The 288,358-nt window shown below is 42.8% G+C and overlaps 6 protein-coding genes across 49 annotated transcripts; 2 read left to right on the forward strand and 4 right to left on the reverse strand.

Annotated features, from left to right (window-relative positions):
• Positions 1–14,262: 14,262 nt before the first annotated feature.
• Positions 14,263–36,558, reverse strand: LOC106836135 (abasic site processing protein HMCES-like). Its single transcript, XM_070499053.1, has 7 exons — positions 36,410–36,558; positions 35,578–35,783; positions 29,239–29,382; positions 28,327–28,452; positions 18,667–18,848; positions 16,593–16,785; positions 14,263–14,916 (listed from the first exon to the last, which is right to left on the reverse strand). Exons 2-7 carry the CDS (start codon positions 35,758–35,760, stop codon positions 14,692–14,694), a joined length of 1,053 nt encoding a protein of 350 aa, XP_070355154.1. The 5' UTR covers positions 35,761–35,783; positions 36,410–36,558; the 3' UTR covers positions 14,263–14,691.
• A 1,234-nt stretch (positions 36,559–37,792) lies between these two features.
• Positions 37,793–43,359, reverse strand: LOC106836144 (uncharacterized). Its single transcript, XM_044760259.1, has 4 exons — positions 43,291–43,359; positions 42,479–43,143; positions 41,619–41,789; positions 37,793–38,246 (listed from the first exon to the last, which is right to left on the reverse strand). Exons 1-4 carry the CDS (start codon positions 43,357–43,359, stop codon positions 38,225–38,227), a joined length of 927 nt encoding a protein of 308 aa, XP_044616194.1. The 3' UTR covers positions 37,793–38,224.
• A 7,569-nt stretch (positions 43,360–50,928) lies between these two features.
• On the forward strand, positions 50,929–110,443 carry LOC106836137 (abasic site processing protein HMCES-like). Of its 10 annotated transcripts, XR_011498561.1 has the most exons (9): positions 50,941–51,061; positions 51,873–52,078; positions 59,598–59,741; positions 60,533–60,658; positions 75,902–76,083; positions 77,554–77,746; positions 78,615–78,866; positions 86,528–86,629; positions 87,239–87,368. XR_011498561.1 is itself a non-coding variant. In XM_070499057.1 (8 exons), the coding sequence occupies exons 2-7, from the start codon at positions 51,896–51,898 to the stop codon at positions 78,837–78,839; spliced, it is 1,053 nt and encodes a 350-aa protein (XP_070355158.1). In that variant the 5' UTR covers positions 50,941–51,061; positions 51,873–51,895; the 3' UTR covers positions 78,840–78,866; positions 109,667–110,443. The 10 variants fall into 10 exon arrangements, 9 of the variants coding, with proteins under 9 accessions (XP_014704299.3, XP_070355160.1, XP_070355158.1 ...); XM_070499057.1 differs by lacking the exons at positions 86,528–86,629; positions 87,239–87,368 and adding an exon at positions 109,667–110,443; XM_044759458.2 differs by lacking the exons at positions 86,528–86,629; positions 87,239–87,368 and adding an exon at positions 79,090–79,263.
• Positions 99,628–142,294, reverse strand: LOC106836115 (zinc finger protein 568). 19 transcript variants are annotated; one of them, XM_044759392.2, is made up of 7 exons: positions 142,121–142,294; positions 140,278–140,346; positions 137,271–137,543; positions 135,371–135,429; positions 119,247–119,373; positions 118,629–118,724; positions 99,628–101,536 (listed from the first exon to the last, which is right to left on the reverse strand). In XM_044759392.2, the coding sequence occupies exons 3-7, from the start codon at positions 137,344–137,346 to the stop codon at positions 99,954–99,956; spliced, it is 1,941 nt and encodes a 646-aa protein (XP_044615327.2). In that variant the 5' UTR covers positions 137,347–137,543; positions 140,278–140,346; positions 142,121–142,294; the 3' UTR covers positions 99,628–99,953. The 19 variants fall into 19 exon arrangements, with proteins under 19 accessions (XP_044615327.2, XP_044615326.2, XP_070355091.1 ...); XM_044759391.2 differs by having other exon boundaries at positions 99,628–101,533; positions 142,121–142,265; XM_070498990.1 differs by having other exon boundaries at positions 141,977–142,265.
• Positions 142,153–175,043, forward strand: ZNF829 (zinc finger protein 829). Of its 10 annotated transcripts, none has more exons than XM_044759467.2 (5): positions 142,153–142,585; positions 143,273–143,325; positions 155,011–155,137; positions 155,252–155,528; positions 172,542–175,043. In XM_044759467.2, exons 4-5 carry the CDS (start codon positions 155,492–155,494, stop codon positions 173,519–173,521), a joined length of 1,017 nt encoding a protein of 338 aa, XP_044615402.1. In that variant the 5' UTR covers positions 142,153–142,585; positions 143,273–143,325; positions 155,011–155,137; positions 155,252–155,491; the 3' UTR covers positions 173,522–175,043. The 10 variants fall into 10 exon arrangements, with proteins under 10 accessions (XP_044615402.1, XP_014704288.3, XP_044615405.1 ...); XM_014848802.3 differs by having other exon boundaries at positions 142,311–142,585; positions 155,433–155,528; XM_070499049.1 differs by having other exon boundaries at positions 142,453–142,585; positions 143,038–143,325; positions 155,433–155,528.
• A 24,554-nt stretch (positions 175,044–199,597) lies between these two features.
• On the reverse strand, positions 199,598–226,919 carry ZNF793 (zinc finger protein 793). Of its 8 annotated transcripts, none has more exons than XM_070499044.1 (7): positions 226,520–226,919; positions 225,170–225,311; positions 218,123–218,243; positions 211,306–211,351; positions 204,693–204,822; positions 204,077–204,172; positions 199,598–200,921 (listed from the first exon to the last, which is right to left on the reverse strand). In XM_070499044.1, the coding sequence occupies exons 4-7, from the start codon at positions 211,318–211,320 to the stop codon at positions 199,939–199,941; spliced, it is 1,224 nt and encodes a 407-aa protein (XP_070355145.1). In that variant the 5' UTR covers positions 211,321–211,351; positions 218,123–218,243; positions 225,170–225,311; positions 226,520–226,919; the 3' UTR covers positions 199,598–199,938. The 8 variants fall into 8 exon arrangements, with proteins under 8 accessions (XP_070355145.1, XP_044615379.1, XP_070355144.1 ...); XM_044759444.2 differs by lacking the exon at positions 226,520–226,919 and adding an exon at positions 226,302–226,405; XM_070499043.1 differs by lacking the exon at positions 218,123–218,243 and having other exon boundaries at positions 204,693–204,819; positions 226,520–226,656.
• Positions 226,920–288,358: the final 61,439 nt, after the last annotated feature.

Here is a 288,358-nt window from a genome sequence, read left to right on the forward strand (position 1 = left end):
GCTCACAGGGCAGACCCCTTGGAGGGTGTGCCAGACAGTCCCAGGCACAGCCTCCAGGCCGACTTGAGGAAGGGATCCCACCGCCTGGCTCCGGATGCTGCTTTCTCAGCCAGGCCCCTGCACGGCTTTGCCCCACTCTTGGGAGCCCCAACCACCCATTCATCCTTCTATCCATCTTTCTTTTCTCCCTTATGACCTAACTTCCTACCTCCCTTCCTTCTTTTTTACCTTCCTAACTTCCTTCTTTCCCCCCTCCATCCCTTCCTTGTTCCTTCCTGTCATCCAAGCGTCTGAAGGACCCACTGGGAAACATGGGCCACAGCCGCCTTAGGAAATCACCGGTCACAGCTTGTGCTTGCGCCTAGGTACCGCCAGAGGGCGGGCCCGCTCCCTGAGAGCCTCGCGGTCAAGTTCCTTAGCAAAGGGAGCGGGCGTTGCGAGGCTCGAGAAGGCCGCGTATGCGCAGTTGATTGGCCGGCTTCAGCAGCAGGAGGCTGGGCTCCGTGAGTGGGAAGACAGGGGTAGGGAGAGGAGGAAGGAAGGGAGAGGAGGGCAGGCTTGCAGGGCGCCTCCACCTTTCCCTCCTAAGGTCCCGGAGATCCCAGATCTCTGAGTGGCTGCCTCCACTGCCACCATAACATCCACTGATGCCCCTGCTGCCACAGCCTCAGCCCCAACTGCCACCATGACCGCCACCCTGGTGGCAGTCTTACTAGAGTGAGACCCGGGCATGACGGGCCCCTCTGTGGACCCGAATCTGGACGGCAGTGGGGGGCAATGGGGTGGGATTGGGGTGCGAGAGATGAAATCTGCTGAGGCGGGGGCCATGAATGTCCCCACGTCCCGCTCCAAGTGATGGTCGGATCAACTGCAAATCTACTGACTCTGGGAGCGGAGCCTCCCCTAGACGTGGGCAGAGGAGGCCCATGCCTTGGGGCCACAGCCCAGCGGGCCCTGCCTCTCCCAGGATCTTCCAGGAAGGTGTCGAAAGCATCTCCCCTCCCCACCTTTCACCCCACCCGAAAACCACCACCTGCCCTCAGGTGGTCCCTGGGCATGGCCGTCGAGGAGCTGGCCGTGGAGACCCGGCCCAGGCACAGACCCTCGGTGGCTGCTTGGGCCACAGACGGGCATTCTCCTGTCAGGCCTCTGTCCCCTCCACGGTGGGGCTCACCCTGAAAGGGCTCTAGCCGCCCTCAGAGGATCCCCTTTGGAGAAGAAGCAGTCTCTTCTAGGCTCGTGCGATGGTCAGGAAGGGTCTTCTCCAGGCCTTTCGGGGGCTCGGGCCCCTCCCGTCGTGTTCCAAGAGGCGGCAAGGGCAGCACCCCACCTCTGGGCACGCCCACCAGAAGTCATCGGATCCCCGAGGGAAAAGCGGCGCGTTGTCCCTGAACGTGAATGATGCTGAGAGACAGGCTCCTGGAGGGGTGCAGGGGGAGGGACGAGCGTCCGGGAAAGACACCGGGGCGAGACTCGGAAGGGAAGTGCTCGGTCTTGACAGTGAAGGGTCAGTCTCTCTTCTGAATTGAAAAACCAAACCAAGCCAACCGAGGAACTGGAAAAGAGGAGTGTCCGTGACGGAAGCAGAACGAAAGCCACGAGCTGAGCAGAAGGGTTGAGGAACAGGAGAGGCGCCGCGGAAGGAAACGTGAGCCCACGGGGATCGAACGAGTGCAGCCAAGCGGAGGAGCACTGGATCACGCGAGAGAGTGAAGAGCCAAGGCAAGCACAGGGGACAGAAAGATCGCATCGCACACCTGCGGCCTTGGGAGGTGGCAAGACAAGATGCAGAGAGTGTTTCTGAGGCAGACTCTGGAGATCCCCAGACTGACCACGATGACCCCAGCCAGGCTTTGGACCGCAAGAAGAACCCCCAGAGGGGTCACGATGGAGAATATCCTATCCAGGACCCAAGAGGAAACATGTAGAGTGCCCACCCAAAGTCTGAGAAGGTTGGAGACAGGGTCGACCAAGCCGAAAAAAAAAAAAAAAAAGGAGAGAGAGAGAAAGGGCTTTCCGAGGAAAAACCCCGGTACCGAAGAACTCCCACCCCCGCGTGGCCAACACCGCACCCAGCCCCCAGCGTCGGACTTCCCAGGAAAAGGAGTGGAAGCCAGAAGATGAAGTGCTGGTAGGCCAAAACAGACAGCTCAACTGGCATTGCGTCTGGGGCGAGTTGGCCATCAAGTCTGTAGTGGAGTCAGTCCCGACGTCCCAAATCCACTCTCTTCTGGATCGTGTTACCAGCGTTAGAGAAGATTGAAGCATTGGGGGAAGGTGTGATACTTTGGGCGTTGGAGTTATCACCACGTTCTCTGACTTCTTTTGGCATTTTTCCTCCAAGTGTAAAATCAATTCCTGATAAGGTCTTTTGTGTTCTGTTTGAAAAGGTGCCTCTCTAGACGGACATGGGCGTCCTACAACTGCTAGTCTGAAGCCATTACCAAGCTAGACGCACCTTAGGAAAACCCAGGAGAGACTTCAAGGAGGAAAAATAATTCACACTCAGCCACGCAGTGAAACACAGGAACACAGCCACAAGGTGACCGGGAGGAATGGAGACAGCAGGGTGCCCATTCCCAGTGCCCACCCAGACAGGCAGCTCCACGGGCTCGGCTTATGGCTCCAGTTGCTGAAGCCCCTGAGTGAACAAAGCCACCCAGAAGGACACAGGCAGTGACTTCTTGGGGCCACTGGACAGACCCCTCTTGGGACAGTCCCAGGCACACCGTCAAGGCCAACTTGAGGAAGTCTGACCGCCGATAGTCTCCTCCTGATCCTGCTGAGTCAGCCAGGCCCCTGCCAGGCCATCCTCCACTCTTGGGACCTTTAACCACCCATTCATCTATCCACCTTCCTTTCCTTCCTTTTTACTTTTGTCGACTGAAATGAACAGTCTAAGTCATATTAGTGAAGGAGCTTATTCCACGATTAGCGTGAGGTGTTTGACCCCCTGGAAAACAGTTCAACAAACTGCTCTGATGGAACCGCTCTGAGGTGTGTGAATTTAAGTCTACTTTCTATCTCTTTCACAAAACACTGGACATGAAGGGAAGAGGAAAAAAGAAAAACTTACAAGTAGGTTATAAAAAAAAAGGGATAGAGTACAGCTGGGCTCTTCTCTAGATTATGTACATTGAATGTAACAGAAGCAAGAATTTCTTGGTTATATATCAAACAATTTCAGAGACCCTGACGTTATCCATGTGCGGAGGGAGGCAAGGACCGTGGCACATCGTTAAATTATGCCCCTAATCTCTAATAAACGCAACTGTGAAATGTGAAAGCGAGGTACTGCTTTACCTTTTCCTATTGAGGACCTGTCCGGCTAGCGTCTTCGGTCATGCAGTGTGGGGTTGCAAGGTCATTTTGACACAGACTGAAGATGGCTTGCTTCACACCACGCTTTCTTCCTTCCCTCCCTCCCTTCTGCAGGATCCCCTGGAAAACATAGGCCACAGCTCCTCTCTAAGGCAGCAGAAACAGCCTGTGCCTGCTCCTCTGCACCACCAGAAGGCGCTCCGGCTCCCTCAGAACTCTGCGGCCACGTTGCTTAGCAACTACGGTGGCCTTTGTTAGGCCAGAGGCGCTCTAGCCCGCGCATGCGCAGTTGGTAGCCCGGCTTCAACTTCCCGGAGTTGGGCTCCTGGAGTGGGGGAGGGGAGAGAAGGACGGCTGGGAGACGCGGGACAGATGGGCAGAGCGTGTCTGCCTTCCTCTCCTTAGGTCCCGAGGTCCCACATCTCTAGGTAGCTGCCGCCACTGCCGCAATAACCTGCGCCGCTGCCCCAGCTGCCACCATAGCCACCACCCTAGTGGCAGCCTTACCGGTTGGCGAGAGGCGCGCACGCCGGAGCACCTCTGTGGACCGCAATCGGGACCGCAGTGGGTGGGCATGGGGTCAGATGGGCGGCGAGAAGGGTGAAATCCGGTGAGGCGGGGCGACGAAGATCCCCAGTCGTGCTCCAAGTGATGGCTGAGTCAACCGAAAGTCTCTTGACCCTGGGACCGGTGCCTCCCCTAGACGTACGTGGGCAGAGGAGGCCCATGCCTTGGGGCCACAGCCCAGGCGGCCCTGCCTCTCCCCGTGCCTTCCAGGAATTCTGCCACCCACCACCCTCCGCGAAACCTCTCGCCCCAGTCAACCCCCCGCCCAAAACCACCACCTTCCTTCAGCTAGCGGCTGTGGAGACCCAGCTCAGGCATAGACCCGCAGTTGGGCCACTGACGAAAATTCTGTGGGTCACGAAAGGGCTCCAGCCATTCTCGAAGGAACCACGACGAAAAACTAGCAGTTTCTTCCAGGTCCATGTGATTATCACTAACAGTTTCCTCAAAGGCTTTGGAGGGCAAGAAGGTTTTGAAGGCTGCCAAGTGTAGCGTCCCAAAGTTCCCAAGGGCCGCCAGCGAGCTGGGTCTCTCCGCGGTTCGGTTTTTCTACTCCAACCGCCTGGAGGTGTTGTGCGTTTAACCTGGCCAGGGACGCGACGGCTGTTCTGAGCCACAGGGAGCGGCTCCAGCCGGTCCATCCCCTTTTCATCCCTCCCATCCCCCGCCGTTGTAGCGTTTTTTTGTTGTCGTTTGCTTTACATTTTTGAAATGGCCCGGGCAACGCCCCCATTGGCTCTTGCCTTTGGCGACAGCTGTTGCCATGGTTACCAGCGCCTGTACGCCAATGGCGGAGGCCGTACCAGCCGGTCACAGCCGGAGCCAGGGCCTCCTCGCCGCCCTTTCCAGCTCACCAGCCCCTCCCCCCCCACCGCCCCCCGCCTTTGGGTGCGAGGCAAACAGTCGCTCGGGGCGCGTGACGGCCCCGCGCCTCCTTCCATCCCGTCAGCCTTTGCGGGAGCACAATAAATGCTTTAAACCTTTGAACCGCTCTCCTTTTCCTCTAAGTGGAATAGGAATGGGCGTGGTAGGCGTGTAGCTTGGGTTGGCTGGTGGACCCCAGGGGTTCTCGTCACCCCGGATCTGTTAGGGGGGTAGGCCTGGAGCCTGGAATCGTCTGCAAGGGGAGGAAACTGCGCCAGGCTAGACTTTTGCAGAGATTAGTTATTCTGAATTTGGTGAGACTTTGTGTTGATGTGGCAAATACAGTGGAAATGTGGAAGCCCCCGGCCCTGGCTCACCAGCCACAACCCGAGGTGTGGACTGAGCAAAGCACTGATCCTCTGAACTTGTTTGTTAATCTGGAGGACAGACGGGTTACTGGGAAAATTGGGAAGAATGACCCTCAGCACTGGGACACCCTGGTGTCCAGCATATGGGCTAACTAAACCTTCTGGGCACTGAGCTGAGGCCTATTCTGACAGATGTTCTATGAAAGGACTAGTCAGCAAAAAAGGAGGACCCTAGGGGCCAGCCTGGTGGCATAGGGGTTTAATTTGCGGGCTGGCTTCAGCAGCCCTGGGTTTGCCAGATCATGTGTGCCAACCTAGCTCCACTCATCAAGCTGCTCTGTGGTGGCATCCCACATAAAAGAAATAGAGGAAGACCGCCACAGATGTTAGCTCAGCGACAATCTTCCTCAACCAAAAAGAGGATTGGCAACAGATGGTAGCTCAGGGCCAATCTTCCTCATACACACAAAAAGCCCAAAAACAGCGGGTATGTACATGGTGCCCAGCTGGGCAAGCCTGGGCTGGGGTTACTGAGAGATGCAGGGGATCTCTTTTGATCCCTGTGTAAGAAACTACAGGTGATGAGGGGAAGGGCAATAGCTTGGGGGAGGAGTAGGGAGGGCAGGGAGCACCACTGGAGAAGAGCCCTCTGGAGAAGAGGCCCTGGCCTGCTAGTACCCCTGACCCGGGCCTGGCAGCTACTATCCCTCCCTGGCACATCTCTGGTGGGGTCACAGAGCAGACCCATCACCCACCTACCTCCCTGCTGGCCCCTTCCCACACACAGCAAGTGGCCACTCTAGTCCCTCTTCAGGTCTCTTCACATCCTGCTGGGCGCTCCTCACTGCTTGCTGCCTCAGCGAACTAACTGCAGGGCCAGGTGCCAGTGTGAGTCTTACCTGCCCTGCTGTGTGCTGGGCCCAGACGACAGGGCAGTGGACAAAACCAGTGCAAGTGCCTTCCCTGCCCAACCCCCCCAGCCAGTGGGGGAGACACGTCACAGATGCCCCCCTCAGCACATCACTGCTCTCTAGGCAAAAGTTCAGATGGGGCCCTGAATGTGGAGACCCGTGGCTGATGGCGGCAGGAGGCACTGGCTACAGCAAAGGAGGAAATGGCGATGCCAGACTTTGCTGTGGATGTTTTGGTTCTGGGCAACAGTGGGCATCCAGAAAGCAGGCAGGAGGAGGCCTAGGTTGGACACAGAGGGACTATGGTGGACAACGGGTGACAGCTCTACCCATCCTGGCAGCCTATGTCCTGGCCACATGCTGATCACTAACAGCTTCATCTCCTTTGCAGTTTTGACTGTGGGGGCAGTGGGCCTGTGCCAGCACAGGTCCTGTCCCACACAGCCTGCAGGGCCAGTCAATAGGCCACCTGCAGGTAGAGGCCATGAGAGACCTTGGCCTACTCAGGATTCTGGGGAATGGTGCTCTGGACCACCTAAATGTGATCCCACAGATTCTATCCCATTCTAAACCAGAAACCCAAGCCCAGATGCCACCTGGACTCACCCCAGTTTTCCAAGTTAGAGTCTGAGGCTGGGGCCTGAGACTTGGCTTTCTGACCATCTCTCAGGTGGCTGTGAGGTTCAGAGAGGGTTGGGCAGCGCTGCTGCAGGGGACCTGGGCACGTAGACACTGCTCCTTCCTGCCCAACCATTCACACTGACCTTCACCCCTTTCTCTGAGCCCTCCCTAACCAAAGCCCCCCACCCTGCTGACTGACGGCCCTTTGAGGACATCCCTGAGCTCCAGGGCTCCAAAATGTCCTTCAGGTCATGCTTGTTCAGCACTGCCTTTCCTATTTCCCACCAAAATCCACCTTTGCTACTCAGACCACTTGGCTCTTCCAGTGGCCTCCTATTTTGCTGCTGCTGCCCCTCACCTCTCTCTTGTCACCCCCTCTCCATTCCTTGAAGACTTGGGCTAGCTCGCTGTTTCCTCCCCCAAGGCCTGCCTCCTCCAGACACGCTGGACCACCCAGTGGACCAGCCCTCAGTGGGGCCTCCCACTCTTCTAATAATGAAGAGCACTTTAACTTTCCTCTGGGGACCCGACCCAATCCACCCTATTCAGGCCACATGGTTCTGGGAGTCTGACCCCTCCAGTCCCAGGGATGGTCATGAATCAAAGACCTGGCTAATGAGCATTCAGTTGGTTATTCAATTTGTCACAATGACTGGGTCAGAAATGAGTTCTTGACTCCAGTGGCTTCAATGAGAGTCAATCCTGGGACTTTTCCTGGAACTACTGAGAAAGAGGTGCTCTCCCCCAGGATCACTAAAGGGTAGGGACATGGGGCCAGAGTTGCCAGTGGCCATCTTTGTCTACACGTAGGGAGAGCCTGCCTGGAAAAGGAGCCAAGACAGAGAAAGTTGGAAGCAAGAAATGGAGAGACATATACCAAAGGACATTAACGGAGCCTCCAGATCCAGCCATGCCCGAAGCTACCTTATACCTGAATGTCATGTGACCTGATATATTGCTTTTTGCATAAGCTGGTTTGAACTGGGTTTCTGTTACTTGTAATCTAGTCTCTCTTTTGACTCACTTTACCCTCCAATGCTCACATCCTGGACCTTGTCATCCCTTCAAATTGTTTGTCCTCTGAAACCACTTGCCCAGTGTCCCACTGTCTACCCACCGGCCCCTCCCCTCCTCTCTTCCCTGTTTGTTCGCTCAGATCGTTTAGCCGAGCTGCACCTCTGTGGGTGGGTCCCACCCCAAGGTGAAGAACCAATGGCCATAAGCAACCCCACGTGAACACTCAATGTGTGTCAGGCACTCTGAGGAAGGTTGCACAGGCCTCATCTCAGCCTTATGACAGCCCTATCAAGGAAGGTGTTCAGCCCCAGTAAGGAAGGTGTTCAAAAGCTCATCCTACTGGTGTGATTGCTGAGACTAGGAGGCTGTATTTCCTGCCCTGACATCATACTCAGCTCCTGTATGGGGCTGCAGAGCCCAGGAATCACCATTTATTTACTGTGTCTCTTGGACTTGGCTTCAAGGAGCCTCAATTCCATGTGAACATTGGCGGCACATGACACCGCAAGGCCCAGGAGGAAGGCTTCCTGGGGGAGGTGACCCTGGTACAGTGAGGAAGCAAAGGACCAGGTGCATTTGATTGTCTGTAAAATAGGGGCATAGCAATGGGCCAGGCCTGGACGCCTCTCTGCCCACTGATCAGGAGAGTTGTCAAGCAGGACCAGGCCCTGGAGGCTGATATCAGGGTTCTGGGCCTGGCTCCACCATGGTCTTTTGGTCTGGGGCAAGAGTGTTCTCCCCAAGCCTTAATTTCCTCATCTATAAATGGAGCCAAGAAAGGTTTATTTTTTCGTCTAACCAGAGAGCATCTGAACACAGAGCCTCTGACCAGGGTCTCCAGGTTTTCCTACCTCCATCCCTCACACCCCCCTGGGAATAGCGCTCTCTCCTCCTGCAATACTGTCTCTTTCCTCTCATGGAACTGGGAACTGCCTCCCTCGAGGAGCTCAGCCACGTGCCTGAGGACAGATAAACCAGCAGCTTTGGGGTAGGGACATTCCAGGCTGGAGCAGCACTGGCACAGGCTCTCGGGTAGGGAAAAAGGGAGGGCAGGAAAAAAGTAGGGGAAAAGCTCCTGAATTGGGGAATGGTGAAAGCAGCAAGTAGACTGACAGGACATGAGGCAGGAAAAGTCAGCAGGTGTTCAAGTTCCCATGTCAGTCAGAGTTCAAGGGAGAAGCAGACCCAGAAGGATATAGGCACATATACACCTAAATACTGGACTGGTTACAGGAAACTGGCTTGTACATGTGACAATAAAGGGAAATCTCATTTAAAATGGAGTCAGGAAACCCTCTAAGGGAAACTGACACACATATCTTCTCACTTTACAATTTTGGGCAGGAAGTGCAATTACTTTACTACTCCAGCAGGAGGAAGGAAGGTTTTCTCCTTGCCCAGCAACAGCTCAGCCAATGAAAAGCTGTCACCACCCTGAACTCTCACTTTCTTCCAATGACCTTTCCTTTAGAACAGCCCCACCCAACTCCCCCTTTTTCTCTATAAAAGCAAGCTCCCCACCTTTGTTCTCTGATTTGCCTATGGTTTGCCTTGCATTGCATTTCCTGAATTGCAATTCCTCTGGTTATTCCTGAATCAACTCCTTTTGCTGCTAACTGGCTACTTTACTTTAACTTTGACGTACAATCGCAGCAGTTTCTATAAGCCTGAATCTTTGTGACTGATGCTGGAGTCTGAGGTACACAGTCAGGAGGGGAAGAACATGAGCAGGCTGAAACACCACCGGCACAAGCTGGAACACCAGGATGGACTGAAACTTGTGTTGGTGCTTGTTGCCTTTGACCTTGGTGATGAGGGTATCCTGCAGAAGTTGAGACCCTTTGTCACACAGCTAACCATGCACACACCTGGCCCAGGAGTCAGTAAAACTGAAGGAGAATCCAGGGAATGTAGAGTAATTGCAGGCCCAGGGGCTGCTTCACACCAAGGAGGTAAATCAGCAGATCAGCAACCCACATGGTTCCTTCCTTCCAAATCGGGCAAGAACATGCCTTGTGGCTCACCCTAATGGGAAACAGACAAGTAAGGGAGTTCGGGGAAATGTAGTTCAGCCTAGCCATTACAAAGCCATCACTTTCCCATTATACAATGGATGTGTGTGGAATGAGGGTGAGGAAGGACGACACCAGAGCTCTCACACACAGAATGCACAGGCACCAGGCCAGGCAGGGCAGTCTGGCCACCTGGAGGACACAGACCCCACCTGAAGAGGGGCAGTGACTACCCAGTCCTGCTGATTGTTGCCAGGCTGCAATGTGGATCACTGTGCTGAGAGCTTCCCATTTTTTTCAGACCGTGTCAGAAGCACCTCCTGAAAATGTTTCTAAGTCCCCTTCCAGAGGCAGGGAGTGACGTGGGCCATCCAGGGAGACCTGGAAGGGGGCCTCAGGCTGGCAGTGGTCCCATGTGGGGCTCAGTCATCTGAGGCACCTCGTGAACATATTTTATGTGGAAACTATAAACTTTGTGAAACTTTCACTTTTAAAACGTGGGCTTAAGAAAAGAAATATTCCTCCTCATAGGATGGCTACTATAAAAAAAAACAACATAAGTCTTGGCAAGGATGTGTAGAAATTGGTACCCTTGTGCACTGCTTGTGGGAATGGATGATGGTTCACCTGATGTGGAAAACAGTATGGAGATTCCTTGAAAAATTAAACATAGAATTATCATATGATCCAGCAATTTTACTTCTGGGTACATACCCAAAAGAATTCAAAGTAGTGACTTGAAGAGATATTTGCACACCCGTGTTCACCGCAGCATTATTCACATTAGCTGAGGGTGGAAGCAACCAAGTGTCCAGCAACAGATGTATGGATAAACAAAATGTGGTATATACATACAAGGGAATGTTATTCCAACTCATGCTACAACATGGATGAACCTGGAGGACATTATGCTAAGTGAAATAAGCCAGTCACAAAAAGACAAATACTGTATGATTCCACTTTGCAATATCTAGAATAGTCAAATTCATAGAGACAGAAAGTAGCATGGCGGATGCCGGGGACTGGGGGGATGGGGAAGTAGGGAGTTATTGTTTAATGGGTACAGAGTTTGTTTTCCAAGACGAAAACGTTCTGGAGATTAGCTGCACAACGATGAGAATCTACGTAACACTACTGAACTGTGCACTTAAAATGGCTAACATGGTAAATTTTATGTTATATGTATTTTAATGCAATTAAAAATACACACTATATGGTCCTGCCTCCACCCGTGAGGTCACTCAACTTTATCTTCTATGATGGCACTTCTGGCTGCTTCACAAGACAAGAAGCCCCAAATGGTGGTGTCCTGAAGGAGACTGAGCCAAAGGAAGCCATAAAATGGTGAAAGCCAGAGACCCAGGCTGCTGCTGCTGAGCGTCTGCCCCAGGTGGAACCACCTCTCCATACAGGATTGTCATTAGGATCCCAGAGCCCTGTGCAGGGCACCCTGCAGATGAGGAGCTTTCAGAGCCTCCTTTTCTGGTGCACCTCTTCTTGCTGCTCCCACCTCCTACTCTTCTTCTAGCTGCCTCTGCTAGGACCTAGAAGTGTGGCACTGGGGCCCGGCCCCAGTCTGACTGCCTTTTAAAACTCTCTGTTGTTCAGCTTGATTGTCCTACCCCTTTCACTAATGTCCCCAACTCCTCAAAACAGTCCTCTAGCTTCTGCCGCCTGCTGGGAGTATAGCCTGCAGAGCATGCAACATGCTTCTCTGCTCTGGAGTCCTGGGACGCAAGGTGGGGGGACACAAGGAGGGATCCTCATCCATCTCCACAGGAGGGACACCAGCCCAGGGGATGGTTCCGGGTCTCTAACAACCTGCATCTGTTGCTCTGGGCTCCTGGGAGTTCAATTGTGAGCACCCACTCTTCTGATTCACAGATGGGCAAACCAAGTTTCAGAGAGGGCAAAGGACTTGGTCAGATTTGTATGGACTGGGGACAGTCCCATACAGCCTTAGCCAAAGCTTCTTTCCCCAAGCAATGACGTTCCACCCTTCCCATCACTTGCTCCTCACTCTGGTTGAGAAGGCGGAGGGAGGGTATGCAGACCCAGATGGGTATCTAGGAGTCTGAGGCCACCCATTACTCTCTTTGGTTCTCACACCACCAATCCACCCTTCAGGTTTTCACGGCAGCAAGCAGGATCTTGTCGAACTCTCCAAGCTGATACCCCTCACAGGCCAGGAGCCTTAGGATTTTCCTCAACTTACCTATGCCAAGCTGTGTGCCCTTGGCCAAGCGCCTCCCTGCTTGCACCTAATCCACCTCCATACAAAGCAGGGTTAGGCTTTAGGTATACAAGGTTTGTACCAAGAGATGGATCCAGATGGACTGCAGACAGGAATGGAGGGCCGACACCTGTCTATTAGGACCTGCAGTGCTGGAGATCCTCTGCCTCTTCTAATCAGGAAACAATCCCTTTAAGGCCTGGATCCCTTTAAACCAAGCCTGGTCACTGCAGAGGTAGGGTGGAGGTGAAGAGGTGCTGCCATCTGGGAGCCCAGCCAAGGGGCCAGACCACCACATCCTAAGGCTGTCCCTCCCGCCCCAGAGAACAGCTGGGGCCCTGGCCTGACCACATCCAGATAGGCAGATGAAGGCTGCCTTGTTTGTCCCTGAGATTTGTTCTTTAAAAACAAAGAAGAGGAGACGATGCTCCACTGCTCTAGTAAGCAGGAGTAAGCATTGGCAAAATGTGAGAAAATGAGGATTCATATGCCCTGAAATAAGTGAAAATTGGGAGAGCAATTTAGCAAAACCTAGGAAAGCTGATGCAGCAGATAGAAAAAAAAAAAGGCAGAATGAAATATCCAAGATGATGCCAATTATGTAAACCTGAAAATCACAAAATAATGTGCTCAGATACAAGAACGTGCTTTTAACATCACATTAATGTGAAAGTATAAAAACCTGAATGGAAAGGATACATGCCTCAGAGGACATTCTATTCTTTCATGTTAAAATGAAAAGAAGCCAACAAATTCATTTACGACCCTGACAAACAGGTGGGAGATTGTAATGAAAAACAAAGAGAATTTCATTTTTGTCACTTATTAAACTTGAAGCAAATATGACAAATACTTACACAACAGTCAACCTTGTTCTAAGTTATCTGTATTTTTAAAAATCTCTTAGTAAAACAACCAAAACCCCACGCAAATCAGCCCAGCCGGGCCTAGCCTGGAGGTGTACTGTGCTGGCCCGCTCACTTCCACTAGCAGCCTTGCGCAGGAGGTGGGCAGCTTCTGCTTGGTGGCTCAATCGCAGCGCGCTGCCGGGCGTGGTGCTGCCCCAGTGGAGCACTGGGGACAGACACCAACCACCCTGTCCTCCTGGGTCGCCGCCTCAGGGCCCGCATCCATTCAGCCCCCTGGGACAGTGTTTTGCCATCTGTGTCTCCAGGAAGCCCCAAAGATTAAAGAGCAGACCAGCCCTGGCGCTCCTGGACATTCTTCCATTCCTTCCCCCTGAATTCCTGGGAAGACCACTTCCTGTCACACTGTCGCCTGGCGCTCCTCCCTTCAGCCTCTGCATCCTCTCTTCCATGGAGGTTTACAGGAACCTTGCCCAAGCACCCCCATCAACAGTGGCCCTCCCAGCTCGTCACATCCCTTCGGTGCACCCACACGAGCAAGTACTTAATTGCCAGGTGTGGTACCTGATTAATGCCTGTCACTCCGTGCCTAGCACAAGTGCGGGGCATGAGGTAAGTGCTCACATTCATGTAACAATATTTGCAGACCAACTATTAATATTAGGAGAAAATAACAGTGAAAAAGCAGTCCCTGCTTTCAGGGAACTAATGATCTGGGTGGGGAGACTGACCATAGATAACAACAACTAAATAAATAATTATAAAGGGATTCAGTGCCAAGGAGGAGGCTGCAGAGCGAATCACAGAGGTGTTGACCAGGCTGGGGCAGATGGTCAGCCCCCGAGGCAGCCTTGCTCCGGGCCCCGCTCTACCCAGAGGCTGGGAATCTGGATAGGGCTTGGAGGGCTGTGCCTGGGGCTTCTCCTCACCCTGAGCCTATGCTCCCTGTGGTAAGGACAAGGTCTTGGCCTCCGTACCCCGTCTCCCTCGAGGCCCTTGTGTTTGGCAGACCCTCAGGTTTTGTTTTTGGTTTTTTTTTTGAGGAAGATTAGCCCTGAGCTAACATGTGCTGCCAATCCTCCTCTTTTTGCTGAGGAAGACCAGCCCTGAGCTAACATCCGTGCCTATCTTCCTCTACTTTACATGTGGGACGCCTACCACAGCATGGCTTGCCAAGCAGTGCCATGTCCACACCCAGGATCCGAACCAGACAACCCCGGGCTGCCAAAATGGAACGTGCAAACTTAACCACTGCGCCACCAGGCCAGCTCTCAAGTTTGTTTTTAAGCTAAAGGATTCAGACAACTTCCAGGTATTAAGAGTAAAAAGAGACACAACCAAGAACGCCCCCACCAAGCCTTTTGGTTCTTTCCAAAAGAGCAGTTTGTCCCCAGAATGACCCAGTGCCCCACATTTGCAACAAAATCCAATCCTTAGGACTGATGCCATGGGAAAACAATAAGATTCAGAATTTCCCCCACGAGCAGTTTAGCAAATGTAATTTATTCATAAAAAAACAATGTTTTAAGAACTGAATTCCAAAGAACTTAGAGCTCAAAGGTTGAGCAGAAAACAGCCTTGCGCTAGCAGCACCAGCTCAGGTCAGGTCAGGGCTTAGAACTGCCAGCAGGGTCAAGCTTCGAGGGAAGGCTCCAAAAGTCCTGCAGGAGAAGGCTGCAGGCATAAGAGGCCCCCTGTGGTGGTGGCCCCTCCTCTTCCCAGGCTGCCTATCTGCCCCACAGTGGGTTCCTGGTCACAACCAGAATAGCCACTCCCCCAGGAACCCACAAATGTCCACTAACAATATGCTACCTCCTCCCAAAGCAAATCCATACACACACATGCAAGACCCTGTAATCAGCAACAGGACTCAGTGCAGCAAACCTGGCGTTGGTCTCTGAAAGTCCTGCATTACTCGCTGTGAAGTTGCTTGGCCACAGGCTCCTCCTCCTTCTCCTGCTTCAGCCATTGCTCTAGGAGAACTGCACTGCTTCTCTTGACTGAGGATGGGCTCTTCGGCAGGAACTGGCGCACATCTGACTCTGTCTTTTGGGGTGTTTTGGGGTCTTCCTTTTTGGGTGACTTTGTGGCCAGCCACTGCAACATTTTCTGGCTGCAGCCTCTTGCCTTGAGTTCCTAGGAGAAAGAAGAGAAAGCTCAAACCACCCAGCTCAAGCTTTTAGGAAAAGGCCAACTCCAAGGGAAGAAACAGGAAGAGGCCTTAGGTACTGACCCAGGCTTGCAAAATGTTACTAAGAGCCAGATGGGGCCCACTAGTCAGGCCTGGGAGGAGAGGAGCAAGTGAGTGTGCTCCAAGGTACAAGGGTAGGGAGGAGCTCTTATAGAGGCTTCAGAGAGGATTGTGTGAGACCAGCCAGAGAAGAGAGCGACAGGCATTCCAAACACATGCAGAGAATGAAGCATTCTAGCGAAAAGAATGTAATTCAGTGTGACCAGGCAGAGTGTGGGAAACGAAGCTGGAGAGGTATGGCTTCAGTCACCATGATTAGGCACTCAGCCTAAGGCTGAACAGACTAGACTCTTTCCTGCTGTGCAGCCCTTCCACACAGCCTCTTCCTGACAGCACTGCTTCCCTTCTGCTGCTCTTACCCCTACACCCCAAACGTGAACTGAAGCTTCTGAATTCGCAGAATGCCACCCCTCTAGAATGTGAATCCTTTTAGAGTAAAGACCATCACGGAAATGGGGCAGTGTCTAGGGCAAAATGAATATATATATAATTACATTTTTAGAGACATCTAATGAAAACAAGTGTCAGGGTCACAGGAGTTTGCAAAGAACTGAGACAAAAGAAAATGACACTAACTGTGGATACGGAAAACTTTAAAAATTTTAAGAAAAATGGGGGGTAGGCTGTTCCTGCAATCATCATCGTTAACACTTTCAGGCATTCTAAGATGTCTATTTTTGGAACATTGAGAGCCACCTAGAAACAGCTGCTACTCCTAAACCTTGGACCCTGAATGTCAGCAGGGGTCAGCTTTTTGCTCCGGAACTTCCTTCTCTAATGCAGGCCTTTTGCCTGTTCACCTTCCCTTCAAAACACATCTTCTGGATCCTTGCCAATTTTAAGAAGTTAAAGTTTATGGCACGAATGTTCTCAAATCCTCCTAAAGGAAAACAAGGATTAGAACTCCTCCAGCTTGTAGTGTGGGCAAGCAGAGTTACAGAAAAGAGACAAAAAAATCACAGTTGGCTATGGACAGAGATACAATTAGGGTCAAGGGGTCCTTTGTCTTTCTCATGATTATCCTCTAGATTAGGAGTCCTCAAACTTGGCTTATTATCAGACTCATTGAAGAAGCTTCCCTTTTTTTTTTTTGTTTGTGAGGAAGATTGGTCCTGAGCTAACATCTGTGCCAGTCTTCCTCTATTGTGCATGTGGGATGCTGCCACAGCATAGCTTGACGAGCAGTGTGTAGGTCTGAGCCTAGGATCTGCACCCATGAAACATGGGCCACCAAAGCAGAATGCATAAACTTAACCACTACACCACTAGGCCAGCCCCTGAAGAAGCTTCTTAATGATACAGAAGCCCAAGCCCAACCCTGAAAGTTGACTCTAGGTCTAGATAGGGTCTAGCATTTACATTTTGAAAGAGCTCTCCTGAGGACTCTGAGTCCACAGCCAGCTTTAAGAGTCATTGCTCTGCTCAACTGTGCCATGCACGAGGAATATGAGTTCTGGGTAGTTTAACAAAGCTCTCATTGTAAAAGGCCATACCCAAAAAAAGGCTACACTGACAGAAGACAGAAAGCTCAAAAAAGACTGTCAGAGTCACAGGCCCCTACCTTTTGGACCGATAAGTCGATAGGAGCCAGACACTCAACACTGTCGTTTCGGGAGCTGTTCACCACAGAAGAGACTGGATGGAAGGTGATGTTCTCTGTAGGGTGGATTAACTTCAGAGCTTCCTGAGTTGAGACTTCACCAAAATCAAGCCATTTAGAGACTGCCTCCTCTCCATCTAATATGGCAGGCATCCTAGGCAGTGAGGTCAAGTCATTGGTTGGGAGAGGTAGAGTGAGGGCAGGGAGAGAAAGCAGAAAGACTTGAGTCAGATGACAGTGCAAACCATCACAAGCAGAAGCTTGCCCTCCCTCTGTGCCTCACACACGGATTGCTGCCATGTGTTCCCTGACCACAACTTGACAGGGCATGAAATCCGACACTAGGAGAGCCAGCTTACAAAGTTTTATGGCAAAGACAGCGAACACTGCTTTGACTGGATCCAGTGCAATACAGTGTACACGTTCGTAAACTGGTCACCTTTCTACGATAACCCAGCCTAGAATTAAAGGGAGAAGAGATCCTGGAAAACTTGTCTATCAACAGTAATCTCCAGCCTTACCAACTATGAAGATTTACAGTCAGAAAGAGTTATTCACATAATTGTGAACAAAAGGAAACTATGCCTCAGAAAGCAAAGAAGCTGTCTAAGGTGACTGTTGGTACCTCGAAGGATGTTAGTTAAAGATCCTATGTTTAGCTTCCAGTTTTATGTCCTAGGCCAATGCAAAGCATGGTACACATTTCACTGGTAGGTGGTACAGTTGATTTTGGGAGATAAATGCATAAACATCTATTTTAATAATCATTGTAACTTCAACAAATCAAATACATACTTTAAAAAAATATTTTGCTGATTGGTGGTTGCCAGGGGAAAGGGGGGTAGAGGGAGGGCACTAGGGGTGAAGTGGTGTACCTACAACATGACTAATAATAATGCACAACTGTAATCTCACAAGGATGTTAACTTTTATAACCTTAATAAAACAAACAAACAAAAAATATTTTGCAATCTAAAATCCAGAGGCATCTTATGATGAATGTCATCTCTGCATGAGTTATAGCTTAGCTGGCAGTAAATTGCAGTACTTTACTTTTCTTAACAACATAGGAAATAAAAGTACATTTAAAAAACCATGGTTTCTTAGATTAGATGAAACAGTAATTTATTATAAGATCAATATGTGAAAAATAGAACTACTGTATCACAGGACAGCATAATTTCACACAGAATACTTAGGACAAAGCTAAAATAGGTAATACATGCAGCACTGCACTTTTTTCAGAAAAACATCAAAAATCACTTCTCAGAGCACTCAGATCTGGCAAAAACTGTGAAAGTGTTACACAAGTATAGTCAGTTCTGCTAAGGTTCATTTTTAAAATGGGAATCTGTTCAGTGTGATCGATACACTAAGGAGCAATTCAAGCACAAGACAGCAATAAAATGAGGCACGCCTGTATTTATTGTAGTATCTTACGTATTTCTTTTCTTTTTTTTTTTCTTTAAGATTTTATTTTTCCTTTTTCTCCCAAAGCCCCCCAGTACACAGTTGTGTATTTTCAGTTGTGGGTCATTCTAGTGGGGGCATGTGGGATGCCCCCTAAGCGTGGCTTGATGAGTGGTGCTATGTCTGGACCCAGGATTTGAACTGGCGAAACCCTGGGCTGCTGAAGCAGAGCGCATGAACTTAACCACTCAGCCACGGGGCCGGCCCCTATCTATGTATTTCTTAACTGCTTAATGCACAAAATTGTTTTTTTTACACTCCTGTTTTTAATAGCTTCCTATTATTTTTTAATGTGTCACTGACAAAGTTTTTAAGTGTTGTCTCCTTAACCCCACTTTTCTCATAAGTTCTGGGTTTTCACTGTACAATTTTGCAGTGTGGTGATTTTTAGGAATGCATGTCATATTACAGCCAACTGACCATAAATGTATTTTGCACAGCAATTGCTACTCTCTCGATTTGTACATACAGAAACTTTAAATTCCAAAAGCTACCTATCTAAAAGCAAAAAGAACAAACCCTCCTCTGTATCCTTTTGAACCCAGGGATAAGAAGTGTGACTTGCCTTTGGTGGACGTCATTCAAGACTTTGCAGGCATCCACTGTGATGATGGTGTAGGAATACAGGTGGTCTCCTCCCTGCAGGGGCTCCCAGCAGTCAAAGATCCCAGCCATTGTCAGCAGCCTCCAGTTGTCCCAGACTTTGTTCCAGTCCTCTGGACTGTCTGCAGCACCAATGCTGCCTAACTGCAAGCGAAATACACAGGCATATTAGATATTCAGCAGCCCCCTCCTATACACAGGTTGGGTACTACTACAGACCTAAGAACTAATTCAGCCCATGCCTTATTTACTCCTCTGGATCCAATGTCACCAAAGGAAAGAGGGTTGTTGGAAAATACCCAACAAAGAGATACATTTATGGCTCCTTAATGCTTTCAGTATACAATTTAACTCCTTCAGTGGGCATTCAGGGCCTCCATGATCTGGCCCATCATTCTAGCTTCATTAACAATGTTAATTTGAACTAAACCCAGCTGTTTGTGAATGAGACCCTGGTGCAATTTTGTGTTCCTGTATCTTGCCAAAGCAAACTTCCTCTGCCCAAAATGTCCTTCTTGCCGTTTCTCATCATGCCAACTCCTACTTGCCATTTACGATTCAGTTCAAGGCCTGGAATACAGAAAGCTGGAAAGGAGGTCACCTCCACTTTAACAATAAGAAAAAAGCTAGATAATCTAAGAAATTATAACTTTTCTTAAATTCATCAGAGAACTGAGGCTGCAGGAAAACCAGTTAGCCTGAACTTTATGGAAAAACAAGGGCCTCCAAGGAGAGATGAGACACAAGTATAGGTGTTCCTTGTTTTATTGTGCTTCACTTTACTGCACTTTGCAGATATTGTGTTTTTATAAGACCCTCCACCAGCAAAAAGATGATGACTTGCTGAAGGCTCAGATGATGGTTAGCAGTTTTTAGCAATAAAGTATTTTTAAATTAAGGTCTGTACATGTTTTTTAAGATATAATGCTATTGCACACTTAATAGACTACAGTATTGTGTAAACGTAACTTTTATATGCACTAGGAAACCAAAAATTCATGTGACTTGCTTTATTGCAGTTGTCTGAAGCTGAAGCCGCAATCTCAAAAGTCTGCCTGTACTGGCTTACTGGTGGCAACAGGAGGAAGTCAAGACCTTCATGCAGCAGGTAAGAATTCAGAGAAAATTATTATCAAATTGCTAAAAGCAGAGTGTGGGTTAGCCTGGGAGAGTATAAACCCCCTGGCAGCTGCAGAAATCAGGGAAGTTGGCATCACCTCGCAGACTCTTCTCTATGGACCTCTCCAGGTGCTCGCAAGAAAGACCGGGGGCAGGGCAGGAGACTGGAAAAAGCCATTCTTGCTGGTGCATACCCAGCGGAGAGGGCCTCAGCTAATCACTTCTCCTCTAAGGAACAAAAGCCTTAAGGGGCCAGGGGAAGGGTAATAAACCCTATTGTCCCTAAGATACAGGTAAAGACCCACTGATGCTGGGGAAGGACAAGAAGAAAAAACCTTCTACTCCCCTCGGGAAGGAGCAGCATTACTGAGAAAGCCTGAGAGCCTGGGACACAGTTCTGCCTAAGACAGACTGAGCCAAGATGACAGAGAATTCTCTTCCCCCTTCAGATTAGCAAGCACCAAGTGACAAGCAACAGCAGTCCAATTCTGGGGAAGGAGAAAGAGCATGGAGAGATCCTCTCTAAAGCGAAGACTCAGAGGGAAGTACTACAGCTGAAGGGAGCAGGCTACTGAGAAAACCCTCTGGAAAATCAACCCTCACCCTAAACACAAGGTGGCACCAGAGAAATTAAAAGCCTGTGGTGAACAAAGGCAATCATAACAACAAAACCCAAACCCAGTTCACTACCTGTCAAGATCGATTCAACTTCACACATTAATGGCCTAATACAAAGCAAGTGTATTCATTTCCAGGCATAAATATTATTTATCTAAGTTTCTGTCCTACATACGATGTCTGGAAATCAATATAAAATTACAAGACACACAAAAAAGCCAGAAAGAACAATGAACTGCCAAGAGATACAGAAATCAACAGAACCAGACTCAAGAGATTACGTTTCCCAAATGCTGAAATTATCAGACAGGGAATTTAAAATAAGTATAGTTAATGTGTTAAAGGCTCTTGCAGAAAAGGTGGACAAGATGCATGAACAAATAAGGAATTTCAGTGAAATAAAAAGGAATCAGGGAACTTAAGAAAATAAAATTTTTATTTATTTTGTCAGTAAGAAATACCCAAACTGAAACACAGAGAAAAAAGAATAAAATATACAGAAGAGAACATCCAAGAACTATGGGACAATATCAAATTATCTAACGTGTAATTAAAATCCCAGAAAGAGAAAAGAAAATGGGGCAGAATATTTGAACAGATAATGGCTGAGAATTTTCCAAAAATTATGAAAGATATCAAATCACAGATCTAAGAAGTTCAGAGAACATGCCAAACACATACACCCCACATGCATCATATTCAAACTGACTAAAATCAAAGAGAAAATTTTCCAAAGAGGAATGTGGAAGTACACATGACAGACAGAAGAAAAAAGACAAGAATTACAATAGACTTCTCAAAAGAAACTATGAAACCCAGAGACAATGCACTACTTTTTTTAAAGTGATGGAAAAAAACTCCAAAAAACTGCCAACCCAGAATTCCATACACAGTGAAAGTGCCTTTCAAAAATGCAGATAGTGGTTGCCAGGTTCTGGGGGAAGGGAATGACAAATAATGGGTACAGGGTTTCTTTTTGGGGTGACAATAATGTTCTGAAATTAGATAGTGATGATGGTTGCCCAACATTTTGAATATACTAAAAACCATTATACACTTTAAAAGAGCAAATATTACGATATGTGAATTATTTCTCAATAAAAAATAATGATGATTAAAAAAATGAAGAACTAAATACTTTTTTGGAAAAACCAAAACAGAATTCATTACCAGCACACCTGCACAAGAAATATTAAAGAAAATTCTTTAGGGAGGAGGACTATGATACCACAGAGAAACTTGGATCTACCCAAAAAGTCAAGATTCATGGAAATGGCTAAAATAAATGTAAATGTAAAATTCCCTTTCTTATTTTTACCACTCTAAAATATAATTGACTGTCTAAAGCAAAATAGTAGCAATGTATTATGAGTTTACAGCATATGAAAAAGTAAAATATATGACACTATACCAAAAGATGCCAGGAATCAGGAATATACTGTTGTAAGGTTCTTATACTACACAAGAAGTAGTATATTATTTAAAAGTAGATTGTTATTAATTTAAAATGTATATTATAGAGCAGCTACTAAGAACATTTTTAAAAGAAGTAAAAATAATAAGCCAATAGTGGAGATAAAATGCAAACATAAAAAAATACTCAATCCAAAAGCAGGCAGAAAAAATAGGAGAAAAGGAAAAAAGAGCTGATGAAACAAACAGAAAAGTTAGCAAAATAATGAATTTTTAACCCTATCAGATGAATAATTACATTAAATGTTCTAATCACTACAAAATTCCCTCCTCTGTGAAGCCTTCTATGATGCCCCAGTCTGAGTTATATGCTGTGCTCTGTGCCCCCATCACCTCATAAGCAAGCCTTCCCTGAGTATTCAACACTAGTTTGCGATTGTTGATTTAATTATCTGTGTCTTGGTTGTAAAGCTTCGAGGATAGAAATCATGTCTCACTGATTTCCAGGAGCCAAGCAGGGCACAATGGTATATGGTGAATAAGTGTCTACCGAATAAACAGATAAATCTTTACAGTTAAGAGACTAATTGTATAGAATTGAGGAAAGTGTCATTCTAGTCCACACAAGTGCCTAAGTGTCTCAAGAAGAATGCCAGAGGAAAATTCTCTTTTTGAATACACAATTCCTTATTTACTTATTTATTTATTTTTTGCTGAGGAAGATTTGTCCTGAGCTAACATCCGCTGCCATCCTCCTCTTTTTGTATGTGAGCTGCCACCATGGCATGGCCACTGACAGACAAGTGGTGTACGTCCATGCCCGGGAACTGAACCTGGCCTGCTGAAGCAGTGTGCTCAACTTAACCACCAGGCCACTACAGTTGACTGTACAATTCCCAATGTAAAGATGGAGAAGCAAAGGAACGGAAACCTTATGGAGTGGTTCCCTCGGTAATAAGCCCCAGAAGTTCTGAATTACAGTTAATTTTAAATGGAAAAAACCACAGTGTAGAATCTGGGAAAATGGCAGCCTGAATGCATAGCCTTGACTCCATCCCTAGAATAACAAAATAGCCAGGACAAGCATGCTGGCTCCTCTGAGGCAAGAGTAAGGGCCAGTGGTGTGAAGAAGGACTGGGACCTTGCATTTAACAGCTACTTCAAGAGGGTAGGAAGAAGGATTCTCTGAGATTCTCTGAGGATTCTCTCAGAAGAATATCTGTCTACTTGCTACCTAGGGTCCTTAGAGAGGCTGCTGCCAAATGCTGTCTCATCTCTCCAGTTGGGAGAGACCTGGCTGTAGAGAGGCTGCCTTCCCTTTCCTTGGAAGATGGCTAACACTTGGCTTATACATTGACTGGACACAAATAAAACCAGAAATGGCTCTACCTGTTATATCCTGATAGTTTGCCATTGTTGGAAAACTGTAAATATACATAGGCACATTGAGGAATGCACAACTATAAGCTGGCAAAGAAAAATTCTAGCCTATCTAGAGGAACTAGGTAAACCATAGAGAGGAGACTGAGTTAAAAAAAAAAAACGCAGAAGGCCAGCCCAGTGGTGGAGTGGTTAAGTTCGCACGTTCCACTTCTGTGGCCCAGAGTTCACCGGTTCGGATCCCGGGTGCGGACGTGGCACCGCTTGGCAAGCCTTGCTGTGGTAGGCATCCCACATATGAAGTAGAGGAAGATGGGCATGGATGTTAGCTCAGGGCCAATCTTCCTCAGCAAAACGAGGAGGATTAGCAGCAGTTAGCTCAGGGCTAATCTTCCTAAAAGAAAAAAAGTAGAGCTAATGGGAGAGAGAAAAAACTAACAAAAAGGTAATGATTGGAGGCTGGCCCCATGGCTGAGTGGTTAAGTTTGCACGTTCCACTGCAGGTGGCCCAGTGTTTCGTCAGTTGGAATCCTGGGCGCGGACATGGCACTGATCATCAAACCACGCTGAGGCGGTGTCCCACATGCCACAACTAGAAGGACCCACAACTAAGAATATACAACTATGTACGGGGGGGCTTTGGGGAGAAAAAGGAAAAAAATAAAATCTTTATTAAAAAAACCCCAAAAACACGACAGCTTCCATATGCATCCCCCCACCTACTATATATGTTGTCTTCCCTCCCCTTTCTTTTGGTCTATGCTTTTTGCCAGGTCAACCTCTCCTCTGGTGCACTAGATCCCAGTCCCTCTTACCTATGCAAGGACGACCGTCTAGTGACTTACACTTTCTCCCTGCTCTCTACTGCATTATTTCCAACAGCTTACAAACATGCTGTTATTTCCAACTGTTTGTTGCTACTATATAAAAATATTGTTGATTTGTGTACATTGACCCTGAGGAGAAAGTTTTCTAAGGTACTTGCATTGTCCAAAAACAAGCAAAAGTATTATTCAATACCAGGTTTAGGGATATATTTAACCAAGGAGGTACAAGACTTGTATAATGAAAACTATAAAATATTGTTGAAAGAAATTAGACTTAAATAAATGGAAAGATACCCTGTGTTCATGGATTGGAAGACTTAATATTATCAAGATGGCAATTTGGGAAACACCCCAAATTGATCTACAGAGTCAATGCAATTCCTACCAACATTCCAAAAGTCTTTGCAGAAAGAGACAAGCTATCTTAAAATTCATCTGGAACTTCAAGGAAACCCAAATAACCAAAGGAATCTTGAAAAAGAAGAACAAAATTGGAGAACTCAAACTTCTCCATTTGAAAACTTACAAAAACCTACAGTGTGGTACTGCCTAAGAATAGATATATAGATCAATGGATAGAATTAAAAGTCCAGAGATAAACCCATTCATATATGGCCAATTGATTTTCCACAAGGATACCAAGGCCATTCAATGGGGACAGAATAGTCTTTTCTACAAATGATACTGGGATAACTGGATGACCACATGCAAAAGACGAAGCTGGACCTCTAATCACACCATACAAAAAGATTAATTTAAAATAGATCAAGGATCGAAAAATAAAGCTAAAACTACAAAACCCTTAAAAGAAAACAGAGGAGTAAATCTTTATGACCTTCAGTTTAGCAACGGATTCTTAGGTATGACAGACACTACAGGCACAAACAACAATGGAAAAAATAGATACATTGGATTTTATCAAAATTAAAGGTTTTTGTGCTTTTTTTTTTTCTTTTGAGGAAGATTATCACTGAGCTAACATCTGCTGCCAATCTTCCTCTTTTTGCTGAGGAAGACTGGCCCTGAGCTAACATCTGTGCCCACCTTCCTCTATTTTATATGTGGGACGCCTTGCCACAGCATGGCTTGCCAAGTGCTGCCATATCTGCACTGAGGATCTGAATCCACGAATCCCAGGCCACAGAAGCGGAATGTGAGAACTTAACCGCTGTGCCACTGTGTTGGTACCAAAACTTTTGTGCTTTAAGGGACACTATCAAGATAGTGAAAAAGCAATACACAGAATGAGAGAAGATATTTGCACATCATGTATCTGGTAAGAATCTAGTATTCAGATTGTATAAAGAAGTCTTACAACCCAACAAAAAAAAAGACAACCCAATTTAAAGGACTTAAATAGATATTTTTAAAAAGAAGAAATGTAAATAGCCAATAGGCACGTGAAAAGATGGTCAATGTCATCAGAGATTAGGAAAACACAAATCAAAACCACAATGAGATACCATTTCACATCCAGTAGAATGGCTACAATTTTTTAAAAAATGAACAAATAACAAGTGTTGACAAGGATGCGGAAAAACCAGAACCCTCATACAATGTGCGTGGGAATGTAACCCAAAAGAACTGAAGTATACTTGTATACTAATGTTCACAGCAGCATTATTCAAAATTGCCAAAAAGTGGAAACAACCCACATATCCATCAACCAATGTGGTATATCTATACAATAGAATATTATTTGGCAATAAAAAGGAAGGAAGTAGTGATACACACTGTATGTATGAACTTTGAAAACATCATGTTAAGAGGCCAGACACATAAAAGGACACATATTGTGTGATTCCATTTATACTAAATGTCTAGAATAGGCAAATTTATAGACACAGAAAGCAGACTAATGATTGCCAGGGGCTGGAGGAAGAGCGTAACAGAGAGGGACTGCTCAATGGGTACAGGGTTCCTTTTTGGGGTGATGAAAATGTTCTGGAATTAGATAGTGGAGGTGGTTTACAACATTGTGAATATACTAAAGGCCTTGAATTACACACTTTAAAATGGTTACAATGGTGAAATTTATGTTATGTAAATTTTTACCTCAATAACAATTTTAATTATAAAAAATATTAATCTTAGGGGCTGGCCCGGTGGAGCAGTGGTTAAGTTCACATGTTCCGCTTCTCAGCACCCCAGGGTTCGCCGGTTCAGATCCCGGGTGCGGACATGGCACTGCTTGGAAAATGCCATGCTGTGGTAGGCATCCCACATATAAAGTAGAGGAAGATGGGCACGGATCTTGGCTCAGGGCCAGGCTTCCTCAGCAAAAAGAGGAGGACTGGCAGTAGTTACCTCAGGGCTAGTCTTCCTCAAAAAAAAAAAAATTAATCTGAATAAAAACAAGAGTGGCATCCTGGAATTAAGGGAGAAAAGGAGATACCATGGACAATTTTTGAGCTGGCGTTTCTTCCTCTCTGAAAATTTAATCTCCACTCTGGCCTCCACCTTAGCTAGTACCCTTCCCTCATAAAAGACCTGCTCCTGAGTACAGGAAAGCCCTTAAGGGGTAAAAAAGCAACAATTATTTGAAGGATAAACCTCCTGACAAAGCATCACAGTAGCCATCTGATTGCCTTTAGACAAACCAACAATCTCTTACCCCAAAACAACACAAGAGATGGAATATCAGTGACCAACCACATTAAGGATTAACCATTAAGAATAAAAAAGTTTCATGCTGTTTAACAATGTTAAAGCTCTGAATTAGGGAGTCCAGGATTTAAACATTCCAATTCTAGTTTTTCCCCCAATACCTAATTTGATCAATTTGTACACCAGTTAATTACCATAAAATAGTACATGTTTCTGTTTCTTGCCCATGCCCCTCAGAAGCAAGGGCTTATACTGAATGATCAATGAATGGTCGTTAGGTGACGTTAAGATAAGAGTCTTGGAGAACAAGACAGTTTTTACAGTTTCTTCATTTGTAAAATGAGAATAACAGTACCTTCTTCAAAGGGTTATAAGAAGTACTAAATAATACACATTAAGTTCCCAGAAATAGTACCTGGCTTACAGTAAGTGTTTAATATTTAACTACTTTTATAGATCACTCTTTTCCTCCACCAAATCATCTGTCCATTAATAGATTGGCTAGAGAGATTTTCTGAGGGTGAGGCAAAGGCTCTTGACTATGAGAGTCCCCGAAATAAGATGACACTATCTGAAGAACAAACAATTCCCAATTTTAACAAAGCACACTACAGTGAGAGAACACAGAGGCTTTAGTAGTGTCAAAGCAATAAATGTAATTAAAATGGAAACATGATGCTGGCATGTCTGATTTGTTTTCAATCTCCTTATAACCTTATATAAACAGGCCATATTGATTGTTTGTCTTAAGATGAGAGTTCTGTGAGGGAAATGTTAAATACAGTCATGCATTGCATAACAACGTTTTGGTCAACAATGGACGGCATATAGATGGTGGTCCCATAAGTTTAGGACCATAGAGCCTAGGTGTGTAGTAGGCTATGCCATCTAGGTTTGTGTAAGTACACTCTATGACATTCATGCAAAGACGAAATCACCTAATGACGCATTTCTCAGAATGTACCCCCGTCGTTAAGTGATGCATGACTGTATAAAGTTATGATATGACCTAGCAAATCCACCCCTAGGCATAAACCCAAGAGCAATTAAAACATATATCCACGCAAAAACCTGTACATGAAAGTCCACAGTAGCATTATTCATAATAGCCAAAAAGTAGAAACAACCCAAGTGTCATCTACTGGTGAACGAATAAACAAAATGTGATCTATCCGTCTGAAAAATGGATTATTCAGCCATAAAGCAACGACATACTGATACATGCTACAACACAGATGAACCTTGAAAACATTATACTGAGCAAGAGAAGTCATACACAAAAGACCATATATTGTATCATTCCATATATATGAAATGTCCCAAACAGGCAAATCTAGAGAGACAAAGTAGATTAAGTGGTTGCCAGGGCTGGAAGGATAGAAGAGAATGGAGAGTGTCTGCTAATGGATATGGGGTTTCTTTTTGGGGGTGATAAAAATGCTATAAAATTAGATGGTAGTAATGATCACACAACTCTGAACATACTAAAAAATCACTGACTTATATACTTTAAAAGGTGAATTTTATGGTAAATTCTGTCTCAATAAAGCTGTCATTAAAAAAAAAAAACTCTATGAGGGAACGAAAAAAAATGCCCTTGTTTAGATTAGTTTCTCTGTACCTTTCCAAATATCTGCTATGAGTGCTGATGACGATACCTTTTCTGATTTGGTTTGGGGGAAGTAGATAAAGTATGGCTGCCTGTCGTACGTTCCCCGACATCGCTTCCACTCGTAGAATCCATCTGCTAAAACAACACAGCGTCTTCCCTTTCCCAGAGGCACCTGAGGGAAAATGTGAGCAAGATGTGGTCTTAGTGATATAATCATGTTTCATGGACTTGAATAAAATCTCAGGTCTACCAATGTGTGACCTCACAGCTGTTATTTCTCTGTACTTCAATTTTCTTATGCATAAAGTCACCACTTAAACAGATGTTGAAAAGATTAAATAATGTACATAGCAGCAATAGTTCTCTAACAAATAGGCACTTGTAGTAGCTAGCCTTTGAAGTTGATCCCTCAATGAGCCATGCAGCCCAGTATTCACAAACTATGTAGTCCCCTCCCACAAGGCTAGGTCACAAAGTCATACAGCTTCTGCCCTGCTCTCTTGGATCACGAGCTCTGGGGTAAGCAGGACGCCATGTAAGAAGCCTGAATACTCTGACAGCCTCCAGCAAAGCATGTGGAAAGGCTTCCAGTTCTACCTATCCCAGCTGAGGTGTCAGACATGTGGGTGAAGAAGCCATCCTGAACATCCAGACCCAGATGTCACCTGATTATAACTACATGAGAATCTCCAAGTGAAAACTGTCCAGTTGAGCCCAGTCAACCCATAGAATATGAGAAATAATAAACTGTTCAGTTTTAAACCACTAAGTTTTGGCATGGTTTGTTACACAGTAATAAACTGAACAGCACTCAAAATTAACAACTGGGAACACACTCTGGAAACTTAAGGAAGGTTCCAAGAAAACCTAATTTTATTTCTCAGGTATATAAGGCACTAATTGCTCTGTTAGAAAAAAAGAACAGAATATGTGCTTTTTCGCTAGACGAGATACTTACGTTGAAGGACCGTTTCTCCATTATGGTATCACTACGACAATTGGTAATATTGAATGGCAGCTTGGAAGGATCATTTTCTTTGAACCAAGATGGGACCAAACCCCATCGCATGGGAACAATGATACGCTCAGAAGAGTCTGTGCCCTGTCACAGAAAGACGTTAAGATCCAGTGAGGGGATCATAATGAAATTTAGAAAACCATATTTAGCACATGTATTACATTACTATTAGTATCGAAATACAAACAACGTTATTAAAAGGGAAAGATTTCACTTGAAAACAATTTTAATGATTTATCATAATATGATAACTTGAGTTCTTTAGCAAGCCTATTTATTAGAATGTAAGACATTCTGCTTGGGTAGAATGGGGGATACAAAGAGGTTTAGTTCCTGTAAGCTTTTAATTAGTGCCTACTATAGGAGAGACATAGTGCTAGGCCCTGAGGTTTACTTAGTCTCAGCTCTCAAAAACACTTATTACAGATAACCATAATACAATGAAGTATATGCTATGATCAAGGAATGCACAGGGTGCTATGGAGGCACATGGAAGAGTGCTTAACCTCAAAGGGTTTGCACTATTAACATGTGAAGCCACACAGACAGAAAAAGAGTAAGCAATAATATAAGATACAATAGGCTAAGGACCATATAAGAGGTACATACAGTGAGTGTCAAAAGAGCAGAGAGTGATCTGTGAGAGATGGAATGGAGATGTATCGGCTCCTTAGAAGGGGCAGAAGAGGTGGGGGTGTAGTGGGGTGGTTCTTGAATTGGATTCCACAAGAGGTACACTATTCAGACAGAGAACAGATGCGAGAGAAGACCAGAAATGGAATTAGATGAGCAAAGAGGCCATGTCAAGAATGTGCAGGAAGCGGTTTTGTACAAAAAAGTGTTACAGCAAGCCTGACGATGCAGCTTTTAGGAGGGCCTGCGTACAAGGTTTGTATTCAGTTAGCATCTGGGAACTTGGATTTAGAGTGTTCCTACCTTTTCCAAACTGATAAGGATGGTTTACTGTGCCTAGTCTGTCTGTGCAAAACATGAGGTTTATGCTGAACTGCTTTCCTTCTGGGAGTCTGGAATTTTGGTACTTGCTAGGCAGAGAGTGCTTATGTGACCAGCCCCCAGTAAAAACCTTGAGCCCTGAGTTTCTAATGAGTTTCCCTGGGCTGAAACACTACACACATTACTACAGTTTTCTTTGCTGGAAAAGGAACATGATTAGTGTGTCCCCTCACAGGAAGGAGAGAACATAAGGAAGCCTATGCATGGATTTTTCCAGATTTCTACTTGTGTCTTTTCCCTTTGCTGATTCTACTATATATCCTTTCACTGTAATAAACCTTAGCCATGATATGTCTTACATGCTGAGTCCTAACAAATCTCTAAATGTGGGGGTAATCTTGGAAACCCCTGAAACAAGCCTGTTAAATTTTTTTGGGCAATTGACCCCTGACAATTTGATGAAATCTCTAGACTAAAATGCTCAGACACACTATTCTGCATGGTGCAGTACAATATGGGAAGAGACTATGAACACAGAGTGCATTCCAGGTGTACTACAATGGTTCAGGGGTAAAGATACAGTGGGTCTGGTGACAGCAGTGAGAATAAAAGACATCCAAAGATAGAAAAAAAATGCAATTGTGGTGGTGAATGGAAAAAGAAATAGGGATGATGACAAAGGGATAGGGAAGATGCCTCTAGATTGGGGGTTGCAAACTTTTCTGTAAAAGGTGACTTGTTAAGTATTGTAGACTTTGCAGCCCATATAGTCTCTGTTGTAACTATAACTGCTGTTATAGGGACAAAGCCATACACAATAGATAAATGAATGGATGTTGCTGTGTTCCATAAAATTTAATTTACAAAAATGGTCAGGGAGCCCTAGTTTTCTGACTCCTGCTCTAGATGATTCTAATCCCAGATGCCAAGTCTTCTCAGCTGAGGCCCCAGACTTCAACCAAGAAGCAAATGATACCCTCATTGCCTGGGCCTACTTCCTCACTGGTGAACATAATACAAAGGTTGTTTAAAATCATTAGAATAAAATCAAAGCAGAACCGTTTACTATGTCCAACAAGCACTCAGAGATTTGGAATTGAGCTTAGGAGAGAGGCAGTATGGTACAAAGAATAGGTCAGATAGTAACTATTTTTGGCTTTATGAGTCCATATAGTCTTTGTTGCAATGATTCAAGCAACTCAACTCTGCCACTATTGGCAGTGTGAAAGCAGCCAAAGAACTGAATATGCATGGCTATGTTCTAATAAAACTTTATTTATAAAAACAGGCAGTCGGGGGGCCAGCCAGTGGCATAGTGGTTAAGTGTGCACACTCTGCTTCGGCAGCCCGGGGTTCGCGGCTTTGGATCCTGAGTACAGACATACACACTGCTCATCAAGCCATGCTGTGGTGGCACCCCACACAGCAGAATTAGAAGGACTTATAACTAGGATATACAATTATGTACTGAGGCTTTGAGGAGGAAAAAAAAGAGGAAGATTGGCAACAGATGTTGGCTCAGGGCCAATCATCCTCACCCCACCCCTTCGCCCCCCCAAAAAAGCATGTCTAAAATTTGGTCTGAGGACCATAGTTTGCTAACCTCTGGCACAGAGGAAACAATAGGGCCTTTGTAAGAAGACCCAGACTCTGGTCCAAAAGTCCCTTCTCTGCTACTTAGGAGGTTTGGACTAGTCTCACCTTCTTGGACCCTCAACTTTCCTTATCGGTAAAAATAGAGTGAACAACACCTACCTGGCAGGATCATTAATATGTGTGGCTTGAAATAAACACCCAAATTCTAGTTTAATATTTTTCTAAGGTTATGATTAGAAACAAATAGCAAAGATTTCTATATAAACGTGATTGTTAAAGCCAGGAGGATGGAAGTTTCTTCGAGAATAAATCAAGCACAGGTACAAAAAGAAAAAAGGAGAAATGTGAAAGGTCCAAGAGAAAGTACTCAGGAAGATAAAAGTAGAATGAGAAAAGTCAAGAGGATGGAATTCCAAGAAAGGAAGGGATCATCAGGAGCAGACCAGACTTGGAAGGGCTTCCCTTTTGTTTAAAGCTAATCCCTCCACTGTGCCCCTGATAAGATCCTGTCCTATTTCTTCCAAAATCGCCTTTATCAGCTTCATCACCCTTTACACACACACACTCCATTCTCCTTATTCTCGGCTGTTAGGTTCTACAAAGTCACTGCAAACACTGAATTAGTAAATTCTGAACTACTGCTCTTAGGGGAAATACAGAGTTAGGTTCCCACAAGACTATGGAGACAACATTTTCATCAACTGATCAATACATTACCTTACTTTATGTGTATTTCTATTTAAAGACACTGTATTCCATGTATATTGTTGATGCATTAACACTGAATTCATGACCAAGAGCACTATGTAACTCATGCATGAGTCAAGCTTATCTAACACGTGTATTTTCTCTGTAAGGCATCCTATAATGTTCTTTCACTTAGGAAGACTAGCCAGCACTTTAGCACTATGCTTGGGGACAATATTAAACAGTGAAATCACCAACAAAAAGCACAGAAAGGCAAAAAACATACCACTAAATCAACAACAAAAAGGATAATTGTTTATAATATAAAAGCTGAAACAAGAAGGTAGAGCTTTGCCTTTTTCAGGTTCGGCTGGGAATGCGTATGTTGGATGATTCAAAATTTCCACCACTCTGTATGTTCATGAATGATTGAGAAAGCAATATGAGTATTATTTTTGGGGTTACAAAAAAATTTTAGGCAAATCTGCAAACATGAAATATATGAATAATGAGGAGTAACAGTGTGTGTGGGGGTGTGTGTGTGTATATATATACATGTATGTATTTTTCTCACTTAAAGACAGAGGCAGGCTAGACATATTATATGCCAAGAGGCAAGAAAAAAAAGCAATTAATATATGCAGGATAACTAAGGAAAAGACTACCCAGAAGAAATGGTGGGGTAGAGATGTAAATCCTAATGTTAATCTCACCTGGGATGGAGGAAGAGAAAATGCGTGAAAACAGAGCTTTTGTAAATCCCCTCTCTCTTCCAGAATTAAATGTGCCTTCCAAGCAGGAAGGCCCATTGCCCAAAGCATAAATGGGAATAAGAGAGATAACATTACATAATGGCCAACTAAATGATCTCTCATCAGAAATTTGCAAGACAATAATACTCCAAATTTGAGGTTCTCAATACGGGGCAATTTTGACTCCCAGTCCCTGCAACCCCCAAGTGAAGACTTGGGGAGAAAAAGAGGGGGTGTGCTACTGGCATTTAGCAGGTAGATTTGACAACACCAGAAGACATTTTTGGTTGTTATGACCTGGGGGCTGCTGCTAGCATCTAGTAGGTAGAGACCAGTGATGCTGCTAAACATTCTACAATGCGCTGGACAGTTTCTCACAGTAAAGAATTATTCCACCCAAAATGTCAATGGCGACAAGGTTGAGAAATCCTACTCTTACAAAATCCACTAATCACGTTTAACTTGGGTGTGTTCACTGGAAAATTGTAAGCCAAATCCAAATGTGAGGCTGCCCCTACTGGGAACAATGAATAGAAAGTGACCGAGACACCAAAATACTGAAACTATTGCTCAGTATTAGTCATCTTTCCCTCTACCCTTTTGTACTTGTGAGAACAGCTGGTAGCTCTGGGGTAGATAAATGAAAAAGGAAGTAAGCTGCAAATCAGTGGTTTCAAATGCAAATGTTGCAGTCTACACAAGTGCTGACCATTGATGACATGCACTAATAAACTACTGAAATAATCCTAACTTTGCCCTACAATTTACAGGTTTGAGAAAAATGAAACCTCAAATATTTATCAAAATTAGGAAACTAAATTTATTAGAGATATGGAGTCAAAACACTCTATCAGCAAATTCACACCACTGACAGAAAAAGAGGGCTACTTTTGCTAGGGGTTCCACCTTCCCCATTTCTAGTTCCAGGAAGCATCTACTGGAGTGGGGACAGTTGTCTGGACTTCAGTCCCTGCTGTGTCTCTCATTGATAAGGTCACCCAGGACAAGTCACACGTTCTCTACACTTCTGTCTTTATATCACCTCAACAAAATTTTCTTCCAGCTAACTATTAATTCTATAATCCTAAAGAGGTGGTACAAAGAGAAATAAGGCTAAAAGAGAATAAAGCTCATACACTTAATCTTTCTCTCTTTTCATTTCAAATTATGCTTTCCTTTGAAATATGTTTTATTTCTTCCTTTTCCAGTCAAAGTTCCCATGGTATTTTCATTTCCCTCTCATTAAAATAACTTTTCTTTAGTTTCAATAGGAAAGTATGCATCCACTAAAAATGGCTCAAGAATAAATTATTTCATGTAAATGGCTTCATTCAACCAAAAACATCACTGTTACTTGGTCTGTTTATGTCAAATAATCAGATCCCTGTAATGTAGAATCTTTTGACTACCATATTATCACAGGACTTCTGAAGAGTATGGAGCAGGGGTAAAATCAACCTTATAAAGTGATTTAAGCACTACAGATCAAAGAGAATAAAAATCCAGGATGAAAACAATCATGATTTTTTAAAGCATATAGGGCATTTAAAGTATTTAAGACATGGGGAAACAATTTCTGCAATAAACCATTTTTATTACATTGCATGCCTGCACCAACATACACTCTTCCAGGAGATAGACCAAAGAACCAAAATTGGATTATAAATTACTGGTCGCTCCAACACTACAGGTATAAATACTATAAACACAATGAATGCAGTTAAACTTCAGATAACCACAACAAATACATCTCTTTCTAGCTTCAGTAATAGACAAACACAAAGACTGAAAGCATAAGCAGGAGCAACAGAAACATCAAAGAAAGAGAAACACCAGAGGTAAGTTTTAGATTAGCTGGTCTTAATCCTGCCCTGGGCCTAGGGATTCTGATTCAGCTGGCCTAGGAAGACCATACAAGTCTTTGGGTTTGTTTTTTTCAAGATACTCAAACGACGCTGATGATCTGGGAGGTTTGAAAGACGCTGTCTTAAAAAAAGTATTCAAATACAAGGCGCATACAAATTCAGTATGCTCTAAGACTAGCATGCCTTGTACAGAGAAGGCACTGAAATGGAGCCTGAAGAATACTGAATCATCTAAGACTAGAAGATTCTGAGACAACTTCCCCTTTCCGTGATGCCCACACTGGTTCTCAACTGAGGGTCAGGAGATATCAGTAAGGGCTGGTCTCTAAGGTCATCTCAGAAGCTGAGCACATACCAAACCAAACAGAAGTAGATGACCCTCCCAACGCCCCCAGAAGCTCGTATGGGGCAGACAGACTGGGTACCTTCTCAAAGTGCAGTCGAGACAGAAGCACCGGGCTGCTCGACCGAGGGCTCTTGTTGTACGACGGGCAATACTTGTCAGCGTCCCTCCACTCGGGGAGCCGCCGCTCGCCCTGCCGGTTCCGATAGGCACACGTTCTCGTGAGCACATCTCGAGGTAAGTGACACGATATTCGCCCGCACATTCTTCAACGCCGCCTCTCGCCACCTTTAGGGCGCGACACAGTAGGAGAACGTTCGCCCATCTCAAATCTTACGTCTCATTCCTTTAGTCACAGCATTCTCCCAAGACGCCCCACGACTCTGCTTCAGAGCCCCCACTGTGCGTCTGTCACCGCCTAGTCTGTCCCAGCAAACGGGCCTCGGCCCGTCGCGCTCACCCCCAGGCCCGCGGGCCGGCCCGCGCGAGGCGCTGACCGAGCGGCAGGCGGCAAACACCTGCCTGAACGCGGGAGGCCCGGTTCCCGGGGGGCGCACCCGCCAGCCGGCGCCTCAGCCCAGAAAGGCAAAGGGGGTCTGCGGTCACTGCCCGAGCCGCCAGCTCCTTCTCCGGGCGGCTCTTTCGGCCTCACCGCCGCGCCCGCCCTCCTTTCCCCGCTCCGCCCTCCCGGGACTCAGGAGCCGCCTGCGCCGCCGAGCACCTGCGCGCCCAGGACCGCAGCCCGGCCGCAGGTGCCGCCCCGTCTAGACGCTCGGCACTGCCTGGGCGGCGGGGCTCCTCTCCGACTCCCCACCGCCGCGGCCCGTGATCGCCGCCCCCGCTCCCCGCGTCAGCCCCCTCACCGCCCGGCAAGGGGCCCCGACGTTGCCCTCCGCCCGCCCGCGTCGCCTCACCTCCACTTGAGCCCGGAGCCCGCTGCCTCCCGCGTCTCCTCACCTCGGCCCGGCCAGCCGCCCCGCGTCCCCTCCACCCTGGTTCCCCTCCCCGCGTCGCCACACCTCCACCTCGGCCTTGGCCACTCACCCCAAGTCGCCTCAACCTCACCCCGGGCAGCTCTTCCGCTCCGCCGCCGCCGGATTCTGGGACTCCGCAGGCCCGCGCCGGCGGCCTCAGGCCCCGCCCACAAGCAGCGGCTTGTTCCCGCGAGGTTCCCCGCGCCGCGGGCGGGGCTTTTTCTCCGCCGCCGTCAGGACAGGGAGGGAGGGCGTGGAGTGTGACTCCCGAAAGTGCCCCAGGAGGAGACTGTAGTTGCCTTTGGGGACTCCTGAACCCTAAGGTTCGCAGAGCCCCACTTTCCTCCATATTCGCTCGTGCCCGAGCGGGGTGAACTCCGCTCCTGGCTGCCAGGGCCGACCGCAGGGAGGGAGCTGGGGGTGCGGTGGAAGGATCTTGAAGGACCGGGCTCCCCAAGTCTCCAGGGGCCAGCAGAGACTAGATGCGTCCCGGGGAGCCTTAAGTGCCCTGCTCTGTATAGCGGGAATCATCACTAGGGCACCAGGTCGTTGTAGGGGTGATGTAAGAAAACGTTTTCTTTATCTCTGCTGCTAACTGCTCAGAGTTCAGGGGCAAACATGGAGAAACCATCAGGAAAACCTCCATGAATCACACAAGTCACTCTCGAACTTCGGTGCGCGCCAGAATGAGATTTTCCAGGCCCCTCACCCTCCCCACAGCCCCAATCTGAATCTCTAAGGGGAGGCCTGGGTTTTTTTACACAGGCTTTACAGGTGTATTTCCGCCACAAAGTCGGTAAGGCCATCTGGCTTAAGTTTAAAAGAGCAGATGAGGTGGCCTCTGAACCTGCTCCCTGGGGACATGAACCAGGGCTTTCTGCATCTGCAGCCAACAGACAGTGCTCTCTAACGGCTGTTCTTCCCCTCAGTGTCGTCACTAAATTGGACTGAACTGGGAGCAGGCAAACCCCAGGGCGCACTGCACCGCAGACCTGATGACAGGGAATGCCCAGGCAATGGACACAAACCCTCTGGGGCCTCCATTCACCCTAGAAAGGAGGCTGATTGTGAGAATGCAAGAATAAGCATGTGAACTCAATGGCTGCTCTCATTCCCTGAGCAAGCCTGCACTGCTCCTTGTCCTGGGCATGGGGCTTGGACCGAGATGATTGGGAGAGGGGCCCTGCCTCATGGTAAGTACAGCAACCAAAAGGCTGTGGGTGCAAAGGGGATAGAGCAGGTGTTCCTCTTGGTGGTGGAGAGGCCTCGAAGGGGAAGGTGGAGTCTGCAGTCAATGTGAGTAAACTAAACATGAGTCTGCAGTTATTCAATAAATAGATGCTAATTTATTTATAGGGATAAGATAGTTTCTTTGGGGATAAATTCAAGAGGAGGTGCAAGCATTTTTTTAATTTGTGATGTCCTTTCCCTGGCAGGGCAAGTTCTAGGACAAGCTAAAATTATCCTGTATTTTAAGAAAAAAAAATAGAGTAGTCCTGGGGCAGGGGTTAATAATTTAAAAAATCCTCAGTGATTCCTTTTCAACTGTTTTTGAATACAGAGGCTTGGGAAGGAGTTTCCACTGGGTTCAGTTCTGCATGGTGTTGGGGCAAAGAGTAGGAGTAGTGCCTATTCAGACTGGCCTCTTAGACCACACATGCCAAGATGATGTCTACGGGCAGCTCCTCCGAACTTCTGGCTGTCACCTGCATTGTTACTGTGTCCAAAAGCAGCAGCTGGGAGTGCACCAGGATGTCATGACCTCCCCAGAACACACCTAGAAGAGAAGGGAGTAGTACAAGTGTGCAAAGCAGAAGAGAGCTACACAGTGAGGCTGAGGACGGTGTTTGCAGCAACTGATCAAGGCAGCTCTGGTGCAGTGAAATGGGAGTGGGCCTGGAACCAGGAGAGCTGGGCTGAAATCCCTGAGGCCTTGTGCAAGTCACTTTACCTCTCTGAGCTGCAGTATCCTCAACTACAAAGTGGAGGAGATAATACTAAAATTATTTCAAGATTCTGCCAAGCTCAATTGAATTAGTGGACATATAAGGCTTGTATGTGGCGTTACAGAGCTTCTCACACATTGACTGAATCTAAGAGCACAGATGAAGGGACAGCCCCACCATGACAAAACCGCAGAGCAGGTGTCTGCAAGACCCGGGGGACTGGGCTTGGGGGCTGTCAGCTGTGAGCAGGCCACTGTAGCAGAGCGCTGTAGCAGAGCTTCCTCCAACCCTGTTTATAAACACAGCAAAAAGAAACTCCCCACTTCCTTTTGTTGGCTGTTTTAGGTGTGATAACTGTATTGCCCCCCCCCTTAAATGAAAGGTCATTATCTCTTAAAGAAACATACAAATACAGAAACATTTACATATAAAATGCTTTATCTGGAATTTTCTCTAAAATACTCAAAGTACTATTTTTCTCTTTATACCGTTTTTCTCCCACACTGACAAGATCATAAAATCCGATAATATACTGTATTGTCCAGGGTGTGGGAGGAAAGGCATACAATTCCTATGAAAGGCAACTGGAAATATTTATAAAAATGAGAAACGCACTTTGACCTGGTAATTCCTTGGGAAATTTATCCTATAGATATCCTCAGTGCACATGTGGAAAATAAAGTATGTGTATGTATATGTGTATGTCTGAGATGCTTCACTGTAGCCCTGTCTGTAAGAGGAAAAGACTGGAACAATCTGAACATTCATCAATAGTGCTGGTTCTAAGCTACAACAAGAATGAGGATTTGGTTTGGGATGATGAAAAAGTTCTGGAGATGGATGGTGGTGATGAGCACAATAGTGTGAATGTACTCAGTGCCACTGAACTGCATACCTACAAATGGTTAAACTGGTAAACTTTATGGATATTTTACCACAACTTACAAAAGAAAGAATGAAGAAACTCTATATACTGAGAGGGAAGATCTCCAAGATGCATAGTCAAGTGAAAAGCAAAGTGCACAACAATGTTTATACCATTTGTACATAAACATTTGAGTTAAAACAGAGAAATGTGTCTATATTAGCTTTCCTATCCATACAATCACTGGAAGGACACATCGGCATTGTTTGTAATCGTGACACACTGGTTGTCTGTGGAAGGGAACTGGATGACGGGCAGCAGGCCTGGGAGGGAGACATTTCACTGCAGGTCTTTTTTTACCTGGTGAATTTTCAATGCTGTAAATTTTGAATCCCTGTGTTCCCAGTGGGAGTTCCATCCCAGGATGCAGTGGTGTCCAGGCTATGAGCTACCCAGGCCTTTCCCAGGGCCCCCGCCTCACCGGAGTTCACCCCTCCTGACCCCCATCTGACCCCATGGCCAGCCACTGCAGTCCAGATTCGGGTCCACAGAGGGGCCCAGCGTGCCCAGGTCTCACCACCCGGGAAGGCTGCCACTGGGGTGATGGTGATGGTGGCAGTTGGGGCAGAGGCTCAGGCGACGGGCCATGGGAGGGGGGGTAGCGGTGGGGGCGTGGTGTCGGTGGAGCCAGCCACCCAGATAGCTGGGGCATCTCAGGACCTTAGGAGAGGAAGGGGGAGGCGCCCTGCCCCTCTCTTCCTTCCTCCTGCCTTCAGTCCTTCCCTCCCCCTCCCCCCTACAGCAGAGCTTCCTACACTTGACACCAGCAATAGTTCAATATTCATTTACTTGCTTCATCACCAGTGCTGGATGTCATAACTCTTGGTAATTTCCCAGCTAGCTCTGCAGCTATGTCTGTCCATGTTACTAAGTGCTAGCCAGGAGGATGAGACCAAAAGTAATGTGTGCAACTTCAGATTCCTGTTCTTAAAGTAAATTGTTGTGTCCTTTGCCCCCTCCTCCACTTGGCTCCTTGGGATGTGAATGTGATGGTGTGCCATCTTGGGCTTGGTGAATAAGGTCACCACCCTCAGGGTGATGGAAAACAAGAAAGATCTACACCAGTCCTGTACTACCTAACTGCAGACTACTAAATGTGAGGATAGAAAAATGAGTTATCTTTTTTTTAAAAAAAGATTTTTCATTTTTCTGCCAAAGCCCCCCCACCCAGTACACAGCCGTGCATTTTTACCTGTGGGTCCCTCCAGTTGTGGCATGTGGGATGCCACCTCAGCATGGCCCGATGAATGGTGCCACGTCCGGGCCCAGGATCCGAACTGGTGAAACTCAGGGCCGCCGAAGCAGAGCGCATGAACTTAACCACTTGGCCATGGGGCAGGCCCCTCTTGTTTTTATTAAGGTATACTTTTTGTTGAGGAAGATTAACTTTGAGCTAACATCTGTTGCCAATCTTTCTCTTTTTGCTGGAGGAAGATTGTTGCTGAACTAACATCTGTGCTAATCTTCCTCTATTTTGTATGTGCCAGTCTTCCTCTATTTTGCCACCACAGCATGGCTTGATGAACGGTGTGTAGGTTCACACCTGGGATCTGAACCTGTGAACCCTGAGCCGCTGAAGCAGAGCAGACGAACTTAACCAATATGCCACCAGGCCAGCCCCTTCATTGTCTTTTTAAATGCTGTCAGTCATTTCTGCTATTTTGTTCCACTGTCAATATTATTTTCTATTTACACACATTTAAACATTTTCTTTGTCCACCATTCTTCTTGTTTCTTAAATCCTCCATCTAGGACCACTTGTATTATTAAAAGCATGCCAATACCTCTCCTAAGCCCCCCGAGCTACACACCTCTTTAGTCCATGACAATGAGTTTTGAAGAGACTAGGCAATACACAGGTGAGGCACAGCTGAAGGAAAACTGAATCCACTGGGATAGAATGCATGCACCCTAGCATAGGAGCACAGGATCATGGAAAATACTGAAGAGACAGCACAAGCACGGAGAAGAGAAAGATCACGTCGGACACCTGGAGGATTGGGATGTGGCAAAAAAAGATGGAGAGAGTGTGTTTCTGAGACAGTATTTGGAGATTCCCAGACTGACCATGACCCCAAAGCCATGCTGTGGACTGCAAGAAGAACCCCCTGAGGCGTCACAATGGAGAATATCCATCAAAGACCACCAGAGGAAATGTGCTGACAGCCAACCCAAGGTCTGAGAAGCGTGCAGACAGGGCAAAAGAGAAAAAGAAAAAAACACAGAGAGAGAGACAGGGAGAAAGGGCACTTTCCGAGGAATAACCTTTGTCACTCACCTGACCCCCAGGGGACCAACTTCCCAGTCAAAACAGCAGAAGCCAGATGAAGTGATGGGAGGCCAAAACAGACAGCTCAGCTGGCAGTGGGTAGTTGTGAATTGGCCATAAATTCTGCAGTTGAGTTTATCCTGCTGTCCCAAAGCCACTTTCCTCTTCTTGATCATGGCACTAGGGTTAGGTCAGATTTCAGCATTGAGAGGAGGGGCATGAGAGTCATAAGCACCTTCTCTCATGTCTTTTGGAATTTTCCCACTAAGTCTAAAATAAGTTCCTCATCAGGTCTTCTTGGGTACTTGAGTTTGGAAGTTTCTCTCAGGAAGCAGAAGTGTTCCTGTGACTGCCAGTCCAAGCCAGGCGTGCCTTCAGAAAACGCAGGAGAGACTTCGAGGAAGGAAAAACAGGTCACAGCCACAGCGGAAAGAGAGCAATGCAGCCACGAGGGGACTGGGAGGAATGGGGACGGCAGGGTGCCCAGGCCCAGGGGGCAAGCCTCATCCCTCCACGGGGACGGACGGCTCCCTGGGCTCGGCCTGTGTCACCGGGTGCCGAAGCCCCTGAGCCAGCAAAGCCACCCAGAAGCGCACAGGCAGTCCCCTCTTGGGCTCACAGGGCAGACCCCTTGGAGGGTGTGGCAGACAGTTCCAGGCACAGCCTCCAGGCTGACTTGAGGAAGGGATCCCACCGCCTGGCTCCGGATGCTGCTTGGTCAGCCAGGCCCCTGCCCGGCTTTCCCCTACTCCTGGGAGCCCCAACCACCCATTCATCCTTCTATCCATCTTTCTTTTCTCCCTTTTTACCTAACTTCCTACCTCCCTTCCTTCCTTTTTACCTTCCTAACTTCCTTCCCTCTTTCTTACCTCCGTCCCTTCCTTGTTCCTTCCTGCCGTCCAAGTGTCTGAAGGACCCGCTGGAAAACATGGGCCAGAGCCACCTCAGGAAAGCACCGGCCAAGCCTAGGCACCGCCAGAGGGCGCGCCCGCTCCCTCAGAGCCTCGCGCTCGCGTTGCTTAGCACCGGGGGTGGGCATTGTGAGGCCAGAGAGGGCCTGCGGCCCGCGCGTGCGCAGTTGATTGGCCGGCTGCAGCGTCAGGAAGCTGGGCTCCGGGAGAGTGTGGTTGGTGGGGATCGGGGCCTGGGGAGAGGAGGAAGGGAGTGCGAGTGGGGCAGGCGTGCAGGGCGCCTCCACCTTCCCCTGCAATGGTCCCGGAGATCGCAGATCTCTGGGCGGCTGCCTCCACCGCCGCCATGACCCCCACCGCTGCCCCTCGCCACCCCAGCCTCTGCCCCAACTGCCACCATCACCACCACCCCAATGGCAGCATTCCCGGGTGGTGAGACCCGGGCACACCGGGCCCCTCTGTGGACCCGAAGCGGGACCGCAGTGGATGGCTGTGGGGTCAGATGGGGATCGGAAGGGGTGAACTCCTGTGAGCCGGGGGCCCTGAAGATACCCCGAGTCCCACACCAAGGGACGGGGTCGGGTCAACCGCAAAATAGACCAATCCTGGGACCGATGCCTCCCCTAGACATGGGCACAGGAGGCCTCTGCCCTGGGGCCACAGCCCACGGGTCATTGCCTCTCCTGGGCCTTCCAGGAAGATGTCGAAAGCCACCTCCCCTCCCTGCCTGTTGCCCTGCCCGAAAACAACCACCTGCCCTCAGGTGTTACCTGGGCATGGCCATTGAGGCCCAACCCAGGCATAGACCCTCCGTGGGCGCTTGGGCCATGGATGGGCATTCTCCTATCAGGCCTCTGTCACCTCCACCCAAGGGATCACCCTGAAAGGGCTCTAGCCGTCCTCAGAGTATCCTCTTTGGAGAAGAAGCAGTCTCTTCTAGGCTCGTGTGATAGTCAAGAAGAGTATTCTCCAGGCCTTTCCGGGCTTGGACCCCTCCCGTTGTGTTCCAAGTCGTGGCGAGGGCGGTACCCCACCTCTGGGCACGCCCACCCGAAATCTTCTGGTCCCCGAGGGAAAAGCAAGGGAAAAGAGGCAAGTTGTCCCTGAACGTGAATGATGCCAAGAGACAGGCTCCTGGAGGGGTGCAGGGGAAGGGACGAGCGTCCAGGAAAGGCACCAGGGAGAGACTCGGAAGGGAAGTGCTCAGTCTTGACAGGGAAGGGTCAGTCTCTCTTAATTGAAAAACCAAACCAAGCCAACCGAGGAACTGGAAAAGAGGAGTGTCCGTGACTTAAGCAGAACAAAAGCCACGAGCTGAGCAGAAGGGTTGAAGAACAGGAGAGACACCTGGAAGGAAAAGTGAACCCACGGGGATCGAACGAGTGCAGCCAAGCGGAGGAGCACTGGATCACGGGAGAGAGTGAAGAGCCAACGCAAGCACAGGGGACAGAAAGATCACGTCGCACGCCTGTGGCCTTGTCGTTCTTGGGATGTGGACTTGGTCTCCTCAACTTTGGGGTAGCTGCTTTCCTCTGGGTAGTTGAGTAAGAAGTGTCCTTTGTGGGCTCTGTCCTGAGTGCTGGGCCCAGAGAATACAGTAGAGTGAAAGACCTTGAGAATGGGGCATGAGCATTTATTAGAAACCATCACAAGTTGGTCTTGGCATTGAAAAGCTTAGTGAATGTGTAGCCTGTGGGTTTCAGAGCAGTTGGTGGCAGTGCCAGAGTTCCATGGGTGTGAGCAGGGAGAGCTGAGGCCCTGCTGGGGCTTGGGCCCAGGGAGTGGTCCCACGGCTGACGGGTCCTGTGGGGTCATGGCCCCTCCACTGCTCCCACTGAGTTGGTTGGGAGCCCAACTTGATGACATGATCTGTCACCAACTTGCACCCTGACCTCCGACCTAGGACCTCTCTGCCTCTTGAGTGTCAGCATGGTAATAGGGAGCCTGGGAAGGGTGCCTGGGATGGGAGTCCTTTTGGCCCATGGTGTGAGAGGTAGGACCTTCTGGCTCTTCCTCTGCAGGGCTTGGGCCTATAGCAGTGTGTAAGCAACCCCCCTTCTCCCTGGTCCAGTTTGAGTGCATGAACACTCAACGACCAGACCTTGGAGAATGTCACGGTGCAAATGGGGCCCACTGAGGCCTACGAGGTGCTCTGTTATGTGGCTGCCCGGAGGCTTCCCTACAACCAGCCTGGGACCTGCTATACACTGGTGGCACTGCCCCTGGAAGCCCCCACAGCTGGTGAGCCCCTCTCCAGATACCACCCTGGCCTCATGGGAGCCCTTGGGATCAGGGTAGGGTGGGCAGCTTGTGCACTAGCCGTTTGTCTCCTAGTACGGCTCCTTGATTTCAGTCCTGAGAAGAAGATAACGAATGGCTAAGTCTTGGGTGCTTTTCATACATTATCTCATTTCCTCCTTGTAGAATACCCATGGGAATAAGTACTGCTGTCCCTGTTGCTACATGAGGAAACTGAGACTCGGTTGAAATGACTTTTCTAAGTTCACATGGCCGGTAAGAGGCAGAACCAAGGTCTCTCTGGCCCTCAAACTCTGTCACTATACCATGAAATTACAAAGACAGGCACAACTACTGAAATAGCCCGAGTCCACTCCTCCCAAGGAAACCAGCAGCTTCTTTTTCCAGGCCTTGGACAGTGGACTTGTAACTATTATGCGGACACAGCCAAACTGCAGCACCTGTTTCCCTTTTCTTCCTTCCCTATGAGGGGACTCATTGGACCCATGACTTGACTCTCCTGCCCTGCTACAAGGTGTTGTCCCCTGTCCAGATTTGTGGGGTCAGGTGGCATGTTGCTGCTACTGATAATGCTGCTGAGACCTAGAAAGTAGGCTATGGCCACCTGCCCTATGCAGGAGCTCGTTCCTCACAGTGGCTGGGGACATACTGACCACCCAGTCTGAACATTAGCTGCATAATGAAGTTCACTGTCAAGGACTGTGACCCCAACACAGGGGAGACCAACAATGAAGGCTATGAGGAGGAATACGTGGTAAGAAGCTAGAATCAAGAGGCTCAATTTTGTGCCTGAGCTCTTTTTGAAAGAAATTTTTTGTGTGTGAGGAAGAGTTGCCCTGAGCTAACCTCTATTGCCTATCTTCCTCCTTTTGCTGGTGCAAGATTGTCACTGAGGTAACATCTATGCCAAGCTTCCTCTATTTTGTATGTAGGACACCGCCACAACCTGGCTTGATGAGCAGTGCTGGGTCTGTGCCTAGGATCTGAAGCTGTGAACCCTATGCCATCGAAGCATAGCACGTGAACTTAACCACTACGCCACCAGGCTGGCCCCGAAAGAAGCTTTTTTTTACCTTAAAAAAAATGCATGCTCCTGTGTAGAAGGAAAACTTGGGAAATATAAAAACGAAGTATAAACAAACAAGAAAACATGACCCGTGCTCCTTCCGAGATTTTTGGGTGGGCAGTTATATAGCTGAGGTCATTCTGTACATGAGACATCTTGCTGTTTTCACTTAAAACCATAGTGTAAGTATTTTCCTGTGTCATTACAAATACTTCATAAACACAATTTTTAGTGACTGTGAAATATTCTATTATGTAGATATATCATAACTTACTGGACTGTGTATTCCTTTAATATTCGACATTTGGGATTCCAATTTTTCTCTATAAATGCCTTAAACATCCCTTTGGGTGCAATTTTAAAATTTTATTTTATTGAGGTCATATTGGCTTACAACATTGTGTAAGTTTCAGGTCTCCATCAGTATGTCTCAGTTTCTGTATAGACTGTGTCGTGTTCACTACCAACAGTCCACTTTTTATCCATCACCATACATATGTGCCCCTTTACCCCTCCCCCCTGCCCCCACCTCCTTCTCCTCTGGTAATCATTAATCTGTTCTCCTTATTTACGTGTTTGTTTATCTTCTACATGAGTGAAAGCATACAGTATTTGTCTTTCTCTGACTTATTTCACTTAGCATAATACCTTCAAGGTCCATCCATGTTGTCACAAACAGAACCATTTTGTCTTTTTTATGGTTGCGTAGCATTCCAGTGTGTGTATATATACCATATCTTCATCCATTCATCCATTGATGGACACTTAGGTTGCTTCCATGTCTTGGATATTGTGACTAACGCTGTGATGAGCATAGGGCTGCATATATTTTTTTGAATTGTTGATTTCAAGTTCTTTGGATAAATACCCAATAGGGAAATAGCTGGGTCATATGGTATTTCTATTTTTTAATGTTTGGAGAAATCTCCATATTGTTTTCCATACTGGCTGTACCAGTTTGCATTCCCACCAGCGGTGTGTGAGAGTTCCCTTTTCTCCACATACTCTCCAACACTTGTTATTTCTTGTCATGTTAATTATAGCCATTCTGACAGGTGTGAGATGATATCTCGTTGAGGATTTGATTTGTATTTCCTAATAATTAGTGGTGTTGGACATCTTTTCATGTGCCTGTTGGCCATCTGTATATCTTCTTTGGAGAAATGTCTGTTCATCTTTTGATCAGGTTGTTCATCTTTCTGTTCTTTGGGTGCAAATTTTTATCTGCATTTCAGGTTATCTCCTTAGGATAGATTCCAAGAGCTAGAATAATTGGGTCACAGGATAAGCATGATTTTAAGATTTTTGATTCATTTTGTCAAATTGCTTCCGAGAGAAATTGGATCAGTTTGCGTCTGCTGGGTCGTCCTTTGATGCACTGAAATAGCTCTTCGAATTCCACCTCTCTGAGCTTGGATGGAACCGAGTGCAAGATCATTCTGGGTTTTGACCATGGGGCAGTGGCTCAGTGCCATCTGAGTGCAGACTGTTATTCTCAGCCTGTAGATGGACATTGTTAGAGCTCCTCGTGTCTAGAGGGGCAGTCACTGTGGAATACAACTGACATGCACAGTTGTGTCATCCTAGAGCCATTGTTGAGGAGGAGACTTCTCTGAGGCAACAACGATCCTGTGGGCAGGAACTGCTCTAGGACCAAGTGAGCTCCTTGGGAATGCTGGGTCTAAGGCAGTGCTTCTACTGTAGGAGCTGAGTGCTACATATGTACACCTTACACATCCACAAGGTAGGGGCTCAGGGAAGATCTGTTGGGTGAATGAATGGGGAACCTTTATGTATCCTGAGTCCAAAGTGCGGGGAAGTGTTATGTGTTAAGTTCAGGGAAGACATGCTCAGATGGAGGGGGGTTCCAGTGTATGTGAGGCCCAGAGGACACAGCTGAGGAAGAAGGATGTGCTGAGTCATAGGAGTGACAGAGCCATAGGAGGCAGACCTCTGTGAGTGCTCCTGTACAGTTCCTGGATCCGTGAGGTCCTAGGCAGGCTTCAGAAGGGATGTGATCTTGCAGCTGACGCCCTAAGCTGAGTACCTGGGTCAGGGTGTTTTCCGTTGAAGGGATACCACTTTGCTCTGAGCACCTTGAGGACAGGCACCCAGTCAAGTTGCTGCACGTCCCAAGCGCCTAGCACAGTGCTCAGCACCTAGCAAGCAGCTGCTGAATATGTTGCAGGAAGGGATGAGCAGTGTGTTCAGAGCAGAGGCACAGAGGTGCACAGAGCAGGGAGTTTCTCCCCTGGAAGCGTGTGCCTAGCTTCCACCTCCATCTCCCCAACTGGAAGATCTGGAAGTCACTGTAGCTGATTACATCCAAAAGGTCATGAAGCTGAATTTGAAAGCAGCCTGGGATGAGGAAGGACATGAGTGTGAGGAGGAAGAAACATTCACCTTGTCGACCATCAAGACACTTGAAGGAAAAATCCCTGGCTACTGTTGATGTGCTTTTCCTCTTTCTCCCCTCCTCACCACCTGCCCCTCACAGATCCCGGGCCATGTCTAGAGCACATAATTCAGATGCCACTTCATTAAAAGCCCCTCAGAGCAGGGTTAGGGGATGGGGGAGTGATGGTGGCACAGAAGGGAGACAAGATCTGTGGCTTAATGATACTGGGATTTCTCCCTACAGAGGCTGTGGGCAATCCTGTGAAATTCCTGGGAATGCATCCTTGTGAGCGGTCAGAAACAGTGCTGGGTAAGAAGAACACCCACACTTTGATCCTGGCTGGTAAGCAGACTTTCTAGGTGGGAAAGGCCTGGGTAGCTCATAGCCTGGACACCACTGCATCCTGGGATGGAACTCCCACTGGGAACACAGGGATTCAAAATTTACAGCATTGAAAATTCACCAGGTAAAAAAAGACCTGCAGTGAAATGTCTCCCTCCCAGGCCTGCTGCCCGTCATCCAGTTCCCTTCCACAGACAACCAGTGTGTCACGATTACAAACAATGCCGATGTGTCCTTCCAGTGGTTGTATGGATAGGTAAGCTAATATAGACACATTTCTCTGTTTTAACTCAAATGTTTATGTACAAATGGTATAAACATTGGTGTGCACTTTGCTTTTCACTTGACTTGGAGATCTTCCCTTTCAGTATATTGTTTCTTCATTTTTTCTTTCTTTTTTAAGTTGTGGTAAAATATACATAACATAAAATTTACCAGTTTAACCATTTGTAGGTATGCAGTTCAGTGGCACTGAGTACATTCACACTGTTGTGCAATCATCACCACCATCCATCTCCAGAACTTTTTCATCATCCCAAACCAAATCCTCATTCTTGTTTGTAGCTTAGAACCAGCAATACTGATGAATGTTTAGCTTGTTCCAGTCTTTTCCTCTTACAGACAGGGCTACAGTGAAGCATCTCAGACATACACATATACATACACATACTTTATTTTGCACATGTGCACTGAGGATATCTATAGGATAACTTTCCCAAGGGATTACTAGGTCAGAGTGCACTCCCCATTTTGATAAATATTTCCAGTTGCCTTTCATAGGAATTGTATGCCTTTCCTCCCACACCCTGGACAATACAGTATATTATCAGATTTTATGATCTTTGCCAGGGTGGGAGAAAAATGGTATAAAGAGAAAAATAGTACTTTGATTATTTTGGAGAAAATTCCAGATAAAGTATTTTGTATGTAAATGTTTCTGTATCTGTATGTTTCTTTAAGAGATAATAACCTTTCATTTAAGGGGGTGGGGGTGCAATATAGTTATCACACCTAAAACAGTGAACAAAAGGAAATGGGGAGTTTCTTTTTGCTAAGTGTTTATAAACAGGGTTGGAGGAAGCTCTGCTACAGCGCTCTGCTACAGCGGCCTGCTCACAGCTGACAGCCCCCAAGCCCCGTCCCCTGGGTCTTGCAGACACCTGCTCTGCGGTTTTGTCATGGTGGGGCTGTCCCTTCATCTGTGCTCTTAGATTCAGTCAATGTGTGAGAACCTCTGTAACGCCACATACAAGCCTTATATGTCCACTAATTCAGTTGAGCTTGGTCCTTTGGTTGCTGTACTTACCATGAGGCAGGGCCCTCTCCCAATTGTCTCCGTCCAAGCCCCATGCCCAGGACAAGGAGCAGTGCAGGCTTGCTCAGGGAATGAGAGCAGCCATTGAGTTCACATGCTTATTCTTCCATTCTCACCATCAGCCTTCTTTCTAGGGTGAATGGAGGCCCCAGAGGGTTTGCGTCTATTACCTGGGCATTCCCTGTCATCAGGTCTGCGGTGCAGTGCGCCCTGGGGTTTGCCTGCTTCCAGTTCAGTCCAATTTAGTGACGACACTGAGGGGAAGAACAGCCGTTAGAGAGCACTGTCTGTTGGCTGCAGATGCAGAAAGCCCTGGTTCATGTCCCCAGGGAGCAGGTTCAGAGGCCACCTCATCTGCTCTTTTAAACTTAAGCCAGATGGCCTTACCGACTTTGTGGCGGAAATACACCTGTAAAGCCTGTGTAAAAAAAACCCAGGCCTCCCCTTAGAGATTCAGATTGGGGCTGTGGGGAGGGTGAGGGGCCTGGAAAATCTCATTCTGGCGCGCACCGAAGTTCGAGAGTGACTTGTGTGATTCATGGAGGTTTTCCTGATGGTTTCTCCATGTTTGCCCCTGAACTCTGAGCAGTTAGCAGCAGAGATAAAGAAAACGTTTTCTTACATCACCCCTACAACGACCTGGTGCCCTAGTGATGATTCCCGCTATACAGAGCAGGGCACTTAAGGCTCCCCGGGACGCATCTAGTCTCTGCTGGCCCCTGGAGACTTGGGGAGCCCGGTCCTTCAAGATCCTTCCACCGCACCCCCAGCTCCCTCCCTGCGGTCGGCCCTGGCAGCCAGGAGCGGAGTTCACCCCGCTCGGGCACGAGCGAATATGGAGGAAAGTGGGGCTCTGAGAACCTTAGGGTTCAGGAGTCCCCAAAGGCAACTACAGTCTCCTCCTGGGGCACTTTCGGAAGTCAGATTACGACCCCCGACCCCGTCTTGATGGCGGAGGGGAAAAAGCCCCTTCCGCGGCACTAGGGACCTCGCAGGAACCACTAGACGCTTGGGGGCGGGAACAAGCCGCCGCTTGGGGGCGGGGCCTGACGCCGCCGGCTGGGGTCCGCGGAATCCCGGAACCCGCTGGCGGGAGAGAGCGGAGGGCCGGTAGGGGTGAGGGTGAGGCTGCAGGGCTGTGGCGGCCAGGCCGAGGTGGAGGTGAGGCGACGCAGGGTGGGGGGCTAGAGCCGAGGTGGAGGTGAGGCGACGCGGGGTGGGGGGCTAGAGCCGAGGTGGAGGTGAGGCGACGCAGGGTGGGGGGCCAGGGTGGAGGGGACGCGGGGCGGCGGGACGGGCCGAGGTGAGGAGACGCGGGAGGCAGCGGGCTCCGGGCTCAAGTGGAGGTGAGGCGACGCGGGCGGGCGGAGGGCGGTGTCGGGGTCCCTTGCCGGGCGGTGAGGGGGCTGACGCGGGGAGCGGGGGCGGCGATCACGGGCCGCGGCGGTGGGGAGTCGGAGAGGAGCCCCGCCGCCCAGGCAGTGCCGAGCGTCTAGACGGGGCGGCACCTGCGGCCGGGCTGCGGTCCTGGGCGCGCAGGTGCTCGGCGGCGCAGGTGGCTCCTGAGTCCCGGGAGGGCGGAGCGGGGAAAGGAGGGCGGGCGCGGCGGTGAGGCCGAAAGAGCCGCCCGGAGAAGGAGCTGGCGGCTCGGGCAGTGACCGCAGACCCCCTTTGCCTTTCTGGGCTGAGGCGCCGGCTGGCGGGTGCGCCCCCCGGGAACCGGGCCTCCCGCGTTCAGGCAGGTGTTTGCCGCCTGCCGCTCGGTCAGCGCCTCGCGCGGGCCGGCCCGCGGGCCTGGGGGTGAGCGCGACGGGCCGAGGCCCGTTTGCTGGGACAGACTAGGCGGTGACAGACGCACAGTGGGGGCTCTGAAGCAGAGTCGTGGGGCGTCTTGGGAGAATGCTGTGACTAAAGGAATGAGACGTAAGATTTGAGATGGGCGAACGTTCTCCTACTGTGTCGCGCCCTAAAGGTGGCGAGAGGCGGCGTTGAAGAATGTGCGGGCGAATATCGTGTCACTTACCTCGAGATGTGCTCACGAGAGCGTGTGCCTATCGGAACCGGCAGGGCGAGCGGCGGCTCCCCGAGTGGAGGGACGCTGACAAGTATTGCCCGTCGTACAACAAGAGCCCTCGGTCGAGCAGCCCGGTGCTTCTGTCTCGACTGCACTTTGAGAAGGTACCCAGTCTGTCTGCCCCATACGAGCTTCTGGGGGCGTTGGGAGGGTCATCTACTTCTGTTTGGTTTGGTATGTGCTCAGCTTCTGAGATGACCTTAGAGACCAGCCCTTACTGATATCTCCTGACCCTCAGTTGAGAACCAGTGTGGGCATCACGGAAAGGGGAAGTTGTCTCAGAATCTTCTAATCTTAGATGATTCAGTATTCTTCAGGCTCCATTTCAGTGCCTTCTCTGTACAAGGCATGCTAGTCTTAGAGCATACTGAATTTGTATGCGCCTTGTATTTGAATACTTTTTTTAAGACAGCGTCTTTCAAACCTCCCTGATCATCAGCGTCGTTTGACTATCTTGAAAAAAACAAACCCAAAGATTTGTATGGTTAAGCCAGCTGAATCAGAATCCCTAGGCCCAGGGCAGGATTAAGACCAGCTAATCTAAAAAACCTCTGATGTTTCTCTTCCTTTGATGTTTCTATTGCTCCTGCTTATGCTTTCAGTATTTTTGTGTGTGTTTGTTACTGAAGCTAGAAAGAGATGTATTTGTTGTGGTTATCTGAAGTTTAATTGCATTCATTGTGTTTATAGTATTTATACCTGTAGTGTTGGAGCGACCAATGATTTATAATCCAATTTTGGTTCTTTGGTCTATCTCCTGGAAGAGTGTGTGTTGGTGCAGGCATGCAATGTAATAAAAATGCTTTATTGCAGAAATTAATAGTTTGCCCATGTCTCAAATCTTTTAAATGCCCTACATGTTTTTAAAAATCATGGTTGTTTTCATCCTGGATTTTTATTCTTTTTGATCTATAGTGCTTAAATCACTTTATAAGGTTGATTTTACCCCTGCTGCATACTCCTCAGAAGTCCTGTGATAATATGGTAGTCAAAAGATTATACATTACCGGGATCTCAATATTTGACATAAACAGACCAAATAACAGTGATGTTTTTGGCTGAATGAAGCCATTTACATGAAATAATTTATTCTTGAGCCATTTTTAGTGGATGCATACTTTCCTATTGAAACTAAAGAAAAGTTATTTTAATGAGAGGGAAATCAAAATACCATGGGAACTTTGACTGGGAAAGGAAGAAATAAAACATATTTCAAAGGAAGGCATAATTTGAAGTGAAAAGAGAGAAAGAGTAAGTGTATGAGCTTTATTCTTTTTTAGCCTTATTTCTCTTTGTACCACCTCTTTAGAATTATAGAGTGAATTGTTAGCTGGAAGAAAATTTTGTTTAACAGATGTAAAGACAGAAGTGTAGAGAAAGTGTGACTTGTCCTGGGTTACCTTATCAACGAGACATACAGCAGGGACTGAAGTCCAGACCCCTCTCCTCACTCCAGTAGATGCCTCCTGAAACTAAGAATGGGGAAGGTGGAGCCCCTACCAAAAGTAGCCCTCTTTTTCTGTCAGTGGTGTGAATTTGCTCATAGAGGTTTTTGACTCCACATCGCTAATAAATTTTGTTAAGATTGCTAGAGTTTCCTAATTTTGATAAATATTTGTGGCTTCATTTTTCTCAAACCTGTAAATTATAAAGCAAAATTAGAATTATTTCAGTAGTTTATTAGTGCATGTCATCAACGGCCAGCACATGTGTGTAGATTGCAAAATTTGCATTTGAAACCACTGATTTGCAGCTTACTTCCTTTTTCATTTATCTACCCCAGAACTACCAGCTGTTCTTGTCACAAGTACCAAAGAGTGGAGGGAAAGATGACTAATATTGAGCAATAGTTTCAGTATTTTGGTGTCTCAGTCAGTTTCTATTCATTGTTCCCAGTAGGGGCAGCCTCACATTTGGATTTGGCTTACAATTTTCCAGTGAACACACCCAAGTTAAACGTGATTAGTGGATTTTGTAAGAGTAGGATTTCTCAACCTTGGCACCATTGACATTTTGGGTGGAATAATTCTTTACTGTGAGAAGCTGTCCAGCACATTGTAGAATGTTTAGCAGCCTCTCTGGTCTCTACCTACTAGATGCTAGTAGCAGCCCCCAGGTCATAACAACCAAAAATGTCTTCTGGTGTTGTCAGATCTACCCGCTAAATGCCAGTAGCACACTCCTTCTTTTTCTCCCCAAGTCTTGACTTGGGGGGTTGCAGGGGTTCGGTGTCAAAATTGCCCCGTATTGAGAACCTCAAATTTGGAGTATTATTGTCTTGCAAGTTTCTGATGAGAGATCATTTAGTTGACTTATATAATGCTATCTCTGTTATTCTCATTTATGCTTTGTGCAGTGGGCCCTCCTACTTGGAAGGCACATTTAATTCTGGAAGAGAGAGAGGATTTACAAAAGCTCTATTTTCAAACATTTTTTCTCTTCCTCCCATCCTGGATGAGATTAACACTAGGATTTACATCTCTACCCCACCATTTCTTCTGGGTAGTCTTTTCCTTAGTTATCCTGCATGTTTATTAATTGCTTTTTTTCCTTGCCTCTTGGCATACAATATGTCTAACCTGCCTCTGTCTTTAAGGGAGAAAAATACATACACACATTTACATATATATATATAAACACACACATTGTTGATCCTTATTATTCATAGATTTCATGTTTGCAGGTTTGCTTAAAATTTATTTGTAACCCCCAAAATAATACTCACATTACTTTTCTCAGTCACTCATGGACATACAGAGTGGTGTAAATTTTTAGTTATCCAATGTACACATTCCCAGCTGAGCTTGAAAAAGGCAAAGCTCTACCTTCTTGTTTCAGCTCTTATAAACAGTTGTCCTTTTTGTGGTTGATTTAGTGGTATGTTTTTTGCATTTCTGTGCTTTTTGTTGGTGATTTCATTGTTTAATATTGTCCCCAAGCATAGTGCTAAAGTGCTGGCTAGTCTTCCTAAGTGAAAGAACGTTATAGGATGCCTTACAGAGACAATATGTGTGTTAGATAAGCTTCATTCAGGCATGAGTTACATAGTGTTGTTGGTCATAAATTCAATCTTTTTTTCCCCCCACTTATTAATTTATTTTATTGAGTTCATAATAGTTTACATCAATGTGAGATTTCAGTTGTACATTGTTTCTTGACTGTCACCACATAAGTGCTCCCCTTCACCCCATGCCCACCCCTACCCCGCTTCCCCTGGTAACCACTGAACTCTTTTCTTTGTCCATGTATTTGTTTATATTCCACATATGAGTGAAACCATCTGGTGTTTGTCTCAGACTGGTTTATTTCGTTTAGCATAATTCCCTCTAGGTCCTTCCATGTTATTGCAAATGGGATGAATTTGTCTTTTTTTCTGGCTGACTAGTATTCCATTGTATATTTATACCACATCTTCTTTATCCAATCATCAGTCAATGGGCACTTGGATTGCTTCAGTGTCTTGGCTGTGAATAGTGCTGCAGTGAACATAGGGGTGCATATGTTACTTTGGATTGTTGATTTCAAATTGTTTGAGAAGTTACCCAGTAGTGGGATAGCTGGGACATATGGTAGTTCTAAATTTAGTTTTTTGAGGAATCTCCATACTGTTTTCCATAGTGGCTGCACCAATTTGCATTCCCACCAGCAGTGTATGAGGGTTCCCTTCTCTCCACACCCTCTCCAACATTTGTTATTTTTAGCCTGTGATTATAGCCATTTTAACAGGCATAAGGTGGTATCTTAGTGTAGTTTTGATTTGCATTTCCCTGATGATTAGTGATGTTGAACATCTTTTCTTGTGTTTATTGGCCATCTGTATATCTTCTTTGGAAAAATGTTCATTTCCTTTGCCCATTTTTTGATCAGTTTGTCTGTTAAATTCAATCTTAATAAATCAACAATAAATGTTAAAGTGTCTTTAAATAGAAATACATATAAAGTAAGGTTAGATATTGATCAGTTGTTGAAAATGTTGTCTCCATAGACTTGTGGGACCCTAACCCGATATTTCCCCTAAGAGCTGCAATTCAGGATTTGCTTATTCAGTGTTTACAATGACTTTGTAGAACCTAACTACCCCGGATAAGGAGAATGGAGTGTGTGTGTGTGTGTGTGTAAAGAGGATTAGCTGATAAAGGTAAGATTTTGAAAGAAATAAGACAGGATCTTATCAGGAGCACAGTGGAAGGACTAGCTTTAAACAAAAGGGAAACCCTTCCAAGTCTGGTCTGCTACTGGTGATCCTTTCCTTTCCATCCTCTTGACTTTTCTGTTCTACTTTTATCTCTCTAAGTACTTTCTCTTGGACTCTATTTTTCCCTCATATCTCCTTTTTCTTTTTGTACCCCCAGGTTAAACTCTGTGCTTGATTCACTGTCCAAGAAATTTTATCCTCATGGCTTTAACAATCTCCTTTATATAGAAACTTTTCCTATTTGTTTTTAATCATAACCTTAGAAAAATATTAAACTAGAATTTGTCTGTCTGTTTCAGGCCACGCATATTAATGATTCTGCAAGGTAGGTATTGTTCACTCTATTTTTACAGATAAGGAAAGTTGAGGGTTCAGGAAGGTGAGATTAATCCAACCTCCTAAGTAGGAGAGAAGGGATTTTTGAACCAAGGTCTTCTTACAAAGGCCTTACGCTTTCCTCTGTACCGGAGGTTGGCAAACTATGGTCCTCAGACCAAATCTACCCCACTGCCTGTTTTTTGTAAATAAAGTTTTATTAGAACATAGCCATGCTTATTCAGTTCTTTGGCTGCTTTCATACTACCAATGGTGGCAGAGTTGAGTTGCTTGAATCATTGCAACAAAGACTATATGGACTCACAAAGCCAAAAATATTTACTATCTGGCCTTTTACAGAGAAAATTTGTTGACCTAGTCTCTGTACCATGCTGGCTCTCTCCTAAGCTCAATTCCATATCTCTGAGTGCTTGTTGGACATAGTAAACAGTTCTACTTGGATTTTATTCTAATGATTTTAAACAACCTTTGTATTATGTTCACCAGTGAGGAAGTAGGCCCAGGCACTGCGGGTATGGTTTGTCTCTTTTTTGAAGTCTGGGGCCTCAGTTGAGAAGACTTGGCATCTGAGGCTTGAATTATCTAGAGCAGGCATCAGAAAACTAGGGCTCTCAGACCATTTTGTAAATGAAATTTTATGGAACACAGCAACATCCATTCTTTTATCTATTGTCTATGGCTTTGTCCCTATAACAGCAGTTAGAGTTGCAACAGAGGCTGTATGGCTTGCAAAGTCTACAATACTTAGCATCTGGCCTTTTACAGAAAAGTTTGCAACCTCTGATCTAGAGACATCTTCACTCACTCATCTAGCAGTTGATGTTGGCTCTCAATGGGAGCTGTTGACCAGAACACCTGTACATGGCCTCTCCACGTAGTCCAGGCTTCCGCACAGAATGGCACTTTTAGGATAGCTGGATTTATTACATGGCAGCTCAGAGCTCCAGAAGCAGTGCCTTGGCAGACAAGGAGGAGGCTGAAACACCTTTTCTGATCTAGCCTTAGGAGTAAAACAGTTTCACTTGTACTGCATTCTGTTGGTTACAGGTAAGTCACAAGCCCATCCAGATTTAAGGAGAGAGAACATAGACCTCTAGCTCTCCATGGGAGGAGTGTCAAAGATTTTACGATCATTTCTTTAAACTGCCACGGTCTTTCCATTATTATCTGAAATTCAACATATGTTCTTTCCCGAAATCAAGCCCCTCTTCAGATTTTTCTCTTTTGTTCAGTAGTACCATCATTATTTCAGTCTTCTTGAAACTTTAATATCCTTATTTCTTTTTCCATTCACCACTGGAATTTCATTTTTTTTCTATCTTTTGGACGTCTTTTATTCTCACTGCTGTCACCGGAACCATCTTATCTTTACCCCTGAACCATTGTAGTAGCACCCGGAATGCACCTTCTATTCATGGTCTCTTCCAACCCATATTGTACTACACCATGCAGAATAGTGTGTATGTGCATTTTAATTTCTAGATTTCATCAAATTCTCAGGGGTCAATTGCCCAAAAAACGTTTAACAACCGTGTGTCAGGGGTTTCCAAGACTACCCCTACATTCGTAGATTTGTTAGAAGGACTTAGCATATAAGGCATATCATGGCTAAGCTTTATTATAGTGAAAGATATACAGTAGAATCTGCAAAGGGAAAAGACACAAGTAGAAATCTGGAAAAATCCATGCATAGGCTTCCTTATGTTCTCTCCTTCCTGTGAGGGGACACACTAAGCATGTTCCTTCTCCATCAATGAAAACTATAGTAATGTGTGCAGTGTTTATGCCCAGGGAAACTCGTTAGAAACTCAGGGCCCAAGGTTTTTATCAGGGGCTGGTCACATAAGCACTCTCTGCCTAGCAAGTACCAAAATTCCAGACTCCCAGAAGGAAAGCAGGTGTTCAACATAAACCTCATTTTTTGCACAGACAGACTAGGCACAGTAAACCATCCTTATCAGTTTGGAAAAGGTAGGAACACTCTAAATCCAAGTTCCCAGATGCTAACTGAATACAAACCTTGTACGCAGGCCCTCCTAAAAGCTGCATCGTCAGGCTTGCTGTAACACTTTTTTGTACAAAACCGCTTCCTGCACATTCTTGACATGGCCTCTTTGCTCATCTAATTCCATTTCTGGTCTTCTCTCGCATCTGTTCTCTGTCTGAATAGTGTACCTCTTGTGGAATCCAATTCAAGAACCACCCCACTACACCCCCACCTCTTCTGCCCCTTCTAAGGAGCCGATACATCTCCATTCCATCTCTCACAGATCACTCTCTGCTCTTTTGACACTCACTGTATGTACCTCTTATATGGTCCTTAGCCTATTGTATCTTATATTATTGCTTACTCTTTTTCTGTCTGTGTGGCTTCACATGTTAATAGTGCAAGCCCTTTGAGGTTAAGCACTCTTCCATGTGCCCCCATAGCACCCTGTGCATTCCTTGATCATAGCATATACCTCATTATATTATGGTTGTCTGTAATAAGTGTTTTTGAGAGCTGAGACCACATAAACTGCAGGGCCTAGTACTGTGTCTCTCCTATAGTAGGCACTAATTAAAAGCATACAGGAACTAAACCTCTTTGTATCCCCCATTCTACCCAAGCAGAATGTCTTACATTCTTTTTTTTGAGGAAGATTAGCCCTGAGCTAACTGCTGCCGCCAATCCTCCTCTTTTTTGCTGAGGAAGACTGGCCCCGAGCTATCATCCATGCCCATCTTCCTCTAATTTATATGCGGGACGCCTGCCACAGCATGGCTTGACAAGTGGGTGCCTAGGTCTGTACCAGGAATCCTAACCGGCGAATCATGGGCCACCGAAGCTGAATGTGTGAACTTAACTGCTGCAGCACTGGGCCAGCCCCCAGAGTGTCTTACATTCTAATAAATATGATTGCTAAAGAATTCAAGTTACTCACATCGTGATAATCATTAAAATTGTTTTCAAGTAGAATCTTTCCCTTTTAATAATCTTCTCTGTTTTCTTTGTATTTCCATACTAATAGTAATATAATACATATGCTAAATATAGTTTTCTAAATTTCATTTTGATCTCCTCATTGGATCTTAACCTTTTTCTGTGGCAGAGCGCAGACTCATCTGAGCGTATCATTGTTCCCATGCGATGGGGCTTGGTCCCATCTTGGTTCCAAGAAAGTGATCCTTCCAAGCTGCTGTTCAACACTGCCAACTGTCGTAGTGATACCATAATGGAGAAACGGTCCTTCAGGGTAGGTATCTGGTCTAGCAAAAAAGCACTTATCTGTTCTTTTTTCTAACAGAGTGATTAGTGCCTTATATACCTGAGAAATAAAATTAGGTTTTCTTGGAACCTTCCTTAAGTTTCTAGAGTGTGTTCCCAGTTGTTAATGTTGAGTGCTGTTCAATGTATTACTGTGTAACGAACCATGCCAAAACTTAGTGGTTTAAAACAGAACAACAGTTTATTATTTCTCATATTCTGTGGGTTGACTGGGCTTAACTGGATAGTTTTCACTTGGAGATTCTCGTCCACTTATAATCAGATGACAGCTGGGTCTGGATGTCCAAGATGGTTTCTTTACTCACATGTCTGACACCTCAGCTGGGATGGATAGAACTAGAAGCCTTTCCACGTCTTTGCTGGAGGCTGTCAGAGTATTCAGGCTTCTTACATGGCGTCCTGCTTACCCCAGAGCTCGTGATCCAAGAGAGCAGGGCAGAAGCTGCATGACTTTGTAACCTAGCCTTGTGGGAGGGGACTACATAGTTTGTGAATACTGGGCTGCATAGCTCATTGAGGGACCAACTGCAAAGGCTAGCTACTATAAGTGCCTATTTGTTAGAGAGCTATTGCTGCTATGTACATTATTTAATCTTTTCAACATCTGTTTAAGTGGTGACTTTATGTATAAGAAAATTGAAGTACAGAGAAATTAAACAACTGCTCTAAGGTCACACATTGGTGGACCTGATATTTAATTCAAGTTCATAAAACATGATTCTATCACTAAGATCACATCTTGCTAACATTTTCCCTCAGCTGCCTCTGGGAAAGGGAAGACGCTGTGTTGTTTTAGCAGATGGATTCTACGAGTGGCAGCGATGTCAGGGAACATACGTGAAGCAGCCATACTTCATCTACTTCCCCCAAACCAAATCAGAAAAGGTATCATCATCAGCATTCATAGTAGATATTTTGAAAGGTACAGAGAAGTTAATTTAAAGAAGGGCATTATTTTCCTTCCCTCGTAGAGTTTTTTTTTTTTTACTGAGTTCATAATAGTTTACATCAATGTGAAATTTCAGTTGTACATTATTTCTTGACTGTCACCACATAAGTGCTCCCTTTCACCCCCTGTGTCCCCCCACCCCCCTTCCCCTGGGAACCACTGAACTGTTTTCTTTGTCCAAGTACTTGTTTATATTCCACATATGAGTGAAATCATCTGGTGTTTGTCTTTCTCAGACTGGCTTATTTCGCTTAGCGTAATTCCCTCTAGGTCCTTCCATGTTATTGCAAATGGGATGAATCTGTCTTTTTTCTGGCTGAGTAGTATTCCACTGTGTATATGTACCACATCATCTTTGTCCAATCATCGGTCGATGGGCACTTGGGTTGCTTCCATGTCTTGGCTATTGTGAATAGTGCTGCAATGAACATAGGGGTGCATATGTTACTTTAGATTGTTGATTTCAAATTGTTTGAGAAGTTACCTGGTAGTGACATAGCTGGGTCATATGGTAGTTCTAATTTTAGTTTTTTGAGGAATCTCCATACTGTTTTCCATAGTGGCTGCACCAGTTTGCATTCCCTCCGGCTGTGTGTGAGGATTCCCTTCTCTCCACACCCTCTCCAACATTTGTTATTTTCAGTCTTAGTGATTATAGCCATTTTAACAGGTATAAGGTGGTATGTTAGTGTAGTTTTGATTTGCATTTTCCTGATGATTAGTGATGTTGAACATCTTTTCATGTGTTTATTGGCCATCTGTATATCTTCTTTGGAAGATATGTCTTCCAAATATTTGTTCATCTCCTCTGTCCACTTTCTGATCAGGTTGTTTTTTGATTGCTCAGTTGTGTGAGTTCCTTACGTATTATGGAGATTAATCCCTTGACAGATATATGATTTGCAAATATTTTCTCCCAATTGGTGGGTTGTCTCTTTTTTTTGATCCTAGTTTCTTTTGCCTTGCAGAAGCTCTTTAGTCTGATGAAGTCCCATTTGTTTATTTTTTCTTTTGTTTCCCTTGCCTGAGAGGACATGATATTTGAAAAGATCCTTTTTAGTTCAATGTCAAAGAGTGTACTACCAATATTATCTTCAGGAGTTTTATACTTTCAGGACTTCAAGTCTTTGATCCATTTTGAGTTTATTTTTGTGTATGGTGTGAGATAGTGCTCTACCTTCATTCTTTTGCATGTGGCTGTCCAGTTTCCCCAACACCATTTATCAAAGAGACTATCTTTTCTCCAGGTATGTTCTTGACACCTTTGCCGAAGATTAGCTGTCCGTAGACGTGTGGTTTTATTTCTGGGCTTTCAGTTCTGTCCATTGATCTGTGTGCCTGTTTTCGTACCAGTACCATGCTGCTTTGGTCACTATGGTTTTGTAGTACATTTTGGAGTCAGGGATTGTCATACCTCCAGCTTTGTTCTTTTTTCTCAGGATTGCCTTAGCAATTCAGGGTCTTTGATTGCCCCATATGAATTTTAGGATTCTTTGATCTATTTCCATAAAGAATGTCATTGGGATTCTGATTGGGATTGCATTGAATCTGTAGATTGCTTTGAGTAGTATGGACATTTTAACTCTATTTATTCTTCCAGTCCATGAGCAAGGAATCTCCATCTTTTTAGGTCATTATCAATTTCTCTCAGTAATGTGTTATAGTTTTTGTCGTATAAGTCCTTCGCCTCCTTGCTTAAATTTATTTCTAGGTACTTTATTTTTTTTAGTTGCGTTTGCAAATGGAATTATATTCTTGAGTTCTTTCTGTAAGTTCATTATAGGAGTATAGAAAAGCAACTGATTTTTTTAAGTTGACTGTGTACCCTGCAACTTTACTGTAGTTGTTAATTATTTCTATTAGGTTTCTGCTGGATTTTTTTGGATTTTCTATATATAAGATCATGTGGTCTGCAAACAGTGAGAGAGTTTCACTTCTTCACTCTGTATTTGGATTCCTTTTATTCCTTTCTCTTGCCTAATTGCTGTGGCCAAAACCTCCAGTACTGTGTTGAGTAAGAGAAGTCAGAGTGGGCATCCTTGTCTTGTTCCTCTTCTCAGGGGGATGGCGCTCAGTTTTTACCCATTGAGTATGATGTTGGCTGTGGGTCTGTCATATATGGCCTTTATTCTGTTGAGGTAATTTCCTCCTATCCCCATTTTGTTAAGAGTTTTTCTCATAAATGGCTGTTGGATCTTGTCAAATGCTTTCTCTGCATCTATTGAGATGATCATGTGGTTTTTGTTCCTCAGTTTGTTGATGTGGTGTATCACGTTGATTGATTTGTGGATGTTGAACCCTCACTGTGTCTCTGGTATGAATCCCACTTGATCATGATGTATGATCCTTTTGATGTCTCGCTGAATTCGGGTTGCCAAAATTTTGTTGAGAATTTTTGCATCTATGTTCATCAGTGATATTGGCCTGTAGTTCTCCTTTTTTGTGCTGTCCTTGTCAGGCTTTGGTATCAGCGTGATGTTGGCCTCATAGAATGTGTTAGGAAGTGTTGCATCTTCCCTAATTTTTTGGAATAGCTTGAGAAGGATAGGTATTAAATCCTCTCTGAAAGTTTGGTAGAATTTCCCAGGAAAGCCATCTGGTCCTGGGGTTTTATTCTTTGGGATGCTTTTGATTTCTGTTTCAATCTCTTTCCTTGTGCTTGGTCTATTCAGATTATCTGTTTCTTCTTGACTCAGCTTTGGGAGGTTGTAAGAGTCTAAGAATTTATCCATTTCCTCTAGGTTATCCATTTTGTTGGTATATAGTTTTTCATAGTGTTCTCTTACACTCTGTTGTATTTCTGTGGAGTCTGTTGTTATTTCTGCTCTTTCATTTCTGATTTTGTTTATTTGAGCTTTTTTTTTTTTCTTTGTAAGTCTGGCTAGGGGTTTGTCAATTTTATCTATCTTCTCAAAGAACTAGCTCTTTGTTTCATTGATCCTTTCTATTGCCTGTTTTGTTTTAATGGCATTTGTTTCTGCTCTGATTTTTATTATTTCTCGCCTGCTGACTTTGGGCTTTGTTCTTTTTCTAATTCAGTTAGGTGTAATCTGAGATTGCTTATTTGGGATTTTTCTTGTTTGTTAAGGCCTGCCTATATTGCAATGAATTTCTCTCTTAATACAGCTTTTGCTGCATCCCATATGAGTTGGTATGGCATGTTATCATTTTCATTTGTCTCCAGATATTTTTTGATTTTTCACTTAATTTCTTTAGTGATCCATTGCTTGTTCAATAGCATATTGTTTAGTCTCCACATCTTTGTCCCTTTCTCACCTTTTTTCTTGTAATTAATTTCTAGCTTTATAGCATTATGATCAGAGAAGATACTTGTTATTATTTCAATTTTTTAAAATTTATAGAGGCTTGCCTTGTTTCCAAACATACGGTCTATCCTTGAGAATGTTCCGTGCACACTTGAGAAGAATGTGTATTCTGCTGTTTTTGGATGGAGTATTCTATATATGTCAATTAAGTCCAACTGTTTTAGGTTTTCATTTAATTCCACTGTTTCCTTGTTGATTTTCTGTCTGGATGATCGGTCCAATGATGTGAGTGGGGTGTTGGTGGCCCCTACGATTATTGTGTTATTATTAATAGCTTCTTTTAGGTTTGATAATAGTTGCTTTGTGAACTTTGGTGCTCCTGTGTTGGGTGCATAGATATTTATAAGCGTTATTTCTTCTTGATGGAATGTCCCTTTGATCATTATATATTGCCCCTCTTTGTCTTTCTTTACCTGCCTTATCTTGAAGTCTACTTTGTATGATATGATCATTGCGACACCTCCTTTCTTTTGTTTGCCGTTAGCTTGGAGTATCGTCTTCAACCCCTTCACTCTGAGCCTGTATTTGTCATTGGAGCTGAGATGTTTTTCCTGGAGGCAACAAATTATTGGGTCTTGTTCTTTAATCCATCTCGCCACTCTGTGTATTCAATCCATTTACACTGAGAGTGATTATTGATGTATGAGGGCTTAATGCTGTCATTATATCACTCATTTTCTAGTTTTCCTGCATTTCCTTTGTTTCTTGTCCTGTGTGTTTTGGTCTACCCATTGAATTATGTAGTTTTTATGATGTGTTTCTTTGCTTTTTCCTTATTTATTTTTTGTGTCTCTGTTCTGCTTTTTAGTTTAGTGGCTACCCTGAAGTTTGTATTCCAAATCTCGTGTATAACATAGTCCGTTTTCTGATGGCCTCTTATTTCCTTAGTCTAAATTGATTCAGTCCCCTTCCTCCTCCCCTCCTAAGTTGTTTTTCTCATAGCTTATTCCAACTTGCATTGTGAGTTGGTGGTTAAAGTGAGAAGATTGTCTTTGTTTTGGTGTTTTCCTTCCCTTTAGCCTAATGCTATAGTTGAATAGTTGCTATCCTATTCTGATTCTCCTTACTCTGTGTTTTGTGACCCCTTTCTCCCTTTCTTTCTCTTTTCAGGTATGAGGGCCTTCTTGAGGATTTCTTGGCGGGGGGGGGTGGGGGGGAGGGTCTCATGGCTACAAAGTCCTTTAGCTTTTGTTTTTCTTGGAAAGATTTAATTTCTCCCTCATATCTGAAGGATATTTTTGCTGGATAGAGTATTCTTGGCTGAAGATTTTTATCTTTTAAAGTTTTGAATATGTCATTCCATTCTCTCCTAGCTTGTAAGGTTTCTGCAGAGAAATCTGCTGAAAGCCTGATGGGGTTCCTTTGTAGGTTATTTTCTTCTGCCTTGCTGCCCTGAGTATTCTTTCTTTGTTATTCATTTTTTGCCCGTTTTTACTACCATATGCCTTGCAGTAGGTCTTTTTACATGGACAAATCTAGGAGATCTGGAAGCTTCCTCCACACATATTTCCCTCTCATTCTCTGGATTTGGGAAGTTGTCTGCTTTTATTTCTTTGAACAAGCTTTCTGCTCCACTCTCCTTCTCTTCACCTTCTGAAATACCTATAATTCTTTTGTTGCATTTCCTCATTGAATCGGATATTTCTCTGAGACCTTCTTCATTTCTTTTTAGTCTTAGTTCTCACTCTTCGTCTGTCTGGAGCATTTCAACATGTCTGTCTTCGATTATGCTGTTTCACTCCTTTATGGTGTCTACATGAGCATTCAGGGAATCCATATTTTGTTTTCTCTCTTCCATTGTGTCTTTCATCTGTAATATTTCTGATTGATTCTTCTTTATAGTTTCAATCTCTTTTGTGAAGTAGCTCCTGAACTCATTGAATTGTTTCTCTTTATTCTCTTTTACCTCATTGAGTTTTTTGATGATAGCTATTTTGAATTCATTGTTGTTTAGCTTACATATTTCTGTGTCCTCAGGACTGAGTTCTGGGTGCTTGTCGTTTTCTCTCTGGTCTGAAGATTTGATGTAGTGTCTGATGTTGGAAGGCCAGGACTTTCCCATTGTGATATTATTTGGTCACAGTTACAGCCTATTGCCACCAGGTGGGGGTGGAGAGCCACGTGTTCTGAGCCCTCCACCTTCAGCCGAGATGGTGCAGAACAGGTTAGGGGAGTGGCACTTTCTCCTGCATGCAGTCCCAGGTTTCCCAATCAGCTCTCCCTATCTGGTCTCCTGGGGTTTTGGTTTCATAAGGTCACCCCGTGGGAAAGCTTTCACCCGGTTGTAGGGCCTCCCTCCAGGCTGCAGGGGCTCAGGGAGTCCTGGGTGATCCTGCAGAAGCGTGACCCCTCCCCAACTCTTTCCCTCCTGCAGCCTCCCGCAGCAGCAACTGCAGTCTTTAGGGGAGGGAGTGAAGTTCTGTCTTACCCCGTTCCAGCTTCTCTCAGGGGGGCTCCAGCCTCTCCACCCTCTGTCGTGTGGCTGCCGTGACTCTGAGAGGATTTTTGTGCTGTTAGGATGTTTTTCGTTGGAATATGGTTGCTCCTTTTTGTTGTATATTGTAGGGGAGGTAGTCCTGGGCAAGTTCACTCTGCCATGATGCTGACGTCACTGCATTTTTTTTTTTTTAATAACAGCTTTATTGAGTCAGAATTTACCATAAAATTCACCTTTTAAAGTATGTAAGTCAGTGATTTTTTAGTATATTTAGAGTGGTGGATCATTACCACTATCTAATTTTAGAACATTTTTATCACCCCAAAAAGAAACCTCATATGCATTAGCAGACACTCTCCATTCTCTACTCCTTCCAGCCCTGGCAACCACTTAATCTACTTTCTGTCTCTCTAGATTTGCCTGTTTTGGACATTTCATATATATGGAATCATATAATATGTGGTCTTTTGTGTCTGGCTTCTCTTGCTCAGCATAATGTTTCAAGTTTCATCTATGTTGTAGCATGTATCACTGTGTCTTCTTGCTTTATGGCTGAATAATCCATTGTTCAGATGGATAGATCACATTTTGTTTATTCGTTCACCAGTAGATGGCTCTTGGGTTGTTTCTACTTTTTGGCTGTTAGGAATAATGCTACTTGGACATTCATGTACAAGTTTTTGCGTGGATATATCTTTTAATTTCTCTTGGGTTTATGCCTAGGTGTGGATTTGCTAGGTGATATAGTAACTTTATACAGTCATGCATCACTTAATGACAGGGATACATTCTGAGAAATGAGTCATTAGGTGATTTTGTCTTTGTGCAAACAACGTAGAGTGTACTTACACAGACCTAGATGGTATAGCCTACTACACACATGGCTCTATGGTCCTAATCTTATGGGACCACCATCATATATGTGGTCTTTTGTTGACCAAAACGTTATGCAGTGCATGACTGCGTTTAACATTTCCCTCATAGAACTTTCATTTTAAGGCAAATAGCAAATATAGCCTATTCATATAACATTATAAGGAGATTAAAAACAGATCACACATGCCAGCATCATGTTTTCATTTTAATTAGATTTATTCCTTTTTTTTTTTTTTTAAGATTTTATTTTTCCTTTTTCTCCCCAAAGCCTCCCGGCACATAGTTGTGCATATTGTTTTTAGTTGTGGGTCCTTCTAGTTGTGGCATATGGGACGACGCCTCAGCATGGCTTGTTGAGTGGTGCCATGTCCATGCCCAGAATTTGAACTGGCAAAACCCTGGGCCGCCGAAGTGGAGCACATGAACCTAACCACTTGGCCACAGGGCCAGCCCCTAGATTTATTACTTTGACACTGCTAAAGCATTTGTGTTCTCTCACTGCAGTTTGCTGTGTTAAAATTGGAAATTATTTGTTCTTCAAGTGGTGTCATCTTATTTTGGGGACTTCTCATAGTCAAGAGCATTTGCCTCACCCTCAGAAAATCTCTCTAGCCAATCTATTAATACAGGCATGATTTGGTGGAGGAAAAGACTGATCTATAAAAATAGTTAAATATTAAACACTTACTGTGAGCCAGGTTATTTCTAGGAACTTAATGTGTATTATTTAGTACTTATAACCCTGTGAAGAAAGTACTGTTATTCTCATTTTACCAGATGAAGAAACTGAGACATGAGAGGAAATGTAAAAACTGTCTTGTTAACCGAGACTCTTATTTTAACTTTGCCTAACAACCATTCATTCATCATACAACATGAGCCCTTGCTTCTGAGGGGTATGGACAAGAAACAGAAATTTGTGCTATTTTATGGTAATTAACTAGGGTACATGTTGATCAAATTAGGTTTGAGGGAAAGAACTATAATTGGAATGTTTAAATCCTGTGACTCCCTAATACAGTGATCTAACATTGTTAAACAGCATGAAACCTTTTTGTCCCTAATGGTTAATCCTTAATGTGGTTGGTCACCAATACTCCATCTCTTGTGTTGTTTTGGGGTAAGAAATTGTTGGTTTGTCTGAAGGCAGTCAGATGGCTACTGTGATGCTTTGTCCGGAAGTTTATCCTTCAAATAATTGTTGATTACTTTTTTCCCCTTAAGGGCTTTCTTGTACTCAGGAGCAGTTCTTTTATGAGGGAAGGGTACTAGATAAGGTGGAGGGCAGAGTGGAGATTAAATTTTCAGAGAGGAGGAAACGCCACCTCAAAAAATTGTCCATGGTCTCTCTTTTTCTCCCTTAATTCCAGGATGCCACTCTTGTTTTTATTCAGATTAATATTTTTTATAATTAAAACTTTTTATTGAGGTAAAAATTTACGTAACATAAATTTCACCATTATAACCATTTTAAAGTGTGTGATTCAAGCCTTTGAGTGTATTCACAATGTTGTACAACCACCTCCACTATCTAATCCCAGAACATTTTCATCACCCCAAAAAGAAACCCTGTACCCATTGAGCAGTCCCTCTCTGTTACACTCTTCCTCCAGCCCCTGGCAATCATTAGTCTGCTTTCTGTGTCTATAAATTTGCCTATTCTAGACATTTCGTATTAGTGGAATCATACAATATGTGACCTTTTATGTGTCTGACCTCTTAACATGATGTTTTCAAAGTTCATACATACAGTGTGTATCACTACTTCCTTCCTTTCTATTGCCAAATAATATTCCATTGTATAGATGCACCACGTTGGTTGATGGATATGTGGGTTGTTTCCACTTTTTGGCTATTTTGAATAATGCTGCTATGATCATTAGTATACAAGTATACTTCAGTTCTTTTGGGTTACATTCCCACCCACGTTGTATGAGGGTTCTGGTTTTTCCACATCCTTGCCAACACTTGTCATTTGCTCATTTTTAAAAAAACTGTAGCCATCCTAGTGAATGTGAAGTGGTATCTCATTGTGGTTTTGATTTGTATTTTCCTAATTACTAATGACGTTGACCATCTTTTCATGTGCCTATTGGCCATTTGCATATCTTCCTTGTAAAAATACATATTCAAGTCCTTTAAATTGGGTTGTCTTTTTTGTTGTTGAGTTGTAAGACTTCTTTATGCAGTCTGGATACTAGATTCTTACCAGATACATGATGTGCAAATACTTTCTCTCATTCTGTGGATTGCCTTTTCACTATCTTGATAGTGTTCTTTAAAGCACAAAAGTTTTTAATTTTGGTGAAGTCCAGTGTATCTATTTTTTCCATTGTTGTTTGTGCCTGTAGTGTCATACCTAAGAACCGATTGCTAAACTCAAGGTCATGAAGATTTACTCCTCTGTTTTCTTCTAAGGGTTTTGTAGTTTTAGCTTTATTTTTAGATCTTTGATCTATTTTGAATTAATCTTTTTTGTATGTTGCAACATAGAGGTCTAACTTCTTCTTTTGCCGGTGGTTATACAGTGATCCCAGTACCATTTCTTGAAAAGACTATTCTGTCCCCATTGAATGGCCTTGGTATCCTTGTCAAAAATCAATTGGCCATATATGGGTGGGTTTATCTCTGGACTCTCAATTCTATCCATTGATTTATATATCTATACTTAGGCAGTACCCTGCTATAATAGCTTTTTGTAAGTTTTGAAAGGGGGAAGTTTGAGTCCTCCAATTTTGTTCTTTTTCAAGATTATTTTGGTTATTTGGGTTTCCTTGAAGTTCCATATAAATTTTAAGATCAGCTTGTCTCTTTCTGCAAAGACTGGGAATTTTGATAGGAATTGCATTGACTCTGTAGATCAATTTGGGGTCTTTCCCAAATTGCCATCTTTATGTTATTGAGTCTTCCAATCCATGAACACAGGGTGTCTTTCCATTTATTTGTCTTTAATTTCTTTCAACAATATTTTATAGTTTTCACTATATAAATCTTGTACCTCCTTGGTTAAATATATCCCTAAATCTGGTATTGAATAATACTTTTACTTGTTTTTGGACAATGCAAGTACCTTAGAAAACTTTCTCCTCAGGGTCAATGTACACAAATCAACAGTATTTTTACATAGTAGCAACAAACAGTTGGAAATAACAGCATGTTTGTAAGCTGTTGGAAATAATGCAGTAGAGAGCAGGGAGAAAGTGTAAGTCACTAGACGGTCGTCCTTGCACAGGTAAGAAGGACTGGGATCTAGTGCACCAGAGGAGAGGTTGACCTAGTGAAAAGCATAGACCAAAAGAAAGGGGAGGGAAGACAACATATATAGTAGGTGGGGGGATGCACTTATAGGAAGCATGTGGAAGCTGTCTTCTGAATGCTTCTCTTTTGCTAGTGAAATAGGAAGAAAAGTCATCAGCTGAGAGTGAGGATGATGAGGGAGTGTTGGATATTTGAGGAGAGGGGAAAAAGTATTGAATGATTGTCAGTAAATAGACAAGAAATGTACTGGGATTGTCAAATCATTGATCTATCTGGATTTTGTTTTGTTTAAGGAATAAAGTAGGGGTTTAACTTTATTTCTTTTTCCCAATATCTATCCAGTTATCCACATCCATTCACTGAATATTTTCATTACCTTTTTGTTAGTTTTTCCTCTGTCCCATTAGGTCTACTTTTCTTAACTCAGTCTCCTCTCTACGGTTTACCTAGTTCCTCTAGATAGGCTAGAATTTTTCTTTGCCAGCTTATAGTTGTGCATTCCTCAATGTGCCTATGTATATTTACAGTTTTCCAACAATGGCACACTATCAGGGTATAAATGGTAGAGCCAGTTCTGGTTTTATTTGTGTCCAGTCAATGTATAAGCCAAGTGTTAGCCATCTTCCAAGGAAAGGGAAGGCGGCCTCTCTACAGCCAGGTCTCACCCAACTGGAGAGATGAGACAGCATTTGGCAGCAGCCTCTCTAAGGACCCTAGGTAGCAAGTAGACAGGTATGGCTCCTCTGAGAGAATCCTCAGGCTTCTTCCTACCCTCTTGAAGTAGCTGTTAAATGCAAGGTCCTTGCCCCAGTCCTTCTTCACACCACTGGCCCTTACTCTTGCCTCAGAGGAGCCAGCATGCTTGTCCTGGCTGTTTTGTTATTCTAGGAATGGAGACAAGGCTGTGCATTCAGGCTGCCATCTTCCCAGATTCTCCATTGTGATTTTCGTCCATTTAAAGTTAACTGTAAATCAGATCTTCTGGGGCTTATTACTCAAGGGAGCTACTCCATAAGATTTCCATTCTTTTGCTTCTCCATCTTTATATTGGGAATTGTAGAGTCAGCCCTGGTGGCCTAGTGGTTAAATTCGGCGCACTCTGCTTTCGCGGCCCAAGTTTGGTTCCCAGGTATGGACCTACACCATATGTCTGTCAGTGGCCATGCCATGCTGTCTACTTACATACAAAAAGAGGAGGATTGGCAGCAGGTGTTAGTTCAGGGCAAATCTTCCTCAGCCAAAAATAAATAAATAAATATATAAATAAATTAGGAACTGTATGTTCAAAAAGAGAGTTTTCCTCTGGCACTCTTCTTGAGACACTGTTAGGACTTGTGTGAACTAGAATGACACTTTCCTCAATTCTATACAATTAGTCTCTTAACTATAAAAATTTATCTGTTTATTCAATAGACACTTATTCACCATATACCACTGTGCCCTGCTTGGCTCCTGGAAGTTCAGTCAGACATGATTTCTATCCTTGAAGCTTTACCACCAAGACACAGACAAATCAACAATCACAAACTAGTGTTGAATACTCAGGGAAGGCTTGCTTATGAGGTTGTCGGGGCACAGAGGACAGCATATAACTCAGACTGGGGCATCACAGAAGGCTTCTCAGAGGAGGGAAGTTTGTAGTGTTTAGAACATTTAATGTAATTATTCATCTGATAGGGTTAAAAATTCATTATTTTGCTGTTCTCTCTTTGTTTCATTAGCTCTTTTTTCCTTTTCTTCTATTTTTTTCTGTCTCCTTTTGGATTGAGTATTTTTTATGATTGCATTTTACCTCCACTGTTGGCTTATTATTTTTACTTCTTTTAAAGTATTTTTAGTAGCTGCTCCATAATATACATTTTAAATTAATAATAATCTCTAAATAATATACTGCTTCTTGTATAGCATAAGGATCTTACAATAGTATATTCCTGCTTCCTGGTGTATTTTGGTATCTTGTCATACATTTTACTTTTTCATATGCTGTACACTCATAATACCTTGCTACTATTTTGCTTTAGACAGTCAATTATATTTTAGAGTGACAAAAATAAGAAAGGAAATTTTACGTTTACCTTTATTTTAGCCATTTTCATGGACTTCACTTCTTGGGTAGATCCAACTTTCTGGTACCATATTTCTTCTCCCTAAAGAATTTTCTTTACTATTTCTTGTGGTGCAAGCCTGCTGGTAATGAATTTTATTTTTTCTTGTCCAAAAAAGTATCTAGTTCTTCATTTTTTTAATCATCGTGATTTTTTTATTGAGAAATAATTCACATGTTGTAAAATTCACTCTTTTAAAGTATATAATTGTTTTTAGTATATTCCAAATGGGCAACCATCATCACTAATTTCAGAACATTATTGTCACCCCCAAAAGAAAATCTATACCCATTATTAATCCCTCCCTTCCCCCAGCACCTGACAACCACTATCTGCATTTTTTTTTTAAGATTTTTTAAAATTTTTCCTTTTTCTCCCCAACGCCCCCCAGTACATAGTTGTGTGTTTTTAGTTGGGGTCCTTCCAGTTGTGGCATGTGGGATGCCCCCTCAGCGTGGCCTGCGAAGCGGTGCTGTGTCCGTGCCTGGGATTCCAACTGGCGAAACCCTTGGCGGCCAAAGTGAAGCGTACGAGCTTAACCATTCATCCACGGGCCTGGCCCTCACTATCTGCATTTTTGAAAGGCATTTTGACTGTGTATAGGATTCTGGGTTGGCAGTTTTTTGGAGTTTTTTTCTAGCACTTTAAAAAAGTCGTCCATGGGGCTGGCTGGTGGCACAGCAGTTAAATGTGCACGTTCTGCTTCAGTGGCCCAGGGTTCGCTGGTTCGGATCCAGGTGCAAAAGAATTAGAATAGACTTCTCAAAAGAAACTATGAAACCCAGAGATGATGGACTACTTTTTTTATTTTATTGATTTTTTCAGGAAGATTAGCCCTGAGCCAACTGCTGCCAATCCTCCTCTTTTTGCTGAGGAATACTGGCCCTGAGCATCCATGCCCATCTTCCTCTACTTTATATGTGGGACGCCTACCACAGCATGGCATGCCAAGCGGTGCCATGTCCACACCCTGGATTTGAACTGCCGGACTGCCGAAGCGGAATGTGTGCACTTAACCCCTGCACACCTGGGCCGGCCCATAACTATGCTTATTTTAAATTCTCTGTCTGATAGTTTCATTTTGGGAAATGTAATTTTGGGATCACATTTTGGGAAATGTAATCTCTTGATTCTGGTTCTGTTGATTTCTGTATCTCTTGGCAGTTCAGTATTCTTTCTGGCTTTTTTGTCTTGTAATTTTTGATCGATTTCCAGACATAGTATGTAGGACAGAGACCGAGATAAATAATATTTATGCCTGGAAATGAATACACTTGCTTTGCAGTAGGCCATTAATGTGTGAAGTTGAATAGATCTTGAGAGATAGTGAACTGGGTTTGGGTTTTATTGTTTGATTGCCTTTGTTCACCACAGGCTTTAAATTTCTCTGGTGCCACCTTGTGTTTAGGGTGAGGGTTGATTTTCCAGAGGGTTTTTTCACAGTAGCCTGCTCCCTTCAGCTGTAGTACTTCCCTCTGAGTCTTCGCTTTAGAGAGGATCTCTCCATGCTCTTTCTCCTTCCCCAGAATTGGACTGCTGTTGCTTGTCACTTGGTGATTGCTAATCTGAAGGGGGAAGAGAGTTGTCTGTCATCTTGGCTCAGTCTGTCTTAGACAGAACTGTGTCCCTGGCTCTCAGGCTTTCTCAGTGATACTGTTCCTTCCCCAGAGGAGTAGAAGGTTTTCTTTGTTTACCCTTCTTCAGCATCAGTGGGTCTTTGCCTGTATCTTAGGGGCAATAGGGTTTATTACCCTTCCCCTGGCCCCTTAAGGCTTTTGTTCCTTAGAGGACAAGTGATTAGGTGAGGCCTCATGCCTTTCCTGAAGCAGAACTCCCCTCGTTGCTTGCACCAGCAAGAATGGCTTTCTCCAGTCTCCTGCCCTGCCCCCAGTCTTTCTTGCGAGCACCTGGAGAGGTCCATAGAGAAGAGTCTGCGAGGTGATGCCAACTTCCCTGATTTCTGCACTTGCCAGGGAGTTTGTACTCTCCCAGGCTAACCCACACTCTGCTTTTAGCAATTTGATAATAATTTTCTCTGAATTCTTACCTGCTGCATGAAGGCCTTGACTTCCTCCTGTTGTCACCAGTAAAGCCAATACAGGCAGACTTCGGAGATATTGCAGGTTGAGCTCCAGACTACTGCAATAAAGCAAATACTGCAATAAAGCGAGTCACATGAGGTTTTTGGTTTCCTACTGCATAAAGTTATGTTTACACAATACTGTAATCTATTAAGTGTGCCAGTAGCATTATGTCTAAAAAATCATATACAGTCCTTAATTTTAAAATACTTGAGTTCAGCCCTGTGGCCGAGTGGTTAATTTTGCGTGCTCTGCTTCGGCAGCCCAGGGTTTTGCCAGTTCGTTTCCTGGGCGCAGACGTGGCACCGCTCGTCAGGCCATGCTGAGGTGGTGTCCCACATGCCCCAACTAGAAGGACCCACAACTAAAAATATACAACTGTGTACCAAGGGGCGTTGGGGAGAAACACCTTGTAGAAATGCAATATCTGCAAAGTACAGTAAAGTGAAGCACAGTAAACAAGATACACCTGTACTTGTGTCTCATCTCCCTTTGGAGGCCCTTGTCTTTCCATAAAGTTCAGGCTAATTGGTTGTCCTGCCACCTCAGTTCTCTGATGAGTTTAAGAAAAGTTATAATTTCTTAGATTATCTAGCTTTTTTCTTATTGTTAGGATGGAGGTGACTTTCTTTCCAGCTTACTGTATTCTAGGCCTTGAACTGAATCTTCAATGGCAGGTAAGAGTTGGCATGATGAGAAAGGGTAGGAAGGACATTTTGGGCAGAGGAAGTTTGCTTTGGCAAGATACTGGGGCATGAAATTGCACGAGGGTGTCATTCACAAACAGCTGGGTTTAGTTCACATTAGCATTGTTAATGAGGCTAGAATGATGGGCCAGATCATGGAGGGCCTGAATGCCCACTGAAGGAGTTAAATTGTATACTGAAAACGTTAAGGAGCCATAAATGTATCTCTTTGGTGGGTATTTTCCAACAACCCTCTTTCCTTTGGCGAAATTGGATCCAGAGGAATTAATAAGGCTTGGGCTGAATTACTTCTAAAATGATTGCTATGCTCTTAGGTCTGTTCTAGTACCCAGCCTGCATGTAGGAGGGGGCTGCTAAGCATCTAGTATGCCCGTGTATTTTGCTTCTAGTCAGGCAGCATTGGTGCTGCAGACAGTCCAGAGGACTGGAACAAAGTCTGGGACAACTGGAGGCTGCTGACAATGGCTGGGATCTTTGACTGCTGGGAGCCCCCAGAGGGAGGAGACCACCTGTATTCCTACACCATCATCACAGTGGATGCCTGCAAAGTCTTGAATGACATCCACCAAAGGCAAGTCACACTTCTTATCCCTGGGTTCAAAAGGATACAGAGGAGGGTTTGTTCTCTTTGCTTTTAGATAGGTAGCTTTTGGAATTTAAAGTTTGTGTATGTACAGATTTAGAGAGTAGCAGTTGCTTTGCAAAATACATTTATGGTCAGTTGGCTGTAATATGACATGCATTCCTAAAAATCACCACACTATGCAAAATTGTACAGTGAAAACCCAGAACTTATGAGAAAAGTAGGGTTAAGGAGACAACACTTAAAAACTTTGTCAGTGACACATAAAAAATAATAGGAAGCTATTAAAAACAGTCTCACAGTTTTCTACATTAAGCAGTTAAGAAATACATAGACACTACAATAAATACAGGCATGCCTCATTTTATTGCTGTTATGCTTAAATTGCTCCCTAGTGTATCAATTAAATTGAACAGATTCCCATTTTAAAAATGAGCATAAGCAGAACTGACTATACTTGTGTAACACCTTCACAGTTTTTGCCAGACCTGAGTGCTCTGAGAAGTGATTTTTGATGTTTTTCTGAAAAGAATACAGTGCTGCACGTATTACCTGTTTTAGCCCTGTCCTAAGCGTTCTGTGGAAATTAGGCTTTCGTGTGATACAGTGGCTCTATTTTTTGCTAATTCACTTTAAAATAAATTCTGATTTCATTTAATCTAAGATGATTAGATTGATTTTTAAATGTACCATTATTTCATATGCTGTTAAGAAAAGTAAATTGCTGCCGATTACTGCCAACTAAATTATAACTCATGCAGAGATGCCATTCATCATAAAATGCATCTGGATTTTAGATTGCAAAATATTTTTTTTAAGTACATGGTTGATTTTTTGAAGTTACAATGATTATCAAAATAGATGTTTATGCATTTATCTCCTAAAATCAACTATACCACCCACCACTGAAGTGTGTACCATGTTTTGCATTGCCCTAGGACATAAGACTGGGAACTAAACATAGATCTTTTCCTAACATCCTCCTAGGTACCAGGAGTCATCTTGACAGCCTCTTTGGTTTCTGAGGCATAGTTTCCTTTTGTTCACAATTATGTGAATAGCTCTTTCTTACTGTATATCTGTCATAGTTGGTAAGGCTGGAGATTACTGTTGATAGACAAGTTTTCCAGGATCTCTTCTCCCTTTAATTCTAGGCTGGGTTATCGTAGAAAGGTCACCAGTTTACGAACATGTACACTGTATTGCACTGGATCCAGTCAAAGCAGTGTTCGCTGTCTTTGCCATAAAACTTTGTAAGCTGGCTCTCCTAGTGTCGGATTTCATGCCCTGTCAAGTTGTGGTCAGGGAACACATGGCAGCAATCCGTGTGTGAGGTGCAGAGGGAGGGCAAGCTTCTGCTTGTGATGGTTTGCACTGTCATCTGACTCAAGTCTTTCTGCCTTCTCTCCCTACCCTCACTCTACCTCTCCCAACCAATGACTTGACCTCACTGCCTAGGATGCCTGCCATATTAGATGGAGAGGAAGCAGTTTCTAAATGGCTTGATTTTGGTGAAGTCTCAACTCAGGAAGCTCTGAAGTTAATCCACCCTACAGAGAACATCACCTTCCATCCAGTCTCTTTTGTGGTGAACAACTGCCTAAACAACACTCCTGATTGCCTGACTCCTGTTGACTTATCGGTCATAAAGGTAGGGCCTGTGACTCTGACAGTCTTTTTTGACTTTCTGTCTTCTGTCAGTATAGCCCTTTTTTTTGGATATGGCCTTTTACAGTGAGAGCTTTAATTAAACCACCCAAAACTCATATTCTTTTTGCATGGCAAAGTTGAGCAGAGCAATGACTCTTAAAGCTGGCTGTGGACTCAGAGTCCTCAGGAGAGCTCTTTCAAAATGTAAATGCTAGACCCTATGTAGACCTAGAGTCGACATTCAGGGTTGGGCTTGGGCTTCTGTATCATTAAGAAACTTCGTCAGGGGCCAGCCCAGTGGTGTAGTAGTTAAGTTTACACACTCCGCTTTAGCGGCCTGGGGTGCATGTGTTCGGATCCCAGGCTCAGACCCACACACTGCTCATCAAGCCGTGCTGTGGTGGCATCCCACATGCAAAATAGAGAAAGATTGGCGCAGATGTTAGCTCAGAGACAATCAGGCCAGTTTAGCCTGTTCAGCCTTAGACTGAGTCCCTAATCGTGGTGACTGAAGCCATACCTCTCCAGCTTCATTTCCCACGCTCTGCCTGGTCACACTGAATTACATTCTTTTCCCTGAGAATGCTTCATTCTCTGCACGTGTTTGGAATGCCTGTCACTCTCTTCTCTGGCTGGTCTCACACAATCCTCTCTGAAGCCTCTATAAGAGCTCCTCCCTACCCTTATACCTTGGAGCACACTCACTTGCTCCTCTCCTCCCAGGCCTGACTAGTGGGCCCCATCTGGCTCTTAGTAACATTTTGCAAGCCTGGGTCAGTACCTAATGCCTCTTCCTGTTTCTTCCCTTGGAGTTGGCCTTTTCCAAAAGCTTGAGCTGGGTGGTTTGAGCTTTCTCTTCTTTCTCCTAGCAACTCAAGGCAAGAGGCTGCAGCCACAGAATGTTGCAGTGGCTGGCCAGAAATTCACCCACAAAGGAAGACCCCAAAACACCCCAAAAGACAGAGTCGGATGTGCGCCAGTTCCTGCCGAAGAGCCCATCCTCCGTCAAGAGAAGCAGTGCAGTTCTCCTAGAGCAATGGCTGAAGCAGGAGAAGGAGGAGGAGCCTGTGGCCAAGCAACTTCACAGCGAGTAATGCAGGACTTTCAGAGACCAACGCCAGGTTTGCTGCACTGAGTCCTGTTGCTGATTACAGGGTCTTGCATGTGTGTGTATGGATTTGCTTTGGGAGGAGGTAGCATATTGTTAGTGGACATTTGTGGGTTCCTGGGGGAGTGGCTATTCTGGTTGTGACCAGGAACCCACTGTGGGGCAGATAGGCAGCCTGGGAAGAGGAGGGGCCACCACCACAGGGGGCCTCTTATGCCTGCAGCCTTCTCCCGCAGGACTTTTGGAGCCTTCCCTCGAAGCTTGACCCTGCTGGCAGTTCTAAGCCCTGACCTGACCTGAGCTGGTGCTGCTAGCGGAAGGCTGTTTTCTGCTCAACCTTTGAGCTCTAAGTTCTTTGGAATTCAGTTCTTAAAACATTGTTTTTTTATGAATAAATTACATTTGATAAACTGCTCGTGGGGGAAATTCTGAATCTTACTGTTTTCTCATGGCATCAGTCCTAAGGGTTGGATTTTGTTGCAAATGTGGGGCACTGGGTCATTCTGGGGGCAAACTGCTCTTTTGGAAACAACCAAAAGGCTTGGTGGGGGCGTTCTTGGTTGTGTCTCTTTTTACTCTTAATACCTGGAAGTTGTCTGAATCCTTTAGCTTAAAACAAACCTGAGAGCTGGCCTGGTGGCGCAGTGGTTAAGTTTGCACGTTCCATTTTGGCGGCCCGGGGTTGTCTGGTTCGGATCCTGGGTGTGGACATGGCACTGCTTGGCAAGCCATGCTGTGGTAGGCGTCCCACATGTAAAGTAGAGGAAGATAGGCACGGATGTTAGCTCAGGGCCGGTCTTCCTCAGCAAAAAGAGGAGGATTGGCAGCAGATGTTAGCTCAGGGCTAATCTTCCCCCCCCCCAAAAAAAAAAAAACACCTGAGGGTCTGCCAAACACAAGGGCCTGGAGAGAGACGGGGTACGGAGGCCAAGACCTTGTCCTTACCACAGGGAGCATAGGCTCAGGGTGAGGAGAAGCCCCAGGCACAGCCCTCCAAGCCCTATCCAGATTCCCAGCCTCTGGGTAGAGCGGGGCCCAGAGGATGACATGGGCTTGGGGCCCGGAGCAAGGCTGCCTCGGGGGCTGACCATCTGCCCCAGCCTGGTCAACACCTCTGTGATTCGCTCTGCAGCCTCCTCCTTGGCACTGAATCCCTTTATAATTATTTATTTATTTCTTGTTATCTGTGGTCAGTCTCCCCACCCAGATCATTAGTTCCCTAAAAGCAGGGACGGCTTTTTCACTGTTATTTTCTCCTAATATTAATAGTTGGTCTGCAAATACTGTTACATGAATGTGAGCACTTACCTCATGCCCCGCACTGTGCTAGGCAGGGAGTGACAGGCATTAACCAGGTACCACACCTGGCAATTAAGTACTTGCTCGTGTGGGTCCACCGAAGGGATGTGACGAGCTGGGAGGGCCACTGTTGATGGGGGTGCTTGGGCAAGGTTCCTGTAAACCTCCATGGAAGAGAGGGTGCAGAGGCTGAAGGGAGGAGCGCCAGGCGACAGGGTGACAGGAGGTGGTCTTCCCAGGGATTCAGGGGGAAGGAATGGAAGAATCTCCAGGAACACCAGGGCCAGTGTGCCTCTTAATCTTTGGGGCTTCTGGGAGACACGGACCGTAAAACGCTGTCCCAGGGGGCTGAACGGAAGGGGGCCCTGAGGTGACCGGGGAGGACAGGGTGGTTGGTGTCTGTCCCCAGTGCTCTACTGGGGCGGCACAGCGCCCAGCAGCCCGCTGTGATTAAGCCACCAAGCAGAAGCTGCCCGCCTCCGGCCCTTGACTGCTAGTGTAAGTGAGCGGGCCAGCGCGGCGCACCTCCAGGCTAGGCCCAGCTGGACTGATTTGCGTGGGGTTTTGGTGGTTTTTACTAAGAGATTTTTAAAAATACAAATAACTTACAAGAAGGTTGACTGTTGTGTGACTATTTGTCATATTTGTTTCAAGTTTAATAAGTGACAAAAATGAAATTCTCTTTGTTTTTCATCACAATCTCCCACCTGTTTGTCAGGGTCGTAAATGAGTTTGTCGGGTTCTTTTCATTTTAACGTGAAAGAATAATGTCCTCTGAGGCGTGTGTCCTTTCCATTTAGGTTTTTATACTTTCACATAAGTGTGATATTAATAGCACATATCTGTATCTTGCATTTTTCGTGATTTTCAGGTTTACATCATTGGTATTGTTACTGAAAGTTCGGTCTCTGATCCAGATGCCAATCCAAATCAGAGAAAAGAGTCTTGGGAGAAAAAGGAAAGCTTTACTTTGCCAGGCAGAGGGAGGAAAGCAAGGGCTAGTGCCCCCATAGTTTCTTGCTCCCTGGTAAGAAACGGATGGGTCTTTTTATTTGGGGTTTTAGGTAGGGGAGGGGGGCTGTGGACTTCTTGGTCAGCATTTTCCCATCGTCCTCTGTCTAGGGCTTCTTCCAGCAGAGGAGACAAAGAATTTCTCAGATGAGTGTCCTTGGCTGTTTATCCCCATGGTGGAAGGTAGACTCTGACGTCAGGAAGCTGAGGAGTTGGGCCTGGGAGGGTTGGGTTTCTTGATATTCTGTGGACATTATTTTCTCTGTAGAAGAACTTCAAGGTCCTGGGATTAGCTACAACTTTAGTGGGAGCCTGGTTTGAGGCCTTCTGGGCCTTAACAATTTGTAACTTCTATTTGGTTGTAAAGCTCAGGGGGTCAGAGATTAAAGAAACAAACATTTACATCTAAGTGCAACTAAAGAGCCAGGGAACTAGGAATGCAGGTTTTTACCTTTAACCCCATACATGCCAGGTTCACTGTAGGGGCTGATATTGATCAGGGCTGATATTAACTAAGAGGCAGTAACAGTATCATCTTGGATATTTCATTCTGCCCTGTTTTTTTACTACCTGGCTCATCAGCTTTCCTATGCTTTGCCAAATTGCTCTCCAAATTTTCACTTACTTCAGGGCATATGAATCCCCATTTTCTCACATTTTGCCAATACTTAATCCTGCTTACTAGAGCAGTGGAGCATCGTCTCCTCTTCTTTGTTTTTAAAGAACTAATCTCAGGGACAAACAGGGCAGCCTTCATCTGCCTGTCTGGATGTGGCCAAGTCAGGCCAGGGCCCCAACTGTTCTCTGGGGCAGGAGGGACAGTCTTAGGATGTGGTGGTCTGGCCCCTTGGCTGGGCTCCCAGATGGCAGCACCTCTTCACCTCCACCCTACCTCTGCAGTGACCAGGCTTGGTTTAAGGGATCCAGGCCTTAAAGGGATTCTTTCCTGATTAGAGAAGGCAGAGGATCTCCAGCACTGCAGGTCCTAATAGACAGGTGTCGGCCTTCCATTCCTGTCTGCAGTCCATCTGGATCGATCTGCTGGTGCAAAGCTTGTACGCCTAAAGCCCAACTCTGCTTTGTATGGAGGCAGAACAGACCTAAGCAAGGGAGGGGCTTGGCCAAGGGCACACAGCTTGGCATAGGTAAGTTGAGGACAAATCTGAGGGCTTCTGGCCTGTGAGGGGTATCTAAGCTTGGAGAGTTTGACAAGATCCTGTTTGCTGCCAGGAAAACCTGGAGGGTGGATTGGTGGTTTGAGAACCAAAGAGAGCAATGAGTGGCCTCAGACTCCTAGATACCCACCTGGGCCTGCGCACCCTCCCTCCCTCTTGTCAACCAGAGTGAGGAGCAAGTGATGGGAAGGGCGGAACATCATTCCTTGGGGAAAAAACCTTTGGCTAAGGCTGTATGGGACTGTCCCCAGTACATACAAATCTGACCAAGTCCTTTGCCCTCTCTGAAACTTGGTTTGCCCATCTCTGAATCAGGAGATTGGGTGCTCACAATTGAACTCCCAGGAGCCCAGAGCAACAGATGCAGGTTGTTAGAGACCCAGAACCTTCCCCTGGGCTGGTGTCCCGCCTGTGGAGATGGATGAGGATCCCTCCTTGTGAGCCCCAGCTTGCGTCCCGGGACTCCAGGGCAGAGAGGCAAGTTGCATGCTCTGCAGGCAATACTCCTAGCAGGTGGCAGAAGCTAGAGGACTGCTTTGAGGAGTTGGGGACATCAGTGAAAGGGGTTGGACAATCAAGCTGAACAACAGAAAAAGGTTTTAAAGGGCAGTCAGACTGGGGCCGGGCCCCAGTGCCACACTCCTAGGTCCTAGCAGAGGCAGCTAGAAGAAAGATAGGAGCTGGGAGCAGCAAGAAGAGGTGCACCAGAAAAGGAGGCTCTGAAAGCTCCTCATCTGCAGGGTGCCCTGCACAGGGCTCTGGGATCCTAATGACAATCCTGTATGGAGAGGTGGTTCCACCTGGGGCAGACGCTCAGCAGCAGCAGCCTGGGTCTCTGGCTTTCACCATTTTATGGCTTCCTTTGGCTCAGTCTCCTTCAGGACACCACCATTTGGGGCTTCTTGTCTTGTGAAGCAGCCAGAAGTGCCATCATAGAAGATAAAGTTGAGTGACCTCACGGGTGGAGGCAGGACCATATAGTGTGTATTTTTAATTGCATTAAAATACATATAACATAAAATTTACCATGTTAGCCATTTTAAGTGCACAGTTCAGTAGTGTTACGTAGATTCTCATCGTTGTGCAGCTAATCTCCAGAACGTTTTCGTCTTGGAAAACAAACTCTGTACCCATTAAACAATAACTCCCTACTTCCCCATCCCCCCAGTCCCCGGCATCCGCCATGCTACTTTCTGTCTCTATGAATTTGACTATTCTAGATATTGCAAAGTGGAATCATACAGTATTTGTCTTTTTGTGACTGGCTTATTTCACTTAGCATAATGTCCTCCAGGTTCATCCATGTTGTAGCATGAGTTAGAATAACATTCCCTTGTATGTATATACCACATTTTGTTTATCCATACATCTGTTGCTGGACACTTGGTTGCTTCCACCCTCAGCTAATGTGAATAATGCTGCGGTGAACACGGGTGTGCAAATATCTCTTCAAGTCACTACTTTGAATTCTTTTGGGTATGTACCCAGAAGTAAAATTGCTGGATCATATGATAATTCTATGTTTAATTTTTCGAGGAATCTCCATACTGTTTTCCACAGCAGCTGAACCATCTTACATTCCCACAAATAGTATATAAGGGTTCCACTTACGCCACATCCTTGCCAACACTTATGTTCTTTTATTTTATAGTATCCATCCTCCGAGTTGGAGTATATCTTTTTTTTAAGCCCACATTTTAAAAGTGGAAGTTTCACAAAAAAAGTTTATAGTTTCTACATTAAAATATTCTTGGGAGGTGCCTCAGATGACTGAGCCCCACATGGGACCACTGCCAGGCTGAGGCCCCCTTCCAGGCCTCCCTGGACGGCCCACGTCACTCCCTGCCTCTGGAAGGGGACTTAGAAACATTTTCAGGAGGTGCTTCTGACACGGTCTGAAAAAATGGGAAGCTCTCAGCACAGTGATCCACATTGCAGCCTGGTAACAATCAGCAGGACTGGGTAGTCACTGCCCCTCTTCAGGTGGGGTCTGTGTCCTCCAGGTGGCCAGACTGCCCTGCCTGGCCTGGTGCCTGTGCATTCTGTGTGTGAGAGCTCTGGTGTCGTCCTTCCTCACCCTCATTCCACACACATCCATTGTATAATGGGAAAGTGATGGCTTTGTAATGGCTAGGCTGAACTACATTTCCCCGAACTCCCTTACTTGTCTGTTTCCCATTAGGGTGAGCCACAAGGCATGTTCTTGCCCGATTTGGAAGGAAGGAACCATGTGGGTTGCTGATCTGCTGATTTACCTCCTTGGTGTGAAGCAGCCCCTGGGCCTGCAATTACTCTACATTCCCTGGATTCTCCTTCAGTTTTACTGACTCCTGGGCCAGGTGTGTGCATGGTTAGCTGTGTGACAAAGGGTCTCAACTTCTGCAGGATACCCTCATCACCAAGGTCAAAGGCAACAAGCACCAACACAAGTTTCAGTCCATCCTGGTGTTCCAGCTTGTGCCGGTGGTGTTTCAGCCTGCTCATGTTCTTCCCCTCCTGACTGTGTACCTCAGACTCCAGCATCAGTCACAAAGATTCAGGCTTACAGAAACTGCTGCGATTGTACGTCAAAGTTAAAGTAAAGTAGCCAGTTAGCAGCAAAAGGAGTTGATTCAGGAATAACCAGAGGAATTGCAATTCAGGAAATGCAAGCTAAGGCAGACGGTAGGCAAATCAGAGAACAAAGGTGGAGAACTTGCTTTTATAGAGAAAAAGGGGGAGTTGGGTGGGGCTGTTCTAAAGGAAAGGTCATTGGAGGAAAGTAAGAGTTCAGGGTGGTGACAGCTTCTCATTGGCTCAGCTGTTGCTGGGCAAGGAGAAAACCTTCCTTCCTCCTGCTGGAGTAGTAAAGTAATTGCACTTCCTGCCCAAAATTGTAAAGTGAGAAGATATGTGTGTCAGTTTCCCTTAGAGGGTTTCCTGACTCCGTTTTAAATGAGGTTTCCCTTTATTGTCACATGTACGAGCCAGTTTCCTGTAACCAGTCCAGTATTTAGGTGTGTATGTGCCTATATCCTTCTGGGTCTGCTTCTCCCTTGAACTCTGACTGACATGGGAACTTGAACACCTGCTGACTTTTCCTGCCTCATGTCCTGTCAGTCTACTTGCTGCTTTCACCATTCCCCAATTCAGGAGCTTTTCCCCTACTTTTTTCCTGCCCTTCCTTTTTCCCTACCCGAGAGCCTGTGCCAGTGCTGCTCCAGCCTGGAATGTCCCTACCCCAAAGCTGCTGGTTTATCTGTCCTCAGGCACGTGGCTGAGCTCCTCGAGAACAGGGAGTAGGTGTGATAGGTCCCCATCCCTGCTTCTGCTCAACCAGGATGTGCTGAATGAATGACTGTGGACTAGGCCCTTGACGTAGGAGATTTCATTCCTTTCTCAGAATACCTCTGCAAGTATCACTGCCCTCATTTGCAAGTGCAAGTGGCCCCAGTAGCAGTTGCTGTGGAAAGAACCAAGGCCTCTTGGCTGCCTCATGACTGCTGGAGCTGCCAGAACAGCTAATGTGCCCTCTGGCCACATCACCCAAGGTCTGATGCCTGGGACAGAGAGATGTCAGTACCCCTTGTGCCCAACAGGTTGTGTGCTCAGTGCTAAGCCCGGCCGTGGCAGAGGACAGGTTCAGCTAGGTTGGTGCACGAGAGTCAGTTGGGTGCAGACCCCATTCTATGAGTCGCTAAAGCTGCACAGCCTGGAAAAGGGCCTTTTCAGTGGCTGCAGGGCTGTCTCAGGGCCAGGGAGAAGTCGGATCTAGGGACCCAGAAGGTAGACCTGAGATCCTGAGGGGTTCACAGGGAGGCAGTTCCCAGTTCCATGAGAGGAAGGAGGCAGTATTGCAGGAGGAGAGAGCGCTATTCCCAGGGGGATGTGAGGGATGGAGGTAGGAAAACCTGGAGACCCTGGTCAGAGGCTCTGTGTTCAGATGCTCTCTGGTTAGATGAAAAAATAAACCTTTCTTGGCTCCATTTATAGATGAGGAAATTAAGGCTTGGGGAGAACACTCTTGCCCCAGACCAAAAGACCATGGTGGAGCCAGGCCCAGAACCCTGATATCAGCCTCCAGGGCCTGGTCCTGCTTGACCCCTCTCCTGATCAGTGGGCAGAGAGGTGTCCAGGCCTGGCCCATTGCTATGCCCCTATTTTACAGACAATCAAATGCACCTGGTCCTTTCCTTCCTCACTGCACCAGGGTCACCTCCTCCAGGAAGCCTTCCTACTGGGCCTTGCGGTGTCATGTGCCGCCAATGTTCACCTGGAATGAGGCTTCTTAAGGCCAAGTCCAAGAGACACAGTAAGTAAATGGTGATTCCTGGGCTCTGCAGCCCCATGCAGGAGCTGAGTATGATGTCAGGGCAGGAAATACAGCCTCCTAGTCTCAGCAATCACACCAGTAGGATGAGCTTTTGAACACCTTCCTTACTGGGGCTGAACACCTTCCTTTGAGATGAGGCCTGTGCAGCCTTCCTCAGAGTGCGTGACACACACTTAGTGCTCACGTGGGGCTGCTTACGGTCATCGGTTCTTCAGCTTGTGGTGGGACCCACCTAGAGAGGTGCAGTTTTGCTAAACAGTCTGAGCAAGCAGGGAAGAGAGGAGGGGAGGGGCCTGTGGGTAGATAGTGGGACACTGGGAGAGTGGTTTCCGAGGAGAGCAGTTTGAAGGGATGACTACGTCTGAGATGTAAACATGGGAGGGTAAAGTGAGTCAAAGGAGAGACTAGATTACAAATAACAGAAACCCAGCTCAAACCAGCTTATGCAAAAACCAATGTATCAGGTCACATGACACTGAGGTATAAGGTCTCTTCAGGCGTGGCTGGATCTGGAGGCTCGATTAATGTCCTTAGGTATCTTTCTCTCCATTTCTTGGTTCCAACTCTGTCTCTTTGCTCTTTTTCCAGGTGGGCTCTCCCTATGTGTTGACAAAGATGGCCACTGGCAACTGTGGCCCCATGTCCCTACCCTTTTAGTGATCCTGAGGGAGAGAGCACCTCTTTCTCAGTAGTTCCAGGAAAAGTCCCAGGATTGACTCTCATTGAAGCCACTGGAGTCAAGAACTCATTTTTGACCCAGTCATTGTAGCAAATTGAATAACCAACTGAATGCTCATTAGCCAGGTCTTTGATTCATGACCATCCCTGGGACTGGAGGGGTCAGACTCCCAGAACCATGTGGCCTGAGTAGGGTGGGTTGGGACCCCAGAGGAAAATTAAAGTGCTCTTCATTATCAGAAGAGTGGGAGGCCCCACTGAGGGCTGGCCCACTGGGTGGTCCAGCGCGTCTGGAGGAGGCAGGCCTTGGGGGAGGAAACAGCGAGCTAGCCCAAGTCTTCAAGGAATGGAGAGGGGGTGACAAGAGAGAGGTGAGGGGCAGCAGCAGCAAAGTAGGAGGCCACTGGAAGAGCCAAGAGGTCTGAGTAGCAAAGGTAGATTTTGGTGGGAAATATGGAAAGGCAATGCTGAACAAGAATGACCTGAAGGACATTTTGGAGCCCTGGAGCTCAGGGATGTCCTCAAAGGGCCGTCAGTCAGCAGGGTGGGGGGCTTTGGTTAGGGAGGGCTCAGAGAAAGGGGTGAAGGTCAGTGTGAATGGTTGGGCAGGAAGGAGCAGTGTCTACGTGCCCAGGTCCCCTGCAGCAGCGCTGCCCAACCCTCTCTGAACCTCACAGCCACCTGAGAGATGGTCAGAAAGCCAAGTCTCAGGCCCCAGCCTCAGACTCTAACTTGGAAAACTGGGGTGAGTCCAGGTGGCATCTGGGCTTGGGTTTCTGGTTTAGAATGGGATAGAACCTGTGGGATCACATTTAGGTGGTCCAGAGCACCATTCCCCAGAATCCTGAGTAGGCCAAGGTCTCTCATGGCCTCTACCTGCAGGTGGCCTATTGACTGGCCCTGCAGGCTGTGTGGGACAGGACCTGTGCTGGCACAGGGCACAGTGCCCCCCAGTCAAAACTGCAAAGGAGATGAAGCTGCTAGTGATCAGCATGTGGCCAGGACATAGGCTGCCAGGATGGGTAGAGCTGTCACCCGTTGTCCACCATAGTCCCTCTGTGTCCAACCTAGGCCTCCTCCTGCCTGCTTTCTGGATGCCCACTGTTGCCCAGAACCAAAACATCCACAGCAAAGTCTGGCATCGCCATTTCCTCCTTTGCTGTAGCCAGTGCCTCCTGCCGCCATCAGCCACGGGTCTCCACATTCAGGGCCCCATCTGAACTTTTGCCTAGAGAGCAGTGATGTGCTGAGGGGGGCATCTGTGACGTGTCTCCCCCACTGGCTGGGGGGGTTGGGCAGGGAAGGCACTTGCGCTGGTTTTGTCCACTGCCCTGTCGTCTGAGCCCAGCACACAGCAGGGCAGGTAAGACTCACACTGGCACCTGGCCCTGCAGTTAGTTCGCTGAGGCAGCAAGCAGTGAGGAGCGCCCAGCAGGATGTGAAGAGACCTGAAGAGGGACTAGAGTGGCCACTTGCTGTGTGTGGGAAGGGGCCAGCAGGGAGGTAGGTGGGTGATGGGTCTGCTCTGTGACCCCACCAGAGATGTGCCAGGGAGGGATAGTAGCTGCCAGGCCCGGGTCAGGGGTACTAGCAGGCCAGGGGCTCTTCTCCAGTGGTGCTCCCTGCCCTCCCTACTCCTCCTCCAAGCTATTGCCCTTCCCCTCATCACCAGTAGTTTCTTACACAGGGATCAAAAGAGATCCCCTGCAGGGGCTGGCCCCGTGGCCGTGGCCGAGTGGTTAAGTTTGCGCGCTCCGCTGCAGGCGGCCCAGTGTTTCGTTGGTTCGAATCCTGGGCACGGACATGGCACTGCTCATCAAACCACGCTGAGGCAGCGTCCCATATGCCACAACTAGAAGGACCCACAACAAAGAATATACAACTATGTACTGGGGGGCTTTGGGGAGAAAAAGGAAAAAAAATAAAATCTTAAAAAAAAAAAAAGAAATCCCCTGCATCTCTCACTAACCCCAGCCCAGGCTTGCCCAGCTGGGTACCACGTACATACCCACTGTTTTTGGGCTTTTTGTGTGTATGAGGAAGATTGGCCCTGAGCTAGCATCTGTTGCCAATCCTCCTCCTTTTGCTTGAGGAAGACTGTCGCTGAGCTAACATCTGTGGCAGCCTTCCTCTATTTCTTTTATGTGGGATGCCACCACAGGGCAGCTTGATGAGTGGAGCTAGGTTGGCACACATGATCTGGCAAACCCAGGGCTGCCAAAGCCAGCCTGCAAATTCAATCCCTATGCCACCAGGCTGGCCCCCAGGGTCCTCCTTCTTTTGCTGACTTGTCTTTTCATAGAACATCTGTCAGAAGAGGCCTCAGCTTAGTGCCCAGATGGCTTAACTAACCCATATGCTGGACACCAGGGTGTCCCCGGGCTGAGGGTCATTTTTCCCTGGCGAGCCAGGGCCGGGGGCTTCCACATTTCCACTATGTTTGCCACATCAACACAAAGTCTCACCGAATTCAGAATAACTAACTGCAAAGGTCCAGCCTGGTGTGACCTTGTAAGAGCTGAGGGGCCCTGACCAGTAAACCCCAAAAGCCACCGCTCCCCCCACCCCATGGCCGGTGGATCCTTGTCAGGGATCTTAGCCTCTCTCCAGCACCTTTCCACCTCTGCTCACGGGAGATGGATCCATCCTGATGCTCCTTCCGGGATCAACCGGCCGCCCCCTCCCCCGCAATTTCCTCCCCTTGCGGACGATTCCAGGCTCCAGGCCTACCCCCCTAACAGATCCGGGGTGACGAGGACCCCTGGGGTCCACCTGCCAACCCAAGCTACGCGCCTACCACGCCCATTCCTATTCCACTTAGAGGAAAAGGAGAGCGGTTCAAAGGTTTAAAGAATTTATTGTGCTCCCGCAAAAGCTGACCGGATGGAAGGAGGCGCCCGGCAGTCACGCGCCCCGAGCGACTGTTCCCCTCGCACCCAAAGGCGGGGGCGGGTGGGGAGCTGGAAAGGGCGGCGCGGAGGCAGTGGCGCCGGCCAGGATGGGGGGGCCGGGGTGCTGCCTCCGCCATTGGCGTCTAGCGGCTGGTAACCATGGCAACGGCCGTTGAAGGCGAGAGCCAATAGGGGCTTTGCCCGGGCTGTTTCAAAAATCTAAAGCAAAGGACAAAAAACGCTACAACAGCGGGGGATGGGAGGGATGAAGAGGGGATGGAGCGGCCCGAGCCCCTCCCTGCGGCTCAGAACAGGCGCCGCGGCCCTGGCCGGGTTAAACGCACAACACCTCCAGACGGTTGGAGTAGAAAAACCGAACCGCAGAGAGACCCAGCTTGCTGGCGGTGATGGGATCTTCGTCGCCCCGCCTCACCGGAGTTCATCCTCCCGCCCCGCATCTGACCCCATTCCCACCCACTGTAGTCCAGATTGCAGTCCACAGATGGGACCCAGAGTGCGCACCTCTCGTCACCCAGTAAGGCTGCCACCGGGATGGTGGTGCTGGTGGCAGCTGGGTCAGCGGCTGGGGCGGAATCGGCAGCGGTGGAGGTGGTGGCGGCAGCTACCTAGAGATCTGAAACCTCGGGGCCTAAGGAGAGGAAGGCGGACACGCTGGCCCCGGTCTCCCATCAGTCCTCCTCTCCCCTCCCTGCGTCTGGGAGCCCAGCTTCCGGGAGTTGAAGCCGGCTACCAAGTGCGCATGCGCGGGAAAGAGAGCCTCTGGCCTCGCCAAGACCGCTGTGGTTGCTTAGCACCGTGGTTGCCAGGTTCTGAGCGAGCCGGAGCGTTCTCTGGTGGTGGACAGATGCCGGCACAGGCTGTTTCTGCTGCTTTAGTGGCAGGCTGTTGCCTGTTTTCTCCAGTGGGTCCTTCAGAAGTGAGGGAGAAGGGAAGAAAGTGTGGATAGATTTTTGGTGTGAAGCTGCGGTGCAGGCCATCTTCAGTCTGTGTCAAAATGACCTTGCAACCCAACACCTCAAGACTGAAGATGCCAGCTGGACAGATCCTCAATAGGAAAAGGTAAAGTGGTACCTCACGCTCACATTTCACAGCTGCATTTATTAGAGATTAGGGGAATAATTAACGACCACGGTCCTTGCCTCCCTCTGCACATGGATAACATCAGGGTCTCTGAACTTGTTTGATGTATAACCAAGAAATTCTTGCTTATGTTACATTCAATGTATAATCTAGAGAAAAGCCCAGATGTACTCTCCCCTTTTTTTTTTGAAATCTTGTAAGTTTTTCTTTTTTCCTTTTCCCTGCATGTACACCGTTTTGTTAAAGAGCAAGTACACTTAAATTCACACACCTCACAGAGGTTCCATCAGAGCACTCCGTTGAACTATTTTCCAAGGATTTGAAGACCTCATGCTAATTGTTGAATAAACTCCATCACTAATATCACTGCGACTATTTATTTCAGTCGATAAAAGTGAAAAGAAAGAGGGCCGGCCCAGTGGCGCAGCGGTTAAGTTCGCACCTTCTGCTTCTCCGTGGCCCGGGGTTCGCTGGCCTGGATCCCGGGTGTAGACATGGCACCGCTTGGCATGCCATGCTGTGGTAGGCGTCCCACATATAAAGTAGAGGAAGATGGGCACGCATATTAGCTCAGGGACAGTCTTCCTCAGCAAAAAGAGGAAGATTGGCAGTAGTTAGCTCAGGGCTAATCTTCCTCAAAAAAAAAAAAGTAAAGAAAGATGGATAGATAGATGAATGGGTGGTTGAGGCTCCCAAGAGTGGGGGATGGCCAGTCAGGGGCCTGGCTGACTCAGTAGGATCAGGAGACGAGCTTGGGTATCGCTTCCTCACATCAGCCTTGATGGTATGCCTGGGACTGTCTGCAGAAGGGTCTGTTGAGTGACCCCAAGAAGGGACTACCTGTGTGCTTCTGGGTGGCTTTGTTCACTCAAGGGCTTTGGCAACTGGAGCCGCAGCCCAAGCCCGTGGAGCTGCCGGTCTGAGTGCAGGGGTGAGGCTTGCCCTCTGGGCCTAGGCACCCTGCAGTCCCCATTCCTTCCAGTCACCTTGTTGCTGAGTTGCTATGTTTCACTGCGTGGCTGAGTGTGAACTGTTTTTCTTCCTTGAAGTCTCTTCTGGGTTTTCTTGAGGTGCACCTGGCTTGCTGATGGCTTCAGACTGGCAGCTGTAGGACGCCCAAGTCCATCCTGAGAGGCACCTTTTCAAACATAAGGACACGAGAGGACCTGATCAGGAACTCATTTTACAGTTGGAGGAAAAAGGCCAAAAGAAGTCAGAGAAGGTCCTCAGGACTCTAGTATGGCCACCCTACCACTACCCTTCCCCCAATGCTCCAATCATCCCTAAGCCTGCTCCCATGATCAAGAAGAGGAGAGTCGCTTCGGGACTGACTGCAGGACCGACTCCCCTGCAGACTTGATGGTCTACTCGCCCCTGACCCATGGCCAGTTGAGCGGTGTGTTTTGGCCTACCAGCACTTCATCTTCTGGCTTCCACTCTTTTCCCTGGGAAGTCCGACGCTGGGGGCTGGGTGCGGTGTTGGCCTCGCGGGGGTGGGAGTTCTTCGGTACCAGGGTTTTTCCTCGGAAAGCCCTTTCTCTCTCTCTCTCTCTTTTTTTGCTTTGTCGACCCTGTCTCCAACCTTCTCAGACTTTGGGTGGGCACTCTGCATGTTTCCTCTTGGGTCCTGGATAGGATATTCTCCATCGTGACCCCTCTGGGGGTTCTTCTTGCGGTCCAAAGCCTGGCTGGGGTCATCGTGGTCAGTCTGGGGATCTCTAGAGTCTGCCTCAGAAACACTCTCTGCATCTAGTCTTGCCGCCTCCCAAGGCCGCAGGTGTGCGATGCGATCTTTCTGTTCCCTGTGTTTGCGTTGGCTCTTCACTCTCTCGCGTGATCCAGTGCTCCTCCGCTTGGCTGTACTCGTTCGATCCCCGTGGGTTCACTTTTCCTTCCGCGGCGCCTCTCCTGTTCCTCAACCCTTCTGCTCAGCCCGTGGCTTTTGTTCTGCTTCTGTCACGGACCCTCCTCTTTTCCAATTCCAATTGGCTTGGTTTGGTTTTTCAACTCAGAAGAGAGACTGACCTGTCAAGACCGAGCACTTCCCTTCCGAGTCTCGCCCCGGTGTCTTTCCCGGACGCTCGTCCCTCCCCCTGCACCCCTCCAGGAGCCTGTCTTTCGGCATCATTCACGTCAAGGACAACGCGCCGCTTTTCCCTCCGACAACTTTGGGTGGGTGTCCCGGGAGGTGGGGTGCTGCCCTCGCCACCACTTGGAACACGATGGGAGGGGCCCGAGCCCCCGAAAGGCCTGGAGAAGACCCTTCCTCACCATCACACGAGCCTAGAAGAGACTGCTTCTCCAAAGGGGATCCTCTGAGGGCGGCTAGAGCCCTTTCAGGGTGATCGCCACCGTGGAGGGGACAGAGGCCTGATAGGAGAATGCCCATCCGTGGCCCAAGCGCCCACCGAGGGTCTATGCCTGGTCTAGGTCTCCATGGCCAGGTCTTCGACGGCCATGCCCAGGTACCACCTGAGGGCAGGTGGTGCTTTTCAGGAGGGGCGACAGGCTGGGCGGGGTGGCTTTCGACACCTTCCTGGAAGGCCCTAGGAGAGGTAGGGACCCGTGGCTGTGACCCCAGGGCATAGGCCTCCTCTGCCCACGTCTAGGGGAGTCCCTGGTCCCTGGGTCGGTTGATGTTGTGGTTGACCTGACCGTCCCTTGGAGCGGGACTCGGGGGATCTTCAGGCCCCCCCCCCCCACACCGCATCTCACCCCTCCCTACCCCCCATCTGACCCCACAGCCACCCACTACGATCCCGATTTGGGTCCACAGAGGGGCCCGGCGTGCCCGGGTCTCGACACCCGGGAAGGCTGCCACCAGGGTGGCGGTGATGGTGGCAGTTGGGGCAGAGGCCGGGGCGGCGGGTGGCAGTGGTGGGGGTCACGGCGGCGGTGGAGGCAGCCGCCCAGAGATCGGCGATCTCCGGGACCTTAGGAGGGGATGGGGGAGGTGCCCTGCACGCCTTCCCCTCTCCCTTCCTTCCTTCTCTCCCCAGGCCCGGCCACCCACCCCCTCCGGGACCCCAGCTTCCTTGTGTGGAAGACCGACAATCCCCTACGCATGTGCTGGCCACTGGCCCTCTCTCGCCTTGCAGTGCCGGCTCCCTTTGCTAAGGGCCTTGACCCCGAGGTTCTGAGGCATTGAATTCACCCTCGGGTGGTGGCTCTGTGCAGGGACCGCCTGTTGCTGCTGCCCTCCTGAGTCTGCTGTCTTATGTTTTCCCTTGGTTACTTCCTCTACTTTTCAATGAAGAACATTGTTTGTAATGTAACATCTGGGTAATAGTCCTCTATTTTGTATGTGGGACACTGCCACAGCATGGCTCTTCGAGTGGTGTGTTGGTGTGTGCCTGTGTTCTAAGCTCACCAACCCTGGGCCGCCAAAATGGATCATACGATCTTAATTACTATATCACTGGGCTGCCCCCCTCCTTGCTTTTTACCTTCCTTTCATCTGTCCAATTATCTGAAGGTCTCACTGGGAATCATAGGCCACAGCCACCTCACTAAAGCACCTGCCACATCCTGTGCCTGCACCTATGCTCCGCCAGAGGGCACTCCTCCTTCCTCATAGCCTCCTGGTTATGTTACTTAGCAATGGTGGTGGTCCTTGTGAGACGAGAGGGCCTCTAGCCTGCACATGTACCATTGGACTTGGCTTCAACTTCAGGAAGATGGGCTCCTGGAAAGGAGAGTGGGTGCAGAATTGAGAGTTGAGGGGAGGTGACGAGTGCCTTCCAGTAATCAGAAAGCACCCCCCACCCAGTCACCCCACATCCAAAACCACCACCTTTCCAGGTAGTATCTCTGCATGACCAGAGAGGACCTCACTGTGGAGATACATCTCAGGCCTAGAGTGTTGGTGGGCACTTGGTTCCCTGGACAGGCTGTTGTCACCTCCACAGTGGGGACAATCTTGAAAGGGCTCTAGCCATTCTCAAAGGAGGCAGGTTGATGAAGCATTCTTCCTGGCCCCTGTGATTGTCAGTAACAGTTTCCTCAAAGGCCGTCCAGGCTCTGTCCCCTCCCACTCTATATTCCAAGTTCTGGTGACAGCAGCACCCCACCTCCAGGGACGTCCACCAAAAGTCATCACACCCCAAACGGCAAAGTGGTGGCCTTTTATTTGATGTGGATTGTGCCAAAAGACAGGTTCGTGGATAGGTATAGGGGAGGTTCAAACATCAGTTCAGCCATAGGTAAAAGACACAGAAGGGAAATACTTAGTCTGGGCAGGGTAGGAAATCTCTTTTCTGGGTTTAAAAACCAAGTGAACAAAGGAAATGATAAAAAGGTATCCCTGTGACTTACAAAGAATGGAAGCCATGACCTGTGCAGAAAGGTTGCTGTCAAAACAACAGTTCGTAAAGAGTGGTCTGGGAATTCCTAGGGGTCCCTAAGGTGTAAGTTATTTTTATAAGAATTCCAAGACTTTATTTTCCTTTTTGATTCTCATTCTCTCATGAGTGTAGAGTTTTCCAGTGTACACCACATATGACATTGCTATAGACTGACTCCAGAATCAAGGATGAGAACCCAGGTGTCTTTAATTAAACCATCAAAGCTATTTGCAAAACTGTATAACGATGCCACTCTTGAAGTATGCTTGTTTTTGAAAATAATCACTTTTCATAAAATCTTATTTATGTTAACATGTAATGAGTTTGTTTTTAAATGAATTAAAAAATATATTTTTAAAATTTCACTTTGAGAACTGCTGTTGCAAAATGCCCCGGTGTCTTAGCTCTGGTTCCCTGGGAAACAGAATCTGAGATGGAAATTTATGAGTTTTATTAGGAAGAGCTCTTGGGAATATTATCCTAAAGGGAATGAGGAAACAGAATTGGGTGAAGTTGAATTGTGAGGTAGTTGTAATCCCTTGGGGAGCTCTAAAACTGGGGTGGTTCTCAGACTTCTAAATGGAGGCACAGGGAGCCAGGTCACCCTCAGGCAGGCAGTGTAACCTTGCACAATGCAGCTCCCTTCATCCAAGAGCAATTCCTACACAGGAACTTAGCTGTGAGTTGTCAGCAATCAAAATCCTTAGCAGTTGGCAGCACAAGTGCTTCAGTCCTGAGGGAGAATCTTGACAATTCTGAGGCACAGCTTACACTCGAGAGTTCCCATAGTGATCAGGCTGAAATGACTCATGGCAGGACTATGGCTGAGATCACACTCTTGACTTATTCCTCTTTCCTGTCCTGCCTCCTCTATGCCCTTACCCTTCTTATTGGGAGCACTTATTTAATAAATTACTTGCATAGGAATCCTCATCTCTAGTCGACTTCTGGGAAACACAAGCTTAAAGAACATCCACAATAGATCTCAATTCCATCCCCCAATCTTTACCCCAAAATGTTTCTCCCTAGTCTGCTGCTTTTTTAGCAAATGGTTGACCAGCTAGTTCCTCTCCATAAAAATGTAGGAGTTATTCTTTATTTCTCTCTTCCTCATCTTTCATATCAGCAAACTTCAAATGAAGTTTGAAATCTAGAATGGAATTCTCCAGGCAGCAGTTCATGTGTATCCAGTACAGAGGCATTTATCATGATTTGATTAATGATTTTTTTCAGATGTTATCTCAGTCGCTTACTACCTTATTTCTACTCCTTAAGATAAGAAAAAAAATTAACTTACAGAGACCAGATCATCTTCTTGCTGACAGGTGATCAGTAACACACCCTTCCTAAAGTTGAGATTCAGGTTTACTCTGAGGCATTTATCTCACACAATAAGCACAGTCACTTGTACTTGGAAAGGCCAAAAGAGTCGACTAAGGTGGTCTTCATTGACCATAAGTGAAATTGAAATTTTTTCTGTTGACTCCAAAGCTATGTAAAGAAACGGGCAAAGGAATTAAATGAAGTATGAGCCAAATAAACACAAAAAAATAAATCAGAGAGAAAAATGAGTTTAGACAAAAAAGTCTTGCAAATAAAATTATTTACACAGGTTTTCTTACGTAAGTAATAACATGAACTTTGAAAACGATTTTTAAAAAGAAATCTACAAAAATTAGGTGTGCTGGCAAAACTAGACTTCACACAAAATGTATTAAGGAAGAGACTATAAAATGACAATACTCATTTAGACATTTAAGTCTTAGTAAATTGTTTTTTTCATAAGAATCAGTCCCTGCTATTTACAATTGTAAGTCACTGTTGATCTGCAGAAACAGCTAATAAAACTCAAAATTGGTAGTCATGCTTGTATTTCACAACTCTAGTTTAGAGAAAGATTTAGTTTTGTGAAATCAGCTTCAAAAAAATATGGTTGACAGTCAAACATTCAACACCAAAGTTCCCTTTTGATCACAATCCCCAGTCCTGATCTCCTTTTTTAAAAGGCACTAATAGGGGCCAGCCCTGTGGCTGAGTGGTTAAAGTTCCATGTGCTCCGCTTTGGCAGCCTGGAGTTCAGGGGTTCAGATCCCGGGTGCAGACCTACTCCACTCATCAGCCATGCTGTGGAGGCATCCCACATACAAAGTAGAGGAAGATTGGCAGAGATATTAGCTCAGGGCTAATCTTCCTCAAGAAAAAAAAAAGGCACTAATAGTTTTCTATATATCAAGAATATATCATGGCATAATAAAAAATTACCTTATGTAACAGTTGGTTCATGTGTTGTTAGAATGAGATCCTTTTAGAGGAACTCTGTTATTACTGCTCTGGGTCTGAGACCACTGCTTCCAACTAAAACTAGACAGGTTGTGTAAGTCCAGGGTTGTGGAAGGAATAAAATGATCTGTAGGTTAAGAGTGAAGCAATTTTACACAATTGCTTATGACCACCTCAAGAAAATAAAAGGCTTTCTCATTTCAAAATATTGTAATAATTAATAATGATGTTAACACTTATGCTGGTTGAATGGAAACCTGCAAGGCAAGAAAACTAATTTCACAGAGTCAATTTCTCAAGAAAATATTCTGTCCACAACGACTCTAAACGTATTACTAATTAGTTAGCTATGAGTCCAACAAATCCATTGTCAAATAATACAAGACACACTGAGATAGTAGGGATCATTAGTAGACTATGATGCCGTAAAATAGTAAATAAAATCACATTTGATTTGTCACAGTGCCATCTGACTTTCAAACTTTTAATAATTACATATTTACTTGAATCTAAGACATAATTGGTTGAAAGATGACTCATTTTAATACTAAAATGTAAAAAAAAAGGATAAGATTGATAAAACATGATAATTTAATTTTATATTGTAAATAGAACTATCACTTTTATTTACTAATTTTCTGAAAATGTTTTTGATAAAATAGTTCAGCATCTGATAGGGCATATGAACCCATTATAATGTTTTTTTCTATGGGCATAGGCTTCCCCTAGCCTATAAATTCTGAGAAATAACTACAAAAACACTATTAAGACAAGACATCCATATTACCATTGCGTATCATTAAGTTTTAAGATTTATTTTACACGCTACTAATCTTTTTTTTAAGGCATAAAAATTACAAGTAAAGCTAAAAACCCCCTTTGATCAACACCCTCAATCCTAATCTCCTGCCAGAAACACCACTAACAAATAATTTGGTATGTTTCCTCCTAGTTCATTTTAAATAGTTTACATACATATCTCAATAATAAAAACATAGTTCTGTTCTTTATGAATGATTTCATTCCAATTTACATGAATGTCATTACACAATACGTTTCATCCGGATCTTGATTTTTTTCATTCAACATTGTTTTAGATAACTACCCACGTACAAAAGACAGATTTAATCCATTGCTTTTAACTGTGTATATTGTTCCATTACTTGAATACATCACATTTTATTCATCCATTACCCCATTGATATTTATGTTGTTTTCAATTAAAATATATATATTTCTTATGCATACCTGTGAGTTTCTTCAGGATGTATATCCATTAAGTGAAACTGCAGAGTCCTTTTGTCTTTTAAGAAATGCTTCCCTGCCTCAAAGTCATAGACAGCATCCTGTACTTCTTTCCAAGAATTTCAGAGCTTGGCTTTTACAAGTTCAAATCCTTCGGAATTCTGTTTCTTTATATGTTGTAAGGTTGTATGTAATTTTATTTTCCCCAATATGGAGAGTCAAATACTCCAATTTTTACAGAGTAGGCTGTCATTTCCCTACTGATTCATGATGTCATGTCTAATATACAGCACGTTCACATATATTCATTGGCTTATTTCTAGGCATTTTGTTCTGTAAAATCTGTTTACTTACCTATTCGTGCACTAACCACACACAGTATTTAATGACCATAACTTTATAACATGTGTAGTATATGGTAGAAGGTGTGTCCTCTCTGTTCTTTTTCAAAATAGTCTCGGCAATCCATAGACTTCTATTTCACACAAATTTTAGAATCATTTTGTAAAGATCCTATAAAATTCTTGTTAGATGTTTGGAACTATATTAAGTCTATAGATTAATTTTGGGATAACTGATATTTTTATGATAGAGTTTTTACATCTACATAAATGATATTTCTCTCCACTTATTCAAGTCTTAGGCCCTCTAATAAAGCTTCAGAATTTTTCCATAAAGATCTTGTTCATTTTTTTGAGTTTATGCCAAGATATTTCAAAAGTTAAGTAAAGCATGGGTTGAACTTAAGACAAGGCCTTCCCTCATTTAGTACTCTCGGCGTTTCTCACCTGTATGACCTCTCTTATGTATAGAAAGAGATGCTCTTTGAGAGAAGGCTTTCCCACATTCATTACATTCAAAGGGTTTCTCACCAGTATGACTTCTCATATGTATAATAAGTAACGAGCACTGAGAGAAGGCTTTTCCACATTTATTACATTCATATGGTTTCTCCCCTGTATGACTTCTCACATGAAGAGTAAGGGATGAGATTCGAGAGAAGGCCTTACCACATTCATTACATTTAAATGGTTTCTCTCCAGTATGAATTTTTTCATGCTCAAGGAGATTTTGTCTCTGACAGAAAGCTTTTCCACACTGATTACAATGATAAGGTTTCTCTCCAGTGTGAATTTTCTCATGCTCAGTGAGATTCGATTTCTGACTAAAGGCTTTCCCACATACTGTACATGCATAGGGTTTCTCCCCAGTATGAATTCTCTGGTGTCGAATGAGGTTTGACATCTGAATAAAAGCTTTCCCACATTCATTACATTCATAAGGTTTTTCTCCAGTATGAATTTTCTGATGTGTAATGAGATTTTCTTTCCGGCTGAAGGCTTTCCCACATTCGTTACATTCATAGGGTTTCTCAGATGTATGATTTCTCATATGTACAGTAAGGGATGAACTTTGAGAGAATGCTTTCCCACATTCACTACATATGTAGGGTTTCTCACCTGTATGACTTCTCATATGTATAATAAACACTGAACATTGAGAGAAGGCTTTTCCACATTTATTACATTTATAAGGTTTCTCTCCTGTGTGACTTCTCATGTGTAGAGTAACAGATGACATTCGCGAAAAAGCTCTACCACATTCATTGCATGCATAAGGTTTCTCCCCAGTATGAATTTTCTCATGCTCAATAAGATTCTGCTTTTGGCTGAAGGATTTTCTACATTCCTTACATTCATAGGGTTTTTCTCCAGTATGAATTCTCTCATGTTCAATGAGATTTGACTTCTGACTGAAGGCTTTCCAACAATCTTTACATGCATACGGCTTCTCCCCAGTATGAATTCTCTGGTGTCTAATAAGGTTTGACATCTGAATGAAAGCTTTTCCACATTCATCACACTTATATGGTTTTTCCCCAGTATGAATTTTTTGATGTGTAATAAGATTTTCCTTTCTGCTGAAGGCTTTTCCACAGTCCTTACATTCATACGGTTTCTCTCCAGCATGAATTCTCTCATGCCTGATGAGGTCAAATTTATGGCTGAAATCTTGTCCACACTGATTACACTTAAAGGGGGTTACGACATGGGATGAACAATGGTAAAATGGTTTCCCATACTTATTACATTCATAATTTTTCTCTGTTACACAGGCCTTCTCATAATTAAGTAAGTCTAAATTATGTTCCAAACCCTTATCAAGTGAGTCACATTCACAGAAGCTTTGTCTTGAAGTAACAATGTCTGAGCTCAGAGGAAATATTTTTGTAACTTTTTTATATTCAATGACATTTTCCTTGACCAGAGTTTTCTTGGAGATGGATGTGACTTTCCTCACAAGTGTTTCCTGTTGCTTCTTGATGTGCTCATCAACTTCCCAAACTTCTAAAATGGAGGACCAAAAATTATTACTTTTGAATTTTCCTACTACTATACTATTAATAACATTTCAGAAATTTGCTAATGTGAGGTTGATCTTTGATGCTGGCTCTAGTCTCCCACTATGAAAGAAATCCAAGTGCAAATGTCCCCAGTTCCTAAGGTTAGAGAAGTTAACTCCTATAGAAAATATTATGGAGAAAAAACTGACATTTATAGGCCCAAAGTAGCTTTCACTGATTTTAAAAGTGTACTTATACAATGCAGAAATCAGTAAAATTAATAGAATAAGATGAAAGGGCGAATACATAAATGACTGGATAGGGAGTCAAACGACTAGAGGATAAAATTAACTTCTGTGACTTAATACAATGGATTGAATGTATATGTTTAATTTCTCCTCCTGCTTAAAATTCCATTAAAATGACAGTAAAAGAATAAAGGGTCAAACCTATAAGGACAAAGGAAATGGGAGTGTAAAAGAGCGTGAATAAGAGCTTTCAACAAAATACTGGAAGATAAAAGGACTATAGGGAACTGTTAACTGATAACAAAGCTAAGAATTCAAAGTACTATGAAGATGAAAATGTCAAGCAACAAAGAGATTTGGCCACAAAATACTGGACAAGCTCAAAAATTAGAGGATTCAGAAAATGAACCATAGAGGCTCTAGACTTAGGAACAAGTAAAGTAGATGCAGAGGAAAGGCCTTATACTAAAAAATGAGAGATTATATGAACATTTATATATTGATTAGTGAGCCCTCGAATCAGTTTCTGTTCCTTAATCTCATGAATACGGGCATGTACCTGCAGGTAGGATATGGGAAGATTAAAAATAAAAGTCCTATAGAACTGGCATCTGGGATTCCACAAAAAACTCCTGGGTTCTAATTCAACCATTCTACAGTACATCTCCTACTCAAAACAAGCATTAAAAATTGTGAGCTACAAGATTTTCAGAATTTCCCTTTTATCTTTTCATGCATCAAAATGAGGTAAACTAGAAGAGTGACATCAGCATCATGGTGGAGTGAACTTGCCCAGGACTTTCTCCCCTTCAACATATAAGAAAAAGGGACAACAATACTCCAACAAAACATATCCTAACAACACAAAAACCTCAGCGAGGCACGAAGCCACATGATGGCGGGTGCAGAGGCTGTAGCCCTCCTTCGGAGGAGCTGGAACAGTGTTTAAGAGAGAACTTCGCTCCCTCCCCTAAAGACTGTGGTGGCTGGCGCTGGCAGCTCTGTGAGGGAAGGAGTGGAGGAGGGATTGTGCGTTTGCAGGATCAGCCAGGACTTCCTAGGGCCCTTGCAGCCTAGAGGGAAGCCCTCTAATGGGGGAAAGCTTTCATGCAGGGTGACCTCATCAAACCAAGACCCCCAGAGACCAGATAGGGAGAGGTGATCCAGAAACCTGGGACTGCACCCAGGAGAAGGCATGCTCCCTTGACCCACACAGGGCCGCACCATCTCAGCTGAAGGCAGAGGGCTCAGAATATGCGGCTCTCGACCCCCACCCAGTGGTGACAGGCTATAATTATGACCGAATAATATCACAATGGGAAAGTCCCGGCCTTCCAACATCAGACACTACATTAAATCTCCAGTCCAGAGAGAAAATGACAAGCACCCAGAACTCAGTCCTGAGGATACAGAAAAATGTAAGCTAAACAACAATGAATTCAAAATAGCTATCATCAAAAAACTCAGTGAGGTAAAAGAGAATATAGAGAAACAATTCAATGAGTTCAGGAGCTACTTCACAAAAGAGATTGAAACTATAAAGAAGAATCAATCAGAAATATTACAGATGAAAGACACAATGAGATAAAACAAAATACAGATTCCCTGAATGCTCGTGTGGACACCATAAAGGAGTGAATCAGCATAATCGAAGACAGACATGTTGAAATGCTCCAGAGAGAGGAGAGAGAGCTAAGACTAAAAAGAAATGAAGACAGTCTCTGAGAAATATCTGACTCAATGAGGAAATGCAACATAAGAATTATAGGTGTTCAAGAAGGTGAAGAGAAGGAGAGTGGAACAGAAAGCTTGTTCAAAGAAATAAAAGCAGAGAACTTCCCAAATCTAGGGAATGAGAGGGAAATATGTGTGGAGGAAGCTTCCAGATCTCCTAGATTTGTCCACGTAAGAAGACCTACTGCAAGGCATATAGTAGTAAAAATGGCAAAAATGAATGCCAAAGAAAGAATACTCAGGGCAGCAAGGCAGAAGAAAATAACCTACAAAGGAACCCCATCAGGCTTTCAGCAGATTTCTCTGCAGAAACCTTACAAGCTAGGAGAGAATGGAATGACATATTCAAAACTTTAAAAGATAAAAATCTTCAGCCAAGAATACTCTATGCAGCAAAAACATCCTTCAGATATGAGGGAGAAATTAAATCTTTTCCAGACAAACAAAAGCTAAGGGACTTCATAGCCACAAGACTCCCCCACCTACAAGAAATCCTCAAGAAAGGCCTCATACCTGAAAAAATAAAAAAAGGGAGAAAGGGGTCACAAAACACAGAGTAAGGAGAATCAGAATAGGATAGCAACTATTCAACTATAGCATTAGGCTAAAGGGAAGGAAAACACCAAAAACAAAGACAATTTTGTCACTTTAACCACAAACTCACAAAGCAAGTTGGAATAAGATATGAGAACAATAACTTAGGAGGGAAGGAGGAAAGGGACTGAATCAATTTAGACTAAGGAAATAAGAGGCCATCAGAAAATGGACTATGTTATACACGAGAGTTGGAATACAAACTTCAGGGTAGCCACTAAACTAAAAAGCAGAACAGAGACACAAAAAATAAATAAGGAAAAAGCAAAGAAACACATCATAAAAAACTACATAATTCAATGGGCAGACCAAAACACACAGGACGAAAAACAAAGGAAATGTAGGACAACCGGAAAATGAGTGATATAATGACAGCATTAAGCCCTCATACATCAATAACCACTCTCAATGTAAATGGATTGAATTCTCCAGTGAAAAGACACAGAGTGGTGAGATGGATTAAAGAGAAGATCCACCAATTTGCTGCCTCCAGGAAAAACATCTCAGCTCCAATGACAAATACAGGCTCAGAGTGAAGGAGGGAAGACGATACTCCAAGCTAATGGCAAACAAAAGAAAGCAGGTGTCACAATCCTTATATCAGATAAAGTAGACTTCAAGATAAGGCAGGTAAGGAGAGACACAGAGGGACATTATATAATGATCAAAGGGACACTCTATCAAGAAGAAACAACGCTTATAAATATCTATGCACCCAACACAGGAGCACCAAAGTTCACAAAGCAACTATTAACAAACCTAAAAGAAGCTATTAATAACAACACAATAATAGTAGGGGACCTCAACACCCCAATCACATCCTTGGACAGATCATCCAGACAGAAAATCAACAAGGAAACAGTGGAATTAAACGAAAACCTAAAACAGTTGGACTTAATCATCATATATAGAACCTCCATCCAAAAACAGCAGAAGACAGATTCTTCTCAAGTGCACATAGAACATTCTCAAGGATAGACCATATGTTGGCAAACAAGGCAAGCCTCTATAAATTTTAAAAAATTGAAATAATAACAAGCATCTTCTCCAATCATAATGCTGTAAAGCTAGAAATTAATTACAAGAAAAAAGGTGAGAAAGGGACAAAGATGTGGAGACTAAACAATATGCTATTGAACAAGCAATGGATCACTGAAGAAATTAAAGGAAAAATCAAAAAATATCTGGAGACAAATGAAAATGATAACATGCCATACCAACTCATATGGGATACAGCAAAAGCTGTATTAAGAGAGAAATTCATTGCAATATAGGCACGCCTTAACAAACAAGAAAAATTCCAAATAAGCAATCTCAGATTACACCTAACTGAATTAGAAAAAGAACAAACAAAGCCCAAAGTCAGCCGGAGAGAAATAATAAAAATCAGAGCAGAAATAAATGCTATTAAAACAAAACAGGCAGTAGAAAGGATCAATGAAACAAAGAGCTGGTTCTTTGAGAAGAGAAATAAAATTGACAAACCCCTAGCCAGACTTACAGAGAAAAAAAGAGAGAAAGCTCAAATAAAGAAAATCAGAAATGAAAGAGCAGAAATAACAACAGACTCCACAGAAATACAACAGAGTGTAAGAGAACACTATAAAAAACTATATACCAACAAAATGGATAACCTAGAGGAAATGGATAAATTCTTAGACTCTTACAACCTCCCAAAGCTGAGTCAAGAAGAAACAGACAATCTGAATAGACCAATCACAAGGAAAGAGATTGAAACAGGAATCAAAAGCATCCCAAAGAATAAAACCTCAGGACCAGACGGCTTTCCTGGGAAATTCTACCAAACTTTCAGAGAGGATTTAATACCTATCCTTCTCAAGCTATTCCAAAAAATTAGGGACGATGGGACACTTCCTAACACATTCTATGAGGCCAACATCACTCTGATACAAAAGCCTGACAAGGACAACACAAAAAAGGAGAACTACAGGCCAATATTGCTGATGAACATAGATGCAAAAATTCTCAACAAAATTTTGGCAACCTGAATTCTGCGATACATCAAAAGGATCATACATCATGATCAAGTGGGATTCATACCAGGGACACAGGGATGGTTCAACATCTGCAAATCAATCAACATGATACACCACATCAACAAACTGAGGAATAAAAACCACATGATCATCTCAATAGATGCAGAGAAAGCATTTGACAAAATCCAACAGCCATTTATGAGAAAAACTCTTAACAAAATGGGGAGAGAAGGAAATTACCTCAACAGAATAAAGGCCATATATGACAGACCCACAGCCAACATGAGAGTCAATGGCAAAAGCTGAGCGCCATCCCCCGGAGAACAGGAACAAAACAAGGATACCCACTCTGACCACTCTTATTCAAAATAGTACTGGAGGTTTTGGCCAGAGCAATTAGGCAAGAGAAAGGAATAAAAGGAATCCAAATAGGGAGTGAAGAAGTGAAACTCTTGCTGTTTGTAGACGACATGATCTTATGGATAGAAAATCCAAAAAAATCCAGCAGAAAACTAATAGAAATAATTAACAACTACAGTAAAGTTGCAGGGTACAGAGTCAACTTACAAAAATCAGTTGCTTTCCTATACTCCAATAATGAAGTTAGAGATCTCAAGAATACAATTCCATGTGGCTGGCCCTGTGGCCGAGTGGTTAAGTTTGCACACTCTGCTTCGGCAGCTCAGAGTTTCGTTCAAATCCTGGGAGCAGACATGGCACCGTTCATCAAGCCATGCTGAGGTGGCATCCCACGTGCAATAACTGGAAGGACCCACAACTGAAAATACACAACTATGTACCAGGGGGCTTTGAGGAGAAAAAGGAAAAAAAAAATCTAAAAAAACCCAATCCATTTGCAATTGCAACTAAAAGAATATAGTGCCTAGGAATAAATTTAACCAAGGAGGTGAAGGACTTATACAATGAAAACTATAAGACATTCCTGAGAGAAAATGACAATCACTTAAAGAGATGGAAAGAGATTCCTTGCTCATGGAGTGGAAGAACAGACAGAGTTAAAATATCCATACTACCCAAAGCAATCTACAGATTCAATGCAATCCCTATCAGAATCCCAATGACATTCTTGAGGGAAATAGAACAAAGAATACTAAAATTCATATGGGGCAATCAAAGACCCTGAATTGCTAAGGCAATCCTGAGAAAAAAGAACAAAGCTGGAGGTATTACAATCCCTGACTTCAAAATGTCCTACAAAGCCATAGTGACCAAAACAGCATGGCAATGGTACAAAAACAGGCACACAGATCAATGGACAGAACTGAAAGCCCAGAAATAAAACCACACATTTATGGACAGCTATTCTTTGATGAAGGTGGTATGAACATACCTGGAGAAAGGACAGTCCCCTCAATAAATGGTGTTGGGAAAACTGGAAAGCCACACGCAAAAGAATGAAGGTAGATCATTATCTCACACCATACACAAAAATAAACTCAAAATGGATCAAAGACTTGAAGGTACGTCCTGAAACTATAAAACTCCTGAAAGATAATATTGGTAGTACACTCTTTGACATCGAACTAAACAGGATCTTTTCAAATACCATGTCCTCTCTGACGAGGGAAACAAAAGAAAAAATAAACAAGTAGGACTTCATCAGACTAAAGAGCTTCTGCAAGGCAAAAGAAACTAGGATCAGAAAAAGAGACAACCCACCAACTGGGAGAAAATATTTGTAAATCATATATCTGAGAAGGGGTTAATCTCCATAATACATAAGGAACTCACACAACTGAACAATAAGAAAGCAAACAACTTGATCAAAAATTGGGCAGAGGAGATGAACAGACATTTTTCCAAAGAAGATACAGATGGCCAATAAACACATGAAAAGATGTTCAACATCACTAATCATCAGGGAAATGCAAATCAAAACTACACTAAGATACCACCATATGCCTGTTAAAATGGCTATAATCACTAAGACTGAAAATAACAAATATTGGAGAGGGTTTGGAGAGAAGGGAACCGTCATACACTGCTGATGGGAATGCAAACTGGTGCAGCCACTATGGAAATCAGTATAGAGATTCCTCAAAAAAACTAAAAATAGAACTACCATATGATCCAGCTATGTCACTACTGGGTATCTACCCAAACCACCTGAAATCAACAATCCAAAGTAACACGCACCCCTATGTTCAATGCAGCACTAGTCACAATAGCCCTGGCATGGAAGCAATCCAAGTGTCCATTGACTGATGACTGGATAAAGAAGATGTGGTGTATATATACAATGAAATAGTACTCAGCCAGTAAAAAAGACAAATTCATCCCATTTGCAATAACATGGAAGGACCTAGAGGGAATTATGCTAAGAGAAATAAGCCAGTCTGAGAAAGACAAACACCAGATGATTTCACTCATATGTGGAATATAAACAAATACAAAGACAGAGAAAACAGTTCAGTGGTTACCGGGGGAAGGGGGGTAAGGGGTGGGCACAGGGGGCGAAGGGGAGCACTTACATGGTGACAGACAAGAAATAATGTACAACTAAAATCTTACATTGATGTAAACTATTATGAAAATTAAAAAAATGAGGTAAACTAATGACACTGATGGATTTCTTATTTAAACGAATATTTTGAGAGTCTTATTAAAGTTAAAAATATATAGAAAACAAAGCAAACAGAAAAATTGGGCAAGTAGTAACTGTAGGAATGACAAAAAGTTATATAAGGATATGTAATTAATAGTCATTTCTTGGCTCAGTAGTAATGATATACAGATTTTCCTTGACTTATGATGGTGTAACATCCCAATAAACCCATTCTAAGTTGAAAATATTGTAAGTTGAAAATGCATTTAATACATCTAACCTACCCAACATCATAGCTTAGCCTAGCCTACCCTAAACACTAATGTAATTGTGCTCAGGACAACTACATTAGCTTACACTTGGGCAAAATCATGTAAAGCAAAACCTATTTTACAATAAAGTGCTGAATATCTCATGTAATTTATTGAATACTGTACTAAAAGTGAAAAACAGAATGGCTGTACAGGTGCAGAATGGTTGTAAGTGTACTGGTTGTGAGCTGCGGCTCACTGCCGCTGCCCAGCATCAGGAGAGAGGATCATAATGCATATTGATAACCCGGGAAAAGATCAAAATTCAAAATTTGAAGTATGGTTTCTAAGGAACGTGTATCTCTTTCACATCATCATAAAGTCAAAAAGTCCTAAGCTAAAACATGCAAAAGTCTAGGACCATGTGTATCAACTATCAGAACTAAGTAAGCAGTGAAAACTGATTTAGCCAAAAATTGTGATATATCTATATTTAGAGAAAAATGAAAGGAGAAGCGGCACTGGTAGTATAACTTACACTAGTGGACTTACAGGTAGTCATTTTTCTTAATTTTTGAATGATTTTTATATTCTTTAAATATATACACACACACTCCTCCCATGCTTTTTTACAAAAAAGGTAGCATATTCTAAATGCTGTTCTGCACATTGATTATTTTTTTTTTTTTTGCTGAGGAAGATTCAGCCTGAGCTAACATGTTGCCAATCTTCTTTTTTTTGTAGGTGAGCTGCCACAACAGCATGGCCACTGACGGATGAGTGGTGTAGGTCCGCATCCAGGAACTGAACATGGGCTGCCCAATGCAGAGCATGCCAAAATTAACCACTAGGCCACCAGGGCTGGCCTGCACATTGACTTTTTTTTCACGTATATATTCTGAATGGAAGCATGATATCTCTGATTGGTTTTACAGTTTTGACACTGGAAGCATGTAAATATCTTACATAATGAAAAAAATTAAATCAAAAAAGGAGAAAAAAAGCCAGAACAACTCCTAAAAATGGAAAACAAATGGAGACAAGTAAATCTACATATCAAGTTAGGGCCATAATCACACAGAGAAGAATTACTTCAAATGGCTTTAAATGTAGTACTTTGAGTATATCCTAAAGGAGAAAAAAATACTTGCAGAGAAATCTTAAACTACATTCAATAGTCTTTTTGTTAGTAGTAATATTGGCATTATTGTTAATTTGGAACTAATATATATATAAAGAAACTTAGAGAAAGAAAGGGAGGAAGACAGATCAGTTTTGACCCCCAAGGGACATATAGCAAAGTCTGGAAGCTCTGGAGACATTTTTGATTGTCACAACTTGGGAAAGGGGGGATATAAGGGGATGGTACTACTAGCATCAATGAGTAGAGGCCAGGGATGCTGCTAAACATCCTACAGCGCACAGGACAGTCCCCCACAACAAAGAATTATCTGGCCCAAAAATGTCAGCAGTGCCAAGGTTGAGAAATATATGTAGATTAAACAAATAAACATTTTAACGCAATAAGAAGTCAAGATCTTCAGTATAAAAGATACAAATACAAAGCAAAAAAGGTAAGAAACAACCTTATATTCTTTAATTTTAATTGGATGTGTCAGTATAAACACATATTTTTAAAAAAAAATATATTTTCAAAAAAGTGCATTTGTCCTAATTCTGTCCACTTAAAACCTCTAGAAGCAATAATAACCCAGTACTAATGAGCAACCATAGTGCCTAGATTGTGGTCTCCAAATATCATTTCCTACTTAAGGAAGCAAGGGTTTTTTTTTGTTTTGTTTTGTTTTTTTAAGATTTTATTTTTTTCCTTTTGCTCCCCAAAGCCCCCTGGTACATAGTTGTATATTCTTCGTTGTGGGTCCTTCTAGTTGTGGCATGTGGGACGCTGCCTCAGCGTGGTTTGATGAGCAGTGCCATGTCCGCACCCAGGATTCGAACTGACAAAACACTGGGCCTCCTGCAGCGGAGCACGTGAACTTAACCACTCGGCCATGGGGCCAGTCCCAGGAAGCAAGGGTTTTTAAAGAAATAGCTATTTCCATGTCTGGAGCAGGAAGTTTGCAAAATTAGTCAAAGAATCCTCTGGCTAAAGAGACAATTTGAGCATTAAAATAAATGATATTTATTAATAATACATTTATATGCACTACATATTATTTATTTTGATGCTCAAATTATACAAATTTATAACAATTTAACTTGGCAAACTGGAGATTGCTAGGGCACCAATCATTATTCTAGAAGTTTTTGAAGGAAAAAAATGAAGTATTTCTCTTTCTTGGCCTATAAAAACTGTATTTCAGGGTAATCAAATAGTTGATGAAAGAGTTCCTTTTTTTTTTTCTGAGGAAGATTAGCCGTGAGCTAACATCTGCCACCAATCCTCCTCTTTTTACTGAGGAAGACTGGCCCTGAGCTAACATCTGTGTCCATCTTCTTCTACTTTATATGTGGGACACCTGCCACAGCATGGCTTGCCAAGCGGTGCCATGTCAGCACCCAGGATCTGAACTGGCGAACCCTGGGCTGCCGAAGCAGCACATGTGCACTTAACCGCTGTGCTACCGGGCTGGCCCCAAAGAGTTCTTCCTTACGGGAGAATTTCAGCTAAGAAAAGCAGAAGGAACCTTTAATAAAATAATGGATCCGGGCAAGGATCAACGATGGTTGCTAAATCCCTTAAGGGAAAGGTTGAAAAGAATCTTTAAAACAGTTGGATTCTGATGCACAACACATGAATCTAGCAATCAATATCAATATTTCTAAAAGTGGGACAAGACAACAGGATAAAAAGCGCTAAGATGTACATGGCACCATCTATGAAGAAAGAATTGAACTTGAATATAATAAAGCCAGATTATTGGAAAAATGGGATAAAGGAATATGTTAACACCATGAGGAAGCAAACTGCCAAATCCAGAATGTAGGACATTCTAGAACCAGGGTTGGCAAATAACAGCTGTAGCCTGTTTTGGTAGAGCCTTTGCACTAAGAATGTTTTTTAGATTTTTAAAGGGTTGTTAGAGAGGAAGAGAGAGAAAGAATATGTAACCAAGATTTTACATAGCCCACAAAGCCTAATTATTGACTGGCCCTTAAAAGAGAAAAACTGCTGACCCTTGTTCTAGAAGATAAACGATCTGGATTCTACGGAAATAAAACAGTGGGGAAAAAAGGAGTTCAGGGAGGAGGAGGAGGAACTCTATGACTTAAAACAGACCTGAGAGCTACATCAACCAAGTGCAATGTGTTGATCTGTATTTGGATCCTGATTCAAATCAACAACCATAAAAAGACATTCTGAAACAATCGAGGAAATATGAGCAGAGACTAAGTATAAGATGATAAGAAATTAGTATTAATGTTATTAGATGTGATAGCAATATTGTGGTTATTTTTTAAAATTTTATCTGTTAGAGATACATACAATAGTATTTAAAGTTGAAATGTAGAATAGTTCAGCAAAAAAAAACAAAACAAAACTGGAGGAGACAGATAAAACAAGTCTAGCAAAATGCTGATCATTGTTGAAGTTAAGTGATGAATACATGAGGATTCCTTATACTATTCTAATTTTGTGAATGCTTGAAAATGACTATAATAAAATAATTCTTTTTGAGGAAGACTAGCCCTGAGCTAACATCTGCTGCCAATCCTCCTCTTTTTGCTGAGGGAGACTGGCCCTGAGCGAACATCCATGCCCATCTTCCTTCACTTTATATGTGGGACCCTGCCACAGCTTGGCTTGCCAAGCGGTGCACAGGTGCACACCCGGGATCCGAACCAGTGAACCCTGGGCTGCCGAAGCAGAATGTGTGAACTTAGCCACTTTACCACCGGGCCGGCCCCTAAAAATTTTTTTTAAGTATAAGCATATTTGAGCCAGCCCTGATGGCCTAGTAGTTAAAGTTCTGTGTACTCTCAATGCTTTGGTGAGTTTGTTTGGTTTCCCGGTTGCAGAACCACGCTACCCATCTGTCAGTTGCCACACCATGCTGTGGTGGTGGCTCACATAGAAGATCTAGAAGGACTTACAACTAGGATATACTACCATGCACTGAGGCTTTGGGGAGGAAAACAAAAAAAAGAGGAAGACTGGCAACAGATGTTAGCTCAGGGAAAACCTTTCCCTTCAAAAAAAAAAAAAAGAATACCACATCCTCCATGAGCTTTAAAAAAATAAAGTATAAGCACATTTATTTAGAAATATGGAGGTCAATACCAAAAGAAACAGCTAAATAAGTTGAAAATAATTGCCTAAACAAGGTAAAATGTGAGGTCAGAATGGGGGCCTGCTATAAGCCTTGTATTCCATGGCTTTTTAAAACAAGTAGATCTATAACTTTGAGAAAAATTAAAACCGCATATTAAAAAGGAAAGAAATGATGTAAAAGAGAAATAAGAACAGTAGCATTAGGTTTAGAGAAGCAAATTATAACCCAACTTCTTATTACTTTTGCCTAGATTAACTGCCATATGATCCTGAGAAGTCTATCTCTTGTCAATTCTGCAGACCACAGGAAAATTAATTTTCTTTTCTTTTTTTTTGAGGAAGATTAGCCCTGAGCTAACTACTGCCAATCCTCCTCTTTTTCCAAGACTGGCCCTGAGCCAACATCTGCGCACATCTTCCTCTACTTTATATGTGGGACGCCCACCACAGCATGGCGTGACAAGTGGTGCCATATCCGCACCTGGGATCCAAACTGGCAACCCCAGGCCGCCAAGAAGTGGAATGTTCGAACTTAACTGCTGTGCCACCAGGCCGGCCCTGAAAATTAATTTTCATAACGTTGTAATTCCCCTATTTCTGCATAAAAACACTTGAAGCTTGGCCTGTCCAAACTAAACCCAACCCCAAATTGGTAATAACTATGGAGATAGCTCCAGCTTTCCACCTAACTGCAGTTCATTCTAATACGTGCTTAAAGAACATGGCGCACAAGCATCCAATGGAAATATCAGAAGGCAAACCATCTTTGTTCAAGATCTGATTCACTGCAGTGCTCTAAGAGCAGGTCCTATCATTTTATTCTATGTTCATTTCTAGACAATGAAATGGTCCTTACCACCAAATCCTCTTGTATTTTGCTTCTATTCGTTCTTCATGGCTGACATACTGTCACCCAAAATCATAACATTCTTTTCCACATTATTAGCTCTACACTGGTTTTCTGTACTTCTAGAGTTCCATCAACTGTGGGTAACTTAAAATGCAGATAATTGGACATTTTTTAAGCTTTATATTCAGTTATCTTATAAGCCCCTGCTTGTAACTGACCATTGTAACCTTGCTGCCACCAGGCACAAGGCAAAACTATAGCTTTAGTGATTAAAAAAGGTAAAAAATTAAACTAAATCACCAAGAAAATCTTAAAACTATAAAAGATGGCATGAAGGCTGGCAAAGTTCAGAACTCCCCGACTCTACACAGATAACCCATCCTCCATTTCACTAATCCCTTACAGGCCGCCTTCCTCCAGTCGGGCTACACTTCTAATTTTACCCCACAAACATGTCATACTGATTTTACTGTCCAAACTTTCGTTCTGTTTTTCTCACTTTCTGTAAGTCTTAAGAATCTACATGGGCCGGCCCAGTGGCACAGCGGTTAAGTTCACACGTTCCTCTTCTCGGCGGCCCGGGGTTCGCCAGTTCAGATCCTGGGTGCGGACACGGCATCGCTTGGCAAAAGCCATGCTGTGGTAGGCATCCCACATATAAAGTGGAGGAAGATAGGCATGGATGTTAGCTCAGGGCTGGTCTTCCTCAGCAAAAACAGGAGGATTGGCAGAAGCTCAGGGCTAATCTTCCTCAAAAACAAAAACAACAAACAAACAAACAAACAAAAGAATCTACAGATCTTACAGGAAAACAGCTTTAACGCCAAGCTCTCTTAAAAAATAAAAATAAGAAAACTGGGGCCAGCCCGGTGGTGCAGCAGTTAAGTGCGCACATTCTGCTTCTTGGCAGCCTGGGGTCCGCCGGTTCGGATCCCAGGTGCGGACATGGCAACGCTTGGCAAGCTGCTAATCTTCCTCAATAAATAAATAAATAAATAAAAATAAGAAAACTTTCTCAATCTACAGCCCTTCTAACTTTTAAAGTATTCTCTGTCTGATTCACTCATTTACTAGATAAATGCTTCCCATGCAATTTAAGATTTCAACAATATTTTATGTGGCCCTTCCCTGTCTTTTTATTTTAACCTGAATTCTTCTGCATTTACTTTGAAGGTCTGCAAGGAAATGTTTTAAAACAACAAAAGCCATAAGGAACATCTCTCTAAATATAGCTCTACATTAATCAATTCGTGAATGATTTACATGAAGAATAAGACATAGACTTTCTCTTGATAGGTTAATAATTTAAATCTCAGGTATCAAAGTGTGAAAACATATAAGACAGTATATGTTTTCAGACTCCAAATCACTTGGGTAGACATACAGTTAAAAGTTAGCTCAGAGAGGGGGGCGATAATGACTGGAAGTGTTGGGGACCATTTACAATCATGCGCTGCATAACGATGTTTTGGTCAATGATGAACTGCATATACAACAGCGGTCCCATAAGATTAGAACCATAGAGCCTAGGTGTGTAGTAGGCTACACCATCTAGGTTTGTGTAAGTACACTCTATGATGTTCGCACAACAACAAAATTACATAACGACGCATTTCTCAGAACATGTCCATCATTAAGTGACACGTGCCTGTACTGGAAATTAGGCTCCAAATTAAATAACCGCTAGAACCAGGATAGGTAAGAGCACTCATGGTTAAAGGCAAAGATGTGAAGAGTTTCATAATACTGGAGACATTAAAGATACATATTCCAGTGTTGTCATTTCTGGAGTCAAATACCAACTTAAAGGCATGAACACACCTATATCATGAAGGTACTTAAAGGAAAAAGAGTCTATATGTAATTTAGAACTGTTTTGGATACTGTCCAGTGCGGGCTGGAGAAAAAAGTCATGTAAAAGACATTTCATAAAGAAAGCAGAAATAAACAATAAACAGGAACTGAGGATAAATCAGAATCTTTTACAGAGGAGCAAAGAAGGGAGACATTTCCAAGAAGTGTGATCCAGGGGATCAAATACAGCATAGAGGACTTCCTGTTTCAACACGGTCAAATTAAACATCTCTGTCTCCTTTCCTCTCTGCAAACATGAAGAAACAGAAAAAGAAAATCATTCATCTTCAGTGAAACTAAAAGCCAGCTAAACTCCAATTCTAGAATATAAGGAAAGACCAGAGGACAGATTGGATCAAGTAAGGAAGAAACCCAGAGACGGTATCTGTTCTTTCTTATGTCAGACAGACAGCACAGTGAGCAGAGTTCTCTAAAACAGAAGGCACACCCTGTGGGAATGAATGAGCCATTTTTTGCAACAATGGGATCCAGATGTGTTGAGACTGGTGGCAGGAACATAATGGTCTCCACCTGGCCCTGTGAAAAGGCAGGGAAGGCAGAGCTAAACAGGGAGATGCAAATAGTCATTATTCTGGTAAGCAGTCTGTTGGCGCAGTAGGGTAGAAGAGATACTGGAGTGCTAGAGGAAGCATGCAACTGATAGTCTCCAATTCGGGAAAAGTAAAGGGTAGACCAACACTCAACACAAAACATTGTTGATAAAGGAGGTCAATATGAGCAACAAAGGCTTCCTACTAGCTCAGAGCATTTTTCTGGACAATCTTCAATACTCTCCTCCTGTAAATAGTGGGTCCAGCAAGAAACAACTTCATTCAAAGATGAGTAATGATAATTGTAAAAGGAACCAGCATCAGATCTATACAATGACGCTATAAGAACCAAAAAACATGAATATACAAGTTGAAAAGAAAAACTGATACTCATTGATCAATAGGCCTCATAAAGTTCTAAAGCTTTAAAGAAAAAGGAACCTGTAAGCATCCAAGGCAAACAAACCAAGTGACCTGCAAGGGGACAATCAGGCCTCAGGTTTCTCCAAACAACATTCAAAGCCAGGAGACAGTAGAGGATGTCCCAAGTCTTCAAGGAACTGTCTACAGAAACCTCCAGGAAAGAAAGTATGGCTTAAAAAAGTTATACACAACCAAGAATCAGGCAAATATAAAGGTTAAAAAAAAAAAAGATGTCTTCCTATGTGCAAAACGTTAGGGACTCTTGTTCCCACTAAATTATAAGCTCTATGAAGACAGGACTTTGTTTGTACATTGTTATATGCCCAGGCCCAGAACAGTATTTTATCTTTATTGTTAATGATTATAAGTGTGGTTTCCCTTCCTTTATATCTTCTAGATTGTTGAACTATAAATGAAAGTCATTGATTTTTATTTGTTAATTTAATATCCCACCATCTTAGTGGATTCTCTTACTATCTGTTGTGTTTTTTCAGTTGATTCTCTTGTCTTTTCCAGGGATACAATCCTATCATCTTAAAATAAGATGGTTTTATAGGTTCCCTGACAATTCTTATAGTACTGATTTTTTTTCTCTTGTCTAATACTAAGATATAAACTTAATAAGAAAAGTATAAAAGCTATAAAGGGAAAACTTGGAAAGCATTTCTGAAGGACACAAAAGTAGATAGATCTGAACAATGACAGAGCATGTTCTTGGATAGAAAACCTTGACATTATAAAGATGTCAAATCTCCAAAAGTTAACATTCCCAATAGAGTCCAACAGGTTTTTTCCTCTGGAAATAGAGAGTCGAATCTAAAATTCTTTTAGTAAAATAACAATCAAGAGCAGCCAGCACAACTCCAAAAAATAAGTGCATGCAACTGGAAAAGAAAGGGCTGAGTGTCAAGGATAAGAGGGAGACAGACTCTTCAATTTATCTTTTGGACGATTTATATTTTTTAACCAAGCGTGCACAGATTTTATTTTCAAAAAATTAAAGTAATAGAAGGTGGGAATAAGCTTGAAGGAGGCATCAATTTCTAAGCCAGACACTTTTAAAGCTACATGGAATTGTGAGGAGTGTGAAGCATAACGGGAAATCCGAGTACTGTTATAAAACATATCTGAGCCTTTTCAAAATGGCAAGAAATTAAAAGGAATCTAGTGCGAAACAAATATGTTTCTAAAATACTACTCATCCATGAAATACTGAATGCATAAGAAAACAAAACTATGAATACAAAGGAAAGAGAGGGTTTAAGGATCATAGAGAGGGACAAAAGTCCTGAAAGTAAGGCTGTAAATGAATTAGGGAAGGTTGGCACCCTGAAATCAGATGGAGCTACTGGCCCTCTAAAATTTGAAAATTGTTCCAATATAGAAAGAAAACAGAATCTGGAAATGTCGCAGTAATCCAATTCACTAATACCATTTGTCACTCTAGAAGACTAGGGCCTTTAAGAAAATCCTGGGGGCTGGCCCCGTGGCCAAGTGGTTAAGTTCGCGAGCTCCACTGCAGGCGGTCCAGTGTTTCGTTAGTTCGAATCCTGGGCGCGGACATGGCACTGCTCATCAGACCACACTGAGGCAGCATCCCACACGCCACAACTAGAAGAACCCACAACGAAGAATACACAACTATGTACCGGGGGGGCTTTGGGGAGAAAAAGGAAAAAATAAAATCTTTAAAAAAAAAAAAAAAGAAAATCCTGGAAAACGTGAAATGGTATTAACTTCCTGAACAAATGTCATGCAGCTTTCTTATCTGGAACTGCCTTTTCACTTATTCACCTGGACAGTGGCTCCCAAACATTTCTTCCTCTACCACCCATGGTTCCTCTTCCTGCTCCAACTTGAAGATCACATCTGGTTTGGTGACTTCATAGCCTATTACAGGAAACAGCAAAAGACTTAGATGTTAAAGCTGGAGACAACCATCCAGATTTTGGGCTGAGTCCTGGAGGACTGAGGGCTTTTGAAGAATGAGGATGGAGGAACTTCCACAGTGACACAAAGTAACTAGCCTTTACCTGAAGGCGATACATACAATCATGTGAAGAAAGGGAAGACTACATTCATCTGGCAAGTTAGAAGTCTCCCTACATTTCAAAAATGGAGGGGCCGGCCCTGTGGCCGAGTGGTTAAGTTTGCACACTCCGCTTTGGCGGCCCAGGGTCTCACCAGTTCGAATCCTGGGTGTAGACATGGCGCCGCTCATTAAGCCACGCTGAGGTGGCATCCCACATAGCACAACCAGAGGCACTCATAACCAGAATATACAACTATGTACTGGGGGGCTTTGGGGAGAAGAATAAAAAAAAAGAAGACTGGCAACAGTTGTTAGCTCAGGGGTCAATCTTAAAAAAAAAAGGAAAGGAATTCCATGTCAAATTGCAAAGCTACCCTTACCCACTGTGACTAAGTTGCTGTAGTTCTCCAGCATCACGTCCCGGTACAAGTTCCTCTGAGCAGGTTTCAATTGCTGCCATTCCTCCTGGGTGAGGTCCACGGCCACATCCTTAAATGTCACTGTTTCCTGTAAAAATACAACCCTAATTAATACGAAGTCATCAAAATTAGACGCAGTGGTCAAAACATGTAAGAACTCATTTAGCTAGTCTCCAGGGATCAAAGTTCATTTAAAACCGTATACTAAGTCTTGCTATTTATCTAATCTTGTGTTATACTGTGGGGGAGAACAAACCATAGTAGAAATATCCCACAAGATTCTGTTAATTATTGAGTCAGCAAACCTATGCATTCATCATCTAATATGCAGGAAACTGGAGATAATGGTCACTGACTTGTACTGCTGTGTGACAGAGATGTAAGAGTCAGACCTGACTCACAGGTAAGTGGCTCAGAATCTGTCCAAGTGACCATGTAATCTAGTGAGAAAGGGAACACGGAAAAAGTGGGGAGGGAAAGAGAAATAAGGCAGGAGGAAAGAGGAGAGGTATGAAAATTTGAAGGCCAAACTTGAAATTTCTATAGGACTTCCAGAGGGAAATGTCCACTATGCAGTTAGAGGTATGAAGAAAGGAGATGAGAATTTGTTAGCCATCAACCTAAAATTGAGAGCTGAATCCACAGCTGAAGGATATGGGTGGTTGTAGAGAATACCCATGGTAGGTCAAGGACAGATTCAACAGTTAAGCATCAAAGAAAGGGACTCAGGTCTTTGTTTCCTGTTTGTTTTATTTACAATCAGAATTAAAACCATGAGAGTGGTGTAAGAGAAGCCAAGAAACAAGTCACAAATTCCTGGAAAAGCATGTCACCTGATCACATATATCTCTTTCTCCTCACCGAAAAACTTCAATATCCGAATAAGGAAATAAGGAAAAATCCTGGTTTGCCAAGGCTTTAAGAAAGAAAAGCACCCATATATCCCACATTTGGGAGAATTTATTCAAGCAATGGTACAAATGAGATAGATAAAATGGGAAATACAAATGGAAATCACCAAAGCCTGAATTGCAATTAATGTTTCTGAGAAACTACCTCTAAGATCTATGGTCATTACTACCATCACCATCATCACCACTGTCATCTACTGAGGACTTACTATGTGCCAGGCACTGATATAATTTCTTTAGAAATATTAACTTTTTAAATTCCCCTAATAAGGCTATGAAGTAGCTACTATTATTATCCATTTAAAAGGTAAGGAAACTGGGGCTAAGAATAACACTCCCATAGTCATAAAGCTACTAGGTGGTACAGCTGGATTCCAGTCCAAGCAGTGTGTCTGCAGAGCCCATGTTTTTATCCGCACGCTATACTTCTTCTCCAATCGGCAGCAAGCCTAAGAGTCCCACAGATATCCCCCGATTCAAGACAGACAACTGGATACACAAGAACTCCTGCACCCAAAACCTTTCTTGCTGAGGTTGAAAGCATGTGAAATCACCAATGATGGGAAACCATAGGACAAATATCATGACAAGAAAATCAAAAGCCAATGATGACGGCACATCATCCTGACTTGGAGAAGCGGAGACAAGTCTGAGAAAGCAGAGGGGAGGAAGACTGAAGACAAAACCAGATGTGGAAAACTAGCCTCTGGGGCAATGGTTTCACTAATCAGTTTATGAACCAAGGCAGACATAAAACATTTTAGCTGTTACTACCCAATATTGTATTAACCAAATTAGTCAAATGAACTTACAAAAACCAGTATTCAAGATTTTAGGTGAAAAGTGGGGGAACAATCATTAAAATAACTTTGGAGCAAACTGGTATGTAGGACTTCATAAATGTAAAAACAAATTAATTTTACACTTAAAAAAAGCTATAATACATATGTGTGTATATATCCATTTCCAAAAACAGATACCTCGATCATTTTAATAAATTAGACAAACACTTGTCAAGCCTAAATCAAGAAAAATAATAAAATACAATGATCCAAACTTGGGATATAAAAAGAACATGTAATAAAAGGTAGAATGGTAAGTTTTACAAAGTTATGAGAGGAGTTTTACTTCTAGGATAGCAGTGTGAGGTGTTCCATGGATCTATTTCCCAGAAAAACAAGCATAACCAGAGAAAAGTGTTTTGTTTTGTTTTTTTTAATTTAAGTCTCTGAAAATTGTCCTAAGGGCATACAGCAATGAAGAACAATTTATTCAAGAAAATCTAGTAAAATTTGGTAAAAACTGTGATAGTCTGTGGCATTTGTGCCACATCAGCTCCCTCCCTCTCCTCACTCCAGCTCAGCTTGACAGACACTCTACTCTGGGTGGGTGCAGCTAAGGAGACAGGGCTCTTTCTCCTCTTAGCACCAACCAGCGGATATGGCATCTCACTAGGAGGGGCAGATGTTCAGCATTCTCATTCCATTCAACTTCAACCTGAAGATGCTAAGTTCCCAGTGAATGCGGCCAAGATGTCAAAGGCTCCTTTCCTCTAGAGTGGAGGTTCTACCCAAGGTGTGGCAGTTCAAGAATCCTGGAACACCAAGAGCCCTTATCCCAGTTCACTTTTAGGGCAGAGGTTCTACAGCAAAACAGGCAAATCGAGAAGACCAGAGGCTACCATCTCACCAAGAGCCCAGAGTGGTGACTCAAAGATTTTATCCAGAAGAGGCAGTCTACAAGCACAAAAACTCTCCCGAAAGGAAATGAACTTATTTGAAACAGAGTGAGCAAAGTTCCAGCTTAAGGGAGCACTTGGAAACACATTTGGTGGTAAGCAATTCAGAGGAGATGGGTAGCTCCTTTCAAGTAAGAACAAGGTAAAGCATAGGCCAGTCGACCAGCGAGAACCAGGGAAAAAGACAACAAAAAACAAGTTGGAAGAAACCTCAAAGACTTGCCTCATAAACTACCCCTGCCTGAGTTTAATTGGACCACACTGTGAGCAATGTATGCCCTAGGTATTGTCAAAAACAATAGAGCAATTAGTTGGCATTTAGTGGATGTGATAAAAGAGAGATGGAGGAAACAAATGGTCAAAGAGAGCCCTGCTAAAACCACTTTCATCCTAGAGTGACTTTGTACATGTCCAAGGCTACGCCCTCTGAGGTGTGACACCAAAAGCATAACACTACAGGGGAAACAGACTTCACTAAAATAATCTAGGCAAGTCACAATACAAATAAACTAAGCAACAATAAAAACAAGTCTTAGAAAATGGGGGAGGGAATCAGTATCAAGAGTTGCAACAATATATAGCCCAAATGCTCAGTTTTTAACAAAAAGTTACAACAGTCAAAGAATCAGGAAAGGGAAACCCATACGCTGGGAAAAAAAGCAGGCAACAGAAATTGCCAGTGAGAGGGCTCAGATGTCAGATTTAACACACTAAGACTTCAAAGCAGCCATTATAGACACAGAAATAAAGGAAACTATGATTAAAGAAAGGTATAACGACAATGTGTCATCAAATAGAGAAAATCAATAAGTAGACAGCAGTTATAAAAAAGAGCCAAATAGAAATTCTGAAATTGAGAAGTACAACCACCAAAGTGAAAAATTCACTAGATATGCTCAGAAGATCTGAATTGGCAGAAGAAAGAATTAGAAAACTAGAAGATACACTGATAGAGTACATAATCTGAGGACCAAAGGGGGAAAAGAATGAGGAAAAATAAACAGAGCCTCAGAGAAACGTGGGCCATCAAGTGCACCAATATATACACGGTGGAAGTACTAGAAGAAGAGAAAGGTGTAGAGAAAACATTTGAAGAAATAATGGCTGACACTTCCCAAATTCGATGAAAAACATTAATTTATGAATCCAAGAAACTAAGCGAGCTCCAAGTATAATAAACACAAAGAGACCCACACCCAGATATATCATAGCAAAAATGCTGAAACCCAGAGACAAAGAGAAAATCTTCAAAGTAAAGTTGTGCCAGAGTAAGGCAAATGAGACCAGATGGTAACTCCAACCCATATGAACAAATGAGGAAGATCAGAAATGATAAATAAGGATAATATAACAAATGTTATAAATATATATTTGCTCTCCTTTATCTTCTCAGCTTTTTCAATAGATGTAACATTAAATAAAGTAACAATTATAATAATGTATTGAGTTTGTAACATATAGATGTAATATGAATAACAATTACAGCACAAAACAGGGACAGAGAGAACAGAGTTACATAGGAGTAATCTTTCTATCTCTTACTGGAATTTAGCATAAATCTGAAGAAGATCCTGATAAGTTAAGATGTGTATGATAAGCACTAAAGCAATCACATAGAAAATACAGTGAAAAGTCACTAAGGAAGTTAAAATTTTACACTAGAAAAAATTCACCTAATCATAAGAAAGCAGTAAAGGAGAAACAAAAAAGACATGAGACATGGAAAACAAAAAGGAAAACAGCAGACGTAAATCCAGCCATTCTAGTGTTAACGCTAGTAGTAAACAGATTAAACAATCCAAAAAAAAAAAAGGCAGACATTGTCAGACTGGAGAGAAAAACAAGATCCAAATATATGGTGTCTACAGGAAACATACTTTAAGTTCAAACAAAAATAAGTTGAAAGTAAAATGATAGAAAAAGATGTATCATGCAAAGAACAAGCATAAGAAAGCTGGAGTGGATACACCAATATTAGACAAAATAGACTTTAAAACAAAACTGTTACTAGAGATAAAGGACATTTTCTAATGACAAAAGGGTCAATCTTGTAGGAAGGTTATAAACATATATGCATCTAACAGAATTTCAAAATACTTGAAGCAAACACTGACACAACTGAAGGCGGAAATTGGTAAATCAACAATAGCTGGAAACTTCAAACATCACTCTCAATAACAGATAGAACAACTAGGCAGATGATCAGCAAGGAAATAGAAGATTTGAACATTATAAACCAACTAGGCCTAACAGATATATATAGAACACTCCACCCAAGAACAGAATACACACTCTTTTCAAGTGTACATCAAACACTCTCCAAGATAGACAATATGTTAGGCTATATAGGAAACCTTAATAAATTTAAAAGGATTGAAACTATACAAAGTATGTTCTCTGATTACAACGGAGACAAATCAGAAATTAGTAACAGAAAGAAATTTGTGAAATTCATAAATATGTGAAAATTTAAAAATTCTAAATAATCACTAGCTCAAAAAAGAAATCATAATGGAAATTACAACATGCTTTGAGATGATTCAAAATGAAGACACAATATAACAGAACTTATGTGACGCCACTAAAGTAAGGCTAAGAGGGAAATCTATAGCTACATTAATGTAATACCTACATTAAAAAAGAAGGCTGCAAACCAATAAATTAACTTTTCACCTTTAGATTGGAAAAAGAACAAACTAAACCCAAAGTAACCCAAAAGAAGGAAATAATAATCATTAGATCAGAAATCAATAAAATTGAGAAAAGATAAAAACAATAGAATCAATGAAACCCAAAATTGGCTCTTTGAAAAGATTAACACAATTGACAAACCTTTCATTTGACTGACCAAAAGTAAGAGAGAAGACTGAAAACACTAAACTCAGGAATGAAAGAGAAGGCATTACTAACCTTACAGAAATAAAAAGGATTATTAGGAGAACATTATGAACAACAGTATGCCAAGAAATTAGATGAAATGGACAAATTCCTAGAAAGATACAAACCATGAAACTGAAGTTAAGAAAAAAAATAGAAAATCTGAACAGATCTGTAACAAGTAAAGAAAATGAATTAGTAATCAAAAAACTACCCACAAAGTAAAGCTCAGGCCCAGATGGCTTCACCGGTGAATTCTACCACACAACACAGAAAAATTAATACCAATTCTTCACAAACTCTTCCAAAACAGAAAAGGAGGAAACACTCATTCTATGGGACCAGTATTACCCTGATACCAATACCAGACAAAGACAAGAAAAGAAAACCACAGACTACTCTCTCTTATTAATACAGAGGTAAAAATCCTCAACAAAATGCCAATTAAAAAAAATTTTTTTTTCCTGAGGAAGATTTGCCCTGAGCTAACATCTGTTGCCAATCTTCCTCTATTTTTTGTATGTGAGCTGCCATCACAGCATGGCCACTGATAGAGGAGTGGTGTAGGTCCACACCTGGGAACCAAACCCAGGCTGCTGAAGTGGTGCGTGCCAAACCTAACCATTAGGCCACTGGAGTGGCCCCAAAATGCTAACAAATTTAATTCAACAAAATATAAAAAGGGAACACAGATGTTTATAGCAGCTTTATTCATAACTGCCAAAACTTGGAAGTAACCAAGATGTCCTTTAGTAGGTGAATGGAGAAATAAATAGTGATACATCCAGATAATGGAATATTATTCAGTGCTAAAGAGAAATGAACTATCAAGCTATGCAAAGACATGGAGGAAACTTAAATGCTCATTACTAAGTGAAAGAAGCCAGTCTGAAAAGGCTATATACTGTATGATTCTAACCATATGACATTCTGGAAGAGGAAGAATTATGGAGAGAGTAAAAAGATCACTGATTGCCAGGGGTTGTGGAAGGAGAGGGAAGTGATGAATACGCAAAGCACAGAGGATTTTTAAGTCAGTGAAAATACTCTGAATGATACTATAACAATGGATATATGTCATTATACACTTGTCCAATTCCTCAGATGGTGCAACACCAAGAGTGAACCCTAATGTAAACTATGAACTTTGAGTGATTATGATGTGTCAACACAGGTTTATCAATTGCAATACAAGTACCACTCTGGTGGGGGATGTTGATAATAGGGATGGCTATGCATGTGTGGGGGCATGAACTATTCACCTTCCTCTCAAGTTTTCCACGAACCAAAAACTGCTCTTTAAAAACAAACAAACAAAAATCCATAAAAAGGACTATGCACCATGACAAAATGGAATTTACCCCAGGAACACAATATTGGTTTAACACCAGAAAACCAAGTAATATAATGCATAATTATCAATAGAATAAAGGAGAAAAACTAAATGATTATCTTAACAGATGCAGAAAAAGCACTTGACAAAACTGAATACCTTTTCATGATACAAACACTCAACAAGCTAGCAAAAAAGGAAACTTCCTCAATGTTATACAAGGCAGCTACAAAAAACCTGCAGCTATTATCATAATAACTGGTGAAAGACTAGATGCTTTCTCCTTAAGGTCAGGAAGAAGACAAGTTACACTCTTGCCACTTCTATTCAACATTGCAGTGAATGTTCTAGACAGAGCAATCAGGCAAGAAAATGAAATAAAAATGATCCAGATTGGAAAGGAAAAAATAAAACTATCTCTATTTTCAGATTGCATGATTTTGTACATAGAAAATCTAAGGAATCCACTAAAATTCTATTAGAACTAATAAATGACTTCAGCAAGGTTGCAGGATATAAGAATGATATAAAAACCTCAATTCTATTTCTAGACACTTGCAGTGAACACCCAAAAATGAAATTAATAAAACAACCCCATTTACAATAGCATCAAAAAGAATAAAATACTTAAGAATAAATTCAACATAATCAGTGTAAAACTTACATTCTGAAAATTATAAAGTATTGTTTAAAAAAATTTTAAAGACCTAAAAAAAGGAAAGACATCCCACGTTCATGGATTATAAGACAATATTAAGAATGACAACACTCCCCAAACTGATCTACAAATTCAGTGTAATCCCTATCATTCATATAAAAATGAAAGGGACCCAGAATAGCCAAAACAATCCTGAAAGAGACGAACAAAGCTGGAGGAACCACACTTCCCAATTTCAAACATACTACAAAGCTCAATAATCAAGACAGTATAGTACTGGCATAAGGATAGACATAAGAGATCAAGGGAAAAAACTGAGATTCCAGAAATAAACTCTTACATTTTAGTCAATTTATTTTAGACAAAGATGCCAAGATAATTCCCTGAGGGGAAAAAAGTCTTTTCAACAAATGGTGCTGGGACAAGTAGATTATCTACATCAAAAGAATGAAGTTGGATCTCTACCCCATACCACATACAAAAATTAACTCACAATGGATCAAAGAGCTAAAACTATAAAATTCTTGGAAGAAAACACAGGTGGAGAAGCTTCCAGGTTGGTGAACACATGAAGGTGCTGGGAGAGTGGTGTGTTTGGAAAGAGCTTGGAAGCACTTTGCAGAAGGAGAGATCTGGCTGAGACGCAAAACAAGGATGAGATGAAAAAAGGAAATGAGTGAGATTGAGGATTGCCAACAGATAGACAGTCAACTGCAGAATTAAAATACAAGATGAAAAATATTTTTTAATAGATAGTGGAGGGTATAAAAAATAGAATGTCAATGCAGCTATGGAGGTCAAACCTGAGAAGCTCTCCTAGAATGCAAAGTAAAACAACAAAGAGGAAAATGTTGAGAGATGATGACAAATTGGAGGATGGAGAATGAGGATCTAACGTAAAACCTATACCTATGGCTAGGAGCCAGAATACAAAGCAAAACCAAAGGCACAAATGAAACAAAAAACTTGAAAGAGCTGAAATAAAATAGAGATATTATGACTATGTGGAAAAAAAAAAGAAGAAAAAGAAAACAAGGGTGTAATTGGATTAGGAAATGGTTTTTTAGATATGACACCAAAAGCACAAGCAACAAAAGTAAATAAAAATGGATAACAGAAAAATGCACAAATTTCGTTCTTTTAAAGACATCATCAGGGGCCGGCCCGGTGGTGCAGCGGTTAAGTTCGCACGTTCTGCTTTGGTGGCTCAGGGTTCGCTGGTTCAGATCCCAGGTGCAGACATGGCACCACTTGGCAAGCCATGCTGTGGTAGGCATCCCACGTATAAAGGAGAGGAAAATGGATGTGGATGTTAGCTCAGGGCCAGTCTTCCTCAGCAAAAAGAGGAAAATTGGCAGTTGTTAGCTCAGGGCAATCTTCCTCAAAAAAAAAAAAAAGACATCATCAAGAAAATGAAAAGAGAACCCATGGGATGGGAGAAAATATTTACAAATCATTTATCTGATAAGAGACATACATCTAGAATATATAAAGATCTCTTACAATTCAATAATAAAAAGATGAACCAATTAAAAAATGGGCAAAGGATGTGAACAGACATTTCTTCAAAGAGGATATACAAATGGCCAATAGGCACATGAAAAGATGCTCAACATCACTGTCATTTGGTGTATGTAAATCAAAATGACAATGAAATACCACTTCACATTCACTAGGATGGCTATAATCAAAAGGACAGATAATATCAAATGTCGACCAGGATGTGGAGAGACTGGAACCCTCAAACACTGCTGATGGGAATGTAAAGTGGTGCAACTGTTGTGTAAAACAGTGGGCAGTTCCTTAAAAGGTTAAGCATAGAGTTCCCATATGATCCAGCAATTCCACTCCTACGTATAAACCTGAGAGAACTGAAAACATGTCTATATAAAAACTTGCACATGAATGTTTTTGGCAACATTATTCATAATAGCCAAAAAGTGGAAAGAACCAAAATGCCCATTAACTGATAGATAAATAAAATGTGGTATATTCATACAATGGAATATTATCTGGAAATAAAAAGAAACGAAGTACTGATACAAGCTACAAAATGGATGAACCTTGAAAACATTATGCTGACTGAAAGGCAGCCACAAAGGAACACATATCATATGATTCCATTCATATAAATGTCCAAATAGACAAATCTATACAAACAAAAAGAACATCTGTGCTTGCCCACATGTGGAGCTTTGGGGGGAGATGGAAGTGATAGCTAATGGGTACAGGGTTCTTTTTTAGGGTGATGAAAATGTTCTAACACTGACTTGGTGATGGTTCTACAACACTGTACATATACTAAAAACCACTGAATTGTATTCTTTAAATGTGTTAATTTTATGGTATGTGACATACGTCAATAGTTATTTTTTTAAAAAAGTTATGAGACTATTTCAAAAATCTCAATAAAAAATAATTCCATAATAAAACATTACTGTGATAAATTCGATTATTATTCCACAAATATTCATTCCCCGACCCTAACTGATGTCCCATCCACTAATGTGGGCTTTGGCTAAGCCATTTGTTAAGGCTAAGGAAATGTTAGTGAACATGATGTGAGAAGAGGCCTGAAATAACTTGGTTCACGTACTCCATGATCTGGCAAGTAAGAGCTCACCCCAGGAAGCTGCTGCCCTTTCACCTGAATGAACACATGTGGAACAGACGTGAGCCACCCCACTGCCGGAGTCAAGGCTAGCTGACCTCCAGGCCAAAGCAGAGCCCAAAGCCCATATAGTCAACCTGCAGATTCCAAGCGTGAGGATAAATGCCTGTTGTTCTACTGACGAAAGAAGCAGAAAAGCTGAGAAGACAACCTGATTCACATACCTAAGTGAAAAAATTTTCAAGGTACTGAGTTCTCAAAATGGAACTGGATCTAGATATTTTTACTAGTTAATAGTAAGGCTGTAGAGTCTGACATCATGAGTTCAAATCCTGGCTTCAAAATTTACTAATTGTTTAACCTCGACAGCCAAATTTGAGCCCATTTCTTCATCTGTAAAGGGGCATTTTCCTCAACGAGTTGATGTAAGGACTAAAGGAGACAAAAACTGTGAAGCACTCAGAACTGAGCTTGCCACCCCAGTAATCATTCAATCAATGTTTCAGGAATAGTTAATCCCTATGGAATATAAACCATAACAAAGACAGGGAAAAACAACAACAAGAAAATAAAACATATTTTCCACTAGCTTTGACTAAATTAGCATTAAAACATCTTTTCCACTAACTCTTGTAAATGAACATAAACCTCATTCAAAAAAAAAAAACAAATAAAGATTGTACTCCTGACAAAAACTATAAAACAAGTAACAAAAGACCTAGAAGTAAATAAGGGTTAATTTCTGACTGTATAAAATGATCAATCAGTGCTCATAATAAAGTCTGTTTCCCTAAGATGTTGACTCTCTTCACATACAAATGTCAAGAATTCCATATCAGTAGTAAGGAACAAAGGGGACTGAACCTTGAAAAACATAAATTCACAGTTAGTGTCATTTTTATTCCTCCTCCTGTCAGACAAGAAAAAGACGAGTATCCCCCTGGCCTTGGCAAGAAGCCTTAACATTTCCAGACTTGTTTGCTGGTATCACAGCACTTTCCTCTCCCTCACTTTTAAGGTACTTAATAGGACAAATATTTTTTTAAAATAATAAAGTTTACAGTGAGGGAATAAAAGTAATTATAAGTCAGTTCTGTGGTGTATATGCCGACTGGCAACTTTTTACAAAAGCGTTTTTTGGGGGCCAGCCCCATGGCCGAGTGGTTAAGTTTGTGCGCTCTGCTTCGGCAGCCCAGGGTTTCGCCAGTTCAGATCCTGGGTGCGGACATGGCACCACTCATCAGGACATGCTGAGGCAGCGTCCCACATGCCACAACTAGAAGGACCCACAACTAAGAATATACAACTATGTACTAGGGGGCTTTGGGGAGAAAAAGGAAAAATAAAATCTTAAAAAAAAAAGTTTTTGTTTTTATTAAGTTACAAAAATATTAAATATTCCTTTAGAAACTTAGAGCATGACACACAAGATTTTTTCATTTCTTTCTTGGTTATTGTACACATTTTTATTTCCAAATGTATTCTAGACTCAGCTTGAATAGACTTGCCTTATTCTAAGAAAAATATTTAGAATCTTTATCAAGGTTCAGATAAATCTGAAGGTTAATTTAAGGAGAATTTATATTGATTTAATAATGATGTATCTTATCCAAAAAAGTGTATACTAAAAATGTATTTAGGGGGCCAGCCCCATGGCTAAATGTTAAGTTCACACACTCTGCTTCAGTGGCCTGGTGTTCGCCCATTTGGATCCTGGGCACGGACCTACACACCACTCAAGCCATGCTGTGGCAACATCCCACATAAAAGAACTAGAATGACTTCCAACTAGGATAGACAACTATGTGCTGGGGCTTGGGGAGAAAAAGAAAAAGAGGAAGATTGGAAACAGATGTTAGCTTAGTGCCAATCTTTTTTTTTTTTTAAAGAGGCGTTTTTTTTTAAAGATTGGCATCTGAGCGAGCTAACAACTGTTGCCAATCTTCTTCTGTTTTTTTTTTTGGCTTTATCTCCCCAAACCCCCCTGTACATAGTTGTATATCTTAGTTGCAGGTCCTTCTAGTTGTAGGATGTGGGAGGCCGCCTCAACGTGGCCTGACGAGCGGTGCCATGTCCATGCCCAGGATCGGAACCCTGGGCTGCCACAGCGGAGCGCGCAAACTGAACCACTCGGCCACGGAGCCAGCCCCTTAGTGCCAATCTTCCTCAAAAAAAAAAAAAAATGTATCTAGGGGGCTGGTCCAGTGGATAGTGGTTCACGCCCTCTGCTTCAGCAGCCCAAGGTTCACTGGTTTGGATCCTGGGCACCAACCTACACACTGCTAATTAAGCCACACTGTAGCAGCATCCCACACAGAAGAACTAGAATGACTTACAACTAGGATATACAACTATGTGCTGGGGCTTGGGGAGAAAAAGAAAAAGATTCCCTTAAATTGAAACATCTTTGTGATAGATAGAAAAGATATTTCACTCAATTCTTCTCCAATTAGTCTATACATTCTTTGCAATTCTAATTAAAATCCCAACAGAATATTTTTCCCTAGAACTAGATAAACTGATTCTACAATTCAAATGGAATCATGGAGGTCCCAAAGTAGCTGAGAAGTTTTTGAAAACCTAAGAACAACATGTCTGTGGCAGGAAGTGGGAAAATCCATGTCCAAGCAAATAGAGTTATTATAAATTTATAGTAACTAAAACAATGTAAACACACACACACACAAACAGTATAGTACTGGTATAGATATAGACAAATAGATTAAAGAATAAAAAGCCTAGAAACAATTAAGCATGTATATGATGGTGGCATCACAAAGATCTATTTAATAAATGGTGTTGGAACAACTGGTCTTTTACATGCAAAAAAATTCTACTGATAGCATTATCAGTAAATCCTTACCTCAAACCAATTACAAAATTAAATTCCAGTTGGATTTAAGACTAAATATGAAAAACAAGGCTTTGAAAAGAGACTATCTACTTCACCTAATATTAGGAAAGAGACCTTAGAAAAGACCAACAGTGGCAACTCCTGAAAGAAAGGACTATTAAATACTGATGTTGTATATTAATTTTGACTGAATTCGTATTGTACGTGCATATTTATCATACACTAAATGTAACTGTCCAAACTTAAAGTGTCTATACAACAAAAAGATACATGAAACCATAGAAGGGACAGATTAGAAGATATTTACATAAATCCTAATGCTGAAGCAGGCATTCTTGAAATTCTCTAATTTCAAGGAGAAAAAGGACTAACAATATAAAATGGACAAATAAATATGAACAGTCAATTGGAAAAATTTTCATTTCTTCACTCATGAGGGGACTTCAACCTGTACAGTATCACAGAGTGTGGCCCTGGAGTCAGGCTGTAAGAGTTTGAATCCTGGCTTTACTACACACTGGATGCATGAAGTTAGGTAAACTTCTTAACCTCTGTGCTTCACTCCCCTTCTCTGTAAAAAATAAATACCTACTTTATAAGCTTTTGATAATGATCACATGAAATAAGTTATGTAAATTTACAGCACAGTACACCTGGCACGCAATAAGTACTCAATAAAGCTGTTACTGTTGTAGAGGATTTCTCTAGCTGCTGTGTAGTCTATTCACATATAAATAAAAACTGCCATGGGATATATTCATATCTATATTCTAGAATGAATTTGGGACTGTATGCCCAGGAATATAGGCAGTCCACTTCTACGTGACAGTCCAAACCAAAACATCTGCTTCTTATTTTTTTATGTATTTATTATTTATTTATTTCTTTGAGGAAGATTAGCCCTGAGCTAACAACTGCTGCCAATCCTCCTCTTTTTGCTGAGGAAGACTGGCCCTGAGCTAACATCTGTGCCCATCCACCTCTACTTTATATGTGGGACGCCTAGCACAGCATGGCTTGCCAAGCGGTGCCATGTCTGCGCCTGGGATCTGAACTGCCGAACCCTGGGCTGCCGAAGTGGAATGTGTACACTTAACCGCTGCGCCACTGGGCCGGCCCCTGGCTCTTGTATCTGAAAGGAACTGCTGTGAATTTTTTGACAGCTAGAGTGTCCTATTTGAGGATCACAACTCCTTCATCTCCAGCTCTTTACTCTAAAAAAATTGCATGTGTGAATCATTTGGAATCCTCTCATAAAAGAAGGTCATTACACACCAATTCAGAATACACCTAAAAAATGTATCCGCAAATCTGAATGGTCTATTTCTTTGTGACATGATTATGTTTAAATATTTATTGGGCACTTGCGTTTCTTCTAACTGCTTCTTTGTGTTCTTCATCCAATTTTCTGAATTGTTAGTATATTTCTGCTGTATGTATTACAAAAACTGTTTCCAGTTTTGCCTTATTACAGTGTTTATGGTAGTTTTACTAAAAAGGATTAATTTTATGAATCCAAATCAGACATCTTCTTTTATTGGTTTCATATGTTAAACTAAAAAGGCAGGTCAATGAGTACAGCCAACACATCTAAAACCCTTTTCAGGTAGGAAAGACTGATCCAGCTAACAATTACTAATACTTATCATTTATGGAGCACTATCACTTACAGTGCATTTAACCCTGCCAACATTCCCACATGATAAACACTACTACTATCCCCACTTACAGATGATGAAACTGAGGTCAAAGAGATTAAGAAACTTGTCTATAATCATGCATTCAGTAAGTTGTTGAGCCAAGATTTCAAACCAAGTCTGTCTAGGCCCAGAAAACCACTCTACCAACAGGAGAAATAACTGGATGAGCCACATGATCATAATGATCAAAAGAGGTGTGTGTGTGTTTCAGGATGGGAAATATGAGCTGAGGAAAAGAGGCACTGAAGTGGAAAATATTTAAAATATTTAGGGGCAAGCCTTGTGGCCGAGTGGTTATGTTTGCGCGCTCTGCTCGGTGGCCCAGGGTTTTGCTGGTTCGAATCCTGGGTGTGGACATGGCACCACTCATCAAGCCATGCTGAGGCAGCATCCCACATGCCACAACTAGAATCGACCCACAACTAAAAATACACAACTATGTACCGGGGGGCTTTGGGGAGAAAAAGGGAAAATAAAATCTTTTAAAAAAAAATTTAATTTTTAAAAAATATTTGTGTGAGGGATTTAAACATTTGTGTGGCAGATTCCAGAGTTGGAAACAAAAAGAATCAGGAGCAGAGGAGAATGAGTCATTTTATAAGAAGATAAGGAATACTGTATCTTCTGAGACGATAAAAGAAAGATGTAGAGTGCTATGAAGACCAGAACTATAAGATTTTGCCATAAAATATTAGTATATATTTTAGCTCAACATGTAAAAATCTCAACTGAAGAAAATATACAGTCATGTACTGCTTAACGCCAGGGCTATGTTCTGAGAAATAAGTCTTTTGGCAGCTTCCTTATGTGAACATCAGAGTGCACTTACACAAACTTGGATGGTATAGCCTACTACACACCTAGGCTCTACGGCACAATCTTATGGGACCATTGTCACATACGCCATCCCTCATTGACCAAAATGTCATTGTGTGGCGCATGACTGCATGTGTAAGATCATTTGAAAGACGTGTTTCATTTAGTCTTCCAGATTTCAGTTTTTAATCTTTAGCCAAGACAGACTTTAAAAAAGCTGAGTTTAATATTACAAGAATTTCAGAATTATTTTGAAATTTCTTTTTGACCTAGGTACCAATGAACGGCTTTTTCTTTCCTTAATTATAAGCTTTGCATAAACAGTGCAAATTATGGAAACTTCTGTGTCCCAGTTTGCTTCTGCTTCTCCAGAGCATATTCAAATTTGAACTCAACTTTAATAATTCTGTATGGATCTCTTTCTGCACAGCCATATCTGAAATTTCAACTGGTTCTGATCTTCTATCTGCGTTTTTCCTCACTTTAATTTTCATTGATTTAGTTTTCCAACTTACTGGTAGGTTAAGGTAACCCACTGCAACTGCACTGCAAAATAATGCAGCAACAAATAAATGCTTAAAACGTACAAGAGACCTGGTCATATCCTCTTCTTCCTTGAAAAGGGCAGAGTCCTGAGAACGCCAAGCTGAGGGAAGAGAAATAAATCAGATTTACTTCAAAGCTCCAGACAAAGGAAATCTTCAGTACCACGTGGGTATAATATCTCCTATAATGTTCCTCAGAGCACTGAGAAATGTTAACTACTACCAGGCTATAAAGACACTGAAATGTACATGGATAACTAATTTAAATCATAGAGAGTCCAATGGCAATTTCTGGAGGGCTAAATATAGGGTGTCCAATGAATCTACTGACGATATAGTATTTCCTAAAGAACCTGCTATTTTATTCTTAATAGAAAATTTATCTTAAGTACATAGTAATAAATACTACAAAGATTTAAGGATTAAATCATTTATAAAGCACTGTAAAAATTTGAAAAAAACTTTAATCAGAGACAAGTTATAGGCATTGTGGAACACTCAAATGACAGAATGAAATGCAGGTATGACTCTAATGACATTTTTAAATAACTTAATTGATTTATTTTTTACCCTAAAAAACTCAGGGCCTTTAGGTGAAAAATGGAAGACTGAATACTTGCATTTATTTCTGTTCTCTCCCAAACCCAACCAAAATGAAAGGAACAAAGGAAGTTGAATCTCACAAGGTCAAAGAATATAGAAGACAAGAGATGTCTTGTCAGCAGATGAGAGATGTCAACAAAATTTTAGAAGCTAGAGAGCAGACAGATGACTGGTATTCTAACTTAACCAGAGAAAGCTGAACCTTAAGTGAGGCTGAGGGGAGGGTGGGGAAACCATGGCAGAACCCTTTACAAGCTCAGGAATGGGGGCCGGCTCAGTAGCGCAGTGGTTAAGTTTGCACATTCCGCTTCGGCAGCCCGGGGTTCGCCGGTTTGGATCCCAAGGGTGGACATGGCACCACATGGCAAAGCCATGCTGTGGCAGATGTCCCACATATAAAGTAGAGGAAGATGGGCACAGATGTTAGCTCAGGGCCAATCTTCCTCAGCAAAAAGAGGAGGATTGGCAGATGTTAGCTCAGGGCTGCTCTTCCTCAAGAAAAAGCTCAGGAATGGGGGCACGAGCTACTTCTGCAGGCAGGAGTTTGAGGTGGGGCTGAAAAACGGAAATGAATATGGAGTTGAAGCAATGTATAGAAAATAAAAGAATTAAGTGAAAGTTGTCATATTGTAAGATGAGGTCATGTGTCCCTGTGTTGTGTCCAGTGCTTCCCCACCTTTCTTCCTTTGTTTGCCTCCTCAAAGCAGGAGTTCTGGCTTATATTCCTCAAGCAAAATCTAGGACTTTTTGCTGGGAAAATTGACGAGCTCAAAAGAAAATGGATACAGATCCTGACATATGGTCAACCTTCAACCTCTAATAAAACACCATATTAGAAAGAAGGGCAAGGAGAAGAGGGGGAGGGTGAGGTGAGGGCAACAAGGAAGGGGTTAGGTAGAAAACAGACATAAATCCTTATCTCCAATGTCAAATGTCAGTAAGAAATGTCTAAGCCTGAGAAATCAAGCATTAGCAGTATGAAGATGTTATTCATAAAGGTGGAGCTGAATACTGGAATATCCAAAAAAAAATGTTCAAAGGTTGCCTCTGGAAAGTGGGAACAGGGGATGGGTAAGGATGGAATAGGAAACTTTTGTTTATGGTTATAATATTTAACAGCACTTTCTAAAATGTATTTAAGAAAAACAGAAATGACATTTAAAACATTTATTTTTAAAGAATCAAATAGTCAGGTGAATACAAATGTCTACCCAACACAGTCAATAACACCCATGTGAACTTTCTTGGTAGGAGTACTGAATTTTCTAACTCTTTTTACTCTGTCCCTGAATGTACAGGCTTCCTCTCCTAAACTCTGCTGATCTCTGAACCACCTCACCTCTCCTTCCCATCATCTGGCTCAAACGCTCCATTGCCACACAGCTACTGCTGATCTCTGAAGGTTGAGATGTCATTCAGGCCTCGCCCATTCTGAACAGAAGGGTAAAGACAGACTGCAGCTCCAGCAATTCCCAGGCCCACTCTATCCCAGGACACTCCAGCCTCTGGAGGTCGTCTCAGGTCAGGAGATCTTCTTCCATGATAGATACCTGCTCTTCAGTCTTCTTTCTACTCACATCACAGATGTGTCTTATCTTCGTGGAGCCAGGACCTGTGGGTTTACAATATAAATCAAATTTACCTAATGTCTTCTTACTGGACCCGTAACGGTAACTAGCCTCTAAGATGGCTCCCAATGATCACTGCCTTCAGCTTTTTCTACACCCCTCCCACAGTGAATAGAGTTGACCTATATAACCAACAGGATACTGCAGGAATCACAATGTATGACTTCCAAGATTAGGTCATAAAAGACATTGCGGCTTCTGTCTTGCACATTTTTGAATCACGCTCTTTGTGGGAAGCCACCCACCATGCCATGAAGACACTCAACCAGCCCTAGGGAGAGGCTCCTGTCAGCAGCCAACAATAACTTGCCAGCCATCTTGGAAGCAAATCCTCCAGCCCCAGTCTAGCCTTCTAATGACTGCAGCCCTGCAGACACCTTGACTGCAACTTCATGAAATATCCAAGCCAGAATACCCAGCTAAGTCACTCTCTACTCCCCAAAGAAACCATGAGATAATGCTTATTGTTGTTTAAGCCACCAAATTTTGAGGTAATTTGTTACATAATAATAGATAACTAATCAGTCCCGAACAATTAGCTTCCTTGCTTGTAATTCACATTCCCTGGAGTCACTGACCAGAGATGCTGGATGCAGACAGCAGGAGGAAAACTCAAAGACTCAGCAACCTAGGTTAAACCTAGTGCTCAACAGAGACACCAAGAGTCCAGAAACAAAGTGAATATAATAGTGACATTCACATAACATTTGCTCCTCAAATATCTTCTGTCAGCATAAAGGTATAGGCCTGATGCCATGACAGACATAAAATTGAGTCAAAAAACACTCAGATTTGCAGCGAACCCAGATTTGGAGTTAAAAAGAGATGCAGCTACTCCATTTCCTATCCATCTTAGCAAGTGAGGTAAAAGAGAGATGCAATTTAAAATTTCCATACTCTTCATTTGAAATGAAAATTATACTCATGTTACGTTATTGGATGAATAGATAAAATGGATATTAAGAAATATTAATTTATCATCTGCTATGAGTCTTTGCTAGGTAAAAGGGTAAAAAAAATGATACATAAGAGAGTAGACTAATCCTTGCTCTGTATGATAAAACAGAAAACATTCAATTATAATAAATTTTGAGAAGTGCTATGCTTGGGATATACTACTAATATCACTCACATGGTTTCTATTTTTTTCCCCATAGCGATTATCACTAACAAATTACACACATAGTTGTCATACATATTGTCTGTCCACCCTCTCATTTAAACTCCATGAAAACAGGGATTTATTTTTGTCTGTTTCTGTCGTTGATAGTAGATGTCAAAAAAATGTTGATAAAATGGTATAGCTACTATGAAAAACAGTATGCTAGTCAAAAAATCAAAAAGAGAATTACCATATGATACAGAAATTCCACTTCTGGGTATATATCCAAAAGAACCGAAATCAGGGACTCGAACAGATATTTGAACACCCACGTTTATAGCAGCATTATTTGCAAGAGTCAAAAGGTGGAAACAACCCATGTCCACTGACCTGTGAATGGATAAACAAACTACAGTATATACATACAATGGAATATTATTCAGCCTTAAAAAGGAAAGAAATTCTGACACACGCTTTAACATGGATGAACCTTGGAGACATTATACTAAGTTAAATAAACCAGTCACAAAAGAATACATACATACATACATACATACTGTATGATCTGGCTTATATGAGGTACATAAAGTAGTCAAATTCATAGAAACAGAAAGTAGAACGGTGGTTGCCTGGGTGGCAGAGAGAAGGATCAGGGAGTTATTGTTTAATGGGTGTAGAGTTTCTGTTTTGCAAGGTGAAAGAGTTCTATGGACATACGCATACATCTGTGATACCAATACCACAACCAAAGTACTAAACATACCCATCATCTCCAAAAATTTGCTTGTGTTCTTTGTGTTTTATGTTTTTTTGGTAAGAACACTTAACATGGTATCTATTCTCTTAACATATTTTAAAGTGCATAATACTATACTGTTAATATAGGTACTATGTCGTACAGATCTCTAGAACTTATTCATCTTGCATAACAAACTTTGTACCCACTGAAAAGCAATTTTCCATTTCCCTCTTTCTTCCAGCCCCTGCAAACCGCTATTTTATCCTCTGTTTCTCTGAGTCTATTTTAGATACTTCATATAAAAGGAATCATGTAGTATTTGTGCTGTGACTGGCTTATTTCACATAGCATAAGGTCCTCAAGGTTCATCCACGTTGTCACAAATGGCAAGATTCCCTTCTTTCTTAAGGCTGAATAATATTCCATTGTATGTGTGTACCACATTTTCTTTATTCATTCATCTGTTGATGGATAGATGTTTCCAAATCTTGGCTACTGCAATGAACATAGGAGTGCAGATATTAATATGGTAAATTTCATGTTATGTGTTTGTTATCTGTATTTTACCACAATTTTTAAAAATACATATATAAGTTGAACAAATGAAATACTATTACTAATTTGGGGTATTGAAACTAGAAGAAAATAATATATCAAACAAGAATAACAGAAATGGGTGTGTAGTTTGGAGTTCAAGTGTTCTAAAGTCTTGTTTAAGTGTGGGTTTTGTTAAACATGCCCGTTAAAAATTCAACGATAAGAACAGAAACCAAAGCAGTGGAGAGAGAAAAGAGGCTAAGGTATACCTGCATAATAAATAGAAAATAAAACAAATTTATATGAGCAATCACAATAAATGTAAATGAATTAAACTCACCTATTAAAATAACAAACAGGATAAAAGGGGGAAAAAAGCCCAGCAATATGCTCTGTACAAGAGATGTACCTGAAGCGTAAAGACACAAAGAGAAAGAGTTGGAAAATAAAATGCCTGGAAAATACTCACAATAACAAAACCTGAAAAGCAACACTATCAGACAAAAGAGAACATAGACTAAAACACATTCACCAGGATAGAGGCATGCTTCTTAATGTGGTAGATTGGAATGCTGGTCTCAATTCTTCAGCCCCCTCTAACAGGATTATACATTCACACTTTTTACCACGTTAACTCTGCCTCACTATCCAACGGTGGGTATGAGACAGGAACCAGCCTAACAAGACAGGACCATCTGCAAGGCCCCTGGCCTAACAAGCTAAGGCCCCTAACCAATTGGCAAGCTAGGAGAATCAGATAGAGGCCACCAAGATCTACATTCGGCAGCCTCTGGACTTTCTTGGGCTTACACATGCACCCTAGAACTCAGGAGTCCACTGAAGGTGACCCTAGCCCCATTACTATAGTAAAAATCACACCCGGGGTAGAAAGCTAGCACGCTAATGATACATGCAACGCACGTGGTAGCATGTTGGACAACAGTGCAAGCAGAAGCACAACCCCACCTCTCCATGCCATGACAAGGCACTCCTCCCCAGCCTCTGCCTAATAAAAGCCCCACAATCCCACTCCCGAATAAGCTGGTCACCTGCCCCTTTCCTTTCGCAACGGCTCCCTTGTGCCTCTCCTGTGCACAAGCTAATGAACTTTTACTTTTCTACTCCCATTTCTTGTCGATCTTGACTTCCATCCTGGGGGACAATAAGAACCCAATATTCCGGTAACAGGTATAATTAACGTCAAGCTTAGCCATGTGGCTTGCTTTGGCTAATGTAATATTAGCATATTTCGGAGAAGAGGTTTTAAGGGTGTTTGTGAGATCTGTCTTGTGCTCCAGTGACCCACAATGAGAAGAACATATCCTAATAACCACAATTCTTTTAGCTAAAGCTGCAGAAAGAACACACGTGGAGATCTAAATCCATCCTGCAGCCCAGCCACTCAGCCAAGTGCAGCCTAGATAAGCTGAAGACAGAGAATCTGCAAACTGGCGAACATGAGAATAAATGCTTGCTGTTGTATGCCACCGAATTTAGGGGTGATTTGTTGGCAGCATCATTATCATGGCAACAGCTAACTAATGCACATAATAAAAGAGCAAGCCATAAGATGATGAGATGATGAATCTGGAAAGCATCACCAAGGAAAACTGCAAAGCAACAGGTCAAGAACTTCTGGAGGGGAAAAGGCAGCAAAGGAGACTAAAAAGGAGTAGCCAATGGGGAAGGACGACCACTTGAAACCCAAGACAAATGTTTTTTCAAGCAGTTACCGGCTATGACAAAGGCTACACAAGCCAAATCACGTAAGAACCACCACACATATATCACAAACACCTCACCACAGACCTTTCATGACAATCACACAGACAACACCACACACGTCATCACAATCGCACACAACCACAAACATCACCATGACACACACATCCCATCACAATTAGTCCATTGCACACACACACCATCACTCACACACATTAGCACAAGCACACACACAGGATCACACCCCCCACACACTAACTCCCACCACACTTCCCTGTTCCAACAACCCCACCCACTCTCCAGGAGCGTACTCCCACCGCGAGCACTCCGCACGCACGGCCGCTACTCAGGACTCTCCCGGCCTCCTAAAAGGCCCCGCCCCGTCACGCGCGCGCCGGGATGCCGCCCAGACGGCTCCAGGCCCTTCCCTATACCCAGCTGCAAGGACGCGGCAGCGTCACCTGCCGGAAACGTCCGAATGCGCATCCAGCACGCAGTTTCTGGGAGGCTGGGTGACGGAGACCCGCAGGAAGGTCTGGGCGAGGCGCCGGCAACGCTGAACCATCCCTCCGCGCCTGCCTCCCAACGGACGTTCCAGAGCACAACAGTTCCCAGAAGGCCTTGCGGCTCGACTCAACTTCCGGCCGAAATGTTCTGTTTCCTGCGTGACGGAACGGGTGCGCCGGGTCCGCACCGGAGATTCAGCCGGAGCACGCCGAGCTTCCCTGCCTCGCAACTCTGAGACCCGGGAGGGCGCTGAGAGTTGCAGGAGCAGTCGTTTCAGGCGGGCCCAGGCGGGGCGCTGACAGAGGTCGGCCGTGCGTCGCCTTCTGGACTACATTTCCCAGAGGCTCAGTCGGCCCGTCGCTCTTCTCGCAGGAACTCGAACGTTTCGTCACGCCTGGCGGGACCGTTAGATCCGTGAGGTGAGAACTCGTGGGCCCCTGGGGAACCGGCTCAACTCTGCAGGTTCCCGCCCCGGGAGACTCGAAAGGCGTAAGTTGAGGAGACCGAAGGCCGGTACGGACCTGGAACTTCGCGCCTGTGCGGGCGGAGCGGCATGAAGAGGGGAAGTTGTGGGATTGTCTAGGAGAGAGATCGTGACACTGAGACCTGTGTGCGGATGCCTGTCATTGTGGGGTTGTGACTGTGTGTTCCTGTGGTTGTATGTGATTGTGACCCTGCGGCACTGTGGGTGTAACTGTGTGTGTTCCGTGGTGAGTGTGTGATTGTGACTGTGTTACCGTATGTGGCTCTGTGTGGGGGTGTGTGGCGTGCGTGTCCATTTAAGTATGACTCTGCTTAATGTATGTCGCATTGTGTGTGGGTATGGGCTCCTGTCAACTGTGCGATTGTGACTCCAGAACTCTGTCCCTAGGAAACCCCTGTGACGTTTGGTCAGATTATAGCCGTGGACAGCAATGACCTCATCTTTTCCCTGAGACACTGGGATTGGGCAGAATACCCCATTCTCCTCTGATCTCCATTCCCTGTGTGTGATGGGGGCTGGGGGCTGACGGCTGACCTCTGACCTGACCAGTTTGAGCGACTAGAAAAACCTGGTGTCTCACAGTTACTTTCTCCTCTCCTGCTTCCACCCTTCTCCGGGCCAGACGCAGAAGAGAAGGAAAGAATGCATGATGAACTTCTACAAGCAATGTCCAAGGTGTGTGTGGGGTTTCCTCTTTGCTTTCCTTCTTCTGAAAGTTAATGCTTAATAAAGATCGATCCCTATCGTTTCCCCATTGGAGAAAGGATAGTTGGGCCCGGTATTAAAGCCCAATGCCTCCCATATACCTAATGTTTACTTATTTGGAAAATGCTCCACTTCCGTTTGCTGAGTTTTCTTCTTTTTAAATACAATATTTATTATGATTTTAAAATGAAAGCATGGTTATTTTAGAGATTTCAAAAACACAGAATTACCAAGAAAAAAAAAATGTGACCACTCTAATTAACTAATGTTAATGTTTTGCTGTATTTTCCAAAATCAAATTATACTTTATTTACCCTTTTATATCCTCCATTTTCACTAGTAAGTGTCATTCTCCCATGTCGTCAAATGGTTTTTGTAAAATACCATTTTTCAAAGGTACGTATTATTTCTTTGTGTGAATGAGGTATGGTTTATCCTTTTCTTTAGGTCAGTTGCATCAGACTGAAAGGTTTAAATATTTGTTTATTTATACAGACACACATATTTATACACACAGGTTTGAATTTGAATTTCCATGATTAATAATGAGATTAAACACCATATGTTTATTCGCTATTTGGGTTTCTTTCGTGAAATGCCTGTTCAAATCTTTTACCTGTTTTGCTCTTGGATTATCTCTCTCGATTCATGGGAGTTCTTTATATAGTCTAGCTATGGGTCCTTTATTGTTTATATTCTTCTATTTGGATTGTTTTATCACTTTTTTTTAAGGTGGTTTTTTTTTTTAATGTTTAAAACAATGTTTATTTAGCATTTTATAAATGGCAAAATTTATAGTGATGAAGATCTATCGTTCTTTTTTTAATTTTTTTATTGAGTTATTGATAGGTTACAATCTTGTGAAATTTCAGTTGTACATTAATGTTTGTCAGTCGTGTTGTAGGTGCACCACTTCACCCTTTGTGCCCACCCCCCACCCCACCTTTCCCCTGGTATCCACTAAACTGTTCTTAGTCCATAATTTTAAATTCCTCATATGAGTGGAGTCATACACAGATTATCTTTCTCTCGCTGGCTTATTTCACTTAACATAATTCTCTCAAGGTCCATTCATGTTATTGCAAATGGAATGATTTTGTTCTGTTTTGCAGCTGAGTAGTATTCCATTGTATATATGTACCACATCTTCTTTATCCATTCGTCTGTTGCTGGGCACTTAGGTTGCTTCCACATCTTGGCTATTGTAAACAGTGCTGCAATAAACATTGGGGTGCATAGGACTTTTGGGATTGCTGACTTCAAGCTCTTTGGATAAATACCCAGTAGTGGGATGGCTGGATCATATGGTAGTTCTATTTTTAGTTTTTTGAGGAATCTCCATACTGTTTTCCATAGTGGCTGCACCAGTTTGCATTCCCACCAGCAGTGTATGAGGGTTCCTTTTTCTCCGCAACCTCTCCAACATTTGTTGCTATTAGTTTTAGATATTTTTGTCATTCTAACGGGTGTAAGGTGATATCTTAGTGTATTTTTCATTTGCATTTCCCTGATGATCAGCGATGATAAGCATCTTTGCATGTGCCTATTGGCCATCCGTATATCTTCTTTGGAGAAATGTCTGTTCATGTCTCCAGCCCATTTTTTGATTGGGTTGTTTGATGGTTTGTTGTTGAGTTGCAAGAGTTCTTTATATATTATGGATATTAAGCCTTTGTCAGATATATGACTTGCAAATATTTTTTCCCAGTTAGTGGGTTGTTTTTTTTGTTTCAATCCTGTTTTCATTTGCCTTGAAAAAGCTCTTTAATCTGATGAAGTCCCATTTGTTTATTCTTTCTATTGTTTCCCTTATCTGAGAAGGCATGGTGTCTGAAAAGATCCTTTTAATACTGATGTCAAAGAGTGTACTGCCTACGTTTTCTTCCAGAAGCCTTATGGTTTCAGGTCTCACCTTTAGGTCTTTAATCCATTTTGAGTTTATTTTGGTGAATGGTGAAAAAGAATGGTCAATTTTCATTCTTTTACATGTGGCTTTCCAGTTTTCCCAGCACCATTTGTTGAAAAGACTTTCTTTTCTCCATTGTATGCCCTCAGCTCCTTTGTCAAAGATAAGCTGTCCATAGATGTGTGGTTTTATTTCTGGGCTTTCAGTTCTGTTCCATTGATCAGTGCACCTGTTTTTGTACCAGTGCCATGCTGTTTTGATTACTGTAGCTTTGTAGTATGTTTTGAAGTCAGGGATTGTGATGCCTCCCGTTTTGTTCAGGATTGCTTTAGCAGTTCGGGGTCTTTTGTTGCCCCATATGAATTTTAGGATTCTTTGTTCTAATTCTGTAAAGAATGTCATTGAGATTCTGATTGGGATGATGTTGAATCTGTAGATTGCTTTAGGTAGAACGGACATTTTAACTGTGTTTATTCTTCCAATCCATGTACATGGAATGTCTTTCCATCTCCTTATGTCATCATCCAATTCTCTCAGAAAGGCCTTGTAATTTTCATTATATAGGTCCTTCACTTCCTTAGTTAAATTTACCCCAAGGTATTTTATTCTTTTTGTTGCGATTGTGAATGGTATTGTGTTCTTGAGTTCTTTTTCTGTTGGTTCATTACTGGAGTATAGAAATGCTACTGATTTATGCAAATTGATTTTATACCCTGCAACTTTGCTGTAGTTGTTGATTACTTCTAACAGTTTTCCAATGGATTCTTTGGGGTTTTCTATATATAAGATCATGGCGTCTGCAAACAGCGAGAGTTTCACTTCTTCCCTCCCCATTTGGATTCCTTTTATTCCTTTTTCTTGCCTGATTGCTCTGGCCAGGACCTCCCGTACTATGTTAAACAAGAGTGGTGATAGAGGGCATCCTTGTCTCCTTCCTGTTTTCAGGGGGATGGGGTTCAGTTTTTGCCATTGAGTACGATGTTGGCTATGGGTTTGTCGTATATGGCCTTTATTATGTTGAGGTAGTTTCCTTCTATGCCCATTTTGTTCAGAGTTTTTATCATAAATGGCTGTTGGATCTTGTCAAATGCCTTCTCTGCATCTATTGAGATGATCATGTGGTTTTTATTCCTCAGTTTGTTGATGTGGTGTATCACGTTGATTGATTTGCAGATGTTGAACCATCCCTGTGTCCCTGGTATGAATCCCACCTGATCCTGATGTATGATTCTCTTGAGGAATTGCTGAATTCTGGTTGCCAAAATTTTGTTTAGAATTTTTGCATCTATGTTCATCAGTGATATTGGCCTGTAGTTCTCTTTTTTCGTGGTGTCTTTGTCAGGTTTTGGTATCAGCGTGATGTTGGCCTCATAGAATGTGTTAGGAAGTGTTCCATCTTCCCTAATTTTTTGGAATAGCTTGAAAAGGACAGGTATTAAATCCTCTCTGAAAGTTTGGTAGAATTCCCCAGGAAGGCCATCTGGTCCTGGGGTTTTATTCTTTGGGATGTTTTTGATTGCTGTTTCAATCTCTTTCCTTGTGATTGGTCTGTTCAAATTGTCTGCCTCTTCTTGAGTGAGCTTTGGGAGATTGTAGGAGTCCAAGAATTTATCCATTTCCTCTAGGTTATCCATTCTGTTGGCATATAGTTTTTTGTAGTATTCTCTTATAATCTGTTGTATTTCTGCAGAGTCTGTTGTTATTTCTCCTCGCTCATTTCTGATTTTGTTTATTTGAGCTTTCTCCCTTTTTTTCTTTGTAAGTCTGGCTAGTGGTTTGTCAATTTTATTTATCTTCTCAAAAAACCAGCTCTTTGTCTCATTGATCCTTTCTACTGCCTTTTACGTTTCAATAGTATTTATTTCTGCTCTGATTTTTATTATTTCTCTCCTGCTGACTTTGGGCTTCATTTGTTCTTTTTTCTCTAGTTCAGTTAGGTGTGCTTTAAGGTTGCTTATTTGGGATTTTTCTTGTTTGTTAAGATAGGCCTGTATTGCGATGAATTTTCCTCTTAATACAGCTTTTGCTGTATCCCATATGAGTTGGTATGGCATGCTATCATTTTCATTTGTTTCCAGGTATTTTTTTATTTCTTCTTTAATTTCTTCAATGATCCATTGCTTGTTCAGTAGTGTGTTGTTTAGTCTCCACATCTTTGTGCCTTTCTCAGCTTTTTTCTTGTAATTAATTTCTAGCCTTATAGCACTATGATCTGAGAAGATGCTTGTTATTATTTCAATTTTTTTTAAATTTGTAGAGGCTTGCCTTGTTTCCCAAGATATGGTCTATCCTAGAGAATGTTCCATGTGCACTTGAGAAGAATCTGTATTCAGCGCTTTCATGGTGAAGTGATCTATATATGTCTATTAAGTCCAATTGTTTTAGTTTTTCATTTAGCTCCACTATTTCCTTGTGGATTTTCTGTCTGGATGATCTGTCCATTGATGTGAGTGGGGTGTTGAGGTCCTCTACTATTATTGTGTTGTTTTTAACATCTTCCTTTAGGTCTGTTAATAGTTGCTTTATGAATCTTGGTGCTCCTGTGTTGAGTGCATAGATATTTATAAGCGTTATTTCTTCTTGATGAAGTGTCCCTTTGATCATTATATATTGTCCCTCTGTGTCTCTCTTTACCTGTCTTATTTTGAAATCCACTTGGTCTGATATGAGAATTGCAACACCTGCCTTTTTTTCCTTGCTATTTGCTTGAAGTATTGTCCTCCACCCCTTCACCCTGAGTCTGTGTTTGTCCTTGGGGCTGAGGTGTGTTTCCTGGAGGCAACAAATTGTTGGATCGTGTTCTTTAATCCATTTTCCCACTCTGTGTCTTTTTATTGGAGAGTTCAATCCGTTCACATTGAGAGTGATTATTGATGCATGTGGACTTTGTGCTGTTAGTCTGTCGCTCATTATCTTGTTTTCCTGTGTTTCTTTTCCTGTTTGCTTTAAACTACCCATTTAATACTGCAATTTCTTATGCTGGGTTTCTTAGATTTTTCCTTATTTATGATTTGTGATTCTGTTCTGTACTTTATTTTAGTGTCTACCTTGAAGTTTGTATTTAGAATCTTGTGTATAATATAGTCTATTCTCTGGTGGTCTCTTACTTACTTGGCCAATACTGATTTAGACCCTTTGCTCTTCCCCTCCTAATTAATTATTTTCATTTTTTATTCCAACTCATCTTATTAATATGTAGTTAGAGTGTTAAGATCGTCCTTGTTTTGGTAGTTTCCTTACCTTTACCCTAATGCTATAATTGAATATTTGCTATCCTGTTCTGGTTCTATCCATCGGTCTCCCTAGTCTGTGGATTGTGTCCCCTTTCTCCCTTTTTTCTTTTTTCAGGTATGAGAGCCTTCTTGAGGATTTCTTGTAATGGAGGGCTTTTAGTTACAAATTCCCTTAACTTTTGTTTGTCTGGAAAAGATTTAATTTCTCCCTCATACCTGAGGGAAATTCTTGCTGGATAGAGCATTCTTGGCTGAAGATTTTTATCCTTTAAAGCTTTGACTATATCACTCCATTCTCTCCTAGCGTGTAGGGTTTCTGTAGAGAAACCCGCTGACAGTCTGATAGGGGCTCCTTTATAGGTTATTCTCTTTTTTTCCTTACTTCCCTGAGTATTCTCTCCTTATCATTCCTATTTGCCAACTTTACTACTATGTGCCTTGCAGTAGGTCTTTTTACATTGACAAATCTAGGAGATATAAAACCCTCCTCTACACACATTTCTCTTTTGATCCCTAGATTTGGGAAGTTCTCTTCAATAATTTCGTTAAGCACACTTTCTGCTCCATTTTCCTTTTCCATATTTTCGGGAATTCCTATGATCCTTATGTTCTTACTCCTCATTGAATCCATTATCTCTCGGAGATTTTCCACATTTTTTTTAATTCTTAGTTTTCTTTCTTCCTTTGTCTGGCGCCATTCAGCCTGTCTATCTTTGATTATGCTAATTTTCTCCTCTATGTTTTCTACCCGGGCATTCAGGGAATCCGTATTCTGTTTTATCTGGTCCATTGTGTTTTTCATCTCAAGTAATTCTGTTTGATTCTTCTTTATGATTTCAATCTCTTTTGTGAAGTAACTCCAGAGCTTGGCTTGTTTCTCTATCTTTCTCTCTACTTCAGTGAGTTTTTTGATTATAGCTGCTTTGAATTCATTATCACTTAGTTTACCTAATTCCAAGTCCTCAGGACTTAATTCTGTGTTTTTATTGTTTTCCTTCTGGTCTGGGGCTTTTATAAATTGCTGGATGGTAGAGGAGCGGTTTTTTCTCATGGTGGTAGAATTCAGTTGCAGTTACAGCCTGTTGCCACTAGATGGGGGTGGAGAGCCGCGTGTTATGAGCTCTCCGCCTTCAGGCAAGATGGCTGTGCCCACTGGCTTGGGGGGGGGGGGGCTGTTACTCACACACACTGGTCTGGGTTCAGTTCAGTTCTGTTCTCTGGTCTTCCAAGGCCCTTGATTTATGGGGTCCCCGCAGATGGAAGCTTTCCCCCTGTCAGCAGGTCTCCACTGAACCAGCGGCAGGAGTCCTGGATGATCCCCCGGTCACGCGGCCCCTCCCCTGCTCCTTCCCGACTTGCGCTGCTGCGATGGCAGACTCTAGGGGAGGGAGCGATGTTCTCTCCTACCGTTCCAGCGCCTCCGAAGGTGTAAGCAAGGTTTATGATCTCTGCCTTCTTGGTATTGTAGGTCTCTAACGAGCTGGCATTATGTTTATTTTCTGAAATTCAGTTCTTCCAATCTTTTGTTGTATTTTGGAGTGGAGAGAATCCCGTGTCAGCTCACCCCGCCATTTTGCTCGGCCCCCCAGTCCTTAAGGTGGTTTTATGAATAGGCGTCCTCATTTTTTTAACAAAGTCAAATTTATCAATTTGTTTTTCCTTTCTGGTTGGTGCTTTTTCTATCTTATTTAAGAAATCATTCCTTGTCCCAAGGTTATGCAAATATTCTCCCATATATATGATTAAAGGTCTAAGTTTTGTGTTTCCCATTTATATATTTAATCCACCTCTTACTTGCTTTTGTGTATGGTGTAAAGTAGGGGTCAGGGTTGGTTTTTTCTCCCTTAGGAGTATCCAAATTTTCTCAGCACCATATATTAGAATGTCAATTGTGTTCCCACTAGTCCACAAATATATCTGGTGTCCGTATGTGCATGGGTATGTATATGAGCTGTTGGTTCTGTTCTGTTGATCTATGTGTATATCCCTGTGCCAGTATCACACAGTCTTGTTTATTCTAGCTCCTCTCTCCTTTGAAGATAATTTGGCTTTTCTTCCTCTGGCATAAGACTTCCTCTCTCTGTTTTTGGTTTTGTATAATTTTCCTATAACATGCCTGAGTGTGCATTTCTTTTTATTTATCTGCTTGGAATTTGTAGGGGTTTTTGAATTTAGCTACAAATAAATGTCTAATAAATAAATGTCTACTAATAAATGTCTTTTATTAGTTCAGGAAAATCCTCAGCCATCTTTAAAGATTGTTGCTGCCTCATTTTCTCTCTTCTCCTTCTCAGGCTCTACTTACACATAGGTTGGTATTTCTCATTATTTCTTTTTTCATTTCTTAATCTTTTTGGTTTTTAGAGTTGACACTTAACAGCTCAAATCAAAGCAATATTAAGCAAAAGAACCTTGCCTTGTTTCAGGAAGAGGCAGAGAGCGTGGCAGGTAGCTAGAGTTTTTGGGTTATTCCTCCAACTAGTAGTAAAAATATCTTTATTCAGTTGTGTTTCAACACTTCTAATCTTGAGGAACTCACTAAATCATAAGGCTATCCATTTATCTTCTGATTTTCTTACCTGAAAGTTAGAGTGTATCAAGGGAGAGGACTCAGAATAGGGATAGGGTTTTCTCAAGGTATAAATTTAGAACTGAGTGGGTCACTCTCAGTTTTTAAAATGTATGTGTTTGGTACAGAGGCAAAGAAAATAAGGATAAGAATCAGTCTCCCCAAATCTCTTTAGCTCAAGGCCTTTCTATCTGAATTTCTTTAGAAGCAGGCTGAGTCTTTGCAATCCATTCTCCCGTGCCAAAGCCGAAATAGAATATCTTGCTCCCCTCTCCTATCAGCCTCTAATTACACTTACCATCTCTATAGTGAATATTTTTGCCCAATATTAATGGGAATAACTCTAGGGAGCTAGTATGCTATAGTAGAAAATAAATTTTTAAAGGAATAAAATGAATTTTGTTGACAGAAGCTAATGTAATGCTTCATCAGGAAATATTTGAAGCATTCCCAGTAAGATCAGAGAAAAGACAAGGATATACACCATTACCAATGTTATTTAACATTGTTCTGTAGGTGTCAACTAAACTACATAGACAAGAGAAAAAAATTGTATTAAAAATTAGAGAAGAGTATGTAAGATTATAACTTTTTTTTTTTTTTTTTGATGAAGATTGGCCCTGGGCTAACATCTGTTGCCAGTCTTCCTCTTTCTGCTTGAGGAAGATTGTTGCTGAGCTAACATCCGTGCCACTCTTCCTCTGTTTTGTATGTGGGATGCCAGCACAGTGTGGCTTTATGAGCAGTGTGGAGGTCCTCGCCTGGCATCCAAACTTCGAACCCCGGGCTGCCAAAGTGGAGCCTGTGAACTTAACCTCTATGCCAGCAGGCTGGCCCCAGATTATCACTTTTTTCAGGTGAAAATCAAATTGACTTATAACTAGCGCTTTGAAATAAGCAGGACTCTATAGAAAGCAAGCAAAAGAAAGTATCTTCCCCATAATTTCCACTCTCAACTCTTTATGGGCTAATTTTTTTGTTGCCCTGGATAAAAATTTGTGCAGTCCTTATAATTGTTTTGATCACTCTTTGGTATCCTTTGGTTGTTTTCAGTCACCGAATCAGTCTCATTTTGCTGATTACAGACTCTAGTTGAGTGTAGTAATATGTAAGTTTCATTTAAAGCCTTTTCTCTGAGCTCAGGCTTGCTTCAAGCTAGAAGCTTGCAGTGTGAAAAGGGGGACATACTAAGCTTCTTTGTATTCTCAACCTGAACTTCTCTTTCTTGCCCAGTAGGCAGTTTCTGGCTCGTATGAAATTGCTACAGGGATAGGGAAGAGGAGATAAGGAGAAAAGTCTTACTTGACTGGTACTGTTGTTTTGGTCTTGGTCTCTCTTGCTTTCATGGATGTTCAACACTGACTCATTTTCTTATGGGGTGCTTTTATGGGATTCTCAGAGAAGCCCCTGCTAGAAACCTCTAATTGCACTTTCCGTATTGTGGGCAGTATATTTCCTTTAAATGGCTACTTGTAATACCTGTCATAAAATTGGACATTCTGTGACCCACTCCTTTGTTGGGGTCACATTGTCCCTCCATTGGGTCCACATCTGATCCAAGATGGGGAATAGGTACCAGTCTCTGTTCCCTCCAAACTCCAGGGAACACAGCAAAAATTCTAAACAATCTCACCCTTCCACTTTTGACCCTGGAATTTAAAGGGGCCCCCTTGGTTGGCCTAAGATGAAGGAAAAGTAATCTAATTTCTTAAATGGGATAGGAATGTCTCATTTTCCAAACAACAACCAATTTTTAGACACCAGCTGGGTATCCTACAATTCAGTTCAGATCAATCCTGACACTAACTACCCAGGGTTAACACAGGCGCCACAGGTTAAGGGGCTCAGTTTCACAAGACTGCCCAACTTCAGAGACCAGCCCCAAGTCTCCAGTGTCCCCAAGGCACTGCACTTCTGTCCATCACACCACAAATTCAGGCATTCCCATGATCTCCACTCAGGTTCAATAATTTATTACAGTCATGCTCCGCATAATGATGCTTCAATTAACGACGACCTGCGTATATGATGGTGGTCCCATAAGATTAGTACCATATAGCGTAGGTGTGTAGTAGGCTATACCATATAGGTTTGTGTAAATAGATTTTATGATGTTTACACAATGACAAAAATCACTTCACGAAGCGTTTTCTCAGAATGTATCCCCGTCGTTAAATGATGCATGCCTGTATTAGAATGACTCATGGAACTCAGGAAAGCACTGTATTTATGATCATGGTTTTATTATAAAGGATACACCTCAGGAACAGCAAGACAGAAGAGATACATAAGGCATGGTATGGGTGGGAGGACCATATCTGGAAAGGATCTTAAGGATTTTGCCTAACAAAATGTGTGAAATAAAAGGTTTATTCAGTAATGTTTTATTGTGGAAAATTCTGCCACCAATAACATTTAAAAAGTTAAAGAGTTTATGTTAATAGAGAATAATTCTTATAACAGTCATAAGAGAACTGCAGTTTTCAAGAAATTTAAATTATGCTCTTGTCTAAGATAGTGATATTTTAAATTAATATTTAACCAGTTTTGCATTTTGAAAATTCAAGAAATATTAAAAGATTTAATGAAAAATTCGCAGGGCTCTGTCCCACTACCAATCCTACTCCTCTCAGGTGGCTACCCTCAACTCTTTTTGCTGTTTCTTTTGGCACTTTTCCTATATTTTAATTAGTATTCCTATGTTGCTGTTTTCGATAGAAATTTTCTAATGATTTCCTTAAGGTAGGTAAAGTCAGTATGGATTCAGCTTTCCCGTACCACATTCCTCATTCCCGTCCCCTCCAAAGAGTTATATCACAGTTTTTCTTTACATCATTAATATCCATGGGATAGGACCTTGCAGATATTGTTAATCTGAGTCAAGTAGTACACTAGACCCTAGTGGGGTTTTTTGTAGAATTTTTATTTTTCTGAAGGTAAATTGCTTTGTTTCTTCATTTGCCTGGTTCCCATCTATATGTTGCTAATTTTTTTTCCAAATCCACCAATGTTGCTGTCAGTTGCCTATCAATAATTCCCATGTGATCAAATATATTGGCTCTTTATTTTTCCTTGGAGACCCCTCTCCCATAGTTCTCTGTCCTCCTCTTCCTAGGTGTTGTTCTCTAGCTCTGTTGCCAGATATTGTCCTGCCTTTTACAATTATACTGGGACTTTGTTTAGCATTCTCATGTTAGTTTTCTAGTTTCTGAATATAATACCTTTCTTTTTCTTAATTTACCCCCTAATTTTGATGGGACACATAGGCCAGTAGCTTCCTAAGATAAGCGGGATGGGAGATAATTTTATCATTTCCTGCACATCTAGAATTGTCTTCATTTAATCTTCACATTAGCTTGGTATTTAATCTTGCTTGGTATATTATCTTCATACTACCTTTGGCTGGGTATAGAATTCTAGACCAGAATTCATTTTCCTTTGTAATATTAAAAGAATCACTTTGTTTTCTTATTTTAAATGGTGCCGTTGAGAAGTCCATTGCCATTCTGATTCCTGAAAATTTTTATGTGGTCCACATTTTCTTCTGGAAAGATTTAGGAAGTTCTCTTTTTCCCCGATATTCTGAAATTTTACTCCAAAGTATATTGGAAGATTTTTTTTAAAGTCCATGACATTTTTTCCTCTCTTGGGGCTTAAAGGGAAAATGGAAAGGGTGAAGGAACTCGCATTTATGCAGACTTTACTACGGTCAGACATTGAGCTGCATGCTTGCTATTTCTTCTCAGAGGAAAAGTTCACTCTGTTTGCACATTCCTGGATGTATCCCTCCGTGCATGGGAGATGTGTCTTCTACTGAGGTAGTAGGATTCCTGCCCCTTCAATTTGCTTAACAGTCTTTGTCCTTTTCTTTAGAGCCCTCTACCGCCTCCTCTACTACCGTCTTTTTCTTCTCTCCTTCCATTGTGAAAGCATGTTTGTCGTTTCAGGGGTCAATGATGTTCAGGGATGTGTCTATAAACTTCTCTCAGGAGGAATGGGAATGCCTGGACTCTGGTCAGATGAATTTATACAAAGAAGTGATGTTGGAGAATTTCAGCAACCTTGTTTCAGTTGGTAAGGATAACTATCTCCCAAAATTTGGAGTCTGCCCTCGGGAATGTCTCCTTTCTCCATTGTGAATTATTCTTTTCAAGTAACCAGCTAAATTTCTGCTCCCTGTTCCCCAAGGAATGGTTTGAGTTGGAATGGAATGGAAGAGTTGGAAATGGGCAGCTCCAATGGGCTTCAGCTGAAGCTTCATCTTCCTCTGGTCCTTCCTGTAGTGGCATCTCTTGATCACCAAGGGACTGGATCTGATTTCTGGGACACCAACAGCATAACCATGTCCCATGTCTTTTCTTGTGATCAGGACTTTCCAATTCTAAGCCAGCTGTGATCTCCTTATTGGAACAAGGAAAAGAGCCCTGGATGGTTGACAGAGAGCTGACTAGAGGCCTTTGTTCAGGTGAGTGAGAGATGATAGGGCAGGAGCAGAACCCTAGGAGATACTATCTGTAGGATGTTATCAGGAAACTCCCCTCAAAGACCCAAGGCCTCTTCCATAGGAGCTATCTTGCTTTTCTTTTCTCTTTACTTTCTTCCCATTCCGGTGTAGCAAGTACCTTTCTTCTTCATTTCCAAGACAAGTTATTCTACCTACATTTTAGATTTCATTCCTTCTTCATAGGATTTGCTGCATTTAGACTTGTATAACGGTAGATATTCACACCCTAAGAAGCACATACGTTTGTGTATATTTGTCTCTATGTTGGCTTTTATTTTATCTTCTTTCCAATTATTTATTAACTTTGTTGACCATTTTTACTTTTTGAAAAATTCTTTACTTTTTAAAAAACTCTGTCCCTTCCCAATCACTAGCCTCCTTGTCCTCTCTCAAAATAAACACCATCCTGACTTCTAACACCACAGATTAATTTTGCCTGTTTTTGAGCTTTATGTGAATCGAGTCATACAGTGTTTATTCTTTTGCCTTGGTTTTTTTTTTTTTTGCTCAACTTTATGTTTATCAGATACATCTATGATATTGCATATAGCTGATGTTGGTTCATTCTTGTTGCTATGTTGTATTCCATTATATGAATATATTTTATATTATGTATTGTATGTTGTTGTTATAAATTATGTATCCTTTCTACTGTTGACAGTTGTGTTGTTTTCTAGTTTTTAGCTATTATATGTAATACTGCTGTGAACATTCTTGTACATACCTTTTGGTACATATATATATACACCTTTCTTTTGGGGATATAGCTAGGAGTGGAATTACTAGGTAATAGGATATGTGTATGTTCAACTTTAATAGATAATGCCAGTTTTTCAAAGTGGTTTTTATACTTCCACCATATAATTTATACTTCCACCAGCAGCATGAAAGTTGCCATTGTTCTGCATTCTTGCCAATTCTTGATATTGTTAGACCTTTTAATTTTAGCCATTCTGGGTGTGTGTATGTGTGTGTTTTGTGACCTGCCTGTTTGTTTCTTGGCTAAATTCATTGGGTTGTCTGTCTTTTTCTTAGTGATTTGAAGGAGTTCTTTATATATTCCATATATGAACTCCTTGTAAATATCTTCTACCACTCTGTAGCTTACTTTTTTATTAATGTTGGCTTTTGATGTTATTAATTTTATTTTTTTTAATTTTTTTTTTATTAATGTTATGATAGATTACAACCTTGTGAGATTTCAGTTGTACATTTTTGTTAGTCATGTTGTGGGTACACCACTTCCCCCTCCGTACCCTCCCCCCACCCCCCCTTTTCCCTGGTAACCACCGATCAGATCTCCTTCTCAATATACTAATTTCCACCTATGAGTGGAGTCATATAGAGTTCGTCTTTCTCTGACTGACTTATTTCGCTTAACATAATGCCCTCGAGGTCCATCCACGTTGTTGTGAATGGGCCAATTTCGTCTTTTTTTTTGGCTGAGTAGTATTCCATTGTGTATATATACCACATCTTCTTTATCCAATCATCAGTTTCTGGGCATGTAGGCTGGTTCCACGTCTTGGCTATTGTAAATAATGCTGCGATGAACATAGGGGTGCAATGGACTCTTGAGATATCTGATATCAGGTTCTTAGGATAGATACCCAGTAATGGGATGGCTGGGTCATAGGGTATTTCTATTTTTAACTTTTTGAGAAATCTCCATACTGTTTTCCATAGTGGCTGTACCAGTTTGCATTCCCACCAACAGTGTATGAGGGTTCCTCTTTCTCCACAACCTCTCCAACATTTGTCGTTCTTGGTTTTGGATGTTTTTGCCAATCTAACGGGGGTAAGGTGATATCTTAGTGTAGTTTTGATTTGCATTTCCCTGATGATTAGCGATGATGAACATCTTTTCATGTGTCTATTGGCCATATTCATATCTTCTTTTGAGAAATGTCTGTTCATGTCCTCTGCCCATTTTTTGATCAGGTTGTTTGTTTTTTTGTTGTTAAGCAGTGTGAGTTCTTTGTATATTATGGAGATTAACCCTTTGTCGGATAAGTGGCTTGTAAATATTTTTTCCCAATTAGTGAGCTGTTTTTTTGTTTCAATCCTGTTTTCCCTTGCCTTGAAGAAGCTCTTTAGTCTGATGAAGTCCCATTTGTTTATTCTTTCTATTGTTTCCCTCAACTGAGGAGTTACAGTGTCCGAAAAGATTCTTTTGAAACTGATGTCAAAGAGTGTACTGCCTATATTCTCTTCCAAAAGACTTATTGTCTCAGGCCTAATCTTTAGGTCTTTGATCCATTTTGAGTTTATTTTGGTGTGTGGTGAAAAAGACTGGTCAATTTTCAATCTTTTGCATGTGGCTGTCCAGTTTTCCCAGCACCATTTGTTGAAGAGACTTTCTTTTCTCCATTGTAGGCCCTCTGCTCCTTTGTCGAAGATTAGCTGTCCATAGATGTGTGGTTTTATCTCTGGGCTTTCAATTCTGTTCCATTGATCTGTGGACCTGTTTTTGTACCAGTACCATGCTGTTTTGATCACTGTAGCTTTGTAGTATGTTTTGAAATCGGGGATTGTGATTCTGCCGGCTTTGTTTTTCTTGCTCAGGATTGCTTTAGCAATTCGCGGTCTTTTGTTCCCCCATATGAATTTTAGGATTGTTTGTTCAATTTCTGTGAAGAATGTTCTTGGGATTCTGATTGGGATAGCATTGAATCTGTATATTGCTTTAGGTAGTATGGACATTTTAACTATGTTTATTCTTCCAATCCATGTGCAAGGAATGTTTTTCCATCTCTTTATGTCATCGCCTATTTCTTTCAAGAAAGTCTTGTAGTTTTCATTGTATAGATCCTTCACTTCCTTGGTTAAGTTTATCCCAAGGTATTTTATTCTTTTCGTTGCGATTGTGAATGGCATAGAGTTCTTGAGTTCTTTTTCTGTTAGTTTATTGTTAGTGTATAGAAATGCTACTGATTTATGCACGTTAATTTTATACCCTGCTACTTTGCTGTAGTTGTTGATTATTTCTAATAGTTTTTCTGTGGATTCTTTGGGGTTTTCTATGTATAGGATCATGTCGTCTGCAAACGACGAGAGTTTTACTTCTTCGTTACCTATTTGGATTCCTTTTATTTCTTTTTCCTGCCAAATTGCTCTGGCCAGCACCTCCAGTACTATGTTGAATAGGAGTGGTGAAAGTGGGCACCCTTGTCTTGTTCCTGTCCTCAGAGGGATGGCTTTCAGCTTTTGTCCATTGAGTATGATGTTGGCTGTGGGTCTATCATATATGGCCTTTATTATGTTGAGGTACTTTCCTTCTATACCCATTTTACTGAGGGTTTTTATCATAAATGGGTGTTGGATCTTGTCGAATGCTTTCTCTGCATCTATTGAGATGATCATGTGGTTTTTGTTTTTCATTTTGTTGATGTAGTGTATCACGTTGATTGACTTGCGGATGTTGAACCATCCCTGTGTCCCTGGTATAAATCCCACTTGATCATGGTGTATAATCTTTTTGATGTATTGCTGTAATCGGTTTGCCAAAATTTTGTTGAGGATTTTTGCATCTATGTTCATCAGTGATATCGGCCTGTAGTTCTCCTTCTTTGTGTTGTCCTTGTCAGGTTTGGGGATCAGAGTGATGTTGGCTTCATAGAATGTGTTAGGGAGTTCTCCATCTTTCTCAATTTTCTGGAACAGTTTGAGGAGAATAGGTATTAAGTCTTCTTTGAATGTTTGGTAGAATTCTCCAGAGAAGCCGTCTGGTCCTGGACTCTTGTTTTTGGGGAGGTTTTTGATTACCGTTTCTATTTCCTTACTTGTGATTGGTCTATTCAGATTCTCCATTTCTTCCTGATTCAGTTTGGGGAGATTGTAGGAGTCTAGGAATTTGTCCATTTCTTCCAGGTTGTTCAATTTGTTGGCATATAGTTTTTCATAGTATTCTCTTATGATCTCTTGTATTTCATTGGTATCTGTTGTGATTTCTCCTCTGTCATTCCTGATTTTATTAATTTGCGCTTTCTCTCTTCTTTTCTTGGTGAGTCTGGCTAGGGGTTTGTCAATTTTGTTAATTCTTTCGAAGAACCAACTCTTTGTTTCATTTATCCTTTCTATTGTCTTTTTTGTTTCAATATCGTTTATTTCTGCTCTTATTTTTATTATTTCCCTCCTTCTACTGACTCTGGGCTTTGTTTGTTCTTCTTTTTCTAGTTCTGTTAGGTGTCGTTTGAGGTTGCTTACGTGAGCTTTTTCTTGTTTAGTGAGGTGAGCCTGTATTGCAATGAATTTCCCTCTTAGGACTGCTTTTGCTGCATCCCAAATGATTTGGTATGTCGTGTTCTCATTTTCATTTGTCTCCAGATAATATTTGATTTCTTCTTTAATTTCTTCAATGATCCATTGTTTGTTGAGAAGCGTGTTGTTTAGTCTCCACATTTTTGCACCTTTCTCTGCTTTTTTCTTGTAGTTGATTTCTAGTTTAATAGCGTTATGATCAGAAAAGATGCTTGATATTATTTCAACTCTCTTGTATTTATTGATGTTTGCTTTGGTTCCCAAAATATGGTCAATCCTTGAGAATGTTCCATGTGCACTTGAGAAGAATGTGTAACCTGCTGTTTTTGGATGAAGTGTTCTATATATATCTATTAAGTCCATCTGGTCTAATTTTTCATTTAATTCTATTATTTCCTTGTTGATTTTCTGTCTGGATGTTCTGTCCATTGGTGTTAATGGTGTGTTGAGGTCCCCTACTATTATTGTATTGTTGTTGATGTCTTCCTTTAATTCTATTAAGAGTTGCTTTACAAATTTTGGTGCTCCTGTGTTGGGTGCGTATATATTTATAAGTGTTATGTCTTCTTGGTGGAGAGTCCCTTTTATCATTATATACTGTCCCTCTTTATCTTTCTTTATCTGTTTTGCTTTGAAATCTACCTTATCTGATATTAGTATAGCGACACCTGCTTTCTTTTTTTTTTTTTTTTTTTTATAAGATTAGTATTTTTTTTTTTTTTTCCTTTTTCTCCCCAAAGCCCTCCGGTACATAGTTGTATATTCTTCGTTGTGGGTCCTTCTAGTTGTGGCATGTGGGACGCTGCCTCAGCGTGGTTTGATGAGCAGTGCCATGTCCACGCCCAGGATTCGAACCAACGAAACACTGGGCCGCCTGCAGCGGAGCGCGCGAACTTAACCACTCGGCCACGGGGCCAGCCCCGACACCTGCTTTCTTTTGTTCATTATTAGCTTGGAGTATTGTTCTCTATCCCTTGACTCTGAGTCTGTGTTTGTCTTTGGGGCTGAGGTGTGTTTCCTGGAGGCAGCATATTGTTGGATCTTGTTCTTTGATCCATCCTGCCACTCTGTGTCTTTTGATTGGGGAGTTCAATCCATTTACATTTAGAGTGATTATTGAGACGTGGGGGCCTACCACTCCCATTTTGTGTCTTGTTTTCCGGTTTTCTTCAGTTTCCTTTGTTTCTCGTCCCATGGTTTAATCTGTTCTGATGTAGAGCTGCTACTCTCTGTTGTTGTCCTTCTACTTATCTCCTCTGCTCTTGGTTTTGTAGCCCCTTTCCTTTTTTGGATTTTTCAGGAATGAGGGTTTTCCTGAGGATTTCCTGAAGAGGAGGTTTTGTGGCAATGAACTCCCTTAATTTTTGTTTATCTGGGAAAGTTTTTATTTCTCCACCGTATTTGAAGGATATTTTCGCTGGGTAGAGAATTCTCGGCTGTAGATTTTTGTCCTTCAGATTTTTGAATATATCATTCCACTCTCTTCTAGCCTGTAAAGTTTCTGCTGAGAAATCTGCTGATAGCCTGATGGGGGTTCCTTTGTAGGTTAGTTTCTTTTGCCTGGCTGTCCTTAATATTTTCTCCTTGTCGTTGACTTTTGCTAGCTTCACTACTATATGCCGTGGAGTTGGTCTTCTTGCATTGATAAAGTTTGGAGATCTATTGGCTTCTGTCACCTGAAGATCCATCTCCCTCACCAGATTTGGGAAGTTCTCAGCCATTATTTCTTTGAATAGGTTTTCTGCCCCTTTCTCCTTCTCTTCTCCCTCTGGTATACCTATAATCCTTACGTTGCATCTCCTAATTGTGTCTGATAATTCTCGGAGAGTTTCTTCATTTCTTTTAAGTCTTGCTTCTCTCTCCTCCTCTGCCTGCAACAATTCTATATTGCCATCTTCCAAATTGCTAATTCTTTCCTCCATATTATCGGCCCTACTGTTCAGAGCATCTAGATTTTTCTTAATCTCCTCTATTGTGTTCTTCATTTCCAATATTTCTGTTTGGTTCTTCTTTATCGTATCAAACTCTTTTGTGACATAGCTCCTGAACTCGTTGAGTTGTCGGTCAGAGTTCTCTCTTAACTCATTGAGAATCTTAATGATGGCTGTTTTGAAGTCATCATCATTTAGGTTATATATCTCATTTTCTTTGGGATTGTTTTCTGTGTATTTGTTACTTTCTTTCTGTTCTGGAGATTTAATGTATTTTTTCATATTGCTTGATGTTGTTGATTTGTGCCTCCGCATGGAGATAGAGTTTAGTTGCTCCTTTCACTTGTTTCAGCTGCTGCGGTGGGGGGAGCAGCTGTTTATACTTCACCAACCAGGAACCCTGTCCGTAGTTGCTAACTGGGCCTGGGCCCCTCTTCGTAGCCACAGTGGCCCTTTGGATTCCCTCCTCTGCCGTGGGGGCCGTCACAGGGGGGCTTCAGGCTGCAGGTGCCTACTGTTGCAGCCCACCTAGATGTGCTCTCTCCTTGGGGTCTGCAACGGTGTTATGGGCTCTTCCAGCGGCCGGGGTGGGATCACTTATATTTGTCGCTCCGTTGCTGTCGGCACCCACCAAATCTCACTTGTCCTCTATGGGTCGCAGGAGAGCTATTGGCATCTTCTACAGTCTGTGGTTAGTGCACCTAGCTATGCTGCTTTTGCCCTGGGGTCTTCCAGCCTTGTGGCTGGCGGCTGGGTGCCTTCTACTGGTGCTGTGCAGAGGCTTTCCCTAAGGCTGCTGTGAGCCTGTAGGGTTTCCCCCTAGGCTACTAAGCTGGGTCTCTGGAACTCTCTCCAGCCCCAGTCCTCTCCGAGATCTCCGGCAATCCCTAGCCTCACGGGGTGGGCAACGGCAGCTGGGGGTCGCCCCGCCCTCTGGGCTTCTCTCCGGGCCTCTCCCGGAGCCGTGAATGCTCAGCGTGGCCCCTCTGCTAACGGCAGACAGAGAGTTTTGTCTGCTGCCCGAGCGGAGCTCCGGCGCTTCCCCCCCGGGTCGCAGAACCGGCCTTTGAAAGTTCCCCCCGCCCCGGTCCTCTCCGAGATCTCTGGCAATCCCTAGCCCCACGGGGCGGGCAACGGCAGCTGGGGGTCGCCCCGCCCTCTGGGATTCTCTCCGGGCCTCTCCCGGAGCCGTGAATGCTCAGCGTGGCCCGTCTGCTAATGGCAGACAGAGAGTTTTGTCTGCTGCCCGGGCGGAGCTCCAGCGCTTCCCCTCCGGGTCGCAGAACCGGCCTTTGAAAGTTCCCCCAGCCCCGGTCCTCTCTGAGATCTCCGGCAATCCCTAGTCCCACGGGGCGGGCAACGGCAGCTGGGAGACCTCCGTGCCCTCCGTGTCTCTCTCTGGGACCCTCTGGGCGCCCCGAGCACCAGGCTGGGTCTCCCCGCCAATGGCGGGGAGAGACTCTCCCCGCGGGCTCAGGTGTGCAACTCCAAAGTTTCCCTCTGCGTTTAGGAGTAATTGCGGGGGGTTTAGGTAGGGTTCTGGTCACCTGTTTCCACCGTCGCTCCTCTGTTGTGTTCTTGCTCCTGCCCTAGATGTGTGTGGATCCTCTGGGGGCGTCCATTGGAAGAAAGCCGCTTGCGGGTACTAGGCTGCCCGTCGGGGTCGGAGAGTTTTCACCTATTTCCACATCCTCCCGGAGGAAAGTCCATCTGCCTTCCGATGTATAGTCGCATGGGTGTCTCAGACGTCCTGAGATGCTGTCTGGATATCCTTTGTCAAGCGATAAGTGTCCAAATAATTGTAGACTCGAAGGGTGAGAGACAAAGAGGACTACTCACGGCGCCATCTTCAGTAACTCCTGATGTTATTAATTTTAATGTAGTCAACCTTATCTATCTTTTCCTTTATAGTTGTAGCTTTTTTGTGTCCTGTGTAGGAATCATTGCCTACCCCAAAGTCATGAAGATATTTTCTGCATTATATTCTAGTAGCTTTATTGTTTTACCTTTTACATTTAGGTCTACAGTTCCTTGGAGTCGATATTTGTGTATAGTGTGAGATATGGGGTCAAATTTCATTTGTTTCCATGTGAACATCCAGTTGACCAACAATGTTTATTGAAAAGTCTATCTTTTTTCCATTCTTTGTAAGGCTACCTTTGTCATAAATCATGTGTTCCCATATCTTTGAGTCTGTCTCTGGACTTTATTATGTTCCATTGGCTTATTTGTCTACCCCCATCCCAATACCACACTATAGTAATACTGTAGCATGTAATAAGTCTTGTTATCTGGTAGAGCAAGTTCTCCTTGCTTCTTCTCTTCATCTTTTGCATTTTCATATAAAGTTTAGAATCAGCTTATTAATATTCACAATGCAAAAAATAGCTGTTGACATTTTTATTGAGGTTAAAATGAATTTATGCATCATTTTCTGGAGAATTAACATTTTAAAATAGCTAGATGTCTTTTATAGCTACACCATCTTTTTCACATTTTGGAGCAGCTGGCTTAAGGCAAAACTGTTATTTTTTTGATGAAAACATTTCCCATTACATCTCTCCTAACTTATTCCCAGATGGTCTCAATGACCCATATTAATTATAATTTTTAACCACAGAAAAATGTGGGAGGTACGTAATTGAGCTGTCATACATAAATGTTTTTAACAGACTAGAAACATCCTTAGCTCATGTGATACCAACCCCCATAGCCAGCTACATCCCTTTTAAGCCCTTGTAGAAAGGACAAAAATGTATGTTCTAGCTGTGAGTGCCTCTGGCTGTGCTATGTGGGATGCCGCCTCAGCATGGCCTGACAGAGCGGTGCCATGTCCGTGCCCAGGATCCGAACTGGCGAAACCCTGGGCTGCCAAAGCAGAGCGCGTGAACTTAACCACTTGGCCACAGGGCCAGTCCCATGTAGATTTTTTTAAATAGATTTTGTTGCTATTGTGAGCATCTATAATTTTCTAGTTGGTATTATTGGTGCAGAGAAATACTATTAACTTTTTAACACATAAAGAGGAGTTTAATCTTGTTCATTATCAGGGAAATGTAAATTAAAACTGCAGTAGGATACCATTATGACACCAGCAACATGGGCAAAAATTTAAGTCTGACGTTAGTAAAATAGGTAAGAATGTGGAGCAGTATGCACCCTCATAAGCTGCTGGTGGGTTATAAATTCATACAAGTACTTTTTTGGTGTTTTTTTCTTTCTTTTTAAAAATTTTATTGTGGAATAACGTTTAACATGTCATAAATTTAACATGGGATCTACCCTCTTAACAGGTTTGTAAGTGTATAATACAGTATTGTTAACTATAGACACACTATTGTATAGATCTCTAGAACTTATTCACTTTGCATAACTGAAGCTTTATACCTCTTGATTAGCGGCTGCACATGTCCCCTTCACCCCAGCCCCTGGCAGCCACCATTCTACTCTTTGTTTTTATGAGTTTTACCCTTTTAAATATCTCATATTAGTGAAATTATGCAGTATATGTCCTTCCATGACTGGCTTATTTCACTTAGCATAATGTATTCAAAGTTCATCCATGTTGTCAAATATTGCAAGATTTCCTTCTTTTCTAAGGCTGAATAATAATCTATTGTATGTATATACCACATTTTATTTATCCATTCATCCATCTATGGATTTAGGTGGTTTTCACATCTTGGCTATTGTGAATAGTGCTGTGATTAACACAGGAGTGCTAATATTTCTGCAAGATCATGATTTCAATTCTTTTGGATAAATACCTAGAAGTAGGATTGATGAATCAGATAGTAGTTCTATTTTTAATTTATTGAGAAACCTCCATACTGTTTTCCATAGGAGCTGTACCATTTTGCATTCCCACCAATAGTATACAAGGGTTCCAATTTCTTAACATCCTCACCAATACTATTTTTTTTTTTTTTTGATAATAGGCCTATAACAGTGATAGGTGATGTCTCATCATGGTTTTGATTTGCATTTCCCTAGTGATTAGTGATATTGAGCATATTTTCATATACCTCTTGGCTCTTTGTATGTCTTCTTTAGAGAAATGTCTGTTCAACACCATAACCCATTTTTTAATTGGGTTATTAGTTTTTTTGCTTATGTATTTTAGAAATTAACCCCTTATCAGATATTTGATTGGCAAATATTTTCCCCCATTCTATAGGTTGCCTTTTCACTCTGTTAATTGTCTCCTTTGCTGTGTGGGAGCTCTTTTTGTTTTGTTTTGCTGAAGAAGATTTGCCCTGAGCTTGTATCTGTTGCCAGTCTTCCTCTATGTTGTATGTGAGCCACAATCACAGCATAGCCAGTGACGAGTGACGTAGGTCCATACCCAGGAACCAAACCCAGGCCACCAAAGTGAAGCACACTGAACTTAACCACTTGGCCATGGGGCTGGTTCTTAAATTTGTTTTTTAGTTCTAACAGCTTTAATGTGGAATCTTTAGGGTTTTCTGTATATAAGATGTCATTTGCAAACAGAGACAGTTTTACTTCTTCCTTTCTGGTTTGGAAGCTTTTTATATCTTTTTCTTGCCAAATTGCTTTGGCTAAGACTTCATTACCATGTTTAATAGACGTGGCGAGAGTGGGCATCTTTGCCTTTATGATCTTAGTGGAAAAGATTTTGGTTTTTCACCATTAAGTATGGTATTAGCTGTGAATTTTCATATATGGCCTTTATTATGTTGAGGTAATTTCCCTCTAAGTTTGTCGAGAGTTTTTATCATAAAAAGTTGTTGAATTTTATCAGTACTTTTTCTGCGTCTATTCAGATGACTGTAATTTTTATCCTTCATTCTGTTAAGGTGGTGAATCACATTAATTGATTTTTATATGTTGAACCATTTTTGCGTCCCAGGAATAAGTTCCACTTGGTCATGGTGTATGATCCTTTTAATGTGCTGTTGAATTTGGTTTACTAGTATTTTGTTGAGAAGTTTTGCATCTATATTCATCAGGGTATTGGCCGTTTAAATGTTTGGTAGAATTCACCAGTAAAGCCATCTGATCCTGGGCTTTTCTTTGTTGGGAGGTTTTTGATTACTGGTTCAATCTTCTTAGCAGTCATAGGTCTGTTCAGACTTTCTATTTCTTCATGATTAAGTCTTGATAGGTTGTATGTTTGTAGGAATATATCCATTTCTTCCAGTTTATCCAGTTTCTTGGTGTATTTGTTCATAGGAGTCTCTTACCCTTTTTATTTCTGTGACATCAGTTGTAATGTTGCCTTTATTTTTTATTTTATTTATTTGAGTCTCCTCTCTTTTTTTCTTAGGCTGGCTAAAAGTTTGTCAATTTTATTTATCTTTTCAAAACCAACTATTAGTTTTGTTGATCTTTTCTGTTGTTTTTCTATTCTCTCTTTCATTTTTCTCTGCTCTAATCTTTATTTTTTCCTTCCTTCTGCTAACTTTGGGTTTAGTTTGTTCCTTGAGGTGTAAAGTTAGGTTGTATATTTGAGATCTTTCTTCTTTTTTAATGTAGGAACTATAAACTTCCCTCTTCATATTGCTTTTTCTACATCCCATAAATTCTGATATGTTGTGTTTTTGTTTGTCTCAAGATGTTTTCTAATTTCTCTATTCCTCTTGAGTAGAATGCTCTGCATATGTCATTAGGTCCACTTGATCTATAGTATTCAAGTCACTGTTTCTTTGTTGATTTTCTGTCTCGTTCTATTATTGAAAGTAAGCTATTCAAGTTTTCTACTATTATTGTATTTTTGTCTATGTCTCCCTTTTGTCAGTTTGCTTTACATCTTAGGTGTTCTGCATTGTTCTGCTGAGATCGTTGAGCATATTTACACTGGTTTTTAAAATTCTATCAGGTAATTCCTATACCTGTGTTTCTTTAGGGTCATTTTCTGTAGCTTTATTTTGTTCCTTTGTTTGAATTGTGTTTCCTTGTTTCTTCATTTTCCTTGACTCTTTCTATTGGTATCTACACATTAGAAAAAACCCCAACCTGTCCCATTCGTCATGGATTGACCTCATCTGGAGAAGACCCTTCACCAGTCAGAGCTTCTGTGAGCCTCTCAAACCATCGTGCTACTCCAAACCACTGTTTTTGTTCTTAGTGGCCCCCAGGCGTGTAGAGTATGCCAGGTCCCATCAGCACCCCAAGACAAGCACCAATCCCTCAAGTAGCTCCAGGAGAAATTAGAATGTTGCATGTGTCATCCAGCTCTTTCCCTCCCAGGGAGAAGGTGGGAGCTGGTGGTTTTTGCCCGCTCGCTCTGCTGTGGGCTGGCGGGTGGAGCTATGGCAAGTGTTTGCGTGAAAGTTCAAATCACCTTCTTTGTTCTCAGTGGCCCCCAAGTGTCTAGAATATGCCAGGTCCCATCAGCACTCCAGTACAGAAGCCAGTCCCTCGGGCAATCCCTGGAAAAGTTGGAACATTTGATGCAAAGTCCACTCTTTCCCTCCCTTGGAAGAAGCTAGGAGCTGGAGTTTTGCTTCTACCTGCTCTGCATTAAACTGGGGGAGGAGCTGTGGTGAGTGTCCACGTGCTACTTCAAACCAGTGCCTTTGCTCTCTGTAGCCCCCAGGGGCATACCATATGCCAGGTCCAGTCTGCGTTCTGAGACAGGTGAGACAAGCCTGTCTTTTGGGTGGCTTGCGGAGAAGAACACTGGATGTGCAGTCTAACTCTTTCTGTCCTCAGGGAGAAGCTGGAAGCTGGAGGTTTCCTCCCAGTCCAATGGCATTATGCCAGACGTGAGGGTTATGGTGAGAGGGTGTCTCTAGTTTTCCTACCAGTTTTGATGTGGCTGGTTTCACACTTGCCCAGAAAGCAGGAGCCTCTCAGCTGGTTTCTAGATTTCTCACAAAGGGAATTGATCCATGTATTGCTGTTGAATTGATGTGTGTTTGGGTGGAAGGAGAGTCTAGGGCTTCCTATTCTACCATCGTGCTGATGTTAATGGAAATACTATTAATTTTTGTAAGTTGGTCTTGTATCCAACAAGTTTACTGAACTTAAAGTTTTTTATTCTCTTGGTTTTTCTAGTTAGATCATCATATTATCTATATGTTATTAGAATTATCTCTTTCCTTCCAGTTGTTATACTTGTTATTTCCTTGTTTATAATGGTAGCTAGGACTGTCTCAGTTGGTAACAGTGGTAGTGGGCATCCATTTCTTTTTTCCCCTTGTTATAGGGAGCATATCTAAAGTTTCTTCATTTACATATAATATTTGCCAAAGTTATGATAAATTTTACCAAGTTACATATGTTACCTTGCTATGCTAGTTTGCTAAGAGTTACTGTAAATAGATGTTGCCCACATCATACAACTTTTCTGAATCTGTCAGGATAATCATGGCAGTTTGTGGTCTTATTTCACAACAGTTGTACCCTCTGGTGTGTGGCCATTTTGCCCTGTTAGTTCATGTTCCCATGAAGATATCAACCACCTTGTCTGACAGTGTACCTGGGGAAGGGCCGAGAGCCAGAACCTAGTCTGCGTCCCTCCAGGTGGATTTAAGGAATGAGAGGAGATGAGCTCAGGCATAACAAGCCCTAAGACCTACAGGTTCACTGCTGATAAACTTTATTTGCTACTGCTCCACCTGGCAACTCTTCTCATCAGAGTTTCATCTTTCAGCATCATCCACAGGAAGAGTAGATGAAGCAGCACCACAGGAAGAGTCCGCCTCCCTTTTTTGTATTCTCCCAGTTCTGGGGGTTTTCATAGTTAAGGAGGTAGAGGAGCAGACGCCTGAGAGTGGATGGTCAGCCATGTTCCTTTCTCCAGCAGTGTTTTTTCTTTGCCATCAGGTTAACACAGTGACTCAGTAGCTGTCTATTGGCTGTTACCACCAACTTCTGTGGTAAAGGCACAGGCCATTGTGGTCCCAAGGCAGTTCAGGGAAAGGCTAAGTTAGAATTTAGAAACTTGTGCTTCCAGGCTAGCCTCTCCCTGCCTCCTTTTACCACCTGTCCAGGCAGGTAGCCTCCACCCACAAACACACAAGTTTATACCAGTCTTCAGTCTCCCTAGGGTTTTTTCAGTTTGTGTCAGTTCTACAAAACCAAATTCTGTGTAATTTCTCTAGGGTCAGTTGAGAAAGGAAGCCAGAAGTTTGCACATTCAGGTCTAGACAGGAACTGTTGATTTTTAAAAAAATATTTCTATTATATTTTCAATTTCTAATAACCTTGTGTTTTCTCAGTGTTCCTTTATTTAGCATCTTATTCCTATTTAATGGATATCAGATCTGTTATTGCTCTGAGGTTACTCATTATATTTCTTTGACATTTTCTTTTCTTCTTTGCATTGTTTCCTCACAGATACTTTGTCCTCTTTTGGGCTCTTTTTCATGTTAAAAACTTTCCTCAAATGTCTGATAGTGTGGCTTACTGCTCATTTTTAATTGGGAGATACTACAAAGATGATTGGAACCTCTGTGTAGTGGGGAGTGGGTCTCATTTACTTTAGGATGATCTGGTTGGATTAATTTACTGAGGACTGCCCACTTTTGGTAACTGTTGATCTTTTCTCTTGTGCATGATTTTCCCATGAGAGGAGACCTTCACTGCTTCTCCTGGTGAGGGAGTTAGGAGCCTATTATCAGTGTTCTGGGTATTAAATTGTAGTACAGCAAGAGTCTCATCATTACAGTATTGTGAACTGACACCAGTTCTCTGATACCAGCTGGGTGTCTTATGCTTCAGTTCAATTCTGAAACTACCTACCTGGAGTTAACATCAGATCCCACAAGTTAAAGGGCAAAGGTACCCAACAACACAGCCGTTAGTTCAGACACAAGCTGCAAGTGGGATCTCCAGGCTACGCACACTTCTGCCTATCCAACTATAAATTCAGGGCTTCACACAACCCCTCAGTTTTGATAATTCATTAGAACAACTCACAGAACTCCTGAAAGCACTGTACTTATGATTCCCATTTTATGTAAAGGATATAATGAATAGTTAGATGAAGAGGTACACAGGGCAAGGTCTAGGAGGGTCTCAAGCACAGGAGATTCTGTCCTCGTGGAGTCAGGATGTGCCACCTTCCTGGTACATAGATAGGTTCATCAACCAGGAAGCTTCCCCCAGTCCTTGCCCTGAGTTTTTCACTGGAGTTTCATTACGTAGGTAGGAGTGACCAACCAGCACCTCCCTTGAAACTAAGGGCCCCCTGTGAATCACCTCGTTAGCATAAACTCAGGTATGATCAAAAGGAGCTTGGTGTAAATAACAAAAACAGTCCTGTGAGGAATTCCAATGGTTTTTGAAGCTGTATGCCAGGAACAGGGAACAAAAAGTAGATATATTCGTTATTATATCACAAGTATGTATATTTCCTGTTAATCCTTTGTTCTCCATTCAGTACCCATGCCCACAGCTATGCCTGATATTCCTGAGTCCAGATTCCCTCTGGTTCCATTTTTCTAAACTTCTAGGTTTCTGTAAAAATGAAAAAATATAATCATTCTTCTCTGTGGGATAGAGGAGGGGGGGGTCTTGGAGGTCTTACTACTAATACAGGCTTTGAACTCATCCTTCGGTTTTCACCATTCTCTGTGCCCCCCACTGTTAGAAGTGCCTGATACCTCCAATTCCTGTGCAGTTGTAGGGATCTGCACTGTGAATCAGAGCTGTGAAATTCACCCACTGTAGGCTCACTTTGACTTTCTCTGGTCTGCAGTCACTTACCATTCATCCGTTGGCTTTCCAGCTTGCAAGTTTTGTTATTGCTGTCTCACCTCCAGTATCCTTTGTCCTAGCAGGATTTTCCTGTCCCCTTGTTAAGCTTTTACTGTAATTTTCCTGTAGATTCATGAATAAGTAGTGGTAAACTCATGTACACTCTGCCATTTTTAACAGAAATTATGTCCCTTTTTAATTAAAAGTACACTTGACCCTCATTACTTAGAGATTCCATATTTACAAATTTACCTACTCACTAAAATTTATTTGTCAACCCAAAATCAATACTTGCAGCACTTTCATGGTCATTGGCAGACATATGCAGAGTGGGGAAAAATATTGACATGGAGTTCCTCTCTTCTTCTCAGAGTACGTTCCATTTTATTCTCTTCTTTCTCACACTCAAGCTGCCTCTCCTCTTAGTCACTGCCATGACTTGAAGATTCCATTCCTCTCTCTCCTAAGATCAGCATCACAGAATTCCAAGGCAAACTATTTTCAGTGTATCTCCAACACATATCAGGCTCTATCCACAGAAGACATTTACCTGTCTACCATTCTCACCAGTTTCATTCAGCACCTTAGACTTGGTGCAGGCTGTCCCCTGATGTGAATTTGCCAACAGTACACCCTTTGCAGAGAGTCACTGATCCTCCCTCCATTTATAAGTTTCAACACATTTATTCCTCAGTAGTCCTTTGATGTAGGTCTGAGAATCATCCACAAATTATAAAACATACAATACGATGCTGTGCATGTGTGCTTATATAAATGTATGTATACTTAGAATTACTGTATAGCAATGTATATGTGGAGGATGGCCCTGAACAGTGTGTTCACCAAAGTCTCAGGTGATTCTGATCCATAGCAAAATTTCAGGATTATAGAAATCATTTATTCCCTAGTCACCATCTTCAACTTCTTCCTCTGTTGCCTCTCCTTAAAGTCTGTGCTTTTCCTATCAGTTTTAGAAATTGTTTAGCCCTATTTGAGAACTAAGTGTTTACTTTCCCAGATATTATTTTCAGCTTAATCTTCCCATTTCTTTTTTAGAAGTTTAACCTCTCCCAGAATAGGAAAAATGAACATATGCCTTTATGTTTTCTTTCAGATCTGGAATCAGTGTGTGAGACCAAGATATTATCTCTAAAGAAGAGACGTTTTAGTCAAGTAATATTTACCTATGAAGACATGCCCACTTTTATTCATCCCACATTTCTTATTCCACGTCAAAAAACTATTAATGAAGAGAAACCCTATGAATGTAAGATATGCGGAAAGGCCTTTAATCAAAACTCACACTTTATTCAACATCAGAGAATTCATTCTGCTGAAAAACTCTATGAATGTAAGGAGTGTGGGAAATCCTTTAGTCGTGGCTCACTTGTTACTCGACATCAGAGGATTCACACTGGTGAAAAACCTTATGAATGTAAGGAATGCGGCAAGGCTTTTAGTTGTAGTTCTTATTTTTCTCAACATCAGAGGATTCACACTGGTGAGAAGCCCTATGAATGTAAGGAATGTGGAAAAGCTTTTAATTACTGCTCAAACCTTAATGATCATCAGAGAATTCACACTGGTGAGAAACCCTATGAATGTAAAGTATGTGGAAAAGCCTTTACTAAGAGTTCACAACTTTTTCCACATCTGAGAATTCATACTGGCGAGAAACCTTATGAATGTAAAGAATGCGGAAAAGCCTTTACTCAACACTCAAGGCTTATACAACATCAGAGAATGCATACTGGTGAGAAACCTTATGAATGTAAGGAGTGTGGGAAGGCCTTTAGTAGTGCCTCAACACTTACTAACCATCACAGAATTCATGCTGGCAAGAAACTCTATGAATGTAAAGAGTGTGGAAAGGCCTTTATTCAGAGCTCAGAACTTATTCAACATCAGAGAATCCATACGGATGAAAAACCATATGAATGTAATGAATGTGGGAAGGCCTTTAATAAAGGCTCAAATCTTACTAGACATCAAAGAATTCACACTGGTGAGAAACCCTATGACTGTAAGGAATGTGGAAAGGCCTTTGGTAGCCGCTCTGACCTCCTTCGCCATGAAGGAATTCATACTGGATGAATGATAGGCCCGTTTTTATAACCTTTGTAATAATGTTTTAAAAATCAAGTAATGTAAAAAACAAACCCACAAAACCCCAGATAATGCATGATTGAAGGTTTCCTGTGTACTAGATTTCTAAGGCTACCATAACAAAGTACCAAGTACCACAAAACTGGGTACAGAAATTTATTCTCTCACAGTTTGGGAGCCTTGAGATCCGAAATCAAAGTTGTTGGTAGGTTCCTTCTGAGGACTCTGAGGGAGAATCTGTTCCATGCTCTTCCGCTAGCATCTGGTAACAGCCAGCAATCTTTGACATTCCTTGGCTTGTAGCTGTATCACTCCAGTCTCTGCCTCCGTCTTCACAGTGCATCTCCCTGGGTGTCTCTGTGTCTCCTCTCCTCTTCTTATATGGACACCAGTCATGCTAGATTAGCACTCACCCAAGTGAACTTACCTTAACTTGATTACATCTGCAAAGACCTTATTTCCGTGTAAGATCACATTGACAGGTACCAGTGGTTAGGACTTCAACATAGTTCAACCCATAACACTCTAGCATTGTTTTTCCTAATGCATTTACAATTTTTACGTAACTTGTTAATCACATGTGTTTTAAATTGTGAATTCAGGGTCTAAATTAAACCTCCCTCCCAAAAAGAAAGATTCTGTCTCACAACTACTTATTCAATAATACCTTTGTTGCCAATTGTTTTCTTCTCCTTCTTGGTTACATATTTGTGTTTATATTAGCTTATGTTTTATGGCCATCTTTTCTAGTGCTGTGGCCTACAGATCTGTGTTTCCACCAATACTACACTGGAAGTCGTGTTACACAGGCTGTCTTTTAATTCCTGGCAGAATTGTAACTTTGTTTTTGAAGGCAGCTCTTTTTTCCTTTTGTAAACTCATATTTTCTTTTTGTAAAAAAAAACCATAGAGAACAGAAAGAAAAAAATAAAGATTATTTGTAAGCCTACCAGAGATGACTGCTTTCAAATTACTACAGCATATCCTTCCAGATTTTATTTAGTGTAACCATAATCATGACATGCATGCTGTACCATAACCTGCTTTTATCATTGCTACTGTTTCAGTAAGTACACGTTTATTTGTCATTCTTTTTAATGGGGTCATAATAATCTTTTCTGTGGTTATCATTTCACTAAATACTGACAATTATTATGGTGCCCATTGAAACTTTGCAGTTATAAAAGTTGCCTTCCAGGTTCAACTTTAGTGCTTTTTTTCTTTGTTTTTCTCTGCAAACTTTATATTTCAGTGCTGAAATAACTGATGAACATTTCCTCCCTGTAAAATACTGCCAATAGCTCTAATCCCCTCATTTGAATCACTATCAGTTTATGTGTCTTTCCAGACCTTTTTTAAAAACTATTTTTACTTATGTTCATGTGCACACACAACCAAATATGTAAATACTTGTAGAAAAAATTACTGCTGCTTTTTAAATGTTTTAAATACATATACTCCTGTGTGTACTGGATTGCTACAAGGATTAAATGAGTTAAGAAATATACAATGGTTGGGACTGTTACTAACATATATTAACTAGCTAATGTTATCCAATATTAGCATCAGTATCTTCATATTATTATTTGTGGAAGGGACTTTAACCATGTTATACACCTTAGTTGACATTAAAGAATTCATCATGAAAAAGACCAGCAGATGTAATGTTTGTAGAAAAGCTTCTCACCAAAAATTATTCCTTATTCCTCATGGAGTTTAAAAACAAGCAAATAAAACCCTAAGAAATAAGAAAGAAAAAGAATGGGTTAATAAGCCTACATTCACACCTCATATTTCATGCTGCACAATAATTTCATACCCATCAAAAAACCTATTTACAGGGGCTGGCCCCGTGGCCGAGTGGTTAAGTTCACGTGCTCTGCTGCAGGCGGCCCAGTGTTTCGTTGGTTCGAATCCTGGGCACGGACATGGCACTGCTCATCAAACCATGCTGAGGCAGCATCCCACATGCCACAACTAGAAAGAGCCACAATGAACAATATACAACCATGTACCAGGGGGCTTTGGGGAGAAAAAGGAAAAAAATAAAATCTTGAAAAAAAAAAAACCCTGTTTACATATCGAGAATAGTTGAAAACACATTTGTCAAAAAAGCAGGGAAAGGTATGCAATATTAACTCAATAATCACCGACAAAGTAGAACATGATGTAGGTCACATTCTTTTCCAGAATGGGAAAAAATTAAAATGATAGCCAACAAATATCAGAATATTGATAATACACCTCCACATAACATGAGTCAAGAAGGAAATCAATCCCTGAATTATGTTTAAATGAATGAAAATGAGCACATTAGGTAGAAAAACTTGAGGGTTGGCAAGGAGCCAAATCTGTATTCAGATAAAAATGTATAGCCCAATAGGCATGCTGGTATTTAAACACTAAGAGATTAAGAAATGAACAAAATGTACAAGACAAAAAGCTGGAAGAATGACAGCAAACTAAATCCAAAATCAGAAGAAAAGTTATCAGTAAAAATAAAGGCAAAAATAGTTCAAGGAAAAAATACATACAGATACAAACACTGGTAATTCTGACGGGGACAAATAGAAGACAGATGAAGACATGAATGATAGATGGACATGATTATGTTTAAAGAGATTAACATTTTTACTAATAGCTGGAAATCTAGATGAAGTATGTGATATTTGTAGGAAAATAGAATTTGTCAGAATTGAGCAATGTAAACCCTTAATAGTCCAAAACAATAAATGAAGAAAAAAATGTTTTCGTGTAAATAGCTCCACTTAAAGCAATCACCAGGCTAGATCATTTTATGGGCAAAATCTATTAAATATTCAAGGAACTTTCAAATCAAATGCGATAACAAGCTTACCATCTGTTTCTATGAATTTTTTGTAATCCTGATGTCAAAATAACTAGTTCACAAAATTATAATTTAGTGTCATTTAGTACTGAGTCTGTACAAATGAAAATTTATTCTAGCAGTCTATTTAAAAAAATAGATACTCATCACAATCTGAACCCATCACCTGAACTAAGAAATCAAATGCTTTTGACAAAACCTTACAATCAAACTCTAAATCAGGGGTCAGCAAACTAATCCAGACCACTGCCTATTTTTGTATGGCCTGCAAGCTAAGTATTGTTTTTAGATTTTTAAATGGTTCAAATAAGATGAAAAATAATCTATCATAATGTAAAATTATATGAAATTCAAATTTCAGTGTTCGTTAGTAAAAATGAGACAGAGCAACACATTCACTTACATGTTGTCTTTGGCTGCTTTCACACTACAACAGAGTTGAGCACCTACAACAGAAACTGAGCGGTCTGCAAAGCCTATGATATTTACCATCTAGCCTGTTACAGAAAAAGTTTGTCAACCCCTGCTCTAGTCACTTTCTGAAACACGGAAGTCAAATAGATTTTGTTAACACAGTGTTCTGTGTTATCCAAACTCAGAAAACAGATTTGGATAGTGAGGGGTTCTTGAAATGCACCAAAAGATAATTCATGTGAGAATTCTGGAGTTAATATAACTAAACCCCATTAAAGGGCCTGGCCCGTGGACGAGTGGTTAAGTTTGCGTGCTCCGCTTCGGCGGCCCAGAGTTTTGCTGGTTCAGATCCTGGGCGTGGACATGGCACGGCTCGGCAGGTCACACTGAGGCAGCATCCCACATGCCACCAGAAGGGCCCACAACTAAAATATACAACTATGTACTGGGGGGATTTGGGGAATAAAAAGAAAAAAAAAAAAGAGGATTGGCAACAGTTGTTAGCTCAGGTGCCAATCTTAAAAATAAAATAAGAAATTTATAATTTTTAAGAAAAAAGAGATCTAATGAAAAAGTACAAAATATGCAAGAAAAAATGAGTAATGGAAGCAGAGGGATGGAAATTTTTAGGAAGAATCAAGAAATGCTAGAAGTCAAAAATATTTTAACAGAAATGATGAGCTCATTAGTAGACTGAGTACTAGGCTGAGAAAAGAATTGCTCAGCTTGACGATACATCAGTAGAAACTTCCAAAACTGTAAATCAAAGGGGAAAAAGACTGAAAAATAACAGTGCAGAATATCCGAGAACGGTGGGACAACTACAAAGGGTGTATATGTGCATAGTGGGAATACAAGGAGGAGAAAAAGAAAGCAATAGGTGAAATATTTAAAATAATGACCCAGAACTTTCCCAAGTTAATGTCAAACAAATGAAAAAACCCACAGGTCCAGGAAGCTCAGAGAACATCAAGCAGGATAAATGCCAAAACTACATCTAGGCATGTATTCAAACTGCAGAAAATCAAAGAGAAAGAAAAAATCTTGAAAGCAGCCAGAGAAAGAAACACCGTATGTATAAAGGAGCAAGGATAAGAATTACATCTGACTTTCCTGAAACCACGCAAGCAGGAAAAGAATAGAGTAAAATATTTAAAGTATGAGAGGGGGAAAAAACCACCAACCAAGAATTCTGTACCCTGTGAAATTATCCTTCAAAACTGAAGATGTAAAGACTTTCTCAGACAAACAAAAATTGAGGGAATTTGTTGCCAGTAGACCTGAATTGCAAGAAATGTTAAAAGAAGTTCTTCAAAAAGAAACAAAATGAGGGGCTGGCCCCGTGGCCGAGCAGTTAAGTTTGCGCGCTCCGCTGCAGGCGGCCCAGTGTTTCGTTAGTTCGAATCCTGGGCGCAGATATGGCACTGCTCATCAAACCATGCTGAGGCAGCGTCCCACATGCCACAACTAGAAGGACCCACAACGAAGAATATACAACTATGTACCAGGGGGCTTTGGGGAGAAAAAGGAAAAAAAAAATAATAATAAAATCTTTAAAAAAAAAAAGAAACAAAATGATATAGGTCAAAAACTCAGATCCACTTAAAAATGGAGGAGCATTAGAGAAAGAATAAATGAAGGTAAAATAAAAACTTTTAATTTTCTTATAATTAACAGATAAGTTTGTTCAAAAATAATAGCAATGTATTCAATGATTATAGCTTATGTATAAGTGAAATGAGTGACAACAATAATACAAGGGACAGGAGTGAGTAATTAGGAATATTTTGTTACTATAAAGTACCTGGACTACATGTGCAGTGCTATAGTGTTATTTGAAAGTGGACTAGGATTAGCTGCAAATGTATCCTGCAAACTCTCAGGCAACAACTAAAAAAATGTTTTCTAAAAAAGTATAATTGATATGATAAGAAAGGAGAAAAAAGAAACCATATAAAATGCTCAATTAAAATCACAGAAGAAGAAAAAGAGAAAACAAAAATAGAAACAAACGCATTAAATAGAAAACAGTAACAAATATGATGGATATTAATCCAACTATATCGATAATCACTTTAAATATCAAAGATAGCATCAAAGATAAGAGAGATAAGCCATGCTAACATTAATCAAAAGAAAGCTGGAGTAGCTATATTAATTTCAGAGGGAGCAGACTTCAGATCAAGAAAAATTATCAGGGATAAGGAAGGCCATTGCATAATGATAAAGGGGTGAATTTTCAAAGAAGTAATAACAATCTTTAATTTATGGGCACCTAACAATGGACTATCCAAATATATGAGGCAAAAACTTTTAGAACTGCAAGGAGAAATAAATGAATCCACTATCATATGTAGATTCCTTCAACGCTCTTCTTTCAATAAAGGAAAATGATTAAGGACAAAGTTGAACTCTAGACCCATCAATCAACTTCATATAATTGATATCTACAGACTACTTCATCCAACAACAGTAGAATACACATTTTTCTCAAGTTTACAAGGAACATTCACCAAGATAGACACAACAAGCATCTGTGGCCTTAAAACATACCTTAACAAAATTACAAGGACAGAAATCATACAATGTATGCTCTGATACAATAGAATTGAACTAAATCAATAACAGAAGGATAGCTGACAAAAATCCCCAAATATCTGAAGATTAAACAACACACTTCCAAACATCATACAAGTCAAAAAAAATCTTAGAAATTTTAAAATACTAAATGAAAATGAAAATACAACTTATCAAAATTTGTGGGATGGAGCAAAAGCAGTTCTTGGAAATTCACAGCATCAAACTTACATACACAGTCATGCATTGCTTAACAACAGGGGTACATTCTGAGAAAAGCATCGTTAGCAATTTCATCATACTACAAACATCAGAGAGTGCACGTACACAAACCTAGATGGTATAGTCTACTACACATCTAGGCTAAATGGTACTAATCTTATGGGACCACCAATGTATATGCAACATCCTTACGTGGTGCATAACTGTATTAGAAAAGAAGAAAGATCTAAAATCAATAATCTAAGCTTCCACCTTAGGAAACTAGAAAAAGAACAAATTAAACCCAAAGTAAGTACAAAAAAAGAAATAACAAAAATTTGGGGTGGGCCCCACAGACGAGTGGTTAAGTTCATGTACTCCACTTCAGCAGCCCAAGGTTTCACCTGTTTGGATCCTGAGTGTGGACCTAACACTGCTCATCAAGCCATGCTGAGGTGGCATCCCACATAGCAGAACCAGAAGGACCTACAACTAGAATATACAAGTATGTACTGGGGGACTTTGAGGAGAAGAAGGAAAAACAAAGAGATTGGCAACAGATGTTAGCTCAGGTGCCAATCTTTAAAAAAAAATTAAAGCAGAAATCAATGAAATTGAAAAAAGGAAATCAACAGAGAAAATCAAGGAAACCAAATGCTGATTCTCTGAAAAGATTAATATAATTGATAAGCCTTGTAGCCAGGCTCACTAAGAAAAAAAGAGAGAAGATACAAACTACTAACATCAGAAATGAAAGGGCTGGCCCTGTGGTCGAGTGGTTAAGTTCATGCGATCCGCTTCAGTGGCCCAGGGTTTCGCCGGTTTGGATCCTGGGCGTGGACATGGCACCGCTCATCAGGCCATGCTGAGGCAGCATCCCACATGCCACAACCAGAAGGACCCACAACTAAAATATGCAACTATGTCCTGGGGGGCTTTGGGGAGAAAAAGGAAAAATCTTTAAAAACAAAAGAAATGAAAGAAGGGCCATCACTACAGAATATCATGAAAAACTATTCCTAACAATATGATAGCTTACATGAAATGGGCCAATTCCGTGAAAGACACAGTGTGCCAAAACTCACACAAGAAGAAATAGAAAATCCAAATAGGCCCATATCTATTAGAGAAATTGAATCAATAATTCATAACCTTCCAAAACAGAAAGCATTGGACCCAGACGGGTCCACTAATGAATACTACCAATCATTTAAAGAAGAAACTTTGCCTATTCCCTACAATCTCTTCCAGAAAATAGAAGAGGGAATACTTCCTAACTCATTCTATGAGGCCAGCATTACCCTAATACCAAAACAAGACAAATACATTACAAGAAAACTACAGACCAATACCTCTCATGAACATAAGCACAAATCCTGAACAAAATATTAGCAAATCTAATCCAGCAATATATAAAAAGAAATATACACCATAGCCAAGTGGATTTGTTCCAGGTATGTGAGTCTCATTCAACATTCAAAAATCAATGTAATTCACATCAACAAGCTAAAAAAGAAAATCATATGATCTTACCAATAGATGCAGAAAAAGCATTTGACAAAATTCAACAACCATTCATGATAAGATTTCTTAGCCAACTAGGAATAGAGAAGTTCTTCAGCTTGACAAAGAACAACTACAAAAACCCTACAACTAACATCATACTTAACGACGAGAAACTATAAGCTTTCCTGCTAAGATCAGGAACAACACAAGAGTGTTCCCTCTCATTACTGCTGTTCAACATTGTACTAGTTCTGTCTAATACAATAAGACAAGAAAAGGTAACAAAAGGTATACATGTTTGGAAGGAAGAAATAAAATTGTCTTTGTCTACAGATGGCATTATAGTCTATGTAAAAAATCCAAAAGAATTGACCAAAAATAACAATAAAACTACTGGAACTAATAAGTGATTATAGCACAGTTGCAGGATATAAGGTTAATATCTGAGTCAATTACTTCCCTAAATACCAGCAATGAACAAGTGGAATTTGAAATTAAAAACACAATACCATTTACATTATCACCAAAAAAATGAAATACATAGGTATAAATCCAATGAAATATGTACAAAATCTCTATGAGGAAAACTACAAAACTCAATAAAAGAAATCAAAGAAGAACTAAATAAATAGATATTCATGTTTGTGGATAGAAAAACTCAATATCGTCAAGATATCAGTTCTTCCCAACTTGATCTATAGATTCAAAGCAATCCCAATCAAAATCCCAGGAAGTTATTTTGTGTATATTGACAAATTAATTACAAATTTTATATGGAGAAGCAAAAGACCCAGAATAGCCAACATAATACTGAAAAAGCAAAGGTGGAGGACTGACACTACCCAATTTCAAGACTTAGAATAAAACTAACTAAAACAGTGGGGTATTTGTGGAAGAATAGACAGATCAATGGATCTGAATAGAGAGCCCAGCAATAGACCCACCCAAGTATACACAACTGATCTTTGACAAAGCAGCAAAGGCAATACAATGAAGAAAAGATAGTCTTCTCAACAAAAGGTGCTGGAACAGTCAGACATCCGCATGCTAAAAAAGTGAATCTAGACACAGACCTTCTAGCCTTCACAAAAATTAATTCACAATGATTCATGGACCTAAATGGAAAATGCAAAACTATAAAACTCATAGAAGATAATGTAAGAGAAAATATAGATGACTTTAGGTTTGATGATGACTTTTTAGATATACCACCAAAAGCATGATCTGTGAAAGAAATAATTGATAAGCTGGACTTCATTAAAAATTTTTAACTTCTACTCTGCAAAAGACACTGTTAAGAGAGTGAGGAGACAAGCCACAGACTGCAAGAAAATATTTGCAAGGCACATCTGATAACGGATTGTTATCCAAAATATACAAAGAAATCTTCAAACTCAACAATAAGACGATGAACAACCCAATTTTAAAAATGGGAAAAAATCTAAACAGACATCTCACCAAAGAAGATATACAGATGGCAAACAAACAGATAAAAAAAATGCTCAACATCCTGTGTCATGAAGGAATTGCAAATTAGAACATAAGATACCACTACACACCTGTGAAAATGGCCAAAATTCAAAACACTGACAACACCAAATGTTGGTGAGGATGTAGGATGACTTGTGGGAGTGCAAAATAGTTCCAGCCAATTTGGAAGACAGTTTGGCAGTCTCTTACAAAACTAAACACACTCTGCATACAATCCAGCGATCATGCTCCTTGGTGTTTACAAACTAGTTGAAACTTGTGTTCACACAAAAACCTTCACACAAGGTGACATCAGAAAGATGGTGGAATAGGAACCCTAGATCCTCCTTCCACCAGGGAGACGTGAATTTAACAACAAACCAACAAAATAGCTGTGAGAAATCCAGAAACCAGTTAAATGGTTCTTGCACCCCAGGCAAGCACAAAGCCAACTCCATGGAAGCCTGATAGGAAATCTGTGACACTCTCCAATCTCTCTCATCAGAGGGCCCCTTCCCCCGCCTGCCGCACCAACCCACATTGGGTTGGAAACCCCAACTCCCATCTTCTCCCTGAGGAGGGAAAAGGGGTAGAACATTCGTCGGGCTGACTTTTAGGGGGACTACCCAAGGAACCGGTGTCTGTAATTCCTGTATCCAAGTACTCACAACAATGTGGCCACAGGTTGGAAGTCTCTAAGAACAAAGACATCAACAGTGCACCAGAGTCTGCAGTACCACTAATAAAAATACTAGGAGGAGCCCCAGGACTGTAATTTTCTAACAGCAGCGGAGAGGCGGCAATATCTCAGACAGACACAAGGGGGAGCTCCTGAGTATAAACCAGTAAAAGTATTCAAATAGGCGACTACGTGCACAAGCCCAGGAAGGATGCGTGCCCAGAAAACGCTTGAGAGATCTCCAGAATCTCTAGCCAGGCTGTGTGGGAAGTCTTTGTTGTAGGACAACAGACCACAAAGTCTGGGAGAGTTGGCTGATTCTTCAGATGCTGAAATCCACCCCACACACACACACACAAAATAACAAGACACACAAACAGAAAACCATGACATTTAAAACGTATGCACTTGAAAAGAAAATCATGGTGAAAAGGCGACTTATGGAATGAAAGAAAATAATTGCAAGAGGTTAATATCTAGGATATATAAGGTGTTAATATCCAGAATATATATTTTAAAACACCTACAACTCAACAACAAAAGAACGAATAATCCAATTAAAAAGTGGACAAAGAACTTGAATTGATGTTTTTCCAGAGTGGATATACAGATGTCCAATAAGCACATGAAAAGATGCTCAACATCACTAATCATTAGGGAAATGCAAGTCAAAACTATGATGACTCATCACCTCACACCCATCAGGATGGCCACTATCAAAAGGACAGAAAAGTATTCACAAGGGTTTGGAGAAATTGGAAACCTTGTTTACTGCTGGAGGAAATGTAAAATGGTGCAGCCATTAAGAAAACAGTGTGGAGGTTCCTCAGATAATTAAAAAGTAGAATTACCAGGTGGACATCAGCATCATGGTAGAGTGAGCTCTTCCCTCAGACTTTCCTTTCTAAAATACAGCCAAAAGGACACTCAAACACCAACGGAGGACATACACACAATACAGGAGACATTTGGGAGACCCATGCAGCCATACGTCTAAAGGTGGTGGTAGGGCTGGATCCTCCAGAGGAAGTTAAAGCTGATTGGCAGGAGCTCCATGGAGAGAGAGCAGCCACAGCTGGGGGAGGTGAGAAGCTGGGGAGAGGCACCCAGTCCCCACCCAGCGCTCCAGCCCCACACTCCAACTCCACGTTTGCAGGGAAAGTCACCTCTGTGAGCGAGGGGCTGGCTGAGGGAGGTGCACAGCTGGGGAGAGGTACCCTGTACCTGTCCAGTGCTCCAGCCCCACACTCCAGCCCCATGTTCGCCAGGAACATGGTGCAGTGAGAGAGGGGCAGGCTGAGGGAGGCGCACAGCTGGGGAGAGGTGCTCAGTCCCCACCCAGCGCTCCAGCCCCATGATCACCCAGAGCGGGATGCATTGAGTGGGGGCTGGCTGGAGCAGGTGCATGGCTGAGGAGAGGTGCCCCATTCCCACCCAGTGCTCCAGCCCCACACACTGCATGGAACGCAGCACAATGTGGGGGGGACCAGCCAGGGGAGATGTGCAGCTGTGGAGGGGAGCCCCATCCCTGCCCAGTGCTCCAGCCCCACGCTCCAGCCCCATGATTGCTGGGAGCACAGCACAGAGAGAGAAGCAGTGGCTGGTGGAGCCCTGTGAGCACCCAGAGCACCACACAGAGACAGAGGCAGCAGTCTGGGGAGGCACGCAGGTGTAAGAAAATGCCCCTTCCCCTGCCTGGCACTCCAGTCCTGCAATTGCCCAAAGCTCCACACAGAGAGAGGAGCGAGGCTGGGGGCAGAGCGGAGAAGGAGAGCACCCCTTCCCCTGCCCAGTGCTCCAGATCTGCCATCGGCCAGAGTGCTGCACAGTGAGAAAAGCAGTGGCCAGAGCTGGGGAGACCCTGATTGTGCCGAGCCCAGAATTCACAGTGCCTGATCCCTACCCAGTGGAGGCATGTGACAGCAACAACCCGATAATAACACCACATGGAGGCAAAAATCCACATCATCAAGCAGTGTGAGAAAGCATATTAAATCTCCAGACCAGAAGGAAAATAACAAGTATCCAAAAACCAACCCTGAAGACACAGAAATCCATAACCCAAATGACAAAGAATTCAAAATAGCTATCATAAAAAAACTAAACGAGTTACAAGAAAACACAGAAAGACAAATTAACGAATTCAAGAACTTCTTCACAAAAGAGATCAAAACTTTAGAGAACCAATCACAATTGTTGGAGATGAAAAGCACAATGGATGAGATTTTAAACAATCTGGACTCCCTAAACAACAAAATTGACACTATGGAAAACCAAATTAGCAATATAGAAGACAATAGTGTAGAAATGCTTCGGAGGGAGGAGAAGAGAGAACTAAGACTAGAAAGAAATGAAGAGGCTCTCAGAGAAATATCTGACTCAATGAGGAAATGCAACATAAGGATTATAGTTATTCAAGAGAGGGAAGAGAAGGAGAATGGAGCAGAAAGCTTGTTCAAAGAAATAATAGCAGAGAGTTTCCCAAACCTGGGGAAGGAGATGGAAATCCATGTGAAAGAGGCTATCAGAACTTCCAACTATGTTAATGCAAAAAAACCTACTGCAAGGCATATAGTAGTAAAGCTGGCAAAAGTCAATGACAAATAAAAAATATTCAGGGCAGTAGGGCAGAATAAAATAATTTACAAAGGAACCCCTATCAGGCTTTCAGTGGATTTCTCAGCAGAAACCTTATAGGCTAGGAGAGAGTGGAATGATATATTCAAAATTCTGAAAGACAAAAGCTTTCAGCCAAGAATACTCTATCTAGTGAAAATCTCCTTCAGATATGATGGAGAAATAAAAACTTTCCCAGATAAACAAAAGCTAAGAGAGTTCATTGCCACAAGATGCCCCCTACAAGAAAACCTCAAGAAGGCCCTCATACCTGAAAGAAAAAACAAAACAAAACAGGAAAGGGGCTACAAATCCCTGAGCAAGGAGATGAATAGGTAGGCAATAATCAGAAAATGGCAGCTCTCTATCAGATCAGGTTGGTAAACACTTAACTCTTACATCAAGGATAAAGAAAAGGAAAACACCAAAATAAAAATTATATCATCACTTTAACCACAAACCCAGAAGACATGATGGAATAAGATATGACAAAAATAATTTAGAAGGGGAAGAGGAAAGGGATGGACTCAGTACAGTCTAAGGAAATAAGAGGCAATCAGAAAATGGACTATCTCATCTACAAGACTTTTTTCTTTTTTTTAAGAAAGATTAGCCCGGGGCTAACTGCTGCCAATCCTCCTCTTTTTGCTGAGGAAGACTGGCCCTGAGCTAACATCCGTGCCCATCTTCCTCTACTTTATATGTGGGATGCCTGCCACAGAATGGCTTTGCCAAGCAGTGCCACATCTGTGCCTGGGATCCGAACCAGCGAACCCCAGGCCACTGAAGCGGGACATGTGAACTTAACCACTGCACCACTGGGCTGGCCCAAAAATGTTGGTCTTGTATGTCTGTAATGAGTATCAAATGAATCTCCTTGAAGGAGAATGTCATTAATGTAATGTCATACTTGTGCTCCTAGAGAAAGATGGATGCAGTTAAGATCTTGTCTGCAGGGGCTGGCCCCGTGGCTGAGTGGTTAAGTTCGCGCGCTCTGCTGCAGGCGTCCCAGTGTTTCATTGGTTCGAATCCTGGGCGTGGACATGGCACTGCTCATCAAGCCACGCTGAGGCAGCGTCCCACATGCCACAACTAGCAGGATCCACAACAAACAATATACAACTATGTATTGGGGGGCTTTGGGGAGAAAAGGAAAAAAAATCTTAAAAAAAAAAAAAAGATCTTGTCTGCAAAGTGATGACAAAGCTGCTGAGGTGCCCCTTGGGTGGCCTGGAAAAGGTGTATTGTGTCCTTTTGCAGGAAAAGACAAACTGCAGCTGAGAGGCTGTTGAAATAGGCACTAAACAGAAGATGTTTAGCCAAATCTATCAGAGCAAAATATTTACCAGTTGTTGATTGGATAGAGTCAGTAATTTTAATAATATTGGATAGTGGGGAATGTAAAAGCCCTATAAAAAACATAGGTGGTAAGCTCCTTGACAATAGTCTTGGCAATTATTTTTTTAATATGACTGCAAAAGCAGAAATAAACAAGTGAAATTACATCAAACCACAAAGCTTCTGCACACCAAAGGAAACAATCAGCAAAATGAAAAGGCAATCTACTGAATGGGAGAAAATATTTGCAAATCATATATCTGATAAGAGGTTAATTGCTGCCGAGACCAGCTAGGCAGCCAGCCAAAGGGGCGGACGGAATTAACAGACAGAACACAATCTATATTATTCAATGGGACAGGGGACCATCAGCCTCAAGGACTGAGGTGTGAGGTCCCTCAGATCACCACATATTTATTTGCAGGTAAAGAATCTCAAACATATACAATAGCGGGAACTCATGCCTGCAGGGACACGTAAGCCAAAGTCCACAGGTTCTATTCTTCATCCCCCCAAAGCACACCAGCCCATCCCAGGTTATTCCCTTGGGGAGTATCTTAAGAACAATCAGCAAGGTATGCAGGTGGCATTCCGTTCCTGCAAGGGCCTGGCATTCCTAAGCCCCTTGCCTTCATGCTTGAGAAGATATTCCCTTCCGGCCTTTGATTCCAAGGCAAAAACAATCTGGTATCAATTCACATATCCCCCAGTCACTCATTTGGAATTTATTTTTCCTAGGCTTAAAGCCTAGCAAGAATGCTGCTATGATCTCCTGCAGCAGTTAATATCCAAACTATATAAGAAATTCATATCTGATTAAAAAATGGGCAGAATATCTGAATAGACATTTAATGAAGAAGACATATAGATGGCCAACAGCTACATGAAAAAGTGCTCAACATCACTAATCATCAAGGAAATGCAAACTAAAGCCACAATGAGCTATCACCTCACACCTGGTAGAATGGCTATCATCAAAAAGATAAAACAACAAGAGTTGGCAAGGATGTGGACAAAAGGGAACTCTCGTGCACTGTTGGTGGGAATGTAAATTGCTGCAGCCACTATGGAGGTTCCTCAAAAAATTAAAAATAGAACTACCGTACGATCCAGCAATTTCACTTCTGGGTATTTATCTGAAGAAAACAAAAACACTAACTCAGAAAGATATACACACGCCCATATTCACTGCAGCATTATTTACAGTAGCCAAGATATGGAACAACCCAAGTGTCCATCGATGGATGAATGGGTAAAGAAAATGTGGTATGTATATAATGGAATATTATTCAGCCATAAAAAAGGAGATCTTGCCATTTGCAACAACATAGTTGGACCTTGAGGGCATTATGCTAAGTGAAATAAGTCAGACAGAAAAAGACAAATACTGTACAATCTCACTCATATGTAGAATAAAAAAAAAAGCTCATAGATACAGAGAATAGATTAGTGATTACCGGGGGTGAGAGGCGGGGTGTGGAGAAGATGGGTGAAGGGAGTCAAAAGGTACCAAGTTATAAAATAAACAAGTCAGAGGGATGCAATGTGCAGCATGTCTACAATAGTTAATAATACTGTATTGCGTATTTGTAAGTTACCAAGAGAGTAGATCTTAGTTCTCATCACAAGAAAAAATTTGTAACTATGTATGCCTACTGAAGTTAGCTAGACTTATTGTAGTGACCATTTTGCAATATATACAAATATCAAATCATTATGTTGTACAACTGAAAGTAATATAGTATTATATGTCAATTATACCACAATAAAAATATTGGCTATTGGGTATGGGGCTTCTAAAAGATGGAACCACGGCATTAAAGTTGTAGTAATCCACCATGAGGCACTATTTATTTATTTATTTATTTATTTATTTATTCTCTTTCAGGTTTAAGGTAGGCAAAATTAGGCTGTCAAATGGAGAAGTAGGAGGGATAATCACCCCTCTATTAACTAGATTTTATGTAATAAGCTTTCATCCTTGAAGGCCCTGTTTTATCTTACATTGAGCCATATTACTATTTTAACCGAGGGTCCCTGGGATCCCATATTATCAGAACAATTTCCCCACCCCCAACCCCACTGGCTTGCTTTTAATTTAATTAGTTTCAAGCTAAATTTTTATTTTTTTATTTTATTTTTTGAGGAAGACTGGCCCTGAGCTAACATCATGCCCATCTTCCTCTACTTTATATGTGGGATTCCTGCCACAGCATGGCTTGACAAGCGGTGCGTATGTCCGCACCCGGGATCTGAACCAGTGAACCCCGGGCCCCCAAAGCGGAACGTGCGCACTTAACTGCTGCACCACCTGGCTGGCCCCCAACAAGCTAAATTTTTAAAGTGGAATCAACGAGAAGATGAAGGTGTAGGGGAAATGGTTTCCCAACACTTCTCATGATTCAAATTTTAGATTCCTGGGGCCGGCCTGTCACTGAGTGGTTAAGTTCACGCGCTCTGCTTCAGTGGCCCAGGGTTTCACCAGTTCAGATCCTGGGCGCAGACATGGCACAGCTCATCAAGCCATGCTGAGGTGACGTCCCACATGCCGCAACTGGAAGGACCCACAACTAAAAATACACAACTATGTACTGTGGGGCTTTGGGGAGAAAAATGAAAAATAAAATCTTTTAAAAAGAAAGAAAGACTTCAGAGAATGGTCTGTATCTTGATAGGGGTTTGCATGCATTTGTTAAAACTCAGTGAATGTACACTTAATGTTTGTACATTTTAATGTATGTGAATTTTATATTTAAAAAACTAAGCAAATATTAAACCCTAGTTAATAATATGCATGCTGAAATGTTCAAGGATAAAATATTCTGATTTCTGCAACTTAACTTGGAAATGCATAAGAAAATTGAAATATAACGGATGGATGGATAGACAGAAAGATAAAAAAGCAAATAGGGTAAAATGTTAATGGTGTTACATGAGTGTTCATTTGACAATTTTTCCAACTTTTCTGTATATTTGAAAGTTTTCACAATACAAAATTAGAGGGTAGAATATTGGAGAACAGGGGAAGAGAAAATGAAGAAAGTTACAAACAGGCTGATTTAGGGGAAATTTCCATGAAATTGACTCGTGTGTAGGAGATTTTTGCTGACTTCTCCTGAGGGAGCACCTCTGCTCCCCCTGTTCCTGCCCTAAGAGATCCAGGGAACTATAAGCATCAGCACCCACTGACTGCCCAAGATTCACTCAGATCTTAGCAGATTTCCCAGAAGGACACTCACGTCTACTCAGGGCTGGCTTCACGGGTGTGCAACCTGTATAGGCACAGAAAGCTCCACACTCAGAAGGTCCCACACTTGGTTTAAGGCTCTGCTGTTGCTACGTGGAAATTCTTGGTAATTTTTGAACAGGGAGCCCCACATGTTCATTTTGACTTAGGTCCTGCAAATTATGTAACTGGTCCTGTCGCCACTCTCTCCTTCCCACCTACCAGACATATGTGAAAAAACTCGCAATGCATCTGAAGTCCCACACAAACAAGAGTTGGGGCCTGGATGGCTCCCAGTGAGAAAGCCCCTCAGACCATCAAAATATGCCAGTAATCAATTCTACTTGGAGTTTGAAATCAGGCATGGTTTTCACATAAATTCAGAGGGACTATTTTCACATCAAGGTTTCACATGTCTGATAGGGCTTCGGAAGATCATGTTGGTTCTTGGTTTTGTAGAAAATATATTACACAAATCAAGGTATATTAAATACAGTAATATTTTAAAATATTCAAATATATAAACTTATGTTAAATAATGAAAATAAAACAGTAAAATAACAATTGTGTATTTCATTGTATGTGAATTGCTTTAAAGACTTATTTCTTGGGCCGGCCCAGTGGTGCAGTGGTTAAGTGTGCAAGTTCCGCTTTGGCGGCCGGGGATTCACTGGTTTGGATCCAGGGGGCGGACATGGCACCGTGTGGCAAGCCATGCTGTGGTAGGCGTCCCATGTATAAAGTGGAGGAGCATGGGCATGGACGTGAGCTCAGGGCCAGTCTTCCTCAGAAAAAAAGAGGAGGATTGGCAGGTGTTAGCTCAGGGCTAATCTTCCTCGAAAAGAAAAAAAAAATCCATAATGAGATACCACTTCATACCCACTAGGATGGCTACAATTAAAAAAAAAAAAGGAAAATAACAAGTGTTGGTGGAGCTGTGGAGCAGTTGGAACCCTCATGCATTGCTGGTGGGATATAAAATGGTACACGTGCTGTGAAGGGCAGTTTGTACACCCTTCAATAAGCTAATCATTGAATTACCATGTAATCCAGCAATTCCACCTCCAGATATATACCCAAAAGAATTGAAAACAAGTGTTCAAAAATAAACTTGTACAAGAATGTTCACAGCAGCACTATTCACAATAGCTAAAAGGTGTAGACAAGCCAAATGTCCACCTAAATAGATAAAAGGAGTTATAGCCATGCAGGGGAACATTATTTGGCAGTAAAAGGGAATGAAAGTACTGATACATGATACAACATGGATGAACCTAGCAAAAATCACGGTATGTGAAAGAAACCACATCCTGTGTGATTTCACTCATATGAAAATTCCAGAATAGGCAAATCCATAGAGCAGATAAGTGGGTGCCAGGAGCTGGGGGAGGGGATGGGGGAATGGGGAGAGATAGCTTAAGGGGTATGGGGTTTCCTTTTGGGTGATGAAAATTTTCTGGAACTAAATAGTGGTGATGATTGCACACCACTGTGATTATACTAAATGCCAATGAATTGAATGTTAAATTGGTGAGTTTTATGTTTATTTTACCACCGTTAAAAAAAGGTCACTTAATCACCAACCCTTGGTACCTCTTATCACTGACTCCTCAGATTACGCATTACAACTCCCCTCAGTCCCCCCATCCCATCTCCCATAGACTAGCACTCTCCCAGCCCCCAAACTCCAAGACCCCAGATAGCTGACCATTGAGACAGCCATATCAATCCCAGGCCTTCCCTCTGCTCTTGAATAAATGATAACCAAGTATCTGTGGCGTCACTCCTTAGATTCCTTTATCACCATGTTTCAGAGACCGACGACTCCCTTCCTTCCAATCCTCCTACACCTCAGATTCCCGCCACCCAATTTCTGTTTTCTGCCACTCGCACCCAATCCCTGAGGCCCAACCCTCCGCAAGCTCAGGCGTTGCCATGGTTTCTATGAACCCGCCCCCGCCTCCGTTGCGCAGTCCTGGCGCAGTCTCCAAGGCTGCCGCGCGCCCCCTGCTGCCCAGGGCGCCCCTGAAAGCGCAGGAAGCTGAGTAGCTGAGTCTGTGATGGTGAAGCGGGAAGCTGCGGCCGTGGAGCTGTTTCTTCCAGGAGGCGGCCATTTTGAAAGATGTTTCCTGCAATTCCTTAAAGAATGTTTTTCTGTCCCAGCGTCTTTGGCTGTTCTATGTGGTCAATAGATGACTGACCCCGGTCTGCTTCCGTCCTTTCTGCGAGGACCCCAGCTCCGGAGCTGCCGCTTCTGTAACAACTCAGCTGCCAGCGTCTCCTCATCAACGTGCTATTGGTCTTAAGAAAGATGGTGGCACCCTGCGACCTGCGTTTATTAGACGGGAGGGCACCGTGGCTCCACTATCTTGGAGATGCCAGGCAGCCTAGATTCTGCTTCTGGGTAGGGGAAACCAGAGAGGCCATGGCAAGAGGGCACTTTCCAATAAACAAAAGGCACTGGGGCTCTGGCTTGCTGGGGTCTGGAAAGAGGCCCTGAGTGAACAAAGATTTGGGAAGGGCAGAGTGCGGGGAAAGCAGCCCTGGGTAAGGGTAGTGCGTCTCCAGTGGCGCTTCCTTCTTGACCCATAAACCCTGTGTGAGATGTTTATTGTTTTAGGCCAGTAAGTTTTGGGGTAATTTGTTATTCAGCAAAGGATAATACAACCTCCTTGCTGGTCTCCAAAGTTCCAGGCACATTTCCTATCTTAGGATCTTTGCTGTTCCCTCTGCCTGGATTTTTTTTTTTTTTATTATTTTGTATTTTTAGGAAGATTAGCCCTGAGCCAACATCTGCTGCCAAGCCTCCTCTTTTTGCTGAGGAAGACTGGCCATGAGCTAACATCCTTGCCCATCTTCCTCTACTTTCTGGGTGGGACACCTGCCACAGCATGGCTTGACAAGCGGTGTGTGGGTCCACACCTGTGATCTGAACCAGCGAACCCCCGGCCACAGAAGCAGAACATGGGAACTTAACTGCTGCACCGCCAGCCGGCCCCTGGACTACCTTTTTTTGTGGGTAGATGCATTATTGGATCCCTAACTTCTGTCAGATCTTTAGGCGGAGGTCACTTTTGAGATCTTTCCTGCCTCTGTATCTAACACTTCATTCCTCTCCTATTTTATATGCCCTTTCCTGTTTATTGCTTGCTCACTGACAGTTACCACTGTTCCCTGTTGTTTGCTGTTGTATCTCCAATGCCTGGGGCTGTGCCTGGTTCATAGTAAACCCTCAGTATGTACTTCTGGATAAATGAATGTATTACATTCTGTTTAGTGGACAAACTCCCAGCAAGCACGTCCAGAATTTGTGCACTCAGGGTGCACAGATTGGCTTACTCAGATCTCTGTTCCAGCACCACTGCCATCCTTACTCCTTCCTGCTTTCGAGTCTGTTTCCCTGGTGAGGTGAGAAGGCTCTAAGATGGCCCCCAGTGACCTCTGCCTTCTGGTAGTCTGGAAGGCAGGATTAGTTTTGTGTAACTCCCTCTCCTTGAGCATGGCTGGGACCTGTGACTTGCTTCTAGCCAACAGACTACAGCAAAGGTGACAGGATGTCACTTCCATGATAATGTTACATAAGAGTGTAACTTCTATATTGGTAGCAGACTCTGCCTTATTTGAAGCAAGCTGCTATGTTGTGAGCTGGACTTTGGAAAGGCCCATGTGGCAAGGAACTGAGGGCAGCCTCTGGCCCACCGCCAGCAAGAAACTGAGGCCCTCAGTCCAACAGCTCAAAATGAACTGAATTCTGTGAATGACCATGTGATCTCAGAAGCAGATCCTTCTCTAGTTGAGGATTAGATGAGACCACTATTCTGGCCAACACCTTGACTTGCAGCCTTGTGAGACCCTGAACCAGAGGACTCAGCTAAGCCATGTGTGGACAGACTCATGACTCACAGAAACTGTAAGATAACAATGTGTGTTCCTGAGTTTGTGATAATTTGCTGGGTAGCACTACATAACTCACACACCTAGGTTACTAAAGCTAAAGACCAGTGTTCATGAATATTGTAATTCAGTGTTTCTCATTACTATCTGTTCTGTGAGGAGGATGCTTTGTTTCACGCCTAATGATTAGGGGTGTGGTCCACATCAAAGGTCAACCCTTGTCTGACCATCAGAATTACTGGGATGCTTGAACCCTCTGCCAGAGCTAATCAAACACAATCTCTAGGGTTATGGCCTGCTAATATGTATTTTTCAAAAACTTTCTGCAAAGTATCTTGCCCAAGATATTAACCACAAAGAAATAGTAGCTTTAGAGTGGAGAAATCTGACAGTGAGCAACTTAACTAAGCGATCGAGGTTTGCATCACCAGTAAGACGTATCTGCATCATGTACCCTCTGACATGATGCACTGAGGACGCATCACTTCTGTAGTATTAATGCATAACCTCAGTATAATCAGAGTAACCACTGTACCAAACTCAAACTCAGAGAGATTCTGCAAAATAGCTGGCCAGTATTCTTCAAAAGTGTCTGAGTCATGAAAGGCAAGAAAAGACAGAAGAACTGGGGCCAGCCCCTTCGCCAAGTGGTTAAGTTCACACGCTGTGCTTTGGCAGCCCAGGGTTTCGCCGGTTTGGATCCTGGGTGGCGACCTAGCACCACTCATCAAGACATGCTGAGGTGGCATCCCACATGTCACAACCAGAAGGGCCCACAAGTAAAATACACAGCTGTGTACTGGGGGGTTTTGGGGAAATGAAGGAAAAATTTAAAAATAAATAAATAAATATCTTAAAAAAAAAAAAAAGAACTGTCACAGACTGGAGGAAACTAAAGAGAAAGAACAAGTAAAAGCAATGTGGGATCTGAACTGGATTTTGGATAGACAAAGACCATCAGTGGGAATGACTATGGTCTAATTACTAGAATTGTATCAATGTTAATTTCCTGGTTTTGATAATTGTACTATGGTTATATAAGATGTTAACATTAGGGGAAGCCGGGTGAAGACTACAAAAGAACTCTGTTTTGCAACTTTTTTGGGTAATTATTTCAAAATAAAAAACAAAAGGCCCTCTCTGCTTGGAGGGTTTCTCAAAGTGTTTCCTTCTGCTCTTGAGATGTACACATTTTCTTTTACTCTGGTGACATCCCAAGGACTGAGCTGCAGGAAAGTCAGGACCGAGTCAAGGTGCTACCTTGTCAGAAAATAGAAACATTTGCAAGGCTTCATGCACTTTGAAACATTTTTTCCCCTCCTTTATTTTGTTTTGCAAATTACAAAAGTATGTTGTAGCAAGTAAAACAATACAGATACATAAATTAAGCAACTACTTTTATTTTCCTTCCCCACCAAGGTAACCCACGTTAATTAACACCTTATTATATATCCTTCCACACTTTTCTCTTTGTTCATATAAACAAACATGCATATATACACATATAGGGGTTTTAAGTTTTCTTAAAAAATAGATTCATATACATTATTCTGCAATTTGTTTTCTTCACTTAACAATATACCACGAATATCTCCACAAATTAGTTGAGTTCTAGCTCCCGCTTCAAATTTCTTTACTTCATCACACATTTGAGATATCATAATTGGTTCAGTCATTTATGTATTTTTTCTTTTTGGCTTTCATTTTCCCTCTCTGACTCCCCATAACCCACCTGCATCACCCACCTCCCCCCAACCCAATGCATACTCTTCCATACTTTTCTCCATGCGTATAAAATTGTACACAAACATATGGATACATGTTATCCCTGATATAAACACCTTGAGGCATTTTGTCGCTGATTTACAAAATCAGGGTCATACTTTACACACTTACTTGTACCTTGCTTTTTTCAATCAACAAAACATTGTGGAATTCCATTCAAGTCCACTAGCATAGTTGAATTGTCCACCTTAATGGGTAGATAAACATTCCATGGAATGGATACACTATAGTTCTTTCCTCTTCCAATTTCCCTGCTGATGGGCATTTACTTTGATTCCAGGTCTTTTGCCACCAGGAACAATTTTACAATAAATGTCCGTGTCCATCTGTCCTTTGCATTTTACTTCTAAGAGAAGCTTCCCCAAAGTGGCATGAGTATTTTAAGTTCTAATAGATGTTGCCAGATTGCTTTTCAAAAGAACTGTAACAATTTGTTTCCACCAACAGAGTATAAGAACATCCTCTGTTCTAACAGCGAGAAGCATTCCTGCTTTTTTGTTAGCTTGATTGCGTACTGTTATCTCATTATAAATTTAATCTGCATTCCCCAACAACTACTGAGCTAAATATTTTTTGATAGGCCCACCTGCCACTTGGATTTGCTCTTCTCACAACTGTCTATTCACATTCTTTGCCATGTTTTGCTATTGGATTATCTTTTTCCTGTCGATGTGAAGAGCACTTTTTCTCTGATAGGCTCTGCAAATATTTTTCCCCAAATTACTGTTTATGTATTGACGGTTGATGGCACCTTTTGCCATGCAAAGACTGTAGTTTTTATGTAGTCAAATATTTATTTTTTAATAGCTTTTCAGTGTCCTGTGTTGGTAAAGTTAATTTCCCCAACTCTAGATTGTAAGTCCCCTTTCATTTTCTTTCAAGAATTCTATTGTTATTTTAAAAATTTAAATCTCAAATCCACCTGGAATTTTTTTTTTATATGGTTTGTGCTGTTAGTCTCACTTTACTTTTTTCCTGATTAAAAGCCAATTGTGGGGGCAGGCCCCATGGCTAAGCGCTTAAGTTAGGGCGCTCTGCTTCAGGGCCCCGGGGTTTGCCAGTTTGGATCCTGGGCATGGAGCTAGCACCACTCATCAAGCCACACTGTGGTGGCGTCCCACATGGAACTAGATTGACCTACAACTAGGACAGACAACTATGTACTGGGACTTTGGGGAGAAAAAAAAGGGAGGAAGATTGACAACAGATGTTAGCTCAGGGCCAATCTTCAAGGAAAAAAAAGCTAACGGTGCCAGAATTCCTTTTACTTTTTAAAAATTTAAAAAAATTTCTTTTTGCTGAGGAAGATTTTCCCTGAGCTAACATCTACTGCCAATCTTCCTCTTTTTTCTTTTTCTTCTTGTGAGCTGCTGCCACAGCATGGCCACTGACAGAGGAGTGGTGTAGCTCTGAACCTGGGAACTGAACCCAGGCCACCAAAGCAGGGCGTGCCAAACTTAACCACTAGGCCATCAGGGCTGGACCCAGAATTCTTTTTAAATAAATGATTCCTCTCCCCTATAGTTTGAAATTCCACTTTTTCCATACATGAAAAAGCTCATCTACACTGATGTCTATTTCAGGATTTTCTATTCTGTTCCACCGATGTATTTACCTGTTCCTTTGCCAACTCTATATTAATTTGATTAGAATGACTTCATGTTATATTCTGACATCTAGTATGAAATTTTCTTTTTCATATTTTTCTTGTCTAGATTCTCAAGCATTTATTTTTCCATATGGAATTTAAGATCATTTCACATAAAAAAAATCATTGAGCTTTAGGGTGATTTCAAAGGAAGTGCATATAAATTATTAGATGTTTACAGAGAAAAGCTCTTGATTTCTATTCCTTGCTTAGAAAATTATCTTTTTAACTAAAAACATTAGAGTCTCTTCATTTATTGGTATATAATCATATCATCAGTAAAAACAGTCAGTTTTACCTTTTCTTTTCCATTGTTTATACCTATTTAACTTTATTTTTTCTTGCCTTCACTAGAACCTCTAAGACAGTATTTAGTAAAAATGGATGACAGTGGACATCCTTTTCTCTACTACTATTAAATTTTTGATTTTTTTAAAAAAAGATTTTTACTTTTCCTTTTTCTCCCCAAAGCCCCCCAGTACACAGTTGCATATTTTTAGTTGTGGGTCCTTCTGGTTGTGCTGTGTGGGATGCTGCCTCAGCATGGCTTGATGAGTGGTACCATGTCCACGCCCGGCATCCAAACCAGCAAAACCCTGAGCTGCCAAAACAGAGTGTGCAAACTTAACCACTCGGCCAGGGGCTGGCCCCGAAATTCTTGATTTTTAAAAAATGGCTTCAGCATATATATGCTATGGGGTTTTGGTAAAGAAACTCTAAGTGGTTACCATCTATTACAATTAATCATGAAGTCATCTGAGTGGGAGCATTTTCAGTTATAGATCTTTAATCACTTTCCCAAAGTCTTCAATGGTAATTGTTCTATCAAGTTTTCTACTTCTTACTGCAATTTTCATAACTTACACGTTGCTAGAAAAGCTTCTATTTCACGTTTTAGAAATATGTTGCTCTAGAGTTGCATGAAATATTTATTGTTCTTTTAATCACATCTTTATCTGTGATTATGTTTCTTATTCTGGATCAGGGATGCTTACAGGGAGGCAAATCTTGAACAATGTGGCCATTTGTCTTCTTACATGGATGACATGGCAGCTAAGGGAAGCGGACTTTTTTCAAAGGTTGGAATGATGAAAAAACTTGGATTTAGCGTCCAGGACATTTACAGGGAAATTTACAGGGAAGAAAAGTGGATGTTGCTGAATTAATTTGCAAAAAAAAGAAAAAAAAATCTCCTTCATTGGTCTTTGCATGAAACATTTCTGAATTATAAGACTCATATAAAGAGTGTCTCTCCTACTAACTTGCTGCAAGGTATTTTAAGCAAGACTAACAAAATAGGAATAGTGCACAATATGCCAGGGACACGCTACTTCTGTCAAATAATGAATGTGCTGAGTAATCAAGTTTATAGTATTTTGTTCATCCAGTATCAGGTTGTGAAACTATTCCTTAGCTTTGCCTTTTCAACAATAATAAAGGCAAAATAAATAATTTATTATTTATTTAATGAATAAGATTTATTAAATAATATTTAATTATTTGTTATTTAATATATTTATTTATTTATATATTATCTTATATATTAAAATAATAAAGGCAAAACAAATGCCTTTTTAATATTAAAAACATCTAATAAAGTTTTTGGCTAACAAAAGACATTAAGAAACATTGCTTTGTTATTCAGAAAAGGGCCCAATAGCAAATGTTATAGCTATTTACATGTATTACAAAAGGGTGGAGAAAATGTAGCTGGTATAATGTGTTAAAGCTTTTTTTAAAATAGTTGACAATGTTATTATTATTATTATTGTTTTTGTATTGTTAAGACACAAAAAGACAGTGGTGATATTTAGAGTGGAAGTTTGGTGAATGGCATTCTACATACTGCGTGACATATGTGCTTGATATTCACAATTTATATTAAATTCACATTTATAATTCCAAAATATAAACAGTCTTATTATGTGGCTCACTGCGGAACATACTATAACATACCTCTAATTCTCTTCACATATATTTTGTATTCCATTGTCATTCCATTTAATAATTTTTAAACTTCCTTAAGCCAGAGTGACCATGTTTATGTTTTAGAAAGTATTTTCTATAATCTTTTGTATAAAATTTTCCATCACAATTGGAGCATGACTTCCTTTACTGTAAAACACTTTGTCCAAATTAATTAAATCAATGAGATTTCTCCTAAGGATAAATCCTCCACATAGCATGAAATAGGGTATCTTGCTCAAGGCTTTCCCACAATTATTAGGTTTTCATTCCTATAGGCATTCTTCCGAGCATGAATTTTCTGATGTCTACTGAGGTTTGGCTTCTGGTAGAAAGCTTTGCCACATTCATTGCATCCGTAGGGTTTTTCTCCGGTATGAGTTCTCCAATGTTTATTGAGGCATGACTTTTGGCTGAAGGACTTTCCACATTCTCTGCAACGATAGGGTCTTTCTCCTGTGTGTATTTTCAGATGTACATTGAGGTATGACTTCTCACCAAATGACTTCCCACATTCACTGCATACAAAAGGTCTCTCTCCTGTATGTGTTCTCTGATGTTCTCTGCGGTGTGACTTCTGGGTGAAGGCTTTCCCACAAAAAAAACATTCAAAGGGTCTTATCCCACTGTGAATTCTCTGGTGTTTAATGAGGGTTGACTTATGTGAAAAGGCTTTCCCACAGTCAGTGCATTCATATGGCTTCTCCCCAGTGTGACTTCTCTGATGCCTAATGAATTCAGACTTGTAGCAGAAGGCTTTGCCACACTCACTACAGGTGTGGGGCTTCTCTGTAGGTGGAACTCTCTTACGTTTGTACACAAGAGAATTGCTTACTGCTGGTTTATACGTAAGTGCTGGGTTATGGCTGAAAGCTTTCTCACAGTGACTGCATTCCCAGAGTTTTTCTCCATTAGCTCTTCGATCATGGTTTGTATGCTGTAACAATTTCCCATATCCATAGCACTCATCTTGATTTTTTGAATAGTTTCTCTTAAAACCAATCAAGTCTAGGTTATGGTTCACACTCTTTCCACAAGGGTCCCAGTTATTGGAGTTTTGAATTGAAGGAAAAAGATCAGTGCTCCGAAGTGATATTTTCCCAAACTTATTATATTCATGGCTTCTTTCCTTGGGCAGTGTTTTCTTGCTGATGAATGCATCTTGCCTCAAAAGTATGTCTTGTCGTCTTTTCCTCTGGACATTAACTTGCCAAATGTTTTCTGGAGAAAGTACAGCAAACCTTTCTATATGAATCTTTGTATTATTATTATCTGGAATAAAAACTACTTGAGGAATGCTCTAAGAATTTAAAGGGTGCACAGTACAGAAATAGAGAGCACAAACCGTAACTAAAGGCACCGATGCAGGGAAGAGTGTGGTATGAGTAGGGAAGACTCAGAACACTGGCACAAATGGAATCAACATGTCATAGAGTACAGAAAGAAATAATTTTGAGGAAGATGGGATGATATTATAGAGCAATGGTTGGTAAACATGTTCTTACATAGCCAGACTAGATATTTTAGGCTTTGTGGGCCATTTGGTCTTGGTCACAATTACTCAACTCTCTCATTATATTGTGGGAACACAGCCAGTATTTTAAACATAAGGATGCAGCTGTGTTCCAATAAAACTTCATTCACAAAATCAGGTGGCCAATCTATAGGCCATAGTTTGCCAATCCCTGTTATAGAGGAAAGGGGTTTAAATGTCATACAGCATCTTGTACTCAATGGTTCTCAATGGTTCCTATGGTTCTCAGTGGGCAACTTCAGCCTCATCTGGGAACTGATATGCTGACAGATGTGCAGTATCCTGGGCCCCAGCCCAGACCTACTGAATCAGAATCTGCATTTTAACAAGTTGCCCAACATATTAAGAGTTTGACAAGCACTAATAAAGCAGTCATCAGAGAGGTTATCATATTCAGCTAGTTAGTGAGAATATAAATGGCAGGGCTCTAAGATGAGCTAGATGAAAGAAGGAATCAACAAAGCTAACCAGAACTTAAAGCAGGAGCTCCTAACTTGGTGGATAGAAATCAGGGGAGGTGTGAATTGGGATAAGAAAGAAAATCACATCTTTATTTTCATTAAGCTCTAACAACAATTGCACGTTTCCTTCAATGATGAATGTGAGCAACAAAACACAGTGGTATTAGTTCCTGTGACTTGTACTAGTTTGTGAATATGGTATTTTCATGTCACACAGTTGTTGAAGATTTCTCAAAATATGTTTACAATCATCTCTACTTTGACAGCATGAGTTATTACACCTGATGCTAGATCTCATTATTTAATGTATAAATAAGGAAGTACACCCACACTATTATCATATATTTTGAAAACATTTTGCTATTGCATTTTCTAACTTTATTTTATAGAATTACCGTATTTTATTAATTTGTTTCTTTTGTAATCTTATGGATTTTATTTTATTTTTCATATGTAAAAAGGGGTCTATTAGGCTTCACCAGAATGCCTAAGAGTTCCACGGCACAAAAACAATTAAGAACCCCAGACTTAAAGACATTCAGGCATGAGGTAATAATTTGGGTCCAATTTTAGGAGATGTTAGTGGAAAATGAAAAGTAGGGAGGAAGATTTAAAGCTATTTATCATATCAAAGAAAAAACCAACAACAAAACCAGCATATATGGATAGAACAATTAGAGAGGGTGGTAGAGACAGAAGATTCAACAGGAGCACATGGTAGCAAAGCTCTGGAAGAGGTAAGGGGAGGTATGTGTATGCATGTACTTGCGTGGGGACGTGGGGAGCAGGGGTGAAGGGGAGGTGGCAAGTAGGAATAAGGATGCCTTCAGTTTTTGCCATACAAAAACCAGAGGTAAGTGGACACAACTGTGGAGATGTGGTAAAATGAGGGGCTGGGTGGTACAAGGAGGACAAAAGGATGCAAAATGGCAAAGAGGCCAGTTGTGAGCATCATGTGGCCCCAGAATGGATGACTTTTTTGAAGGAGTTACACCACTGAGAAAAGTTTGGAAAACAGAAAATGCAGCAGCCCCTTGGAAGGAAAAGGCTGAGCTGCAGCCAGGGAAATAGAGGATACAGAACACTTATAAAGGAGGGCTGACTAGATTTTTTTTTTTTGGCAGTTATATAAAATTCTTGAAAGAGGGAAAAGAAAAGCAGCTGATAGCCAGGTTACAATGGCTTCAGGACAGTTGATGAGCACAGTTTAATGAAGTAAAATACACCCCAGAGGGCACTAGAGTGTGATGGTTAAGAGCATTGGTTCTGGAGCCTGACCACCTGGGTTCAAATCCCCATTCGGTCCCTTACTTTGCTATATGTTCTTAGACAAGTTTCTTAACCTTTCTGTGCTTGTTTCCTCTTTTGTAAATGGGGTAATAAAGGCTGGATACTGCACAGGCATTGTAAGAGTCGAATGAGTTGATATATATATAGGGCTGAGAACAGTCTTGGTACATAGTGAGCACACCCTGAATGCTGACCAATAATTCTAATGCTCTTTCTGCTACTACTACAACCAGTGAAAGCTAGATGGTGGTAACTTCAAAGACATCATTTTGGGGAGAAGCATGAGAATGACTTGAATGGTTTGGGGGTTTCTATAATACTTAATTCAATTATGTGATTACAACACCAAGTATAAGTAGCATAAAGAGATCTGGGAACAGATGGCACTGACTCTTCTTGCTAAGCCCATGACTTGTGGACAAGCAGAAGTTCAGAGGCATCCTTGAGAGTGGGCTACTAATACTCAGAGTACCATGGGTATTGTTGGGATGTTTTACAGAGCTGATGGGAGAGTTATTCTGAATGTTAAATTGTAGTGGTTATGACGGGCTAAGTTCCACCATCTCCTTCGCCACCCAACTCACCCTGATCACCTCCTGGAGTTCACTGCTTCCTCCTCTGTGACTTGAGGAAATTAAAGGATTACGAGTAACTTAAGAGATTAAGGAAAGGATGGGAAGTGAGATTGTGGGTATGGCAGGCTGGTCTGAGCATTTTACTGGGAAACTGTTAGAATAGAGAATAGGAAAGGACAAGCAAGAATGACAGAATCATAGAAGCTTATTTGTAAGAATGCCTAAATGTGAGAGAGAAGGTGACTGATAACCTCAAGAGAGAGATCAAGGATTCTGGAGAAAGGGAGATGGAGCAAGCACACAGGGAGAGGTGAGATCTAAAATAGAGAGAGAAAGGACACCGGATACAGGAGGTGGGATGCATAGAGGTTGAAGGGTCATCAAGAAGGCTGAAGCTCTTAGAGAAATGTCTCCAGCTACTTGCAAAGCTGTAAGGCTTCTAAGAACTGGATCCTAAACAAAATTCCAAAGGTGCCAGCCTCCCATGGTTCTCCTTTTGCTGGATTTATCACTTACCCCGACAGTGGCAGCCTGAGCACGCCGCCTCACAAATCCATGGTGCTTCTTCCTGCTCCAGTCTGAGGATCACATATGGTTTGGTGCCTTCATAACCTGTTCCAGGGAAATGATGCCGGCCTTGGGCTGAGCTCCTTGGTCTTCAGGGCCACTCAGGCAGCATAAAAGGCTGCATGACAGACACTGTACTGGGAAGAGACTGTACACATACCTTGTCCAGAACCCAGAAGGAATTAGTTATCCAGGCCCATTGAAAGTCAAGCCAAACTCACCCAGGCAGCACAGAAGGGTTAAGAATGCACACTGTGCAGCCAGACTGCGAGGGTTCAAGTCCTACTGTGGCTCCACTGTGTACTACGTAGGTGCCACTGGGCAAGTTACTTCACCTTTCTGCCTCAGTTTCCAAATGTGTAAAATAGTGGTACTAATTGTACCTGCCTCATAGGGCTCTTATGAAGATTAAATGAGTTGATATTTTAAAAGCTAAAACAGTGTCTGGCACATAGAAATTGTTTAGTACTTCAGAGGCTCTAGGTACTTCAGTTATTTTAGCAACTGAAAGAGGGAAGGTGGTCATTCAAGCATAATCTAGCTTGTGTGGCGGAGCTGTTCTCACCCACTGAGACGAGGTGGCTGTAGGTCTCCAGCATCACATCCCGGTACAGGGCCCTCTGAGCAGGATTCAGCCTGTGCCACTCCTCTTGAGTGAAGCCCACAACCACATCCTTGAATGACACAGGTCTCTGCTGAAGATGAAATGACACTGAGTCATGGGGGAAAAATGTAGGTGGGGTGGATGGTACTGGTTTTTTATAATGTTCATAGGTCAGAGCTTACAACATTCATTTATCTATCTAGAATGCCTTTTCTTTTTTTTTTTTTAAAGATTTTATTTTTTCCCTTTTTCTCCCCAAAGCCCCCCAGTACATAGTTGTATATTCTTCATTGTGGGTCCTTCTAGTTGTGGCATGTGGGACGCTGCCTCAGCGTGGTTTGATGAGCAGTGCCATGTCCGTGCCCAGGATTCGAACCAACGAAACACTGGGCCGCGTGGAGCGGAGCACGCGAACTTAATCACTCGGCCACGGGGCCAGCCCCTCTAGAATGCCTTTTCTACTCCCGGCTCTGGACTATATATGGTGGGGAAAATGACAATCACATTGGAAGCCACTGTCATTTATCAACTGAAGATCCACTGTGTGTTTAACCCAGTGCTGGTTGCTTGGGACACAGTCGTGGATGGTTCCTGACCTCAAGGAGCTCACAGCCTGGAGAGAGAGCAATATGTAAAGCCATCAGGGTGACAATAGAAGAGCTGTGATGGTAGGACATCTAGGTGATGGCATGCAGGAAGTGAATGGTCCATTAAATGCTTCAGGGTCTAGTTAGGCTTCAGAGCTAAGGCATACGTGGGGCTGAGTCTTCCCTGCACGGAGATGGAGAAACTGCATCTCTTGCAGAGGGAGCAGCATCAACAAAGGCATGGGGGAGTATAAGGGTGATCCTAAGGGCAGCAAGTCACTCAGCAACAGGAGAAGAGTGTATAGAGGCCTGGGAGTGATGGACCTTAAGACAACGGGAAATCTATTGAGGGAGGGTTTGTGTGTAGAAAGTGCATTCTAGAAGCGATGTGGTGAGTTTCTCGCATTCTGTGTCATGTGGTACTATGGTAACTTTAAGCAGACTGAAAAGTTAAGGATACACAGTGTATTCCTAGAGTACCCACTGAAATCACAGTGCAAAGAGGTGGACTGAAGTAAACAAAGTAATAGAATTCTAAAAAATACTCCATTAATCCACACAAACACACACAGGAGGAAAGAAGAAACAGAGGAACAAAAGCAGATGGGACAAATAGAAAACTAAGTACTAAAAAGATAGATATAAATTCAATTATATCTATATTAAACTATATTAAATTATAGTGTAATTTACTATATGACTAACCACTCCAAAAAGGCAGAGATTGTCAGATGGGATAAAAAAGCAATGCTGCCTACAAGAGATACAAAACTCACAAGGAGTTAGAAAGTAAATGGACAGAAAGAGAAGAGTGACCTGGAGGGAAGCAAAAGGATAGACTCTGTAACAACCCAGGTGGAAGATGACGCTCACGGGCAGGACAGTAGCGGCGGGGTAGAGAAGGACCACTGTAGAGAGGAGCAGAACCTGCACCTTAACTGCCTGGGGGGGGGGGGGAGGATCACTACCCAAGTATCTCAAAGGCCCCTGGGTGATGGTGGTAAATCAGAGACGAGAAAAACGGCAGAAGCAGAGAGGATGTGTTGTGTTGGACGTGTCTGTGGGACACACAGGTGGAGACACGGCAGGCAGCGGGATGGACAGATGAGTCTTGTGTCAGGAGCAAGATCCGGAATGGAGCTAAAGCTGTGCAAGCCATCAGCACAGAGGTGGTGGCTGAGTTATCAAACTGTGCGGGATCTCTCAGCAGAGACAAGACGAGCAAAGTGCCCAGGAGTCCCAAGGGACACTAACATTAAGAGGCCAGCGGCAGAAGAGTTCAGTTGGAGAGCCAGAGGTGGAATAGAATAGTCTGGAAAGAAGGCCTCACAGCCTGGCAAGCCTCAGATTTCACTGGCTGGGCAGTCCTCTGGTTTAGTGCAGAGAATAAATTCTCCAAAGAGCCTGCTGCCCTGGGACCAGATAGCTGCTGAGGGAGAACCACGAGTTCTAACCTATGGCACCTGTAATATTGTGATATAAGAAATATATATTTGGTCTTCCTCCCTGGATCCTGGCACAAAGCTTCTTAAACACTTGTTACTTTCTTTTTTTAGGAAGATTAGCCCTGAGCTAACTATGCCAATCCTCCTCTTTTTGCTGAGGAAGACTGGCCCTGAGCTAACATCCGTGCCCATCTTCCTCTACTTTATATGTAGGACGCCTACCACAGCATGGCTTGCCAAGTGGTGCCATGTCCGCATCCAGGATCCGAACCAGTGAACTCCAGGCCGCCAAAGCTGAATGTGTGCACTTAATGATGCGCCACTGGGCCAGCCTTGTTAACTTTCTCATAGGGGTAACAGGAGTGTCTTTTGTCATTCATAACAAGCCCCTGTCACCCACACCTGAGTTTATGCTAATGCTGTGACTCTTTGAGGATTGGAGCTGGCTGCCAGAGGAAGCAACTCTGTGATTACAGGTTAGAACCTTTACCTCCCCACCCCCGCCCCTACCTCTGGGGTGGGGAGAGCGACTAGAGATGGAGCTAATCAAAGGCCAACGATTTAATGAACCATGCCTCCATACTGGAACCTCTATGAAAGTTCTGCAGACCTTCCAGGTTGGTGAACTCATCTGGGAGGGTGTGCACACCACATTCCAAGGGGACAGAAGCTCCTGTGCTCAGGACCCTTCTGTACCTCGCCCTACGTACCTCTTCATCTGGCTATTCACTTGTATCTTTTATGACATCCTTTATAATAAACATGTAATAGTAAATATAGAGTTTCCCTGAGTTCTGGGAGTCATTATAGCAAATTATCAAGGAGGGGGTCATGGGGATCCCAGACTTACAGCTAGTTGGTCAGAAGTTCAGGTGACAATCTGGGATTTGTAATTGGCGTCTGAAGTGGGGGGCAGTCTTAGGAGACCGAGCCCCTAACTTGTAGGGTGTGGGCTAATTCTGGATTGAATTAAATTGTAGGACACCCAGTCGGTGTCCACAGAGAACTGGAGAATTGCTTGGTGTGGGGAAAAAACTCTACTCCTGTGAGTAGAGGAAACCGGTTTTTCTTTAGTTACATGTGCTATATCTTCAAGTGACTGCATTGTAAAGAATTTAACTTGCCCAAAGAGAGGTCTGATCTTTGCCCTCAGCTCCTGGGAGCTGAGCCCCTGGAATGCCTGCTTGATAAGAGTGTCTTTGTTTACCTGGGGGCCTAGGGCCACACCTGAGTGTAACAAGGTCACTTCTGGTGGGGTCTTTGGGTCACAGGCATCAGCTCAACCTCCAGAGGGGCTGGAGACTGAGGTCAGCAGTCAGTCATGTCTATGTGACCAACCTCAAAGAAAATTCTGGACACCAAGGCTTAGGTGAGCTTCCCCTGGTTGGCGATTCTGTGTGTATTGTCACACGTCGCTGCTGGGAGAATTCAGCTTCGTCCACAACTCCACTGGGAGAAGACACGTGGAAGTTCCATGTGTGAAACTCCCCTGGACTCTGCCCCAAGTGTCACTTTTCCTGGCTGATTTTAATGTATATCCCTTTGCTGTAATAAACCATAACTGTGATTATAACATTCTGTGAGTCCTTCCAGTGAATTATTAAACCTGAGGGTGGTCCTGGGAACCTCCAACGTTGCAACTGGTGTCAGACGCGGGGTGGTCTTGCGCACTGCTCACTGCCTTCACAGTGACTGACAGACACAAGAGCAATGGAGCAGGGCAGTTACAAGCGTGGACTATGGGGCAGGACTGATGCAGGCTCAGCCACTAAATGAGTGACCCTGGGAAAGCTACTTAACCTCTCTGTGCCTCAGTTTCCCCATCTGTTAAATGGAGATAATAACAGTGTGTGTCTGTTAGTTATTATGACGTTTAAATAACTTAATATGTGCAAAGCCTATAACCCGTGCCTGGCACACGACAGCGCTATATAAAAGGCGCCTATTTTATTTAAGTAGAAAAATATTGTAAATCAATGTTTTAGAGTCTATATGAAATGGAAAACAATTCTAAAGGACTGAAAAAGAGATGGGGACCCAGGGCCTGTGCCTGGGCATTAGTGCGGTGGCTAGCTCTAGTACACTGTGCAGTACAGGGATACCCGTGCACCACCTCTGGGAGTGGCCCAAGGAAAGAAGCATTGACAGGACCCCACAGAGGCTGAAGGGGCTCAGAGCAGCCCAGACCTGCACTCCACGCTCAAGAGGCTGTAGGTCTCCTTGAAGAATGCTGCATCTTACAGTGGCGCCTGAGCAGTGGCCCAGGCAGATGGATCTGAAGGCAGGGTGGAGGCCATGGATGCTGGTACATGAGACCCTAAGACCCACACAAAGGTCATGGCACAGAGCAGGTGCCAACTAGACACGCTCTCTGATGCCAGAACAACACACCATGATAACAAGAGAGCAGCCATCAGGCTTCATCACAGAGCACAGGGCTTGGCTCAGTAACAAGCTCTGGGTCAATAGTTCCCAAATAGAGCTAACTGGATGGAATGGGATGGCATGGGATGGGATGGCGTGGGGTAGTGTCGGGTGAAATGGGATGGGATGGAACAGAACGGAATGGAATAGAAAAGAACAGAATAAAATAGAAAAGATGTAATTCTGCACCCAAAGACCAGGCCATTTTCACCAAACACAGGGATGAAGAGGAGAGAGATGGAAGAAACACTAAGGTTGTAAAATGAGCACAACTTGGTGACTGAGTGTGAGAGGGGGAAGGTGGGGAGAAGTCAAGGATAAATCTCAGAGTCCCGGCTTGCCTGGTGGGAGAGTACCATCTCCTGAGATGGGAAAGTGGGAAGAGGAGACGTAAATCAAGAATTCAACTTTGTACATGTTAAGTTGGAAGTGCTGTGGGGCAGCCAGGCGCGGATGTTGATCACGTCATGGCCAAAGGGGTCTGAAGCTCTTGGAAGAGGCCTGGGCTCAGGTACGGATGAGGAAGTCATCTGCAGACTCACCCCATCCAACCAAGAGAGGAAACACCCCCGGGCGCCCCAGAGAAGGTTCAAACCCACAGGAACACCAGCGTCTAAGAGATAAGCAGAAGGAAAGAGAAACCACAGAAGATGCTGAGAAGCTGTCATGAGAAAGTAGGGGAGCAGTGTCCCTCGCGTGAACGACAGACCTCAGTGATTATAACAAACACATAATATGGACAACAAGTCTGTTCCAAGCACCTCACAGGTATTAACTCATTCAGTTCTCACATCTACTCTCTGAGGTAAGTGCCATTATCCTCCATCACAAAGGGAAAACTGGGGCACAGAGAGATTCAAGGCCTTGCCCAAGGTCATACAGAGGGTAAGGACTGGGATTCAAACTCAGCAGCTGGTTCCAGGGTCTGTGCTCTTAAGCAGTACACGGAGCTGCCTTTCACACAGAAGAAGCGGGCAAAAGGCAGGGTCTCATTTGGCAGAACAATAAAAAAGCATCCTCTGATTTCAGCCTCAGCAAGTGCCTTAGGCCAGAAAACTTTCAGTTAAGTGGGAAGAGAAGACGCTGGACTCATGAAGGAATGGGTAACAGGATGTGGAAACATCAAGAGTAGGGAAATCACTGAATTCAGGAGACGAAGGCAGACAGGAGAGAAAGGTTAAGGACTTTGCGGTCTGGAACTCGTGATGGTGTCTAGGGTTGGCTGCACTGACAGTGGCTGCGGGGACAAGAGAAAAGACCTAGGAAATGACAGAGGACAGGCCTCCAGAAAAGATGTCCCTGCTTGAGGAAGGCCTCCGAGGAGGTGGGAATGCAGGAACTCAGCGCTGAGGGGATGTCTTGTCAGGACACAGGGCCCTTCACCTTCAAAAGATGGGAACACCTCATATTGAGACTTGCTGGGGAATAAGATGTTCATCTATTTGCTGCCAAACTAACAAAGACACTTATGGCGAATAAAAGTTAATTCCGACGCCAGGCAGTTCGTCTGTTCCTCAGTCTAGATCCAGGCTGCAGCTCCCTTAGATCATACTCAGGACTTCCGTGAACTTGGAGGAATCCTCCTGCCCCCCAGAAAAGAAATAGTATTTGCATTTTCACTTTCTTCTAACTGAAATTCAGCATTTTCTTCATTACATATGTGGGCCACAAAGTACAGAGGAGTTAACACTTCCTGCAACTTTGACACTGAGAGGTGTGTAGAGAGGAGGCTGCGGTGTTCCAGCCAAACCCCCCTGCAGGTACTTCTCCCAGCTGCTAGAATGGTGGCTGCTGCAGGCTTGAGACCTTTTGAGAACCGCCCTTGGCCAAAGGCCTTGCCTCCATTCAGAACACGCAGGGCCATCCCAGCTCCAAAGCATCTTGTAAGTTCAGCTGGTGCCTCTGTTCAAAGACTCCCTCCGCCCAATCCTGCTTCCTTCACTGCCTTACAGGTACCGCAAGTCTCCCTGGTCAACCTCCTGTGTGCAAAGCTCCATCTCCAAGTCTGTCTTCCCGAGAACCCGGGCTATGACAAAGTAGATATGCTTGACATGCATATGGTTTTTCCAGAACAGTTTCCCCAAGAAAGGAAACTAGGCTACTTAACATCACACTTACCTGGTACTCAATCATTTTCTGCTGTTCTTGGAAAAAGATCTGAGGCCTGTGAAGATAGAGATTGGGGGGAGGAGGGTGGAGAAAGAGAAAACATGGCTGTGAGGGACTGGGCTTGTCCTGGAACTTGCAAATTCCCTGTGTAAATCTTGTACAAAAAAGTCACACTTTAAATCACTGTGGTAGAAGAAAAAAATGGTGCCATTCACCTCAGAATGTGGATACACAAAATAGACGTCCCAGAAAGTAAAAGCTGCTACCAAGTAAGAACAGAAAGTTATTAAAAAACAAAACTCTTTAAACGTTTACATAACCGGCCCCATGTATATACTGGAAAAGGGTTTCTATAACTTTTATGAAAATATTACAAAGAACTCAAAGGAAAGTAAAATAACTGTATAACATTAGTAAAACTAATGGTTACTTAAACTATGACATAAATAATTACTGAAAAGCTAAACCTTGTTATCATCCAGTAGATTATTAGTGTTGTCATTAAAAATAATTTTCAACAAATGAGAACAAAGAACAGTTACTTTTAATTAAGATGGTTAATTAAAGAAATAAGTGCCTTAAATTATAAAAGAAAAAAGGTAAATCATAGTTTAAGAGTGTAAATAAGTATTTTATGATGTTCTTGAATGTTTAATGTTAGAACTATATTCAAATTATCAATGGGATAACTCACAATTTTTAAAATTATATCTTTTGGGCAGTGAACACGATGTAGTCTACACAGAAATAGAAATGCAATGATGCACACCTGAAAATTATATAATGTTACTGCAATAAAAATAAATACATAAATAAATAAAACAGGAAAAAAATTCTCTCTCTTGTGGCTGTTCTCACTGACACAACTTAGGGCAGCATCATCTCCACTGGAAAAGCCAGCTAGTACCCAGATTCTGATCTCTACCACTGATTTTCACTAAAAAGAACCAGAGCTCCTGGGAAACGGCTCAGTCCACATCTGGAGCAAAGAATACAAGATGCACTTCTGTAATCTTGAGTGTTAGAAAGCAAGGAGGGGCCGGCAACATGGCTGGGTGGTTAAGTTCGCGTGCTCCGCTTCAGTGGCCGGGGATTTTGCCAGTTCAGATCCTGGGCGTGGACCTAGCACCGCTCATGAAACCATGCTGAGGTGGCGTCCCACACAGCAGAACTAGAAGGACCTACAACTAGAATATGCAACTATGTAATGGGGGGCTTTAGGGAGAAGAAGAAGAAAAAAAAAGAAAGCAAGGACACTTCTTCAGTGGATAGGTCCTAGCAAGGGGGCACAGGAGCCAGCCTCAAGGGGCTCCCACCACGCAGGAAGAGAGCCAAGAGAAAACTGGCCTTATCTACCGAAGCTAATTATACGACTATGTTACGGCCTAGTAGTTCCATATGAACACACGTTCACAGAGTTTCAGCCTATAAAATCTATGAATTTGTAGTGATATTCAAAAATCACGATACTAAAATCTTTTCTCTTAAAATAACTGGTACTGTAGTTAGATATGACTACTATAACACGGAGGCTCCCTATTTCCAAAATATCCACATATTAGGAACTAGGGAATTAAACAGGTTACAAAATATTAATAAAGAATGTTCAAGTTTTTCATTCACAGAAACCTTATAAATAGGTCTGAATATCATGTGCCAATAATCTACAGCCTGGAATTGAAAACACACAGGAGCAGCAAGACTCTCACACATGGCTGATGGGACTGTAATTGGGTTCAACCAGTTTGGAAAACTGTTTGGCCACATCTACTAACGCTGAACACAGAATCCCCTACGACCCAGCGGTCCCACTCCTGGGTATATACGAGAGAAAGGAATGCATACTGTTCAACAGAGGCTTGTATAAGAATGCTCATAACAGCTTTGATCATAATAAGTCAAAACTAGAAACTGCCCAGGAGAACTAGATACATTGTGGTGCATCTGGGCAAGGCAACACTACTTAACAATAAAAAAGAATGAACTGCTGATATCCATCCATGCAAGGGCATAGAGAAATTTCACAGACATTATGTCAAATGAAAAAAGTCAAACACAGGACAGAATATACTAGAATGTTTTAGAAAATTCCAGAACAGGTATAACTAATATTTGGTGACAGAGTCACATTGCGGGGAGGGGATGGATATTACTGAGATGAAGCTGGAAGAAGTCTTTTAAGGTAGGGGTCAGCAAACTTTTATTTAAAGGGCCAGATAGTAAATATTTTAGGCTTTATGGGTCACATGGTGTTTGTCACATCTACTCAATTCTGCTGTTGGAGCATAAGATCACAAGCTGTGACAAGACAAGTCCTGCATCCACCAGAACTGACTCACATCTTTGAGGGCAGGAAGACCATCTCACCACATGGGGGCAACAAGTGTTTGTCTCCTGACTGGCATTCTTGAGCTGTGGCCCTGACAATTGACAACTCAAACTTTGTCAACCTCACAGCTGATTCCCACCAGAGCCAGGCTTTGCTCACTGAGAAAGAGTCTAGAAAGACAACTTTTAAAATAGAGCAACTAATACCTCTCCTTTGCAAAAAGAAGAGACTGTAACAAGAGAAGAGCTTTTCCTGAGTCTAGTGCATTCACACCATTTGACTGTCCTAGTGTCCTTTCCTGTAAAAACAGGTCTAGCAAATTACTCTCCTGAGGTTTCCTTACATAATCATGAATAATCCGTCCAACATTAATCAGTGACTGCCCTATTCCTAGAGTTGGTCAATTCTGAGATGGAGGAAAATTAATTACAAGAGGCTGGGAAAACCTGGCCGCAGCTGGAATAACAGACTTTATTTAATTATACACTTTCATGTGTCAAGGAAGCTGGAGAATTTAAAAATTACTTATTCCGGGGGCCAGCCCTATGATCGAGTGGTTAAGTTCGCATGCTCCTCTTCAGCGGCCCAGGGTTTCGCCGATTTGGAGGCTGGGAGCAGACCTAGCACTGCTCATCAGGCCATGCTGAGGCGGCGTCCCACACAGCAGAGCTAGAAGGACCTACAGCTAGAATACACGGCTATGTACCGGGGTGCTTTGGGGAGAAGAAGAAAAGAAAAAAAAAAAAAAGATTGGCAACAGATGTTAGCTCAGCACCAAACTTAAAAAAAAAATTACTTATTCCAACCGTCACATAAGTATAAAAGGACTTCAGTGTCCCTAAATATTAAGCTTGCCCTCATCTGCACTGAAGGTGAAATCCCTGTAATATTATCAACTTCCAGCTGAGACGATACCATCCCAACTGGGCGACTGGCAGTAAACTTTCTTAGTAAAACAGCCTAGAGACACCAAAGGGTAATAACATGGAGGGTTCACCAGGCCAAACTACCTCAACATAAGCACTGAGGCCCAAGGCCACCCAACGTCCTGAGCTACTCAATTATTTAAAAGGCAGGAGGAATCAGAGACAACATCTTAGAGTTGGGAAAAACTGTTCTTTGCTTTCCTTATAGATTGCGAGAGTGTTGATGAAGAGCTGTTCAAGTTACTACTAAGGAAAAATAGAGATTCTCCGAGAGGAAGAAATTACCGAAGAAGCCATTCTGAATCTCTGAAAGAATGTGAATAAAATTGTGAGTTTCTCCTTTTAAGGAAAGTGAATAGCTTTCGATTAGTTTAGTGATGAGCACAAGACACTAAGGGGGAAAATTGTTTTAAAATGAATACATTTTCCTAGCTTTGTTTTATGCAAGTCCTTTCTCACTAACCTACTGACAAATCATCTTTGGAAACAGGGTATAATTCTAAAGTGTTGGAAATATTCTCCATCATGATCTGGGTGGTGGGTACATGAGGGTGCACATAGGGAAAAATTCATAACCCTACAATGTGAAGTGAGTTAATGTTTTACTTTTCTCTTCATGGACAATAAATATCCATTATATTTTTTATTTTTTTTTGGAGGAAGATTAGCCCTGAGCTAACATCTGCTGCCAATCCTCCTCTTTTTTGCTGAGGAAGACTGGCCCTGAGCTAACATCTGTGCCCATCTTCCTCCACTTTACATGTAAGATGCCTACCACAGCATGGCTGCCAAGTGGTGCCATGTCTGCACCTGGGATCCGAACCCGCGAGCTCCGGGCCACCGAAGCAGAACGTGCGCACTTAACTGCTGCGCCACTGGGCCAGCCCCTCCATTATCTCTTAATTGTATCAAAATGCTTTGAAATATTGTACAGGTCATAAAACATGGTTAGTGTGAAAGTGGCATTTAACTACTGTATTAGTAATGGAAGAGACTGAGCAGGGAGCTTATTGTACCTAAAAATTTTTTTCTTTACTGAGGTATAATTTATATTTAATAAATGAACCCATTTTAATTGTACAATTTGATGGGTTTTGACAAATGTATTCGCCCGTGGAGCCACCACACAATCAGGATATGGAACATCTCCCTCACCCCAGAAAGCTCCCTTACAATTCTTCCCTATGTGCCTTTTGTTAAGGGACATCCTGTTCACAAGACACAATAACGAATTCGTCTTAATAGTGTTAAGATGAACTACTCAGATTCCTGTCTCTTCTACAGAAGAAATACAAAGTGATTTTCTTGAATGTTAAATAAAACACAGATACTTCTTTGCTTAAATACTACATTAATCAAGTTATATCAGTAAGTCAAAAGAGTAGTTTAAAAAAAGGTAAAATCTACTGTTTGAATTTCATTTATATGAAGGTCAGAAACAGGTAACCCTGAGCGATGTGATGGCTTTGGGTGGGCATTGCTTGGGAGGGGCAGGGGAAGCCTTTGGGGCGCTGGAAATATTCTCTATGGTGATCTGGGTGGTGGGTATATGAGGGTGCACGCAACGGAAAAATTCATTAAGCTACACGCTGTTCTCTCTCCAAGTTACATCTCAAGCTTTTAAAAAATAAAAAAACCACAATCCTACCCATTATTTAAAAAATAAACGTGTAGAAAAAGTTCTGGTATGAAATACAATAAAATGCCATTGGTGATTCAATTTGGGTGGCAGAATGTTTCTTACTCTAATCTGTAACTGCAACACACACACACGCACGCACTTCATTATTTACATATGTCATTCATTGTCCCACTGCCTTTTTTCATCATGAGGGAAGCTACAGGAGAGTTGGAAGAGGGGGAGGGGGTTCTCTGAGAGAAGTGAACTGGCCACTAGGAACTGAGCTGTCAAGAAAGGCCCGGGGCCCAGCAGGCTGAGACAGTTAACCCAGCTTTTTGGCTCACTACTCGCTCCTCTAGGAGAGGGCCCTCCCCCGCCCTCCTGGACTTGGCACTCAGCCTGGGCCTGGTCTCCACGGCTGCGGGTTCCAGCTGAGTGGTGGTGTGGCAAATGTGCTGGCGAATGTGTGTCCAGAGGCCTGGGTTCTGGCTCTGGCTCTGTGACCTGGGAAAATCACTTCTTTCCCCTTTAAATGAAATGGCAGCATCAAAGGATACTAAAAACACTGGCAAATTTGGATGAAAAACAGGGTATCTAAATATCTCCCAATATATTTATTAATTATAAAAGGAAAAATAGTAACCTTACTCTTGAGAAACCTGGAAGATATCACCTTAACACTAAGTGATTGCTTAACATCAAAAGTGACAAGATATATAACATTACATGCCCCCTGATATGATGCACCGTGAGGGCACAACATCCCTTCTGCGGTATTCTGCCCAAAATGCATACCTGACTCTAATCATGAGGAAACATCAGACACAACCATACTGAGTGACTCTATACAAGATAACTGACCTATCCTCTTCAAAAATGTCGACTTCATGAAAGACAAGGACTGGGGAACTGATCCCGATTAAAGGAGACTACAGGGATATGTCAATAGAGGGAACATGTGATCCTGAACTGGATTCTGGAATGAAAAAAGAAAAGGTGCTATGAAACAACACTAACAGTTGACATCGGGACACAGACTGTGGATTAGATAATAGTATTCAATCACTGTTAACTGCTTGATTTTGAAAATTGTACTACAGTTATATGAGAAAATGTTCTCATGCTTAGGAAATACACACTGAAGTATTTTCGGGTAAAGGAGCACCATGTCTGCAACTTATTTTCAAATGCTTGAGAAAAAAAGGATAAAAATAATATATATTTATAATAACAACATTATATATATATATACACACACACACACACACACACACATAGAGACTAGCGTGAGAGTGTAAACGTGGTTTTATCTGTGTGAACCTAGATAAAGGATACATAGGAGGCCACAGTAATATTCATGCAAATTTTCCAAATAAAGTTTAATTAAAAAAAAAATCTATAGATACAGTAGGTCCATAGATCCCGCCACTACCATTCTGAGAATGCAGACTCTTCTGCCCCTTGGTTAGGAAGGAGTGAACTCCCCATGTTCACAGAGGCCAAGTAAGGCGGCAAAAATCACAGGGGAGCAGCTAAGAGTCTAGAAAGGGCCAGCAACAACAAGAGAATGAGTTGGCCACATCTCATACTACAAGACGGCAGGATGTAATGGGCTGACAGATGTCCCCTCCCCCTGAGAGAACATGCCTATCACACCTGGCTTTCCCTGCCTCTCCCTCACTTCTGTAAAATCTTAGGGCCAACCCTTCTCCTACCATGCAGCCAGGGAGGGTCCCTGGCAGGAGTGACACCAAGTTGAGTCTTGCTCAGCCTCCAACTCAGGGAGGATGCTATTTCCTGTACTTAAGAGTCTTTGCTCTGGCAAGAGGTCTGGGACCTTGGGTGACTCCTTCGGAAGGGGCTTCTTGTCCCAATTTCCCCTCTCCTGAACCAGAGGCTTTTACCAGACCTGTTTGGCCTTCACAGCTCCATCTCTCAACAGTAACTCACCCTCAGCTGCAGCCCCTGGCAGGGCCTTCTGTAGATGTGACTGAGATCCTGTGGCCCTGAGGAGAGCCCTGCTGTCCAGCGAGGTGATGGGACCCAAAGGTGTACAGGGCACTCAGGGAACCTGAAGAAGAGCAGACCCCATGGTGAGAGGCACGCAACAGTTCCCTTGCAAATACTCTCTGGGGCCTGAGGGGGAGCAGCCTGCACAGGACAGCGCAGGAGACACAGCTGAGTGATGGCTCTGCTCCAGGTTTGGGGCAGGGGAACCTTCTGCAAAGACCCTGAGCCTGGGAGTCACTCAGACAGAATTTTGAAGCTAAGCAATTCCTCTGACTGACTGAGGGAATGTAGGCCAGACAATTCATCTCCCTGGGCCTCAGTTTCCTCATCTGTGAAAATAGGAATGATAAATAATAAAAATAATTTTTAAAAGCCCAACCTTAGCCCTTTCCAAAAGTTACCTCATTTAAATAAGCTCAGGTGCGGTTGAAAGGGGCTGAGTTATGAATAACAAAGACACTTTTATCCCTCTTATCACTTAGGCAATTCCAAGGGTTTTAGGAGCTCTGTGCCAGAAATGGGACTGAAGACCAAATATGTATTTCTTATTATAAATCACAATAAGACACAGACTAAAATAAGAAGGGCAGGAAGCAATAACTGGGTGCACATGATGAAACTATGGAGAATTTTTTTTCAATTTCCTTTAACAACGAGGTAAAATTATTGTAGCAATTTTTCTGTCCATGGCCTAGTATGGCAGACAAAGTCACAGTGCCACATGGTCTGATTCAGTAAGGAAATGTGAAAACAAGGGTCCCTTTCTCCCTCAGCCCCAAGCCTTCCCACAAACTGACCACCTATGGGGAGAATCTGGTGGAAGATGAAGCCAATCACTGTTTTTCTTGGTAAAGAGTCAATCTTGGAGAGTGGTCCCACCATGCAGTCAGTCCCCTGACAGCAGCATGACAGTCACCAGAAGGGCTACTGTCTCCTCCCTACCTACAAGATTGTGACTCACACATCCTTGTCACCCGTCCCTCACTTTTGAACTCAAAAGCCGAATGTTACTACACAGATACCATCATCTGGATGCTCTCAGGCACAAATTCAAAACCAGATAGATCATGGATCTCTCCTTGCTACCCACAAAAGTGAACTCAGTATCTCCTCTTGGGTCACAGCCTTTATCTCCTGAAGCTGTATAACATAGTTTAAAAGTTTGTCTGGGGGCTGGCCCAGCAGTGTAGTGGTCAGGTTTGCATGCTCTGCTTTGGCAGCCCAGGGTTCATGGGTTTGGACCCCAGGCATGGACCTATACACCACTCATTTGGCCATGCTGTGGTGGTATCCCACATATAAAAGAGAGGAAGATTGGCAACAGATGTTAGCTCAGGGCCAATCCCACCAAAAAAAAAAAAGAATCTTTGGCAGGTTGCCTCTCATTACTTATTTTTCAGAAATATCCTGGCTATTCTCAAATATTTCATCTTGCAGTATGAAATATAGAATCACTGTTATAATTTTTAAAAAATCCCTTCTTAGATTTTGCTTAACTTTGCACTGAATTTGCCAATACGTCTAAGATAATATTGACAGTTCTGAAAAATACTGAGCCTTCTAATCCAAGATTAAGACTTCTCCATGTATTCAAGACTTCCTTTACATCTCAAACAGTTTTGTACTTTGCTTCACATAGGTCCTCTGATTCTTTTTGCATTTATTACTAGGTAGTCAATTGTGGTTTTGGTTGTTATTCTAAATGGCATATTTTCATCCACTTAATTACTCACTGAAATGGAAAAGTCATCAATCTATTTTTCTATACTCATTTTAAACCAGCCACTACTGAACTTTCTTAATATCTGTAATGGTTTTAGAGTTAATCCTCTTGAGCTTTGGGGGCGGGAAGGGTATATAATTATCTCATCCACAAACACTTATAGGTTGTTCTTCTCTTTTCCAATAGTTTAGACCTCTTATCTCACTCTCTGATTATCTGCACTCACAGGCACCTAGAAGAAGGCAGTCACAGCAGCGACAGGCTGCTCATTTGAGCGGGAACACTTAGTTTCTGCCATTAAGTCTGATACTGCCTTTCAATTTGAGATAAAGAAGGTCTTATCATGTTAAGAAAGCATATAAATAGTTCAGTTTTACTATTTTTTTAAAAATCCAGAAAAGGTGTTGAACATTATCAAATGCTTTTTTTTTACCATCTATGAGGTAACTGTATGGTGTCTTTCCTTTGACTCACTAATATGGTGAAATTCATTAATAAATTCTTCAAGTAACATTAAACTCACCTTACATCTTTAGGACGAATTTCCTCTCGGTCAGAATGTAATAGTACTTGAATATATTACTACTTGAATACATTGTTAATTTTTTAGGATTTTGCATATTTATTCACAAGGTTGGTTCCAGTTTTCTTTGCAATGTCATCTTTTCCAGTTTTTGCAATCAGTACAAGAATGACGGCTTTATAAAAACAGTTGGTAGTGCTTTCCTTGTTTATAAATTCCCCAGAAAAGTTTACCTATTTGAAGAAATGTTACTTGGAAGTTACTTCCAGGCTCTATAAGAAATCACCAACTGAACTCTCTAAGCCTGAGAGTTGCCTTTTTTTGAGAGGAGAAATAGAGGCTGGCAGGAGGTGGGGTGGGCAGGAATCTTTTTCACCATTTCAAACTTTCACAACTATGGACTGCTTAATTTTCTTTCTCTTTGTATGGAAACTTTTTTTTTTTTTAAAGATTTTATTTTTTTTTACTTTTTCTCCCCAAAGCCCCCCGGTACATAGTTGTATATTCTTCGTCGTGGGTCCTTCTAGTTGTGGCATATGGGACGCTGCCTCAGCGTGGTCTGATGAGCAGTGCCATGTCCGCGCCCAGGATTCGAACCAACGAAACACTGGGCCGCCTGCAGCAGAGCGCGCGAACTTAACCACTCGGCCACGGGGCCAGCCCCTGTATGGAAACTTTTTATATCCACATATTACTAGAAAATTATTCTTTGCATGCCAACTTGGAAATACATTAACGTAAAGTTTTACAAAAATATTATTTAATGATATGGTTATTCTCCTTTTTGCATTCCTATTTATGTATCTGTTACTTTCCTCCTGACTCCATAGGGTCTGCTAATGGTTTATCTACATTATTGATTTTCTTAAAAATTAGATTTACCAGTTTTCCCTTTTTCCTTTTTAAACTCAATTTATCCTTTTATATTTATTGATTCCTTCCATTTTTCATATATATATTTTCTAACTTCCTCCATTAAATGTTTAATCAAGACAGAAAAGGAAACCACAGAAAACTACCCACAATTTGGCTCAATTGAAGACACTATCCTATATTATCTCATCTGACCTTTTCCATCTTGATTAAAAACACATACAGTATGATTCACTGTCACACAATAAACAAAACCATGGCTTAAGTTTTATAACATATATGGATCATTTCATCAGGTTTTGACAGTTCTATCACGTTTCTGACAGTTCATTTCTTTTCCTTCTCCAGATCCCAATCTTTCATCGTGAGAGCACTGCAGAAATCTATCTGGCCCAGGGTGGGACCCTAGAGGCTTCCTGTCTGTGTGAGTCATTTTGTCACGTGATCTGACATCTCTTTATAACTAGTCAATCTCCTACAATGTTTTCTTTGAGATAAGAAGGTCTGAGCTCTGGCTCATGTTCGAACTCAACATTTTAACCAGCTTTGTAAGTTTCCAATGTGCAGCTCATATTTTACATGTAACTAGGACACACTATTACATTTGTACTGATAAATACATGGGGGCTAAGCGAAAGCTCAAATGTAGAAGGAATGATGCAATTAGAAAATCACCATTTGGCAACCATAATAGTAGTAATTGATTCAGGCAAGAATCATTAACGGATACTAACACTAGTGAATGAAAGTTTGAGGTTATTTACATAGTCATAAAATATCTCCCCATAAGACACTTATTAACAGAACATTATAGAGGAGAACCCTGGTGGACATAACCTTAACCAAGTGATCAAAGTTAACATTACCAGCACTGTGACAAACCAACATCACGCATCTCCTGATATGGTACATTGAGGACATAACGTCACTTCTGTGGTGTTCCTGTCGAAAATGTACATGACTCTAATCATGAGGAAAAATCAGAAAAACTCAAATTGAAGGACATTCTATCAAAGTAGCTGGCCTGTACTCCTCAAAACGTCAAGGTCAAAAGGGCAAAAAACGACCGAGAGAACATTCCAAATTAAAGGAGTCTAAAGAGATAGGACAACTAAATGCAACATGTAATCCTGGAATAAATCCTGAACCAGAAAAAAGAACTGCTATAAAGAACATTATTGGGACAACTGGAGAAATCTAAATAAGGTCTGTGGACTATACTACTATAACAGCAATAAAAATAATAATACTGTTTCAGGGTTAACTTTCCTGCTTTTGGTAACTATATTGTGGTCATATAAGACAATGTCCTTGTACTCAGGAAATACACATCAGGGTGAAGGGCCATCATGTCTGCAGCTTGTTATTAGATGGTTCAGAAAAAAAAAAATTAAAATATATATAAATATAGCAAGAAAATGAAATTATCTGCATATATAGGAAATGTTAACAATGCAGAATCTGGGTGAAGGGTATAACAGGGATTTTTGTACTATTCTTGCAACTTTTCTAAGCTGAAATTATTTAAAAACAAAAATTTCTTATCTTTGTGGAAAGGTGAGCAAGATGGGAAGAGCTGTGAGTCAAAGGAGGAGGTTAGCTGCTTTCCCAGATATGTCAGGTTGCACATCTGAGGCACAGAGGAGAAATCTCGATCCGAGTGAATTCACCCGATCTTCCAGGTTCCCTGAGAAGGACTCCTTTCAGAATACTCTGCAGTTTTGGAGCCACTGCGTCTTGGCCCCAGGGCAGGCAGCCCCTCTAGAAGCTCTTTTCAAGCTGCTTTACTCAGGTCTCTGCAGCCAATGGTCAGTCTCCAAAAGCTAAGAGATTCTGACCAGGGGGCTCTGAGCTCCCCATCCAAACTGCCTCCAGAGAAGAGCCATCCTCAGCCTGTCAGCTTCATTAACAGGACTCTGCCTCCAAGTCCATCCGGACCTGCAGGGTCCACTTCATTGTGCGTGCTTTTGGTTTCCAGAAGGAATAACAGAAAACAGGTAATCTCAAATGGCCAAGGGCTACAGGTCAGAATTTTCTCCTGCTGTTTGTCTGGCTTCAGAATTTCAGATAAAACTTCCTCATGGTATTAATCTTTTGGCTTCAGATTATTTCTATGATTCCATCTAATTCAAGCTAAAAATTATAACCAACCCATTGTATTAGACCCAGGGGTGGCAATGGGTATTGACCGATAAGGAAGCCTTCAGGGTGTAAGAGATGATGTGTATCTTGATTAGGTTGTGTTTACATGGTTCTCTGTACTGTAAAAATTCAATGAGCTGTACCCTTAAAATAAGCATACTTGACTGTATGTGTGTTACAAAAGAATATCTAATGATCTGGGGAAACACTATAAATAAAATGAAATAATCTGCATTCAAACTTGAAAACTTTTTTTCATACAGAGGCACATACTCCCTCTGCCCCCACCTCCTAGGTATGAATGTTCCATTTAATTATCCAAAACATGTAAAATTAATCTGTGATGTGAGAAGTTAGGAGAATGGCTCCCCTTGGCAGGGAAGTGACTGGGAGGGGGTATCGCGGGGGCTGTCAGGGTGCTACAGTGCTCTGCTTTCTGATCTGAGTGCATTACCTAGGGGTGTTCCCTTTGCGACAATTCATTAAGCTGTATATTTATGTCTATTTTGCATGTAGCTTCTATCTCAATAACAGGCTTATGTTAAAAATTTTAAAAAGAAAAATTATTTGCTCCCAAACCTGGCACTGAACACAGTGTAGGTGATGAAGGAAAATAGCCACAAGAAAAAGAAGATGCCCCTGGGGCTGGCCCCGTGGTCGAGCGGTTAAGTTCGCGCGCTCCGCTGCAGGCGGCCCAGAGTTTCGTTGGTTCGTATCCTGGGTGCGGACATGACACTGCTCATCAAACCACGCTGAGGCAGCATCTCACATGCCACAACTAGAAGGAGCCACAACGAAGAATATACAACTATGTACCGGGGGGCTTTGGGGAGAAAAAGGAAAAAATAAAATCTTTAAAAAAAAAAAAAAAAAAAAAAGAAGATGCCCCAACGCGGTCCCCAAGCTCATGACTTCTGCATCAAAGCAGCTACCTGTCTTTGATTCTGTGCAATTGAAAAACAGGAACTGTCTGCTCTAAAAACTAAAGCTTGACACGTATGGCTTCTGAAAGATGTTATCTGCCCTACCTCTCAGCTTCCTTTGTTTCTTAAGATGTTACAGTCATTATGCTTTGTCTGAAGACTACTTAAGGATTGAATATAATACTTTAAAAAACAATTGAAATATTGTTTCAGCATTTCACCCTTTCATTCAGCTAAGGGCCAAAATCTCTTTTCATTTTATTTGTACTCTTGGCTCAGCCCATCTTAATCACCAGTAGTTTGACTTTAATTTTAGTGAGGAGCAGTTTCTAAAAGTAGCTTTAAGTTCTGTTTTTGCGGTTATTATTGCAGTTTTATCCTTATCGAATTGTTCTACCAGGATTTTATAAGTAACAGATTCATGGAGGTCAAATGTGCTATGCCTAAAAAATACAGAACTAGGCAAAAAGATTCTCAGAACACAGTAACTTCCAGATCTAGTTTCTTTTCCTTATGTAGTTTATTTCGTTTTCTCTTTTCCCCCCAGCCTTATTAAGAAATAATTGACATATGCCATTGTGTAAGTTTAAGGTGTACAACACCATGATTTGACACATGTATATATTGCAAAATGATTACCACAATAGGGTTAGTTAACACCTCCATCACCTCACATAATCACCTTTTTTTTCTGTTGGTTAGAACATTATTTTTAAGTTGAGCCTAGATAAAAGTATTTTCCAAACACTCTCAAAGTTTACTCCTTCAGCCAAATCTTTTACAATATCAGTGTAGATACTTACTCAGTAAATTCTTCGTTTTCTAACCACAGGCAAGGCCACATCCATCCTAGCTGTCATGGAGTCAAAATAGGTTTCCAGAAACCAGGCTCACTCTTGGGATGCTGTCACAGATGGACATGTCATTTCTTTTGCCAGAAAGAACCTTAAAGGAAACATTAGAAGAAATATGCATTAAATTCTTGCCACGAGCAATAGATGCCACACCTTTATTAACACGTTACTTTAGATAAGTTTAATACTTGATCCTTTCAAAGCACCTTTGTTAATGTGGGGAACAATAGAAGAACGGGGAGAGAGGTTTCAAGAAGAGTTTTGAGGTGGGCTTTGGCCCTGAGGGACTGGACCGAACTGGCTCCCCATCAGCTGGGGAGGGTCACAGGGGTGAAGTGTGATCCCATTATGCAGGCTTGCAGCCTCAAATCCTTGACTCTCCCATCCCCGACCTCTGAATTTCACAAGCCTCCTCAACACCAACCTCCATCAAGCCTCCTTGTCATGGACACACATAGTGTCCCTAATCTACAATCCCCAGAGGTCCCTGAAGTCACTGATATCCCCACATGTTCAAATATGACCATCAAAGACCACTAGTCAGTGCCTATAAAGCTCACTGGTCCATTCTGATGGACAAACAGTGAATTACACAGATCCCAGAGCACGAACCCACACTGCTCTCCGATGATATCCCAGTGACTGGGGATCAATCGCTGACCCTCACAGTCCCACCTCCTCCCACAGTTACTGGCAGTCCCAATCACTAACCCCATTGATCCCTCCATTCCCCATTCCCTAATCTACAAAAGTCTAATCACTAATACCCTCAGATCCCCCCATCGATGATCTAAAGGAAGTCTCAACCACTGATGGCCTAGAGCATTTCTCCAAACATTGATGCCCATTGACCCACTAATCACTGAACCTCAAAGTTTCCACAATCACCAGTTCCAGGTACCCCAACAGAACTCAGAATATCCAATCACTGATTCCCTCAGGCTTCTCATCACCGAGCCCTAATGCTGTTCAAATCAGGGACTTTGAAGAACCCCACTTAGCCCCAGACCCCTGAAGACCACTATACTGGCCCCCACGCACTCTGCCAATCAAGAACCCTCATTTATTGATTCCCACGTACTCCCAATCCATCTTCTTCACAGACACTGCCACTGACTCCCACAAACCTCCGCCCGCCACCACAGAACCCCCATGAGGCTCAGACGCCGGATCACTTAACCCTTCAATCCCCTCGTCTCTGACCCTTATGGGCACCCATCACTGACCCAGTCGGGCCACCGTAGTCGTCCGATCACCATGGTACAAAAGTCCCGAATTTTGACTGTTTCTCACACTGACCTTTCCCATTTTTCCTGGATCCGCGCCCATAACCCCAAATCGATCGCAGTACCACGCCGCCTCGCCAGAGGACAAGCTCTTCCCATCCCGAGTGGCGGGTGCGCAGACTCAGTCGCGACTTTGAGGCTGTCGGCCGCTACCCGGCAACCTTCCCGAGAACAGGATTCTGGGTTTCTGAACTTTAAAGGGAGGTATGATGGCCGCGCCCGCTGGATAGCCTCTTGCCGGGGGCGGCCATGTTGAAACCTGGGCCGTACAGCGGATGACTGGATCCTTTGTGGACCAGAGGACTAGGCTACGTAGGGCGGGGAGAAGCAAGTGCTCCTGGGTTCCTAAGAAGCCCAACCCTCCTTTGGCCAATATGGTGGCGCCCTGACCTCGAAGCTGACCTTTCTTTGTCACCAGCGGCGCAGGCAGTGAGGGAAGATGGCCGCGTAGATTTATGCCGCTCCTGACGTGCAAGGGGCGCCGCCATCTCCTAGGAGACGCTCTGGCGAGGAGCATCCCCAAGGCGGTCTGATGAAGGGGCGAGACTTCCCGGGAGGGCGGATCCGGGGAGAGGGCGAGTAGGAACCTCTGAGCGGGTTGTGGAAAGAAAATATTGAAAGCAGGGACGTTAATCTTAGGTGGTTTGCCCCTGAAGCTGACCTGAGACGAGGATGTGAGTGCAAGCAGTTTATTTGGCAGGTGGGGGGGGGAGGGGGGGGTGGGGAAGTGCGACGGGGGAGCGATGGAAACCAATACCGAGTGCATCAATGAGGAGACCACCCCTGTGAGCGGTGGGGGTCGGTCCCATGGGGGACTCTGGGGGATTGTGTAGAAACCACCTCCAAGTTGTCCCACTCCAGGGCCTTCTGAAGAAGCTGAGATGTTTCTATATCATCTCCTTTCCTCATTGTTGAGGTCTACTGCAGGGGCCTTAAAGCTCTAGCACTTCCAGCCTGGCTCTTGGGCAGGTCTCAGGCAGGGTCTGTCGGTGCGGGCAGGAAGAAGCCAGGCGTCAGCAGGTGGGAATGATGAGCGCCCAGGACAAGTGGCTGGGTACCAACAGCTTCAGTAGAGTCCTGCCTTTAATACCATCCAGAGCAGTGCTCTGCACATCACAGGCATTGGAACATCTCTCGAAATGGTTGCCTTGTCCTATGAAAATAGCTTCTTAAAAAAACCATAATTCCAATTGGTTGTCATAACAGCTGACATCCAAAATGGCTCCGAACGATTTCGACCTCCTGTTATTCACACCTTTGTGTACTGCCCTTCCACACTGTACCAGGGCTGGTCTGTGAGGCTAATAGAATACAGTAGAAGTGCTGGCATGTCACTGCAGAGATTAAGGTATAAGTGACACCTTGAGATCTCCAATAAAAACGGTACTCAGGAGCTGAGGTCTGGTTGGGGTTGGAGTACTCATGGAAAGAGGAAGCGGGTAAAAGAGTGTTTACAGAATAGTACTCACTGCAGGATTCAATTTATGTGAAGTTCAAGAATGGGCAAAACAAATCTATGTATTGAGTTGTAAATCAGAAAGCAGTTGACTCTAGGGGCTATTGATTCTGGAGAGAATTTCTTGGGCTGATGAAAATGTTTTTGTCTTGTTTTGGGTAATAGTTTCATGAGTCTATACAATTGTCAAGGCTCATCAAAGTGAACACTTATGATTTGTGCATTTATTATATGCAAATTATACCTTAATTTTTTTAAAGAGAGTGTTCAGAGTATTGAGTGATTGTGTGGGCCAGGGAACAGAGGAGCAGAAGAAGTGACAGAACTTTACCGCAGTCTGTGGAAAGATGGGACCCTGGCAAGGCCATCGTCAGCACTTATGGTTTATGACAGTACTGCCTCTAGGCAGAGGAACTAGAGAAAGGAGCCTCCAAGGATTCATGGCTTGGCAAAATAAACGCTCTGGGCTAACTCAGCCTGCACTGACCATCAGCTCTCATTTACTTCCTTGGCCTGATGCTAATAGGTCAGCCAATAGAACCAGATGTGGTGGCCCTGGACACTGTCATCATTTAAAGGGCCACCAAGCCCCAAATTTGACCTAAAAGGAGGCACAGTTCTTCACTGCTCTGGAGCAGAAAGGACTGTGCCCTGGCCTGAGTAGAAATAGGGCTTTGTCCTTGTATGAGTGAAGATTGTTCTGGATCTGGGTGGGAAGTGACTGTCCCCCAGATCAACGTAAATCTAGAGAGTAGCCTAGCATGAACAGAGGCCACACCCCATCCTGTCCTGACCGTGTCGGGGGAGGGAGAGGAAGGTTAGGGATAAGGGGAGAAACAAGTCTCAAAGTATAATTTTCAAAAAGTTAAAAATTAGAACTCTTACAGATACTCAAAGATTCATTTAACTTACTGAGGGAAGAACTAGAAAGATTGGAAATCTGGTTCAAAGGAAACAGGTACATATATAGCCAATCTTAGAATAAAGATTCTTTTTCCAAAGTTAGATACAGTATAAAACTATTTAATGTCCTACAGGGCAAAATAATCATAACCTTTAAGGTTGTCTCTTCTTCACAGAATCAATTTGCATTTATAACAGACAAATAGATGAAATGCATCAATTGTCTGCAAATTAACGTCTATCTATACAGTCTGGATCCTAAGTAGTAATAAAAAGCCAATCAAACAAAGGTACATTCCACTAGAGCAGTGGGTTCTCAAATGGGTGCAGTTTTAATTTCCAGGGGACATTTGGCAATGTCTGGAGACAATTTTGGTTGTCTCAATGTGTGTGTGGGAGGGTGGAGAATGCTCCTGGCATATGGTGGATAGTGGCCAGGGATGCTTCCGACCATTCTTTAGAATGTATTTATACAAAGGACAACTTTCCACAACAAAGGATTACCTGGCCCACAATGTGAACAGTGCTGAGTTTAGGAAACCTTTCTCTGGAATGATTTGTCAGACCTTGGGTGGGCTTGTTAGACATGCTCTAGTATGACTTTGAAAAGGCACACAGGATGACACAGTATCGTTTCCTTATTTCCTAGTTTTTGATAATTTTTCTTAACACAAAGTTGGCAAAATGTTGATAATTGTTGAATGTGGGTAATGAATACATAGTGATTAACCTTTTCTCTCTATTTTTGTGTATGTTTGATTTTTTTTTTCTATATTAAAAGGTAAAAAGAAAAAACAGATTCTGGTCTTTTGCTTATGGTCAGTTCCGTGTACAAGTGGCACAACTAAAGATCATGTTTAGACATAATATTTAAGTCTAAAGATGTCCCTCTTTTACAGCTTGGTCCTGTACTCTGCCCATCTCCCCAGTCCGTGGTTCTCAGTTCTAGCTGCATTTTAAAATCACTCAGACAGATTTCAAAAATTCCAATGAGTGGGGGGCCAGCCCCGTGGGATAGTGGTTAAGTTTGGCAGGCTCCACTTAGGTGGTCTGGGTTCACAGGTTCTGATCCCAGGTGCAGACCTACACCACTTGTCAGCCATGCTGTGGCGGCAACCCACATATAAAATAGAGGAAGACTGGCGCGGATTTTAGCTTGGGTGAATCTTCCTCAACAACAACAAATTCCAATGATTCGGATCCACTCTTAGCAATTCTGGTGTAATTTTTCTGGGGGTAAGGCTCTATTTTTTTTTCCTTTTTAAAGTTTACCAGATGTGGAAAATTACACACTCACAACATGAATCAATTAAGGAACTTCATACTCTGAACTTGGTTTGAGGTGGGCTGGATGGGTAATACCTGGCAGTGCCAATGCGAATCCACTCTGGAAGAGGGCATCCCTCTGCCTCTGCCATATCTTATGCCTCTGACTCCACAAATAATTTTTCAGGGACAATGACCAGCAAGCTGTCACAGATAACCAGTCATGCAAGGGAACAGAACCACGTTTGAGTAAGACCCTGCAGAAACAGCAGTCAATATAAGCAGATCCATCTAGACAGAGTAGCTTTGGAGTAGTGATGTTGCTTTGGTCTGGTTTCAAGTCCAAGTGATTTTATAGCAGCCCTCATTCTACTTCTCTTAGTCCACAACTGGGAGGTCTTTGAGCAATATGAATGAATACATTACAGTGGTAGCTAGCCTGTTTGTCACTGGTAGGCAGATAACATTGTACCACTTATTTCCCATAAACTCTTCCCCCATCAGGTCCTTATAGTAGTTGCCCGTTTGCATTATGGGGTTTATTTCCCACTATATTCTCTATATGTAGATGTAGTGCTAGATATTGTTTATTTATTTATTTATTTATTTTTGAGGAACATTAGCCATGAGCTAACTACTGCCAATCCTCCTCTTTTTGCTGAGGAAGACTGGCCCTGAGCTAACATCCATGCCCATCTTCCTCTACTTTATATGTGTGACACCTACCACAGCATGTCGTTTGCCAAGCAGTGCCATGTCCGCACCCGGAATCCGAACCAGCGAACCCTGGGCCCCTGAGAAGCAGAATGTGCGAACTTAACTGCTGCACCACCGGGCTGGCCCCTGTTCATTTTTAATCAGCATTACTTTCTACCCCATTTTATGCCCTCGCCTGTGTTTCAGGGGCTGGAAATCTAAGAACTTCATTTTCTGATTAACTTGCCCCCAAGGCTCTGACTACAATCTAGTTACTGCCAATGAGATGCTTTCATAGAAGATTTGGAAGTCATAGGGAGGTAGAGGCCTTTCTCCAGCAGTGAAGTGAGGTACAGACTTCAGCAGATACAGGCTTCTACAGTGGACTCATCAATCATCACCAATGTTGACAACAGTTTCCTGCAATTTCTGACCTCCAAATGTCAGATTTATTAGTGTGGCTACAAAGCCAGTGGCAATCTCTTGATGTTTGTCCCTCTAGCCATTCCAAAGATTTTGGAAGCATCTAATCCCCTATAATAAATCTCTTTCTGCTTGAAATACCTAGGATACCTATAGAGATTTCTGTTTTCCTGCATTGAGTCCTGACTGATATATGGGTTCTTCTGCGTCTGAGATAGTTAATTAATTCACAGACAATACAGTCCGAGAGTGGGCAATAACTTTTATATAAAATGGTCCTTGTACCTTGCCTATCATATCTTAAGGAACAGATATCACTGAGCAATGGGACATATTATCTAATATTTTCTGGGCAGCTCAGCCAAGAATGTCGCATAGTTTATCACTTAACTGATAATGTTTTTGTGTTGAAGGAGTTTCCATCACTTTACTCCTTGTTGGGGGGGTAAAAGTGATGGACTATGGGTAATAGATTTGCCAAAAATGGGCCCAAATCTCAGGTATATTTGTCATGCTTGTATATTATGTATTTGTCACATCATATAGATTACAAATAGGGACTTCTAAATCTTTCTTTATTACACACAAGAGACAAAAAGTAAACATAAACCTACTTTATTTGCTGGATTGGGACAGTGAGTATAAGATACGTTAAAAAGTGACCATGCATTTGGAGAAGTAGAAATTCCTTATATGGTTCCTGAAACAAAATTATCTCTGGGAACAATTTGATGATAACTAACTGATTAGACCAAAATGATGAAAAAATGGAATCTCTTTAACCAAATGGGAGCCAGGGCATAGTTAATTAACTGGAAGGCAAGCCCCTACCAAAAACCATATTAGTTTTTTATTGCTGTGTAACAAAGCACAAGCATAACAGCTTAAAAGCAGATCCATGTCTTAGCTCGCCTTTCTGTAGGTCAGAAGTCTGGCATGCTTGGTTCTCTGCTCTGGGTATCACAAGGCTAAAATCAAGGTTTTGGCTAGGCCAAGTTCTCATTTCAAAGGCTCTGAGGAAAAATCCACTTCAAGCTCATTGTTGTTGTAGACAGAATTTAATTCTTTGTGGTTGTAGGACAGAGATCTCTGTTTCCTTGCTGGCTGTCAGCCAGGGGCCACTCTCAGTAACTAGAGTCCACCCTGAGGTCCCATGCACATGGCCAAGGGTCCAGGAAACAATAAATAAGAAACTGTGTGGGCACATGGGAGTTGACTTAAATTTTTTGTGCCATAGTTTTTCCATGTTTAAAATGTTTATAATAATGAAATTGTCATAGTTATTAAATAAAGTAACAAAATGAAGAAGAAAGATTCTTAAAGGCTCCCTTTCTTCCTTTCAGTAACAGTAAAGCCTTTCCAGGTTCTGCCCACTCCCACATTTGAGGATTTTATTATGGCCACACCCCACTTCCAGTTATGTTTGTCCAAACTCATCAAACTTCATACTTAAAATCAGTGCATTTTATTTTATGCAAGTCCTACCACAGTAAAATGAATTTAAAGCATACAGCATGGATACAAAAGTAACTACCCTAGTATACAAAAAGATATGGAGGATTTGAGTTTTGGCAGAGGATGGAAACTATTATAGAAGAAAAATGACCCAAATGGGGATTTTCATGTCTTTCAAATAACTGAAAGAAAGGACTCAACAGATAGATTGAACAGCAAATAAGACACGGGGGGAGAAAAAGTTAGCCAAGTGGAATAGAGGACATGAATTCCAGAATAGAGTATGAGGAGAAACTGATAGAGGAGAGTGAAGACCCAGTACAAGCACAAGGTATACAGTAATTAAGTCTCATGTTTGTGGAATTGGGATATTAGAAGGGAACAAAATGGAGAAAGTTCAGAGGCAATATTTGGAGATTCTGAAATTGACAGATGACACCAAGGCACAAATTTAAGATGCACTTAGAACCCCAAGAAGGCTAACAAAAAAAAATCATAAGTAGGACCAAAGAGGAAATTTCCCGAAGGCAAAAACAAGTTCAGAGAAGCTTCCAGAGTAAAAAGAATGGCTTTCAAAAGAGCAGCCGTTGCACCAAGGACAAACAATCAAAAATAATAGAAACCAGAAGAAAAAGTGGTGATAAGAAAAAGCAAAGAGATGAACAAAATTTGATACATTTAAGAATGAAAGAAAAATGGTCACACTGCAGATAAAGTCACTAGAAAACAAGAATGAAAAGGCCAAGAAGAGCCAAGAATGAATGCATTCCATTGTATGTAAAGCGTACTGAAATAGGACTTAGCATTGAAACAAAAAGTTATTTTTTACAAAGAAAGCATGTGAACAGAGAGGTATATGACAATACCATGTGTCTCAGAAGAAACAACTGTATGTTGAAAAGGAAAAATGGTTTAAATGATAAAAAATAATTCTATCATAATTTCATTTTGATTCTGTTTCTTTCTACAACTTATGCAAAATAACCGTGCATCAAGATCATGAAAGACAAGGAAAGATTGAGGAAATGTGGAAGGTGGCAAAAGGCTAAGGAGAAGTAACAACTGAAGGCAAAGTGGATCCTGGATCAGAAAAAAAGAAAGACATTAGTGGGAAAATGGCAGAATTTCCACCAAGATCTGTAGCTCAGCTTATAATACTATATTGTACCATTGTGAATTTCCAGCTCTCAAAATTCATCTACAATGGTTAGTTACGTGGTTACCTTTAGAGTAAGTGGGGTGGTGAAATGTTATAAGGACTCTATCTAAAGGTGAACTATCATTGCACCATTTCTATGAGACTAAAATGAGAAAATGAGTTTACAATGAGATTTCTTGTTGTTTGTATTCTTTAGTGTTTTGTTTTTGTTTTGTTTTGTTTTTTTCTCTGGCAGACCCCTGCAATGACAATCACACTCAGACATTCAGCAAAGCCCTGAGACAGGGATCCCACGGCACATCCTAGGCTCCGCTTGCCACCTCTTCAGTCTGATGAGGAGGGAATGTGGCTGATGGTGGGGGGCAGGGAGATGAAGGCCCCTGAGTCCCAAAGTGATGGTGTCAACTGAAAGTTTATGGACCATGAGACCAGTACCCCCCTCAGATATAGCAAAAAAGGGCCCCAATCCTGGCCCCAAACCACAGGGCCCCCCACCTCTTAAGAGTACATCCCTGGAAAAGGTGAAAGCACCTCACCTTCTCCTCCTGTACCTTGGCCTGGCAAGGAGGGCCAGGCCATTGACTAGTCAAGGAGAGCGCTATCTCCTGAGTTGAGCACATTGATGGACCGGCACCTTCCTACTTCCATGGGGCAACTCCAAAACCTTTACTCAAGGGGGCTATGCCACTTTGCCACTTGAAGTACCTTTCTGGAAACACTACACCAGCCCTCTCCTGCAAACCCTCCACCCCCCACTCACTTTAGATACTTGGACCTGACCATGGAGGGCGCTGCCTCTTGGGTTGGATGCAATGGTGGATGGGCCAGCGGTCAGCTTCCTTCTTCCACAGGAGCAAGTCCTCTTCCTAAAGGCCTTCCTGGAGCCCAGGCTCTTCCCAAAGTAGTTGCCCCCATGAAAGGGGACCTTTCCTTTAGAAAGTAGGCAAGGCAGATGGTGCTTCTCTCACTCTGCCCTGCATGTGTGCACTCAGGGAGAGGGCCACAGGAGGATTTGTCAGAATTCCTTCTCACCAAGGCCTCTAGTCTCCTGAGGCCTTTCTTCCTCACTCCTTGAGCATCTCTCCAAGAGAAACACCCTAGGAACAAGAAGGCATGGCTTCTGCCAACCTAAAGGCAAGTTCCAGAGATATAGGGGGATTTTCCTCCTGGAAGAAAGAAGATGCTCTAGGTGCTTTCTGGCTTTTCAAGGGCTCTCTGGTTTTATCAAAAACGTGCTTTTCATCCTGAGAAAAAAGAACAAAACGGGAGGCATCACAATCCCTGACTTCAAAACATACTACAAAGCTACAGTAATCAAAACAGCATGGCACAGTAATCAAAACAGGTGCACTGATCAATGGAACAGAATTGAAAGCCCAGAAATAAAACCACACATCTATGGACAGCTTATCTTTGACAAAGGAGCTGAGGGCATACAATGGAGAAAAGAAAGTCTTTTCAACAAATGGTGCTGGGAAAACTGGAAAGCCACATGTAAAAGAATGAAAATTGACCATTCTTTTTCACCATTCACCAAAATAAACTCAAAATGGATTAAAGAACTAAAGGTGAGACCTGAAACCATAAGGCTTCTGGAAGAAAACGTAGGCAGTACACTCTTTGACATCAGTATTAAAAGGATCTTTTCAGACACCATGCCTTCTCAGATAAGGGAAACAATAGAAAGAATAAACAAATGGGACTTCATCAGATTAAAGAGCTTTTTCAAGGCAAATGAAAACAGGATTGAAACAAAAAAAACAACCCACTAACTGGGAAAAAATATTTGCAAGTCATATATCTGACAAAGGCTTAATATCCATAATATATAAAGAACTCTTGCAACTCAACAACAAACCATCAAACAACCCAATCAAAAAATGGGCTGGAGACATGAACAGACATTTCTCCAAAGAAGATATACGGATGGCCAATAGGCACATGCAAAGATGCTTATAATCGCTGATCATCAGGGAAATGCAAATGAAAAATACACTAAGATATCACCTTACACCCGTTAGAATGACAAAAATATCTAAAACTAATAGCAACAAATGTTGGAGAGGTTGCGGAGAAAAAGGAACCCTCATACACTGCTGGTGGGAATGCAAACTGGTGCAGCCACTATGGAAAACAGTATGGAGATTCCTCAAAAAACTAAAAATAGAACTACCATACGATCCAGCCATCCCACTACTGGGTATTTATCCAAAGAGCTTGAAGTCAGCAATCCCAAAAGTCCTATGCACCCCAATGTTTAATGCAGCACTGTTTACAATAGCCAAGATGTGGAAGCAACCTAAGTGTCCAGCAACAGACGAATGGATAAAGAAGATGTGGTACATATATACAATGGAATACTACTCAGCTGCAAAACAGAACAAAATCATTCCATTTGCAATAACATGGATGGACCTTGAGAGAATTATGTTAAGTGAAATAAGCCAGCGAGAGAAAGATAATCTGTGTATGACTCCACTCATATGAGGAATTTAAAATTATGGACTAAGAACAGTTTAGTGGATACCAGGGGAAAGGTGGGGTGGGGGGTGGGCACAAAGGGTGAAGTGGTGCACCTACAACATGACTGACAAACATTAATGTACAATTGAAATTTCACAAGACTGTAACCTATCAATAACTCACTAAAAAAAAAATTTAAAAAAAAACATGTGCTTTTCCTTCCTCAGGCACATCCCTCAGATGGCTTCTCAGGCCTTTCCTTTCCCTAGAACCCCAGCTGCCCCTGGGAGTTCCTGATGGAAGACCCCACACAGTGCCCCTTTCCCGACTGCCTATTATCAACCTGTTCACTTGGCAAGTCCTCCCCAGCTTTCCACCTGTACAAGGGTTTTCTTCTTCCTAGAGGGAAGTGATAAAGCCACAATACTGGGCTACATGGAAGCAGCTAGAAATTATCCTTCCTCTTCTCCAACGACCTGATTTTGAAAACAGGGCAAGGTAGGAACTGCTTTTCTTGGGCAAGAAGTGACTGAAACTTTGCTTTCAGAAGTGGTCACGCATGCCCCTTGAGAAGATATGAGTCAAAATTAGTGAGGACTAAGTGTGTGTGGAGGTTTTCCTGCCTGAGTTGGTTTCTGGGAAATAAATATCCGAAGCGCTTCACTGCGATGGTATGGATAGCTTGGTGGCTAATCTGATGTTTGGACTTTGAAGCAAGCTGGAATGATTCCTAGCTCAGACCCATACTGCTGCTGGGCACGTGGGCTAGTGACTGTAAACACTGCGTCAGGGGTCTGTGTCCTTCAACAATGTGGAGAAAAATGAAGAGGTTAGGCCCACTGTGGAAGGAAAGGCCATGAAGAAGAAATGGTTTCAGTGTAGCCCTTGTGGCTTTTACAATTTACCTGAGATTTTCTGGGTTCTGCCCACTCCCTTGTTGAAGGTGTTTTTTATGGTGTCACGCCACTTCCAGACACAAATACTGAAAACCATCCATTTTCTCACCTAAGAGTGTCCCCTTTGCCTTATGTAAATTATCCGGAGAGAAAATGCATATGTAAAGAGAGATACAAAAACAAACTCTGTCATAGCTTAGAGAACAAAAGGAAAAAGCTAGTTTTCACAGAGTATGGATTCTCTTTTATGAGCCAAAAAATAATAATAAAAACGAATATCCCCAACACTTACAAAGAACAGAGCAAAAACTGAGCAGATGGGTTTAAGAGGAGGTGAGACACAGTTGAAGGAAAACCGAGCCTACTGCCATACAACATGTGCACCCTCGAGTGGGAGGAGAGGATCATGTAAAAGTGAAGAGCAAACAGCACAGAAAACGGAAAGATCAAGATGGGCACGTGTGGATCTGGGATTCTGCAAGGAAAGACGGAGAGAGACTGAGTGTTTCTGAGGCAGTATTTGGAGGTTCCAAGACTGACAATGACCCCAAGCCATTCTTTGGACCGCAAAAGGGGTCACGATCAAAATATCCTATCCAGGACCACAAGAGGAAACGTGCTGAGCACCCACGCAAGGTCTGAGAAGGTTGCAGACAGGGTAAAAAGAAAGAAAAAACAGCACCTTCCAAGGAGTACCCCTTGCCCCAGAGACCCTCCACCATCACCCCCACCCCAGGGGGCGGGGACCTACTTCCCAGTCAAAAGAGTATAAGCCAGAAGATGAAGGGCTGGAAGAGCAAAGAAGACAGCTAACGGGATTGGGTCAGGGATGACTTTCCCATATAGTCTGCAGTCCGAATGTCCCAAAGTGACTTTCCTCTGACTGATCACGTCACTATGGTGAGGGTAGATTTTAGCACTGGTGGAGGAGGGATGGGGAGCCATTAGAGCCACGAGAACCTTCTTGGACATCTTCTGGCACCTTTCCTTCAAGTCTCAAACGAGTTCCTGATCAGGATTTTTGCCGAAAAAAGAAGCACAGTCACACAGCCGAACAGAGTTACAGAGCCACAAAGTCAGCGGGAGGAATGGGGACTGGAGGGAGGCGCAGACCCAGCGGGAAAACCCCATCCCTGCGCCCGCACAGGCGGCTCCTCGGGCTCGGGCTGTAGCTCCAGGCCCTGAGGCACGGAAGTCCCTGAGAGCTAAGCTGACAAGAAGCACACGGGCAGCGCCATCTCGGGGTCACAGGGCAGCCCCCTTCCGGGACAGTCCTAGGCACAGTCCCTCAAAGCCGACCTGATGAACGGATACCACCGCTAGGCTCCTGGTCCTGCCCGCTCAGCCTGGTCCTGCCAGCCTTCCCCCACTCACAGAAGCTCCAGCCAGCCATCTCCCCATCCTTATTTCCTTGCTTCCTTCTTTCCTTCAGTCCTGCTTTCCTTCCCTTTGTATATGCATCCATCGGTCCTTCCGGCCGGCCGGCCGTCCACCCGCGCATCCATCCATTCATCCGCCACACCCACTGGAGCGCCTGTCCCAGCTTGCCACTGCGCCTGCGCCAGCCCACCGCCAGGGGGCGCGCCCGCTCCCTCAGAGCCCCGCGGACGCGTCGCCTAGCAACCGTGGAGGTCATTGTGAGGTCAGAGGCGCCAGCTGCCCGCACACGCGCAGTGGGATAGCCAGCTTCGACCAAAGGAAGCTGGGCTCTTGGAGGTGGGGGGCAGAGGAGGCGGGATGGGAGAGGGAAGGAAGGGGTGAAAGGCACGCCTACCTTCCTCTCCTCAGGTTCCCCAGGGCCCAGAGGTCCGGTCACTTCTCTCGCCCGGTGTGGCGGCCCTAGTTGCCGGTGAGACGTGGGCACGCCAGGCACCTCTGTGGTCCCCCATTTGGACCCGGGTGGCTGGGAACGAAATCAGATGCGGGGGAGGGAAGACATCGGTGAGGCAGGGGCGAGGAGGAGCCCCGAGTCCTGCTTGGAGCCATGGCTGTGGCAACTGAAACCTGTGGACCCTGAGATTGCTGCCTCCCCTAGTCGTGGGCAGAGGAGGCCTGCTCCCTGGAGCCACACACACCCGGGAGGCCCCTGCCTCTCCCAGGGCCCTCCAGAAATCTGCTGAAAGCCCCACTCCCGGCCGGTTCCCCTCCACACCCCCACCGCCAAAGTCCAGCCCACCCCCCCCCCCCACCCCCCGCCTTAGGGTACCTGGGTATGGCCGGCGGGGACCTGGCCGTGGAGGGTACTCCCTGGCCGGCTGAGGCACACCAGTTTCGGGCTCCTTCCTTTTCTGCAGGGGCGATGGCACTTCCCACAGCCTTTCAGGAGCCAGGGCCCTTTCCTCAGGAGTTGTCCGGCTGACAGAGTCTTGGCCCCCGGGGCAAGCTCGGCCAGCCTCGCTTTGGGAAATTGGGCGACCCCTGTGTCGCTCCTGGCCCTTCTGCCCGCATCGGGTGCACTAGGGGAGTGGGCCAAGGGAGGGTCTTTCTCGTCCCTCGTGGTGGATCTCTCCAGAGAGGAGGGCCCTAAGAAGCAGGAAGCGGCCAGACCAGGGCGGGGACCCTCTGGAGCAAGAGCCTGCCGGGTGGGGTACCCGTTGCCTCGCTGGCCCGCCGAGCGTGGCCACGTTCTGTCCGCAAGTCTTTTTCGGCCTTCCGTCTTGACTCGGTTTTTCCTCCTCCTGGACGGAAAGGTTCAAGTCGTGATGGGAGGCCGTGTTTTGTCTTGTGAGGGAGGAAGCGAGACCCGGGTGGATCCAGCTGGCAGAAGAACAGCCTTGATCTCCTTCCCTAGACCGGAGGTAGCAAACAGGGCCAGAGCGCCACTTACAAGGTGCAGAAGCAAGGACGTGAGCAGAAGAGTTTAAGAGCCGGGGAGACACGGCTGAAGGGAGAGGGAGCCCACGGCCATACAACACGGGCACCCTAGACTAGGAGGAGAGTCGTGGGAAACACGGAAGAGCAAACACAGGCACAGACAACAGAAAGATCAAGTCGGAACGTGGGGATCTGGGATCTGGCAAGGAAGGATGCAGACAGAGAGAGTGTGTTCCTGAGGCAGTCTTTGGAGATTCCAAGGCTGACAATGTCCCGGAGCCATGCTTTGGGCTGCAAGAAGATCCCATCTGGGCCCACAAGAGGAAGCGTGCTCTGTGCCAACCTGGGGTCTGAGAAGCCAGCAGGCAGAGCGAAGGGAAAGAAGAGAACGGAGAGATGGAGACACAGACCGAGAAAGTGAGAGGGCACTTTCCAAGGAGCGACCCTGGCCCCAAAGACGCCCTCCCCCACCCCCCCGGGACGACTCCCAGTCCAAAGGGTGGAAGGTGGAAAAGGAAGCGCCGGCAGGTCAAACGGGACAGCTCCACTGGAAGGGGAGCAGCCATGAACTGGCCATACCGTGTGCAGTTAAGTCCATGCTATCGTGGTCCCAGAGTGACTTTGCTCTTCCTGACCATGGCACCTGATTCTGGTGAGGTCCGATTTGAGCGCTGGGGGAAGAGGGCTGGGGGAGTGCAGGAGAGCCACGAGTCCCTGCTTCGGCCTCTTTGGGGACCTTTCCTCCAACTCGAAGACAAGTTTCTGATCTAGGACATTTCAGGTTCTGGGGTTTGGCAAGCTGTCTCTCGGGACAGAGAGGGGCTGCTTCCAAGTGCCTGACCCAAGCGTCAGGCACACCTTCAGAAATGCCAGGAAAGCCGATAAGGAACAACAAAGTATCACACTCAGTCACACAGCCGAAGACAGGCACACGGCCACAAAGTCAGGGGGAGGAATGAGGACTGCACGGAGGCCTGGGCCCAGCGGGAAAACCCCATCCCTGCACCCACACGGGCAGCTGGTGGGGCTCGGACTGTAGCTCCAGGTCCTGAGGCACGGAAGTCCCTGAGAGAGCTAAGCTGACAAGAAGCACACGGGCAGCGCCATCTCGGGGTCACAGGGCAGGCCCCTTCCGGGACAGTCCCAGGCACAGTCCCTCAAAGCCGACCTGATGAACGGATACCACCGCTAGGCTCCTGGTCCTGCCCGCTCAGCGTGGCCCTGCCAGCCTCCCCCCACTCACGGAAGCTCCAGCCAGCCATCTCCCCATCCTTATTTCCTTGCTTCCTTCTTTCCTTCAGTCCTGCTTTCCTTCCCTTTGTATAGGCATCCATCCGTCCTTCCGGCCGGCCATCCACCCACGCATCCATCCCTTCATCCGCCACTCCCACTGGAGCCCCTGCCACAGCCTGCCACTGCACCTGCGCCAGCCCACCGCCAGGGGGCGCGCCCGCTCCCTCAGAGCCCGGCGGACGCGACGCCTAGCAACCGTGGAGGTCATTGTGAGGTCAGAGGCGCCAGCTGCCCGCACACGCGCAGTGGGAGGGCCAGCTTCGACCAAAGGAAGCTGGGCTCCTGGAGGTGGGGGGCAGAGGAGGCGGGATGGGAGAGGGAAGGAAGGGGTGAAAGGCACGCCTACCTTCCTCTCCTCAGGTCCCCCAGACCCCAGATGTCTGAGTCTCTGACGCCGCCACTGCCGCTACCCCCGCCACCCCTAACACCGGTGTGGCGGCCCTAGTTGCCCACCGTGGGCACGCCAGGCACCTCTGTGGTCCCCCATTTGGACCCGGGTGGCTGGGAACGAAATCAGATGCGGGGGAGGGAAGACATCGGTGAGGCAGGGGCGAGGAGGAGCCCCGAGTCCTGCTTGGAGCCGTGGCTGTGGCAACTGAAACCTGTGGACCCTGAGATTGCTGCCTCCCCTAGTCATGGGCAGAGGAGGCCTGCTCCCTGGCGACGCACCCCAGGGGCCCCTGCCTCTCTCTATTCCTTCCAGCCGTCTGTTGAATGCCCCCACCCCACTAGTCCCCCTCCACCTATTGCCTCCAATCAACCACCCTCTTTAAGGTACCTGGGCAATGCCCTCGCGGACAAGGCTGTGGTTGGAGAGCGCTTCTTTCTCATTAGCCTACCTGTTGCCTGGCACCTTCCTCCTCAGACAGGGGGTTGACACTTCTCAGAAGACTTCCAGGACCAGAGGCTCTTTCCTTACTAGTCGTCTCGCTTACAATGTCTCGGTCCAGGTGGCAGGGACAGCTAGCCTCCCTTTGACAAAGCACACAAGCCATATGGTATTCCTTTCCTCCGCCCAGACATGTCTCCTCATAGTCAGGGCCGTGGAATACCTTCCTTTGATGTGGGTAGAGCAGGCTCTTTCTAGCTGCACATTTTAGGGGATTCTGTCCCTTTCTGGAAACATTGATACTTTCTCCTCTTGTCCACGGGCCTGTCCAAGTTGAGCCTGGACACGGAGGGCCCTACCTGAATTGTGGGCACCAGTTTGGCAGGCACTTTCCTTTTTTTTCCTGGGTGTATTCTATGTCCAAGGAGCTCGTGTAGCCAGGGCTCTTTTTCTATTACTGGCCATTTTTAGAGTCTATCTCCAGGTAACTGTAACCCTGAGTGCCTTTTTAGAAAAGACCCGGAAAAGAGAAAGGACAGATGTTGCTAATATTCCTGTTATTTGCATGTGTTTACATCATGAGTTGCCTATGTTCTGACTTTCTCTTAAATGGTTCTTAGCAACCTCTGTAGTCTCCTAAGGCTTTTCTGTCTCAGCTTTTCAGAATTTCTCCATGAGAAATGTCCTTGGCATCAGGAAGAATGGCTGCCACCTACATAAAGGGCACATTCCAGGGTGCTGGAATTTAAGGAAGGCAGTTCCGCATGCTGTTTTGTTTTCTCTGGCTTTCTTGTTTTTCTCCCTGACCTGTGCTTTCCTTCTCCATGCACATGCTGCCTGATAGAGTTGATATGTCTTACATTTCACTGGTTTGTGGGGTGGGTGGCAGTGAAGAAGGATTGGTGAAGCCAGACCCTTCCCACTGCCTCTTTCCCTCCTACCTACTGTTTACCTGTTCATTCAGCAAGTCTTGACATGTCTGTGTTTAGTGGAGTTTCTTTACAGGAAATATTAAAATCTTTATTTTTATATATGATCTTTTACAGAAGAATTAGGTTCAGAATTAGATTCCATATATATACTTGATCTTGAAAGATGTATTTTCAAAACAGGCAAAGTAGAAGCTATTTATTCTAGTCATTTAGTGGGGAGAACTTACATGAAGAGAATATCAGAGTTGAGGGGCCATTCTGGTGGCACAGCAGTTAAGTGCGCACCTTCTGCTTCGGCGGCCTGCGGTTCACCGCTTGGGATCCCGGGTGCGGACATGGCACTGCTTGGTAAGCCATGCTGTGGGAGGCGTCCCACAGATAAAATAGAGGAAGATGGGCATGGATTTATTGAACCTAAGGGTGATGTTAGGACTCCCAAACTTGCAATTGTTGGTAGAAGTTAAAGTGGTCTTGTGGCCCATTCCCTAAATTCACAGTTGGCTAACATCGCAGTTGGCATCAGAAATGGGATTCGTTAGAAGCACCCTGACTTACTAAAACATGTGGTTTGAGAAGAGGAAAGAGAAGGAGGTTGACTTATGATGACGTATTTTAAGGTATTTTTAATTTTTTAATTGTGGCAAAATACACATAGAATTACCATTTTAGCCATGTTTAGTGTACAATTCAGTGGCAATAAGTCCTTCACAATGTTGTGCAACCATCACCACTATCCATTTCCAGAACTTTTTCATCATCTCAACAGAAATTCTGCATCCATCGAACATGAACTTTCCTTTGTCCCCTCCCCACAGTCCCTAGTAATCTCTATTCTACTTTCTATCTCAACAGAATTTCTCTAGAACACTCATATAAGTGGAAGCATACAATATTTGTCCTTTTGTGTCTGGCTTATTTCACTTAGCATAATATTTTCAAGGTTCATTCATGTTGTAGCATGTGTCAGAATTTCATTCCCTTTTAAGGCCAAATAAATGCCATTATATGTATATACTACATTTACTTTATCCATTCATCTCTTGTTGGACACTTGGGTTGTTTTCACCTTGTGGCTATTGTGAATGATGCTGTTATGAACATTGGTGTATACATATCTCTTTGAGTCCTTGCTTTCAATTCTTTTGGGTATACACCTAGGAGTGCAATTACTCTATCATATATAATAATTCTATGTTTAACTTTTTGGGGAACCACTCAACTGTTTTCCACAGCAGTTGCACCATTTTCCACTCCCATTAATGCATGGAGGCTCTGATTTCTCCACATCCTCCTCAACATTTATTTTATTGGGGTTTTTTAAATGATAGCAATCCTAATGGATATGAAGTGAAGTGGTATCTCATTGTTATTTTTGTTACTAACAAAAAGCTGAGGAATTAATATTTCTGTTATTCTCTTAAGAGGTGAATATGGATGGCTTTAAATGTCTAACACTGAGGGCAGCTGGTTTTGCACATCTTTCGGATACTCCTGGGAAACACAAATGCTAAAGAATGTGGCTACAAGCCAAAAACTATTCAGGATTATCCACCTTTCCCTTGGAAAAACCTACATAGGGCTTTAAAGAGAAGAGCTCAGAGGGAGAAAAAAAATGCAGGCTCACTGGGGAGGTGTGAACCACCCCAGGCCCAGTTAGCAAGTGTAGCCTGACAGCTGAGTGGCAGCTGACCAGACTCTCTGCTGCCCCAGAGCTCCCTGCAAATGTCTCTTGATGCTGGCAATTGTTCTCCCTTGTATCTTCAGCTCTTAGCATAGTGCATGGCACACAGTAGGAATTCTATAAGAATCTGTTAATTGAACAAATACGTTCCACCAATGGGTCTGTCATATTCTCTGTGGGCTTCGCCTAGGGACTAGCATGTAGTGGGAGCTCAATAAATAGCAACTGCTATGGACAGGGGACAGTGTAGTGGTTAAGTCTCTGGCATTCGGAATAAAAAATCCTGAGTCAATTGCAGTGAGTCCACTTATGTGTGAGTCTCAGCAGGTCACATCATCTCTCTGAGACTCAGTTTCCTCATATGTAGGATGAGAACTTACATCACAGGGGCCTGTGGGGATCAAAGAAGCTAATCCATGAAAAGAGTCTGGCACATGCTGACTGCTCAACAAGTTATAGCTATTGAAATTAATACTATTAACATGTTAAGTAACCCTGGCAAACGCTCCTGTTTCCATTCCACCATTTGCAAAATGATAACGATTGACCACATCATCTCTGCATCTCTTCCACACTACAATTCCAGGAATTAGAAACGGGGCGGGGTGGGGGTGGGGGTGGGGGCTTCTTCTTCTTCTTTTTTTTGGTGGATGTAGAATAACCCTTAGCAGAGGAAAAGGTAAATTGACAAACTGTCATAGATAAGTTTGGAAAAGAGAGTTTTAAAAAGCTGTAGAAAGTTGGGAGGCCCAGAAGATGGCCCACATGTGCTGGGTCTTCCCAGCAGGTGAGGTTAGATGAAGCCCCCTTAACAAGAACCCAGACACCCAAGAGCCCACATCCCTATCAGCTAATGGAGGACGACCCCCTCCCTCTCCCCAGGCCTGCCTAGGTGCTTAGTGATCTCTGGGTCCTGTGGACTCGGAGGCACATCTCCCGTGTTCTGCTCCTTCTGTCTCTGTGTCCAGCTAAGAGCACGTCCTCCCACTGCCCTCAAGCCACCCGTGCTCAGGATGCCAGAGTAGTAGAGGGCTCGGTGCCAGGTACAGACAAGGCGCTCTCCCCAGCTCTGAGCCGCACAGCAGAGGCTTGGCCCACATGTCTCTGTGACGTCAAGTCCTTGCACTTCTAGGTCTGACCCTCTGCTCTGAGGCTAGTTCCCGAGCATGTGGCTCAGCAGGGACACACAGCATGCCCTCCCTCTGCTCTTCTCCACACTCCTCTGCCTTTCCTCACGCCCCTGAGAAAAAGCACTCTTCTGCCAAAATAATTCAGAATAAACCCGTCTTCTCCCATGTCCTTGTCTGCAGTGGAGATTCCAGGAGGATCCACGTCACGGAGTTGTGAGGGGTGACTGAGAGAAGTCGTGGAGAGCGTGAAGCACAGGAACGGGCACACAGGAAGTGCCCAAGAAATGGAAGCTTTATACCGTCATTGTCAACGAGAAAAGCAAAAAGCCCACTTTTCCTGCAAAAAGAAATCGTATATTTATACAAATCCTATTGTTATACTTATTATTTATGGTCAATTTTAAAGACATAAAACATTACAGTATTGGTGTCAAACGTGAATTTTATTTCTATGTCTTTATTAAAATACAAACAAAAATAAATGCATTTGTCAGCTGAGAAAGGGGGATGTTTGATAGTCAGTGGGCTGCACAAGGCCCTTGTTTTATTTTATATTACCATGGTCTCAGAGTAACCTCAGCTGATGTGATATTTGTGAGATTGTTTATGTCCAACAGGAGAGCATGGCCCAGCAGTGAACACAAGACCTGTTTCCAAATATTAGGGGATTTTCTTTCTCAGGCCTCATCATTCACACACATTCACTCAACAAACACTTAATGAGCACCTACTGGGTGCCAGGCCCTGCTGCAGTTGCTGGGAATTCTCCATCTGTACATGTGCACTTTCTAATGTGACGAACAAGACAGATGTGCTCCCTGCCCCTCGGATCCCCTAGCCTGCAGGGGAAGCAGAGACAGAAGGAGAATCAGAAAAGGGGAGGTGCAGTTACAGCTGTCTGGAGGACCAGAGTGGCCCTGAAGAAGAGACAGTCATACGGAGCAGGACAGGCATCAGCCAGTGAGGAGGTGGGGGCCGCTCGCGTAGAAAGGCTCCTAACACAAAGGGGTGGTTTTGAGAAATGACGCTGCAGAGCTGGGGAATGGCTGAAACTCTAGTCTGGTAGGCTCTGTCAATGCTTCCCAAGGTGTGTGGTTTACAAGAGCAAAAAAATAAAAAGAAAAAAAGAAAAGAAAAAGGCAAGTGTTCAATAATTTTTAGTACAAACAATGCTATACTATGCAGGTCTTAAAAAGGATGCTGCAGGTGGGCATATATATTGATGTGGCAATATGTCTGCAGTATATACATTTTTTTAAAAGTAGGTTTCTGAAGGTTATGTACAAGATATTACAATTTAAAGGTATGAATATGTACATCACAAATGCCCAAATACAAGGTGACTCTAAATCTAAGGCAATTCTTCCTTGCTGCAATAAAAAATATATCACAGTCAGCCAATAAAGTTTTGTGGGGTTGTCTTGATTATATGAACTTTTAGGGAAATGAAATGTATATTTATAAGAGTTATTAGTTTAGATGTAATTATATATTTAAATTATATGAGTAATATATTTTGATCTTTTCCAATTTCATGTTTTGAAAAACATTTTTTTACACAAATTCTGTACAAGTATCTCTAACAGCAGTGTTTTTCTCATCCCCAAAGCGATTTTTGAGGCTTCTAAGCCAGTTTCCGAGGGCCCGTCATCTTCTAAGTAGAATGAGAAGTGGAATCTGGATGTTACTGACAAACTAAAATCATGCATTCACGTGACATTAGCACATTTTCTAATTCATCCTGTAGGTATATTTTTTCACCACCACAATCCAATATAGGCTTCCCTTTTAAAGAAATATTAAAATATTTGTTTGCAACACCATCCAGTCCACGCAAATATACAGTCCTCTTCCCAGGAATAAGTGCTAAATCTGAGTTAAGCTTTTCTGCCATTTATTTGACTGATTCATAGGGTGATCTCGTTAGGCCTCCAAAGCTCAATAAAGATCCTTTAGCGGCCGGCCCCGTGGCCGAGTGGTTAAGTTCGTGCACTCTGCTGCAGGTGGCCCAGGGTTTCGCTGGGTTGGATCCTGGGGGCGGACATGGCACCGCTCATCAAGCCATGCTGAGGCGGCATCCCACATGCCACAAATAGAAGGACCCACAACTAAAAATATACAACTACGTACCATGGGGCTTTGGGGAGAAAAAGGAAAAATTTTTTTAAAAAAATTAAACAATAAAGATCCTTTAAGGCCAATGAATCTTCTCCAAACGTCCTTTGTTCTTCAAAATGAACTCCTTCGGATAACTGCACCTCCCTCCCCCCCATGAAAGACCCTTTAAGGATCACATGTAAGGCTCCCCCCTCTTTACTGTGGGATAGTGCTGGGGGGGAGGGGAAGGACTCACCTAGAAATAAGAATGGAAGAACACGCCCAAATGTAAATGGTCAGGGTCCTTGGTGAAGGCATTATACAGATGGTTCTTATTTTCTCCATTCTGTACATGTGCACTTTCTAATTTTTCTACCATGAACGTGGATTACTCATATAATAAGGAACAAAACAAGCAATAATAGTTGTAGATTACTTGTTTTCAAATATAAGGAAATCATTCAGTCTGAGGCCCCAGGCCCTCAGGCTCAGGCTGAGCCTCAGCATCACTCACTCCAGGCAGCAAGCGCCTCCCACCCCAGGAGCAGACGCTCTCCAGCTGCCGTAGGGGTCAAGGTCTCCTCCTCACACAGTAGGAAATGGGGAGAGGGGAGAGGCCAGCTCCAGGACCTCCAGTGTCCAGGACTCCAGGACACTTGAAAATCCCCGGGCTGAGAGCCTGTGGGGAAGCCCGCGGGAGGCCTCCACCTCCTGGGCTTTTTTCTTGGCAGCCTTGAATAGAAAGAGAAAATTCCAACTCTACAAATTCAATTTCAGTTTCCAAATGTCAAGAGAGCAGGGAGGACCTGTAAGGAGGCTGGCTACTGAGCGCAGGCAGCCCAGGCAAGGGAGCAACGTGCTGCAGGGAAGACGCCCCAGCCCTTCATCCCAAGGGGAGGAGGATAAATCCCTCTCTCCCTCCCCACTCTCCTTCCCCCTCTCTAGACTGTTAGTTTTCTGGAGAAAGGTTAAAAGGTGCCCTCTTCAAAAAAAGAAGGTTTATTCCAAGGACAGCCTGGTCCTGCAGAGATGGAGCTTCCCAGGACCTGGATGAGACCCCCGCAGACTGGCTGGGCTCCCTCCTGGAGCTGTGGATCAGTGTTTCCATGATGAGTGGGTTTTGGGACCAAGTCAGCGTGCTGAAGGTGGTGGAAGCGAGCACTTGGGGACCTAGGGGATTTGAAGCCAGCTCTGGCCCTTTGGGGATGCGAGACCTTAGCGGGGGTGGTATGCTTCATCTCTTTAAGCCTCAGACTCCTCCTTAAAACTTGTTTGTTATTGGGGGGTAAATAAATTGCCATCATCATCATTGTTTTTATATTGGGCATCCAGCTCTCTGAGTCCTAAGGAGTCTGGTGAAATATGAATAGCAGGTCTTTATAATAATTGTACTTTTTGTGTCTGGTTTAAATACTTCTTTACCTCCAAAGTGATAAGGATATTCTCTTACATTTTTCTTCTAAAATGTCACTTGCTAGTTATGTTGGAAACTACCTAGCAATTATGTAAAATTAGAGGGACATATAAGGGCTGACGTTGGCATTCAACACCTATTTTATACCATGGTTTCTCCTGGGAAAATAACAACTTGTAATTCAACTTTCAAGATGTCATGCTAAATCAAAACTGTCTTAAGGACGAGTCTAGATTTTTTTCATTCTGCCAGAATGAAAATAATATTAACTTAAGTAAATCAGGCTTTACCTGGAGGTAAAAATGGCTGCCACATGTGAAGCTGAAAAGGAAGGTCGCACAGCTTTAAAAGATCTTTAAAAGCAGAAACCAAAGATTAGGGAGGTGCTATTAGCAAAGAATGAGCTTAGAAGCACAAGTTTGAGAAAGTCAAGCCCCTGCAGGTGTCTAGAGAGATAGGACTTTGTCCTCTAGGCCCCGACACGCCCACGTGTCTGAACTTCACAGTGTTTCCTTTACAGCACCAGCAACTTGTCTCCTTCTGCGGAGGGTACATCAGCACCTTCGCTTTCTGAATCCAAAAGCAACAACGGAAATTCCTATGACAGACGGGGCACATATTCGCTCAAGGATGGGTTTGCAGGTGCTCAAAATTTTAACATATATTCCAAATACAGTGCTCTTATCGATCCAATGTGCTGTGTTTCAACAGAAAATATTCCATTTATGGTCATGTGAGTACCCATATCTTGAAGCCCCCACGCCCACCTTTATGGGTATATCTTATATTTGAGACTATTTGTCAAAATAAGAAAAAAATTATTTTATCTTTCTTTTTGCTTTCTCAATGATCTCTATTTCTAAAAGTTGAAACACCCTTAGAATAACTATCTCCAAATATTTTGAGAAGAATGGAAAATGTCTAAACCAAAGGATGTGTGAAGTTAAAGACCTTATTTTGATAAATATTGGTAAACAAGAACTAGCCATGAGGACACATCTTCATTATATTTCTTTGCCTGTTAAGAGTAGGAGGTGCATTGTACATATTGCACATAATTCAACATTTATTTCTGCCTTTCTCAACCCTGTTATGCACTATTTTTTCTTAAGTTTTTTTTTTCCTTGAGGAAGATTAGCCCTGAGCTAACTACTGCCAATCCTCCTCTTTTTACTGAGGAAGACTGGCCCTAGCTAACATCCACGCCCATCTTCCTCTACTTTATATGTGGGATACCTACCACAGCATGGGTTTTGCCAAGCAGTGCCACGTCTGCACCTGGGATCTGAACTGGTGGACCCCGGGCCGCCGAGAAGCGGAATGTGCAAACTTAACTGCTGTGCCACTGGGCCAGCCTCTATTTTTTCTGAAGTATACCTAGTTATCCTGGTTTCATCTATCCATACTGGGGTGAGATTGCTGTATTTTTCTAGAGTTGAATGTGCTGATTCCCTTTGATTTCCTGCCATGAGTGCCCTGGAGAGTCTTCTAGGACTGATAACTTTTGCAAGGACATCTCTTGCTGTACTTAATCCCTGCCACCATCTGACATCCACATTCTCCCTTTTTCTACTATTCTGTCTGCTCAAGTCAAAAAACCTAGCACCTAAATTAAGGTTACTTAGTATAGGGGAGGAAGACATTTTCTCTACTCGCTCTGGGTCCTTCTGGCCAGAGAACGAATTAAATTCACACAAGACAGAATAACAGGAGAAAATTAAACAAAGCTTTATAACACGTATACATGGGAGAGGCTAAGGCAAACTGAGCAACTCACCAAAATGGCTGAAGCCCCCACCTTAAATATCATCTTCAGCTAAAGACAAAGGAGGATGTTGGGGGAGGTTACCAGACAAATACAGTAAACAAGAGTAAGATTATTATGCAGATTTAAGTCCTTGCCTTCCACATTGATTAAGAGTTTCTAGAGATAAACCCCATTGATTATGAGTTTCTAGAGATAAGGTCATCCCCCCTTCTTCCTGGTACAGAGAGGGAGACACTTTTACAGATGGAGATTTCCTTTACAAATGTAAATGTCTCTTAACAAAGGGTAAGTAAATTCTACTTTTTAGAGTTTCTTTCTTGTCTGCAGTTTTTAAAAGTAACCAGCCCAAAATAATCCTTATGCCAAAGAGGCATATCTTGGGGTGGCCAATTCCAGTCCCCCACATTAGGAATTAGTAGGAGATCTGAAGTCAAAATTGCTTTAAGTTTTTTTTAATGAGACAAGTAAAACAATTATAGTCACAGAAATATGGGAAAATACAGAAAATTACAAAATGAATGGCATTACTTATAGGTAAGCACTATTAACATTTTGGTCTATAATGGTAGCATTTAAAATATTTATAAATAACTGTAAAACATTTCTTACATATGTATCCATAAAAAATTTATTTCTGAAGTGATTATAAACTTCTGTTTCCAGCCAAAATAGAGCAAGATCCTTACAAATGATCTCTCTTGCAGGCAGATTACAAATAAAACACTCTAGAGAAGTGAAAAAGCAAACAATGCCATACAAATGGGGACAGAAGTAAAAATGTGAATAACCACCTGTAAGGGGCGATTACAGTGGCTGCTTTTCTGCCTTCATCTCCTTGCTGTCACCCGAGGGTGAGTGGAATCCTGCGACTGCACAGCAGGCTCTGGAAGCAAACCACTGGGAGAAGCCCCCCATTTCTAGCCAGACGGCAGGGAGGGGATGCCTCTGTGTGTCAGGGAGTGGGGCCTACCCCTGTTTCATTTCGTTTTGTTTTACTCTCTTGGCCCACCCCAAAGACCATACCGATTATGATGGGTACTGCAGTTTCAGCAGGGGCACAGGCACCTGAGCGATTACGTGGCTCTCTGGCCAAGGAAGAGGTGAAGGGCCTCCCATTGTCTGAAGAGTGTGGGGGAAATCGCCAGTGATTTTGCCTCTTTTCTCTGGCTAACTCTGTCACCTCAAAGGCTGACCTGGTCACAACCGCATGACAGCACAAAGGGTTAAACCCTTAGAGAAACATGTAAAAGAGGCCCTTGCAAGTTTGAGAATGGAGATAAATCCTGAAGAGGCGAGAACTGGAAAAGGGCATCACTTACACCTGTGTATAAACTAACCGGAGTCCCAGGCTCACGGGGAGCAGCACATGCACAGAAGAGGTCCACACAAGCAGAGCCAAGTCTCTGAGAAGTGAACCACAACATAAACCTCCACTCAAGCCCCAGATTAACCCCTGAGTGATGTGTGCAAGATGTGGACACAAACAGCAGAGCCAAGTCTTGAAAACTGCACCGAGACTGGAACAACCGCCAACAGAAGGCAAGCAAAACACACAGTCTAAGCATAACGGCGTCAACTGCTTCCAAAAACAATCAAATAAAATATCATTCTGCACAGTTTCACAACATTACATGCAAAATGTCTAGGATACCACCCCAAACTACTCAAAATAACATACCAGGAACTAGGGAAGTCTAATCAATTCTCAAAGGACAAGACAATCAATAGATCCAACTTCAAAATCACCCAGATATGAAATTATCAAGCAAAGCAGCTATTATAACCATGCTCAATGAGGTAAAGGTAAATATTCTTGAAATGAATGAAAAGATAGAGGTTCTCAGCAGAGAAATAGAAATTATGAAAAAGAAGCAAATGGAGACTATAAAAAATAAAATATTAAAAGTGAAATCTTCACTGATGAGCTCAATGACTGAATGGAGAAGGGAGAAGAGTCAGTGAACTTGAAGACAGATCAATAGAAATAATACAAGTTGAAGAACAGATAGAAAAATATATTCAACAAAAGTTAACAGCCATATAAGTATGAACTCCCATTTATCTTAATATAGATACAGATTGTTAGATAGAAAAATATTTATAGATATGTGGGGGCTGGTCCGGTGGTGCAGCGGTTAAGTTCTCACTTTCTGCTCCGGCAGCCCGGGATTTGCTGGTTTGGATCCTCAGTGCAGGCATGGCACCGCTTGGCAAGCCATGCTGTGGCAGGTGTCCCACATAGAAAGTACAGGAAGAGGGGCATGGATGTTAGCTCAGGGTCAGTCTTCCTCAGCAAAAAGACAAGGATTGGCAGCAGATGTTAGCTCAGGGCTAATCTTCCTCAAAAAAAAAATTTATAGATATGTGTATACACATGTGTTAATATACACACATATATCTCCTTGCTCTGTCCACTGAGAGAACCTAGAAGCAACATTCCCCTAGTAACAGTGAGCACCCCAGCAACCAGACCTTGGTTCCTAAGAGTGTTTTTCAAGGAAAGCTCCTTAGATAAATGACTGATTCTAGGAATGGGGCAGGGCATACACAAGATGAGGCTGGAGCCACTTCTAAGGCCAAAAAGGGCTCGAAACCACCCCCGCCCCCAAATTTGAGAGGATGGGGATATGTCAAAGAGATACAGAGCAAACTTAGAAGGGCTCCTAGTTGCCAAAGGTGCAACAAATTTAGTAACAAAATAAAGTATCATTGGATTATAACCCATAGTATAAAATAAATATTCATGAGTCCATACTGACATAAATGACTGAATAAATAAATAAATAAACAGGAAAAAAGAAATCTACCATGCAGATGGATTCCAAATAATTTATATAAATACTATGCCCTTAGAGAGTGGAACATAATTCCCCACTCTTTAAGTGCGAGCTGTGCATAATGACATTCTTCCAAAGAGTACAGTATGGAAATAGTGAAAAAAGGTGTAACTTTCCACTGGAGAAAATTTATAAACACTACCTCAAGCCAAATGATCAAGGTCAATGTCAACAGTGATGTCATGTTAATAGCATACTCTTGACACAGTGTGATGATAATGGCACTTTACCTCTGCGGTCTTCCTCCCAAAAGCATATTATCTAAGTCTTCTGCGAAAAACCTCAGATAAATTCCAATAGAGACACTCTACAAAATGTCTGACAGTAATATTCCAAAGTTTCTAGGTCACCAAAAACAAGACAAGTGTCACACCAAGAGGAGCCTAAGGACACACGATTCCTAAACATAATGTGGTGTCATGGGTGCAAGTCTGGAGCACAAAAAGGATATTAGGGGAAAAATGAGGAAATCTGAATAAAGTCTGGGCTTTAGTTAATAACAATATGTCAATATTGATTCCTTAATTGTGACAAATGTACCACACCAATGTAAGACATTTATAACATGTGAAACTAGGCGTGGGGTATATGGGAACTCTCTGTACAATCTTTATGATAGATGTTTAAATCTAAAACTTTTCCAAAATAAAATGTTTATACACAACACACATACTCTTAACAAAGTGTCCGAGACCTGTGGGATAATATCAGAAGCTTTAAGATTCATTTCATTGGAGTTCCAGAAAGAGGGGAGACAATTTGATGCAGAAAAAAATAATTGAGGAAAAATGGCTGAAAACTTCCCAATTTGGTGAAAGAAAGATTCAGGAAGCTCAGAAAATGTCATAACACATCATATTCAAATTGCTGAAAAACAAAGATGAAGAAAAATTCTTGAAGGCAATTAGAAAAAAATATATAGATACACAGACAGACAGCCAAAGAGAGAGAACAATTTGAAGAATTTAGGATTACTCGTCAGAACCCATAGAGGCCAGGAGTGGAGCAACATCATTAAAATCCTGAAACAAAAGAATTATCAACCTTAGAGTTCTATATCCAGCAAAAATATCCTTAATGAATGAAAGAAAAATAAAGGGAGATGCAGATAAAGGAACACTAAGAGAATTCACTACCAGCCATCCTCTAAAAAGATGAGAAAGGAGCTTTTTCCGGCTGAAGGCAAATGATGCAAGAAGGAAAGCTTGAAACTTCAGGAATAAAGGAAGAGTAATAGTAACAGTAAATATTTGCATAAATACAATAGCCTACTTCTCTCCTCTTAAATTCTTTAAATGTTACTATGACTGTGAAAGCAAAAATTATACCACTGTGTGTGGGGGAGGGTTCAATGCATATAGATGTAATACATAAGACAACTATCATATAAAAAATGAAGGGTAAAGAATCTATATGGTTTTACAGATTCTACATTTCACCTGAAATGGTAAAATACTAACTCTAATTAGACTTTGAAAAGTTTGATATACAAATTGTTATCCTTGGAGTACCACAAATAAACACACTCACACGCATATATACTCACTCAAGAAAATACGTATACCCTGCATAGCCTTTTATCTAAGAAATATGAATAAAGCAGCTAAAATCTTTCACACGGAGATTCTGCATGACCACAAATTTTCATTTCTCCTGAGTAAATACCCAGTAGGACTGCTGGGTCACAGTGTGAGTACATCTCTTACAGCCTAGCACCACGAACCCCACTCACAAACAGGATCGGGACGGCACCTCTACTCCTGTTCTGAGCAGCTCCCTCCTCCAGTATCCCCAGGGGAAAGGACAGATGGACACACAATTGCTGATCTCAAAGCTGCCACCTCTGGCCAGCACCAAAGATCCTGAGCCTGACTCCCCAGTGGTCCCCGCTCTGCAGCCTCAAGAACCCCTGTCCTGCACAATCCCCCTGGGGCACTGGGACCGAGTGGAGGAGGAGCCACTGGCCCTCCCAATAAGCCCGTCTCCCTTCAGCAGCAGGAGGCACAGAAGAGTCAGAAGGCACAGGGAAGCTGAGTCTCGCCTTGTGGGGTATTTCCCTGAGCATTCTGCGCATGTGCATCCTTCCCCCGTGCACTTCGATCACCCTTCTTGTCTTTGCTCGCACGTTCCAAATATGCACCTTCAGCATCACGCCAAGCAGAGCAAGCTTTGCCTCTGGCCCAGTGGGAAGCTCAGGAAGAACTCTCCTGCCCTGTGATATTACAGAACTGCTCGTCATGAGACCTTACCTGGGCAAGCTTCCGTCCTTGCCACCGCTCCACCCCCCGGGACAGGGTCCCACACAGGGGCCTCAGCTCTGCCCTGGTCCACCGAGTTCATCTGTCTGCCTCTGCCACAGAACACTGTCAGATGGTGCTGCCAGCATCCAGTAACTACATCCCGTTAGATGCTGCAGACCCCGTGTTCCTTTCTGGGGTCTTTGCTTCAGTGTCCTGACACAGAAATCAGAGGAAGTGGGTGCTGTCTGCTCAAAACTCCACGACGTCCTGCAGCTCAGTTACCTAGGGGGCAAACTGACTCTCTGTTTGGAATAGGAGGAGGTAGTCCCCTCGATGCCCCCTGGAACATCCAGTCATGCCCTAGACCCTTGCGCAGAGGAGACGATATTGAGGGACCTCAGAGAGAGTGGGAAAGGAATAGTGAAACAGGAGGAATACCCCACAGACAGGGAGAAGCGGGACAATCCGAGAAGGGGCCCCCCCACAGCACTGGGAGTCTACAGTCCGTATTTAGGCCCCCCGTGGTCAGTGCAGGCCTCTCTGGCTTTGAGCCCAGGCCTAGGCCATTGAAGAGAAACCTCTATTCCAGGAGCTCAGCAGACACTTCCATTAAGAAATCCCATATTTTTCTTAGGACCTCATGCACCAAATGAAAGGCTACTACGAACTCATACAGCTCCACTCGAGGTTTCCCGCCACTGCAGAGGAGAAGGGTCCAGCCACCTCGCACCCCCTGCTGTCTGAGAGGTCCACACAGGAAGGAGGGCCATGAGTCCAGCTCCTCAGATTCAGTGGGATCACAGAGGAGATCCAGAGTGTAAAGGTTTCAGATGCCACCTCAGGGCAGAAACGAACACCAGGAACTGTAGACCAGACAGTTCTATATCCAATAAATGCAAAATTCCTCTGCTGCCACTCAGGTGACACCCCCTCCCCCCACTTGCCCCAGCTAGGTGGACCAGGACTTAGAGAAGGAAGCAGCCTGCCAGCGCATCAGCAATGGCCTGGGGAGGAGACTGAGGCCGTCTGCACTGCAGTGCCTTGCAGCCTTCCCTTTCCCCGTCTGTTGTCTGATGGAGGACCGCTCCTCCGTCAGCTTCCCCTCTTTTGCACCCCAACACCTCGGACACAGCTGCAGCCGATTCCAGTTCCACCTTCCCCCTGTCCCTGGCACCTCAATCCTCCTGTGAATCTTGTTACACAGAGCAGAGTCCTCTATAAGCACGTGTGTGGATTCTCCTGTCTCCTTCTCACAGACCCCTCCCTCTCCAGCTACTCATCCTAGTGCTCCTTTCCCCACCGGCCTGCTAACTGCTGTTTCTGAAGTCAGTTCCGGCCCCTCAGCTAGCAAATCTGCAGGCTCGGCTCCCAGCCTGCTTGTGACCTTCAGGCCACACCTAGGGCCATCCCTCCACCTTCCCACACTCTCCTCTTGGGGCTTCCCGCTGGCTCCAGTGCGAGCTTCTTTCCATCTGACCAGGCCTGACAGACACCCTCTAGTGGCCATGCTGCCTCAGCCACAGAAACCACCAGCCTGCATGGAGCATCTGAGGCCCCATCCCAACATTTCAGCTTTCCCTGGGCTCTGGAGCCGTACCCTACTCAGCCCACAGTTGGGGCCCCTGATGGGCAGTTGCACCAAGCTACCACCTTGGACAGCTCCTTCCAGTTTGGAGACCTCGCAGCTCCAGCTCTAGTCCCAGCCTCCACCTCTACTCCAGGCCAGCCAGTTTGGCCAGCACCACACAGTCAGCTTTTGAGGGTTCATCACCCGCAACTTCCACCTAGGGCACCCATGCCAGTAGACAGCTAGCCTTTAGTGGCCCCCAAACTGTTTTCCCCTCTGACATGATGGACAGTGCCGCTGGCTTTACAGCTGCCACCTACACACCTGGTGGTGTGAGCAATGTTAGGCCCAACATTTGGCAGCACTGCTCAGCATCTGGCAGCACAGCTCCACCCCTCAGGCTGGGAGATTCAGCAGCACCGATGGGCTTGGGGAGCAGAGAGGCTGCCCCACATCTGAGCTCCACCACTGGAGCACTCAGCTTTGGAGCAGAAACGATAGAGGCCTCCAGTGCCACAGTCATGGGGGAAGTCTGGGCCTGAACACCTGGGGCGCCCAAGCCAGAGTCCCTCTATGTTGATCAGGAAGCCCAGCCCCCCTAAGGATAATCCTGTGTCTGAAAGCACTAACGTCCCTACCTTCAGTCAGAGCCCAGGGCCCATCCAGCGGAGGCTCTTGCTGCCAGTGGAAGGTCCTGCACCCCGGAGAGCAAGGCTGTGCTTAGATGCGCATCCATGGCAGCCTTTACGCCCAGAACCCTGGCTCTGGCGCAGGCAAAGCAAGCAGCTGCCTTGCCTCTGGGGTTCCCTCATCACCTCATCAGGGCCTTGGTGCAGAACTGTTGGGCCATCAACCAGTTCACTCTCCTCTGGATCAGGATCCAAGTTTCCAGGCTCTAGGAAATGAACGCTGGTCTGAGAGAACAGCTGCCTCTAGAAACAGCCACGTCCACTTGTCCACCAGGCATGCGAATCTGCCCCGGATCTCTGCATTCCCCTAGCAAGCTGGAGCTCCAAGACCTCTAAGCATTGGGGCAAAAAGGCAGAATGAGACCAGACGAAAGTCCGCTCGCGGCCGTGAAAGAGTTCCACTGTGGGGCCTGGAGAGAGGCGTGCACACACCACCAACCTGCCTACCCTGCACTGATCTGTTTCCAGTGCAAGCCCAGGTAGAGCTTGCCTCGTGCCTTTCCCTGGAGGTGACCTGCTGGAGGGCAGGTAAGACATCATTCTCCTCCTGGCATCTTTGCAAGGGGCTGGGGGATCAGCCTCCCTAATCCTTTGTCTTGCCCAGTCTGGTTGTAAGAGGAGGTTGCATTCCTGGGGCCCTCAGGTTTTGGCGCGTGTTCCTCACTGGTACCTTTGAGGAGGACTGTGGGAGATCGCGCAACCAGGCTTCCCTGGGGAACTGCCCCTGAGGGAGGATACACTCAGGGACCCACTCCCCCCACCAAGTCAGTCAGCTCTCTCTCCAGAGGGACAGCATTCTATTCCCATCCCCTTCCCAGAAGACCTGCCCCCACGCTTGGGTGGCTGGAGGCTGTTAGCCCGGCAGACTCGCAGAGAGGCCTCACCCCAGGAGGAGGAGGCCCTCGGCCCATTTCCCACCAGTCACAGCAGCTGCGATGCCCACTGCTGCCTACATTTGCCTCCTCCCCTTCCCCATTTTCCTCCTGAAACCCTTGTCTGTCTTCTATGTGTCTCATAAGTAAAGCCTTGTCATTGTTTCTTTACATAAGTCTCATGTGTCTTTGTTCTGTAAATCACATGTGGAAAAAACAGTGACTTGTATGAACGGTAACATGCGAAGAGAGATTTAACCGTTTAAAGGTCCTGTGTGTCAGCTAATGGGGTCTGGAAAGTAGCTCAACTTGATGGCCACAAGTGACCATTCAAACTACGTCCTGAGTGTAGGGAACGGTGGGCCAGGATGCAGTTGGCCGGTGTGGGGAGGGAGGGCAGGTGACGCGGCCCTGCCTGGTGGAGCTGCCGCTTCTCACCCGCCTCTCTGACCTCGGAGTTGCTGGGTCATCCCTGGTGCACACTAGGAATCCAGACTCTACACGCTGAGTCTTTTTTAATGTGGCAAGTTCTTTTTTGACTTTTCTCTTTTAATTTAGACCTAGGCAAATTACTTACTCACATTCACTCACTGGAGAGTATGGAGCCAGCAGCATCCAGGTTCCTGAGCCGGGGCAAATGAGGGAAGAGGGCACACATCTGCACATATACCAAGGACAATTATAGACCTAGGATGTGACATACGACTGAGCAATTCTTGTCATTCTGTTTTAAAAAAGCACAAGGACCCCTGAGTACATGTCTTCCTTTTACAGGAATAGGGATGGAGAGTTACTATTTGGGGAAAAAGTGCTAAAATTAGTTAACTATAAAGAAAACTAAAAATTTGATGGGCCGGCCTGGTGGCACAGTGGTTAAATGCGCACGTTCCGCTTTGGCGGCCTGAGGTTTGCCGGGTTGGATCCTGGGTGCAGACAGGGCACTGCTTGGCAAGCCATGCTGTGGTAGGCATCCCACATATAAAAACACAGAGGAAGACGGGCACGGATTTAGCTCAGGGCCAGTCTTCCTCAGCAAAAAGAGGAAGATTGGCAGATGTTAGCTCAGGGCTAATCTACCTCAAAATAAATAAATAATAAAGAAAACAAAAAATTTGACAACTGCCCAATGATGTATGTATATTTATTATCCTCACTTTGACAGATGAACAATAGGCACAACGTTCTCAACTAATTTGCCTGAAGTCACCAAATTAGTGACCAATGCCAGATCCTAGATATGCGTAAGTCTGGTTCTAGTCTCAACCACTGCAAATACCAAACCACAAGAGTTCCAATTCTCCCCAAGCTGAGGTGACCCCAAAGTCCATGCTGTGTCTCTGCCACATCCAAGTCGCTGAAAATGTAATCCTCTTAAAGCATTTCAGCAGCCAGGAGAGTCATCTTACAGATGGAGGAAAGAGGCCGGCAGTAGGCACTGACCTCTGCTCTTGACATAATATTTTACTAAAACATTTAGTGAATGACGACTCCACGCTGGACCCCGCACTAGGCCGTGGGCATGTGGAGGTGAAAGACATTCTTTCTGGAGGAGTTTACAATACAGTAGGAAAGACAGATGAAGACGGAACAATTACATCCTAAGGAGTAAGTGTTAAGGTTGCAGAGAAGGTAAGAGGGGCATCTAGCTACAGCTGGGGACACGAGACTGCAGCTGAGACCTGAAGAAGGAGGAGAAGCACCAGGTGGCAAAGGGCTATTTTAGGCCAAAGAAATAGCACGTGACAGGCAGGCAAGGGAGAGGGTGTGAGTCAGTGGAACAGTGACATCCAAGGTGTGGATGGAGTGTAAACAAGGAATGTCAACCTACACACCATGTGGCATTTAGACATTAGCTTGAAAATAATGGAGAGCCATGAGAAGATTCGAAGCAAAAAAGTGACAGTGATATGTAGCTATAGAGATATTTCTAATCTCTGTGGCTGTTGTGTAAAGAAAGAATTGAATGGGGTCCAGCCAGAGACAGAGGAGCCTTGGCAGGATCATGCAAACACTGCCCATTGAGCTCTGCTCTAGTGGAGTTAAACGTGGGGTGGCGAGGACGTAACTGCAGCACGATGAGGCCCATCCTAACTTTCTGACTTAGATGTATGAATTCTTAAAAATCTTGGGAAAACATTAAGTTCAACTCCGAATACTATGAGACGCCTGTGTCACAGGCAGTTGATTCAGTCAGTTTTTCACTGACCGTATTTACTGAGGCCTTGTTAAGGCACTGTTCTATGTGCCAGAACCAAGAGAAAACATCAGGCAAAATTCAAACCCATACAGAACCTATGTTCTTTTGTGGGGGAAGAAAATAAGCAACAAACATAATAAGTAAATTTTCTAGTATGTTAGAAGGTAACAATGCTATGGAGACAAAAGCAGGATATGGGGCTTGAAAGCAGCATGAGTTCGATTTACCTGGGTGGGAAGGGTGGGCCTCATCTGAAGGTGGCGTATGAGCAAAAGCCTGAAAGAGGTGACGGAGAGAGCGATGCAGATAGCCGAGGGAAGAGCCTCTGGACAGAAGGAACGGCTGCATGCGATGCAGGATGTCCAGAGTCTTCAGAGAACAGCTCTTAAGCTAATGCCCCTGGAATGGAGTCAGCAAGGGGAGCACCGGAGACGAGGAGAGAGTGGAGAGGAGGGCACAGGTTGTGGAAGGCCTCGTAGGCCGTGGTAAGAGCTTCGAATTTTGCTGTGAGTGAGCTAAACATGGATTGGGGGAGTCTGAGCAAAGAGTAAAGTGAGACCTAATCTGACTTGGGTTTTAACAGGACCATCCTGGCTGCGGGACGGGAAGAGAACGCAAGAGTGAGCAGGGCATCAGGTCCAGGTGGGAGTCCACAGCGGCTTGGACAGGGTGGTGGGCGTGAAAGATGGTTTGGTTTTGTATATATTTGTGTACGTGTACATATGTGTGTGTGGGTGTGTCTTTGACAGTTTATGCTGGATTGAACGTCGGGTGTGAGAGAGGAAGAGGAGTCAACGGAGTTGTCAGACAGGGCTACAGGGATTTTGTTATCATCTAAATATATTTGATTTTTGAAACCATGGAAACATCAATGATAGTGCATAGAATGAGATTCCTAACAGAAAAACATCAATAAATTGGACTCCATCAAAATTAAAAACTTTTTCTCTTTGAAAGACCATTAAAAGCATGGGAAGAAAAGTGAAAGACTTGGAGAACATATTTGCAAACCACAGATATAACAAATAACTCTTATCTACTATATACATAAAGACATCTCAAAACTCAACAGTAATAAGGGGCCGGCCCTGTGGCCAAGTGGTTAAGTTCACGCACTCCGCTTTGGTGGCCCAGGGTTTCACTGGTTTGCATCATGGGCGTGGACATGGCACCACTCATCAAGCCATGCTGAGGCGATGTCCCACATAGCACAACCAGAAGGATTTGCAACTAAAAATATACAACTATGTACCGGGGGGACTTTGGGGAGAAGAGGAAGAAGGAAAAAAAGAGGAAAAAAAGAAGACTGGCAACAGATATTAGCTCAGGTACCAATCTTTAAAAAAAAACCAAAACACAACAGTAATAAAACAAACAATCTAATTAGAAAAGAGGCTAATGATATAAACAGATATTTCACTGAAAATAATATGGATAGAAAATAAACATGAGATGTTCCACATAATTAGCCATCAGAGAAATGTAAATTAATACAATAAGATACTACCACAAACCTATTAGAACTAAAAGATAATGTCAATAACAAATACAAGATTAATATACAAAAGTCAATTGTTTTCCTCTACACCAGCAAAGAACTATTGGAATTTGGAATTAAAAATACAATATCATTTATAATAGCATCCAAAAAAAGGAAATACTTAGAGATAAATCTAACAAAATATGTACACAACATATATGAAGAAAACTACAAACCTCTGAAGAAATCAAAGAATATTTAAATAAATATTTTATGTTAATAGATTGAAAGCCACAAGACTGTTAAAATGTTAATTCTTCCCAACTTGATCTATAGATTCTGCCCAATCCCAAAATCTCAGTAAGCTATTTTGTAGACATTGACATACTGATTCTAAAGTTTATATGGAAAGGCAAAGGACCTAGACCAGCCAACACAAAACTGAAGAACAAAGTTGGAGGACTCACACTTCCCAATTTCAAGACTTACGACAAAGCTTTGTATTACAAAGCTGTAAAGTGACCAAGACAGCTAGGTATTGGTGAAAATACAGGCACATAGATCAATGGAACTCAATAGAGAGCCCAGAAACAGATCCACACAAATAGAGTCAACTGAGCTTTGACAAAGGAGCAAAAACAATTAAATATAGAAAGAATAAGCATTTCAACAAATGGTGGTGGAAGAATCTGACATCCATATGCAAAACAATGAATCCAGACACAGACTTTATACTTTTCACAAAAATTAATTCAAAATGAATCATAGACCTAAAGGCAAAACACAAAACTATAAAACTTCTAGAAGAAAACGCAGGAGAAAATCTAGGCGGTCTTAGGTTTGGTGATGTTTTTTTAGATACACCACCAAAAGTATGACCATGAAAGAAAAAATTAACGAGTCATATTTTACATTAAAATGTAAAACTTCTGCTCGAAAGAAGACACAGTTAAGAGAATAAAAAGCCACAGAATGGGAGAAAATACTTGCAAAACACCCATCTGTTAATGAACTCCTGTGCAAAATATAAAAAGGATACTTAAAACTCAACAGTAGGAAGACTATCCAATTTAAAAAGAGGAAGAAGCTGTGAACAGACAGCTCAGCAAAGAAGATACACAGACGGCCAATAAACATCTGCAGACACGCTCACCATCATTTACCATCAGGAAACTGCAAATGAAAACAACAGTGAGCTGCTACTACACACCTATTAATATGGTAAAACATCCCCAAACTGAAAATTCCAATTACTGGTGGGGATAAAGGGCAACAGGAATTGTCATTCATTGCTGGTGAGGATATAAAATGGTACAGACATTTTGGAAGACAGTTTGGCAGTTTCTTACAAATCTTAGCATAGTCTTACTACATGATCTAGCAAACACACTCCTAAGTTTATATTCAAAAGATTTGAAAATTTATGTCCACAAACTTAACACAAATGTTTATATCAGCTTTGTTTATAATTGCTAAAAACTAGAAGCAATCATGCCCTTCAATAGGTAAATGGATAAACAAACCATAGTGTGTCCTATAATGGAATATTACTCACCAATTAAAAGAAATGAGCTATTAAGCCACGAAAAGACATGGATGAACCTTAAATGCATATTACTAAGTAAAAGAAACCAGTCTGAAAAGGCTACATACTGTATAACTCCAATCATATGACATTTTGGAAAAGGCAAAATTGAAAAAAATAGTAAAAACACTAGTGGTTGGTTTGGGGAGGGAGAAAGGGTCGAATAGAGGAAGCACAGCCGATACTTTAGAGCGGTGAAATCATTCTGTATGATGCTGCAATTATGGATACATGACACTGTGCGTTTGTCAAACCCAAGGAACTTTACAGCACAAACTGTAAACCTTAATGCATGCTAATTAACAAAAAATCACTTAGGAGATCAGTGGAATCCCAGGATGGAATGCAGAATGTGACAAAGAGATAATATATAGTAATTGTATTACAAATGTATGAAACATCTCAATGAAACAGTTGGGGGGAAAGTTGTTGATCAACGTAACTTCAGAAATGAGTTGAGTCTGTAAAACTAAAGGCAACAGAAACTGTCCATAAGCACTGTACTCTAGTTGATAAAGCTGCTTCACAGTGGGGACAGGGTGACAATACTGATACTACTAGAAATGTACACTGGAATTAGGCAATTAACTGAATGAATGGCAAATGAGATGAACGAGATTTCTCACTGTTGGGGTAGGAGTTTACAGATAAGCCAGGGAGGAAGATAGAAGGATCTATGTGATAATGTGTTAGATGTGGGATCAGAATGAACTCATGTTCACTTTTCAAAGTACCCCGGAGGGCGATACATGAAGTGGTCAGCTGCCAGAAGAGGGAGGCTTTGGAGACAACACACAGCCATGGGGGGCCACCCAGAGCCCTCAGCAGCCCCTCCCTCCCTTCCCGTGAGCAAAGAACATCCAGGTGGGGGTGAGACAGACCAGGGAAGAAGCCTAGACAATCAGCGAATGCCTGCAGTCCCATCTGGAAGATGAAATGGAGATCAAGGGGACAGGAGGCCTCAGTGGACAGCAGTGTTTCTCCCTTCAAGAGCCAGGTGGAACAGCGAATGGTCAGCAGCCAGCACACACGGGTGGATTATTGGATCTTCTCTATGGCGGCATCAGAGCGCGTGGAATCTTACTTCCCTGAAGGAATGGAGCAACAAGACCAATCTTGATATCATCAAACCTGATGGCTCCATCTGGACCTTGTAAGAGAAGACTGATGCAGCTGGAGGGCCTTGAGTGGTGGGTCATTCACTAAAGTTCCAGGGTCAGAACTGGTGGAATTGATGCAGACTCAGAGACCTGCAGAGCAAGGACTGTGATACCATCATGCTCATTAAAAGGGACTGACAAGGGCCTGTAAGTCCTCAGGGGTAGCCAGGCCCAGGCTAACCATGATCTAGACTCCTGATGGTCCTGCTTCTCCCTCCCACCCCTGTCTATCCAGACTATTGTGATCTTTCTGAAACTTACATATGAAAATACCCTCGCCCTGCTTAAATTCCTGTAATGGCTCCTCACTACCTACAGAATGAAATTCAAGTTCCTGTGCTTGGCATTCAAGGTCCTTGACAATCTAGCCCTTGCTTACACCTCTAGTTCCCTTCACCACTCTCAAAACACATCCTACACTTTAGTCATACCCAAACACTTTCAGTTCCCCAAATGCTGAATGCTAGGTCACAGCTCCGTGACATTGAGTCAACAACTATGTCCCCCTATGTTTTTATCTTTCAACACCCAAAACTCTTAAGTCATTGGTTCCCAAGTATGAACCCCAGATCAGGAGAATCAGCATCACCTGGAAACATTTAGAGCTGGCCTGGTGGTGCAGCGGTTAAGTGCGCATGTTCGTTTTGGTGGCCTGGGGTTCACCAGTTCGGATCCGGGGTGCGGACAGGTCACTGCTTGGCAAGCTACGCTGTGGTAGGTGTCCCACATAGAAAGTAGAGGAAGATGGGCACGGATGTTAGCTCAGGGCCAGTCTTCCTCAGCAAAAAGAGGAGGATTGGCAGCAGATGTTAGCTCAGGGCTAATCTTCCTCAAAAAAAAGAAAAGAAAAGAAAAGAAAAGAAATGAAAAATTGCTAGCTCCTAAAGTAGACCTACCGAATCAGATTGTTGGCAGGGCCTGGAAATCTAATGTTTAACAAACTTTCCAAATGGTTCTGATGCATGCTCAAGGCTGACAACCACTGCTGCAGGAAATCTTTTGGACCTGACTGCCATAAGCCTTATAGGGCTGACTAAGTAATTCTCTGTGCCCAGATCCCAGAACCAGTTCAGACTTCTATGAGGGCACCCGGGACTCTCCTTATGTTCCTTCGTTGGATCATGTTTTCCTGGTTTAATTAGACTTGGCAGGAATGGTGGCTTATTTATTGTGTCCCCATAGCCTGGCATCATGCCTGCCCAGAGCAAATGCTTGGCACATGGATGTGGAATAAATAAACAAACCAAAGAATGGTTTTGAATCTTTAATTATTATCTTCTTAAGAGTCTCAGCCCAATGCTGATTTGAGTAGACATTGTTTGGGGTGCTCCCCTCCCTCAGCCTATGTATCATTCTTTTAATTACCCACACTAACCTGCCATATGAAGTGGAAGGCCTAGTTGGCCATGCTTATACTTTGACCTCAGCTTATTGGAACAAAAGTGATCACCCAACCCAGGATAGAATCCATTTTTTGGCAGGACTTAGACAATCGGATTTGAGTCTCGGGGAGGGCAAACTACAACAGTGAGCTCCTTGTAAATTTGAATTGTTTCAGTTCCTGATATATTTTGGATATTGATCTCATCAGATGTATGGTTTGCAAATATTTTCTCCCATTCTACAGGTTTTCTCTTCCTTCTATATATTGTTTCCTTTGCTATGCAGAAGCTTTTTAGTTTGATGCAATCTCATTTGTCTATTTTTGCTTTTGTTGCCTGTGTTTTGGGGTCATAACCAAAAATTCATTGCCTAGACCAATGTCAAGGACCTTTTTCTTTGTTTTCTTCTAATAGTTTTACAGTTTCAGGTCTTATGTTTGTGTTTAATCCATTTGAGTTAATTCTTGTATATGGTGTAAGATAAGAGTCCAATTTCATCCTTCTACATGTGGATATGCAGTTTTCCTAAAATCATTTATCGAAGAGACTATCCTTTCTCCACTGTTTGTTATTAGCATCTTTGTCAAAGAGGAGTTGACCGTAAGTCTGTGGATTTATTTCTGGGATCTCTATTCTCTTCTACCGGTCTATGTGTCTGTTTTTATGCCAGCACGATACTGTTTTGTTTGCTATAGCTTTGTAATATAGTTTGAAATCAGGAAGTATGATGCCTCTAGCTTTGTTCTTTCTCAGGATTGTTTTGGGTATTCAGGGTCTTTTGTGGTTCCATATGAATTTTAGGATTGTTTTTTCTACGCTTGTGAAAAATGCCATTGGAATTTTTATAAGGATTGTATTGAAACTGTAGATAGCTTTGGGTAGTATTGACATTTTAACAATATTAATTCTTCTAATCCATGAACACGAATATCTTTCCATTTACGTCTTCTTCAATTTTGTTCATCAATATCTTACAGTTTTCAGCGTATAGATCTTTCACTTCATTGGTTAAATTTCTTCCTATGTATTTCCCTCTTTTCAATGCTGTTGTAAATGGGATTGTTTTCTTAATTTCTTTTGTGGATAGTTCATCGTTAGTGTACAGAAATACAACTGATTTTTATACGTTGATTTTGTGTCCTGCAACTCTACTGAATTTGTTCATTAGTTCTAACAGTTTTTTGGTGGAGTCTTTAGGGTTTTCAATATATAATATTGTGTGCTCTGCAAAGAAAGATAATTTTACTTCTTCCTTTCAGGTTTGGGTGCCTTTTATTTCCCTTTTTGTCTAATTCTTCTGGCTAGGACTTTCAGTACTATGTTGAACAGAAGTAGCAAGAGTGGGCATCCTTGCCTTGTTCCTCATCTTAAAAGAAAAGCTTTCAGCTTTTCACCACTGCATATGATATTAGCTGTGGGCCTGTCATATATGGCCTTTATTATGTTGAGGTACATACCTTTAAACCTAATTTGTTGAGAGTTTTTATGATGAAAGGGTGTTTAATTTTGTCAAATGCCTTTTCTACATCTAGTGAGACGACATATGATTTTTACCCCTCATTTTGTTAATGTGTGTATCACACTTATTGTTTTGCATATGTTGAACCATCTTTGCATCCCAGGGACAATTCTTACTTGATCATAGTGTATGATTGTTTTTATGTGCTGCTGAATTTGGTTTGCTAGTATTTTTTTAAATTGAGTTCATAATAGTTTACATCATTGTGAAATTTCAGTTGTACATTATTTCTTGTCCGTCACCATATAAGTGACCCCCTTCACCCCCTGTGCCCACCCCCCAGCTCCCTTCCCCTGGTAACCACTGAACTGTTCTCTTTGTCCGTATGTTTGTTTATCTTCCACATATGAGTGAAATCATGTGGTGTTTGTCTTTCTCGGTCTGGCTAATTTTACTTAACACAATACCCTCCAGGTCCATCCACGTTGTTGCAAATGAGATGATTTTGTCTTTTTTATGGCTGAGTAGTATTCCATTGTATATATATATACCACATCTTCTTTATGCAATCATCAGTCGATGGGCACTTGGATTGCTTCCATGTCTTGGCTATTGTGAATAGTGATGCAATGACATAGGGGTACATAGGTCACTTTAGATTGCAGGTTTCAAATTGTTTGGGTAGATACCCAGTAGTGGGATAGCTGGGTCATATGGTAGTTCTATTTTTAGTTTTTTGAGGAATCTCCATACTGTTTTCCATAGTGGCTGCACCAGTTTGCATTCCCACCAGCAGCGTATGAGGGTTCCCTTCTTTCCACACCCTCTCCAACATTTGTTATTTTTAGTCTTAGTGATTATAGCCATTTAAAAAGGTGTAAGGTGGTATCTTAGTGTAGTTTTGATTTGTATTTCCCTGATGATTAGTGATGTTGAACATCTTTTCATATGCTTACTGGCCATTTGTATATCTTCTTTGGAAAAACGTCTGTTCACATCCTCTGCCCATTTTTCGATCGGGCTGTTTGTCTTTTTGTTGTTCAGTTGTGTGAGTTCTTTATATATTACGGAGATTAACCCCTTGTCGGATATATGACTTGCAAATATTTTCTCCCAATTGGTGGGTTGTCTTTTTGTTTTGATCCTAGCTTCCTTTGCCTTGCAGACGGCCTTTAGTCTGATGAAGTCCCACTTGTTTATTTTTTCCTTTGTTTCCCTTGTCTGAGAAGACATGGTATTCGAAAAGATCCTTTTAAGTTCAATGTCAAAGACAGTTACTACTGTAGGGGCATTATCCAGCATGCCCCCCCCCTTTTATTTTTGAGGAAGATTAGCCCTGAGCTAACATCTGCCGCCAATCCTCCTCTTTTTGCTGAGGAAGACTGGCCCTGAGCTAATAGCCATACCTATCTTCCTCTGCTTTCTATGTGGGAAGCCTACCACAGCATGGCTTGCCAAGCGGTGCCATGTCTGCACCCGTGATCTGAACTGGTGAACCCCAGGCCGCTGAAGCAGAATGTGCACACTTAACTGCTGTGCCACTGGGCCAGTCCCCCAGAGTGCCCCTTTAAAAACCATGTGTCCTTGAGTCTCCCGTCTGGGCTGTGCACCAGCACTCACGATGATAACAGTCCTGGGCTTGGCCAACAACTCAGGTGCTTTCTCATGGGAGAGTTAGCACCAAGACCCTCGCAGTCTGAGGGAACATGGAGGCCCTCTGGGGGGCTTTGGTCCTTGCAATGCAGGTCATACAGGGATGATACTTCTTGGCAAGCTCACAGCCTTTGCTCCTCTGCCTACTTAAGCAAGCTTCTCTTAGAGGGTTGTAGTGGGTGGATGTTGCTGTCCAGTTGGCTGCCACTGGACCTTCCCTGTAAGTAACTCCCAGTAAACCCATATGTCTCGTTTGCTGTTTCTGGGACTTTTCTTTGGTCTCTCGGCAACCTATCCCACACTGCTCACCCAGATAGGCATGTGGGGGAACAACTGCCTATATATTCTTCCAGAAATTTTATGGTTTCAGGTCTTACCTTCAAGTCTTTGATCCATTTTAGTTATTTTTGTGTATGGCATGAGATAATTGTCTACTTTGATTCTTTTGCAAGCGTTTGTCCAGATTTCCAAGCACCATTTATTGAAGAGACTATCTTTCCTACATTGTATGTTCTTGGCCCCTTACTCGAAGATTAGCTGTCCAGAGATGTGCAGTTTTATTTCTGGGCTTTCAGTTCTGTTCCATTGATCTGTGTGCCTGTTTTTGTACCAGTACCATGCTGTTTGATCACTATGGCTTTGTAGTACATTTTGAAGTCAGGGATTGTGATGCCTCCAGCTTTTTTTTTTTTTAATTAGGTTTGCTTTAGCTATTCAGGGTCTTTGGTTGCTGCATATGAATTTTAGGATTCTTTGTTCTATTTCTGTGAAGAATGTCATTGGGATTCTGATTGGGACTGCATTGAGTCTGTAGATTGCATTGGGTAATATGGACATTTTCACTATGTTTATTCTTCTGATCCCTGTGCATGCAATATCCTTCCATTTCTTTAGGTCATCATCTATTTCTTTCAATGGTGTCTTATAGTTTTCATTGTATAAGCCCTTCACCTTCTTGGTTAAATTTATTCCTAGATATTTTATTCTTTTTGTTGCGATTGTAAATGGGATGGTATTCTTGAGTTCTCTTTCTGTAAGTTCATTATTGGAGTATAGAAAGATAAACTGATTTTGTAAGTTGATTTTGTGCCCTGCAACTTTACTGTAGTTGTTGATTATTTCTAATAGTTTTCTGATGGATTCTTTAGGGTTTTCTATATATAAGATCATGTCATCTGCAAATAGCAAGAATTTCACTTCTTCATGTCCTATTTTGATTCCTTTTATTCCTTCTCTTGGCTAATTGCTCTGGCCAAAACCTCCAGTACTATGTTGAATAAGAGAGGTGATAGTGGGCATACTTGTCCCTGTTCTCAGAGGGATGGCGACCGGTTTTTTCCCATTGAGTATGATGTTGGCTGTGGGTTTGTAATATATGGCCTTTATTCTGTTGAGGTAATTTCCTTCTACCCCCGTTTCATTAAGAGTTTTTCTCGTAAATGGCTGTTGGATCTTGTCAAATGCTTTCTCTGCATCTATTGAGATGATCATGTGTTTCTTATTCCTCATTTTGTTAATGTGGTGCATCACACTGCTTGATTTGTGGATCTTGAACCATCCCTGTGTCCCTTGTATAAATCCCACTTGATCATGATGTATGATCTTTTTGATGTATTGTTGTATTTAGGTTGCCAAAATCTTGTTGAGGATTTTTGCATCTATGTTCATCAGGGATATCGGCCTGTAGTTTTCCTTTTTCACGTTGTCCTTGTCAGGCTTTGGTATCAGAGTGATGCTGACATTGTACAATGTGTTACAAAGTGTTCTGTCTTCCCTAATTTTTTGGAATAGCTTGAGGATAGGTATTAAGTCCTCCCTGAAAGTTTGGCAGAATTCCCCAGGGAAGCTGTCTGGTCCTGGACTTTTATTTTTTGGGAGGTTTTTGATTACTGTTTCAATCTCTTTACTTGTGATTGGTCTATTCAGATTATCTATTCCTTCTTTATTCAGTTTTGGAAGGTTGTAAGAGTCTAAGAATTTATCCATTTCTTCTAATTGTCCATTTTGTTGGCATATAGCTTTTCGTAATATTTTCTTATAATCCGTTGTATTTCTGTGGTGTCTGTTGTAATTTCTCCTCTTCCATTTCTAATTTTATTTATCTGAGCTTTCTCTCTTTTTTTCTTCGTAAGTCTGGCTAGGGGTTTGTCAATTTTATTTCTCTTCTCAAAGAACCAGCTCGTGGTTTCATTGATCCTTTCTACTCCCATTTTTGTTTCAATAGCATTTATTTCTGCTCTGATTTTTATTATTTCTCTTCTGCTGACTTTGGGCTTTGTTTGTTCTTCTTTTTCTAATTCAGTTAGGTGTAATTTGAGATTGCTTATTTGGGATTTTTCTTGTTTGTTAAGGTGAGACTGTGTTGCGATGAATTTCCCTCTTAGAACCACTTTTGCTGCGTCCCATATGAGTTGATATGTATGTTTTCATTTTCACTTGTCTTTAGATATTTTTTGATTTCTCCTTTAATTTCGTCAGTGATCCATTGGTTGTTCAATAGCCTGTTGTTTAGTCTCCACATCTTTGTCCCTTTCTCAGCATTTTTCTTGAAATTAATTTCTACCTTCATAGCATTGTGATTGGAAAAGATGCTTATTATTTCAACCTTCTTAAATTTATAGAGGCTTGCCTTGTTTCCCGACATATGGTCTATCCTGGAGAATGTTCCATGTGTACTTGAGAAGAATGCATATTCTGCTGTTTTTGGATGAGTGTTCTACATATGCCTATTACATCCAACTGGTCTAGCTTTTCATTTAATTCTACTGTTTCCTTGTTGGCTTTCTGTCTGGATGATCTATCCACTGATGTGAGTGTTATTATTGATGTTATTGTGTTATTATTAATATCTCCTTTTAGGTTTGTTACTAGTTGCTTTATGAAATTTGGTTCTCCTGTGTTGGGTACATAGATTTTTCAGGTTTTTTTTGAGGAAGACTGGCCCTGAGCTCACATCCATGCCCATCTTCTTCTACTTTATATGTGGGACGCCTACCACAACATGGTTTGCTAAGCAGTGCATGTCCACACCCAGGATCCGAACCAGTGAATCCCAGACCACCGAAGCGGAATATGCGCACTTAACTGCTGTGCCACCGGGCCGGCCCCGGGTACATAGATATTTTTAAGTGTTATGTCATCTTGGTGGAGTGTCCCTGTGATCATTATATACTGCCCCTCTTTGTCTCTCTTTACATATCTTATCTTGAAGTCTGCTTTGTCTGATATAAGTATTATGACACCTGCTGTCTTGTGTTTGCCATTAGCTTGGAGTATCGTCTTCCATCCCTTCACTCCAACCCTGCGTCTGTTGTTGGAGCTGAGATGTGTTTCCTGGAGGCAGAATATTGTTGGCTCTTGTTCTTTAATCCATCTTGCTACTCTGTGTCTTTTGATTGGAGAATTCGATCCATTTACATTTAGGGTGATTATTTACATATGAGGGCTTAATGCTGACATTTTATCACTCTTTTTCTGGTTATCCTGCATTTCCTTTGCTTCATGCCCCGTGTATTTTGGCCTACCAATTGGTTATGTAGCTTTTTATGCTGGGTTTCTTAGGTTTCTCCTCATTTATTATTTGTGTCTTTGTTCTGCTTTTTTGTTGAGTGGTTACCATGAGGTTTGTATGCAAAATCTCATAGAAAATCGAGGCCATTTTCTGATAGCCTCTTACTTCCTTAGACTAAACTGATTCATTCCCTTTCCTTCTTCCCTCCTATGTTGTTTTTGTCACATCTTATGCCATCTTGCGTTGTGTGTTTGTGGTTGAAATGACAAGATTATCTTTGGTTTTGGTATTTTCCTTCCCTTTATCTTTTTAATTTTTTTCAGTAGATTAACTTTTTTTTTTTAAAGATTGGTACCTGAGCTAACATCTGTTGCCAGTCTGATTTTTTTCTTCTTCCTCCTCCCAAAGCCACCCAGTACATAGTTGTATATTCTAGTTGTGGGTCCTTCTAGTTGTAGCATGTGGGACACTGCCTCAGCATGGCTTGATGAGTGGTGCCATGTCTGTGCCCAGGATCCAAACTGGTGAAACCCTGGGCTGCCAAAGTGGAGCATGCAAACTTAAACACTCAGCCATGGGGCTGGCCCATCCTTCCCTTTATCTTTAATGTTATACTTGAGTATTTGCTAGCTTGTTCTGATGTATGGCTACAATTTTCTCATTTTGTCTGCCTATTTATCTCCTTACTCTAGGCTTTGTATCCCCTTTTTACCTTTTTTTTGGTAAGATATGACAGCCTTCTTGAGGAATTCTTATTGTATGGGTCTTGTGGCTACAAACTCTCTTAGCTTTTGTTTATCCGGGAAAGGTTGTATTTCTCCATCTTATCTGAATTATATTTTCACTGGATAGAGTATTCTTGGCTGAAAGGTTTTGTCTTTCAAAGATTTGAATATACCATTCCAGTCTCTCCTAGCCTGTAAGGTTTCTGCTGAGAAATCTGCTGACAGCCTGACAGGGGTTCCTTTGTAAGTCATTTTTTTCTGCCTTGCTGCCCTTAGTATTTTTTCTTTGACATTTACTTTTGCCAGTTGCACTCCTATATGCCTTGCAGCAGATCTTTTTACATTGACATATTTATGAGGTGTGATAGGCTCTTTTACTTGGATTTCCATCTCCTTCCCCAGGTTTGGGAAGTTCTTCACTATTATTTCTCTGAACAAGTTTTCTGCTCCATCTTCCTTCTCTTCTTCCTCTGGAATACCTATAATCCTTGTGTTGCATTTCCTAGTTGAGTTGGGTATTTCTTGGAGACTTTCTTCATTTCTTTTTAGTCTTAGTTATCTCTCCTCCTATCTGCAGCATTTCAGTATGTCTGTCCTCAATATGCTGATTTGTTCCTTGATGATACCAGTGCTAACGTTCAGGGAATCCATATTTTGTTTTATCTCATCCATTGTGTCTTTCATCTCCAATATTTCTGATTGGTTCCTTATAGTTTCAACCCCTCCTCTTTTCTTTCCCTCTCAATGGCCGCGCACAATCCCCAGATTTCAGTCTTTTGAGGAGGGAGTAAATCTTTCTCTTACCCCATTCCACCTCCTCTGAAGGGGACTCCAGCACCTCCACCTTCTGATGTATGGCTGCATAGGTCTCTCAAACATATTTTGTGTTGTGTGGATGTCCTCTGTTGGAATATGAATGTCCTTTTCATTGTATAATGGAGGGGAGCTTTCACCAGGAGAGCTCACTCTGCCATGATACTGACATCCCACATTGGTTTGCTAGTATTTTGTTGTGGATTTTTGTATCTATGTTCACCAGGGATATTAGTTTGTTGTTTTCTTTCTTGTAGTGTCTTTGTCAGGCTTTGGTATTATGGTAATGCTGGCCTCATACAATGAGTTTGGAAATTTTCACTCCTCTTTAATTTTTTGGAATAATTTGAGAGGGACTGGCATTAATTCTTTCAATGTTTGATAGAATTCACCAGTGAAGCCATCTGGTCCTGAGCTTGTCTTTGCTGGGAGGGTTTTGTTCACTAATTCAATCTGTTTACTCATTATTTATCTGTTCAGATATTCCATTTCTTTACGATTCAGTATTGGTAGGTTGTATGTTTCTAGGAATTTGTCCATTTTGTAGGTTATTCAATTTATTGACATATAATTGTTCATAGTAGCCCCTTATGGTCCTTTATATTTCTGTGGTCTCAGTTGTAATGTCTCCTCTTTCTTTTATAATTTTGAGACTTCTCTCTTTTTTTCTTAGTCTAGCTAAAGGTTTGTCAATTTTATTTTTCTTTAAATCAAATTTTAGTTTTTTTCATCTTTTCTATTGTTTTTCTAGTCTCTATTTTTCCACTCTAAACTTTCTTATTTCCTTCTGTCTGCTAACTTTTGGTTTAGTTTGTTCTTTTTCTCAAATAAGACCCCTGTAGAGCTTACCAAAATCCCACTCTTTTTCATTTGAATTGACCGACTCAGCCTTAGCCTGGGAACACCAAAGCATTCCATACATGGACCCTAATAAAGGCATGTCCCTTAGGTCCTATCTCTTTCTCTGCCTTCATCCTGCCTTGACTTCCCCATATGGTCCCTTCAGACTTACTGTGTACTTCCTCCAGGACCTGTGATTAATAAACTCTCTCTTTCATTTTCTCTTATGGTCTTTTGTTCAACTACGGCTCACAATCTGGCATGCTGTGCTTCACTTAACAAACAGTAATTTAAAAAAATCCTAACAGTGATGTATTACATGGATGGTCGAACCATCCTTGAATTCCAAGAATAAATCTTACTTGGTCATGGTGTGCAATTCTTTAAACAGGCTGTTGAAGCCTGTTTTCTAGGTTTCTGTTTATTGAAATATTAGTGATTATACCAAAATTATAAGTTATATATCAAAGAGGCAGTCAGCCCCATGAAACAGACATGTAAGTTTTCTGACAACATGGAAGGTATCCTATTTTCTAGCAGCTACTGATGCCCAGCCTATGTAGTAACTAGATAAGAAACAGTACGTTAGGAAGGAAAGAAAGGAGAGAATCACCTGATGCTCCAGGGCTTACCTGCTGGATCCTGCTGACAGAGCTGGTCCTCCTGATAACTCCCCAAGCACAGAACTGTCTAGAAGGGCTAGAAGGCCACTCATCTCTGTTGGTCTCTGTAAAGATCTTTTATTTCTACTACTTGTTGACTGTTTAAATGCTCTGCTGAAACTTATTATTGTCCAGAGTTGAAATTTATATTGCTTTAGAAAATTTCTTGAGCTCTTCTACCATTTACCTTTCAAAAAACAAATAAAGACCAGTCCTTACAACTTTGTAAAAAAAGAACATTACCTTACAAATTTCTGTTGATTTTAAAACATGATTGTTTTAAAAAATGCACTCCAGAAGAAAGAGTTTTATGAAAAGTAGATGATTATTAACCAAATCATAAAATTCATGTAATGTCCAACACTCCCAGCATCAGTATAATAATCTTTTAAATCCATGCAGGGCATACCCAGAACAGAGTTCATCATTCTGTTCAATGATTCTATATTGGAGGAAAACTGACGTGGTTAGCAAGACACATGGAACGCAACCTCAGTTCCATCAGAGTCCAATGCTCTCAGCAATCATACAATTCCTAGTGACAGATCCATCTACAAAGTCAATATATTATGCAAAAATACGGAGATTCCTGCAGGATGTTTAACAGAATGGAAGGTTAATTACTTACCTTGTGCAAAAGGAGCACAAGGAGTGCTTCTCTCCTACTGTTTTCAGTGATTATGGCATCAAATTTGGGATTGACAGAGGAAGAGGAACATTCTCAGGTCACAAGAGAAATATAGATCTCATCATAACACAGGTCATTATTCACTGCTTGCCCAAATCCTTGCTAAAACTTGCTCTGGAGTGCCATCCACTTCATCATGTCTGCAGAAGAAGAGCAAGAGTTACAGTAGAACAACCAGAAGGATCTACAACTAGAATATACAACTATTGTATATTTGGGTTTGAGGGTGGAGGGAGAGAAGGAGGAGGGTGGAGGAGGAGGAGGAGAAAAAGAAGATTGGCAAGAGATGTTAGCTCAGGTGCCAATCTTTAAAGAAAAAAGAGTTATGCTAGAACAATACTGAAGTGAAAGCTTTACTTTCACAAATGAAAAGCTGAAATCAGGAATAACAGATGGCATGGATTTCTGTCTACTGTCCTAAAAAGCAGCCAAACTGCAAATCCAAATTTACTTTAGCAGCATGTATGCAGAGAAAAACTGAAAAAAGTGACAGGGAGAGAATTCAAAGAAATGAAAATTTCCAGGTTGGCCAAGTAGTGCAGTGGTTAAGTTCACACATTCCACTTAAGTGGCCCAGGGTTTGCCAGTTCAGATCCCAGGTGTGGACCTATGCACTGCTTGTCAGGCCATGCTGTGGCAGGCGTCTCACATACAAAGTAGAAGAAGATGGGCATGGATGTTAGCTCAGGGTCAGTCTTCCTCAGCAAAGAAAAGGATTGGTGGTGGGTGTTAGCTCAGGGCTAATCCTCATAAGAAAAACAAAGAAAGAAAAATTTCCTAATTCCAGATCTGGAAACAATTTATCAGTTTTAATTTCAAGACAAAGATCAAGGGAAAGAATTAAGAAAAATTAGTCTTTTAGGGCTAAGAACTTAAAGATAATCTACAGCAACCCTCTCCTTTTATAGCTAAGAAAACCCAAAGTTAAATGATCTAGTAGGTTTGAAGCTGAAGAAAGCCTGAACACAACTTATAGTTTTGTGGCTTTTTTATCAGCCCACCAAGGTAATTTTTCACTTTTTAAACATTTTTTACACATCAGCACTTTGTTGTCTTGGAAGTGCCTGCTCACCAGAGAGTTTTCACAAGATGAACTACAAGTAGTGGTGAATTCAAAAGAAACACAAGTAACCACCTTTGTTTTCAAGAACCACAACTTTCCTTCTAAGACACACGTAATAATTGGAGCAACTCAGTACCAAACTGTCAGGTACTGAGTGCTACAAGGTCAGAAACAGGAAAAATCTGTCTCAGCTAATATGAGTCAACAGCCAGATGGTAGAAAACAGCAGCAAGTATTTAAGCAGGAAGCAATGTGATGACAGTGGTGTTTAGGATGATAATAAGTCTGGCAGTGGCAAATTGGATGGATTAGAAAGGAAGAAACTAAATCCAGGTGCTGGGCTAAGAAACTGTGACAGTAAACCAGGCCTGAGAAAGGTCTGGACTTGTTATGGAGGTAGCAGTTGGACAGAGGAAAGGACAAATTCAGGGGCTATTCTGAAGGGGAAAAAATAAAACCAGGATGACTTTTGATGTTAGAGCTCAACATTCACTAGAACCACTTCCCTAGTAAACATGGGATCTGGGCGAGGGGGAGTGACACGGAGATGGTGTTCCTGGGTTTCCTCCTGGATCTTTTCAAACTTCAAATTCTAGTAGGTTGTCCAATAGATAGGTGCAGTGAAAGCCTTGTGTTTTAGGATCACTAGTCCCCATTCTGATAAAGTTTTCTAGAATCCAGCTGAAGTGACATCAGCATCATGGTGGAATGAACTTTCTCGATGATCTCACCCCTCTAACATACAATGATAAAAGAAACATACTCCAACAGAGGACATCCAAGCACAACACAAATAATGATGGACAGACACATGCAGCCATATGATGGAGGGCAGAGAAGCTAGAGCCCCCCTCAGAGGAAGAGGAATAGAGTAAGAGAAAACTTCACTCCCTCCCCTAAAGACTGCAATCAGGACAGCAGGAGGCCTCCGAGAGGGAAGGGGTGGGGGACGGGACATTCACACATGGGAACAGCAAGGATCCCGGAGGGCCCATGAAGCCTAGAGGGAAGACCTTTACTGGGGGGAGAGCTTTCACAAGGGGTGACCTCATTAAACCAACATGCCAGGAGAGTAGATAGTGAGAGCAGAGTGAGAAAACCCTGAGAGCACACAGGAGAAAGCACTCTTCCCCCAACCCACTGAGTGCAGCTCCACCACCTAGGATCTTGGCTGAAGGCAGAGGGCTCAGAAAATATGATTTCTGATCCCCACCCACTGGTGATAGGAAGTAAATGCAACCAAATAATAACAGGATGCATAAAAACAGAGCCATCCCCTCTAGCAATATCAACATTATATCAAATCTCCAGACCAAAGAGAAAATGACAAGTATTCAGAATTCAGTCCTGAGGACACAGAAATATGTAATCTAAATGACAATGAATTCAAAATAGCTATCATCAAACTCAAAGAGGTAAAAGAGCATGTAAAGAAACAATTCAACAAGTTCAGGAGCTACTTCACAAAAGAGATTGAAACTATAAAGAAGAATCAATCAGAAATATTAGAGATGAAAGATACAATGGAAGAAATAAAACAAAACACACATTCCTTGAATGCTCAAGTGGACAGCATAGAGGAGATATCAGCATAACCAAAGATAGACACGTTGAAATGCCAGACAGAGGAGGAGAGAGAACTAAGACTAAAAAGAAATGAAGAAAGTCTCCGAGAAATATCCAATTCAATTAGGAAATGCAACATAAGGATTATAGGTATTCCAAAAGGAGAAGAGAAGGAGAATGTAGCAGAATGCTTGCTCAAAGAAATAATAGGAGAGGGGCTGGCACCATGTCCGAGTGGTAGGTGCACGCTCTGCTTCACCAGCCCAGGGTTTTGCAGGTTCAGATCCTGGGTGCAGACATGGTGCCGTTCGTCAGGCCGTGCTGAGGCAGCGCCCACATAGCAAAACCAGAAGGACCACAACTACAGTATACAACTATGTATTGAGGAGCTTAGAGGAAAAGAAGAAGAAGAAAAGAAAAGAAAAATAAATAAAAAATAAAAGATTGGCAACAGATGTTGAACTAACATCTCTTGCCAATCTTTAAAAAAGAAAAAAAAGTGAAGAAGAAATAATAGAAGAGAACTTCCCAAACCTAGGGAAAGAGATGGAAATCCATGAGGAAGAGGCTCCAGATTTCCTAGATTTGTCAATGTAAAAAGACCTACTGCAAGGCATATAGTAGTAAAACTGGCAGAAATTAATGACAAAAAGAATACTCAGGGCAGCAAGGCAGAAGAAAATAACTTACAAAGGAATCCCTATCTGGCTTTCAGCCGATTTCTCTGCAGAAACATTAAAGGCTAGGAGAGAATGGAATGGCATATTCAAATCTTTGAAAAACTTTCAGCCAAGAATACTCTATCTAGCAAAAATATCCTTCAGATATGATGGAGACATAAAAACTCCCAGACAAACAAAAGCTCAGGGAGTTTGTAGCCATGAGACGCTCCCCCTCACGGCCCTCATATTTGGGGGAAAAAAAAACAGGGAGAAAAGGGTTACAAAGCACAGAGTAAGGAGATAAATAGACAGAATCAGAATAAGATAGCACATAATTCAAGCATGGCATTAAAGATAAAGGTAAAGATAAAGAAAACACGAAAAACAAAGATAATCTTGTCATTTTAATCATAAACTCACAACACAAGATGGAATAATATGTGAGAAAAACAACTTAGGAGGGGAGGAGGAAAGGACTGAATCAGTTTAGACTAAGGAAACCAGAGGCCATCAGAAAATGGACTTATACATGAGATTCTCAATACAAACCTCATGGTAACCAGTAAACAAAAAAGTGGAACAGAGACACAATAAACAAGGAGAAAACAAAGAAATGCATCATAAAAAACTACATAATTCATGGGTAGACCAAAACACTCAGGACAAGAGACAAAGGAAATGTAGGAGAACCAGAAAACAAGTGAAAAATGGCAGCTTTAAGCCCTCATATTTCGATAATCACCCTAAACCTAAATGGATTGAATTCTCCAATAAAAAGACACAGAGTGGCAAGATGGATTAAAGAACAAGACCCAACAATATGCTGCCTCCAGGAAACACATCTCAGCTCCAATGACAAATACAGGCTCAGAGTGAACGGGTGGAAGAGGATACTCCAAGTTAATGGCAAAGAAAAGAAAGCAGGTGTCACAATACTTATATCAGACAAAGTAGACTTCAACATAAGACAAAGACAGAGAAAGAAGGGCAGTATATAATGATCAAAGGGACACTCCCCCCAGAAGAAATAACACTTATAAATGTCTATGCACCCAACAGGAGCACCAAAGTTCATAAAGCAACTATTAACAAACCTAACATAAGATATCAGTAATAACACAATAATAGTAGGGGACCTCAACACTCCATTCACACCAATGAACAGATCATCCAGACAGAAAATCATCAAGGAAACAGTGGAATTAAATGAAAAGCTAGACCAGTTGGACTTAATAGACATATATAGAACACTCCATCCACAAACAGGAGAATATACGTTCTTCTCAAGCGTGCATGGAACATTCTCCAGATAGACCATATGTTGGGAAACAAGGCAAGCCTCAATAAATTTAAGAAAATTGAAATAATAACAAGTATCTTTTCCGATCACAATGCTAATAATAAAAAGACAAATAATCCATTTAAAAAATGGGCAAAGGAGCTGACTAGATATTTCCTCAAAATGATGTAACTGGCCAACCAGCATATGAATGTCAGCCATCAGGAAAATGCAACCAGGGGCCAGCCCCATGGTTGAGTTTGCGCGTTCCGCTTTGGTGGCCCAGGGTTTCGAGGACATGGCACCACTCATCAAGCCACTGTCGGTGTCGCAATCCAATGTACACATCAGGACAGATGTGGAGAGGGCTGATGGCCACTCTGAGTTTATTATAACCAGTGCTTCAATATATACATAGCTTACATCTGTTAAACATACACAGGTGTTCTGGATGAAGTAATTAGCGAATGCTAAGAATTCTTAGTGATTTCTCAAGGAGCCCTCCCTTGGCCTCTGTTTTGATATTATCATGTTGTTGCTGTGCTCCTATATTTTTATCTCGGAGCAGGCAAGGTCTCTTAGGCAACGGTCCCTCTTGCTCCCGATATCGATATCGTTTCTCCATCTGTGCCCCCAGGCAGCCGCCACCTGGCTTAGGTTGCCCCCCCAGGGGGTCTTACCCGTCATTGGCTAACCGGCCTTCTCACCTCCGGGTCACAGTTTGTTGGCAAGCTTTTTCCAGTGATTATTAACCCTTCCTGTGTCAGGGGCGGCTACAGCCACGCTGAGGTGGCACCCCACATGCCACAACTAGAAGGACCCACAACTAAAAATATACAACTATGTACCGAGGGGCTTTGGGGAGAAAAAGGAAAAATAAAATCTTAAAAAAAAAAAAGAAAATGCAACCAAAACCACAATGAGATATCACTTCACACACAATAGGAAAGCTACACTCAAAAAGACAAGTATTAGTAACAATATGGAGAAATTGGAACCCTCATACAGTATGGTGGAATGAGGTGTAGCTGCTTTGAAAAACAATTTGGCAGTTCCCCAAAAGGTCAGACAGAGTTACCATATGATCCAGCAATTCTATTCTAGGTAGATACTCAAATGAAATAAAAACATAAGTCCATGCAAAAACTTGTACATGAATGTTCATAGCAGCATTACTCATAATAGCTAAAAGCAGAAACAGCTCGAACGCTAGTCAACTGGATGAATGGATAAAATGTGGTATATCCATACAATGGAATGTTATTTGGTAATAAAAAGGAATGAAGTTGGGGGCTGGCTCCGTGGCCGAGTGGTTAAGTTCGCGCGCTCTGCTGCGGCGGCCCAGGGTTCCGATCTTGGGCGCGGACATGGCACCGCTCGTCAGGCCACATTGAGGCGGTGTCCCACATCCCACAACTTCTAGTTGTGCAACTAAGATATACAACTAAGATATACAACCTGCAACTAAGATATACAACTATGCACCCGGGGGTGGGGGGTTGGGAAGTAAAGCAGGAAAAAAAAAAAAAAGATTGGCCACAGTTGTTAGCCCAGGTGCCAATCCTTAAAAAAAAGGAAGATTGGCAACAATTGTTAGCCCAGGTGCCAATCTTTAAGAAAAAAAAAAAGGAATGAAGTAGAAATACATGCTACCACATGGATGAACCCTGAAAACATTACACTAAGTCAAAAAGCCAGTCACAAAAGACCACCTATTGCATGATTCAGCTTATGTGAAATTGCCAAAACTGGTAACTCCATAGAAGTAGAAAGTAAACTGGTGGTTGCCTAGGGAAGAAGAATTTGGAGGGAAAAGGTGAGTATTCATGGGCTTGAGGTTTCTTTTGGGGAGATGATTAAAGTATTCTAAAACTGATTGTGGTAATGGGCGTACAACTCTGTGAATATAAAACCACTAACCTGTACACTTTGAGTGAATTTTACAACATGTGAATTACATCTCAAAGAGCTGTTATATTAATTTTAAAAATCCTGTATTATGCATCACAGAAATCCAAACTAAGCTCTCAGAAAGGACAGAATATTATTCACTGACTTTAAGGTTCTGAACAGGAACATGAAAACCAAAAGAGATGTTATTATGTAACACTGTAGGCACTAGGTTATACTGAAAGTTTCTTAAGGATTTTCATATTTTAATACAGAAAAGGTCTCTCTTCAGTTTAAAAAATATATGTTCACAAGTGTCAGAAGGAATTTTCATAAGTCAGGGAGAGAGTAACACATGATGGTCACCAAATGAAAAATTCAAGTGTAAAAGTTTTGATCACATTGTTTTATATCCTGAACATTAAAGTGGAACCCAAATTTATTATTGCCCCACTCCCCCAAAAAAGGAGTCAAAGGTTCAGCAGCCCAATTAACAATATCTATTTCTAAAGCACCAGTTGTGACAAATGAAAACATTAAGAAATATTTGCAGGGGCCAGCCCTATGGCCGAGTGGCTAAGTTCGCTCGCTCCAGTTCGGCAGCCCAGGGTCTCGCCAGTTCAGATCCTGGGCGCAGACATAGCACTGCTCATCAGGCCATGCTGAGGCAGAATCTCACATGCCACAACTAGAAGGACCCACAACTAAAAAAACCCCACACAACTACGTACTGGGGGGCTTTGGGGAGAAAAAGAAAATCTTAAAAAAAAAAAAGAAATATTTGCAATCATTATGAATTGAAGTTTCTACATTCCCAGTTATATAACTAAGAACTGATCATTTATCTTTCTGAACATTCTATTCCATAGGCGTTAGAGTAACTCTTCTGATGGTTAGCGTGGATCACGTGAAGGATGCACGAAGCATAACATTTAAATTTTCAAAATCCAACAATGTTTTAAAAAAAGGCTATTTGCCTACCCTGAACCTTCTAAATTCCATATAAAGTAATAGACATAAATGCTGATTACAGTAATCTGCAGGCAAAGTAACAAAAGAAATACTGGGTCTACAGTGATATGTGAGCGGCACCTATCAGTGAAGAAAATTTTATCTAAATTCATCAGGCTCTATTGTTCCTTCCACAAGTAATTAAAAACAAGTACAAAATACATTCTGGATTTGTCAAAAAGGTGACCTTTATACCACTCTTGGTCAATCCTCAGTATAAATGCCTCACCCACTACAAAATGCTGCACTTTGGGGCCCAACATACAACATAACTCTCCTTTTTAATTCATTTCTTTCTATTTATTTATGCAGTCTCTCACATCTAACGTTACTATAAGGTTTCATATCCAAATGTTATGACCATGACAAGACAAAACAAAAAATACTCAGTTTCTTTAAATGCCTCTTAAATATACAAAATCAAGTTCAAAATAGAGTTTTCCCATTTCTTTGGTTTCACAGGAAATGTAGAAAGTGATTAATATTAAACAGATATCTATTAGCCTTCAAAATCGAACAGACGGTACAAAACAACTGTTTATATTTAATCATGTCTCTGCTCTTCTAGCAGGCCCTGGTGTCAAGAGTTCTGCCAGATAAGAACAAGATGCAATATTGTATAGAGTGACTAACAGACAGCAGAGCGGCGGTACCTGATTTACTACCACCTCCTCCAAGTCTCCTCCGCCCCAGGACAGCGCCAACCGCCACCACCTCCCGCCAGAGACTGAGCACCGCGGGGGGAGGGGCCTTGGCAGTCGCTGGCCCCGCCCCTGAGCCCCGGCCCCGCCTCTGTGCCTCGCTGCATCCAATCAGGGCCGCCAAGCTGGGGCTGCTTCCCACGTAATCCTGTCCGCGGCTTCTCAGAGCCCCACCAACTGCCCATCTAAATGCTTCAAACTTCAAGCCCCGCCCCGAATTCTCAAATCCCCCTCCTCTAGTTTCTGAAGCTCCACCCCTGCACCCTTCACCTCTCACCCCTGCCTCTGGGGACTTGCAATGGTCTAGCCCTCCCTCCAATTCCCATGCTGGGCCACGTGCATCTAACCTCCGCAGCTACACAAGGAGGGTCTGTGTTTGACCCCCTTTCACAGATGAGGATACAGAAGTTCCAGGACCCCTCCCTTCCTTTCCTAGCCTAAAAGGCTCATCTTTGGTTAAGAAACTGGGCTGACCAGGCCTGAAAGTCAGGGCACCCGGGTGTGGGTTCCGGTTCCAGTCAGATGGTGTGACTGAGCAATTCTGTGCCCAAATTTCCTAATCTTTAGCATGAGCTTTAGCATCTGGAACTTGGCCTATCAATAGTCAGAGTCCCTTTCAGCTCCAAAATAACCTAGATTTGGGGATGCCGACTTCTCAACAGCAACAGTGGAAGCCAGAGGCAGCAGTATATCTTTTTTTTTTGAGGAAGATTAGCTCTGAGCTAACATCTGCTGCCAATCCTCCTCTTTTTGCTGAAGAAGACTGGCCCTGAGCTAACATCGGTGCCCATCTTCCTCTACTTTATACGTGGGACGCCTACCACAGCATGGTGTGCCAAGCGGTGCCATGTCCGCACCCGGGATCCTAATCAGTGAACCCCGGGCCACTGAAGCGGAACCTGGGAACTTAACTGCTGTGCCACTGGGCTGGCCCCAACAGCAGAATATCTTTAAAGGGTTGAAGTAACAACCCAGAATTTGGCCTCTAGGAAATATATCTTTCAAGAATGATGATAAAATTAAAATATTACAAATAATACAGAGTTAACCACCACTAGACCTCACTAAATGAACCTCAAAAGGATGCACTTCAGCAAGAATGAAAATGATCCCAGAAGACAACTTAATGTGCAACAAAGAATGGTGAGCAAACAATGGGACACATGTATGTGAATGCAAATGAACACCTACAAATATTTATCACAATACTATCTAATTTGTAATATTAAGAAAAAATGGGAGTGGACTTGCACTCCAACCATGGAGTGACAGGGACCAGGTTTACCTTTGCTGCCTTCAAAGAATAAAAAACTGGAAAAAATAAATAAAATCACCTTTGAAAACAGGCAAAGCAGCAGAAGAAGCCCTGAGAGAAGACAGAGGTGAGTCCTGTGATTGCCCTAGTGTCCTGCCTGCAGAGACTTTTCAGGCCACAGCACAGGAAAGGGAAACCATACAGCCTCTTGAATTAAAAAGACAGAGTTGAGAACTCAGGAAAGCCAAAGTGGCTAAAATTCCAAGAAATTATTCAGCTGATAGAATTCATAGAAAAGGTTGTTAAATAAGCTATTACAAACAGGACTTCTATTTTCAAGCAAATAGAAGATGCTGCAAAACGTGCAAGGAAGCCTCCTGAAAGGAGAGGAGTGGTGGGAGGGTGCTAGTGAAACTCTCTGGAAGGTTAGTCCATTGGCTGCCCCAGCTGCCTGTGAGTGCTGTAAAATCTACTGCTGTCACAGGAAATTATGTGACACTTGGTGTTGTCCGCAGCCACAAAGGGCAAGGAATGACAGGTACCACCAAGGCTACTTGGTTGTTTAAGCAATCAGAGATTATTGATAAAGGCGAACAGAACAAGGAGCGGGGAAGCAAACAACAAACCGGTACTTACAACATCCACACCACAATCAGCCGGGGAAGTCCCAATAGTCTGTATGGCGGGTGGGAGTGCTGATTGTCTGGGTCTGAGGCAAAGCATCCTTTCCTCAGTGAGACTCCCAATTGTTCTATGCCTGCGACTCCCTTTTATCCTAAGGTTTCTCTAGCCTCTGACTCAGGAGATTAGACATTTGGATACTTTGAGTTATTTCTTCTTGTTCCCATGGACGGGGTGCTTCTATCTTTTTTGTTCCCACAGATGGGATATTTCTAGAGTCCAGTCAGGTGCCTGTTGGGGTGGCCAGCCCAGACAAGGAATATGACACAGGACATATTCTTTGTAACTTGTGCCTTAGAGTCAGGGCCAAAGTGGCCATCTTTGGCCCCAAGCCCAGAAACATTCCTTCAGGCCCAGTGTCCTTGGAAGGTGCGGAGGTCAATGAACACTTTGCACCTGGTACCCTGCAAGCCACTGGCTGTAGCTCACCATCAGAGTAACAATGGAAAAGTGAGAGACACAATGGAATACTACTCAGCCATATGAAATGATGAAATCCAGCCATTTGTGAAAACATGGATGGACCTTGAGGGTATTACGCTAAGTGAAATAAGTCAGAGGGAGAAAGACAAATACCGTATGATCTCACTCATAAGTAGAAGATAAAAATAACAACAAACACATAGAAACAGCGTTTGGATTGGTGGTTACCAGAGGGGTAGGGGAGACGAAAGGGGTGATTAGGCACATGTGTATAGTGATGTATGGT

This window comes from Equus asinus, chromosome 26 (assembly GCF_041296235.1).
Source record: "Equus asinus isolate D_3611 breed Donkey chromosome 26, EquAss-T2T_v2, whole genome shotgun sequence".
Lineage (NCBI taxonomy): Eukaryota > Metazoa > Chordata > Mammalia > Perissodactyla > Equidae > Equus > Equus asinus.

Excerpts from the sequence above, each read along its gene's own strand:
- LOC106836135 (XM_070499053.1), bottom strand. The coding sequence starts at position 35,760 with ATGTGCGGGCGAATATCGTGTCACTTACCTCGAGATGTGCTCACGAGA. Across the intron at positions 18,849-28,326 it reads CCCAAACCAAATCAGAAAAG|TTAGGCAGCATTGGTGCTGC; the intron begins GTATCGTCATCA and ends TTTCGCTTGCAG. Across the intron at positions 16,786-18,666 it reads TTGAATGACGTCCACCAAAG|GATGCCTGCCATATTAGATG; the intron begins GCAAGTCACACT and ends CTCACTGCCTAG.
- LOC106836144 (XM_044760259.1), bottom strand. The coding sequence starts at position 43,359 with ATGCCCATCCATGGCCCAAGCGCCCACGGAGGGTCTATGCCTGGGTTG. Across the intron at positions 43,144-43,290 it reads GCCTCAATGGCCATGCCCAG|GGGAGGCATCGGTCCCAGGA; the intron begins GTAACACCTGAG and ends GCCCATGTCTAG. Across the intron at positions 41,790-42,478 it reads GGAACAAGGAAGGGACGGAG|TGCCATGATCAAGAAGAGGA; the intron begins GTAAGAAAGAGG and ends ACCTAACCCTAG.
- LOC106836137 (XM_014848813.3), top strand. The coding sequence starts at position 51,896 with ATGTGCGGGCGAATATCGTGTCACTTACCTCGAGATGTGCTCACGAGA. Across the intron at positions 52,079-59,597 it reads CTCGACTGCACTTTGAGAAG|AGCGCAGACTCATCTGAGCG; the intron begins GTACCCAGTCTG and ends TTTCTGTGGCAG. Across the intron at positions 77,747-78,614 it reads TTGACTTATCGGTCATAAAG|CAACTCAAGGCAAGAGGCTG; the intron begins GTAGGGCCTGTG and ends TCTTTCTCCTAG.
- LOC106836115 (XM_044759392.2), bottom strand. The coding sequence starts at position 137,346 with ATGACATCTCAACCTTCAGAGATCAGCAGTAGCTGTGTGGCAATGGAG. Across the intron at positions 135,430-137,270 it reads CCAGATGATGGGAAGGAGAG|CTTGGCGTTCTCAGGACTCT; the intron begins GTGAGGTGGTTC and ends CTCTTCCCTCAG. Across the intron at positions 118,725-119,246 it reads CAGCAACTTAGTCACAGTGG|GCTATGAAGTCACCAAACCA; the intron begins GTAAGGGTAGCT and ends TTCCTGTAATAG.
- ZNF829 (XM_014848802.3), top strand. The coding sequence starts at position 143,293 with ATGCATGATGAACTTCTACAAGCAATGTCCAAG. Across the intron at positions 155,138-155,432 it reads CAGCAACCTTGTTTCAGTTG|GACTTTCCAATTCTAAGCCA; the intron begins GTAAGGATAACT and ends TCTTGTGATCAG. Across the intron at positions 155,529-172,541 it reads GACTAGAGGCCTTTGTTCAG|ATCTGGAATCAGTGTGTGAG; the intron begins GTGAGTGAGAGA and ends GTTTTCTTTCAG.
- ZNF793 (XM_070499040.1), bottom strand. The coding sequence starts at position 225,210 with ATGTGGCCTTGCCTGTGGTTAGAAAACGAAGAATTTACTGA. Across the intron at positions 204,173-204,692 it reads CAGCCACCTCGTCTCAGTGG|GTTATGAAGGCACCAAACCA; the intron begins GTGAGAACAGCT and ends TCCCTGGAACAG. Across the intron at positions 200,922-204,076 it reads CTCAGGCTGCCACTGTCGGG|AAAACATTTGGCAAGTTAAT; the intron begins GTAAGTGATAAA and ends TACTTTCTCCAG.